General features: G+C 35.5%; 2 protein-coding genes and 1 long non-coding RNA gene across 6 annotated transcripts; 1 reads left to right on the top strand and 2 right to left on the bottom strand.

Annotated features, from left to right (window-relative positions):
- The first annotated feature begins 16,397 nt into the window (after positions 1-16,397).
- LOC123237015 (testis development related protein) lies at positions 16,398-63,483 on the top strand. Of its 2 annotated transcripts, XM_044663609.1 has the most exons (5): positions 16,398-16,486; positions 17,023-17,281; positions 42,695-42,754; positions 60,539-60,642; positions 63,007-63,483. In XM_044663609.1, exons 2-5 carry the CDS (start codon positions 17,150-17,152, stop codon positions 63,350-63,352), a joined length of 642 nt encoding a protein of 213 aa, XP_044519544.1. In that variant the 5' UTR covers positions 16,398-16,486; positions 17,023-17,149; the 3' UTR covers positions 63,353-63,483. The 2 variants fall into 2 exon arrangements, with proteins under 2 accessions (XP_044519544.1, XP_044519543.1); XM_044663608.1 differs by lacking the exon at positions 16,398-16,486 and having other exon boundaries at positions 16,855-17,281.
- A 35,270-nt stretch (positions 63,484-98,753) lies between these two features.
- Positions 98,754-104,597, bottom strand: LOC123234920. The gene is made up of 3 exons (XR_006505360.1): positions 104,190-104,597; positions 102,202-102,334; positions 98,754-99,472 (listed from the first exon to the last, which is right to left on the bottom strand). It is a non-coding gene; the product is annotated as an uncharacterized LOC123234920 (long non-coding RNA).
- A 976-nt stretch (positions 104,598-105,573) lies between these two features.
- Positions 105,574-233,528, bottom strand: FBXO25 (F-box protein 25). 3 transcript variants are annotated; one of them, XM_044663610.1, is made up of 11 exons: positions 233,435-233,528; positions 217,215-217,355; positions 170,437-170,540; positions 168,889-168,938; positions 162,802-162,894; positions 147,063-147,156; positions 146,071-146,255; positions 123,796-123,978; positions 115,819-115,962; positions 108,063-108,089; positions 105,574-106,661 (listed from the first exon to the last, which is right to left on the bottom strand). In XM_044663610.1, the coding sequence occupies exons 2-11, from the start codon at positions 217,346-217,348 to the stop codon at positions 106,572-106,574; spliced, it is 1,104 nt and encodes a 367-aa protein (XP_044519545.1). In that variant the 5' UTR covers positions 217,349-217,355; positions 233,435-233,528; the 3' UTR covers positions 105,574-106,571. The 3 variants fall into 3 exon arrangements, with proteins under 3 accessions (XP_044519545.1, XP_044519546.1, XP_044519547.1); XM_044663611.1 differs by lacking the exon at positions 233,435-233,528 and adding an exon at positions 223,787-223,861; XM_044663612.1 differs by lacking the exon at positions 108,063-108,089.
- Positions 233,529-279,741: the final 46,213 nt, after the last annotated feature.

Here is a 279,741-nt window from a genome sequence, read left to right on the forward strand (position 1 = left end):
GAGGAAGTGCTCCCATTGGGCTGCTGGGCAAAGGGGGTGGGTGAAGTGAGGAATGTCCTCAAGGCTGGTGGAGAGGGGGAGGGGAACAGCTTCACTCCAAGTCCCTCTGCTTTTCTAGTAATGAACCTGGCAGGCAACAGTGCATGTGCCCCAAAGAGGGCTCTGCATGCTATCTGTGACATGTGTGCCATAGATTCACCACCATGGGCTTAGACTATAGGGAAGAGCTATTCCTCCTTTAAGTGAGACAAATTGAAAAAGACTAGCCAATCAAGAGTTGGAAGTGACCTTAGCCATCATTTAGCCAAACCCCTCATTTTTCAGGGACCCTAGGTAAATTGCCTAAGGTCATAGAGCTCAGGCTACTTCTCCCATCTAGTTACACTGTTCCTGAATACCTATCTGATTTTATTCTGGCTTCAATCTACATTCCTGATTAGAATCATAAGAGTAAGCTGGAATTCATCAATATATTAACTAGCTTATTTCCTGGCCACACCATAAAATTAGCAAGAAGCCTGGTGATGCCTCTACTACTGTAATGTAGAAGATGGTAAGATGGAATTCCTGCAAAATACAGGGTCAAGTCTCACCCAGAATTCCAGGGGACCATTACACTTCCTTTTCTAAAACCAACATGAAAAGAGAATAAAATATTTTAGCTTCCCTTTAAAGGTCCTCTTTAAGCTTGTACTACAATACCTTTCCAGCTTTATCACTTATTTCCACAGCTTCTATGTTGCAGTCAAATTGCCCTACTTTGTCTACTGAACCTCATCATCAATATTCCCTGAAATTTCCCACCTCTGTGCCTTCGTTTACCCAATTCTCTAACCCTAGAAAGCGCTCCCTCCCCCTCTTTCCCAGTTGAATTCCAAACCATCCATTCAAATGTAAACTTTTTTCCTTGTAGTGTTCCAAGATATTCCTGGGCAAGGAATGACTTTTCTGGCTGGACTTTATAAAATATTTTGTTTTGTAACTTGCTAATGTACTTAGTCATGCTATATTGTGCATTTTATTCTTCCATTTTATCCTCAAACTAGACCAATATTGAGTTAGTCAGTCAGCAAGCATTTATTGAGGACTTATTGAGTGCCAGGCAGTATGCTAAAGGTTGGAGATCCAAAGAAAGACAAAAATAATCTCTGCTCTCAAGGAGTATTCATTTTCAGGGAGGAGACAACATGTAAATAACTAGGCTCCTAAAATATATATATATATGTATGTATATATATATGTGTATATATATATACATACAGTATAGATGAAGGTAATCTGAGATGGGAAGGAACTAGCAGCTGTGGGAGTAGAAAAGGCTTCTTGCAAAAGATAGAATTTGAGCTGATTTTTTAAGGAAGCCTGATAAGCCAGGGGGCAGAGGGAATGAGGAAGAACATTCTAGGCATGCTTGACAGCCAGGGAAAAAGCAAAGATCTGGGAAATGGAAGATCCTGTTGGAAGAACTGCAAGCTAGGCTAGTGTAGCTGAATAACAGTGTGTAGAGGCTAGTAAGGTGTAGGAAGGCTATAAAGGTAAGAAGGATCCAAGCTATATAGAACTTTAAATGCTAAACAGAAAAGTTCGCATTTTATCATGGAGGTAAGTGGGAGCCATAGGAGCTCAGTGAAGATCAAGGTTATATACAGATGGAGTTATTCTTTAGAGAAATCATATTGTCAGCCGAGTAAACTGGAGTGAGGAGAGACTTGAGGCAGGGAGATCAGTGGAACTCCTACTGTAGAAGTCCTGGCCTTGAATAGGTTTATGGCTGTGTGATTGTAAAGAAGGAAATAGATGATAGATAGATAGATAGATAGATAGATAGATAGATAGATAGATAGATAGATAGATAGATAGATAGATAGATAGATAGATAGATAATCTCTCTAAGATTTTATACAATAGAAACAATATATATATATAATATATAGAAACAGATATGTTGTGTAAGTACAAATGATGAGTTGCAGCTGGATGACTGAGAGAATAATGATGCCTTTGATAGCAATAGGAAAGTTCAGAAAGAGGAAAGTTTAATAAACTTCTATTTTGGACATTTCAAATTTAATTGCCTATATACTATACAGTTCAAGATGTTCAAGGAATTGTTGGAAATGAATGAATATGAATTCTATAATTTAGAATTGAGACTACAGCTAGAAGCACAGAGCATGGTGGTGTTAGGAAAAAAGAAAAAGCTCCAGGATAGACCCTCAAGAGACATCCAAAGTTAGTGGCTATGACATGGATGAAGAACCAGAAAAAGAAACTGGGGAGTGATCAGAAAGGTAGGGGGAAACGAGTAGAAAGTAGCATTATAAAAACCCAAAGAGGAGAGAGAATCCAGAAAGAACAGATGACTGACAGTGCCAGATATTACAGAGGGTAAAGGAGGATGAAGATTGAAAAAAAATTCATTTCATTTGGAAATTAAGAGATTATTGGTAAGAAAGAGAATGAAGTCAAAAGTCATTTGTAGAGAATTAGAAGAGAGTGACAGTAGAGGAAGTCAAATAGACTATAGTTGACTTTCTCGAGTTTAGGCATGAAGTGGAAGGAGAGATATAGCTAGTGGAATGATCAGTTTTTTAAAGAATGAGGTGAACTGGGCATGTTTATAGGTAGTGAGTGGGGAAAGAGCAAATAGATAGGGAAAGGTTGAATATTAATGAGAGAGTAAGTAGAGAAGATAGAGGAGAGAATGTGCTGGAGAAGTTGGGAAAGAATGGGAACAAAGGTGCATGTAGAAGTGTTGGCTTTGATAAAGAGAAAGACTTTGTCTTCACTTGAGACCAGAATGAAGGAGAAGATTATTGGGGGAAAATGTCTCAATGGTGTAAGAAAAAGAGGAGGAAATGGAGGGCTGAAGGACTTTTCTGTAGTCTCAATTTTTTTTGGTAAAGTATGAGAGAAAGTTCCTAGTTAAGAGAATAAGAGAAAGGGCACCCGCAAGGAGGCTTGAGGAAAGACAAGAAGGCTTTAAACAACTAATATGGGATAAAAAAAAAATCAATTTGAGAGGGGCAACTACATAGCACAGTGGGCAGAGTATCAGGCCTGGAGTTGGGAGGAGCTGTGTTTGAATCTGGCCTCAAACACTTCTTTGTTGTGTGACTCTGGGCTAGTCACTGAATCCTTATTGCCTAGCCCTGTGATGGCCACTCTATGGCATGCATGCTGAAAAGAGTGCGCAGAGCCCTCTCTGTGGGCACACCTGCTGACACCCACCAGAGTTCCTTACTAGAAAGCCAGAGGGCCTGAGGGCAGAGCTGTTCTCCTCCCCCCTGCATGTGCCTGAGGACATTCCTCACTTCCCCCCTTCCTCCCTCCCCTGTCTGGGGTAAAGTGGGGGGTGGGGTGGAATGTGGTACTTGGTGGGGGGAGGGCACAGCATGCAGTCTCTAAAAGGTTCACCATCACCACCTTGCCCTTGCCATTCTCCTGTCTTAGAACTGATGATACTGACAGGGGATAGATAGCTGGGTAGCTTAGTGGATTGAGAGACCTGGGTTCAAATCTGACCTCAGATACTTCTCAGTTGTGTGACCCTGGGCAAGTCACCTAACCCCCATTGCCTAGCCCTTACCACTCTCCTACCTTGGAGTCAATACACAGTAGTAACTCCAAGATGGAAGGTAAGGGTTTAATAAATAAATAAATAAAAAGAACTGATACTGACAGAAGGTAAGGGTTTGTTTTTTTTTTAATCAATTAGGAATAAAAGATGTGCCTTGCTGCAGTAAGGGCCCAGTTAAGATAAGAAGACATAAATTTGTATTGGACTGCATCAGCACAGTTTCATGATTTACTCTGTCTACTCAGCTATGGCTGAGTAGACAGTATGGGGGCAGCTGGGTGGCTCAGTGGATTGAGAGCCAGGCCTAGAGACTGGAGGTCCTAGGTTCAAGTCCGGCCTCGGACACTTCCAGCTGTGTGACCTTGGGCAAGTCACTTGACCCCTATCGCCCACCCTTACCACTCCTGGGCTAAGGACATTCTCTAGCCCGGATGAAAAAGGAGGAGGGTTGGGCGTGGGGCTAGCAACCCCACCCTGTAAAAATTACATCTGCTAAAGAAACTGCAACCTAAAGTAGGGGCAGCTGGGCTAGCTCAGTGGATTGAGAGCCAGGCCTAGAGAAGAAAGGTCCTAGGTTCAAATCCGGGCTCAGACACTTCCCAGCTGGGTGACCCTGAGCGACTGTGTGACCCATTGCCTACTGGTTGTGGCCCTATGCTCCTAGAATGGAGTCCCAGGATAAAAAAAAAAAAAAGACAACTCAGCTATGGGTGAATAGCAGGGAAAGAGAAAGGTGATGAGAAGAGGCCAGGATGGGCATTTTGAGAGGCACGATTGGTGACAAAAGAAAGAGTGAGGAATTCAAAGTGCAGAATGCTTCACCTAAGGGATTAAGAAGAGAAAGTAGGAGATTGTAGCCAGTCTGTGGGGGATAAAGTACAGGGGAAAAACTGAGGGGTAAAGCTACCACAAAGGAGGTGAAGATGAGAGTTAAAGGTCATTAGGTATAGAGAAAGATGAAATGATAAAAGAACCCCTGATGGGGTTCAGACTTGAGACTTCAACAAGTATTTGTTAAATACCTCCTTACTTTGTGCCTGACTCCATGTGGGGATACAAAGACAAAAATGAAACAGGTCTTTACTCTCAGTGAATTTACAATTTTCAGTAGGGGAACATCGTGAGCACAGATTATTAAGTACAGAATATATGTGTGGTGCTGTTTATTGGTTCACTTTCCTAACCCCTGCACCCATCAGCAGGCTAAATCTTCACCCAGTTGCTGGTTCCTGCTACCCTCAGGATTCTAGGGGTAACATCACTCCGAGGTTATAGTTTCTAATAGTAATGTTTTCTTCTCAATAGTATTTAAGTAGCTCATATCTCCCTAATATCAATGAACCACTCACATCATTAACTTTTATAAGGAGATATTTACTGAGAAGTTATAGCAACTACCCAAGTACAGTAATATTCTCCAAGTAAGAAGGTAGCTCTTCCCCTCCATACACCCACTTGGACCCTTAGGAGTGTGGATTCAGATTTAAAGTGGTTGCTATAAAACATTCTCCCCCAGTATACCTGGGTGTGTGTGCATGCACACATATACAGACACACACACACATACACAAATGCACATACACGCACGAACACACATATGTAAGGGGGACAGAGCCTGACCCCAGAAGATTTTTTTCTCCCTTCAAGGAGTCCTCAAAGTTTCTGGATATGATGAAGTCAATGGAAAAGTTGCTCCTTCGTCTACTTGGGATGACTCCTTTCTGCACTAGGTCAAGGAGGTCACTCCTTAGGGCTGCTGGGTGATTTATCAGTGAAAGGGTTTATCAATCTTTTTGGATGCAAATTAAATTCTGGCTCTCTCAGCATTCCTTCAGGGGCTGAAGCTCATAGGAAATTTTCTCAGTAGCACCAGTACTAGTCCTTCAATCACTCATGGCTAGAAGATGGCTTCCCAAAATTCTACACATTGGACTGAAACCATCAGGAATATTGCACATGTATATATACATACATACACATACATATAAAAATGTGTATGTGTGTGTGTGTGTGTGAGAGAGAGAGAGAGAGAGAAAGAGAGAGAGAGAGAGAGGGAGAAGGAGGGAGAAGAAGAGGAAGGAGGGAGGAGGGAGAGGGAAAGGAAAGGAAGGAAAGAGAGGGAGGAAGAGAGAGGGAAAGGGAGACAGACAGAGACAGAGACAGACAGACAGACAGACAGAGACAGAGAGAGAGCTAGGTAGCTCAGTAGAGAAAGTCTTGGACCTGAAGTTAGGAAGACTCATCTTCCCAAGTTCAAATTTGTCCTCAAACACTTACTACTGTACAACCATATTTGCCTCAGTTTTCTCATCTCTAAAATGAGTCGGAGAAGATAATGGCAAACCACTCCAGTATCTTTGCCAAGGAAACCCCAAATAGGGTCATGAAGACTTAGATCTGACTGAATAAGCACTGTGTATACATATGCAAGTTTCAGAAAGATAAATAGATAGTAACTCTAGGTTTTAGGGGAAAGAAACTAACAGTTGGAAAAATGAGAACAGGACATAGAGGAGATGAACTTTGAATTGAGCCTTGAATGGCCATAGGGACTCCAAAAGGCATGGTGGACATACTATGCAAAAGCCTGGAAGTGGGATATAAAATGTCATATAAGAGGTACAAGTGGGCCAGGGTTGGCTAAATTATAAAGTATATAATAAGGGAGTGTAATATAGGATCATAGAATAATAAAGTTAGAAGGAATACTAGGGATTAACTAATCCAATCCACATCTGAAAAAGAAGCCCCATTCCAGCAACCCCAACAAATTGTCATAGGGCCTCTTTCTAATGCTCTCCAGTGAGGGGAATCTCAATAACTACAGAGCCAGGCTAATTGATTTACATATAGCTCTAATTTTAGGAAGTTTTTCCTGACATCAAGGCTAAATTTGTGTCTTTGAAACTTCTATCTATTGCTCTTAAATCTGTCCTGAGTAGGAATAGAATTATAAATCTAATCTCTCTTATACTTGAATCTGAAAGGATAACTTCCAGGCAGATTATGAAGAGGGGGTGGTATTTTAACTGAAGCAACAAGTAGTGATAAAAATTTCTTGAGCACAGGAGTACCATGGTTAGACCTACATTTCAGATATCTGGATTTGGCAGCCATATGGAGGAAGGATAGAGAAGGAGAAAATGGGAGCAAGAAAACCAAGTAGGAGGCTAACATAATGGAAAAAACATCTAGGAAAAGGGAGATGAGGACCTGAACTAGACTGGTGGTTGTACGAGAGGAAAAATTACAGGCAATAAATTTGTTGTATTGTATAAGAAATCCAGCTTCCCCAGATTGCCAATTAAGTGAATTATTTTAGAATCACATCAACAGAAGGTACTCTGATTATTTTATTAAGTGAAAGAGTTTAGCAAATCTTACACAAAAATTCCTTTAACAGCATGAGTAAAAAATGTTCTGACAAGTCAACCAAAGGCAGGAAATTCATTATTAAAGCTGCCACAGTCTTCAAAAGAAAACGGGAAAATGAAAAAAAAAATACTATGAATGACCAGTACCATTGTTGATTGAATACCTAAATTTCCTCAAATTGTTTAACTCAAAGCTTTTCCATGTTAGACTCAGAAGAAGTCACCAAAGCATCTGACTTCCTGCTATAGCTCCAATGTCCAGACACGCAAATACTGTTGGCATTTCTATTCTGTGAGGTGAAATTTGTCACTGAGAAAAAAGCAAGGTCACAGGTTTTCTACTAAAGGCAATTTTATCTTTGGTTTCATATTTTTCTCTAATTAAAAATATTCCTAGCATTTAAAAAAGATAATATATGCTATGATTATTTATATTTATATTTTTATTTTATTTATTCACTTTGCAAACTTGAGCCTTCTCTGATGTGGCACCAACATTCCTTTCCAATTTTGTTCCATATTACTTTCTGTCACAGACTGTCCTCTGTGTTCTGGACAAACCAGATTATGAACTATTTCCTAAATTCAACATTCTTGGCCTTACTTCTTTACCTTCAGAAAGGCTACCCTCCAGGGCTAGAATTCAACTCCTCTTAAAATTCTTATCTTCTTCAAAATCTAGTTCAAGTACCTATGTAGCTAATTCTCTATCAACATACTTGAGAATATAGCAAGTTTTTTTTGTAAGACAAATTTGTCAAGCAAATAGGGAAAGTTTCCCCAAACATATGAAGAAGTACAATATCCCATATCCTGGTGGGAGAAGAAACATTCCCAAGACAATTCACAGTCCTAAGGTTGAGTTCCATCAGGAAAGCCATTTACAACTCTATAATGCAATAAATAGACTTGTTTTAATGATGCTCCACTCTACTCCTGTCACTGGCATGCTTTTCTGCTTCCACCTGCTTTATCATAAAGCTGTTCTTGCCATTTGATGCTAGGTTTCTTCTTTCCTACTGAACTCTTGCCATCTGCTTGGGCTGTTAGCCACTGGGGCTTCTTCTTTCTCAAAGGGATTGTTATCACTAATTTGTAACATGGTCCACGACTTCAGCTGTTCAATATATTTTAGCTCTTTTGTTATTTAGGCCTATGGGAGCAGAAAGGAGCCTCTCAAGGCAAGATCTTCCTCTTCCAAAATGTTCATCATTTCTCAGCAGAAATTTCCCTATAGTCACTTGCTGTTTAGGGGTGTTAACTAAATTCTTTTCTAGCTCCCATTAATACTTTGGTAATTAGGATCAGGACCTTGAAATTATCCTGGGCCTTCAACAAAGCTCGAGGTTTATTTTATATGTTTATATACATATGTTCACTTATTTATAACTTGGAGCTGACAGTCTTTGCCCTGAATTCTTGTAGTATCACCTATGTTGCGAATACCAGCACATTTTTGACCATTCCAAAATCACTATACATATATTTTGTTTTAAGTTTTTTACTATCATAAATACTATCAGGAAGATATTTGTCCATATGGATCTTTTCTTCCTGTCAGTAACCTTCTTGGCATGTTAGTCTATAAGGTGGATCATTGATTCAAGGTATTTGGATGACTTAGCAACTTTTCTTACATAATTGAAAATGAATTTCCATATCCACTGAATCAATTGAATTCAAAGCTCTACCACCAGCAGTGAATTAGCCTACCTACTCATAGACCTTGAAACATTTAATTTTCCCATTTAAATCCCACTTTTAAAATTTTATGGGTATGAGGTATTGTTTATTAGAGGGAATGTAGCACAATAGAAAAAGCACTGGTTTAGGAGTTCCAAAAGGCTTAGAACTTATTAATTTCCAGGATTTAAATTCCACCTATGACAATTACTTATTGTGTCTTCTGGATAAGTAACTTCATTGCCCTGGACCTTAGTTTCTTCATCTGTAAAATTAGCAGTTAGACTAGATTGCTTTAAATGTCTCTTCTAGCTCTAGATCTATGATGCTTAGTAATTTTGAACATTTTTTTCCAGTTGTTACTGATAAGCTGTGTATCTTCTTTTGAAAACAACTTATTAATATCCTTTTACCACTATGGGGAGTGGTTCATAATTTTATTCACTATGTCAATTTCTTATAGATTTTTGATGTAAAGTTTCCATTAAAATATGCAATATCATTTTCCCCAACCTATATATTTTCCTCTACATCTAACAGCACTGATTTTATTTGTGCAAGTATTTTTAATTTTAGAAGGTTCAGTTCTGTCATCTTTTCCCATTTCTCTTATTTCTAGTACCTTCTACTTGCTAATTATTTTCTTTATCCTCTATATGTCTTGTTTGCACATATTTGTTTGCTTGTTCTTTCCTGAATTAAATTGTGATTTCTTATGGACACATTTTTGCCCTTATTTTTGGAACCCTAGTTCTTAGCACAGTGCCTGGTATGGAGTGGATACTTTAAAAAAAAAATCCTTATCTTCTGTCTTAGAATTGATATTTAGTATCAGTCCCCAGGCAAAAGAGTGTTAAGGGCTAGGCAATTGGAGTTAAATGACTTGTCCCCCCAAGGAATTTTCTGAAGCCAGATTTAAACCCAGGACTTTCCAACTAGATCTCTATTCACTGAACCATACTAGTTATCTCCATAGTGGATACTTAATAAATGCTTATTTACTAAATGATGAATCTCTGAATGAACACATTAAGCCTGGTTGGTTGCATAAATAGCTTCCATGCACAGAACAATCAAAGTTTAGATTCACTGAGAAGTCAGTCATTCTCCTACCAGGCTTCTGCCAGTTACAAATGACCAGCTTTTCTCTCTTCTTTCCTGTTGCCTGCTTTTAGCTAGCCATGCCTTCAAACAACTGGATGGAGTCCTGTGCTTTACTCCTGATTCCCACTATTGAAAACAGATACTTTATCTCTTTAACTTTGCCTTTCCTTGAAAGTAACAAAGCTGACTTTTAAAAATACTCTATGATTACTTTTTTCCTATCAGGATGATTTTTTCTATTTTTTTTCCAAATTATTGATACTAACAATGCTTAATCTGAAATGACTTCCTGTACAGTATGAAGCAATGATTGTAGCACTACTAATATAAAAGGAGTTCTCAGTAACAGAAGGGGTGGTCCACCTGCTTGAATGAAAAGTGGTTTGTGTTATTTTGGTGTATGCTTTGTTTGGACATATTTCTTGAAATGTCTTTGTGTTGGTAATGTGTTTATTTTCATTTTGTCTTTGTTCAGTATCCTTTGTTTTATGGCATTTGGCTTTTATAAATGTTTTAGAGTTTAGGGTGTGCTTATTTTGACAGGCTTGTAGTGAGGTATAGGACACAAATACATTATGAGTTTGTAGTTTGAGTGAATAAAGTGAGAACTGCCAAGTCGATGTCCTTGCAGTTCTTAAAGCCTCATGGCTGTGAAGGAAAGGGATAGGAACTGTAAGAGGGGAAACTAGATATTTAAGGTATGGTCGCCAGAAATCAGATTTATGCGATTTAAAATTAAAATAGACCCAAGTCAGGATGACTTTTATGGAAGTTTATTTACAATTAGGAAGGTTGAAGGTAGGGAAATTGAGAGAGAGAAACTCTGGCCCTGACTAGAGGTCTGGACCAGGTAAGAATTTAGAGGCCCCAGCAGAGGAGCACAGAGGTTAAATAAACAAGGCTTCTAGCCACAAGGCCTCCTCCAATAAGAGAGGCAAGAGAGGCCTCCTTGAGGCTAGAGCCTCCAGAAACGCCAAGGGAGGAGAGAGAGAGTCAGCCTAACTTACCCACATGACAATTCAGAGGGAAGCCTCTGAGGTCTCACCAGAGATCCTTCTACACCAAGTTCAAAGCGCCAACTCCTCCACAGGAAGTTACCATCATATTTAAAAGATAGCATCTTTCATCACTTCCTGCATCCACCTTCAATTTCAAGTGGACAAATGGCAGCCTCAGCACTGTTTTGGACTACCCAAAAGGCAGTCCCTTGTTTTTGATTTGTTACTTACTATCACATGTGGGTAACAGATCTTCCCCTCCCCAACTTTAATTCTAAGTTGGGTGGGGTGACATTATTTTTGATGGCTAGAGTCTAAATGATGAATGAGGATGAGCTAATTCCATGTACACAGTACATGTATGTATGCCTATGCAGGGAAGACCCAGCTTCTTGGAGCCATTGAGTAAGGTATGTTTTCAATTCTTAGGACATAGGAGTGATTAATTTTATTCTGACATAAGATAGTAGTGTATACTCTTGCCTAATGGTAGAGTCTAATGGAATGTGGCTTTACTGAGTTTGAAATGATTTGCCAGCATAAGTTGTTGATAATTCTGCTCATGGCTTTTGTGCATGTGTGCCATTATTTTGGGGATGTATTCTATTGGTTTCTGAGGAGTCCGAGATTGGGATCCAGTTGTTTGATTTGATTGTGATTGACTGATAGACATGGGTAAAGGTAAAGGAAATTTCTAACCATAATTTCTTCTTTTTCTGAGGTTGGTGGGGCCCTTCGCTAAAGCATGTAAAAATTTAAAAGTAAAGATCAAAAGAGAGAGAATAAAGAAACAACATCACTAGTTTTAGAAAATGAAATGAGACAGGAAGAATGGTGTAAGAAATAGCAGAACAGAGAAGTTAGAAGTTCCTAGAATGTTACAGTCAGAAAGGGCCTTAAAATCTATTTCAATCTCCTCATATAAAAAAATGAATTTCAGAGATGGGAAGGGACTTCACTATGGTTGTATATCTAATTAGTAGAAGAACTAGGATGAGAACCCATGTCTCCTGATTTCTAATGAAATAATAGAATATTACAGAGGACTTAAAAAATCCTAGAGTTCAAAGGAGCTAGAACTTGGAGATGATTTAATCCAATCTCCCACTTCCAGCAGGGTCCCAGTTCTAAGAGGAAAATTTATATCACTGAGTGCATATATTAACAAATTAGGGAGGGCAGAGGTTAATGAATTGGGCATGCAACTTAAAAAACTAGAAAATGAACAAATTAAAAATCCTCAGATGAAAACTAAATTAGAAATACTAAAAATCAAAGGAGAAATTAATAAAATCAAAAGTAAAAGAACTATTGAATTAATAAATAAGACCAGAAGCTGGTATTTTGAAAAAACAGATAAAATAGACAAAGTATTGGTTAATCTAATTAAAAAAAGGAAAGAAGAAAACCAAATTAATAGTATCAAAGATGAAAAAGGAGACCTCACCTCTAATGAAGAGGAAGTTAAGGCAATCATTAAAAACTATTTTGCCCAATTATATAGCAATAAATTTAACAATCTAGGTGATATGGATGAATATTTGCAAAAATATAAATTGCCTAGATTAACAGCAGAAGAAATAGAATACCTTTTATAATATTCTTGATTTTATACCTTCAATTTTTAGGAACTCACAATTTCACATGGTAGGTTTTGTGATTTTTAGAAGTAACAAAAACACTAATAGGAATATATAGTTTAATGGTCTTTAAATAAACACGAAGGCATAAAAGGGCAATCTTTCTTGGTAAAAGAATCAGTGAGAAGTAATGTGTATAGTGCTTAAAGGTCCAGAAGATTAGAACTTAAAAGAATTTAGAAATATTTAGTCTAATCTCTTCATTTTAAAGAGGGGAAAACCAAGCCTCAAAACATATGAAGGACCTTCCCCAAGGTCACATTGCTATTTATCAACAGATAGAATTAGGATGCAGGTCTTCTCTATTCCAGGCCTCTGTTTTTTCTATTGTTTTGGGTAAACAACCAGAGATTTAATCCAGTCCAACAAACATTTGTTAAAAACCTAAAATATTCAAGAGACTGTGTTCTAGGTGTTCAAGATCCAAGGCCATAATGAAAAATGTCATTTTTGCCATTGCCATTGGTGAATGATGACTCATAGTTCAGCAGTTGTGAATGCAGTTAAGCTTGGTTAAAACAAAACAAACAAACAAAAAAATCCTTGACAGCTTCAGGGACTATCCTGATTGCTTTGTTGTTATAGAACTGCTATTTAGTGAACATGGTCAGAAACCACATCCTTGTTCCTTGTGACTGCTGATGAAACTAAGCTCACTCCACTTCACACAGCTAAATTTGCAATTCAATTCAGTTTGATATTTAGTGAGCTGCCTTCTATGTGAGGAGCATTCTGCAAAGTGCTGGTGATAAAAAGACAAAAAAGAAACAATTCCTACTCTCCAGGAGCTGACATTTTTTCCTGGGAAGGTGGACACAATATGTATAGACATATGAGTAAATACTTTGAGGAGGGAAAGAAGAAGGTTTCATAGAGAAAGTGGCAGTTGACTTTGAAAAAGTCAAAGAAGATCAGGATTCTGAGAGGTGAAGGAGTGAATTCCAGGCATAAGGAGACTATGTCCATGCACAGGTAGAAGGTGGTATGTCAAGTCTGGGGAAATATATAGTCCATTTTGGTTGAAAAGGAGAATATATAAGATACTTTTGAAAAGATGGGTGGGAGCCAGATTGTGGAGGGCCTTAAATGCCTGGCTAAGAAGTCTGAAATTTAGAGCATAAGTTCTTAACTTTTTTGTTCATTGTGGATGCTTTTAGCAGACTGGTGAAGCCATTGACTCATTCTTAGAATAATAGTTTGTTGCCTACATTTATAATTGAAGGAAATACTGTATTTCAATTAGAGTAGCAGTTCTTAACCTGTGGTCAAATCAAGTCATGTCTATAAACATTATTAAGCTAGGAACTATGCCAAGGGATGGGAAAACAAAAAGAAACAAGTTTCTGCTCTCAAGGAACTTATAGCCTAAGGGGGAGAAAACAAGTAAACAACTATATACAAACAAGTTACAGATGGGATCAATTTGATATGATTTCAAGGGGAAAGAACTAGCACTAATTCATGAATTTGCTTTTTAAAGAATATTTTGATAACCATTTTAAATAGAATTGGTTTGCTATATCATCCGATATGTTATTTTAAGCATTTCAAAACATATTCTGAAAAGAGATCCATTGGCTTCACCAGACTGTCAGAGGGATCAACGACACACAAAAAAGTTAAAAACTCCTGAGTTAGAAATGAGGATGTAATTTTTATGTCCTATCTAGCCTCTGTGGTCCCCAGGGTAAGAACCCCTGTTATAGAAGCAATATTTCAGAGGCCATTGAAGGTTTCTGAATGAGTGAACTGGGTGACATGGTCAAAGCTGTGTTTTAGGAAGATTATTTTGGCAGCAAGTAAGAACTTTGAACACAGTAGGAGACAGAAGGAGGTGCCATGAACATGCCCTTTCCCCTCCAAACTCCTGAAACTTAGTTTGTTACTTGCTAATGGGGGATGGGGAGGAATGGTGGTTTATGAATGTCTTTTGTTTAAGCTGTTGGGATGTTTGGAGTGGTTCTAGAGAAGCCGGTTAAAGAGAGGTTGATATTTGATGGGAGGACAAAATATGCCAAGAACTCTGTTACAATTTAGTGATCTGCCCTCCTTACCTACAATTAAAATACTGCACAGTAAGCAATTTTTTTTCTTGCAGACTTACTTCTGTATTGCTTTTGAATTTTGGAGTGGAAACTGAGGTATCTGATATTGTCTCTGTCACCAGTGATTTTTCAGAATTACAGGAATTGATAGAATAAGGTTCCAGTCCCTGGTATTCTCAAGTGAAAGAATCCAGGTCTGTATCTCTAAAGTGACTGTCTCCTAAGTTTGAGACCCCCTTCTCCAATAGTGTTGCTATACATTTCCATTTGCAAGTCTAGCTTCACTTTAATGTGAATATGCCTAAAATTCAACTCAGCCTCTTCCCCATTTCTTCTTTCCATTCTCCCACCCAAACTAACTCCACTTATTGACATTTCTGGCAAACTTATCAGCATTCTCCCAGTCTCTGATTCTGAGGCATCTCATTTCTCCTCCCTTGATTTCCATATTCAGTTACCAATTCCTGTAAATTCTTCCTTTGTAATGTTTAACATTCTTTCTAGGCCCACTGCCATCATGTCAGGCTAAAATTAAAACAATAATCTCTGCCTTCAGGATAAACCACCTTCCACAATGTATTTGATTATACTTGTAGAGTTCTTGCAGTTTTCCAGTATTTCCTACATTATTATTTTCCTAATTTATTGTAGTTTTTGATCTTCCAGTGCCTTGATTAGGGTAGGCACTCAATAAATGCAAAAATAGATGGTAAGTATTTTAAGGTGGTGTATCTGTTGTGACCTAGGTAAATATGAAAGCTTTGATCCCTTTTCCCTTCTTTCTTTCCCCACCCCCTTTCTTCCATCTAAAAGCATGTATTTTGGACTTTAGAAAACCAAAGCCTCTCTAACCTTCTATTTCCCTACAAAGTGTATACAAGTAAAAGCCTGGAAGACACACCCAAGGATGTTTTGCTCATCTATTAAATGGGTATAATATCTGCTCAAGGGGGCTTCATTGCTCTTTTATGATTCTGACTAAAGAAATTATATAGTCAGAAGAAGTTTCTCTTGCCCGTAAAACTCTGCTTCCATCTAAGTATAAAAAAGACCTAACTCCTTTTTATAAAAGAAAACTCAAGGGAGCCCTCCTACTACAGAATCAAGATCACTGTTATTGGGTATTGGAGAACTTTTCTTCTAGTGGTAAATGCTAATTGCTCCAGGGCATTTTTTCACCACCTTCTCTACCCCTCCAGTACTTCTCCTTAATAGTGATAACACCTTTTACCTCGATACTTTTCCCGGTGTATTGTGTAAAGAGTGGATTTGGAGTTAGTCAACATTTATTAAGCTTTTCTTATGAACCTGGCACTTTGCTAAACCCCGTGGGAACAAAGTAAGCAAAAACACAGCCCCTGCCCTTGAGGATCTCATATTCCAAAGGGGAAAAGAAGAGTCTTGGTGAAGTGGGTTTGAGTCCTGACTTTGCCATGAACCAGTCATGCGAAACCTGGGCAAGCGTTTCAGTGTCCTCTTCTGTAAAAAGGGGACTTAATCGCCTCTCAAGGTGTCCTCCCGCAGCATATCTTGTCATCTCATGATCCTTTTTGTGCCAGCTCTTTTCTATTCTCCCTTACAGAGGGGAGACAGGTTTGGGCTGGAAGAGAACTCAGCAGTCGTCGGTCCTTCGGATTTGTTCAAGGTCTCTGGCGGGCAGAGACACAATTCGAACCCCAGTTCTCTCCTCATAAAACGTAGACTCTCGCCACTGCACCACTGAGCCTCCTAAGAGGGGAGGGAGAAACTCACACTGAGTATGCGCGAAGAGCGAGCAGCTCGCCTTCTTAGTGGCCAGCGACAGTGCCTCTTCTCCGCACTTGGTCTAGGTCGGGGCACCGGTTGCCGTGGTAACCGGAAAGCCCGTCTCTCCTTGGGAAGCGGCTCCTTTTCTCCCCCGCCCCCTTCTTCCTCCCTCCTCCCCTCCCCTCTCCGGCACCCGGCGCGCTGCAGTTAGCCCGAAACTAACATGGCCGAGCCCCCCGGCCGGCGGCAGCGGCTCCAACGGCTCCGGTTTCTGCTCCAGCTCCGGGCTCTGGCCGGGGGTGGGGGCTCCTCACTGGTGAGACGGCGGATCCGGGGAGCGAGGGGGAAGCCACCGAGGCAGGCCTGGGGATGAGGGGTGACTGAGGCGGAGGCGGAGGCTGAGCGGAGAGAGTGGTGGGGAGAGGTAGGGATGGGACAGAGAGAACTACGGCGGCCTGGGGCGGGGGAGAGTAGGGCTGAGGGGACGACGCGGAGGCGGCCTCAGGCCTGTGGGACATAAAGTTGAGGTCGGCCCTGGGGGGCATAGGTTTGAGAAGAAAGGTCCGAGGGAGACGGGAAGGAGGCTACCTCGGGATTGACGGGAGTTACAGAGAGGCAAGCCTCAAGCCACAACCCCCGGTTGTGCTGATACCTCCCCCTCCCGCTGAGGGGATAGCACTGGGGGGCCGACCCAAGGCAGGGTCAGAGTTGGGGCTAGGGCTGCCTGGAGGAGTAGCGGGAGGACGGCGTATGGGGTGGGAGTGCGCTTCTTCCTCTGGTACCTTCCCCCTGACCTCTTTTCGACTTCATAACTTAAGTTTCTCCTTTTTTTTTCTCCTTGTCTCGGGACAGAAATCATAAACCCGAAAAATTTTTATAGATCCTCAGTCACCTGGACCGAAATCCAGCAAGTTTTTTTTTTTTTAAAAAAGGGGTGGGGGTGGGGAAGAGAACGCCCCCAACCCAGCCCTCCTGTAGCATGTGGAAACTGAACAAGAGCAAAGTGCTTCTGGATGATTCTCCCGAGGAAGAGGAGACCCGGAGCGAGGGGAAAGCGCTGCCGCCGTCGCCGCTGCCACCTCCAGCCGCCTCGGCCACCGCCTCCTCTCAGGTATGTGGGGGACGGGGCAGCAGCGCCATCCCCTTAGCAGTCAGTGGGATGTCTGCCCGAGGAAGAGGAGGGCAAAGGGAATGGAGGGCAAACCGCATTGCTGGGCACTCAATCACTCTTCCCTCCTCTAGTGTAGAGTGCGGCTGGTTTTTAATTAAAGAGTTAATACTGTGCTTAGCATTCCCCTCCCCCCTCCCCCCAGAAGCCCTGAGTTTGTATTTGTCATGGATTGGAACCTTTTATGCTATTACTTCTGATTCTAGGTCTTAGGAATTTACTTGCCTGATCTTGAACAAGTTAGTTTTTAAGCACTCTAGACCTCAGTTTCCTCATATGTAAAATTTGGGGATTTGAAGAATTCTGAGGCTCCTACTCCTAAATCCTATAATCTCCTAAGTATGAGATCTGCCTCTTTAGGGTTTATCACATGGTTGTATGGGGGTTGGGGAAGGAGCAGGATTTAGCTTGAAACCTGACTGAGCTCTCAGATGACTTTGTAGTTCCAGGTCATACTGCTGCTCTGCATACAACGCAGGCCTGTAACTACGTTAAATAACGTTTTTATTTAAGCGCTTAATAAATGCTTTTTCTACTTATAATAATTTGTTATGCCTAAACCCGCCCCTGCTGCCAGGGAAGTTATCTATAAAATGAAGGGGTTTGACTAGTTGATCTCATAAGTTTCCTTCCAGATCCAAACCCCATAATCCCATTGAATATAATGCAGTTAAGCTAAAGACCAGAGGAATCATGGCATAGTGGCTAGAGAACCAGTCTCTTGAATCTGGACAACTGGGGCAAGTCTCATTTATGACACAAAACTGATTATTTGGCCCTGGCTAGGTTTATAATTTCTCAGTGCCTGGGGCAATTCACTTAAGATTGTAAATTGCAGAACAGTTGCATATCTGCATTGATAGGGGGAGTTTCCTTATTTGGAATTCTCTATTCCAATGAAAACACAGGTCCAGGTTTGGACCCAAAAAGCCAGAATAAAACTAATCTTTAGGGAAAAAAATTTTGAAGAGTATTTTTTTTTAAACATTGAGAGAAATGCTATCACAGCTCATTATAATTAAGAGGAGCAGAGTTAGAAATACAACACTTAAAAAAGTGTTTTTTTCTGAACTATCCTTCCAGGGCAGATCAAAATCCATGCATAGATATTCATATCCTGTACATTTCTCGTCCTTGTTCTTCCACAAATTGTTCTTAAAGAATCTACCTAAAGTGCTAGAGGCATTCTTCTGTTTCTTTTATTATTTCCTGAATGCTATACTTAAATTGTCTGTTTTTTTTGAACCTTAATTTTAAAAAAAAATTCCTTCCAGCATATGTAAGATCTGAACATAATCATCTAGACACTTAATTCTAAAATAGACATTGTTTCAAATTTTTTTTTCTCTTCAGACAATTTGGAATGGTCAGATGATAAGAATTACAGACCAAACTAATGTATATGTTGATTGATACGCATTTTAATAGTAGAAAATTACAGGGTCTAGATAACATTCACTTTTTTTGTAAGTAGGATCTATTAAAAAATGGGGGGAAAAAGGTAAAAAGATATTAATAGTTTGTGTTCTGTGTCCTTAAGTTTTTTCAGAGTGTACTTACCCTCAGGGTTGCTATGAGAATCATGTTATAAAGACTTATAGAAATGTGAATAGCTACTTTAAAAATATTTTTTATCCTTCCCAAAACATTTTTATCTTCAATTTTGTTCTAGTAGTTATACTGTATTTACACTGCATATTGGTATAATAGTTACAGAAAAGTTTTACTCCTGACCATAATCACATGTTTATTGAATAATAAGTTACTACAATATAGATCTTCATAAAATTTTAAAGTGTTAATATTTGGTTTACAAGCATTTATTTGTTTTGAACCCTTGATTTTATGAGGGAAAATTATATACTTGTGTATTGAAAGCCTGAAAGACATTGATGTTAAAATTTAGAATCATGCTTAAATGTTAAGTAGAAAGCTTCCCAGATGGGCTTTTCTGACAGATACTAACTAGGTTAAATTTCCAGCGTGGTTTTATTCTTTCTTTTTCTTATTTTTCAAGAGTCAGGGAGAGTAAGCATTTGAAGAGCATTGGCTCTGGAGTCAAGTCAACAAGTATTTATTAAGCACCTAATATGTGCCAACCATAGGGCTAAGCACTGGGGATACAAAGAAAGGCAAACAATAATTTCTCTTCTCAAGTTGCTTACAGTCTAATGGAGGGGACAATATATACACAAGCTATAGATAGGATATAATGACATTAAGATGGATTGAAAAAGTCTTCTTGCAAAGGGAGGATTTTACATGGGACCTGAAGGAGGACAGAAAACAGATTAGGAAAGAGAAAATTCCAGGCTTGAGGGATAGCCAGTGAGTGGAAATGCAGTTAGGAGATGGAAGGACATATTTGAGGAGCAACAGCAAAGAGAACAAATTTTGGAGGAGAGTAAGTTGTAAGAAGACGGAAAAGGCAGGAAGAGTTTGAAAGCTGAAGATTTTACATTAGATCTTGGAGGCAATGGGGAGCCACAGCGTTGCTTGAATAAAGAGGTGATGGACTCAGGTCCATGTTTTAGGAAGATCAGTTTAATAGCTAATTGGAGAATGGATTGGAATGGGGAAAGACTTGAGACATGGAGGCTGACTTGGAAGCTCTTGAAATAGTGTATGTAGCTCTGAGGTGATGAGGTCCGGTTTCAGAGGAAAGAAGGGGGATATATACAGAGATGTTACAAAGGTAAAATCAAAAGTGTTTGACAGCAGATTGGATAGAGGTAAAAAAGAATAATCCGCCACAGATGGCACTTAGAGATGGAGAACTTTGGTGATTGGGAGGGTGGTGGTTCCTTTTGATATTATTAAGGAAGTTAGGAAGAGGTGAGTGTTTGAGATAGCCAGGTGACTCAGTGGATAGAGGGCCTGGCCTGGCCTGGACTCAGGAAGACTCCTCTTCCTAAGTTCAAAATTGGCTTGAGACATAAGCTGTGTGACCCTGAGCTAGTCACTTAACCCTGCTTGCCTCCGTTTCCTCATCTGTAAAATGAGCTGGAGAAAGATATAGCAAACCACTCTAGTACCTTTGCCAAGAAAACTCCAAATAGGGTCACAAAGAGTCAGATATGACTGAAAAGGCAAAGGTTCGGGGGTGGGAGAGATAACATTCAGTTTGGTACTTGTTCAATTTGAGATGTCTACAGGACATACAGTTTGAAATGTTGAGATATTAGACTGGAGATCAGGAAAGAGGTTATTGTTGGAAATAGGTCTTGGGAATCTGTATAGAGATGACACTTGAATCTTTGGGAGCTAATGAGATCAACAAATGAAATAATCTAGAGGGAGAAGAGAAGAGGATAAATTAGATATACCCTTTAGATAGTGGGAAATACAATCCTGGAAGTTGGGGAGGAGACATGAGTTCAAATTCTGCCTCTTATGTTCATTACCTAGATTATCATGGGGAAGTCACAATGAAATTTGAAAAATTCTGAATGTGAGTGGGTACTTTAGTCTTCCGAGATTTTATGCTTGTATTATTCAAGGACCTAAAAACAAAACAACAAAATAGTATTTCATTTTGAATAAACTGTGAAAAATTAAAATGTTAAACATAATTAATCTTCCTATTTTGTCTAACATTTAAAGTTATTTAATTTTTAATAGAGCCTGTCAGTATTCTCTCTATTATTAAAACATTAAGATTTCATTTAAGTAATTTGAACTATCTGGGTCATACTGTTAAAAAGTATCTACAAGGTGACTGTGGGGAAAACTTTTTATGTTTCTTATGCTGACAGAGATGAGGAGGAAAATTATCTACTAATTCTGATAGGTTAGTCATATACTAAATTTAGTATTACCAACTCTTCCCAAAGTCTGAATCTTTATCACAACACCAAATTCTTGAAGCATTGAGCTTAACAATGCATTACAATTCAAACATGAAACCTCTGCCCACAAAATTTTATTTTAAGTTGAATAAAGAATTATACATGAGCAAGACTGAAATAATCTCTTATAATATGGCAAGTTCTCCAGGGTTATTAAAACTAATAACTATTTCTATATAACATATAAAAATTTCTTCTTTGTATCTCTCCTTTTCCTTACCCAAATGGTCTGATTGGTAAGACACTAAACATGTAGCTTAGTTTGTTTTTTATTTGCTAGAAATACATTTAGTTTGAAATTTAAGCTATTGTGATTGACTGTTTAGCTTGATTTTTCAAGGATGGTATCATCTCCTCCTTTATCTTATAAAGCAAGAAAGTAGTTTCGTGTTGAACAGAGATCAGGGTGAAATGTGAAGCTTTTAAAAATTCTTGTTTAAGAGGAACTGCTAAAATATTGTGATGAAATGACAGGGAGAGGGCTTGGGAATCTATATGTATAAATGAAAAGGAATCCATTTCAGAACACTCTAGTAGGCTTCTAGATCTTTTTTTATTTGAATCACTGTTCTTTGATTTTTCAAAAAATTATATTTGATCTTGAAGGAAACAATATGATAACATGATTAGTATCTATTTAGCTTTTTTAGGCTTGTGAACACTTAAAGTTAGTTTTTAGGAAGACATTTTACAAAAGTTGTCATATTAAAAAGCAAATCATTTTTAAAAATGTGCTCTGAAGGTATTGAGGGAGAAGGGAAGGGAAGGTAATAGTTTGGGTATTTATTAATCAGCACTGAAGAAAACCATAGAATAGTTAAACTCTGTAATTCAGAATCTATTAAGTGAGAGTCTTATAATAGATGTGCTAAAATTTACTTTGATACTATAGAGCAGCATTGGTGAAGATGTGGCACACTTGCAGAGCTGGCACTCTGGCTGCTATTCTGTTCTCCCTCTTCCCAGCTCCTGAGGACATTTTTTGCATGCCCCACCCCTCTGTCCAGCCCTCCAAAGCAAGTACTTCCTTCCTCAACTCTGGTAATGTAAAAGCTCACCACAACAGCTTGAATTTGCCCTCTGGGCACTTGAACTTGGAAAAGGTTCACCAATGAGGCTATAGAGCAGTGATTCCCAAAGTGGGCGCCACCACCCCTTGGTGGGTGCTGCAGCGATCCAGGGGAGTGGTGATGGCCATAGGTTTTAACTTTTTTTTTTATTACATTCTATTCTGAGTTCAATAAATAGTTTCATAATTTCAAAGTTCAATGTTTCTAATTTACACCTTACTTTACTATATTTTATGAAAAAGGTAGAAACATTAATACATATCTTTCCTATTAATTGCTATTAAAATTTTAAAAAAGTTAATTTCCAGGGGGCACTAAGTAATATTTTTTCTGGAAAGGGGGTGCTAGGCCAAAAGGGTTTGGGAACCACTGCTATAGAGGAAGAATAGTTTTGCTAACAAAATTAATCTTATAAACAAGATTCTGGAATATATGATTTTTGAATTAAGTTTTAGTCTTACTCTTGGTATTCTAGCTATGTGGTTTCACTTAACCTCCATCTTAGTGTCCTCATCTATAAAATGAGTTTTTAGATTAGATGATCTCTAAAGTCCTATTGTTCAGTTGAGGTCCCTTTTATTTTTCAGTTGTGTCTTAACTTCCTGACCCCATTTGGGGTTTCCTTGGCAAAGATGCTGGAGTTGTTTTTCTGTTTCATTCTCCAGTTGATTTTACAGATGAAGAAACTGAGACAAATGGGGCTAAATAATTTGCCAGGGTCACAAAGCTGGTATGTCTGAGACCATGTTTGAACTCAGGAAGCTGAATCTCCCCAACTTCAGACCCAGCACTCAATCCACTGTGCTACTTGCTCAGCCTTCCAGTTCTCAAATTTGGTGACTAAACTTTTTAAAAAGATTTCAGTGTCTTTGACATTTGTGCAAATGTTTGCTAATTAAAAGTATCTAGATAATATCTGGTAAGAGTTCTGTGAAGAAATATATTAGTTCTTGTTATTCTGACCTTAAATTTTTTTTGAAAAATGAATTATTCCAAAAATATTCTGCAATTTAGATTGGTAAATTAGTGTGAACTAGTGAGATGTGTGATATACCTGTCCCTAATAGATATTGCATTGCCAGTTTTGAGAACTTTATGCATTAACATCCTATATTGAAACGTCCATTTTTTTTCCCCTTTGGGCTCTAGACACCACAAAGGAGAGGAATGGTGGTTATGCAGGAGTTAGATTTCTCTGATTACATGTATTTTGCACATTTTGGGCATCGTGATTGGAGAAGGAAGAGAGCCCCACTTTCCAAATATACGTGTATATCCTATTTGTGTGTGTTTATTACCTAAACATCTTAATGTAAGATTCATTGATATCTTCTGGCTCTTTGGAATACAGACATAATATACTTTCTTTTCAGTTGCCTTAATGAGATAAACATCTAGATTAGTGGTTTTCAAAAAGTGTTCAATGGTAAGCAATTTTGCTATAAATTCTGCTCTGAAATTTTGGATGTTATGTTATTGCAGATAAAAATTCGTAAGTAATTTTGCTTAACATAAATTTCACATGTCTAGAATAAGTAGGATGTATGTATTATTCACAAAATAAATAAAACTTACCTATCATACATAACCCCAAACTTAACTAGACTAACCTTGAAACCTGTTAGACATTAAACTTAGAAAGTATGTAATAAAAATGACTGCTCCTATTAAGTGGAAACTGCATATTCAATTTTACCTTGGTGTTGCTAACTTAAACCTCCTGTGTGCTGTGATTTCCTTAGGAATACTGTGTTGTAAATTCAAGTTTTGTTGTGGTTAGATATAGGGTTTATTATAAATTGAAGATGAGTTATTCAGTAGCTTGTTAGGCTCTTCCCTTTCCTTGGTTTTACCCATCTTTTTTTTTTATTATTTTTTTTTTTTATGAATTCTTGGGATGCTTTTTACATAAGAAACTTTTAGGAAAAAAATCCTTCTTGAAGAGATAGGGTCTTTCCTTTCTTTTTTTTTTTTTTTATAATTTTAAAGGAACATCATGAGCTAGTTTACCTTGTTCATGCTAGAAATATAATAAATTCCTTGGGGCAGTTGTCATAATTTATACTTTTCCTTGATTCTAGACAGACCCTAGAACACTGAGCATATAGTAGACCCATATAAAAAATTATTAAACTAAAATTCAACAAATGTAGCAGACTGGGAATTTTATAGATGATAAATTGAGATCCTTCAAGGAACTTACAACCTAGTAAACTAAATACAATTACACAAGTAATTAAATGTAATTAAAATTAGTATATGATAAGCACATAAGAGAAATAGGGTATAAAGTGTTATATGACTTCATAGGAGAGAAGAAGCTATTCTGACCAGAAGCAACAGGGAAGGCTTCATGGATGAGATGGCATTTGAATTGGACCTTTGAATGATGGGTAGGATTTCTTACCTTTACTTTGACTTTCTGAGGTCCTTTCCCCATCAATACCCAGCAACTTTCCCAAACTGGAAGATCACTGTGGCCTCTTTCTTTGATTGGCCAATTATTCCTAGGATCTCTCATTTTAAGAAAAGTATCTAGGCCTAGCTACTTCCAATCCTCCTTAACTCAGTTCCTTTATTCCCACCCCCTCTTTTTTTTTTTTTTTTTTTAATGTGTTCTCTTTCCTTATTAAAATGTAACTTTCTTGAGGGTAGAAACTGGCTTTCTGTTACCAACACTTAGTACAATGTCTGGCACATGAAAAGGGCTAATTAAATGTTTCATGAATTGATTTTCATTGGACATTGGTGGTAAGATATTCTAGGTGAAGAGAACAAGGTGAGCAGAAGTTTTTAGAATAGTTTGATAGGTGGAAAAGTATGAGAGATGTGTGGATAACTTTTATACTTAATGTATGTTTTTTTAAAAAGTGTCTATGTCCTAGTTTCTCTCACATTCCTTCTATTTACCTTCACTGAGTCCTGATTTGCCCCTGACCATACTATGTCCCTGGCCTTTCTCTTCAATTACTGGCTGTAACTTCACCCATTGCCAAACCCCTTGATATTTGGTCCTGGAGGAGTCAGGACACTTACATCCACCTCTGCCACTTCCATACTCTTACTTTATCACTGTCACTTAGCAAAATTCACAGAATCAAAATTTTCTATTCAAGTAGTAGGATGACTGTTGTATGAGAGTTTCCAGGTTATCCTTTTTTCTTAAGGAGTTTTAGCATCTAACTCATCTTCCTCCTTAATTCCCAACGTTATGCTAAGGGACTTCAATATTCATGTTCATTCTCCCTTCCAATTCTTTATTCTCCTTAAATTTCATGACCTTTCTACCACCTCATAGGGATAATTATACACTAGATTTTCCATTACCCAGAAGAGCATTCAATTTCCTTAATTTAAGATTCTTATATTTCTCTACTGGATTGTAATTTCACATCATTTCTATTCTCCTTTCCCTTCTAAACCCATTTTTCACTCTCATTTAAACTTCCAGTTCTTCTACATCAAAAGTACTTTCTTAGGCCATTACCCTTACTGTGTTTTCACTTCTGTCTTCATTAATTTTGACTGTATAGTTAGCAAATTCAACTCTATGCCATCTACTATTTTTGAATCTCCAGCCCCTTGGTTCTATCACCACTCATCAAACCTCAGTCCCGTATTACTCCTATATCCATGTCTTTTTGTTCCTTCTTAATGCTGCTAAAAGGTGATAGAGGAAACCGCATAACTGCTGACTGAGGACATTATAAATTCATGTTATCCAACTTAACGACCCTCACCACAGCAAGTCAATCCATTTATTTCCTAATTAACAATTCTATTCCCCACAAAAGTTTTTCTAAATCTTGATTCATACTTTGCTTAACTCCTCTCTTTAATTGAGGATCTTGCTTTATTAGAAAAAAAAATTGAGGTTATTTGAAGTGAGCTGCTTCTTCTCTTCATCCTCAAATTCTTGATATCAACACTGACTGCCCTCTGTTTCCCTAGCCTCTGAAATGGGATGACCTTTTCCCCTTGCCATGGAGAAATTCCTGTACAAGGGCCCTTGATCCTATCCCTTTCTTTCATCTTTAGTAAATTACAACCTCATTATCTTCCCTCTCTTTTCCTTAGTCTTTTCTCCTCATCCCTACCTACCATTCTTTATGGATTCCAAATATGTTCAAATTTCCTCCATCCTTAATAAAAACACTTATAGTTTACCTCCATTTCTCAGCTACACTACTAGAAGCTGCCTCCACATCCTCTCCTCTTATTTCTTATTCTTTTACAATCTTCTGTCATCACTTAACTGAACTTGCTCTCTCCAAAGTTACCAGTGATCTCATAATTACAAAATTTGATGGTCTTTTTTGAGTTCTCATCCTTTTTCACCTATCTGCCCTTTACCACCATCTCTTCCTGGATATTCTCTCCACTCCTGAGTTTTTGTGTCAATACTCTTTCTAGTTCTGGTTGCTCCTTCTAAGTTTCCTTCATTGGTTCATATCCAAGTCAAGTCCTTTCTATGAGTAAAGTCCTTTTACTCTCATCTCTGATGAATTTTACATATATAGATACATACACATATATGTTTATATATGTATTTCTATATAGATCATATATCTGTCTTGCAATAGATTATGTATCGCCAACCTCAGTTACTCCCCTGAAGTTCAGTACCAACTGTGTATTGGACAATTTGAACTCATTATTTCCTAAACAGAACTTTACCCTATAACCCAGGACTCTTCCAAACTTTCCTGGGTCTTTCAAATGTAGCCACTATTTCTCTAGTCTCCTGGGTTCTTAACTTTGGCTCTCTTCTGGACTCTTCACCCTCACTTCCTACAACATTCAATTGCCAAAGCTTGCCATTTCTCTTGACACAAAGTCTTACCCCATTTTTACTTATACTACTATCACCTTAGCTTAGGCCCTCACTTGGTCCTCTTACTTGATTCTTTCCCTATTCCACCCCATCCTCTACCCTGCAGTCAAAATGATTTTCCTTAAGTGCAGATGTGACCATGTCATTCTCTTAGTAAATATCAATGGCTTCTTGTTGCCTCTAGGATCAAATAGAAACTCCTGTGTTTAGTGCTTTTTTCCCTCTTAACCCTTATTTTCCATCTTAGAATCAACATTATTTTTGGTTTCAAGGCAGAAGAATAGTAATGGCTTAGTGATGGGGGTTAATGACTTGCCCAGGGTCATACTGCTAGGAAGTATCTGAGACCACATTTGAACCCAGGTGCTTTGGACTCCAGACCTGGAAGTTCTATCCATTGTGCCACCTAGCTGCCTACTGTGTTCAGCTTTTGAAGACCTTTACCAAATTGTGCTAACATAACTTTATAGTCAGTGAAAGAACACATAAATACCTGCAAATTTCTAGGCTCATTATCCAATTGTGTTCCCATATCCACTTATTCAGTACTTGCTGCTTCAGTTATTTGCAATTAACTGTGGGAAAAGATGAAAAAAAAAAGAAGGAAAAATTAAAAAATTCCAAGGGGAAAAAAGTTCATGAATTTCAAACATCTTGCCATGCCAGTACAGGCTATATAAGATGATGAAGTTGGCCAGCCGAATACATAGACTCATCTCCCTTTGCCCCCATACCCATGTTCTCATTTGAAACTTTGTTCTAGTATGCTTCTAATGTTCTGCCTTATTGAATTCTTTTAGCATTATCATAGTGCTTTTTATTTAAGAAAGCCCTTATTTATTGTAGTAATAGTCCCAAAGCATAAGAGTAAGTAGTGCCCCTGTATTCCTGATTCAGTAATCCTCTGATTCAGTTACCCAGGATTAATAGTAGGGTTTGCTTATATCCAGTTTCAGCCACCCTAAGGTTGGTTTTGAACCCCTGCAGAAACAGGGACCCTACTATATATTACTTCCCTGTACTCACTCTATATTCCAGATAGAAATACCCGATATGCATACATGATGCTTTATGTCTTATGCTTTTGCTTTGGCTATCCCCCATGCCTAAAATGCACTCCCTTATCTCCTCTGCCATATTGAATCCCAGAACTCACTTGTTCTCCCTCTCAAACTACTTTGTATTTATTCTCTTTTCTGTATATTTTGTAAGTTCCTCCTTACTAAGGATTATTTCACTCATTGAATTTGTATCTCCATTGCATAGTACAGGGCTTAGTAGGTGCTCAATAAATACTTTTTGATTGATTTTATAAAGTTTAGCATTCCAGGCCAAGTTTTTCATAGTTTATTCAAATGGGGAACCATTGACCTTTTTTCAGTAGTAGAATAACATGATCTGAATTCCACATTAAGAAGATTAAATTGGCAACAAGGGTGTAGGATGAAATGGAGAGAGAAGGGACTAGCCTGGAGGTGGAAAGGCTTATTATTGGAAGAGTGCTGATAAGGAGTAGTAAGGGCCTGAATTATTGTGGTAACATTGGGAATGGAAAGAAGGTAACAGTTGAGACATTTTGGAGATAGAATCTATGGCAACTGTCTAGACGTCAGAGGTGAGATCAGTGAGTCAAAGATAATAGGGAATGCTTTAGTGACTTGGAACTTGGTGGTGCCTCTGATAGAGATAAGGTAATTAAGAGGAGGAACTGAGTTCAGGGCTAAAGATGGTATTTGGCTTTAGGCATGTTGAATTTACTGGGCCAATAGTAAATCTAAGTGGAGATGTCCATTAGGCATTTGAAAATGTAGCTTCAGAAGAAAGGTTACCTATAGAAATAAAAATTTGGGAATGATTTTTATAGACAATATATGAAGTAGGGAGTAATAGAATGCTCTCCATTCATTTAGGGGCCTTGGTGCTTTGGCTAGGATGTTCTCAGTCTCTGCTATGGGGCTAATTGAAGAGAACTTAAGACATATTGTACTCCCCACTGCCACCTACTTGCCCTTTATGACCATAGTTGGAGGGTTGGCTTGAAACAGCACATGCTGGGACTCGGCTGTCCTTCTGTTCCTTCTCCAATCTTCCGTTCCTTTTTTGGTATTAACCAGTGTCTAGTACTTTTTGAAATGGGGTTCTGAAAGGACTGATTGAAGGTCATATGGGTCAAAGGGGTTAGTGAGTCTTGGCACAGAAGAAGGCCACTTCTTCCTCCAGAGAAGGAAGATGGAGGGAACTACATTAAATGGCATATTCTTAAGTATAATAATAATATTTAAATAAGTTTTTTTTAATTAACTATTTTACTTTCTCATCTTTTCCTAGAATTTTAGTTGGGGATACAAGAGAGATCATAGGATCACAGTTTCTTTTTACTTGATAAGTAATATAGATAAGAGAGTGAGAAAATGTAGAATTATAGAATTTAGAAAATGAATATAATTGCTGGCCTCAAGGAGCTTACATTCTGTTGGGGAGATAAGTATAAACAAAATCAGTACAAGGTAATTTTTTGACAGATGTGGGGATCAGGAAAGGTTTTATGTAGGTGACACTTAAGCTGAGTTTTGTAGGAAATTAGAGATTCTTAGAGGCAGGAGTGAGGAAGAAGTGCATTGCAAGCATAGGGAATGGTAGCCAGTGCAAAGTTGTGCAGGCAGTAGATGTAGTACCGGTATGTGAAGAACTAGTTTGATTAGACTACAGAGAACATGAAGGAGAGTGATATATGATAAGGCTAAAAGAAAGGTTGGAACCAGGTTATAAAGGACATTAAATGGCCAACTGAAAAATATGTACTTGACATGGTTATGCCTGAGTTTTAGGAAAATCAGTTTGTAGCTATGTGACACCTTTACATAAATGCTCCTAGAATGCTTCTTTAATTATATTTCTTAGCTGCTCAGAAATCTTCATGTTACCTAGCTTACAAAAACCCTCCACAGCCTGGTTCCAGTCTGACTTTCTGACTTTATCCAGTTTTACTTCCTCTGTGCCGGTCAGTCACCTATGCACTCTCAGGTACTCAATGCTATGTACACAGTAGCTTTCTTGCTGCCTATTCCTGAATATAGTAAGTACCGTGTTGTTTACAGATAGTAAATACTTAATTCTGTTGAATTAAATTCCTAATTCACTGTGCTTTTTCATATTGCCTCTGCTTAAAATTTTGTTAATCTTCCTATCTAAATCATATCCATTTTTGACCTACCAATGTATAGTGTATAAGGTTTGATTTGGAGTTGGGAAGACCTGAGTTTGAATCCTATTCCAATCACTAGCTTTTGTAATCCCAGGGAAGTCATTTGTTGTGTGCAGGTCTAGGTTCCAGATAGGTAAAATGAAAGTATTAGACTCAATAATTAGACTTAATTAAAGTCTTAGACTATTTACATTAGACTTAATGATCTTTTCCAGCTCCAGCTTTTAAGAACTAGGAAAGAATCATAAAAATCATCTATTTAAATCCTTCCTTGTTTCTTTTTTTAGACTTAGACTTACTAGAAGAAAATGAAAATGAGTAAAATTCATAAAGGATATTACTATCTATTTGGGAAAATGGATAAACAGCAGAAATCAGAACATAAACATATGGCAAGATTAATAAATGTTATTTATGAGAGAGAGATCTGAAGAAGCAAATATTACTTGGCATCTGAGCTAGACCTAGAAAGAGTTTAATAAGAAAGGACAGGGAAAGGTACCTGCTTTAAAGTCAAGAAAGCAGGAAAGGGCCAGCTAATTTGGGAAATGATAAGTTTGTTTGAAACATTAGAGTTGGTGAAAGGGAGAGATGTAAATTAGTTAGATTGGAGCCAGATATGGTGGTCTCTAAATTAAGAAGTCAGGACTAGCAGTAGGCAGTAGGTGTCCACTTGAAACTTTTTTGATCAAGGATATGACCTGACCAGAGCTATCTGTTAGGAATGTTATTCTGTCATTGGTACATAGGATAGAATGAATTGGGAGACATTGAACTCAGAGCCCATTCTAGTAATTTGTTGAGAAATTAAATCACCTGAGCTTAGGCAGTGGACATATCATGGTTATTGGTAACAGAACAACAACAACAAAAAAACCATTTGTTCCTGATGCTCTTCTTTCCTTGTTTTTTTTTTTTTTTTTTTTTTTAAAGTCTTGGACTTCTCTGATTTCTTAAGTTTCTTTCTTATGCTCTTTTCCCTTCACATTTATCTCCTCTGACATAAACAATTTTTATGGAATAGAATTAATCAGAAGACCCCCGCCTCTTCCTCCACAGCAATAATGGAAAATATTTATGCATGTAATGCCCATGATAGGAAGTAATACAGGCTGCAGAGGGAATAGGAAGAAGGACATGGTAGAGGGATGAAAAGCCTTGTAGAAAGGATTATAGAGGTCATTAAATGCAAACACCTTACCCTCTCTCCCATTTTACAGATAAAGGAACTGAGGTCCAGAGAGGTTAAATGATTTGCCCAGAGCCACCACTAGTGAATGTCCCAGAAGAGATCCCAGCCCAATGCTAGCACCTAATTGCCAAAGAAATGAGAAAAGAATCAGAGCAGTGTTGATGAAAGGGATCTATCTGCTGGATGCTATTGAATATGTCCCTCCCTGGCTTTTCATCAGGCATCTTGCTATAAGGACCTAACTGGTTCAAGAGCCGAGGTGATATAGCTGCCACTACTACTTCATGTTAACAACTATTTTTTCAGCACTTAATCTGAGTTTATCAGGGCATACTAGTTCTGAAATAATTAGAAGTACTTTGGTTCTACATATTAGCTTTATCAGTACAAGATAGTGGAGGTTATAGCTAGACCACAGTTGATCTAAAAAAAGACCTTAAAGGGTTTAGTGGATTGCAAGCACAATATGAGTCATCTCTGTGGTATAGCAAGCACTCTTAGACTGCACTGAGAGAAACATGGTGTCCTGGAATGATTGTCCTATTGTCCTTCTTCTCTGGTTAGACCACATCTCAAATGCTGTGTTCATTTCTGAGTATAATAGTGTAGGAAGAACATTGGTAATACTAATACTTGTGCTGCTGGTACTACTACTACCCCTGCCACTACTTAGCATTTTGTATAGCACTTATTTAAGATTTGCATAGTAGATAATAGATATTTTGTTTTATTCTTACAATAATTCTGGAAGGAAATAGATGCTTTTATTATCCCCTGACACAGATGAGGAAACTAAGGCATTAAGAGATTAAATGATTTGTCCAAGGTTACACAACTACTAAATGTCTAAAGCTGGATATAAACTCACCTTCCTGATTCCAGATCTAGCACACTGTCCACTGCACATAAGACTTAGAATGTCCAGTGAAGGGTAGCCACGTTGGTGAAGGGCCATGAAATCCTATATAATGGCCAGTTGAAGGAATTTTAGATCTTTATGCTGGAGAAGGGAAAACTCAAGATAGGAAATAAATTTGATTTCTTTGACTTTAGAGGACAAAACAAGGAATAATGAAAGCAAGGAATAATTAATAGAAATTACAAAGAAGCAATTTTAGGTTTGATTTAAGAAAACATTTCCTGACAATTAAGAATCATCAAAAAATGGAATGGGTTGACTAAGGAAGTTGTAGATTCTCTCTCATTGGTGGAAGTCTTTAAGTAAAGGCTGGATGACAATTTTTCAGGTATATTTTAATGGGGATTCTTAATTGGTTACAAATGGGTTCTGAGGTCCTCTCAAATCTGAAATCCTATAATTTTGTGATTTAAGCATTTTAAGCCTAGCATTACAGTGAACTTAAAATTGAAAAGTAATTATATGATTGTCTCTTTTCATATATGTATCTTAATTTACCACTTTTCTTTTTGTGACTTGGACCTTTGTCCAATCTCAAATTTCCAGCAACTCTAGTTCATGTATCTTTACCCATTATTTGAGAATGATTCTTTGGAGAAAAATCTTAGTATTTAATTACTAGTTTCTCTATTGTTTCATTTCTGGAATGTATATCATATAGAGTGAAGGTTAATCCTTGAGTTTCTCTTCATATTCCCATCTGACTACTATCTCTGCCTCTTTGAAACATGAAGAGTGTTTTTTGTTTTTGTGAATGTGTGTATCTCTGCTATGACCAAAGAAAAAATTCCAAGCTACGTGGAGATAAGGCACATGAAAATCTATAGTCTTATCAATCAGCAAGCATTTTTTAAGCACTTAAAGTATGATAGATTCTGAGGATAGAAAGACAAATATGAAATCATCTCAACCTTCAAGGACCTTATGTTCTTTTGGGGGAGATAATAAACTCATAATTAAGTCTAAGAAATAAATTCAAGGTAAACTTTTTTTTGTGGTCAAGGACCCTAGTTCTCTTCTGATAATACAACTTCCCTTGCTACCCTAGTCAGTGATTTGACTTACACTTTTCCATTCCTGTGTTGAGGTAGTTAGAAGAATATTTCTTGATTCCCATGACCACTTTTTAGATTCTCCCTCTATCACAATTACTTAGTAATCTCTCCTCCCCTGGGGATCATTTAATCTATATTTATTAAGAATTCAAGATTCTGTTATCTTTAGACCTCCAGGACACTTTTCTTCTTTCCTCAATCATTTCAGTGCATGATTCATAGTCTTTCTCTATTTCCCAATTCCTGCCCTCATACTAAGGAACTTCAGTCTATATTTTGTTACTCCCACAAACATTTTTACCTCCTAATTCCTCAATTTGCCATAACCTACTCCTTTACCTGGCCAGTTACAAAGATATCTTCATAGCCTGTTGAACGTTAGTTTATGTAAACTCTGAATTTTCTTTATCTGATCATAACCTTTGTCATTCTTCTTTTGTCTTGCATTTATGTCCTGTTCTATCTCCTCATCATAACCTCCAATCCTTTCAACCGTAGTTCTTGGAGATATGCATTCTTAAAGTTCCAGAGAGAAAACAGGACTATATCTACAGATTTTTAGAATTATCTCCAAAATCATGTAAGGGAGTTAATGTTCTCATCAAGGAAGAGAGAGAGAGAGAGAGAGAGAGAGAGACAGACAGAGAGAGAGAGAATATAGAAGGGATTGTTTGGTCGGTATTTTAATGCTGAACTAGAGGGAGTACTAGACATATTTTCAGCTTTCTTCTTTAATAGAGACTCTTTGTTTAGTGAGTACCAATCTCGTAAAAGTACTTTTATTGTTTTATTGTTTCTTTGAGAAATAGTATCCCCGTACCTTTTAAAATTAATTTTAATTTTTGGTTATCAAAACTCAAGAAACTTTTAAAATTATTTTTTTTAAATACAGAAGAAAAAAATAGAGGGCTAGAAAAGTACAGATTTCTTTTAACCACTGTGTAAAGCTTGAACATACAAATTGTATTACTAGAAGGAACTTTAGATCTGGCCCAATCTTATATTCACATGAGAAACTGAGGTGCAAAATTACAAAGGATTAGCATGGTTCTAAAGAAAGCATCTGAGGAAAAAAAAAACTCCATCAGTCCTTTGCAAAAATGTGAGGTCTTTTTTCCTTTGAAAAATATTTATTTTATTAAGTATTTCCTAGTTACATTAAAAAAAATTAATTCATGTTTTTAAATTTCAAGTTCCAAACTCTCTCCCCTCCTCCTCCCCTTGATAAGAGAAGCATTATATCAATTATACATGTGAAGTCATGCAAAACATTTCTGTATTAGTTTTATTGCAAAGGAAACAACAAAAAAAGTAAAAAATTGCTTTGGTCTGCACTCATAGGTCTTTGAATGAAAAAAAGTCACTATATATTTGTGACGAGTTCAAAATTGTACTCTTTAATAAGCCAAAATGAACAAATTCTTCTCTGAAAATAAGCATGCTTACCTATTAAATATAACAGGTAATGTTTTGGGTCATCAGGGTCTCATCTAGACAGATACTTAAAAATATATATTTATTTTTTTAGAATATTTTTCTATGGTTACTTGATTCATGTTCTCTCCGTATCCATTTCCCTCCCCCCTCTCCCAGAACTGACAAGCAGTTCCACTGGTTTATATACATGTACTATCACTCAAAACCTATTTCTGTATTATTCATTTTTGTAATAAAGTAATCTTTAAAAAACCAAAACCCCAAATCATATACCCATATAACCAAGTGATAAATCATATATTTGACTTCTGTGTTTCTACTCCCATAGTTCTTTCTCTAGATGTGGATAGCATTCTTTTTCATAAGTTCTATGGGATTGTTCTTGATCATTGCATTGCAGTTAGTAGCAGAGTTTATTACATTTGATTATCCCACAATGTTTTAGTTACTGTATATAATGTTCTTGGTTCTGCTCATTTCACTCTGCATCAGTTCATGGAGGTCTTTCCAGTTTGTATAGAAATGAAACAGTTCATTGTTCCTTATAGCACAATAGTTTTTTCCATCACCAGCATATAACACAATTTAGGGAGGTCTTTTAATGGGGGACATTAAATACATTTTTTTCAATTTTTTTCAATGTACTCTCATAATGAATAGCTTTCTGGGAGAGGTAAATGAAGGAAAATGTGACATGTAGGCAACGTACGGACAAATCAATAAAATTTATTTAAAAAAATTTTAACGTATTTAAGATTCAGTAAAAAGCTTATTATTAACACAGTAAAATATCCAAAGTCTTCAAACCTGCTTGGCTCTGGATCCACTATTAATGTCGTCTCCCTTGTTAGATTGTAAACTCCTTGAAGGCAAGGACTCTCTTTGACCACTTTTTGTAATCTCAGTGCTTAACACAGTACTCGGCACATAGCAGGAGTTTAATAAATGTTTATTGCTTGCCTGCTTGATTGGCTACTGCAAAAAATTGGTACTGTAAATATTTTGGTATATATGAAGGCTTCCTTTTTATCAGTGAGCTTTACTTGAGTGATTGCAAATTGCTTCCAAGATATTAACCCTAGATATCTTAAGCAATATTTAACCAATAATCAAATTCTAATTTATCCCTAAAGAGTGAGGATTGATGTACTGAGTAATTTTTGAAAATTCTTTAGACTCCAGATAAAAGCACTTTCCCTCAAAGTAATGGTGTTTTTGTCATCTCAACTCTGCTTCTTTTGGTTAATCTGGGTTTTATTGGAGAGTCTATATAATGAAATTGAAATTTTAAAACATTTGACTTAGTACTTAAAGGTGGTATTCCTGGATTTAAAAGGATTCTTCAATGTACTTGTCTAATTAATTCTTTTTCATCCTTTTACAAGATTGTTAAACAAAAGACCATTTATTTGTTTCTAAGGAATGTTATGACTAGGTTGCTTTAGGTACTTTTACTAAGAGTAGGCATTTTTAAATGTTTTTTAACATTTTTATTTCTATTACCAAAAATGATGTATTCAAAGGACAGTTACTTGTGCCAACTATGTAACTTTTAAAACGAAAGTTATATGCTAAATTTTGAAACATTATTCCAGATAATAAAAACTCATATGGGTAGGTTAGTCTGTTAAGTTGCATCAAAACTGAACTTTAAATGGGACAAATAAAAAAGTATTTTTAAAAGTAGACTTCAAGTGGAAGTTTTATTTTTAAAAAAGACAACTGTGAAATTATTTGAATTTTAAAATCTGGGACTGGAAATACATAGAAGCCACAAACAGAAAGTAGTCTTAATCTTCTTCCTTGGCATTCATTCCTGAGTCTATAGTGAAAAATTAACTTTTTCCCCCAGATTGTTACTTAAAGGACAGAAATTTTGTACTATTGAACATTGAGTAATATTTAGTCTAAGAAATAAGACAAAACTAATGGTTTTGTCAGCTGTGGTCCCTAGTCAGTATCATGAAATGATGCCTGATAACATAAATCAGCATGAGTAAGTGGTTGAGTATATAAAGGAGTAGAGTTGTAAATAGTTTATGTCATTATCAAAGGTGGTGGATTGAGGGGGCATGAAGTGGCTCAGTGGATGCAGTCAGGCCTAGAGGCTCTGGGTTCAGATCTGATCTCAGACAAGCTATGTGATGCTGGGCAAGAAACTTAACTACAGTTGCCTAGCCCTTTACTTGGTATTGATTCCAAGACAAGGTAAGGGTTAAATTAAAAAAAAAAAAAGATGGTAGACCGAACTTTATTTGAAATCTACAAAAATTGTAGATGATATAAATGTGCAGTTGTAAAGTTTATTTGCCATCATTTGATTATAAGAAGAAAATTGAACTGCAGATCAAACTTTTCATCATCATTATGAAATAAATTATTAAAGCTATTAAAATAGATGACCCATTTCATTTAGTTAGTGAGTTTAAAAACAACCTTAATTTAATAACTTTAAAGACAAATCCTTTCCCCACAAAATTATATGGACATTATATTTTCCATATTTGTGTAAATTTAGAATAGTTGTAAATTATGGAGTAGGAAAGAATCTTGGTCATCATATAGTCTAGTTCCCCTAATTTCCAAGTGATGAAAATGAGACTTGGGGAAATGAAGTAATTGCTCAGTGATGCACAGTTATTTAGTGATAGACCACTTAGGGTAGAAAGTTTAAGTGTACATAAAAAACTAAAATTCTTGGATTTTTTTTTTCCTTACCAGCCAAGGCCATATTTCCTGTGTTCTTTCTGTCCTTAGATCTATTAACTATTTTTTCTTGTGAAATATCACTTGATTTACTTTTTGCTGCTTTATATTTGCTAAATATTATTAAAAACTCTCTCTGGTTTATTGAAATGTTAGTTAATTGAAGATGGAACAGAGGATAATACATGCTTTTAACTTTATCATATCCCTTCCCTAGGATGTCAGTATTAACCAATGTTGCTTATGCATATAGAAAGATAGTTACTTAGAAGAAAATTTTCTTTTTTTATAAAATGGTATAGTACTTTGAAAAACTACATAATGTCATTAGATTGTAGATTTACCACTGGTAGGGATCTCAGTTGACTCTCTTGTTCAACTCCCTCATTTTGTAGATAAGGAAACTGAGATCTGAGGAGGTAAAATGATTTACCAAAAGATCAAACAGCCGTTAAACATTACAAAGGGAATTTGAACCTGGATCCTCACTCTAGAATCAGTATTTCACCCTTATTTAGCTATACTTTTCCTGTAAGCTAACTTCTGAAAACGAAGATATAATGTAAGTAAGGTGATTTTTTTTTAAGAGAACTATGGAAAAATTCATGGAAATAGTCCAGTTCAAGAGATGTTTAATCTCACTCAGTCATTAATCAATCAGTAAATAATTATTAAATGCTTAAAACATGCAGACTTTGTCCTGAGTAGAGGCTGAGGATACAAGCTCAAAAACTTAAATAGGTTCTGCCCATAATCTCACATTCTCTTGGATTAGTATAAGTCATAATAAAGACTGGTCTTATTTGAATCAAGGCTTCTTTTAAAGAAAGGTTTTTTTTTTTTCTCATTGTAGATATTTTAAAAAATAAGCAATAAATACCTGAGTTAGTGGAAAATGTTTTAGGATAGAATTATTTTGTTGTTGTGTACAAAGATAAAATTCTTAAACTTGTAGTCCCTATTAGTTAAATTATATATACATATTTGAAATTTTAAGTCTAAGTTGGAGTGTAGGGAGAGAGGGCATTGTGGTAAGCTAAATATCAATAAAATTTAAATGTCCCAATAAAGTTCAAAATTATTTAGTTCTGGTCACAAGTTACTGTCATTTTTTTTCCTCATTGAATATCAGTATTTACAGAATGCTTCATTTTCAGCTTATTCAAAATAAAAATTTTGACTAATATGTTTTCAGGAAACCTTTTGGTGCCCTTGGAAAATAAGGACATTTCTTTCTCTCACCTTCTTATGCAGACCTTTAGTAAAGAATTCAGATGATTTTTCCCACCTCTTTTTTTTTTTTTTAAATTACTTGAAGGACTCTTCATCTTTAGCTTTTTAAGGTATGCATGTCAGCAAGGTTGACTGTAAAGCCAGTTTTCTTTAAAACAGCTACCTATGTCCACTGATTTTAAGAATTATGCATTTAGGTTTGGAACCAAATTTCTTTTTCAGTGTTTCTAAGCATAATAGAACAAATAAAACAATTTTGAGGGAAGGGATTATTTTAGTTCACTGATTAGATTGTACCCCATTATTAGATTGCCTGCCTTCCTTTCTCCCTTCTTTCCTCTCTCTCCCTTCTTCCCTTCCTCTCTCCCTTCTTCCCTCCCTCCCTCCCTCCCTTCCTTCCTTTTTGACAAAACCTTACCTTCCATCTTACAATCAGTACCGTGTATCGGTTCCAAGGCAGAAGAGTGGTCAGGGCTAGGCAATGGGGGTTAAGTGACTAGCTTAACTGGAGCTAGACGTGTCTGAGGCCATATTTGAATCCAGGACCATCTGGCTCTCTATCTACTAACTAGCTGCCTCCATCCTTTGCTGATTCTTAATCCATGCCATGCATACTAGTTATATGTGTCTATTAAAGTTCTGTCCTGGCCCTCCTCATTTCACTGTATGCTATCTCACTTCCTAATCTTACTGGTTCCAAATAGGTTCAGTGATCATCTTTATGTAGATAATATCCAGCTCTATCTTATCTATCTACAGAATTCATATTTCCTGTATTCCCTCCTCCTAACTCTTCCCATTCCTTATGCCCTTATAACTAGTGAGAGTATCACCTTTTCCCCAGCTACCCAGGGTTACAATCTCCGTTTCATCCTTAACTCTCATTTTCATCTTATGTATTCATTCTGTTTCCAAAATATTTCTACCGTAATATCTCCTTTAATACGGTCCCCTCTGCTCATACAGATGCTCTTATCATTTCACCTGGACTATTACAGTAGCCTTTTATTTGGTCTGCTATAAGTTTCTTCCTTACTAATCAGTTTTGCATTCAGCTGCCAAGGTAATTTTTCTAAAGTTATAAGTCTAACCACATTATTCCACTTGCCCAATGAGCTCCAATAGCTCCTTATCTTACCTCCAGGATCAAATATAAATCCTTTGTCCTTTAAAGCTTTATATAACTTGGTCCTTTCCTGCATCTCCAGTTTTTGTACTCTGCAATCCAGCTACATTCTCTTTCCTACCCCAGAGCCTTTTCTCTAGCTCTCCCACAAGCTTGGAGTGATCAGCCTCTTCACTAATGCCTATTTCAAAGAGAGGTAGCTGGGTGGTTCAGTGGACAGAGGAGCAAGGCCTGGAGACAGGAGATCCTGGGTTCAAATGTTGTCTCAGACGCTTTCTAGCTTTGTGACCCTGGGCAAATCACTTGAACTGCAAATGCCTAGCCATAAGTACTGTTTTTGCCTTGGAAATGATGCTTGGTATCAATTTTAAAACGGAAGGTAAGCATTTCTAAAAGGAAGGCGGGGGTGGGTGGGGGGAAGGGAGAGAATGTTTCAAAATCTTCCATGCTATATATAATAGGTCCACTTCTTTCCCTGGAAAATTATATTCAGTTTTGCAAGTTATTTTTTTTATTGCAAATCTTTTTTCCCTTGAATTCTTGAGTATTCCAAATATTTTGGCATTTTGTTACAATAGAGTTACGTGATTTTGCCTGTCATTCCTTGGTGTTTGAACCCTATAACTTTTTTTTTTTAAACCCTTAACTTCTGTGTATTGACTTATAGGTTGAAGATTGGTAAGGGTAGGCAATGGGGGTCAAGTGACTTGCCCAGGGTCACACAGCTGGGAAGTGTCTGAGGCCGGATTTGAACCTAGGACCTCCTGTCTCTAGGCCTGGCTCTCAATCCACTGAGCTACCCAGCTGCCCCTGAACCCTATAACTTCTAACAATATTTTTATTTGTGTAAGCAATGCATTTGGAAAAATTACTTTTCTGGGTGCTTTCAGTCTCAGTTTTCTTTTAAGAGGTAACCAGTGGATTCCTTTTTATTTTCACTTTGCCCTCTGGATTCTGGGCAGTTTTATTTTCTTTGAAATGATTTCCATATGATATGAATATGATCACACAGCTCAGGGATCCTGATGATTCTTAAATTATTTCTCATCTTGTTTTCCAGGTAAGTTTTTATAGGGGATACCTTGCATGATCTTATAATTTTCCAGTATTTTGACTTTATTCTAATATTTTTGTATGTCTCATTGAATCATCGAATTCTCTTTCCTGCATTATATTTTTTAGAATGTGCACTTTAAAAAAAAATCCTTATCTTCCATCTTAGAATCACTACTGTGTATTGGTTCCAAGGCAGGAAGAGTAATGAGGGCTAGGCAATGGGAGTTAAGTGACTTGCCCAGAGTCACACAGCTATGAAATGTCTGAGGTCAAATTTGAACCCAGGACCTCCTGTCTCTGGGCCTGGCTTTCAATCCACTGAGCCACCCAGATGCTCCTAGAATATGCACTATTTGAGGAGTTTTCTGCTTGCTGTTTTCATCTGTCTATCCTTTCCTCAAGATTTATTATTTTATATATATATATTTCTTCATTTAGGTCTTACTCTTTTGACTTTATAATTTTTTTTGATGTCTCATTGAATCATTGGGTTCTCTTTTCTGCATTTTATTTTTTTAGATTATGCACTGTTTTTAGAATGTGTATTTTCCATTTGAGTTTGCGTATTTTTTCATTGTATTAGAACTTTCCTTGTTATTTGTATCTCGATTTGTGACTTTGTGCTAGAGCCAAATTCTGATGCCTCCCAGATACTTGGATGGGATGATTAGAAATATGCCTTAAAAAAGCTCTAGATGGGATTGTTGAGGCCATGTCTTCAGTCCTGCTGGGTTTATGTAAACCAAGATCTCTTCCTTTTCTCTTTCTCTCACCTTCTACTAAGAGTTAACTTTATTCTTTCTAATCATTAATCTTTTTAGCCTCATATCTTTTGAAGGTCCTCCAGGCATAGGCTGCCCAGGAGCTTTCAATTCTGTTTGTCTCTCTGTCTCCTTTCATTCACCAAAGGGAGCTATCTTTGTCTCTTAGTGACAGGTCTTGAGGAGATAATGCTGGTTTTAGGTCTCCCCTACCAAAGACTGCATTGATTTCAGGCTTCCTAGAGCACCCTAGAGTTGGAACCAGGTTCCTCAGTCCTTCCATTTCCTTATGAAGTCACCTATAGGTCTGTCTTAGATGGTTCCATCTTGTCTGGACCTACAATCTCCATGGGTTCAGTCACTTTTAAGGGTCCTAACCAGACTTATCTTCTTCATGAGTTCAAATCCAGCTTCAGACACTAACTATGAGACCCTGGGCAAGCCACTTAACCTTGCCAGCCTCAGTTTATTTATCTATAAAATGAGCTGAAGAAGGAAGGCGCAAACCACTACAATATCTTTGACAAGAAAACTCCAAATGGGGTTATGAACAGTTGGTCTTGGAAATGGCTCAACAACAAGTATTAAAATACAAAGGTGTTAAATCTTTCCTATAAATGACATTTCCTGACTACTTATGGAAAAGTTGCATGTTTATGAAACTTACACAATTCTATATCCATTGTGTAGATCTGGGTAAATATTTATGATTATGACAACTATGTTCTTAGCTTTTTAATGTCATGATTTTAACAAATTTCTTTCACAAAGAAAAATAGAATTTCCTAAGGAATTTGTTGTGATGGAATTTATTATTAAGTTTAGGAAATTTAATAAATATTTTTATTTACTTTTTATTTAATAAATCATTTTTTCTTATTCATTTTTCTGACTTAAAAAATTTTTCTTTTAAGAACAAGGACCAGTTACTTCAAGATGAAATTACCTCCTCAGTGTCTCAACTTGCCACAAAGGTAGGCATTTGCATATTTGCTTTCCCTTTTTGCTTGATGTTTATTGTCCTGGTCTTTATTTTTAGTATCACTTTGTTTCTTTATTTAAAAAACTTATATTTTTTTCTAGATTGCATGTAAATAATGATTTTAATAATTATTTTCTGATGTTTTCTGGTCTATGTTCTCTCCTGCCCTCTCACCCTGCCCCCCCCCCCACCCCCCCAGACAGTAATATGATGCAGGTTGTGTATGTGTTCTATCATGCAGTACATATTTCCATGCCCCTCAGGTTGTGAGAGATGACATATCACTTTTACTAGAGAAAAATTCAAGAAGGAAAAAAGTGAAAAGTAGTATGTGTCAGTCTGTGGTCAGACTCCATAAGTTCTTCTATTCATTATTAATATCTTGGAGTTGTCTTGGAGCATAGCACTGCTGATAATACTTGTCATTTACTGTTGATCATTGTACGTTATTGCTCTTAACAACATCCTGGTTCTGCTTACTTTACTTTGCATCACTTTATAGAAGTCTTTCCAACCTTTTTTGTGATTGTGCTAATTGTTATTTCTTATGGTACAATAGTACAATAATCATATAGCACAGTATTTTCAGCCATTCTCCAATTGATGGGCATCTCTTCAGTTTTTAATTCTTTGCTACCACAAAAAAAGCTGCTATAAATATTTTTGTGCAAATAGGTCCAAGGGTATGCACAGTTTTATGGTCTTTTTGGCATGGTTCCACATTGCTCTCCAGAAAGCCCCAACACCAGTGTATTAGTTTCCCAGTTTTCCCACATCCCCTCCAACATTTATCTTTTTCTGTTTTTGTCATATTGGACAATCTGATAGGTGTCAGGTAGTACTTTGTTTTATTTTGCATTTCTGTAATTAATAGTGATTCAGAGCATTTTTTATATGATTAAAGATAGTTTTAATTTCTTCATCTGAAAACTGCTTGTTCATATTCTTTGACCATTTGTCCTATGATTAAAATAAAATAGAAGAGAGAAAAATATATCACAAATTAAAGCATGTTGTATTATTCTAATATGTTTCTACTAACAGATAAATGCAAATAAACCAGTATTTCATTACTAGTATCTCACTTTTTCTCTTTAATAAAATCAGTACTGAAAGGTGAATAATTTGCTGTAATTCAAGTAAGAATTCCTACTCTCACTTCTAGATGATTCCCAAACAGTATTTTTTTTTATTGTTATGTTTACATATACAAAGTGAAGTGGGAAATTGAGGCAATTTCTGGACAATTCAAACAAAAATGAAATAACATTTCCCTGAAAGTAAAGCAAAAATTATTCTTTTCAAAAACATTTGAGTTGGCTGAAAATTACCCCATATTTTTACTTTATTGTTCAATATTACTTTAATAATAATGTCTGAAGTGCTTTTTGGTTCTAAAATAGTGGTTTATTTTCTTTTATATTGTCTTTATGTGTAGCCCATTACCTTGAAGTTGATAGAGATTTGCCAGAGAGGTCAGGATAATATGGCAGTAACTTGGCTTAGGGAGACAACCTAGTTTAGTGGAAACTGGTACTGAACACAAGACAGGGATTCAAATCCCAGCTTAGATGCTTATTGGCACTATAACTCTTGGGAAGTCAGTTAAGTCTGGTCAACTTCTGTTTCTTTATTTGTAAAATGGAGGTAATAATATTTATTCTTTCTTGTAGGGTTGTTATGAGGAAAGCATTTTGCAAACTTTAAAGCATTATCCAAGAATGAGATTATGATATAGTTTTTATACCTGGATTGTACAATTTGTTAGTTTTGAATCATGCACATCTTTGTTTTCTTTAATTAGTGTGAATAAGTAATTGTAATTAGGTCAACTAATAGTATTTAAAAGAAAAAAGTACCTAGTACATACTTAATAAAGTGATATGAAAATACTGATGAACAAATATCTGAGGTATAATACAGCTCTACATACTCAGAAATGTTTTTACTTTGGTTTACATGAATTTTATGAAGAATATTAATAATAATGGTTTAGTAACTTACATTTATATTTTCAAAGTAATTTCACATAGCATTCTCATTACCCTTTACCCTTTTCCAGCTAGTTTGAAGATCATTTGAAGTTTCCCAGAGGCTATTTTTTCATGGGGGAAAAATTCTGTACAGGATATTAAATTTTTTAAATTGACTTGTGGTACAAACTGTTCTTCAACCTGAATGCTAGCAATCTTTGCAAAATTTAGTGCATAATGCTAATATTACAATTTAGAACACTGGTTTTACTGTATGTTACTGCTCAGGGATAAGGAAGAAAAGTGGAAGTTACTATGGTTCCCAACTTTGTTCCAGTTCTAAATCTAATTAAGTAAATAGCTAAGCCCATTGTATTATATATTGGTTAACTGTGAGCTTCTGGAATTTCAATATAACTTTATTCCATGGTAAACAGTAGTGTATTTATCAGATGGAAGAACAAGGCAGAGGAATATTTAAAGGCCCCCTTACATTACTTAGATCAACCTTGATAAAATTTGCAGTACATGCCATCTGCCAGCTTTTTAGGTAGCTTTTGTTGCCCTTATTAATTTAGTGAGAAGTTAATGTTACATTCTGTTCCCATTTTTCCATTTTACAAAATTAACATAAAAGATTTAGAGCTAGAAGTGACCTTTGAGATCATCAAATTCAGCCCTATCATTTTACAAAAGAGGAAACTGAGGCCCTCCCAAATTGAACTAGTTGCCCTAGGTCACATGAGATAATAAACAATTGGGATTTGAACTTGCCACATCTAAATCACAGAAATTATTTAATAATTTAAGATTAAGGCTAATAGAGATACATTCAGAAAACTGTTAGGAAAATAAAAACAGCTCTTTCATTTTATAAATTATTCAGATTATTGTGTAATTTTAGTTATCCTAAAGTGTATAGAGGTTTAGAATATTAGTCTTTGTGTTTTTCATCCATTAATTTGACCAAAATTTCTCTGTTACTTAGAGATTATTCAGGATTTTCATTATGGCCTCAATAATTTTACCTCATATACATAGTTGAGATTGCATTTAAGGGCTCCAAAGAGATTGAACATACTAGGACAGAGAAATACCACTGGGAAAACAGTTCAGGAGCAGTCATCTTTTTTTCCTTTTGTGTCTTACTAAATCTTTTAACTATGTAACAACATTCATTACATTATTGCATTTAAACTCTATCATTTTATTTTCAAAAATCAACCTTTTTTTTCCTCTCACATTCCTTCTCCTCACCCCTTTACCCCCAGCATTGAGAAAACTGTTATAAGTAGGTATAGTCAAGCAAAACAAAATTTCTCATTGGCTCTATCTGAAAAAATATATCTCAATCTACACTCTTAAGTCTTGTGTCCATCATCTCTGGCAGGAGATGGGCAGTATTTTTCATCATTATTTCTCAGGCATTGTGATTAGTCATTGTGTTGAATAGAGTTCCCGAGTTTTCTTTTCTTTTTTTTTAATATTTCATTTTAATCAGCCCATGATGAATCTTTTTTTTCCCCTGTTTACCCACGTTTCCATTAAGAATACAAGAAAAACAATACCCATTACCATGTGTCTATTAAAACAAATGTCCACATTGGCCATGCACTTAAAAAAATTACTAGCTTTTAATTTTTTTCCAGATTATATGTTGGTACAATTAAAAGATATTAATAGAATTTATTTCCAGATATTTCGGCCCCTCCCTGTGACAAAGAAGGCTTTATTCCATAAAAACATTTTTCACTTTTCAGTTAATTCTCTGGAGGTGAACATTTATAAATTAATTCTTCCAATATTAAAGCTGTAGTTGTATATAATGTCCTTTTGGTTCTACTCATTTCACTCTTCATTATCCCATGTAGTTCTTTCCAAGTTAAAAAAATTTTTTTGGCTTATTTTTTTCTTATAGCACAGTAGTATTTCATTATAATCATATACCTCAATTTGTTTAGCTATTCCACAATTTGTAGACATCCCTTCAATTTCCACTTCTTTGCTAACACAAAGAGAACTAGCGTAAATATTTTGGAAGATAAAGGTTCTTTTACTTTTTCCCCGATTCCCCTTGAAAACAGACGGCAAAGGTATTGCTCGATTAAAGGGTATAAACAGTTTTATAACCCTGGGTGTAATTCCAAGTTTCTCTTCACGGTGTTTGGATCAGATCACAGTTCTACCAACAATTCATTAATGTCCTCACTTTTCCACATCTCTTACAACATTTGTCATTTTTCTCTTTTGTCTTTTTAGTCAGTCTGATGGGTGTGAGATAACATCTCAGAAATGTTATGGTTTGCATTTCCCTAATCAGTAGTGATTTAGAGCATTTTTTTCTCATACTCATCTATAACTTTGATTTCTCCATCCAAAAACTTGTCTATTCATATCTTTTGCCCATTTATCATTTGGAGGATGGTTCTTATTGTAAATTAAACAAAGTATTTTTTATATATTTTAGATATGAAATCTCTGAGAGTGAAAATTTTTCCCAATTTTTTTGCTTTTAATCTTGACAATATTTGTTTTATTTGTACAAAAACTTTCCATTTAATGTGCTCAAAATTATTTATTTTACATCTCATAATCTCCATTTCTTGATTACTCATAAATTCCTCTCCTATTCATAAATCATGATGTGTAATGTTTTCTGTTGTTCTAATTTGCTTATGCTATCACCTTTTATGTCTAGTTCATGTCTCCATTTTGATCTTAGTAGATGGTATATTGGTCTATACCTAATTTCTGCCAAACTACTTTCTAGTTGTCCCAGAAATTTTTACCAGATAGTGATTTCACATCCCAAAAGCCTGGATCTATACTTTTGTCAAAAACCAGTTTACAATAATTTTTTACTACTGTTTGTTATATGTCTGTTCTGTTCCACTGATCTTCCTTTCTATTGTTTAGAACCAGATAGTTTTCATTATTACTGCTTTATAATATAATTTAAATCTGGTACTGCTAAGACCTCCTTTCTTTACATCTTTTTTATTGATTCTTTTGAAATTCTTGATCTTTTTGTTCTTCCAAATAAATTAAATTTTTTTTCTAACTTAAGCTAATTTTTTGGTAACTTGATTGGGATAGTATTATTAATATAGGCAGGCTAGTTTAGGTAGATTATCATTTTAATATATTGGCTTTGCCCATCCATGAACAATTAATATTTCTTACATTCTTATAGGACATATCCTATAAATCGCATTTTAATATATTGGCTTTGCCCATCCATGAACAATTAATATTTCTTACATTTTTATAGGACATATCCTATAAATCCTAATGATTTATGTGGGCTTATTTTATACCCTGCTACTTTACTAAAATTATTGATAGTTTCAACCTTTTTAGTTGAATTTCTAGGATTTTCCAAATATACCATCATATTGTCTACAAAAAAGAGTTTTATTTTACCTCTTTGCCCAATCTGATTCCTTCAATTTCTTTTTCTTCTCTTATTGCTATTGCTAGCATTTGTAATACTGTGTTAAATAATATTGGTGACAATGGACAATATTGCTTCACTTCTGATCTTATGGGGAAGGTTTCTAGCTTACCCCTTTACTAATGATACTTGTTGGCAGTTTTAGGTAGATGCCTCATATCATTTTGAGAAAAACTCCATTTATACATATACTTTCCATTGTTTTTAATAGGAGTGAATGTTATATTTTGTCAAAAGCTTTTTCTATATGTTATAATATGATTTTTATTATTTTTTGTTGTTAATATTGTTGATTTTAATTAGTTATTAATTAGCTATCTAGTCAAATTAGAAGCAGAGATGTAGGCCAGAGATAGAATTGTAATTTGAATACTGTTTTCTATAAGACAGAGAACAGCCACAGAATGTTTGCTGTAGTCTTTAAGGAGAAGCCTTGGAAATTGGACTGAGGACTCTTTAAAGAGCCAGCAGAAATAAGATTTGCTTTTTGGGAAGGCAGTTATAGTCAGTCTCAGTGTATGAAAGCATGGTGTCCATCTGGTAGACAAAGAAGACACTCTGTGAGGAGCAGTTTGGGTTCTGGGTTTTAGTTAGAAATATTAATATTAGGGTAAGATATTTCCTGCTTTATTCCTACCTTTTTTATCCTGTTCCTGCCTCTCATAGTTACAAATAAGTAAATATTGGATTAAGCTGTGTTCGGCCAGTTCATCCGCGGCCTTTAACTAGGTTACCCAAACAGCTTTAGCCTATATCTACCACTTGATCAGTATCATTTGGTTATCAATATCCAAACCCCATACAAGACCAATATTACCCATAACAATGTAAAAAGTTATGTTAATTGTTTTCCTTATTATTGAACCATTGCTTCCTTTAAACCATTTCTGATATGAGTCCTGTTTGGTCACATATCTTTGTGATATACTGTTGTAGTCTCCTAGCTAGTATTTATTAAGGAATTTTGCATCTGTTTTAATAATTGAAATTGGTTCAAAATTTCTTTCTTTGTTTTTGCTCTTCCTGGTTTAGGTATCAGCCATATTTGTTTCATGAAAGGAGTTTTATCTGTTATTTCCAATAATTTAATGTTGGAATAATTGGTCTTTAAATGTTTGGAGGAAATCACTTGTGAATCTATCTGGTCCTGTTGGGTTTTTTGGAAGTTTATTTATGGCTTGTTTTTTTTCTGGAGAGACCCCTCCTTTATCCCTTCACCTTGCCTTCCTTTTTCTTGATACGTACCTCTTTCAGGAATCCCTCTCTTTTCTTATCCTCTTGCCCTCTTTTCTCATGATCTCTATTCCCTTATCATAGTCCCTTAGGCTCTTCTGCTTCTCTGTATATTGAGAAGACTTTTACCCTTCTAGTTGTATATGTTCTCTTTTTAACCCAGATCTGATGAGTACAGTGTTTTAGTACCACCAGTCGTCCACACATTCCTCCCTTTCTCTGTGACAATCTCCCAGTGATGTGTCATTTATATGAGATCATTATTCCATTTTACATCTTCCTACCTAATTTTATTGCTATTTTTAGCTTATTCCATTATATTCAATTTGATCTCAAGTCATCTATGTATGTTCTTTCAAACTTCCTAAGTAGTATCATTCTTAATAATAATGATTTAATTCTTAATTATCATTCTTATAGACAACATTTTCCCACATAAGAAGTAAACAATTTCACCTTGTCGGTTCCTATATAATTGTTTTTTGATGTTTACCTTCTTATGATTCTTATAGAGTAAATTTTATACTGAGTTCTGTTTATTTCCCCAAGAATAGTTGAAACTCCTTTAGTTTGTTTAAATACTATTTTTTTCCTTGTGTAATTTTGCTCAGCTTTGCTGGGTATGTTATTCTTGGTTGTAAATCCAGCTCCTTTGCTCTTTGATTTCTTCCATTTCTCTTCCCCACTTTTCCTCTGCCTCTCTTAATTGGTTTTTGAAGTCTTTTTTGAGCTCTTCCAGAATCTGTGTCCTATCCATATTTTTCTTTTAAATTTTGCTTGCGTTTGCTTTGCTTTTACTGCCACCTTCTCTCTCTCTCTCTCTCTCTCTCTCTCTCTCTCTCTCTCTCTCTACATATATATATATATATGTATGTATGTATGTATGTATGTATGTATACACAATCTTCCTATATATTAATGTTAAGCAGTTTACTCTTGTTTGATCCTTTATAAAAATTTATTCATATTTAACTATTTATGTTTCTCTTAACTCCTATGTTTATACTTTAAAGTTTCTCCACACCCCTGGCCCTTTCATCAGAAGTGCTTGGTCGTCTTTTTTTTCATTTAAAGTTCCATTTTTCTTCCATATTTTTATACTAAGTTTTGCTTGTGGGTAAGTTTGCCTTCTGGTATATCATATTTTAAGTTCTTTGCTTTTTTATAGTGGTGGCTATTAATTTGTATGTGATTCTTTACTGTGGCTCTATAGGCTTTAAATTCTTTCTTTCTGGCAACTTCCAGTTTTTTTCTCCAGCTTGGAAGTTCTAGATTTGATTATGATCTTTCTGGGAGTTTTCATAATAGGTTTTTCTTTCAGGAGTTGACCAGTGGATTCTTTCTTTTTCTACTTTATCCTCTGCTTTTGAGAAATTTGGGTAGTATTCTTTTAAGATTTCTTGAAATATGATGTCTAGGTGTTTTCTGACCTTGGCATTCAACTTCTCCAATGATTGTTTAATTTTTTTCTTCTTGATCCATTTTTAGGTTAATTGTTTTTGTTATGAGAAACATTTCATTTCGATTTTTTCAGCCTTTTGATTTTATATTGATGTTTTTTGTTTCCTCATGGAGTAACTAGCTTGCATTTGGTCCATTCAGATTTTCAAGGAATTTGTTGCTTGGGCAAGATTGTATATCTCTTGGGCCAAACTATTAATTCCATTACTATTCTTTCTTCCATAGCTCTCAATTCTTTTTTCTTTTTTTTTCCCTCACATACTTCTCAATTCCCTTTATAAAAACATTTTCTGACTCTTTTTTAACACTTGCTTCATCTCTTCCAGGAAATTTGGTTGAGTTTGTGTCCAAGCTGCCCTTTTCTCTGAAGTAATACTTGTAGATATTTGTAGGCCTGCTTTTTGTCTTGAGCTTCTCTGCCATCATAATAGCTCATTATGGTTAGCTTCTTTTTTGGTTTGTCTTCAGCTTTGGTGTTAGGGCTGGGCTCTGCTGTACCTCAGAAGGGAAAGTCCTGTCCCTGTTTGTTCTGTTACTGCTTTCTTGGGTTATCAAGTGTTATCTTATTCTAGGATATCAAGGATAGGCTGGGAAACCTGTAAGCTTTTAGTGTTTTCAGAGTGGTCAGATCCAAGTTTAAGTTTAGTTGCTGCCCCTCTGGTTTGAGCTTTGCAAATTCCTGATCTGACTTTGGGTCTGAGCAAGAGTAGAATGCTGCTGTACTCCACCTCTGTCAGTTGGCTGGAAAGTTCTGTTGACTCAGTACGGTAAAATTTTAGGCTTTTCCTTGGTCTTGGATTCCTGCTCTAGTTATTCCTCTACAGACTGGACTAGTCATTGGAAGTGAGAAGCAGGTTTTTGTCTTAGATTTGGACCATACCACTGCTTTCTGGCTTCTGAACTTGCTCCTTTATCTATACACCATCCAAGGCCTCCCTACCCAAGAATGCCATTGTCATAAGCAAGTCCACTTTTCACTCTGCCTTATTGTTTCTACAACCTGTGACTGGATAATGGGCAACAAAACTACCAATTAACTTCTTTCCCTGTCACAGTCCTTCACGGTAGGTGAGGGGTTGCCTCAGTGTGTGTCTGCAACCCTTTCCCTGGCACAGTTATTCCTTAGGTGGTGACAAGCTCCTCATGCAACATGCTTTTGGCTTGACTCCATCTCCAGTATGTCCAAAGGATTCGGTGTGATTTTTGCTTCATTTTTCCGTCAGGATTCAGTCCTCGTGCATTTTCTAGATTCATTAGCAAGTGTTTGTGGAGAAAAGCTCGCTGCATTGTGTCATTACTCTGCTATGTTGGCTCTGCCCATCACCATTTCTTTGAAAAAAAATATATCCCATCTTTGTTCTAGATTTGCCTGGCAGTTAAATAGTAATTTTTGTATTGAGCTGCTCTAGAGACACTTTTTGCTCTCCCATAGTAGTTAGTTACTTTAAGTAGATGTTCCAGGAACTTCAGTAATTTCAATTATTACATATATTTGTATATACATACATAAATATATATGTATATACATAATATAATACATAAATACATATACTATATTTCAATATATTACAATTATTTGTAGGAAAAGTACTAGAAGAAAACTAATTTGGATAGTCAGTTATTCGTTGAGAAAAATTTTTGGAGAGGGATAGAATTAGCAAATTATTTCTGATTTATCTTCGGAATGTTATAGACAAAATTCAGATGCTAGATTCTAAGGACTTAGAATGAAGAGAAGAATAATCTTTTTTATGTATGAAATAGAAGTTTTGCTAGCCTAATTATTTTTAAAACTGAGGTTGTGTGAATATATAAGTAAACATCTAGTCTCACAGAAGAACTGTTAGCAAATTCATTAGTTGGGAATATTTTTTTGTAATTCTCTTTTGAAGGATTTGGCCTACTAACTTACAGCTATCATTTTATAAAAATATTTATTGATGTTGAGTTCCCTTTTAATAAATATTAATCCAGTACAATTCATGCTCAACTTGCAAAATTGTAGAATTTTGTGGCATTTCTTGATGGTAAAGTAAACAAAGTTGCTCTTCAAGTAAGTAGATGCTCTGAGATGAAAAGTGTAAATTCAGAATATGAGCCTAGTTAAAAATTTACTAATATGTTTATATCCAAGCTAAGTGAGAAAAGCCAAAGCAATAAATGATTATGAGCTATTATTACTTGGATTTCCTTCAGCATCTAATATTAGCTTTCAGGTAAATTTTTCTAATTTTTCTCATTGCCTCTACTCTTTCTCCTCTTTCAAATAGAGCTTTCAGGCAGCTAATTCCCTTCAAGAGCACTTCAAGTACTATCTCCTTAAAATTTTTCTTTTAAATTAAAATTTTATTAGTTTATTATTTATAATTTTATATACTTATTAATTTAATGATTTTATTTTTAAATTAAATTTTATTTTCTTTAAAAATAGCTTTCCTGATTCCCTGAAACAGAAAGGTACAGAGAGCTTTAAGTAACTTGCCTAAAGTGATATAAGAAGTAACTAGCAGACTTAAGATTTGAACCAAGTTCATTCTCCTTTCCCTGTCCTGTTTTTGGAGCTTCCCCATTTCTCTCTAAAACAAAGCAAAACCAAAGACTACTCCAAAGAGATCTAGAGAATGCCAGGCCAAACCTGTTGGGGAAGTCCAAGGAAAATTCAAAGGACCCTGGGGTGGGGATCTTGTCAGAAGTAACCACTCTGAGCACTCTGGTGCCCATAGAAAGACTGTGTACTTGGACAACAGGAGATCCAGACCCATACTGGCGCACCACAGAGGGAAGAGGTAGAATCTGCAGCTTTGACACACATTATTCAATTCTGGGGCACAGGTCCTGACCAAACAGAAGCAAGTACTTATACCCAGGGTTAGCTTTCTGTCATAAGTAGCTGTTGAAGGCCTGAGGCTGTGTAACTTGAGAAGGAACAAGTTCAGAAGCAAGCAGCAGTAGTACCAGACCTCAGGAACAATATATCACTTATAGCTTCTAGCCCAGTCTGAAGCCTGCAGAGGAAATAACCAGGGAAGGCATCACCCCAAAAAGAACCTGTCTTACTGAGCCAGTGGCTAAATCTAACAAAATAATCAACTGTTACTCAGCTCCAAATACAGATCAGGAAATAGCAGAGTTCAGAATTCTTGGAGTGGAGAGTGGCATAGTAAAAGCAGCAACGATACTTTGCCCTGATAAGACTGCAGCTGGGTCTGCTTCTGAGATCCTGAAATAACATTCAATAGCCCAAGAAAGCAGCAAAAGAACCAGCAGAAAGAATGAGCAAACAAAAAAAAGAACCTTGCCATAAATAGCTGTTATGGCAAAAGTGATGATCAGGACTCAAACTCAGAAAAGAATGACTCCATAAACAAATAAGCAAAGTGTCAAAGGAAAATACAACTTGAGCTCAAATTTTTACTAGAATTCTAGAAGGGAATGAAGCAAGAATTAAAATGAGTTAAAAATGTTTTCTTATAAGAAATGAAAAGTGCTAGAGCTAAAAATTGTATAAGAGGGGGCAGCTGGGTGGCTCAGTGGATTGAGAGTCAGGTCCAGAGATGGGAGGTCCTTGGTTCAAATTTGGCCTCAGACACTTCCTAGCTGTCTGACCCTGGGCAAGTCACTTAACCCTCATTGACTAGTCCTTACCACTCTTCTGCTTTAGGACCAATACCCAGTATTGATTCTAAGATGGAAGGTAAGGGCTTAAAAATAAATAAAAATAAAAATTGTAAAAGAAATGAGAGTTATGGAAGAAAGAATTGGAAAGGAAATTAACAGCTTGGCTCTAGAGGTATAAAATCTTGCCCAAGCAGCAAACTCCCAGAAAATGAGGATGGAGCAAATAGAAGCCAACAATTTCCATTTAGATGTAATTTACTTCTATCTTTTGGTTTCTTTTTATATTAAAAATGCCAATAATATTATAGTTTATATCAATTTTGTGTTTAGTGGACAGAGATATTACATTTAAAAATGTCAACAGTAGCAATTTGGAACTATACCCCAAGGGCTTTAAAAGACTGTCTGCCCTTTGATCCAGCCATACTACTGCTGGGTTTGTACCACAAAGAAATAGTAAGGAAAAAGACTTGTGCAAAAATATTTATAGCTGCACTCTTTATGGTGGCAAAAAATTGGAAAATGAGGGGATGCCCTTAAGATTAGGAAAAATTGTGATATCTGTTGGTGATGGAATAATATTGTGCTAAAAGGAATAATAAATTGGAGGAATTTCATGTGAACTGTAATGACCTCCAGAAATTGATGCAGAGTGAAAGGAGCAGAACCAGGAGAACATTGTACACAGAGACCAATACACTGTGGTACAATTGAATGTAATGGACTTCTCTACTACCAGCAGTGCAATGATCCGGCACAATTTTGAGGGACTTATGAGAATGAAAACTAGCCACATTCAGAGGAAGAACTGTGGGAGCAGAAATACACAAGAAAAACAACTGCTTGATCACATGGGTCAATGGGGACATGATTGGGAATTCTATTCTAAGATTCTAAGCAATCACCCTACTGCAAATATCAATAATATGGAAATAGGTCTTGATCAATGACACATGTGAAACCCAGTGGAACTGTTCATTGGCTACGGGAGGGGGCTGAGAGGAGGGGAGAGAAAGAACATAATGTAATCATGGAAAAATTCTTTTAATTTTAAAAAATAGAGATTAAAAAAGAGATAAAAATATCAACAGTTTATGTTCATGGCATTCATTTCTTAAACACTTTTTCTCCCTCCTTATACCTCTGATATAGGTACAGTAGCACTAGGAAGGGGCACACACAATTGAGGGCTTTTTACATGTTGAGTGGTCAGCATATCTGTCATGTAGTGTGCAGTCCACTAATAATGGCCCTCTTTGTATTTAAGGTAGATCTAACTAATTTATAATCTGCCATTAGAACTGTATTAAAAATCTTTTTTTCCTTTAAAAGAAGAACTTGCTAATGTGTAGATGACTTCCACAGGCTTTGAGAATTCAGGGTCATCTTCCATGCTATGATGAATGAATAGAGTAGGGCTGCAGTACATGTTACAAATAGAAATATATAAATGTTAAGGATCTATGCAGGTCATTTATGCTTAAAAGTATTTGATATTAAATTGACATATAAAAAGCCAATTAACACATTTTCTAATCTGACCTAGACAAAGCATATTCTTCTTCATAGGAAGATAATTCCCTAATGGCAGTTCTAGCTATGAAACTAATATTTTTAAAGGCTTTGTGAGAAACAAAGTAGAAATTATGTAGGAAAAAAAATTTGTGTTCTGAAAAAAAATTCCTAAAAACAGGTGAATCTGGGAAACAGCTTAGATTTTGAATGGTATTTAAAATAGAGTTCTAGTTCTTTTGGTTTCATTTATGGTAAGAACATTTATGGTAAGCTTAAGATGATAGCATTCCCCAATAATATTTACAATAGGTCATTGGAAAAGGTAGAATACTATCAATTAAGCTAAATGCAAACTGATTTTATAAGCACATTTACTCTGCTCTCTTTTCTTCTACTTTGTCACCATTACTATAGAAGGAAGTAGAAAGGGTCACACAAGACTTCATTGTTTTTTTATGGATTGTTTAGCCTTTTTTTATAATCCTTAGAAATAATAATAATCCTTAGAGAGATTTCATGTTTGATGGTAATATATTTAAAGCTTTCATGCTCTGACAGTATAATTTTCAAGAATCCAGAATCTTTTGCATCCCATAATGCAACGTTAGAATAGGATGATCTGTTAATATTTTTGCTACTTGGATGCAACTATTCTGCCAGAATTGGGTATAAGGAGTGATCCTACATTATAGCTAGTTTATTTTTTAGGTTAGTTCTAGATGACAGAACTTGAAAATATTGTCAGTTTTTTATAAAACAGATTCTATTGTTATATTTTGTTTTTATATCACCCCAAATTTTTCCTAGTTACCTTTTTTCTCTTTCCCAGAGATCCATCCCAGATAGCAAAGATTTTTTTTTTTTAAGAAAAGAGGAAGAAGAAAAAAATCTGCAAAACCAAGGAATACAGCAAAAAAAAATTCACAAAATATATTCAGTGTTCCATAACTGTGAATTTAGTACATTAAGTATTTATTAAGTGCCTTTTCTGTGTCAGGCACTATCCTAACACTATATAAATATTATTTCATTTGAGTGGGAAGAGATATCTTTTTACATTTCTTTTTTGAATTCATAATTGTATTAACTTGTTAACAATTGTAAGTTTTCATTTATTTTGTTGTGGTTTCAATTATTTTTTGCATTTACACTGTTGTTGTCCTCATTTTTTATATCATTTCCTTGTCTCTGCTTACTTTACTGTGCATCAGTTTGTCAAGTCTTTCCATGCTTCTCCCTAGTAATCCTATTCATTATTTCTTATAGTACAATAAGTTCCCTCACACCATTTTCTATTTGTAAGCTTCTTGAGGCCAAACAATACCTTTCTTTCTTCTTGTATTTGTATTCCTGGTGCTTAGTATGGTGTCTGGCACATAGTAAACACTTACTAAATGCTGGTTGACTTGATTATACATCTAGAAACCAACACTAAGGACCAACCTTACTTACCACATTTGGTGACCATGAATTTAATTATCATCTCTATGCACATTATTTCCTGAAATATCTTCTCAGCTCCAGGCACACACCTAGACCTTAATATGTATCATGAAATTGATTAATTTCAGAATCTCAACAGGTTCTTAGCATTATAATTTTGTGCAGAAAATGTTGCATGAAAATGAAGATGGTGCTACCATACTCTATGGGCAGAATAGTCTGAGGATTTCACATTCTACTTAGAAGTCTTCCCCTAAATAAATTCTGTATTTATAGAATTGTATACAACCAGTTGTGATTATTCAGATCTTCATAATGATCAAATTCTATTTATGAAGTCGTATCTTATTGGGATTGTTTGATTTTTTAAGAAGTTTTGAAAGAATAGTCATTAGAATGAGCTTTGTTTTACTAATTTAATTTAATGAAATAATACAAATTTAATTTAACAAAACAAATATTTACTAAACACTGTCACACTGTGACTTTGGGAAACAAAGATGAAATAAGACATAACCCTTTACCCCAAGGAGCTAACATTCTAAAGAGCTAATAACAATTCATCAAATAACTATTGGGCTCCTATATATGTGCAAGGACCTAAATAAAACATAGCCCATGTCCTTATAGAGCTTACAGCCTACTAGGGTACACAGTAGTGAACTCTGAGGCTCAAATTTTAATTGTTGTATATCACTTTTTTTTATTATCGGTTTTTAAGTGATATATTTTAATCTTTTAAGAAGATACTGTTATATCCTCTCCATGCCTTTGTTTTTCATGAGTTTAAAAGAACCAAACCCTTATTTTCTTTTTCAGAATCAATACTAAGTATTGGTTCCAAGACAGAACAGAGCAGTAAGGGCTAGGCAGTTGGGGTTGTTGAGTGACTTGACCAAACTCACACAGCTAGGAAGTGGCTGAGGCCACATTCGAACCCAGGATTTCTTGTCCCTAGGCCTAGCTCTTAGTACACTGAGCTTTCTAGCTTCCCCTTTGATGAGTTTTTAAAAATTACATTTATTTACTTATTTTTAACTTTAAAATTTTTTTGAGTTCTAAATTCTTTCCCTTCCTTTTGCCTGATGAATTATGCATGTGAACTCATGCAAAACATTTCTGTATTATCCATGTTGCCAAAAAAAGGGCAAGTAAAATAAAGTGAAAAAAAAATTATACTTCATTCTGCACTGTCTTCTTAATTTTCCCTCTGGACATGGATAGCACTTCTCATCAGAATTTATTTTGGGTCATTGTATTGATAAGAGTAGCTAAAGTCTTTCACAGTTGATTGTTGTTAGAATATTTCTGTTATTGTGTATAATGTTCACTGAGTTCTGCTCACTTTACTTTGTCTCAGTTCATATAAATCTTCCTCTAATTTTTTTTTATTGTTCTTCTTGTTATCTCTTATAGCACAGATGGGGTTAAATTAGTTGTTTGAGTTCACACAGCAACGAAATATCTGAGGTCAGATTTGAACTCTGGTTCTTCTGATTTCCGGCCTAGCATTCTATCCCCTGTGTCACATTGCTGCTCCTTTTCAATGCATTTTTAAGCTATGCTCCCAAGACTCTGTATCAAATGTAAATTTTATTACATTGTGGTCTGAAAAGGAAACATTTAGTGATTCTGGTTTTCTGCATTTGTCTTCGAGGTCTTTATGCTCTAATACATAGTCAATTTTTGTGAAAGTGCCACGGGAAAAAGGTTTATTGCTTCTTATTCCTATTCTTTTTTCTCCAAAGCTCTGATTTGTTTTTTTTGTTTGTTTGTTTTTGTTTTTTTTGAGATTGTCTTCTTCCCAACATCATTGACTCAGGCTTATGCCCTTTGTCTATGGAAACTCCTTCTAATGGGCCTAATGTTGATAAAGTTCTTAGGAGTTACATGTATTATCTTCCCACGTAGGAATACAATTTAAAGTTCCTTATGATTTTTTTTTCATGCCTTTTCTTGCTTCTCTTCTCATGTTTTGAATGTTAATTTTTCTATTCCCTTTGTTTTATTGAATACACAGTTGTTGGGTTTTTTTATGCCTTAAAGTTTATACTTAGTTTTACTCTTAGGGTAGGAAGTCCCCCTCCCCTTTGCAGACTTAAGTGCTAGTGAACTGTGTGTGGTTCATGTGCTCCAGGCCAGCCCTCACGCTAGTGTCGCAGACCTCTTTAAGCTGTCATGGGCTGGAAAAAATGTCTCAACCTTGACCTTCTGTTGGCTTGACTGCTCCAGTATTTGATGTATGGAATTATTTTAAAGTTTATTTTGGAGGGGAGTGTTGGAAGAATTGGACCAGGTTGCTTCCCCACCCTGTTATCTTGACTCTGCCTCCTTTATGAATTTTCATATTTCATGTTTCATGAGTTATTTTGGCCTCCATCTCCCAAATTCAACATAAGTAAAGTTCTGGTCCTAAGTACAGAAGGGTCCCCTTATTGGCAGGGGATATATTCCGAGACCTACTGTTATGACTGAAATCGTGGTCTGCTGGTACCTAGATATATGGTCTTTTTCTCTCCTTGCTCCTATGGACATGGTGTTTTGCAGCTTTCCCTGTCCCCCTTCAAAAAAATTTTTTTTTTCTTTTAAAATGAAAGTGAAAGTGGAAAGGTGAAAGCGAAAGCAGAAGAGATTGGGAATGGGCATGCCATGGGGGAAACTCCAGCTCCTCTAGGATGACCATAGAAAACAAAACCTCAGAAGGAGACTTTTACTGTATCTTCAAATTTAACTAGTAGTATTCACTCAGCAGCAATGGTCTATTCTTAGCCCCATATTCCCAACTTTTTCAGTTTACCAGAAATTCTATAGGATGTGGTATGTTCATAGCCTATTAGAACTCTGCGTCATGATGAGGCATTAGAGATTAGGACTTTAGTGGTCATTGTGATGATGTAAAACTTAATAAAAGGTTAATACAACAGCAGAAAATTATAGTTTAAAATTTTGAATAAAAATCAGCTTTAAAAGAATATTGCATATTTTTAAAATGTAGAAACAGCATATATAAGATTTTGACTTGCTCAACTTGTTATTTCATATCCTAAGATTCTTTTTTTTTTTTTTAATATTTTACTAGGTTCAGGGAGCCAGTTTCAGAGGTTGGAAAGAAGTAACCTCAATGTTTAATAAAGATGATGAACAGCAGCTTCTAGAAAAATGCAAATCTCCAAAGTTTAAAGGGTAAGTAGTAAAAATTCAAGAAAAATTTAACATTGAAAGAATAAGTTAGGGAAACAAACTTGAATGAATAAAAAATGTTCTATTGTGTGCGATTTAATTATATTAAATATATTTATGTCTTAATTTTCAATCATTTTGGGAAATAATCTATTAATCCTTGAGATAAGTGGTAGTGGTTTTTATTTTTAAGGGACAAGTCAGCATGTTAGCAGCCAACAATAGCTATATTTATGTTATAATTATTTGTTATACTATAAACCTTATGGAATTTTTTTGCTTCTATCCTATAAATTAGGCCATTGACCTATTTTTAAAGGCTTGATATCCATATAACTTAAACAAATACTACATTTACTTTGACATCATTTTAACACTAGGATAATCTTTTTTGTTTTTGTTTTTTAATTTACATATCCTGAAGGCAGCTATTAAACTTGAATTTTAACTCTAATTAATTGACCCTGAAGCACTTTCAATGATACTCAAACATAAAAAGAGTTTTAGAAATAAAGAAAACTGCCTTGGAAATTAGGCAGTGTTCAGAAGTTTTAATGCCTTTACAAATAAATATGTGTGTATATATGAAGTTTAAATTGATTTTTTTGTGGCTTAAATTATTATTTTATTTTATAGATGTATTACATTGGTAATGCCAGTAATGTATATTGTTAAAAAATAAATTGGCTAGCAATACTTTTTTTATTTCAATGATTATACATAATTTTTTACTTTTGCTTCACTTTAGCTAAGTAGATTTGATCTAAACAATATTCTCTTCTGGTTGAACTAGTTTCAGCAAGCTTCTATTGATAGCCAAGATGATAAGTAGATAATTTTTAAAGCTGTTTCTAGTTAATTTTTGTCATGGAACCTTTTCCCAATTCTAAATGTAGTTCACTTTGTGGAATAGGTTTCCTGAAATTCAGGCATTTGAAGAAAATAGAACTACTTATTAAACTTGCCAGGTGGAACATCCTTTTTAAAGAAATTAAATTACAAATCTTTTTTTATAAAGTGAATAACTGCTTCTTGATTGATCTTATATGTAACCTATATTTTTGTAATCATATCCCAGATATTATTGAGATTATTAATGCACTTTTATCAGTTCATATTATAATGATGTAAAACCTTCCAAATAATATCATTAAACAAATCACCTTTTTATAATATTCTACAAAACTGATACTTGGATTGTCACTTGCCTGTAATATTTTTTTTTTTTTTTTTTTTTTTTTGTATTTTTTTTTTATTTTAAACCCTTAACTTCTGTGTATTGACTTTATAGGTGGAAGATTGGTAAGGGTAGGCAATGGGGGTCAAGTGACTTGCCCAGGGTCACACAGCTGGGAAGTGGCTGAGGCTGGATTTGAACCTAGGACCTCCCGTCTCTAGGCCTGGCTCTCAATCCACTGAGCTACCCAGCTGCCCCTGTAATATTTTTTTTTAATGGAAGCTGTTAATGAAATTATAAGTGGAGTCTTACTCAGATTTCTAAGTTCCTTAAAGTGAGTTGTATACAGCAGGTTTCAAACTCAAATTGAAACAGGCCACTAAACTATACATAAGGATACTTTTGAGCCACATATTTATATAGAAGAACACATATTAATATTTTCTGTATTCTATTGCAGTTTATTTTATTAAATATTTTTCAATTACATTTTAATTTGCCTAGGGCCATAAGTGCCATCCAATGGCCATGTGTTTTGATACTTCTGGTATATGTGTGTGTATATATATAGTATATTGTGTTTAAACAGGCTTCCATTTCTCCTAAAATTTACTTTTGCTCCATTACCCTTACCTTAGCAGAGCACTAGTTCACTCACAATAAGGAATTAGAACTCTCTTCTTTGCTTGTGAATTTGATTAGGCTTCCACTATGGTTTTTTTTAAGGAGTTCTAAGAGGGAATCTTAATTTCATTAATAAGGAAAATGTCAAATATCATGGCCATTTATCTTAGTTTTACTCCAGGGATACATGATTTAATTAAAGTAGGCATACCCTCCACCTATACAGGTTTTAACCTCTCAGCAACTTAGTAAATTGTTTTTCTTCATAAGTTGCTATGCCTTCCCCTCACCCTGATTCATCTTTTGGTAACTAATCCTTTGATACATTTCATCAAAAACTATTAATTTTTGGTATATATGTTAGATTGCTTAGGAATATTTATTTTGTATAATTTAAGTTTTCAAGAATGCTTTCAAAATTATTTTAGTAGCTCCCCCACTTGAAAACTAATATTTTAGATGCCTATTTTTTTTTTTAGAAATTGATTTAATTGAGACATAGAAATATATATTTAAGTGTCTTTTGGAGAAAGGTGTTCAATATTTAACATTTTTATCTATCTCAGAACTAATTTAAGAATAAAAGAAGATGTGAAGACTGAAAAGAAATCTGGATTTTGGGACAGTTTGGTGTTAAAACAGAATATGCAGTCTAAGAAACCAGATGAAATTGAAGGATGGGAGCCACCTCAGATTACTCTTGAAGATCCAGTCACTGATCTAGGAGACTCTTCTAGGGACCATCTCTCCTGGCCAGGTTGGGAAGATGAGACTAAGGGTTCTACTAAATACACCAACCTGACCAGCTCAGGAAACAGTTCTAGGTGGAGTATCAAATCAGCTGGAAAATTGGTTAGCATTAGACGGCAAAGCAAAGGTAATCTTACTGATAACTGGGAAGAATTAGAATGATAGTGGCAATTTGAAATACTTCATAAATGAAAATGTTCCTCGATGTCCATATGTAGTCAAACCAAAATTTGCTCAATATCGCACCTGTATGCTTAGTTTTGTTCAGATTCTTATAAACATTTTCTCTGTTATTTTAGTTAGTTTATCAACAGTTGAGTCATCTGTTTTCTTCATTTAAAAAGAATAGAAAACCTCTTTTGTGCCTATTCTTTACATTTGGATTTTTTCAGTCTGTCAAATTATTGAGAATACCAAAAATACTGTATTTTCTTGGTGAATGTATAAACTGGTTTTGAATTTGACTGCCTTATCTAGAAACTTCTTAGGCTCTTAGGATCCTAAGACTTTTGAAGCTATAGATGTTAATTTGGGATGACTGCCCTTAAAAAGCCAATGCTGATTTGTAATTTGCCACAAACCTCTTTTTTCATGCCATAGTTATAATTCCTAGTTTGTTTTTAGCCTACAAATCTTCCTTCTTTGTTTTTTAATTAATCGTTCTTTCTGTTTATATGTTATATGAAATAGGAGACTGTAGCAGTTGTACAGTTCTCTTCCATTGCCAGAAATTTGCAATCAGAGGGTCAATGAGTCTTCCAAAGTTTAGGCTAAAAGTTATTTAATTTAGCAGAAAATTAAAATTTTCCACTAAAAAATTTCATTAAAAAGTTAAATAGGAATGTAAGAGTTATGATTGGGTGCAAAATGGCAAGTAAAATAAAATTACAGTCATGCAATTCCTGTGGAGAAATAGCTTCTAGTTTGCACATGAATAGTAATGATTTTGGCTTTGTTTTGGTTTTAGTTTTCTTTCATTCTCCTTCTGGACTTTTAAATGTTGATCTTATTTTTAAATTATTTATTCTACAGAGTCACTGTGCTTTTATGTTGTCAGGGTAATAACTAAGGAATGCTAGAATGTGTGCTAACTATTTACATGTCTTGGTACTCTTAATTTTAGTTTGGGAATTAAACTAATATACTTCTGTTGATTTTAGATTTCAAACTGTATATAAAAACTGAAAGTGCCTCTTTTTCTATTATAACCACAGATTTGGGTTTAATTTTCAAAATGATATTCTTAAAGTAATGGGTGTTAGTTACATCTTATCTCGTAAAAAATGCCTATTTTTAGCAGAAAAATAATTTATGGCTGATCCAATATTATCACTATGAAGTTATTTCTTAAAGTAAAAAAAAAATGTTTCAAATCTCTTAACACTTTATTGTTGTCTTTAACTGTGGGCTCATGCCAGTGTCTTTAGCAATATGCCACCTTACCAGGGATGCTTTGATATCTCTTTTATTGGAATTACCAATTTGTTGAAGGGAAAAAAAGTCACAGCTTTTATTGGTAAAGAATAGGTTTCTTTTTCTTTTTTTTTTTTTCAGGAGGAGGTTATTTGCTTCATAACAAATGTAATTTACCAACATTGTCACATGACACTCTCCCTGGCCCCTCCAAACCACGTAATGCAATTGTACTTCTGTGCAGCTCAGTTTAAATGGATGTTCAAGTTAACATCTCCATGGAATATCTGTACATGCCTGATAGTAAAACTATTAAGTATATAAAGCATTTTAAAAAAATACCATGTTTTAGGAAAAAAATATTTTCTTTGACAAGAATAGTCAGAAGGATGCTATGTTTTAAAAATATACATGAAATAATTTTAATTAGGTTTTTTTATTTCATAATACAATCTAAAGCTTTGTTAATACTATGCTACTTAGCCTTGTTGAAGAAAAAAAAATAATTTGCCTCAGGTAAATAATTTGATACTTAAGTTTTTGTCTCCAGTGTATTAGCAGCAATGCTTGCTAAAATTACATAAAGATGCATTTCATAATTCATAGAGCCATTTATTTCTTAGTTTATTCAAAAAGCTAAAGATCAGAAGCAGTGTTTTGATATGTTTTCAGCTAATGCTGACATAGGACTTTAGAAATAGATCATTTGAAGACCTTTTAACAACTCTTTTCTTGAGGAGAGAGGTCTAGAAATGCCATGACCTTTTTTCCTCTTATTGGGAGTTCTGTTATATACTGTGACCAATAAGGATTGCTATGCCTTGAATAGTTTATTGTCAAGTGCCTGTATTTCACCTTTTAATGTACTTGTGATGCACACAGCTGGAGAAATAACCCTGTATAATTACGAGAAATTTCCCATAACCTGAATTATTCTGGAGTTTAAACTATATTTGGATCAGAATTTGCTGTATAACTTATTGAATTTTCTTTCCTACAGATGAAACATATTAAAGTAAAATATTATTGTTGTCTGTCATAATTGTATCTGATTTTAAGGTAAAATGAATATGTTGTGATTTTAATATAATTATTTATTGTTATATTTTATAGCATATTTTCTTTCAAAGAAAATTTCATTAAAGTGAGTTTTTCTTTGTTCTTTTCATAGGCATTTCATTCATTCTCTTTTGAGGCCTTAGTTTGGGGTTTAAATGTTTATATATCCTGAGTATGATCAGGAGTACTGGATGCATGTAGCAGGAATAGTGTTTACTCCTTAATGCTTTGTTAGATTTCAATGAGAAATTGGTCATGTTTCATAAAACATAGCATTTAGAATGAATTTTGAAGTTATACAATTTAAAAATGAAATTTTATTTAGTTCTTTTTTCCTCATTGCCAATTTGCATGATTATTGGCTTTTCCTTAAGTTAACGTGTCAGATAACTGTAATTAGTCACATAGTGACTTGCCTTTTTTTTTAGCCTCATTTTCAAACGCAAAAATAATACTTGTAGAATTTTCACATAAATAAAGAAATAATTTAAACTCGAGTTTTATGATTTTTAAAAAAATGTTTAAATTGTCTTTACTTTAAGGTATATCAAAATTGTCACAAATAATCAGTCATTGATGGGACCTTCCTGTTTTTCTTGATATGTGACATGGTATCAACTGTTCGAGTAGGGCCACTGTATTGTGGATTGTGACTAGAATATGTAGCCTTGATTTCGCCATAGATTACTTAGTATTCTATAAACTATCATCTTCTTGATTCCTACTTTGGTAAACATAGAACAGTATTTTGTCTGGGAAGAGACCTTGTAAACCATCTGATCCAATCCTGTTCTGTGTCACATCCTTGCCAGATGTGAAAATCAAGGCTCCAAGAAAACACGTGACTCATGGTCACATAGGGAATCAAATGACAAAGCCAGGTTTTGAAACCAGATCTACCCATACAAGTTTCTTTTCTTTTTCCAATTTTTTCCTTTAATTACATGTAAAAAGAAAATTTTAACATCATTTTTTAATGTTTTGAGCTCCAAATTCTCTCCTTCCTTCCAACTCTTACTCTAAGAGAGATTTCACATGACAATCATGCATAAATCATCCCAAATTAGTCATTTTTTGGAGGAAATCTCAAGTGAAAATGAAAAAGTGAAGTAGAAAATGAAATATAGTATGTTCCAGACTGCATTCAGACTCGATCAGTAATTTTTCAGAGGGCAGATGGTATTTTTCATCATGAGTCTGGGATTTTCCTGGCTCACTGTCTCACTGAGAATAACTAGGCCACTCACAGTTGTCAAAAAATATTCCTGTTACTGTGTCTGGTGTTGTTCTGGTTATTCACTTCACTTTGCATCAGTTCTTATTAAGGCTTTCCAGATTTTTCTGAAATCATCCTTTTTTGTCATTTCTTATAACACAACCAAATCATATACTATCAAATCATATCCTACAGTTTGTTTAGCTGTTCCTCAGACAACCCTTCAGTTTTCAATTCTTTGCTACCACAAAAGAGTTGCAATAAATATCTTTTCCTCCTCCCCCCCTTTTTTTTAATCTCTTTGGGATATAGACCTAGTAATGGTATTGATGGATCAAAGGGTTTGCTCAGTTTTAAGGCCCTTTCAGCATAGCTCTAAATTGTACTCCAGAATGGTTGAATGAGATTACACCTACCCAGCAGTGTTTAAGTGTCCCAGTTTTTCTTACATCCCCCTCTATCATTTGTCATTTTACTTTTCATATTAGTCAAACTAATACGTATTAGACCCCAGAGTTATTTTCATTTTCATTTCTTTAATGAAGAGTGATTTAGAGTATTTTTTATGACTACAGATGGCTTTGCTTTTTTTCATCTTGAAACTGCTTATTCATATCTTTTGACCATTTATTAATTGGAGAATGCCCTTTATTTTTATAAATTTGTCTTAGTTGTCATTTTTTTATCTGAGATCATAGTTGCTACCCCTGCTTTTTTGACATTAGCTGAAGTGTAATAGATTTTGCTCTACCCCTGAACCTTTCCTGTGGCTGTTTTTCCCTGCTTTATAAAATGAGTTTCTTATAGACAGCAGATTGTGGGATTCTGGCTTTTAATCCACTCTGCTATCTTCTTCCATTTTATAGGCAATTTCATCCCATTCACATTCAAGGTTTTGATTACTTAACAATGTTTCCCTCCATCCTAGTTTTCCATTGATTATCCTTTTCTTTCTCTCTTTTGCATCTTTTCCCTGTTCCCAAATATTTTTGCTTCTGTTTACCTCCTGGAGTTCTCCCTTCCTTTTATCCATTCCCTCCATTTTTTAATTTTCCCCTTCCCATTTTTCTAATTGGGTAAGATAGATTTCTATACCTGAGTGTGGATGTTATTTATTATTATTCTTTGTGCCAATTCCGATAAGAGTAAGGTTTAAGTCTTCCCTGCCTTCGCCTCCTCTTTCCTTCCACTGTATTGGTTCTTTCATACCTCCTCATGAGACATAATTTACGCCTAACTTTCTTTCCTTTTGTCTTTTCCCAATGTTTTACTTTTTATTATTCTTGATTAAAAAAATTCATCTTATTCATCTTATTCCCCGCTTTTTGTTTGAACATGCTCCTATTCATTGCCATAATAGTGATAAGGTATTTAGGTAACTTCAGTACCTTCAGCATCCTAGTAGTTTAGGTATCTTAGGTACTTCAAGTATCATAGCTATTGTAAGCATCTTAGTCATTAATTTCTTACTAGTAAGGTATAATTAGTTTAACCCCATTTAGCCCCATTAACCTTTGACCAACTTAAAATATCTTAAATGTCTTAGATATCTCTTTTATACCATAAGTATTTTAACTATTCTAGTTCTCACTTTCCCATGCAGGAGAATATAATCTGTTTAACCTCATTGTTTCCCTCTGTTACTTAAAGTATATTAAGTACTCTAGATATCTCTTTTGATCCTTTAAGAAGCTACTTAGTCCTGTGTAATCCCAATTGTGTTTCCACAATATCTGAATTGTTATTTTCTAACTACTTGCAATATTTTTCCTTGACTTAGGATATCTGGGGTTTTGCCACAATAGTCCTGAGATTTTTAAATTTGAAATTTCTCTTAGGAAGTGATTGATGAATTCTTTCAATGTCCATTTTCTTTTCTTGCTCATAAATATCAGGGCAGTTTCCCCTGATAATTTCTTTCTTTTTAAAACCCTTACCTTCCATCTTGGAGTCAATACTGTGTATTGGCTCCAAGGCAGAGTGGTAAGGGCTAGGCAATGGGGGTCAAGTGACTTGCCCAGGGTCACACAGCTGGGAAGTGTCTGAGGTCAGATTTGAACCTAGGACCTTCCTTCTCTAGGCCTGGCTCTCAATCCTTTGAGCTACCCAGCTGCCTCTGATAATTTCTTTCAAAGTGGTGCCCAGGTTCCTTTTGTGATCATGACTTTCAGACAATCCAGTGATTCTTAGATGATCTCTCCTGCATCTTATTTTCTAGGTCATTTGTTTTTTCAGTGAGAGATTCCAAGTTTTCTTCTATTTTTGTTAATTCTTTGAATTTGTTTTATTGTTTCCTGATGTGTCGTGAAGTCATTAGCTTCCTTTTGTCCAGTTCTAATTTTTATAGAGCCATTTTCTCCTTTGAGGCATTGTATTTTCTTAGGGAATTATGTTCCTGTATTAGATACTATATTTCCTTTTTTAAGAAACTGTTTTCTTCTATAAGTTTTTGTTCTAAGCTGTTAATTTTTTTCAATAATTTTATTCTAAATTTCTTGTTTTTTGTTTTTCTATCCTTTTTTGGAACTCTTCTAGGAGTTCATTTTGGGCTTAACATCCTTTCACATTTTTCTTTGAGGTTCCACACACTTAAGATTTTTGTATTGCTGTCCTCTTCTCACCTTGTATTTTGGTCATCTCTCTTGTTGAGATATTTTCTAGCTTCAAGCTTTTTCTCTAGCTGTTGTTCATTTTGGGGTTATTTTTTTTTCCCTTGATTTTTGTCTATGTGTTAGCTTCATTCCTGGAGAAGAGGGAGTATTGTCTTGTGCTTGTACTGTGCCTGGAGCTGGCCCAGCTGTCTTGGTCTCAGATTGGGGGCTCTGCAGAGTTGGCTTGCTTTGGGGAGGTTTGTAGTTCTTCAGGCCATTTGACCTTGTTGGGCTGAGTTCCTCCTGCTGCTGCCTGTGTGCCTGGTCTGTTCCTGCCATTGGTACTTGTTCTGTATTGCATTGGTTTCTGCTCATACCCAGTTAAGACTGGGCTGAGCTGCTTGTGCTCTTTCCCGTGCAGCTTGTGCTGTGTTGCATCTGAGTTCTGCCAAGGCTTATTCCCTCTGCATACCCCAGGGAGAGGAATCCTCCTTGCTGTCTCTTCAAGTTGTTCTGGGTCTGAGTACCGCTTCACCCCTTCTTCTCTTGGGTCTGCTGCTCCAATATTTGTTTTGAGGCATTTTTGTTCTAATGTGATCATTTGGAAGTGGGCTTCAAGTGTTTCTTATTTTGCCATCTTAACCTGATCTGCTGCTGTTGCTTCTGTGGCTACTGCCTTCCCCACAAGTTTTTTCCAAATCTGCTGCTTAATCAACCTCTTCTATCTCTAAACATGCCTTTTCCAGCTCCCCCAATTCTGAGATAATACTAAATTCTCCTGGTGACTCAGGCTGGAAAACTCCAAGTCATTTCTGTCTCTTTTTTTTCTCTCTGACTCCTCATATTCAGTCATTTGCCAGTAACAATAATCAGCTTTCAGGTCCGTAGTTCTGTTTTTAGAGAACAAGGAATGGAAATTCAGAGAGTTTTTACTGTTCGAGATCCTGTAACAAGGAAATGAGGGAGCCAGAACTCAAATCTGGATTTACAACAAAAAGGGGAGTTCTTTTACATTGTGCCTTGCTGCTGTTGCCAGTCAGGACATTCCGCTTCTGCAGCCTCTTTTCACTTAAATCATGTGCCTTTGTTAGACCATTTCTCCTCTTATCATAGGATCATTGATGGAGAGGTAAAAAGGACCACAGGCACAAAGCATAATGTTCTTTAAAGCAAATGAAAGGTAGTATGGAATAGTGGATAAAAACCCTTGATGTAGAGGTAGAAGACCAAGGATTCAATCTTAAATCTAATCCAAGTCCTAGTGGGCACCCACTCCTCTGGAGGCCTTGCATCTTTTCATCTTCAGAGGGAGAGGCTAGAAGTAGATAAACATTAAGGTTCCTTTTGACTAAATACTGTGATCTATGAACCTGAATGATGAAGAGAGTTTCAGAGGAGAGGTCAAAGAGGAGAGCTGGGGATAATATCAGTGAAGTCCTTAGCTAGTGTCTGCTGGGTAGCAGGTACTGAGTAAAGTGCTCCTGCCCTTCCCTGGGCTTCTCTTTAGTTTTTGGTGATATTTACCTCCTGCTGAGGAAACCTAGCTAAGATCCAGGAACTTAACAAAACAAATAACTCATCTAACGTTGACAGATTTATTAACCTTTATTAGTTTGTTAGTCAGTAGTTGTCTGACAGTTCTGATGGGAGATATGAACTTCATAAATGAAACTGGTGAGGGCCAGAATGAAGAAGGCTTCTAGTAGTAGTAGATAGATTGATCATTATCATTATTTATTGAAATACATCCTCAAAGAAGTAGTAGATTTAGACCATTTACAGTTCTTTATACCTTAGATTAGAATTGTGCTTCCTTTTCCTCAATCCAAGGTTTATGTCCAGTAGAGGGAAGCTGTCCTGAAATGTACTTTTATTGTCTTAACTGTGTGATATGAAAAAGAGAAGAAAAAAGAACGAAAATACTAGATTAGGCCAGCCTTTTGTTCTTCAGTTATTTTTCAGCCTTGTCCAAATCGTCATGACTACCTTTAGAATTTTCTTGGCTAAGTACTGGAATGGTTTGCCATTTCCTTCTCCAGGTCATTTCACAGATGAGGAACTGAGGCTAACAGGGTTGAGTGACTTGTCCAGTCACATAGCTATAAGTGTCTGAAACTAGATTTGAACTCAGGAAGATGACTCTTCCTGACCCCAGGCCTAGCACTCTATCCACTGTGCCAACTATCTGCCTTCAGGCATACCTAGTGGACTTCATTATTTTGGATTTGTTTATTTAATTAACTTGTGGACCTTTAAATAGATTGATTTTCTTTTGTTTTAAAAAAAGTGCTTTATGGATAATTATTTATTTTGCTTTGGTTCTAAATCTTTTGTTGCTGTAGACCTGTGTGGTAATCTAGTAAAACCTTTGACCCCTTTCTCAAAATAGTGTTTTTAGGGGGCAGCTGGGTAGCTCAGTGGATTGAGAGCTAGGCCTAGAGATGGGAGGTCCTAGGTTCAAATCTGGCCTCAGACACTTCCCAGCTGTGTGACCCTGGGCAAGTCACTTGACCCCCATTGCCTACTCTTACCACTCTTCTGCCTTGGAGCCAATATACAATACTGACTCCAAGATGGAAGGTAAGGGTTTAAAAAAAAGTAGTGTTTTTAAATGCATAAAATAAAATACACAAGATTACAAAGAAAACCAAAGGTCAGTGAAAATAAGGATGTGCCTTCACAGACCATACCTTCCTTCACTCCAGGGGATCTATGACCTGAAATCTTTTGGACTGTTTCCTTTAGATGCAGAGTAATTATTGTCCCCACAGCTTAGACCACACCTTATTACAAGTTGGATCCTCCTTGACCTCAGGGTTGTTTTTTAGAATCAGAGAATTAAAATTGGAAGGGATCTCTGGAGCTATCTAATCTAGTCAAGCACCCCATTTTAAAGATAAGGAAACAGGCCCACTTCTCCTTTGACCAACTCATTTCTTTAATATTACATCATATGCATACTTTGGGTTACAAAATTAGGAAATCAGATGTGTGTGTGAAACTGGAAATTCCATTTCAGTAAATGTCTGGTGGGAGAATCCATATTATATCTATCTCTAGCCCTTACAGAGGAGGAAAGTAAGGCAAAGAATGATTAAGTGACTTGCCCAAGGTCATACAGCTAGTCAAGTGTCTTGAGTTCTGATTTCAGTTAAGAAATATGTATCTCCTAGCTACTCCATAGAATATATATAATATGATATACTATATACACACATCTATATACAGTATATGCATATACATATCTATGTACTCTCAATTTGAAAATAGGGGACACTATTACTGGAGAAGGCCTATAAAGAGAGCCTTAAAAAAAAAAAACAAAAAGGAAATTAGCAAGATCTATTGCTTGAGAATGACTGAATCACTCTTCTACAACCAAGTGGTAATGGAGGCAGTTATGCCTGAAATAAGTGAATAATATAGATATTAAGTTTGTAGTATTGGTATATCAAGGGTTGATGATTACTTGATTCACCACAGTGAGGATAGGGCCAGCAGGCCTCTTACAGGCCCAGAACACTTATCTGACTCCTAGACTAATGTTTAGAAAAATCAAAGACAGGATTTATTGTTATCCTCTTAAGTAGGATGGGAGGATTAGGAATTAGGAATCCCTAAACTATAAATTCTAGATACTCCTCCCCCCTTTCCTACAGGCTTGCCTTTGGATCTTGAAACTACCTGTTCACTAAATTCTCTTTCTAGAAACCCCAGCTGTTCTAACTACCTGACTACCTAATCCTCCCAAATAGTGTTTGTTTAGATAGGTATCCTTCCTCAGAGTAGTAATGTTGAACCCTTATTCAGAGGGTTCAACTCCCTTCCTGTTGGCCCAAGATGACTTCAGGCTTTCTCCCGCAGTCAGTTTACTGGCTTGCCAGCAGAAATCTATAGCAGTTGGGATTCTCTCTCAGGTCGCAGGAACACGGTTAGATGACAGAGTAGATAACAGAGTAGGTAGGATCTCCACACCAGGACACCAGGACAGGTAGCTCTAGCTCCACGGGGAAAAGGTGGGCAAACTCTCCCACTTGGCTCACACAGATGCCAGCCACAGGAAGTTACCGCTCTAAGTTCTCCTAAGAACAGGAACCAAAAGCTCCTCCTGGTCCCACCATGACCTCCTTTTCTCCGTTATGCCCCCAGCCCAGGAAAACAGCCCCTGACTACTGACTACTTCATCCCAGCCCTTGCAGCTATAAATAGGAGAGCAGTTATGTTGGAGCCAGGGTAGCCATTTCCACTAGTTACCAGTAACTGCTGCTCAAAGCAGGGCAAGCCAGCCTAACTGAAGTAGGAAGACACTGAAGAGGCGGGAGGCAGCATGGCCAGGTCAGTCAAACTACCTCCCTTTGTAAGGCCGAGGGAAGATGGGCAGCGTCCCCTGAGAGGCTGCACCCACCCAGACCAGCAGCCCTTGTGGAGATGGGACCTAGCCACATTTTAGGAGCTTGGCATCATCAAATGGTTCTACCTCAGAAACTGATAAAATTTTATTGGTGGGAATAACATTAAAGAAGAAGCATTAGCATCCACTTTGCTACACATTCTTAAAACCATTTGGATTTTCTACTGACTTGCAGTTGGAACTTGTATTTGTCTCTCCATTAAATATGAACTCCTTTGAGTTCAGGGACTGCTTTTCCATTTGTATTCCTACTCTTTATATAGTAAGGACTTAATAATTTTTAAAATTTATTCATTATGTAGAGTATATTGACTCCTTGCCAGAAGATCCCTAGAAACAATCTAGTCCAGCCCCTGTTTTGATTTTACATATAAATTGGAAGCACTTAAGTGTTGGAGGAATTGAGCAAGCCACAAGCTTCACACTGGCTGTCCTAGCAGCTAAGTCACTTTCCCTCCATTTCCTCATTTTAAAATGGTACTTGGAAGTTTTCATAGATTTAAAGCTAGACCTCTCAAAAGTCTTAGCACAACCCCTTCATTTGACTAATGAGCTTAAAGAAATGAAGTAACTTGCCCAAGGTCCTATAGGTTACAACAGAACTGGGATCTGAACACTGATCCCTGCCTTCAGTATTCTTCTACGCACTTACCTAGTGGTAACAGGGTAGTTGTAAGCATCAAATGAAAATTTAGGTAAAGCGCTTTTGAACCATAACATGTTTCTATAAAGGCCATGATTAATATAAGAACAGAAACAGGAAGAGATAACTCTAAATAAAGATGCTTCTCCCTAAGTACTTAACTATTTCTCACTTTTAATGAATTTATTTCCTGGATAAGCTGACAGACTTCAGCTTCTGCCACCCTACGCAGGAGAAGGCCAGATCAGATATTAAACAGAACACTCTACTCGCTTGATAATTTGCCTAATTTAAGCACACAAAAGGTGTACTGTTACTTCATGGAAGAAAACTGACCTCAATAACAGAAAGCACACTTTGTTTTTAAACTTGTTAGTGTGACTTAAGGGGAAAGTAATAACTTGGAAATGTGGACCTAGAGCCAGGGGGTAAAAGCCTCCCACCTGCTTTGGAAAAGGCTGCCTTTTAAAGGGTGACACTTGGCCGCTGGTCTCAGGAGTTTGCTGTCTTGGCTTTTACCTTCACAAAACTACTTAATTTACGTAGGTCCCTGTTTCAAACTGTATTGTTTTCTTGAGTGTCATTAAGAGGCTTGTTTAGCTTTAATGACCGGGAAAGAGAGTTCACTTATTTATGTCTAGTTTCTTATCAGGTTTATCCTCACTTTCCTGGATCTTCCCATGCTCCATTGGAAACAGAACCAATATTGAACCTACCTTTATCATGAGATGTTATCACAGGCTCCACCAAGTTAATGAAACCTCTTTGAAAGAGGCTCAGTTCTTATCAACCCATATTTTACCTACCTTAATTGTATTAGTTTAATTTATTTATTTTGCAATTTCATGGTATTAAACATTTATAGCTTTTTTTTGGCTAAGGGGAAGCAACTGTAGCTTATGTGTGGAAATCGTTGAGATGTGTTAGCTACTGGATAATGTGTCCTAGTGGGTAGATGGTTTAGGTAGCCAGCGAGCTCTTCCTTTCTAATCATCACTACATCACGGACCTGAAAAGGTATGCTGTTTTGTTGTTTAACATTTTTTTATTATTCCCTTTCCTGTGCTCTGGCCCAGTCAAGTTGGCTTTTTTGTTCTTCACACTCATACAAAAGTACAACTAAGATATCTGCACATAAATAGGAAGTTTCAGGTGTGATATTCTCTAAGCAGAATCATCCAAAGAAAGAAAAAAATGCATTTACATTGAAAATCTGTGGTGAAATCTGAGATGATTCACTTTTGCATGGCTGACTACATTGATCAAAATGACTAAATAATTAATTACTAACAATTATTTTTTACAAATCCCTATTACCCTGGATAGAAGGGCTTTCTGAAAATAATGAAGCATATATTCACATATAATGAAGACAAGGGACTTTTTGAAAATAATGAAACATATTCAATTACATTATTCTCAAGAACTAAAAGGTTTTTGTGCCATTATTAGACAAATTAAAAATATTGTTTGTCTAATGTTCCAAATCACTAATGATTAAAGAAATGTATGTAAATCAAAAACAACTCTTCACATTTCACTTGATACTCAGTAAATTTGCAAAAAAAAAAAAAAAAGGCAAAAATGGAAATGGAGGAGGTGTGAAGAGAATGATACATTATTGCAGAGCTATGAAATGACTTCTGGAATGCAATTTGGAATTATGTAGACTGTAACAATTAAAATTCTCTGATGATATAAATTTTTATTTTTAATATCTAAATTTATTTTTTTTTGTATTCAGCCCCTTCCTCCTTTCCCTAAACTCAAATTGTAGAAGGTATCAACTGGCAAAATATATAATTATGTTTTTTGTGTTTCCATTTCTCAGTTTATTTTTTGGAGGTTAATGTTCAAAAGTTTTTCTTCCAAAATGAAATCTGTGGCTATATATAATATTCTCTTGATTCTATTCATTTGACTCTTCATTATCTCACAGAGTTCTTGACAAGTTTTTGAAAATTAATCTGCTTATCATTTCTTCAGGCACAGTAATATTTCTATCATAATTATATACCACAATTTGTTTAACCATTCCTCAACTGATAGACATCCCCTTGATTTCTAGTTCTTTGCCACCACAAAGAGAACTGGTATAAATATTTTGAAAGATACAGGTTCTTTTCTTTTATTCCTTATCTCCTTTGGGAAATATACCTATTGCTGGGTCTAAGGATAGATAGAATTTTATAACTTTCCGGCTGTAGTTCCAAATTGCTCTCAAAAACAGTTGGATCAGGTCACATTTCCACCAACAGTGTATTAGTGCCCCCATGTTTCCACATCTTTTCCAACATTTGTCATTTTAGCCAATCTGATGGGTGTGAGATGATAACTCAAAATTAATTTGGCTTACATTTCTCTAGTGATTTAGAGTGGTTTTTTTTCCATATCTTTAGCCCATTTATCAATTGGGGGAAAGCTCTTATTCTTATAAATTTGACAAAGTTCTCTATATATTTTTGATATGAGACCTCTATTTGAAAGACTGAAAATTTCCCCCAATTTTCTCCTTTCCTTCTAATCTTGACATGTTTTATTTCTATAAAAGCTTTTAAGTTTAATGTATTCAGAATTATCCATTTTATATCTCATAATCTCATAAATTTCTGTTCTGTCCATAAAATTGATAGGTGATGTTTTCTGCTCTTCTAATTTGCTTATGATATCTTTCTTTATGGATCATGTATCCATTTTGATTGGACACTATATCTTAATTTTATAATTATCAAATAGCAAAAAAAAAATGGGAGAGGGAGAGAGAGACACACAGAGGCAGAGATAGAGAAAGAGAGGGAGAGAGAGGAGAGAAACAGAGGAAGAGACATAGCAGAGGAGAAGGGGGGAGAGAGCAACAGAGAGCAGCTGAGCTAACTTTGAAGATAGGATTAACTCTCCCCTTGTTTCCATGTGGATTTCCAGTAATCCTCAGCCAGAAGTCCTGGTGGTGTCTTCAGCCAGAGTTCTACCATTGCAGCCTTCTCCAAAGCCAAGGCAGAGATCTCAGCCACTCACCCAGCAAGCCAACGCAGGATCCAGGGAAAAAGTCTCCTCTTGGCGTTTGGAGAGACTGGACCCAGAGATTCCTTCCTGGTGTTTGGAGTGAGTGGCTGAGATTCCTGCCTTGGCTTTGGAGAAGGTTTGCAATGGTAGAACTCTGGCTGAAGACACCACCAGGACTTCTGGCTGAGGATTACTGGAAATCCACATGGAAACAAGGGGAGAGTTAATCCTATCTTCACATAACCCAGAGCCAGATTCTGTGGCCAGTCCATGATTACCAGAAGAAGCTTCAACTTCCTTCCCCCTCTGTCAGTTTATGTTCGTTGTGATAACCTTTTCCAGGATCTCTCCAACTTGAGGACACCCTTCAGTCAGAAGAGGAGTGTGGGGCTTCTAAGTGCCAGGGGCCCTCCTGACAGTACAGAATGGCTGCTAGTGCATTTGCACCCCAACAGGCGGTCTGTGTGTACATTTCACGACCTCATCTCTCAGGAGAGTTAAGTGGCTACTCGGCTCCTTGGGCCATCTTTAACAGAATAGGGAAGGAGAACCAAACCCATTTTGACAATGGAAGAGAAAAAGTTTGAGCTCTAGTTTAGAATCAGGCTGTTTTCCAGAGTTGGCTGGAAATCATCTTAGAAAAAACCCCACTTCAATGTTAATTTTCCACAGACAAAAGAGACTGGAACGTCCATACCTTTTGACTAGGTATTCTGCGGCCTTGGTATAACTGACAGGTTAATAACAGTAATAATAACAACAGGCTCTGTAACCACCAAAATATTCATAGCAGCATTTTTCATAGGCAAAGAATTGTAAACAAAGATGTTCATTGATTAGGGAATGGTTAAACAAGTTGTAATGGATGACTGCAATGGAATATGCTCTAAGAAATGAATAAACGAGGGGAACATGGGAAAGTAAATAGAATCAGGAAAGCAATATAGATGATGATTGCAACAGGGAAAATTAAACACTAACAACAAAATTGAAACTAAGTATTGTGAAAGTATAAAGACTAAACTCGGGTGCCAAAGAAGCTCCCTGTCCCCCCATTCCAGATTTGGTATCAGACTTTTTTGATGTGCCATTTAGCTGTGCTCACTGGTTCTCCAGCTTGTCTCACTGATCTGGAGTCCTGTCCTGTGTCCCCTCCCTTCTCTTCGGTACTATTTCTTTTGATGTTCTTACTGACTCCCATCCATTCAGTGATCTTCATTCTTCAGAAGATTCTCAGCCCTAACCTCTCCTGATCCTAGCCAACTGCTTCTTGGGCATCTCTCCCTGGACGGCTGCATCCGTCTGGTACATACCTTAAATGCAGCCTGCCCTCTCCTACCACCCGTTCACTGTCAAGGGTTCCTTCTTCTAGTCACTCAAGCTTCCAACCTAGTTGTGACCCTCAACTTCTTATTCTCCTCCACTGCATCCAATCAGTTGCTCAAGCCCTGTAGATCCTCCTTTTGCAATATCTCATCTACACTGACTTTTCTCTTCTGACATTGTTATCACCTTGATGTATGTCCTCAGTGCTGGACCCAACATCAAGAAGACCGAAGTTCAAATCCACCCTCTACTAGTTTTGTGACCCTGAGCAAGTCACTTAACCTCTCAGTTTCTTAACTATATAATTAAGATAATAGTACCTCCCTCCCTCCCCAGGTCCTTGTGAGGCACTTACCATAGTGCCTGGAATATAATACTAAATCCTTCTTCCTCTTTTAGATCACTGCAGTAGCATTGTGGTTGGGTCCTCTTACTTTAAGCCAGTGATAGCGAATCTTTTAGAGATGGAGTGCCACACTCTGCCCCCCACTTTCATTCCCTTCCCACTATGAGAAATGACCTCAGGCAAATGGGGAACAGCTTCACCCCTAGTCCCTCTGGCTTTCTAATAAACTGGCAGGCAACTGCAGGCATGTCCACAGAGAGGGCTCTGTGCCCTTTTTGGCACAAGTGTCATAGGTTCACCATCATGGCGTTAAGCTTTTCTCCATTCTAGCCAATCCTCCATTCACCTGTCAAACTGATCTTTCTGAAGTCTAACCATGTTACTTCCATTGTAACATTTAATAAATTCCAGTGTTTTCATAATATTTATCCCCACACTCAAAAAACCCCACTTCTGATTGACTTTCTAAAACTAGAGTGGAGCTGGGTTTATGCCCCCCCCCCCCAAATAAGGAAAAAGACTTGTACAAAAATATTTATAGCCGTGCTCTTTGTGGTGGCAAAAAATTGGAAAATGGGGTGGGGGGGAGATGCCCTTCGATTGAGGAATGGCTGAATAAATTATGGTATCTGTTGGTGATGGAATACTACTGTGCTAAAAGAAATAATGAACTGGAGGAATTCCATGTGAACTAGAATGACCTCCAGGAGTTGATGCAGAATGAAAGGAGCAGAGCCAGAAGAACATTGTACACAGAGATGGATACACTGTGGTACAATTGAAAGTACTGGACTTCTCTATTTGCAGCAATGCAATGATCCAGGACAATTCTGAGGGGTTTATGAGAAAGAACACAATCTACATCCAGAGAAAGAACTGTGGGAGTAGAAACACAGAAGAAAAGCAACTTTTTGATCTCATGGGTTGATGGAGACATTATTGGGAATGTAGACTTTAAATGATCACCCTAGTACAAATCTTAATAATATGGAAATAGGTCTTGATCAGTGATACATGTAAAACACACCGGAACTGCTTGTTGGCTATGGGAGGGGGGTGAGAGGAGTGAAGGGAAAGAACATGAATCATGTAACCATGGAAAAATATTCTAAATCAATTAAATACAATTTTTCAAATAAAAAAAACAAAGTGGATTATGATAAACACCAATTTTTAAAAATTAAAATAAAAATTATTTCATTAAATATTTCCCAATTACATATAAAAATTTTTAATAATCATTTAAAAATTTAAGTTCTAAATTCTCCCCTCTTATCCCCTTGAGAAGGCAAGCAATTTGATATTGATTATACACATGAAACCATGCAAAAAATAGTTCCATATTAGCCATGTTGCAAAAGAAATCAAAATAAAACAATATGAGTTTTAAAAGTATGTTCCAATCTGCCTTCAGAGTTCATCAGTCTTCTCTATGGAGGTAGATAGCATTTTGCATCATGGATTCTTTGGAATTTACTAAGGTCATTGTTTTCACCAGAAACTCACTGATTTTTAAATTTTCATTTTGTTTTTTTAGTTACATGAGGAAGCTATTTTTGACAATCATTTTCTGACACTTTAGAATTCAGATTTTCTCTCCCTCCCCTTGCTTACCCTCTCTAAGGCAATAAATAGCCTGAGCTAGGTTATACCAGTGCTTTCATGCTGTACAGGTTTCCATATTGCCTTTGAGAAGACAGAAGACACATGTCACCCATATAATAACCTCATGAAAGAAATAAAGGGAAAATGGCATGTACTGATCTGCACTCAGACTCCAGCAGTTCCTCCTTTTGGCTATGGAGAACATTTTCACCATGAGTCTATGGAGTCATCTTGGTGACTTGGCTTCACTGATAATGATTTAGTCCGGCACAGGTGATTGTTGTATAATATTTGTGTCACTGTATACACTGTTCTCCTGACTCTGCTCACTTCACTTTGTATCAGTTCATTAGAAGTCTTTCCAGATTTTTCTGAACTCATCCTGTTCATCCTTCCTTTATAACCATATACCACAACTTGTTCATCCATACCCCAAGTGATGGACGTTGCCACTACAAAAAGCGGCTAAAACATTGATACAGGTGGATCCCTTCCCTAATCTCTGATCTCTCTGGGATACAGCCCCAGCAGTAGAATTGCTCAAAGGGTATGCATAGTTTTGTGGCCCTTAAGCCTGGTTCCATATTGTCCTCCAGGATGGCTGCATGGATTGCAACTCCACCAACAATACATTACTGTCCCAATTTCCCCACATCCCTCCAACATTTATCATTTTGATTTTTGGTCATGCTAGCCATTCTGCTTCTTGAGGACTGGTATGTCAGATATTTTAATTTGCATTTTTCTAATCATTAGTGATTGGGAGCATTTTTCCATATGACTATGGAAAGTTTTAATTCTTCCATTGAGAACTACCTGGCCATATCCTTTGACCATTGGTGACCTGGGGGACTTGGGCTTTTTGAAAGTTCTTCATAGTAGTGTTGGCAAGTTTTCGAGATCCTGTGCCCAAATTGCACCTTCAAGCTGCCAGTGAGCACCCCCATTCCCCACTCCCAATCACCCTGGAAAATGGAGGAAGTGCTCAAATTGGGTAGCTGGGTACTGTGGAGAGGGGGAGGGGAGCAGCCCCCCAGCTGTCATGGGAATCCCATTCTCCTTACCCCACTCACTCCCTTATTCTGGTTTTCCTCACCCAGACCTCCCAAGGGTTAAACTTTAGAGCTCCCTAGCCCTATGCTAGGCTCCCTCTGCTGGAATGCCCAATGACCTCCATAATCAATCTTTTCCTTTCCCGTTCCTTTCTGGGCTCTCCCTGAAGACCTTACTCCCACCTCGGGACACAGGCTCCCTTCCTGGCTGCTCTTTCTTGCACTGGCTGACCTTTTACTCATTCCCCAACTCTGTAGTTGAGCTGGAGGAGTTGGAATACTTCATGATCCTCATTTAATTAATTAAAAAAAAATCTCTTCCCTCCCATCCAAGGCAGAAGAGCAGGAATGGATAGGCCTTGAGGATTTGCCTGAGGTTACAACAGCTAGGAAGTATGAGGTCATATTTGAACCCAGGACTTCCTGTCTTTGGTGCTGGCTCTATCTACTGAGTCACCCGGCTGTCCCCTCCTCATTGCATTTCATAGCTCAAGCTCTACCACCATCCCTCAGTAGGTTGAACTCTAGGTTCCCTCAATACAGATCCAGCGACTCAGCCAGAGTTCTAGCAGACACTGGCCACAGAGCTCCGGGGCACATTAGTGGCCTGAGTCTTCTGCTTCAAACTTTGGTGCTCCTCCATAAAAAAGGGCTTAGCCTCTTGCTTCCTGTCACGTGGACTTGTTAAACAATTCTGTCCCCGGAAGAGCTTCGCCACTTGCCTCTCCTGAGGAAGAGGAATAACTGCCGGGTCGCGGTCCCGCCCTGCGCCACGATAGGTCTGCGTAAGCCCCGCCCCCCTCACCAGACCCACTTGGCAGGGGGCTCTCGTCGCTGCCTTTTCTTGCGTGTAATCTTTTGGAATGATTGCCTCCCCTAGTCCCGGGGAGAAACGGGCCTCCGTGTGATCTGTCAGCAGAACTAGAAGTGGGAAAACAACCGCATGGCAAGAATGGACTCGTAAACTTTAAGCTTACTCTCCATTTCTAACCGCGTGCTATTATCTGCAAGTAGATGGTGAGGCATAGTGAAAAGAGGGCTAGACTCGGAGACAGCAAGAACTGGCTCAAATTCTACATTTTACACTTAGTTCTCTCCAAGCCTCAGTTTCCTTATCAGTAAAATCAGGCATTCTGATGTCCTCTAGGTTTCTTCTAGGCCTAAATCTAAGGTCTTGGGAAAGAGCCGTGAATCCCTCAGTCCCGGGATGTGCGGTTGGAGGGGACTGTTCCCATCAGGAAGATTCCGACCCTTTGGAGTTTGTACTTATTCAGTGTGGTGTTCTCATTTGATAGGGTCAGCAATGGGATCCAATGCACCTGGCTAGGTAGGAGGATCAGTAAGTTTGCTAAAGACACGAATGAAGGATTGCTTTTGAAATCCTTCCCTAAATTTGAACTCGGTGTCTATTCTATCTCCCTGTATGACATTTTTCTTGTCATACAAAATTATTCAAAATGAATTTTTAAAATGTAACTTTTATTTGACTTGAAAAAAACGAATATGCATGTTTTTTCTTCCAAAAGTTCCCCAAATGCTACAATTTTTTAAACAAAAATAAAACCTTTATGACAAATACGTACAGCTAAGCAAAACATTCCTGCTTTGGACATGTTCAAAAATGAATGTTTCATTCTTTATCTTGAGTCAATCATCTCTTTTTGGAGTCAATTTGCATGGCTTATCCTCTGTCATATGGAATTGAGCTTGCTCTTGTTAATGGCAGTTCTTCAGTCTTTCAAAAACCCCTGCCTTTACCATATTGCTGTTGTGTGAATTGTTCTGGTCTTGCTCATTTTGCTTGGCATCAGTTCATCCATGGGATTTCTCGTGCCATCTATAATTTTTGGTAGCACAGTAGTATACTATTACATTCATATATCATTTCTTTTTTTTTTTTAATGCTTACCTTCCATCCTAGAATCAATACTGTGTATTGGTTCTAAGGCAGAAGAGCCATGAGGGCTAGGCAATGGGGGTTAAGTGACTTGCCCAGGGTCACAGAGCTAGGAAGTGTCTGAGGTCATATTCGAATCCAGGACCTCCCATCTCTAGGCTTGGCTCTCAATCCACTGAGCCACCCAGCTGCCCTCCATCATCATTTCTTTAGCCATTCCACTTAGTGAATACTCCCTTAGTTTCCAGGCGTTGGCAACTATAGGTCACTATAATTTTTGTAACTATAGACCTTTGTCAAAGTGGTTTTTACAGTAGTATGGTGCAGTGGAAAGATTCTTGCACTGGGAGTCAAATGGGACTTGAGGTCAAATCCTGTCTTTAACACAGTACTAGTTGTATAATATTAGTCCAGTCAAATTCATCTTCTTTTAAGTGAGGTTCTTATTTTATTTATTTTTGTAAAATGTGAATAGGAATATTTTCTCTAACAGGTTATAAAGGAAAACTTTTTTTTTAAACCTTAAAGTGCTATGTAATGATGGTCACTAATGTTTGGAATTTGAATTGAATTGGGTCTTGCAAAACAGTGTGTAAATTCAATAATATAATAAAACCCTGGTACAACCTTATTCATGCTAAACTTCCACTTATTAAAGATGAACTTTATATCTATCCATTGGCTCACAGAAGAAAGAAAACAGGAAAATAATGTGAAATAAATATTATTTGGCATTCTTTTCCTTTTGGTCTCAATTTTAGAACATTTGTTTATATAAAACTTGTTTTTTCACTTATTTCCTGTTATCTCAACAGCAGCGGTCCTTCCCACTTCCTCACCCTTTCTATTTCCATCCAGCTCCATTCCACCAGGGTTAAGGTCAATTGACTTCTGGAACTCATGGATCTTTTAATCTTAGACAATGACTGGGCACAATTGGGTTAGAGGAAGAAAAAAAAAGCAAAACAAGTCAGTTTACTTCCTTTGGGGAAGCAAACTATTTTTTGACCCTATATTCACTTTTCCTGTAGTAGGAAACCCCAGTAGAAACAGTTCTACCTAAGAATTCAACTGAACTTTGTCAGAATCTCCAGAAGAGGAGGGAAAGAGAATTCAAAATAGCATTTTACACTGAATAAAGTGGTATTAAAATTGTTTACTGAGGGTTCTTACATAAAAGCAATCAGTGATTAGAATGATGTCTATGCATTTCAATCACATGGAATCTATCTGGGAATTCTTAAATGAATCCAAATCCAGTGAGTAAAAAACACAAATCTTGCTCCAGACACGGGCATGTGGGGAATAGCTTTGGGTGGTGGTTTCCGGTCTTCGGGTGGATTCTGACACATTCTAGGTATTATAGACTAAATTGCTTTAAAGTAGACAGAAATCGTCACCTTCCCAGACCCCCATGGCAGCGTCTTCCCCTCCAGCTTTCCTCAGTTATGCTGTGAGGGGCTACAGAGAACCAGCCCATTTCTCTCTGCTTAGAAGACTATGCGCGACGGATATTTGGAAGCTCCAAATGCTTCCAAACGTGTGAAAGCACTTGGCCAAATGGAATGTATAGTAAAATGCTTTCTAAATATCAGCTATTATAGTGACCACATCATGGGTTGTGATCAGTCTAGCAGAGTAGGAAGAGTACTGGGTTCATGGGTTCAGAAAGTATGGGTTCAAATCTCTGTTCTGACACTTTCTAGCTATGTGATTATTGACAAGATGTTTAATGTTTAACTAACATGTTTAATGAGATGTTTAATTTTTCTGAGGCTATTAAAAAATCTGTAAAATGGGTATAGCAATGTTTATATTACCTGCCTCATATGGCTATTGTGGGAGAATACATTGTACGATGAAGTGCTACATAAATACAAATTGCTGCTATTTTTTCTTCCCTTAAGTTTGCCAAAAATTAACCCCTAATTCATACATCACCAATACCAAGGCTGTGGGCTAACTTTCCCTATTGCCAGGGGTAGCACTGAGGGCAGAATGCAGAGGCCAATGCTAGACACATTTTGAAGACCATTTTCATTCAGCAAACATTGGTTAAGTAACTATTCTGTGCCGAGGCCTGTTGAGTGTCTGGGATACGGGCTTCTCAAATGACAGTCCCTACACTAATGCACTGCTGGGGGAGCTGTGAACTGATCAAGCCATTCTGGAGGGCCATTTGGAACTATGGCCAAAGGGCCATAAAACTGCATCCCTTCTGATCTGTTAATGCTGATTGGTCTGTATCCCAAAGAGATCATGGAAAAGGGGAAAGGATCTGTTTGTACAAAAATATTTATGTCTGATCTTTTTGTGATGGCAAAGAATTGGAAACTGAGGGATGTTCATCCATTGGGGAATGGCTGAACAAACTGTGGTACCTGTTGGTGATGGAATACTCTGGTGCTTTAAGAAATGATAAGCAGGATGATTTCAGAAAAAGCTGGAGAGATCTGCATGAACTGCTGCAGAGAGAAATAAGCAGAACTGGGAGAATATTATACACGATAACAGCAATATTGGATGATGATTATTGTGATATGCAGAAATGGGTAGCCATGTCTGTAGGTGCAAGTTAGCAGTTTGCCACTTTGGAACATAGAACCTGCTCATAACATTATCTGTGAAAATTTGGCGATCTGGGACAATCCTGAAAGACTTATGATGGGGAACACTAACAACCTCCAGCAAAGACGCGTTGGAGTTGTCTTTCACATCAGTGTGTCTTTGGTTTTATTTTGGCGTTTTGGTTTTGTATGACTTTGCTCTTACAATGGCCAATATGGAAGTGTGTTCTGCATGACAAAAAATAATTTTTTTTTTAAAAAGGAAAAGGGAATTATACATATTTTCTTTATGATCCAAGTAATTTAAAGAGGACTTTTAGTCACAGATTCCAGAAAATGTTTACCCTGTCAAACTAGTTCACAATAAGCTCTGCCTCTTTGGATTCTATTTGCCAGAGACAAGGAAGTCCATAGTTCATTTTCTACTCCCATCTTTGAACTTCAATGCACAGTTCTGGATTTTTGTATGGTTTCAAGACTAAGATGCATTTTTATTCTAGATTTATTTCATATTTGTGTCAATTATTTTTTCAATATATGTGTAAATATAAAAAGGAATAGCTAAAAAATAATAAAATGACAGTCCCTGTCCTCCAGGAGCTTATTTTCTTCTTTGAAGGAATAATACGTACATGGATAAGTGTGATATGATGGTCAAAGAATAAGGCAAGACAAAGATGTAGGAAAATTTGAAGAGGAAGAGTCTATTTCTAGTTAGAGGAATCAGAGAATACTTAACAGAGGAAGTGACAACTGATCCAAGCTTTGAAAGAAGAGGAAGATTCTGAAAGACAGTGATGAGAAGAAAGTATATTCCAAGCATGAAGTCTATCTCAAGGAATTCTTCAGGAAATAGTTAATAGGTGAGTTTGTCTGCAATACATAGTATATTAAGAGAAAATGGTATGAAATAAAGCTAGAAAATTTGGTTGAAGCCAGATTACAGTCTTAAATGCCAGTTTACTTAATACGTTTTTTTTTTTTTTTTTATTGGCAAATGGAAACCACTGAAAGTCTTTGAGCAAGAATATATCCTAGTTATGCATTAAGAGCTTGGCAGCTGTGTGGATCATTGATTGGTGAGGTTAAAATACAGAGACCCATGAGTAGACTATTTAAGTCATCTAGGTGATGAAGACCTAAACTAGGGTTGTGATGGTGATGAATGAATGAGGGGAGGGTTTTGGAGGTTGTGTCAATAGGATGTGTGAAATGATTGGATGTGGGAAGGTGAGAAAAAGAAATAAAGATGAATCCAAGATTTGGACATGGGTTACAGGCAGGATCCCAGTGTAATAGAGAGGAGTCAGGACGAAGAGCAGGTGTAAGGGAGATCATGAGTTAAATTTGATAATTTGAGCTCTTGACAGGATATCTATCCTGTTGGTCATATTTATCAGGCATATGGATATGCAGGATCCCTTTGTCTTAGAATTGATACTAAGTATCAGTTCCAAAGCAGAAGAGTGGGAAGGGCCAGACAATTGGGGTTACTCACCCAGGATCACACAGCCAGGAAGTGTCAGAGATTAGATTTGAACCCAGGACTTCTCATCTCCAGTCTATCCATTGAACCACCAAGATGCCCCAGATTTAGGAGTTATCTCTAAAGAGATTATAATTAAAGTCATGGGAACAAATGAGATCACCAAGGAAATGTGTAGGATAAAAAAATGAGAAATTAGGACAACTGTGAGGGAATATCCACTAGTGGTGGGTAGGAGAACAGACCAGAGAAGTTATATAACCAGTGAGTTAGGTATGATTTAATTAGGAGAAGCAATAATTTTGATATGGTTTATTTTATGAAAACAGTGGGCATATATGCATGCTTCTTTTGACACTAGACTGACTTAGAATGTCTGAAAGTGATCAGATGAAACAAGTTTATTGCTTTAAAAGACTAATTTTTCAAATATATAGGAAAACAGCCAAATTTAGAAAAATAAGAGCCATTTTTTAAAATTGATAAATGGTCAAAGGATATGAACAGGTACTTTTTGGGAGAAGAAATCGAAGCTATCAGTAGTTATGTGAAAAAATTCTCCAAATCACTTTTTAAAAAAACTGAGTTTAATACTGAGTATTGTTTCCAAGGTAGAAGAGCCATAAGGGCTAGGCCAGAGGGGTTAAGTGACTTAAGTGACTTTGTCCAAGGTCAAACAGCTAGGAAGTGTCTGAGGTCAAATTTGAACCTAGGACCTCCTGTCTCTAGACCTGGCTTTCAATCCACCGAGCCATCTAGCTTCCCCCTCCAAATTCCTCTTGATTAAAGAAATGAAAATTGAAACAACTCTAAAATATTACCTCACACCTATGAGATTGGTCAAAATAACGGAAAAGAAAAATGACAAATGTTGGAGGGGATGTACTATGAACACTGATGTACTATGAACAAATCCTACCATTTGGAATTATGCCTAAAGGGCTCTAAAACTATGCATGCCTTTTTTTAAATTTTTTTATTAGACATTTATTAATATTCGTTTTTAATCTGTTTACATACTTTATGCCCCTACTTTCCCCTTCACCCCCCGCTCTCCCCCACCCATGGCCAACGCACATTTCCACTGGTTGTAACATGTGTCCTTGTTCAGGGTCTATTTCCCATTCATGTCCGCCTCAGCCCATGCATTCAAGCAATTGTTTATCTTATATTTTTCCTCTCCTGCAGTCCTTCCTCTGAATGTGGGTAGCATCTTTACCATAAATCCCTCAGAGCTGTCCTGTGTCATTGCAGTGCTGCTGGTACTAGGAGCCCATTACATTTGATTTTACCATAGTATATCAGTCTCTGTGTACAATGTTCTTCTGGCTCTGCTCCTTTCGCTCTGCATCTGTTCCTGGAGGTCTCTCCAGTTCGCCTGGAACTCCTCCAGTTTATTATTCCTTTTAGCACAATAGTATTCCATCCCCCGCATATACCACAGTTTGTTCAGCCATTCCCCAATTGAAGGACATACCCTCCTTTTCCAATTTGTTGCCACCACAAAAAGCGCAGCTATAAATATTTTCGTACAAGTCTGTTTATCTATGATCTCTTTGGGGTACAAACCCAGCAATGGTATGGCTGGATCAAAGGGCAGGCATTCTTTTATAGCCCTTTGGGCATAGTTCCAAATTGCCAGCCAGAATGGCTGGATCAGTTCACAACTCCACCAGCAATGCATTAATGTCCCAATATTGCCACATCCCCTCCAACATTCATTACTCTCCCCTTCTTTCATTTTAGCCAATCTGCTAGGTGTGAGGTGATACCTCAGAGTTGTTTTGATTTGCATTTCTCTAATTATTAGAGATTTGGAACACTTTCTCATGTGCTTATTGATACTTCTGATTTCTTTACCTGAAAATTGCCTATTCATGTCTCTTGCCCATTTATCAATTGGGGAATGGCTTGATTTTTTATACAATTGCTTTAACTCCCTGTATATTTGAGTAATTAGACCCCTGTCAGAGTTTTTCATTATAAAGATTTTTTCCCAATTTGTTGTTTCCCTTCTGATTTTGACTACATTGTTTTTGTTTGTACAAAAGCTTTTTAGTTTAATATAATCAAAACCATTTAATTTACATTTTGTAATTTTCTCTAACTCTTGCTTGGTTTTAAAGTCTTTCCTTTCCCACAGATCTAACAAGTATACTATTCTGTGTTCACTTAACTTATTTATAGTTTCCTTCTTTATATTCAAGTCGTTCACCCATTCTGAATTTATCTTGGTGTAGGGTATGAGATGTTGATCTAAACCTAATCTCTCCCATATTGTTTTCCAAATTTCCCAGCAGTTTTTGTCAAATAGTGGATTCATGTCCCAAAAGTTGGGCTCTTTGGGTTTATCATACACTGTCTTGCTGATGTCATTTACCCCTAGTCTATTCCACTGATCCTCCCTTCTGTCTCTTAGCCAGTACCATATTGTTTTGATGACTGCTGCTTTATAGTATAGTTTAATATCTGGTACTGCTAGGCCCCCTTCCTTCACATTTTTTTTTCATTATTTCCCTTGATATTCTTGATCTTTTGTTATTCCAAATGAAATTTGTTATAGTTTTTTTCTAATTCAGTAAAGAAGTTTTTTGGTAATTTGATAGGTATGGTGCTAAATAGGTAAATTAATTTGGGTAGAATTGTCATTTTTATTATGTTAGCTCATCCTACCCATGAGCAATCAATGGCTTTCCAATTGTTTACATTCAGTTTTATTTGTTTGGAAAGTGTTTTGTAGTTGTTTTCATATAATTGCTGTATTTGTTTTGGTAGATAGATTCCTAAGTATTTTATATTGTCTAGGGTGATTTTAAATGGTGATTCTCTTTCTACTTCTTGTTGCTCTAGTGTGTTGGAAATGTATAGAAATGCTGATGATTTATGTGCATTTATTTTGTATCCTGCAACTTTGCTAAAGTTGTTGATTATTTCTACAAGCTTCTTAGTTGATTCTCTAGGATTTTTTAAGTAGACCATCATACCATCTGCAAAGAGTGATAGCTTAATCTCCTCCTTGCCTGTTTTGATACCTTCAATTTCTTTTTCTCCTCTAATTGCAACTGCTAGTGTTTCTAGTACCATGTTGAATAATAGAGGTGATAATAGGCATCCTTGTTTTACTCCTGATCTTATTGGGAAGGCTTCTAATTTATCCCCATTGCATATGATGTTTATTGATGGTTTTAGGTATATAGTTTATTATTTTTAGGAAAGGTCCTTCTATTCCTATACTTTTCAGTGTTTTCAATAGGAATGGATGCTGTATTTTGTCAAAGGCTTTTTCAGCATCTATTGAGATGATCATGTGATTTTTGTTTGTTTGACTGTTGATATGGTCAATTATGTGGATGGTTTTCCTAATGTTGAACCAACCTTGCATTCCTGGTATAAATCCCACCTGATCATGGTGGATGATCTTCTTAATTACTTGCTGGAGTCTCTTTGCTAGTATTCTATTTAAGATTTTTGCATCTATGTTCATTAGGGAGATTGGTCTGAAGTTTTCTTTCTCTGTTTTTGATCTCCCTGGCTTTGGAATCAGTACCATGCCATCTTAGATTATTTAGTGTTCCACCCTCACCCTGTGAATTATTCTTCTGATTACTATAATAGTGAATACTATAATAGTGAATAGAGTTCACTACAGAGAATTATACATAACATTTCTCTACATAGGAATACAGATAATTAGATCTCACTGAGGCCCTTAAAAAGGCAAATTTAAAAATTATAAGTTGTCTTTCTTTCCCCTCTGTTTCTTATTTACCTTTTCATGTTTCTCTTGATTTTTGTGGTTGGATATCAAACTTTTCATTTAGCCCTGGTCTTTTCTGTGCAAATACTTGGAATTCTTCCATTTTGTTGAATGCCCATACTTTCCCCTGGAAATATATAGTCAATTTTAATGGGTAGTTGATCCGTGGTTGCAGGCCCAGCTCTCTTGCCTTTCTGAATATCGTATTCCAAGCCTTGCGATCTTTTAGCGTGGAGGCTGCCAGATCCTGTGTGATCCTGATTGGTGTTCCTTGATATTTGAGTTGTCTCTTTCTGGCTTCTTGTAAGATTTTTTCTTTTGCTTGAAAGCTCTTGAATTTGGCAATTATATTTCTGGCCGTTTTCTTATCTGGATTGAATGTCGTGGGTGTTCTATGAATCCTTTCAATGTCTATATTGCCCTCTTGTTGTAGGACTTTAGGGCAATTTTGCTGAATAATTTCTTTTAGTATGGAGTCCAGGTTTCTATTAATTTCTGTTTTTTCTGGAAGACCAATTATTCTCAAATTGTCTCTTCTAGACCGGTTTTCTTGGTCTGTCACTCTCTCAATGAGATATTTCGTATTTCCTTCTATTTTTTCAGTCTTTTGACTTTGTTTTATTTGTTCTTCTTGTCTTGAGAGATCATTAGCTTCTAATTGCTCAATTCTAGCCTTTAGGGACTGGTTTTCGGCTCTAAACTTTTCGTTTTCAGCTATGATCTTTTCAATCTAGTCATTTCTGGTGTTCAATTTGCTTATCAGTTCATTTGATTTCTGCGCCTCACTTTCCAATTGCAAGATTCTACCTTTTAAACTGTTATTTTCTTGCCAGATCTCTTCCATCTTCCTCAGAATCTCAGTTTTGAACTCTTCTATAGCTTGTGACCCATTTTCCTTATTCGAGGAGAGCCTGGATGCTTGTTTGTTCTCCTCTGTTTGCTCGGTTGACTGGATTTTCTCTGTGTAAAAGTTGTCGAGTGTTAAAGACTTCTTTTTCTTGTTGTTTATCTTTCTCTTCTGAACTTCCTGAGTCTGGGTAGCCATCATTAGCCCAGCAGCTTCTCAGCTTTATCCTCGCGCTCGGGGTCTGTCCGCGGTCTTTTGGCTCCTGAGGTCTGAGTTCTGGTTTTTTCCAAGGTCAAGCTCCCTGGTGGACCCCCTTGCCTGATCCTCTGCCGGAAGTTCCTTTACAAGTCTCAGGGCGCTGCTTCCACAGTCGTATACCTGTCTACGCTGGTTCCCCACTCAGGGTTTCAGAGCTTTAGCTCGTGGCTATGTCTGCCTCCACCCACGCCTCCGTCGTGCCTCCGCTCTGAGCCCGCGCTCATAGTTTGCGTGCGTTCTTTGGTTTTTTGGGGTCCCAAATCTTGCTGCTCTCAGGAACAGGCCCTGGAGCTGCCAATGACTCGATGGGTGCCCCAAACTTGCTCTATTTCTTTTTAGCTGGCTTCGGGCTATAGGTGGTGTGTGTGGAGGGGGTGGGGATGGGGTGGTTTCTCAGCCCGCGATTTAGTGAGAGCTGTTTCACCCCTTTATAGCATGGAAATGTCCCAATTCCACGTACCTTCCATGCTGCACCCTATTGTGGGGTTCCTCCGTTCGTCTGGGCTTGTTTTTATGTCCCCTTGAGGAGTCTTGTGTGTTTCGCTCAGGAGAGGTTAGGAGCTGCTTTTTACTCTGCCACCATCTTAATCCGGAACCTGCATGCCTTTTGATCTAGCAATATTACTACTAGGTCTATATACCAAAGAGATTAAAAAAAAAAAAAAGAAAAGAAAAGGACCTATTTGTACAAAAGTATTTGTTCCTGTTCTTTCTGTGGTTGCAAAGAATAGGAACCCGAAGGTTTTGTCCATCAATTGGGGAATGACTGTGCAAGCTGTGATATATGATTGTAATGGAATATCATTGTGCTATAAGAAATGACAAGCAAGATGCTTTTGGGAAAAATCTGGAAAGATTTGAACTGATGAAAAGTGAAGTGAGCAGAACCCGAAGAACATTACATGCAATAACAGCAATATTTTTTGATGAACAACTGCGAATGACCTAATTATTCTCAGCACTGTAGTGAGCCAAGGTAATCCTGGAGACTCATGATGAAAAATGCCATCTGCCTCCAAAGAAAGAACTGATGGAATCAATGCAGACTGAGACAGACTATATTTCACTTTGTAATTCTTTTGAGATCTCTTTCTTGAAACAACAAATATGGAAAAATGTTTTACATGACTGCTGGTGTAAAATGTATATCAATTTGCTTACTGTCCCAGGGAGGGGAAACAGATAGGAGAGAAGGAAGGTGGGAGAGAATTTAGAACTCAAAATTTAAAAAAATGAATATTAAAAAATAAAATGAAGGTGGTAGTAAAAGAAGAAAAACAATTATTTGAAAGATGGAAATTTTAAATATGCTTCACAAGGCCTGGGAATTCGCTTAACTGAAACTCCGTTGAAAACCTTGGGGCAGGGACTCTTTCCAGGTGGTAGAATGGAAGGAGAATGGCCCAGTTCTCTCATAACTACTTCAGGAAGGACGAAAACAGCAACAGACTGAAAAATGATAAAGAATTCCATGGAGAAAATACTCTAAGTACTTCTTGCCCACCCAAGGCCACACAAGTAGTTACCTGGAAGGCTTTGAGTACTAGGGAAGGGGTTCAGACAGAAAAGCCTGGGAGCATGGCTCACAGAAGCCTCCAGCACAGGGGGCAGAGCTCAAAACTCTCCTATAGCATCTATTGCTGCTCAAGTGGCTCTGAGTCATTCAGTCAGTCTAGTGGTAGAAGTTGCCATTCTGTATCCCTGAGGCTGACTTCAGAGTACTGGACGGCTTTACAGTCAGCGCTCTTGGTAGCCTTTTCCCTTTAAAGCAGATTTCCATTCCTGAGGGGAAGCAACAGGTGGGACTATTTAGAAATGGAGAAAGAAATTGTGGCAGAATAAATGCTGTTAAAAGAAGTCAAACTAAAGGAAATGTTTGAAGCAGGAGCTAATCTGCATAATTAATTTAGTTCTTCAATTGATTTTTATTTGCTTCTCAGTTTTTAAAGAAAGTATAGGGGAGGCCAATCTGATGACCCCTTTAGGCCTCTCCCTCTGGGGTTTGCCAGCTGTCCCAAAGCAGAATTCTCATTGAGTTAATTACTCTGAAAGGTACCAACAGCACATCTTGTCACAGCAATGTGAAGATACATTAGCTAATTCTCCAATAATTCCTTTCTGGGTAACTTGGATATTTCACCAGAAGGAAGTAAGGAAAACTTAATCTGCGAGTGAGTTTTCTTTTCTCTCTAGATTAGTGAGTTTGTTGGGTTGAGTTGCAGGTCAGTCACCAGTCACCAAATCAAATCAATAATTGTAATTTCACACTTTTAATTGTTGAAGGGCCCAGGGAAGCCATTAGTTGATCATCCCTTAAATTTCTATCATTACATTAACAAGCTATGTGGGTAAAGCCTGTCAATGTCTATGTAAATTATAACGCTCCGCCATTGTCTTCTCTTTACTTTGGTTGCTGAAGAAGAGGTAGCAGTAATAAGCGTAGTGAGACACAAAGCATCTTTTAGGTCTCTGCTAAAAATTTGTAGTGTTCTTTTAATTAGATACATGATAACATGCATGGAGATGAAATCTCATTATTTTTGAAAATATTTTAAAAAGTAAATTAATTAAACAGAAATTTGAAGCTGTCACTGGCTAAGGATGATGAATTGAGCAAAAGTCAGGCATGGCAATAAGATCTTAGTTGTGAGAACTATGAGGTGTTCTAAGGCCCAAATGATATAATTGGGGTAACTATCTCTGTGGAAACACACCTGTCTAGAGATGCCAATTCTTGGAGAAGCCTCAGAAAAATGACTAAACCGTTCAAGCCTTTATATAGCAGCTATAGTTTATTTTTATTTTTAAAAAACCCTTTCTTAGGGGCAGCTGGGTAGCTCAGTGGAGTGAGATTCGGGCCTAGAGACAGGAGGTCCTAGGTTCAAACCCGGCCTCAGCCACTTCCCAGCTGTGTGACCCTGGGCAAGTCACTTGACCCCCATTGCCCACCCTTACCACTCTTCCACCTATGAGACAATACACCAAAGTACAAGGGTTTAAAAAAAAATTAAAAAAAAAAACAAAACCCTTTCTTAGTAACAACTCTAAGACAGAGGTACAAGGGCTAGGCAAAAGGGGTTAAGTGACTTGCTCAGGGTCACATAGTAAAGCTGAATAACTTGTTAACTGGACATGGGCATTATAGTGAGTGGAGCAAATATTGAAGACAAGGGAAAAGAAAAGAGATTAATCGAAACCCAACAATCTTCTGACTATCCCATATCCCTCATAATCACTCCCACAGGAGACTCTTTCCTCCCACTTCTAGACCACTGTTCTCTCATCTTTCTGCAGCTCCTCCTTTTCTTTGAAAGTCTTACATGAAGATGATAGCACATTTTCTTCACCTGCATGATTGAAATAATTTAATTACTTCCAGAACTCTTCCTAAAAGACCAAAGAACACCTGGATCAGTTACCTCTTTCATTCCATCCTCTATTATCTTCCTTCTCAATTTCAGTATGAAGGGTGATGAGCCTTCAACAAAATATTTGCCAATGCCCTGGAATTCCTCTTTCCCCTCTAACATTTCCACCTGGCTGTGTCTTTCCTGATCTCCACTTCCTCCATACTGGTGAACCTTGTTAGGAAAAGTCATGAGCAAGTTCCAATGGAATCCTTTACAACTTCATGCCCTCAATATTAAGCCTCCCTGATGCTGTATAATCTATTTATTTGTTTCTTATTATCAAATCCTTTTTTTTAATTTTATTTAATGAACTTTGTAATTTTTAGAAAAATTTTCCATGGTTACATAATTCATGTTTTTACTTTACCTTTCACCCCCCCTCCCCCCCTGTAGCTAACTAGCATTTCCACTGGTTTTAACATGTGTGGTCAGTCAAGACTTATTTACACATTATTGATAGTTACATGAGTGTGGTCTTTCGGGTCTACATTCCCCATCATGTCCTCATCAACCCAAGTGTTCAAGCAGTTGTTTTTCTTCTGTGTTTCCTCTCCTGTAGTTCTTCCTCTGAATGTGGGTCATTTTTGTCCTGCTCTACAAAGATAATTGTCCAGCTGTCTCTCAGTTTCTCATTCATCCATCTCAAAATATGTTTATTTTTCACCTTACTTTTCCTTTCCTCTTGTCTCTGAGGAAGAGCCCCTTTACTTGACAAGGCTAATCTCATCTCTCAATCTGTGCCCTGGAGCTTTTCTTCTAGGATTTTGTTGGCCATCTTCCTTCCTTCCTTTATATCTTCAATCATTCTCTTCTGCTTTCTTCCCTTTTGCCAACAGACATAGCTGAGCCTTCATGATCTTAAAATAAAACAAATCCTTATTCTAGAAATCTTTTGTTTCTTTAGATTCTCATCTTCTCTCTCTTGACCCCCTAAGCTGACAATTTCTCTGCTTTTGGTTTCCAGCTTCTCACCATCAAGGAATACTTTAGTGTTTTTTTTTTTAAACCCTTATCTTCTGTCTTAGAACATATTAGCATATTCGCCTAAAATATGGTAAAGAAGACAGATTAATAAGGCAGAAGAGTAATAAGGGCTAGGCAATGGGGGTCAAGTGACTTGCACAGGGTCTCACAGCTAGGTAGTGTATGAGGCCAGATTTGAAGCTAGGACCTCTCGTCTCTGGGCCTCTCAATCCACTGAGTAACCCAGCTGCCCCCTTAAATATTTTTTCAATCAGGCTTTTGTCCCAAACATTTGACTAAAAGTGCCTCCAAAGGTTCCCAGTGGCCTCTTAACCCAATAGCCTTTTCTTGATATAAATCTCTAGTATTTGGCACTGTTGACCATTTTCTTTTTGAAGCTCTTTCTTGATAATTGAGAGAAAAAGGTTTAACTATCACCTCCATCTGGATGAGTTCTAATTTTAAATCTCTAGTGGTTCATGGATGATATAATCAACAACTTTAAGGAATGGCAACCTCTCAGACTTTCCCCAAATAAAAATTATGTGCAAGAGATAAGTTCATTGCATCTGTCTTCTTTACCATATTTTAGGCGAATATGCTAAGAATCCTAAGGAGATATTAACCTGATGGATTACCAGGTCAGCTGAACATTGTACTGTGCTCCTGGATCTCAGAGTTTGGGAGGGACCTTGAACAAGAATTCCCCACTACAAAATCTAGCTAGGTGGTTATTTTGCTTTTCCTTTTAAGCCCACTGAGGGTGCCCTTTCAGTAGCTCTTAACAATGAATTGCATTGTGTGTCCTAGTTTGATAATATGTAGCAGTGAGTATTATTTATAGCATTAGAGCCCCCAAAGCTTTCCTAGAAACCTTTCAACTGACCCCTGTAAATTGCGAATCTAAATTGGAAAGCTATTATTCAGTCATTTTTTTCAAGGCATGTTCCACTCTTCATGATCCCATTGAGGTTTTCTTGGCAAAGATACTGAAGTGTTTGCCATTTCCTTCTCCAGCTCGTTTTACATATGGGTAAACTGAGGCAGACAAGGTTAAGTGACTTGCCCAGGATCACCAATTAGTAAGTGTTCGAGGCTAGATTTGAGTTCAAGGAAGATGGATCTTCCTGACTCCAGCCTAGACCTTTATTTGCTGTGTCATCTAACTGCTTCCCTGTAACCCTAGTGAGTTTTTTCACTGGAATTCAACCTTTCATCTCATGCCTTTGCACTTACATGCTAGCTATACCCCATGCCTACAGCATGCTTTCCCCAGAATCCTTCTTTTCCTTCAAGGAACAGCTTTGGTATCACCTCTTCCATGCAGCCTTCCCTATCTTCCCCTCCTAAAAATATTCTCTCCCACATCACATTTTTCTAAAGCCTTTTTGCATCATTTGTGCCCATCATGTTACCCTGCATCATACTTTTTTGTGCCTTATACATTGTGGGCTTAATAAATGTGTTAAATGAGATTTGCATGGACCGATGCAGAAGGAAGTAAGCAGAACCAGAACACTCTGCATGATGGCTACAAAACTGAAGGGAAAGGACGTTAAAAGATGAACTTTTGAGGAATTGATTTGATTGTAATAACTGAACACCAATATCAGGCACCTACATGGCACAATGGATAGAGTACCACTTGTGGAGGCAGGAAGACTCATTCATCTGAATCCACTTCAGACACTCACTAGCTGTTTGACCTTGGACAAGTCACTTAGTCCTGTCTGCCTCAGCTTCCTTATATGTAAAATAAGCTGGAAAATGAAATAGCTGTCCACTCTGGTCTTTTTGCCAAGAAAACCCCAAATAGGGCCATGAGTCCAATATGTTTGAAAACAACTGAACTTCAAAAAATACCAGTAAAGGTCTCAAGAAAGCAGATAGTGATACATTTCTGTCCTCCAGACCTCAGTTTCCTAATCTTTAATATGAAGAGATGGGATTGATATAGTAAACAGAACATTAGACTTGGAGGCATGAACCTGGGTTCAAATCCCACCTTAGACATTTTAATAGGAGACCCAGGACAAGTTACTTCATGTAAGATTCCTCCCATCTCTAAATCAATAATTCTATCATCTTAGCGGTCAGGAAGATGACTACAGGAAGGAGAACACTATTTACGATATGACTAATAAATAGTATTTTTATTTATCATTGTCACAAGGGAGACCATAATTTCAAGGAGACCATGATATAAAAACAAAGAAAGAAAGAAAACATAAACACAAGAGAAAAGCTTTATAGAAGCAAGTATCACATAGCTTATAAGAAAAAGTCAGAATGAAGTGTACCAAGTCAGTCTGAATATTCCATTATCACAGTAGGCTGTAAGCTCCAGGAGAGCAGGAACGGGGTTATTTTTCATCTTTGTGGCTCCAGCCCTACCAGAGAACAGTATCTTAACAAGTGTCTACTGGATAAAACTGAGAAATAAAAATAAAATTAGGGACAGGCAATGTTTCACCCTTTTCAAAAACAGTTGACACATGAAACACTTCAGATTTGCTTCAGATTTCGTATTTATGAGTATTATGTAACTTCGTTTACCAGTAAAAGAACAGAATCATATAGTGTTAGAGCTGGAAATGGCTTCAGAAATCATTTAGCGCTGCTCCTTCATATTATAAATAAGGATCCTGCCCCAGGATTTACAGTGAGCAAGTTGCAGCATCCAGACCCAAACCCAGGGGTTCTGAATCCCCAGCTTCATGTTCTCTATTATAAACTGGTCTTGTCGCATGTAGAATTTTGAGGGCAATATTCATAAAGGCTCTTTAAAGAGCAGATTTGAGCTAATTTAACTATATATACAAAACATTACAATAAACACAGTGAGGGGGAAAAACTTCCTGCTTTATTTAGGTTTTCTCTTTAAAAAAGTGGTAGCTTTGAAATCCAGTTGCTAAATAATCATCTCCCTGGAGACCACTTTAGGATTTTGGCTTCAAGCAATCAGGAGATGCCAAGAATTATACGTTGTGTAAGAAGCCCCTAAAAGCTCAACACTCTGAAGTATGTAAAAGATCTATTGATCTACAGAATCTACAGATGATGATTTACAGATCCACAGAATCTATTGAGAACTAAATGACTGGAAGCTGGACTTCTGAAAGTCTGGTGCTTTGGGGTCAAACAAAAATTTCTATTCTTGGAGGTATTTGCAAATCCTTTGATTGGATCCATAGTATTTCAAGCTGCCATGTCTGATATTTTGCTGTGTTAGTGAGTTCTCTTCTCATTTTTACCTGACTTCCTTTTAGAGTTTTAGTTTGTTGCCCAGTTAAATATTTAACAATGCTATTAGTTAACATTTTACAGTATTTTGTAACATGAAAGCTATTGTTTAACATTTTATAGGATTGTAAATCCAGAGTAGTCATCTAGGCTGATGCTAATTTTTACAGATGAGGAAACAGACCCAGAGTTTTAGAATATCAGAATGAAAGGAAGCTTCAGGAATTATCCAATCCAACTTCTTCATTTAATCAGAGGAGGAAATGGAGGCCGAGTGAAGCCTAAAGTTACCCAGCTACTAAATGGCAGACATAGATTTTGAACCCAGATATTAACTCTTTTTCTATCCAACATTTTTTTATTAGCTATAACCATGTCCTTTGCAAGAAACATTTAATCAGTTCAGTTTAATTTATTGTGCTAAGCACGAATACAAACAAAAGTATAGGTATGTACATGTTATAAAATCTTTTGAATCTTATACTAGAAATCCTAGCAACTTATTTTTATGATAACGTTTGACTATATCACATGTTCTTGTACAGATTTTCTGTACACATTGGCACTATGCTGTGCTAAAATTATGTGTATATTTTATGGTTTCACATGAGAACCACATCACAGACAGTTAATTTGGATGGAAATTATTTGCTGGAGAAGTTTAAGTTGCTCATCATTTGCTTGTGGTTGAGAGCAATTTTGTAGCTTTTGAGTTTATGGATAATTTTTCAATATAAGATTTGCTCCATCAATGTAGACTACAGCCATGCATGGCTTCATTGATAAGTTCTCTGGAGCACAGGGAAGGGAAGTGACTTGTTCAGGGTCACATAGCTAGTAAATATCTGAGGCAGAATCCAAACTCAGATCTTTCTGACTTCAAGCCAGCACTATATTTATTCTATCAGATTTTGTCAAAAGGTGATGGCTGTCCCCATGTTTCTGTTTTTCATGTTTCTGACTCAAAGGAGGATGGGGACAAAAAGATATTTTCCAAGACCTCAGAGCCAATGCTCTTGAAGCAGAATGGTACAAAGTAAAGATCACTGGATTTGAGGTCAGAGGAGCTGAGTTCAGGTTCTGACTGCCACTCACTACCTCATGACCTTGGCTGAGCCACTTCCCTTCTCTCTGAACTTCTCCACATGCATAAAATGATAGTTTTGGACAAGATGGTTGGTAAGGTTCCATCTCTCAACCCTGTTACGCCTTCCGGGGAGAAGGAGATGGGTGGGGAAGCAGTAACTGCAGCAGCACACAAGTGAGACATAAAATGTGCAAGAGGAATGGGAGCTAATGGCTACCGTGGTAATGGCAAGAAGAATAAAAATAAGATCTCGCATTAATGTGTCACTTCCAGTCTATAAAGGGACTCTGTACAACAGTTCTTTGAGGTAGGCAGTTTATTCTTGCTGGGCAACATTCATCCAAAATGGGTGTATTCGTAGCTGGGCACAAGCATCACACCTTATCCAACTGTTGAGGAATCAAGGTCCCTTAGGATGCAGAATGAGACCTACATCGTTGCTCATGTCTAATGTGGGAATTTGCTGGGCTCGACTATGCATAATTATTAGGAGGGCCTTCTTTTTTGGTCCAATGAGGTGAGAGGAGAGGAGCAAAAATAAGTTTAATTGGAAAAAATATGAGTAGATTAAAAAAATGTTGGTCCTTTATTTTTTTTCTGTTGTTTGCCATCGACCTTTCATGGGGAGTCAGCTATGAAGCCGGTGGCTAAGTTTATCATCCCAGAATCTCAAACTCAGAATGGGAAGGGCCCTCTGAGGCTATCTATCCCAACCGCTGTCTGTCTGTGGGCCAAGGGGTACTTATTGGGTACCTGCCATCTTCTAGGCACTGGGCTAAGCTCTGGGGAAATAGAGGAAGGCAAAAAAGACGTTGGCTCCAAGGAACTTACCCCAAAGGAAGATGCTGTGCCAGGCAGGTGTGTAAAGCCTCTGAGCCCCTGGTAAGTGCTGTCCATGTTCCAGGCTCAGCTAAGCACTGGGAATAGGAAGACAATGCTGGTCCCTGCCCTCCCGAAAACAATTCTGAGGGGAGAGATAGGAGGCGGCAGTGCAGAAGGGAGTCACTGCTGAGGTTTTTAGCCAAAACTAAAAAGAAGTCAGGGAGGAGGACAGTGGTCATGGGAGTGGGAATCTATTAACTAGTGTGTAGATTAAATTAAATTAAAAGGAGCAGCTGCAGCAGCAGCTGGGGAAGCCAGGAGCAGAGAAGGGAGGATGTCCCAGCCTTGGGAGATAACCGGTGAAAATGTACCATTGGGAGATAGGAGTGTTTTTTTCCCCCCCTTAAAGCCCTTTCTTTCCGTCTTAGGTTCAATACTCTTTACTGATTTTGAGACAGAAGAGTGGCAAGGGCTAGGCAATTAGGGTTAAGTGACTTGCTAGGGCCACCCAGCTAGGAAGTGTCTGAGGCCAGATTGGAACCCAGGACCTCTAGCTGTGCAGGAAGGGAGAATTTTTCCAAGGCCCAATAGAAAGGAAACCAGTATCACTGGACTGTAGAATAAATGTGGAGAATAAAGTATAAGAACATTGGAGAGGTAGAAAGAGGTCAGGTTATAAAGGACTTGAAAAGCCAAACAACATTCTCTATTTGATTCTGGTTATGACAGAGAGCCATTGAGAGTTGACTGAATAAGGGGATGACAGTCAGATCTGTTTAGGATTATCACTTAAAAAAAATGTTTGCTTTCTGTTGTAGAATTGATACTAAATATCAGTTTCAAAGCAGAAGAGTAGCAAAGGCTGGGCAATTAGAGCTAAGTGACCTGCCTAGGGTCACATAGCTAGGAAGGGCCTGAGATCAAGTTTGAATCCAGGACCTCCAGTCTCTGGGCTTGGCTCTCAATTCATTGAGCCACTTAGCTGCCCTGCTCATTTTGTTTTTATTTTTTTTTCCAATTATGTGTAAAAACAAATCTTAACATTTGTTTTTAAAGATTTTGAATTCTAAATTCTCTTCTCCCTTCCTGTCCCTTTTATCTTACTGAGTAGGTAAACAATTTGATGTAGATTGTATGTGTGCAGTTATGCAAAACATTTTCATATCAATGATGATGTGAAAGAAAACACAGAATCCCCCTCCCCAAAACCATGGAAAAAATAAAGAAATGTAAAAACCAGTATGCTTCAGCCTGAATTATTTAGCGATTCTTAGCAACACAAAGATCCAGGACAATTCCAAAGCCCTAACAGCCCAATTCATTAATCTGCTCAATTCTAGTGACCCAGCGAGGGTCAGTTTTGCTCTTGCCAAAACATACCCCTGTATCTCTTATTCTTTCATTTTCCTTCTTTTCTTTTTTGATGAACCAATTTCCATTTATACTATCACTGGATCAAATGATGTGTTTGTAAAAGTGAGCACACAGTAGGTGCTAAATAGATGCTTATTTCCTTCTTTGAATCCTGTCTCTTTGTCCTGGGACCATGAACACCTTGCTAAAGCTCAGCCTCTGGTTCCTATCTCCTTAGCTTCTGTTCATGTGAATGGAGCACAGGAAATGGAGCTGATGAGAAGACGACTCTGGGCCACCCTGGGAGCAAGACAGTTCTTTATCTCCTCAAACCTGCTTTTGGGGGTCCCCAGGCCCTTCTCTCCCAGGGTACCCCATTGTTTCCCCAGGAGGCACCTCCCCACCCCCACTCCCAGGGCAAGCTCTGAAGGCACAGTCATCTCCTTATCTGTCCCTCCAGCACCTAGCCAAACTGTTTCCTGTCTGTCACCCTCTTTGGCTGGCAATTCCCTCCACAACACACATTTGCGAGTATGAGCCTCTCTGCAAGTGCCCCCGTGACACCTTTCCTTCTGTTCAGTGTAGAATGCCATTGGAAACCAGTACAGCCATGCCCCAGGAGCGCCCTTTTCCCTTTTGCTCACCTCCCAGGACGCAGCTGTCTCCTTCCGTCCCCCTGGCGGTGTCCGTCCTCCTCGTTATGTCTGTGTTCTCCCTCCAGCCCATTCCAGGCCAACGTCTCCAGCGTCATCCCCATTCTCTCCTATCTTCTTGGTCTCCTAGTCTACTGGATGGGCTGGGGTTGTTTACACGCATGCGTAGGCCTTCTGTCCCAGCAGTAAAAAACAAAACCAACCCTCCTTTGGTCCCTGGTACGTATCTCTCCTTCCCTTTTCCAGAATCTGTCCACACACTGCTTCCACTTCTCTTGCTCCTTTTATAACTCTGCAAGGTGCCGTCCGACCGAAATCGCCCTCTCCAAAGTTGCCAACGCCCTCTCTTTCTCTTCTTTAAACCCTTACCTCCTGGCTTAGAACTGATACAAGGATTGGTTTCAAGGTAGAAGCATGGTAAGGGCTAAGCAGGGGTTAAGTGACTTGTCCAGGGTCACACAGTTAGGACATATCTGAGGCCAGGTTTGAACCCAGGACTTCCAATCACTAGGTCTGACTCTCAATCCACTGAGCCACCAAGCTGCCTCTCAGTAATCTCTTGGTTGACAAATCTATTGGTCTTTCCTCAATCTTCCTCTTTCTTGACTTTCTGCTGCCTCTGACATTAATGGCCCGCCCTTTTCTTCCGGAGACTTTTTCCTCTTTGGATTGTTCTCTCCTGTTTCTGCTTGTCTGACACTTCCTTCTTAGTCTCCTTTGTTAGATCTTCTACCAGGTCATAGCCCAGTTGGCTGTCCCTCAGGGTTTGGGCCAGAGTCCTCCTCTCACTGTGTCCTGTGTTGCTCGGTGATCTCATCAGCTCCCAAAGTTGAGTCATCATCCCTGTGACTGTGTCTTCTTCATTAGGGTGCCTGCTCCTTGGGGGCGGGGACTATCTGCATTTATGTCTGTTACACACACACACACACATATACATGTACACATATAGATATAATAAACATAGTAAGTGCTTCATAAATGCTTTTTTTCATTCATGCAGCACCAGAGGCAATTTTAAGAAGCAATGATTACTAGCATTTAGATAGAATTTTAATGTTTGTCAAGAACTGCATAACTCATTTTACCCTAACACTACTCTGGGATGTAGGTGCTATTATTATTTTCCCTTTTATGATAAGGAAACTGAGGCAGACAGAAGACTTGCCAAGGTTCCCACAGCTACTGTTTGAGGCTGGATTTGAATTCATGTCTTCCAGATTTCAGATACAGTGATCTATCCATTGTTTCACCATGATGCCTTCTGAAGTAGCCAGTTCCCTCCATTCCTGAAGACACCTGAAGACACTGATGTATGAACTGGCTCACTGTGTGTTAGAGACATTACAAAGAAGCATTCATACATCATGTAGGGAGTTACAAAAGTTGGATCTCTTTAAGGTCAGAGTCCATGATTTTAATGTTTTTTAAATTAAAGTTTAAAAAATGACAAAAAAGAAATCAACAGATAATCATGATTTATTACATCTGTCTACAAAATTAGTTTCAAAACAAGCAAGGGTTTTAGTACATGTTTTGGGCTGTACATGACTCAATTTCTGGACAAATGCTTAACTCCTGAATTTCTTCAGCACTGAACTTGTTTCTGTATTTCTTCTTAGGATATAAAGCACAGTTTCTACAAAAAAGTTGGTTCTTTTGTCAGCAAGAGGTGCTAGATTAGTCTTTCCAGTAGCTAGGGCCACTGAGTGCTCTGAAGACAATCCATTTTCCCTAGCCTAGAAGCCATTTTTGTACAAATGTTACTCCATTCAACAAATACAAATCAAAAGAATATGGCTACTGTCTCCCTAGATTGTTGCACATCAATAATAACTGGTTTGGACATATCCAATACAGTTAATAAAATACACTTTAAGAAAAATAAATATTCTGCATAATGTATATACACAGGGGTCCGTTTTATTCTTTACCACAAACCAGGAAAACCATAACTTAAAATTTGCATGTACTTGACCATTAGTATTTTTAGTAAATGGCTTGACTTTGAAAGTCCAAAAGATTGTAGTTGAATTACATTTATAAATGTGCAAAATTTAATATGTAGAAAAGTTTTTTAAAAAAAGGAACTGATACATGAATGTTTTGAGTCCCTCTTTTCTTAATCACTCTATGTCATTAGTCAAATAAATATGACGATATGCAAAAGTACATACGATTTCTACCTCACATTCTCTGACAAACAAGTACTTCAAAATTGATTTAATATTCATTCCAGCAAACCCAGGCTTCATGGGATGTCCCACCCCCACCCAATCCCTTTTTACCACACGGCACGTTTACCATTAGATCTTGCACAGAAAGCATACCACACATCATTTTTGAAAACAAAAAGGCAAAGTGCAAGGGCTGCATTTAAAATTTGAAGAGATCAATGAAGTGCTGGGGTGACACTGGCATGAAGCAGCTGTCAGGATTGTTAGCTGTACAGGGGTGTCCTGAATCCTGCAGAGGGCAAGAGAACAGGAGGTAGAGGTTACATCCATAAGCTGGCAACAATCTGAGCAATGTCTGAAAGTGCAGTTCCTCCTTTAAAGCCCAATTATTTACTGAAAAGTACAAAGGCATGACACTATTTTGATAGTCTTTTGTGAAAGTTTGATTATTTATTATTAGCATTGTTCAGACAATTAGAGCAATGATACTTTCCAGTTAGGGTATTTCCTCTGAGGATGGCTTTCTAAGTTAATCAAGAATAATAAATATACTTCACCTTCAGAGTGTCCCTGAGAAAAAGAACATATTCTTAAGGTTATAATGATACGAGTATCTGCCTGAGAATCTTCCCTTATCCCTAGAGTGTTCCACGGTTCTCGTTCAGACAATCTGATTTTCTCTTATCCTTCCTTTACCTCTTCCTTCCTACCTTTGACTTTAGCACTGATTCTCATTCCTATCTCCTTAGTTCCAGACGCACTTTTTCCCTTGATTAATTCTCTCTTTCAAGTTTTCCTTCTGTCTGCTAACGATACAAATTTACATTTTTACAGGCATGGGAAAGCATTTCACAATGATGTTTGCCATGCCACCATACTAGGGGTTTTGCTATATTAGTCAGTACAAGAAAAGCATTCCTAGAATGTCTCAGGTAGAGTATAAGGCTTTTGGAAGAAACAGGTTATATATAAAGTCTGTGGTACTGCTGGGGGGGGGGAGGGAGTAAGAGTACTTTAGTTGGGCAGTAATGCCTCACACAGGGTAAAATGGGTAATGTGAGTGACATAAGAAATCTAGAACTGACACTGATGCCTTCTCATGATGTCTATTTCACATATTAAGCAAAAGTCTAGCATTTTTGTAATAAGAATGTCTAAATGCTAGGAGAGAGATGGTAATGCATATGAATAATAGGCAGAAATAAAGAATACACAAGGAAACATGCAATTCTTTCAGATTTTCAAAATAATCTTACTGGCAAATTTCTGAGAGAACCTGAGAAATAGTGTGCTGTGTATGTATTTGTTATTTGAATTAGAAATTCATATTAATAGGTCTACATTGCCCCTCATGGGTGAACTTTCAGTTAGATGGGTCTTCAAAATCCTTTCAGTTAAAAGCATTTGGTTATTATTTTAGTGCTAAAGGTGGATGTATTTTCATTCCACTATTACATAAAGCAGATTTAAGCACAATTGCTTATTGACCTTTAAACTTTAAAAACAAATGCTTAACAAGGCATTCATATAAACATGCAACAGAGTATGAAAAACTCTGAGTTTAAGACAGAGACAGGCACAGATTGCAAAAGAGCAAGCCACAATCAACAGACACAAAATGGAACATTAATCCCAGTTTAGTTCATTCCAAAAGGACAGACACAATGCATATGGTAAAACATGAAAGTACCTTAAATAATAAAGCAAGATGGTAGTCCTTGAAGATCATGAAGACAGAAGCAGGAAGGAATGCGGTAAAGTAAAAAAGGAAAAGTTAAGTTTGGGAAAGGGCCAGACAGAATTTAAGCATTGGAACATCTTATGAAAAGAAAGTTCTTTTTCATCACAAAAAAATCTACTTTCTCTCCTTCATCCCAAACTGCCAAACTAATAAAATCCTGGCATACAGAACCTTAGCGAAAATAAAGCATGCACAAGATAGAAAGAAGTATCTCAAAAATTCATTGACTTGAAGAAACCATTATGGACACTGTAAAAGGCAAAGCTCTTAAATGGATAAACTATCACTGTAGCAGCTAAGTCAACTTCAAAAATATTCCCAGAAAAGGACACAGAGAAATACCAATATTTCTACTTTATGTGCCTCAAATCACAATAATTTTTAAAAGAAACACTTTGCTATATTAATTAGACATGTTTTTTAACAAGTAGTAATCTATTCTATATCTTTATTATTTTTATTTTAATTAATCTTAAATATATGATCAGCATTTGTTATTTTCGTGAGTGTGCATACATAGCACATGTTGTATATCTTGGTGTAATGCACATCTGAAATATTTTAGTAAACACTACAGGCTATTTTCAGATTTACTCACCATGTTATTATGGCTAATGACGTATTTTAAATTGTGTAAATTTTTGAATGCATAAATGTAACTTTTCTTTTTATCTACATGTCAAAAATATTGGGAATGAAACTGGAAAGTAATCTGGCTCTGAAAGACAATCCATACAAAGATAAAAAGCAGCCTCTTTCCTTAGCTGCAATATAAAAAGATGTTCTGACCATTACTAATTTCACTGTATTATTTATAACAATTTTTATTCCCTAGGTAACCATGAGTCAAAAATCAGAACAAGAGGAGCCATACACCCACCTAACCACAGATACATAAAGCAGAGGGTAGTAGGGCTAAGCTATTTATTTTTAAAAATACCCCCACCATACTGAACCCTCCTCTTGTGACACCTCGGCTTCCCCCACCCCACTTCACTACAATTAAGCTACAAGATCCAATATGGTGACTAAATATGACAGTATATACAATGTTTTGTCCCAGTAATCCCATGCCTGGGCAGAGGTACTTTTAACATATAGCAAACACCTAAATTTGGGGGTGGGAGGTAGTGCTTAAAGCCTCACACCTAATGGTTCAAAATTCTTCAGATCTTGAAGTGCAGAATTGTATTTTATGTAAAGGAACTGTTCTTGCCTAAAATGGTTGCAGATGAGATGAAATTTTTAAAATTAAATCACTAATTTATGCAGTGAAGAAGTTCAGCTTGGCCAATTGTGAGCTTTTAGCTGGTTCAAGTTATAACAGTTATATAAATGAAATGCATTTTCTTCTTGTTTCTCAATAGAAAAGGGTGGCAATGATCACTATCTTCCAGTTAATTCAATTATTTAATGACAGTCAGCATTGAGAAATGACCTGTACACCATTCCCATAGTTATGTGCCCACTCAATTCTCCTCCTGTCCCTAGCCCCTTTCTCACTAGAAATGCAGTTGAAGCTGCTCTAAACTCTGAGGATTATATTACTGACCAAATGGATATGTTACACCTTATGCCATAGTTGTGTTAAGGATGCAGCAAGTGAAGAGTACTGAATTTGGAGTCAAAGGATTTCAGTTCAAATCCTAGTTCTGTCACTTACTACCTCTGTAATCCCAGGCAATTTAAGCATTTTGGGCCTCAGTTTCCTTGTCAGAAAACTGAGAGGACTGGACCAGATTACCTTTGAGGTTTCTTTTAGTTCCAAATCTCTATCTAACTGTATAAAAATAAAAATTTTTAGAAGATAAATCATACTTTAAAAAGTGACATGGGAATTTTCTATTTGAAGCAATTAAAAAATATTCCTCAAAATGAGTCACTGAAGCTGTAACATTTACCTTTTGCAAATCTGGGTTTTTCAATATCCTATTTGTTTAAGAAAAAAAATGTTGCAATGGAGTCAAGGTACTTGAATTGCATTTTGTTCTTACAGCTCTATATCTTTCTCAAGATAGTTAATTTCAATTCCCCAACATTTCTTCCCATTAATCATTTTTGGACTTGCCCATTTACTTCAAGCTTTTACTTAGGTTTCCTTCCAACACCACTCAAAAAGGCAGTAAATGAAAAGCTGAATAAGCAATATAGAGTTGTATTAGCCATGAGATTAGTATCCTTCCCTTATTTCTGCTTAGATGAAACTTCAATGAACTGAAGGATCTTTGGTCACTAAGAATCTGTTTCCCAATTTGTTGTGGCACACACTTATATGAAATAGCCTTTTAAACCTATATAAAATTTTATTCTTTATCAAATTACTGACTTTCCCCCAAACAGCGTAACCTGGGCTTTTGAGACCTACTATTTGGTAGGCAGAGAATGAAGGATCAAGAGTGTAACAGAATTCTGGGGAGACTTCCCTTCCTGCTCCTGAAGGGTTTAAGCTACTTTGAATAAAACAATTTGGGTTCTTCCAGGAAGAAAAGATGGCAGAAATCTAATGTGTTAATTATTTTCTTAGGAGATTTGCTGGTATAGGAAAATAAAGATATTATCTTTAGTGTAATTAAGGGAGCCCAGAAGGGAGGCAGCTTGAGGACAGGAAGAGATGATGCCTGGCAGTTTACCTCAAAAATGTACATTTACAAACTGGGACAAAGTATCTGATACAAGAAAGAAGTGACCACATAATAAAAGTACCAACTCCTTATCAATTCTGAGGATTCTGATAATGTTTTCAATTAATTTAAATCCAATGCCTCTTAACCCAATATTTAGTTTTCTGGAAAGAGAGAAATGCTTATTGGGATATCAAAGAAAATGACTAATTTATGGAAGAGAATCTTGACGTGAAGTGGAAAATATCATTATCCCGTTTGGAAACTAAATTGGAGAAAATATCTGTCAATTTATACAGAGATCAAATTTTTTGCATTATTATATAAATATGAATAACTAAACATTTCTAAGCAAGTATCACTTGGAAGGATGTGACATACTGCTATAGAAATAGATAGGGTATGGGAGACAGGAATAAGCATTTTTATATAGTGCCTACTATGTGTCAGGGACTGTGTTAAGTAAGCCCTTTACAAAAATCTCATTTGGTTAGACAGATGCAACATGATGACTAACTGACTCTAAGCAGAGAGCTGGAAATCCTTGATACCCGTACCTTTGTAAAGAAGCCACTGCTTCAATAACTACATTTACTGAAAAAGGATTATCCTTTCCGGAACATGCTCTATAACCCCTTGAACAACATAACAAAAAAAGTATTAGCATTATTAATAACATGTTTACTTCATTTTAGACTTGTTTTAAAATTGATGTAAATTCTTTGATAATGTTATATCCTAGAAGTGCTGACTTCATGGATTCTAATTTATATGGGATCTCATGTTGGGGGTGTGAGGAGTTCACTCCAATGATGCAAATCATAATCCATCAATGCTGGTCCACCTTTTGTGACTCTTGTCCAGTCCTCTCGTAAGTTATCCATAGAAGCTCTGTCCATCAGGCTCATGTTCTTCCCCAACTTCTCCTAATGCTGTAAGGATACTGTAGAGGGCATTATGGCTATCTTCTTGCCATCCCTGCCCTTGACACATGACCTAGCATCTTTTCTTCCCACTATATAAATCCTCAGTGATATTTTTTTACTCCCATTCTTCAAAGTTTGCATGTTGCAGGCAGCTCACAATAATCATCTGCCTCTTTAGTACCTTCTGTATATTATATTAATTTTTAAAAAAGTTCTTCAGAGCCTTGTCTCATTGTCATATAGCAACATTGGTAGAATTCCTGTATTAAAAAGATGGGCCTTTGTTTCCATGGGAACCTTGGAATTGTTTAAAAAGCTCTGTAATACTCTGAAGGTCATCTGGTACTTTCTTCTCCTCCTATTCAACTCCAGGCTCCACTAATTGGCCATCACTATTGTCTGTCCAAGATCTATATCCAGCTATTGGTCAAACTCTACAGGAAATAATAAACCCTAACATCCTTTCTATAAATCTGATTATTTATATTGTCAATTTACTTAAAAACTATCCATATTTTTACAAAACATTTTCCTCATCATAACTTCATGAAGTATATAGTACAAGTGATTATAGGACCTTTTTTTTTTTTAAAAAATTATACATGGAGTATATATGTCTAGTGGTGAATCCATGGGTCAAAAGGTACTGAAATTTTAGTCATTTTGTTTGAATAATACCAAACTGCTTTCCCAAATGGTTATAGTAATTCACAACTCCACCAATGATGCACTTACGTGCCTATCTTTCATCATACCTTCCAGCACAGAGTATTTCTATCTGTGCCAATTTATGCCATGTGTTTTCTTTTTTGTTGCTGTTGTCCAACTAAAGCCATGTATCTTCAATGTGAGTTAAGACTTTTTATATAATTGAAATTTATTGTTAGAGTCTTTGTGGTTTTAAAGATCATTTAATCTAATTCCCTTGTTTTACAAATGAGGAATCTGAGACTGAGAGAAGGGAAGGGATTCATCTACAGCACAGTTATAGAGCTTGTAGTTTGCAGAAGTGTGACTAGATCCTAGATCTTTTCTTCCATTAACTATATTAGAGATTTTAATTTTATTCTCTTTAGAGCAGATTTTATTTCTTATGTTACAGAAAACTTAAAAATTAAAGGTAATATTTGTAAGTATCCTGAAACTAAGACAAAATAAAAACTTTCTACTTCTGGAAATTAAGGGAAAATATTTTCCTCTTCTGGAAATCTTTTAAAATTAAATCTTTAGGAGACAGCTACAGTGGATTAAGAGGCAGACCTAGAGATAGTAGGTCCCAAGTTCAAATAAGGTCTAGATACTTCCTAGCTGTGTGATCCTGGGCATGCCTTTTGACTTTTAACCCTGCACTGGCTAACCTTTACTGTTCTTCTGCTTTGGAACCAATACACAGTATTGAGTCTAAGATGGAAGGTAAGAGTGTTTTAAAAAAAAAACCAAACCCACCTATATCATTAGTTAAAAAAAGAAAAAACTGAATCTTCTTAAATACTAATCTTAATGCCTTGGTTATTATAATCTTATATGCTTTCCTCCCTCTCTCCCCTTTTCTTAGAAGTAAAACAATCATTATAAAAGGAAGTGAGGCAGAAAACAATCCTGTTGTAAGTTATATATGCAAAGGCCAATAGCTATGTAGGATGCCTGTAGTCTGGCAGACTTGGGTTTCAGTCCCATCTCTGATATACTTCCTGTGATTCCTGTGGCAAGTCACACTGAACCTCTCATGCCTCAGCTAACTCTCTAAGACTTTTAAGTTACAGAGCAGCTGCACTGATCTGCATGGGTCTGGGAGTTTCTTTACTGGGAGTTCCTTGTACCAATGAAATTACAGATCAGGTAAAAAACAAAACAAAGCCACATTTAAAATGTACTGGTCATTATTTCATATTCACTGCAGTCACCAAATGGATAAAATAAATTATACTCATGAGGCCATGACAATTATAACCTGGAATTTAAAATCTAGTTTCAAAAGTTATTTAAATCGTCTCTCCTGACAATTTATATCTGCTTATTACAAATCATATTGTAATTTTATACAAATGAAAGAGAAATTTCCAAATAACGAAAGGAAAACAGATTCAATCTGTCACTTGCCAAAGACATTCAGAAACTGCAGAAATAAGAATTACTCCTAACCCCAAGGAAGCTGTTAAGCAGACAAATACAAGGTTAAAGAGAGGAACTGAACAGCTGAGGGTCACTTCCTTCTTTGAGAGATGATGCTTTCCCTGAAAAGGAGGGAGCAACTGATGAAAGCCAGGGTCAGTGTGGTGAACCCACAGCGGGGTTCACAGATCCTCCGAGCTGAGTCTTCCCTGTACAGACATGTTATTTTGTTTGGAGAGAGTTCCCTGAATACTAGATACATTCACATTCAAATTCAAGAATTAAAAATGCATTCCGAGAAGCCAAATAATGATTATCTATTGGTATGTTTTTTGATTAGGATAGAAAACATAGAATGTAAAAACTTACTATCAAACAAATAACATTTTTTAGGCACATTATTATGACTAACAAACAGCAAAAGAAATAATGAAAAGATGATGAAGAATGATTCCAATACCAACTATTTTGATATTTTCTGAGATAGCAGGAGCCATTGAAAGTGGCCTTAAATCATCTCTTTAAGAGTCAAGTTTCCTCAGGTAGCTAGTAGTTCTGTGGATAGAAAGCCAGGCCCAGAGACTGAGGTCCTGGGTTCAAATCTGGCCTCTGATACTTCCTAGTTGTGTGACCCTAGGCAAGTCACTTAACCCTAATTGCCTAGCCCTTACAGCTCTTTTGCTTTGGTACTGATAATTAGTATTGATTCTAAGACACCAGGTAAGGGTTTAATTAAAAAAAAAACCAAGCTTCTTGTTAACCTTTAATCATACAAATATATAACTAAACATTCTTGTATTTGTGATTAGAAATCAATACTCTTGAGATTTTTTTCATAACATATTTGTTTTTTTCATGTTAAATTATTTGTTAACTGCTTTTATTGCCTATGAAACTAATTAAAGGGAAAGAAAAAGTTTATAAGAACTAGACAAAATATCACTCTGGTGGGTGACTATACAAAGCTAATACCTCCATGACACGAAGAGCCTGATTATCTGCCCTACAGGACAACTATCCAATTCAGATCTTAATTTACATTAGCCAAAGAGCTCTCTATACATCTGCTGCACTCTCACAGTCATCTTTCAACTCTGGCATTTTCTAGGGATAGACATGGATCCCTGGGACTAAGCTCAGCTCAAATATGTTAGAGTTGAGCAGTGAAATTCTACAGCTATTTGTTGGCTGTTGGCTCAAAATAACAATTCTCATTACAGCTGGGTGAAGCACCTGTTCTAACGAGGCAGCTGGGAGAGGACCAGAAACAAAACTTCACTTTGACAGTTCTGCTGGCTATGCACTTAAGGCCTGAAGTAGCCCAGGAAAAAAATAACTAAGCACCAAAATTCTTCAAATATACTTAGTACATAATTTAATTCATATTACAAATAGTCTAATTATGTGAAAAAATTGTCTAATTTAGCTCATTTTTATTAAATTTCAAATCAATGTTGGGTCTTAATTTCCAAATATTAAAAAAAAACTATTATAAAGAATACAGAATCAGAGTTGGATGCCTATACTGGCCACCTAGCACCAGAGTTATGCTGTTAAATGTTTAATAACTGGCTCTCCTAAAAATCTGTATGCATAACACATTTTCAAATTTAATCTGCATTATTAATATTTTCTCCACTGCTTCTCAAGTTTAGGTAATCAACAAAACATCAAATGCAACCTTGACTTGCAACATTTGTTGATTTCTGAGTTGTAAATGCTCACACTGAAAATTTAACAATCAGCTTGTCAGCAGTGTGAACTAGCTCCAGCTCCTCCCTGTCAGCTAGTATAACCTTCCATTCCATTCTAGAATCATCTCTGCAGGTTGTCTAATAACCTTAACTGCAAACGCTTTTAGTGATGGGTAACTCACTGAGTAAATGGCAGCCCATTTAATTTTTATGGACAACTATAATTGCTAAACCATTAGAATTATTAGTAATGCTTTATCCTTAAAATGTATTGGGATAGTTAACGATTTGTTTTAATTTCTAATTTTAAATTCTAATACCTTAAATCCAAGTATATTTTAAAAACTGTTACCTTCCAAAAGAGAATGCTGCAATGCCTGCAAAAATGCAAAGTGTCTCCATATTGCTCCTTGATGGGATAACATTTCTGGAGTGCAAAGTACATCAGCTTCCATTCAATATGACCTTTTTCAGAGAGTATCAAATGTCTACAGAACTAGAAGAAAAAGCAATTTCTTTAGAATCAGATGATAATTTTCAAATTACAGCATTAGGAACAATTATTTCATTTTTTTAAAAATCACATAAAATGCAAATGAAAGTAATTGCTTTAAAAACTGGATTCATTTGGATAAAATACCAACCCTTGGGGCTTTTGCATAATTAAGAATTCATAATTTTCAAGTTTTGAGGAGTTACTTATAATCCTCTGTTATCCAAGAGATTCTCGTTCCTTCTCCTCTTAAAAGAAACATATATTCATACTTTAAAAAAAAGTCTACTGCTAACTGTTGACCTTTCCAAAGTGCTACCTTAAAATTAACTGATGGCATTATTAAAGTAAACTGGTAATAGATTTTCTAGCTGTAGAAGTATACAATTCTTAAAACAAAAGCCCTGACGGAACCTGTCATTGTGAACAGATGCTCATAGCTCTCCTGTGATTCAAGATCCCTGCCTCCCGGCTGCTCCCACCCCACCCCACCCCCAGCCAATGAGTTGTAAAATAACATTTGGAAATGTATTTACTGTATCAGTTTGAAAAGTCACAAAATCTGACTTAAGGAAGACCTGAATGTGGCCTATAATTGATGTTATTTTGTAGTATATGACAATATTTTTTTTTCTTTTTAAAGACAATCTAATTTTAAAGGTTTGTTTTAGAATTCTACCAATATGGTCAAGTCCATTTTATCTTTCCTGTTTTCTTATATTTCACACCTTTTCTCATAATCCAGAAACACTGGCCTTCAGTGCTATACCTTGCAAAGGATACTCCATTTTCTCATTCAGTTCCTTTTCATAACTATTCCCATGTACTAATCTTGCTTCTTCAAGAAGCCTGCCCACTCCATTTTTTTAAACCCTTACCTTCCATCTTAGATCAGTACTGTGTTTTGGTTTCAAGGCAGAAGTGACTTGCCCAGGGTTACATAGCTAGGAAATATCTGAGGCCAAATTTGAACCCAGGACCTCCTGTCTCTAGGCCTGGCTCTCAATCCACTGAGCTACCCAGTTTGCCTCCCCCTGCCACTGTTCTTAATGGCTTCCCTCTGAGATCATTCATTCTGTGTCTGGACCCCAGTTACTCTGCATATATTTGTATGAACATGTAGTTTGTGTAGTGCTTCCCCACCAGAATATGAGGTCCTTGAAGGCAGAGCTCATCCTTTTTTGGCTTTTTTTTTTTTTTTGTATTCTCAATGTTTAGTACTTGGGCATATAGCAATTGCCTAATAAATGATTTTTAACAGACTTCCTTTTCTTTTACCTTATATACAACAGGACCAGATGCATCTGTTGCTAAACAGACAGCCAAGAGAATAAATAGGTTCAATGTCCTCTCTACAAAATATAAGAATTTAAAAGTACTAATTTTAAACACTGAATCATATGTCCTAAAATCTTTAAAATCATTACTATAGGATTTATTACATGGGTGTTTCAGATATCAGCTTCAGGCTGAATGGAGACTTGCACCAACTCCAGGCCCAAGAAATTTTGGATGAGTGAGTAAATGAAGAATTGAAAATATAAATAATTTTGTGTTACATTGGTTACTATTCTAGTGGTGAGTATAGTAGAAGAAATGTTGCCTTGGGATTTTGTTCAGATTCATTTCTGATGACTAATTGCTGTGAAATCTTTTGCTTTTTTTAGTTCTATTCCTCCCTTCCCCCACCCTCCCGCCCAATTACATGTAGAAACCATTTTCAACAATTGTTTTCTGACATTTTGTGGTCCAAATTCTCTCCTTCTCTCTCTTCTCTACCCCATCCCCAAGATGGTAATTAATTTGATATGGGTTATACTAATGCTGTCATGCAATACAGATTTCCATATTCTCTATGTAGTGAAAGAAAAAATATATTGCACTTATAAGAAAATCCCCTGAAGAAAACAAAGTGGAAAATGGCATGCTTCAATGTACATTCAGACTCTTGACAGTCTGTGAAAGCATTTTTGATCCTGAGTTCCTTGAGGCTGCTATCTTAAATGCTTGCATTAATGATAATAGTTAAGTCCTTCACAATATTTCTATTACTGTATGCAATCCTGGTTCTGCTCATTTCACTTTGCATCAGTTCATATGTCTTTCCAGATTTTTCTGAAATTGTCCTGTTTGTCATTTCTTATATGGCACAATAGCATTCCAACCATAAGGCACAATTTGTTCATCTGTTCTCCATTTGATAGACATTCCTTCAGTTTCCAATTTGTGTGTGTGTGTGTTGTGTGTGTGTGTGTGTGTGTGTGTGTGTGTGTATGTATGTTCTTTTCTTTGATTTCTTTGGGATACAGATGTATTAGTGGCAGTGCTGGATATCAAAGAGTATGCATAGTTTTATGGCCTTTTGGGCATAGTTCCAGATTGTTACCCAGAATGGTTATTAGTTCACAGCTCCACCAACAGTATATTAATGATCCAATTTTTCAACATTTATCATTTTTAATTTTTGGTCATACTAGCCAATCTGATAGATTTGAAGTGGCATTTCATGATTATTTTAATTTGCATTTCTCTAATTAATAGTGATTTGGAGCTTTTTTCATATGACTATAGATAGTTTTGATTCCTTCATCCATTCGTATCCTTTGACTATTTTTCAATTGGAGAATGACTTGTATTCTTATAAATCTGAGTCAGTTCTTTACATATTTGAGAAATGAGGCCTTTGTCAGAGTTGCTTGTTATAAAATTTTTTTCCCCCAGTTTTTTCTTTTCCTTCTAATCTTTATTACACTGGGTTATTTTGTACAAAAATCCGTCTAATTTAACAATATAAATTATTCATTTTACTTCTTGTAATGTTCTTTATGTCTTGTTTGGTCATAAATTCTTTCCATTTCCACAAATTTGACAGGTCCACTCTTTCTCCAAATTTGTTTAAAGTATCATACTTTATTTCTAGATCTCGTATCCATTTTGACTTTATCTTGAGATGTGGTGTGACTATGTCTAGCTTCTGCCATACTTTTTTATAGTTTCTCAGTTGTTTTTGTCAAATAGTTTTTTCAAAAGCTTGGATCTTTGGATTTACTCAATACTAGGTTACACTGTTGTGAACCTTTTCAGGTGAGGGTAGAGAGGGGGAGGGGAACAGCCCAGCCCTGAGACCCTCTGGCTTTCTAATAACAAATTCTGGTGAACTCTGTGCTGGAGTGATGGCGTGTGTGCCCACAGAGAGGGCTCTGAGTGCCATCCTGGCATGCGTGTCATAGGTTTGCCACCCTGGGGCTGCTCTATTTCATTGATCCACTATTTTGTTTCTTAGCCAGTACCAGATTGTTTTGAGATTACATCTTTATAATACAATTTGAAGTACGGTACATAAATTACCTTAAAATCTAACAAAATGCAACAGATTTTCAAGTCAGTAAGCATTTATTAAGCATCTATGTGTCAAACGCTGTGTAAGCCCTGAAGAGTCAAAGAAAAGCACAACAACCTTATCCTCAAGAATCACATGAGCTACCTAAAATGGGGTAAGAGGAGTGAGGGGAAATAACATGGAAACTAATTATGTACAGATAAGATATATAAACTGGAGATCATCTCAGAAGGAAAGCTGTAGTATTAAGGGGTATTGGGAAATGCTTATTTCAGAAGGTTTATTTTTTAGCTGATAAGAAAGAAGTCAAAAGGCAAAAATGAAGAGGGAAAATTTCAGGAATGAAGGGCAGTCGGTGAAAATGGGAATTACCCAATGCAAGGAATAGCAAAGGACTAGTGACACTGAATCATAGAGTAGTGAAGAAGAGTAAGGTGTTAGGAGACTGGAAAGGTAGGAAAGGGCCAGATTCTGAAGGGCTTGAAAAACCTAAGTATTTTATATCTGATGGTAAAGAGTTGTTGAAATTGATTGTTAAAATAGTGATACAGTCAGACCTATGCTTTAGAAAGATCTCTTTGACAGCTAAGTAGATGATAAAACAAGATAAGGAGAGATGAGGCAGAAAGAACCACCAAGAGGCTCTTACAACAGTAATTATAATAGGTAATGAAGGCCTTCATCTGGATGGTGGCAATGTCCCAGGGGGCTAAAGGGTGTGTGAGAGATTATATGAAAGTAGCATCTATATTGATTAGATAAGAGGAGTGGGAGAAAGTAAAGAATCTAGGATGATACCTAGGTTGGGAGCTTTTGTGATTGGAAGAATGGTGAGACCCTCACCAGTAATAGGGAAGTTAAGAAAAGGGATTGGTTCTGAGGGAAAGATACTGAGTTCAGTTTTGGACATGTTGAGTATAAGATATCCAATAGGCTGTTGGAGGGGTGAGACTGGAAGTCTGGAAGTGAGGGCAAGGTTGCATAAATAGATCTGAGAACCATTTGCATAGAGATGATAAATGAATCCATGGGATTTGGGTAGAATTTTTTCATTAGCCTCAAAATAGCCCAAACTTCATATTTAGAAAGGTCTGTGAAATTCTTCCAGGAGTCCAAACTTTGATGTTCAGTATAAATCAAAAGGAGGGAGTTTATCCAAGTCTGACTTGTATGTATGAGCCAGCACTGTAAGCAGCTTTACCTTCCTGGGGTGATAGTTTTCCTTTTTTTTTTTTTAGTCAAAATGATTCTGATCAGATGATCCAGGATAAGCTAGAATACATTGAATCTTCAGAAGCCATAATCTTTAATCATAACTCATTTTCATTCCTCCATTAAAGTCTAATTCTGAGCTCTCAGTCTCAGCCTAGCAAGACAGAAAGGATTGGCCACAAGGAGATGAATATTTCTGTGTATAGCAACTCATGGAAGAGTCAACCAGGGTAGTGCTGCTTCAAATCTGCTGTTGGAGGAAGAAACACCCACACTGATGAAATCAGAGATCTTTGAGGTATTGAGTAATTCAGTTTTCTAATAAAAAAGGATTATTATTTTCTCCCAAACATTTTTTTCTGACCTTTGAAAATGTGCTTCAATTCTTAGAACAAGAGCCAATGTGAGTAATATTACTTGTACTCTGATGACAAGTTTATTATCTATTATGAATTTGGAAGATAGTACCTTGTACAAAGTAGGTACTGACTAAATATAGGTTGGATGAATAAATGAATAGATGATAACTTGGAAATAGAATAAAATGCAAATTTATGGTGCATTTGTGATTATATAGTCATTGAACTTATATGTTCTTCAAATTAAATTAAATCAACAATTACTTAGAAATATCAAATTAGAACTACACCTAAAAAATCCCAGTTACCTACATCTATATTTTAAAGGCTCCACAGCCTCTCTTGGTTACCCATTCATTATTTCTATTAGTAAATTCCTCATTTCTAAATCTTCCACTGTGAATCTTAAACCTATATTACTTGAGTGAAAATAAATTTTCATTTTATCCTGGAAAATTACAGTATAAAGTATTTTTCCTCAATGTAAATGTCACAAAGTATCCTGAGGTGAATAGGTAGATGAATTTCAAAAGGGATCATTAGACAATAGTTCACTGATGTGGCTAGCTAATTTCTGTATTTTAAACATCTACTTAAAATTTATTTCTAAAAAGCTCAAACAAATATAGTTTTTATTTTTTTCTCTCACTGGGAATATATACACAAATGCATATTCACTTATTAACCTTGAAAATTTTGTTAAGATTTTTACATGTTATATATGTGTGTATGTATATATATATATATATATACACATATAAAATTTAAAATGAGATGTGATGCAAGTAAAAGCTACTATATTCAATTCATCTCAGCTTCAAGGATTCGTTCTCAATCTATGCTGTTTACATAAGTTAATTTCTAAATGATGCTCTTATTTCCCATATTCATATTGTTATAATCTATATGCTATATAAACCTATAAATATATGAACTGTAAATAGTTTTTTGAGTAAATTTTAAAAACATTTTTTATCCTTCTTGATATAAGACAATCTGTATAGAAATGTCATATGTGTTGCAAGTTCTAATTGCTACTTAAAACTAAACTAATCTGGGTATTAAAAAGCTAAAAAATGCTTTGGAAGAACAGAGATTTTGGCTTTTTTTTAAAATGGCACTTATAAATTACTTTAGCTATAATTGTAGCAAAAAGGTCGAGAACTTTACAAAAGGTTTAGAAGGTTATTCTTCAAAGGCAACATATTTGGGAAAGTCCTTTAACAAAAAAGTGAACAGCCCTGATCAATAACAGAGACAGATAAAATCTAAGAGACTAAGGATGCATATTTGGATATATACTAGAATGCAGAAAAGAAGAAGTGCCCCTAAAGTATACTTCCCAAGACAGAACTGTGCAATGGCCAAAGCTGAAGGGTGAATAAGTCTTTAGAGGAGAAAGCCTATTTTCCAAGTGTTTGAGAAATATTCAACTTATGAATGAATATATGGGGAAGCAGGGATTTCTAGGATTGGATTTTCATGTCAAGACACTACCCCCACTTTCCTCTTATTCCCAATATTTTCTCATCCTATTCTCCTGCATCCTTCGACTTCCAACAAATTCTCACGCTCCTTTTACTTTCAAAACTTAATCTTCCAAGGACACATGACAAAACTAGTGGAAATGTGCATCGGCCATGGGTGGGGGGAGTGCGGGAGGTGAAGGGGAAAGTAGGAGCATGAATCATGTAACCATGTTAAAAATGAATATTAATAAATGTTAAAAAAAAACCTTAATCTTCTTCCTTTACTATTTATCACTTACCAAATTCCTTCACATTTGTAATAATAAAACTATGCCATGTTAAAAACTAGACACAACTATGATTCATGTAACTTTAATTCTGTGTTACTGGAATTTTGGGGGTTCTTTGGGGTTCATTTGAGCTGTAATACTTAGATATATGAGATAAACTTCCTGTGGACGTTTAGGGGACTTTGAAACATTTCCCATGATTCCTCTTGCAATACAGGTAGACAGGAAGTGTGATTACGTGGACAACAGTATAAGACTCCTGAGGTGAGGGGGAGGCGTGCTCTTTCATAGGAGGCAGCTAGGTGGGCAGAAGGTATGGCGGGCGATTTGAATTAGATCTTAGCAGGCGTGTGGTCTTCTTTATTTTACCAACATGGCTTTAAATAAAATATTTATACTTTTATCTATATCCATCTATATCAATTTTAATCATAATAATTCCTCAGATATTTTAAAGTACTGATATTAGATAAATTCTACATAAAGTTTATCTAGTACAAGTTAGTTCTTATTTTCATGACTCTATTACATATTAAGAACTTAAGTATAATAAGATCTTTATGACCAATATTCAGTTAGAAAGAAGTCCTTCTGAAAGATGAAAGGAGATGTAGGAAGGGCACAGAGCTGAGAGAAAAATATTCACTTAAGGATGAAGAATAGGGTATACTCATGTTCATATCAGTGAAGGCAAAAGGACACTAATAATTTAAGAGGAAAAAAAATAAAACCTTTTTTCCACAGCCTTTTAGTAAAAAGGATATAAAAAAAGAATTCACATTACTTGATTATGTAATTCTCAAGATTTAAGTTTTTCTCCCATATATCAAACAATAGTTCTCTACAATCTACAAAAGGTACTTGAAGCAGACAATATGTAGCAATCATATAAAGAATCTCAGATATGGAGGAGACATCTGAGGTCATCAAGTTCAAGCCTTACCAAAACAAAACTTCCTTCCACAACATCCTGCCTTTGCTCGAAGACCTCCATCAAGATGGACTACTATATGAGGCAGTTCAGTCTGCTTTTGAATGTCACTAGCTAGTTTTGCTGAAATAGTAATCATATGAATGCTTTGCAGAGCACAGTTGAGTGAATGGCCATATTTACATATAATCTCAAAAGGCAGAGAAACACACTTCTACCAGCATATACAACTTACCTGTTTTTCAGCAAAATGGTACTGGCAAAGCTTCTTCCATAATTGTCTGTCTTCACTGAGCATGTATAACGTTGGAGTCACTTGACCTAAAGTAATGATATCCCATCCATCTGAGAATCTGTATAATATATTATTCAGCATGTGCAGAGGAAGATCACTAAGTGTAAGGCCATTATTGACTTGCTGGAAAAAAAATGGGGTAGCATTTCATTGAAAGAAGCAATAAAGGACCCACATTTTATTTACATTTGACATTTCAAGAGAAAAATATTATTATTATCCTGAAATGACTGTTATGTAACATTATATATGAAATAATGGTCACTTCAAATAAGGTGTGGTTGTGAGTAGGCAGGTGGGGAAAGTGGTGGAAAATACCATACTATAAGAATACAGAAAATGCCCATAATCTTCTAAGGAATTATGGTAGTGAGTATAAATATAAAGGCTGATAAATGAAAACTCCATTATTCTACTGAGGAGGATGGTTGGTTGGTCAGTAAGAAAGAGCACTGGATTGGGCTTAGGAGATCTGAGCTCTTCCAGATTCTAAAACACACACACACACACACACACACACACACACACACACACACACACACACCACATAGCTATGATTCTATGTGTAGCTATGAAATAATTCCCAATTTGGAAGAATTCTACTTAAGTTGCGGAAAGAATTATACCAAATGCTTCCTCTCCTTGCCATCATAGTATTTCTTGACGTGAGCTTGTCTAAGAATTCAGAGTGTAAATCAAGGGATTTTATCACCTAAGTTCTGTTAAAAAGAACACCACTTTGTATAGAAAATACATTATGTAAATGCATTAGTAATCTGTACTTATTTATGGTGCTTTTTAATACTGTATGCTTTGTTTCTAAAGTTCAACTTTTAAGATAGGAGTTTCTCTTCTGTTTTAATGAGAATTCCGCATACATATGAGCCAATTCTGTACATAGGAATCATTTGGTGAATACTGCTGACTAAAATGAATCTCTACCATTGAATTTGGCCTAAAAAGAAATAACTTGTGTAGCTCTTTGGATTACAGCATAGCCCAAAGGCTTGACTTTTGGGCCTAGTGAAGCCAATTGCAAGTGTATGGAAGGCACAGTTTAATTGGTTAATTAACCCCTTATTTTTTTAAACCCTTACTTTTTGTCTTAGTTTCAATTCTAAGACAGAAGAGAAGCCAGGTCTCAGAAACTGGGGTTAAATAATTTGCTCAGGATCACAAAGCTAGGAAGTATCTGAGGCCACATTTGAACTCAGATCATTGACTCCAGGTCAGATGTTCTTTGCATTGTGCTACTTAGCTGCCTTGACCTCTTAGTTTCTTTTCCCTGGCTCCTGGGAGATATGATCTAGCTAGTAAAATAACTAGAAGGCAGGATGAGAACAAAGATACTTAGTCTAAAAACAGAGCAATACAAAAGCTACTAACATTGGCACATATTTTAAAAACAAAAATCTCTACTTTACAAATGTATCCTTATTAGTGCCTGCCTTGCACTTTTTAATTCCTTAAGAAGTACTTGATGAATTAGTGAATTTATAAAATCTGAAAAGTTTGGATACACTTGCATAGTTTCCACAGAATATAAAGTGATTGCATAGGTTATTCAGAAGGCATATGGGTTATCTTCTGATTATGGTGATAGAAACATCTAAGCATATTTTATTCAAAGTTGTAGCTAGCTTATTGATGAGTAGTAGCACACAAAAGATAACGTACATGTGAACTTTATCCCCATCATTTCCATCATTACCAGAATTAAACATAATTTTAAACAGGTGCTACCTTCTGCCCCACATTAAGAAAGGAGAATTTCTATAAATTTCTACAAATACGGGATTAAAAAAAAACTCAGCTGCTAAAATGAGAAACCTTCTGAAGGCTGGAAAGCCAAGCAGAAAGAACACGTGGCTAAGCAAAGAAAACAGGGTTTCTGATCTACTTTTATCAGTAGGTAGCTTTATGGCCAGTAAGTTACATAGTAATAATACTGGCTCAACCTATCTTATGTTATAATGATGATAAAATCAAACATCAATTTAAATAAATTCCCTTCAAAATAAAAAGCAGTCATTTATTTTAAAATGCAGCATATGACTCATAAAGAATAGCAGAACTGGGAAGTAGCAGCACATTAATTCTATGGTCAGGGAAAAAAACCACAAATAGTGTTTTAAGGGAGGAAGGGGCCTTGCAGCTTCAAACTTTCATAGAATGATATTACTTAATTTCACAAAACAATGCCTAACAAACAGACAAATAGTCATAGTTAATCTAACGAGTGTCTTCCATTTGTCAGTGTATATACACATGGATCTTTTCATAGGAATCACTACAAACATTTGGAGGAACTGAGGGATTATAATCAAAACTACTAGCTATCCACACAGCTGCCATCCTGGATTTTTGAAATACAATAAAGTACCAGAACTTCTTTTAAAAGAAATTTCAAACCTTTCATCTACGAAAAAGAACAAAGATATCTCCAAAGCAAAATGAAGCTGTTTGAGTCAGAGTGAAGAAGTTATTACTGCTAGGGAACATTTTTTTTCTATATTTATTTGGTATTTATACTTTATCTACTTCTCAAAGGACTTAAGGGAGCTTTGGAGCATTTTTTTACTTCTGAGGTCCAAGAACTAACAACCAGATTGCTAATTTGAGAAGGCAAGCACTACCTGTCTTCAGTATAATGGATAAAGTCAGAGGAAGATAGCTTCTTTATGGATGTTATGGACTAAGAACAAACATTATTAGAGTGACTGAAAGAAAATAGGGCAGATATGGAAGAGATCAATTTGAAAAGTGATTAAGTCTCAGAGCTATAAAGGTAAGAAGCTGCTTTTTTATTTCTACAATGCTCTTACTAAGAATAATGAACTTCTCAAAATGAATGTGTTTGGGAGAAATTTTAAAGGAGAAAATGGTAGCTAGCTAGAGATAGAGAGTATTTCTTTCAGTAGTAATAAAGGCTTTTAAAATGGTTAATCTAGTCATGGCTCAATTATGGCTTAAAAATGTATAACAAGATACAAGTTCCTGGGGTGGAGCCAAGATGGAGGAATAACTAGAGTAGCAGCTCTGTGTCACCATGAGAACCATCTCCAACTAAGATTAAAATATCAACACAAAACGAATACAGGAGTGAAAGAACCAAGAAGGAAATAAAGTGAAACAACTTTCAAGAAAAGAAAAAACCCAAAAAGATAGGCAGAGAACATCGGGAGCACTGGGATGAGAGGAGAGAAGAGCTAGCAAGAGGCTGTAGCAAGGAGGGAAAAGCAAGCCAATAGCAAACCACAACACCCCCCACCCCACATCTGCTGTCCCAGGTTCTGAACTTAAGTCCAAGATAACACTGAGATCCTGATATCCTTCCTGGGAAAATAGTGGTCCTAGCCAACCCATACCCCTTGAAATTTCAAACCTGTGGAGAAGTCCAGAGTCCCAGTACAGTGCAATCTGGGCTGAAAGGGGCTGATCTGTATGGGCCCAGAGCAAAGCCAAGAATCCCAATCTGGGCTTGGAATGAGGATGTAATCCACAGTTTGGGGTAAGGACACAATTTTCAGGGGGCTCCCCTCGCCCAAGACTAAGGGCAGAGCTCCAGGACAGGGCAATCAAGGTTGTGCTTGATTGGATCAAGAACACAGTGAGACCAAAAACTTGAGCCTAAGCCTGGAGCTAGAATTTGATCAGCCCCTGACTTGATCAATTACAGAGTGAGGTCAAAAGCTTATACCCAAGCCTAAGACAAGTCTTTAAGCTGTCATCATGCAAAGGTCAATTGAATGAGCAGGAGGATGGGGCTCTCAGAACTTTCAGCCCTCAGATCATTTGTTAAATTAGTAACAACCCAGAAAATAAATTGAGAATAACATCAAGGAAGGACTCAAGTTTAAGAGGATACCCCAACTTTCCAGAAAACAGAGCCTTCCTATAATTAGAGAGGAAAAATGAGCAAACAACAAAAAAGGCATCTAATTGTAAAGAAATTTTATGGAGACAAAGAGCAAGGTACAGATACAGAAGGGGACAGTGAAAGCAAAGGAAACACATCCAAAGTCAAAAAGAAAAATATGGATTGGACACAAGAGTCCGGAGATCTCAAAAGAGATCTCAAAAACCAATTAAGAGAGACTTCCAGGTTAAGATGGTGGCAGAGTAAAAAGCAGCTGCTTAACCTCTCCTAACCGAAACATACAGGACTCCTCAAGAAGACATAAAAACAAATCCAGAGGAACAAAGAGACCCCACAACAGGGTGCAGCATTGGAGGTACATGGAATCGGGGCATTTCCATGTTATAAAGGGGTGAAACAGCTCTCACTAAAATGCGAGCTGAGCAACCCCCTCCCTCACCCCATACCACCTACAGTGCCAAAGCCAGCGCACAAGAATTAGAGCAAGTTTGGGGTACACATTAAGTCCTTGGCAGCTACCTGGGGTCACCAGGGCCTGTTCCTGAGAGCAGCAGGACTTAAGACCCCAAGAGGCTAAAGAATGCACGGACTTTGAACACAGACCCTGAGCGCAGGCACGAGTGCGGGCTTGGACACAAGCGCAGATATGGATCCTGAGCACAGGCAAGGACTCGCATCTTGAGCTCAGGCGCAGACTTTGAGTGGGGATCCAGTACAGAGGGGTGCATGACTGTGGAAGCAGCACCCTGAGACTGTTAAAGGAGCCTCAGGCAGAGGAACAAGCAAGGGGACCACCTAGAGGCTTTACCCTGAGAACAACTAGACCTGAGTCCTCAGGAGCCTAAAGAGCGCAGATAGACCCTGAATGTGAGGATAAAACTGAGAGGGCACAGGGCTAACAATGGCAAGCCAGACAAGAACCCCAAAAGAGAAAGATCATCAAGAAGAAATCTGTAACACTCGACAACTTTTACACAGATAAAATCCAGACAACAGAGCAAACAGCAGAGGAGAACAAACAAGTAATCATATCCAAACCTTCCCAAAATAATGAAAACTGGCCACAAGCTACTGAAGAGTTCAAATCTGAGATGATGAGAACGATGGAAGAGATTTGGCGAGAGAAGTGGGAAATAGCTCAAAAGGAAATTAACAGGTTAGAAGACAGAAACTCCCAATTGGAGAAAGATGCCCCAAAATCAAACGAAATGGAAAGCAAATTGGAAACCAAAATCTGGCAAGAAAATAACAGTTTAAAAGGCAGAATTTCACAATTAGAAAGTGAGGCAAGTCAATTGAAGACCAGAAATGACCAGGTTGAAAAGGAAAACCAAAAGATTATAGCCAAAAACCAGTGCCTAAAGGCTAGAATTGAGAAATTAGAAGCTAATGATCTCTCAAGACAGCAAGAGCAAATAAAACAAAGTCAAAAGACTGATAAAATAGAAGGAAACATGAAATATCTCAATGAGAAAGTGACAGACCAAGAAAACAGGCTAGAAGAGACAATCTGAGAATCATTGGTCTTCCTGAAAAAGCAGAAATTAATAGAAATTTGGACTCCATACTAAAAGAAATTATTCAGCAAAATTGCCCTGAAGTTCTACAACAAGAGGGCAATATAGACATTGAAATGATCCGTAGATCACCCTCTACACTAGACCCAGAAAAGACAACTCCCAGGAATATAACAGCCAAATTCAAGAGCTTCCAAGTAAAAGAAAAACATTTTACAAGAAGCCAGGAAGAGACAATTCAGATATCAAGGAGCACCAATCAGGATCACACAGGATCTGGCAGCCTCCATGCTAAAAGACCGCAAGGCTTGGAATATGCTATTCAGAAAGGCAAGAGAACTGGGTCTACAACCGAGGATCACCTACCCATCAAAACTGACTATATACTTCCAGGGGAAAGTTTGGGCATTCAAAAAGATAGAAGATTTCCAAGTATTTGCATAGAAAAGACCAGGACTAAATGGAAAGTTCGATATCCAACCATAAAAATCAAGAGAAACATGAAAAGGTAAATAAGAAACAGAGGGGAAAGAAAGAAAACTTGTATTTTTTTAAATTTGCTTCTTTAAGGGCTTTGATATGATCTAATTATTTGTATTCCTATGTGGAGAAATGTTATGTATAATTTTCTGTAAGGAACTCTATTCACTATTATAGTGTTAACTATAATAGTAATTAGAAGAATTATTCATATGGAGAGGCTGGAATACTAAATGGTCTAAGATGATATGGGGGTGGGAAAGAGGTGGGAGAAAAGTAGAGGATACCAAGAGAAAATTGAATGAATAAGAAAAATAGGATATTCTATTACATACAAAGAGGGCATTGGAAAAGGAAGGGATGAATACTATTATAAGAAGGAGAGGAAGAGAGCATTAAGAGGTAATATTTAAACCTTACTCTCAGTGTAATTAACACTGAGAGGGAAGAGTAGCTTTATCCATTGGGATATAAAACTCTATCTAACCCTACTGAGAAAGTTAGAAGGGATAAACCAAGGGCAGCAGGGGAGTGGGGAGGTCAAAAAAGGGAGGGGAGAAGAAGGGGGAGGGAATTCATTAGGCCTTAAAAATAAAAAGAGGGAAATAATAAGGGAGGGGGTAGAAAGGGAAGTTAATCAAGGGAGGGGACAAGGGTTACTGGTATAAAGCAAACCACTGGTTTAAAAGGAAATAGTATAAGAAGAAGGGGTAGAACTAGGAGAGGATGTCAAAATGTTGGGGAATATACAACTGATTATTATAACTCTGAATGTGAATGGGATGAACTCGCCCATAAAAAGGAAGGAAATAGCAGAGTGGATTAGAAACCAAAATCCTACCACATGTTGTCTACAAGAAACACATATGAGGTCGGTAGACATACACAGGTTTAAGGAAAAGGGCTTGAGCAAAATCCTTTGGGCCTCAAATGAGAAAAAGAAGGCAGGAGTGGCAATTATGATTTCTGACAAAGCCAAAGTAAAAATAGATATGATTAAAAAAGACAGGGAAGGTCATTACATCCTGATTAAAGGCAGTATAGACAATGAGGAAATAACACTGATCAATATGTGCACCAAATGGCATAGCAACCAGATTTGTAAAGGAGAAACTGGCAGATCTCAAGAAGGAAATAGATAGTAAAACCATACTAGTGGGAGATCTAAATATTCCTCTTTCAGATTTAGATAAATCAAACCGAAAAATAAATAAGAAAGAGGTAAGAGAGATGAATGAAGTCCTAGAAAAATTAGATTTAATAGATATGTGGAAAAAATAAATAGGAACAAAAAGGAATACACCTTCTTTTCAGCTGCACATGGTACATTCACAAAGATTGACCATGTAATAGGGCCTAGAAACATTGCAAACAAATGCAAGAGAGCAGAAATAATAAATGTAACCTTCTCAGATCATAATGCAATAAAAATAATAATTAGTGAGGGCACCTGGACAGGCAAAGCAAAAACTAATTGGAAATTAAATAATGATTCTCCAAAACCAGCTAGTCAAAGAAGAAATCATAGAAACAATCAACAATTTCACTGAAGAGAATGATAATGATGAGACATCCTACCAAACTCTGTGGGATGCAGCCAAGGCAATACTCGGGGGGAAATTTATATCCTTGAGTGCATATATTAACAAATTAGGGAGGGCAGAGATCAATGAATTGTGCACGCAACTTAAAAAATTAGAAAGCTGGCAAATTAAAATCCCCAGATGAAAACTAAATTAGAAATGCTAAAAATCAAGGGAGAAATTAATAAAATTGGAAGTAAAAGAACTATTGAATTAATAAATAAGACTAGAAGCTGGTATTTTGAAAAAAATAGACAAAGTACTGGTCAATCTAATAAAAAAAGGAAAGAAGGAAACAAATTGACAGTATCAAAGCTGAAAAGGGAGACCTCACCTCTAATGAAGGGGAAATTAAGGCAATCATTACAAACTATTTTGCCCAATTATATGGCAATGAATACAGCAATCTAGGAGATATGGATGAATATTTACAAAAATACAAATTGCCTAGATTAACAGCAAAAGAAATAGAATACCTAAATAATCCCATATCAGAAAAAGAAATTGAACAAGCCATCAAAGAACTCCCTAAGAAAAAATTGCCAGGGCCTGATGGATTCACAAGTGAATTCTATCAGACATTCAAAGAGCAACTAATCCCAATACTATACAAATTATTTGATATGATAAGCAAAGAAGGAGTCCTACCAAATTCCTTTTATGACACAAATATGGTACTGATTCCAAAGCCAGGGAGACCAAAAACAGAGAAAGAAAACTACAGACCAATATCCCTAATGAACATAGATGCAAAAATCTTAAATAGAATACTAGCAAAGAGACTCCAGCAAGTAATTAAGAAAATCATTCACCACGATCAGGTGGGATTTATACCAGGAATGCAAGGTTGGTCCAACATTAGGAAAACCATCCACATAATTGACCATATCAACAGTCTAAGAAACAAAAATCACATGATTATCTCAATAGATGCTGAAAAAGCCTTTGACAAAATACAGCATCCATTCCTATTGAAAACACTGAAAAGTATAGGAATAGAAGGACCTTTCCTAAAAATAATAAACAGTATATACCTAAAACGATCAACAAGCATCATATGCAATGGGGATAAATTAGAAGCCTTTCCAATAAGATCAGGAGTGAAACAAGGATGCCTATTATCACCTCTATTATTTAACATTGTACTAGAAACACTAGCAGTAGCAATTAGAAAGAAAAAGAAATTGAAGGTATCAAAATAGGCAAGGAGGAGACTAAGCTATCACTCTTTGCAGATGATATGATGGTCTACTTAAAAAATCCTAGAGAATCAACTAAGAAGCTTGTAGAAATAATCAACAACTTTAGCAAAGTTGCAGGAGACAAAATAAATGCACATAAATCATTAGCATTTCTAAACATTTCCAACACATTAGAGCAGCAAGAGGTAGAAAGAGAAACACCATTTAAAATCATCCTAGACAATATAAAATTCTTAGGAATATATCTACCAAAACAAACACAGGAATTATACAAAAACAACTACAAAACACTTTCCAAACAATTAAAACTAGATCTAAAAAATTGGAAAAACATTGATTGCTCATAGGTAGGAGGAGCTAACATAATAAAAATGACCATTCTACCCAAATTAATTTACCTATTTAGTGCCATACCTATCAAACTACCAAAAAACTTCTTTATTGAACTAGGAAAAACTATAACAAAGTTCATCTGGAATAACAAAAGATCAAGAATATCAAGGGAAATAATGAAAAAAAATGTGAAGGAAGGGGGCCTAGTAGTACCAGATATTAAACTGTCCTACAAAGCAGCGGTCATCAAAATGGTATGATACTGGCTAAGAGACAGAAGGGAGGATCAGTGGAATAGACTTGGGGTAAGTGACATCAGCAAGACAGTGTATGATAAACCCAAAGAGCCCAACTTTTGGGACAAAAATCCACTATTTGACAAAAACTGTTGGGAAATTTGGAAAACAATATGGGAGAGATTAGGTTTAGATCAACATCTCATACCCTACACCAAGATAAATTCAGAATGGGTGAATGACTTGAATATAAAGAGGGAAAATATAAATAAGTTAAGTGAACATAGAATAGTTTACTTGTCAGATCTCTGGGAAAGGAAAGATTTTAAAACCAAGCAGGAGTTAGAGAAAATTACAAAATATAAAATAAATGATTTTAATTATATCAAACTAAAAAGCTTTTGTACAAACAAAAACAATGTAGCCAAAATCAGAAGGGAAACCACAAGTTGGGAAAAAATCTCCATAACAAAAAAACTCTGACAGGGGTCTAATTACTCAAATATACAAGGAGTTAAAGCAATTGTATAAAAAATCAAGCCATTCCCCAATTGATAAATGGGCAAGAGACATGAATAGTCAATTTTCAGGTATAGAAATCAGAAGTATCAATAAGCACATGAGAAAGTGTTCTAAATATCTAATAATTAGAGAGATACAAATCAAAAGAACTCTGAGGTATTACCTCACACCTAGCAGATTGGCTAAAATGAAAGAATAGGAGAGTAATAAATGTTGGAGGGGATGTGGCAAAACTGGGACATTGATGCATTGCTGGTGGAGTTGTGAACTGATCCAACCATTCTGGTTGGCAATTTGGAACTATGCTCAAAGGGCTCTAAAAGAATGCCTGCCCTTTGATCCAGCCATACCATTGTTGGGTGTGTACCCCAAAGAGATCATAGATAAACAGACTTGTATGAAAATATTTATAGCCGAGCTTTGTGTGGTGGCAAAAAACTGGAAATTGAGGGTATATCCTTCAATTGGGGAATGGCTGAACAAATTGTGGTATATGCTGGTGATGGAATACTATTGTGCTAAAAGGAATAATAAACTGGAGGAATTCCATGTGAACTGGAAAGCCTTCCAGGAATTGATGCAGAGCGAAAGGAGCAGAGCCAGAAGAACAATGTACACAGAGACCAATACACAGTGGTAAAATAGAATGTAATGAACTTCTGTACTTCCAGCAATGCAATGACTCAGGACAGTTCTGAGGGACTTATGGAAAAGAACACTACCCACATTTAGAGGAAGAACTACAGGGGTGGAAACAGAAGAACAACAACTGCTTGAACACATGGGTGGAGGCAGACATGATTGGCGATGTAGACCTGAAACTACCACACCAATGCATTTGGAAATAGGTCTTGATCAATGACACATGTTAAAACCAGTGGAAATACACATCAGCCATGGGTGGGGGAATAAGGGGGTGAAGAAGAAAGTAAGAGCATGAATTAAGTAACCATGTTAACTTTTCTAAAAAATAAATATTAATAAATGTTTAAAAAAAGACAATTAAGAGAGGCAGAGAAAAAGTGGGAAGAGAAATGAAAGTGATGCAGGAAGAAATGGGCCAATTGAAAAAGGAGAACCAAAAAGTGACAGAGGAAAATCAGATCATAAAAATCCGAATTGACCATCTAGAAACTAATGTTTTCATGAGAAATCAAGAAACAATAAAGCAGAATCAAAGGAATGAAAAAACAGAGATAAATATGATCTTATTGAAAAAAAACAACTAAAAATAGATCTAGGAAAGATAATTTGAGAATTATTAGACTACCTGAAAGTCATGATCAAGAAAAAACTATGGACATCATATTATGAGAAATTATCAAAGATAACTGCCAAGATCCTCTCAAACAAGAAAATGAAATTGAAATTGAAAGAATTCACAGATCACCTCAAGAAAGAAATCCTCAAATGACAACTTCCAGGAATGTAATATCTAAATTCAAGAGCTACCAAGCCAAGGAGAAAATACTTCAAACAGCCAGAAAGAAACCATTCAAACACCATGGAGATACAATCAGAATCACACAGGACCTAGCAGCTTCTAATTAAAGGATTGGAAGGCATTAAATATGATATTTAGGAAGGCAAAAGATTTGGGTTTACAACCCAGAGTGACCTATCCAGCAAAATTGAGTATATACTTTCAGAGGGAAAAAATGGTCATTCAATAAGATAGAAGACTTCCAAGCATTTCTGAGGAATAAGACAGACCTAAACAAAAAATCTTAAGTCCAAACATGAGACCCAAGAGAAGCCTAAAAAGATAAATAAGAAAGAAAAAAATTTAAGGGACTCATTAAAGTCAAATTGTTTATATGTCTGCATGGAAAGAGGATTTCTGTAATTCTCAAAAATTACTCTTAGTAGTAGTGAAGATAAAAGGAATTTACTCAGAAAGGGAGTGTGAAAGGTAAGCTGATTATTATGATATGATGTATATGTAATGTGATGATATGGGACAATATGTATGTATGATATGATATGTATGCATATGAATAATATGGAAAAAATCAATCAAGGGATGAAAGAGATTTGCACTGAGAGAAAAGGGAAGGGAGAGATAGAACGGGGTAAATTATATAACATTAAGAGGTATGAAAAAATCATTTCAGAGAGGGGAAGAGAAGGGTGGTGATGGGCAGTGCTTAAATTTTACTTTCAGTGTAACTGTCGCAGAGAGGGAAAAACAAAGTATAGAATTCTATCACTCTACAGAGAAGTAGAAGGGGAATAAGACAAAGGAAGCAGGAGGTAATTGAAGGGAGGGGGCAGTAGGGTGGTGACAAAAAGCAAAATACTGGTGAGGAGGAACTGAGTAAAAGGGAATAGAGTAGGATCTAAAGGAGATAATAGATGGAGGGTAATACATAGATAGTAATCAAAACACTGAATGTTAATGGGATGAACTCACCCATAAAACGGAATCGAGTAGCAGAGTATATTAAAAACCAGAATCCTACCATATGTTGTTTACAAGAAACACATTTGAGGCATAGTGACACACACAGATTCAAGGTAAAAGGCCAGAGCAGACTTTATTATGCATCATGTAAAGTAAAAGAAGCAGGAGTAGCAATCATGATACCGGACAAAGCCAACGAAGAAATTGATCTGATTAAAAGAGATAAGGAAGGAAATTATATTTTGCTAAAGGGTACTATAAACAATGAAGTAATATCATTAGTAAAACTTTATGCACCAAATGGTATAGCATCTAGATTTCTAAAGGAAAAATTAAAGGAGCTCAAGGAGGAAATAGATAGTAAGACCATAGTAGTGGGGAATTTCATCTTTCCTCTTACAAAAATAGTTAAATCGAATTGAAAAATAAATAAGAAAGAAGTAAGGAAAGTGAATGAAATGTTAGAAAAAATAGAGTTAATAGATATCTTGGAGAAAACTGAACAGAGATAAAAAGGAATATACCTTCTTCTCAGCAGTACATGGTGCATATACAAAGAGCACAGAAACACTGCAAACAAATGCAGAAAAACAGAAATAATAAATGTAACTTTTTCAGATCATAATGCAATAAAAGTTATAATTAACAAGGGCCCATGGAAAGGCAAATTTAAAATTAATCAGAAACTAAATAATCGAATTCTTCAAAACTGTTGGGTCAAAAAAGAAATCATAGAAACAATCATGGACTTCATTAAAGAGAATGACAATGAGGAGACAACATATAAAAACCTATGGGATATAGCCAAAGAAGTATTCAGGGGAAAATTTATATCTCTGAGTGCCTACAGCAGCAAAATAGAGAGGGATGAGATCAATGAATTGGGCTTACAACTTAAAAAAATCAGAAAAAGAAAAAATTAAAAGTCCCCAGATAAAAACTATATTGGAAATCCTAAAAATTAAAGGAGAAATTAATAAAATTGAAAGTAAAAGAACTGTTGAACTAATAAATAAGATGAGAAGCTGGTACTTTAAAAAAATAATTGTACTTGAAAATGTGAAAATATTGTACTAGAAATGCTAGCAGTAGCAATTAGAGAAGAAAAAGAAATTGGAGGGATTAAAGTAGGCATAAGGAAACTAAACTAACATTCTTTGCAGATGATATGATGGCATAGTTAAAGAATACTAGAAAATCAACTGAAAGATTAGTGGAAATAATTAACAACTTTAACAAAGTTGCAGGGTACAAGATAAACCCCACATAAATCATCAGCATTTCTGTATATTTCCAACAAGATTCAGCAGCCGGAGATAGAGAGACTCCATTAAAATCATATCTAGACATAGGTAGTATCAAACTACCAAAAAACTTTTTTATAGAATTAGACAAAATTATAACAAAGTTCATCTGGAAGAACAAAAGATCAAGAACATCAAGGAAACTAATGAAAAAAATGTGAAGTATAGAGGCCAAGCCGTACCAGACCTTAAACTGTACTATGAAGCAGTGGTCATCAAAACAATACTGGCTAAGAGACAGAAGGATGGACCAATGGAATAAACTAGGGGTAAATGACAGCAAGCTACTGTTCAATAAATCCAAACATCCCAGTTTGGGGGACATAAACTCATTATTTGTCAAAAACTTCTGGGAAAATTGGAAAAAAGTATGGGAAAAATTAGGTTTTGATCAGCATCTTATACCCTATAACAAGATAAATTCAAAATGGGCAAATGACTTAAATATGAAGAGTGAAATCATAAATAAATTAGGTGAACAAAGAATAGTATACCTGTCAGATCTGTGGGAAAGGAAGGAATTTAAGCCCAAGCAAGAGAGAGAATTTTACAAAATGTAAAATGAATGACTTTGATTATATGAAATTAAAAAGGTTTTGTACAAACAAAACCAATGCAACCAAAATTAAAAGAAAAGCATCAAACTGGGGGAAAAATTTATAACAATACTCTGACAAATAAATTTCCCATATATATAAGGAACTAAGTCATATTTACAAAAAATCAAGCCATTTCTCAGTCAACAAATTGTCAAGAGACATAAATAGGCAGTTTTCACATCAAGAAATTAAAACTATCAATAAGCACAGGAAAAACTCTCCTGATTAGAGAAATGCAAATTAAAACAGTATTGACATACCACCTCACATCTAGCAAACTGGCTAATATGGCAGCAAAGGAAAGTGATAAAGTGTTGGCGGGGATACGGAAAAATTGGGTCATGAATACACTGCTGATGGAGTTGTGAATTGATCCAACCCTTCTGGAGGCCAATTTGGAATTATATCCAAAGGGTTTTAAATGAATGCCTGCCCTCTGATCTAGCCATACCACTACTGAGTTTATACCCGAAAGAGATAATATGGGAAAATACTTGTACAAAAATATTTATAGCTGGGCTTTATTTGGTGGCAAAAAGTTGGAAAAGGAGGGAGTGTCTATTGATTGGGGAATGGCAGAGCAAATTGTGGTATCTGCTGGTGATGGAATACTATTGTGCTGAAAGGAATGATGAACTGGAGGAATTCCATGTGAACTGGAACAACCTCTAGGAATTGCTGCAGAGGGAAAAGAGCAGAACCAGGAGAACCATATACACAGAGATCGACACATTGTGGCACAATCGAATGTAACAGACTTTTCTACTAGCAGCAATGCAATGACCCAGGAGAATCCAGAGGAACTTATGAGAAAGAAAGCTACCCACATCCAGAGAAAGGATTGTGGGAACTGAAATGCATAAGAAAATCATATGGTCAATTACATAGTTTGATACAGGTATGATTAGGGTTTTGATGTTAAAAGATCACTCTACTGCAAATATGAATAATAAGGAAATAGATTTTGATTAATGATACATATATAACCTAGTGGAATTATTTGTCAGCTCCGGGAGGAGGGTGGGAAGAGGGGTGGGAAAAATAATCAATCATGTCACGATGGAAAAATATTCTACATACATTTTTAAAAAATGCATACCAAGAATCAGTAGATTTCCTGCCTCCTGCCCCAAGCTGGCAAACTAAATTTTAAGTCAGGGAAGTGAACTTATAGGACTAAATTTCACAGAATTGTCAGATGGAAACAATGTTATATTAGGATAATTGGGAGGGAGCATGCCATTGCTTTTAGAAATTTACCAATCTATAATTTATATTCTATGTATTTCTGGTAGATTAAAATTTGAGAAAGATTTTTCTATAAGGTTACCAAGATCTCTTTTGTTAGAATAATGTATCAAAATTAAAGAAAAAAAGTGTTAGAAGTTGGAAATAAGTAACCAGACTCTGAGGCCAAGCTGAATTTAATTTCAAGAAATGGTCCTTCACTTCAGAGTATCAGTGATCTGTGGAAACCCTTGGCCATTATTATTCCACTCTGTGACTTCTGGTGTCACCTTAAAATTGACTATGAATAAACATAAGGCACCAATTCACCATTAGACCAGCAAGTTGAAAGACCATGACTTATTATATTAAGCAGTCTCAGGCTAATTTGGCTGGCTTACTTTAGAAGCTACATAGTGCAACTGAATCTTTTGACAATGTGAATGAGTTTTTATCACTAGTTTCAACTAACATTCATAAGGGAAATAAAAATCCTCAGGGTAACTCATAAAATCATGTGAGTATAAAAAAAGAACATGAAAAGTGGTGGTAGTAGGTACAGAAATGACAAGCTATCACAAAGCAATGCAGATATGCCAAAACCAGATATGATTTCACCCACTTTCTCTCCTACTGTGAATATTATCCAGGAAAAATGCAACATGAGCACTGGAGAGAGCAATCATAAAGACATTAGAAGCTCACACTCTGTGCCATGTAAATAATGAGATTTTTAAAAAGGAGATTATAAGAGGAAATTAACTTGAAGAAGACATGAGAAGAACAACTCGGAGGTTAGGAGGGTGCAGTTGAAAGAATGCTGGACTTGGAGCTAAAAGACATGAGCTGGAATCCTAGCTTTGTTACCTACTGTTGATGGGATCTGGGTTAGTTTACTTTAATTCTCTGGGCCTCATATTCTTCACTGGATAATGAGGAAGTTGGTCTGGATGACCACTAAGGTCCCTTCAAATTTTAAAACTATGATTCTATGAATTCAATGGCTATCTAGTACAAAAACTACATGAAAGAGAGCACTATATCCAACACGTAGCCAGCCATAGCCATCCACCTTCTGCTTTAAGACTCTCACTAAAAGGAAGTCTAGGTGGCTCAGTGGATTGAAAGCCAGGCCTGGAGATGGGAGGTCCTGGGTTCAAATCTGACCTCAGATACTTCCTATGTGACCTGTACAAGTCACTTAACCCCTATTGCCTAGCTAGCTTGTACCACTCTTTTGTCTTGCAATCAATACATGGTGTTGATTCTAAAACTGAAGGTAAGCATTTAAAAAAAAAAGGAAGGAAGGAAGGAAGTCTACTACTACCAAAAGTGGCCTACCTCACTTTTGGACAGCTAGGTAGTTTTTCCTGACATTATGACATTACATAATCATTGTTCATAGCCCTCTGGGTTAAAAAAACCCAAGTCTAATGCCTCTCCCACACTGATAGCCCTTCAGAGACTTAGTTACTATTTTCCTCTTGAGTCTGTTATTCTCTGAGCTAAACAATTTCAACTGCTTTAATTAATCTTCATATGATATACTCAAGGCTTTTCAATATCCAATTGCCTGCTTTTATACTCTCCAGCTTATCACTGTCCTCTCTAAAACTATTCAGAACTGAAGATGATGCTCCAGGTGTAGTTTGACCAGAACAGGGTGGAGAGAGACTAATACCTCCTTATTCCTAAGGCTTAGGCTCTTTTAATGCAGCCCAATGTCAAATGAACTTTTCTGAAGCTACCAAATCTTTTTTTCAAGTTGTTATCCAATCATCTTGTACTTATTACATCTCATTAGATTTAGTCAATGTTTGAGCCCATCAGTGTAACCTTTGTGTCATCTATGAATCAGAGGAACATAGATAAAGATGCCTTTATTTAAATCATGATAAAATAAATCTCTCAAAATATAAAACAATATATAGCTGGGCATTAACTTTCTACAGCACTGAAAATGATTATCTGATCATTTTGAATTGGTTAATTGTACTTTAGTCTAAATCACATCTCTCCATATTTAACAAAAGAATAACACTGAGATACTTTATCAAATGCTTTGTTAACAACAATGCTATATTCACTAGTTTAATAATTGTCAAGAGAAATAATATTAGTTTGGCATGACTTTTTTTTGAGATAGATATATATGAATCTGAGATGTATACAAATCTACACACAAACATACATATGTGTATATACAAACATACTCCCATTCACCTATTGGTAATTCTTTACCCAAAGAATTTTAGTTCATGGGCTCCCACTTATCTGACCTCTGAACTGTTTCCAATCTGCTCTACAAAATCTAGAGTGCATGTGAAAATATGGCCAGCTATTTTTCTTCTATCACATAAAAATGTTCTCTTTCCCCCAAGATTCCCATCATTTCCACAACAACTAGTTCTTCCTGGTTGGTGAGAATTACTCAGAATTGAATTCCCCTTGTCAGTTCCTCCATCTTTGAAAGGATGAGATTATCATTAAGTAAAGTTGAGAAGTTATTAGTTCTTACAGCTATCTTTAAGCAAAATCTACGGCCACTAGCCTTCATGTGGCAGCTGATAAATGGCATAAGAATAAATCTATGAGCCTAGAGAAGAAAATTTTATTCATTTGGAAAATGTGTGGGAAAACCTACCTACCTATGTTCTTAGTTTTTCCTGTTCTTCCTAGGCTATGTCATTTCAAAAATTCTGCTGGTATATATACATTTTGTTCATGCATTTTATTTTGCTTTATTTCTCTGTTGTGTTAGTAGAAAGAGCTCTAGGAGATGACTGGATAATTGAAGTCCCTCTCTCTTATGATGCCTCTGAAACAATGATCTATTTCCAGAACTCTGTCTATTTTCTCTTTGTGTGAAGGTGCTCTGTGGTACCACTGCTCAGATAAAACTGCTTCTGTTCTTCTGTTTTTCCCTCCATTGATATTCATATCAATACTTTCCATCATACATACTTTCTTTAGCATATAGGCTTTCTTAGATGAATAAATCTTAAAATATATAATGCCATACCACTTTTGACCTCCTTTTCCCTATCCTATTTCTTCTGAGAAAGGCACTACAGAGCCAGATTTTAGTTATGGGCCAAATCCCACCATGTTTCAATGAAAACTGAGATCAACTTTGCTTCTTTCAGTTCAAACCTTAAATTTTTGCTTAAGCAAACAAATGTTTACTTACAATCAGAGCGGTATTATGAATTTCATCTATGAACATCTTTTCTCAGGTCACTTCACAAAGTCACTTCAGAAACTGAGATAAAAATTTATTCTTTTTCTGACATTCTTTTTTTTCCTGGTATGAATTTACTAATTCATACAAGCAGAGGTTTGTATCCTCAAATTGAGGGAATTGCATATATATTCTCTTATACATTTCCCCAAATTACAACTATTTGCAGCATTAATTGTGGCAAATTGGGGTTGTAGAGTTCAGGTATAATGCATATTCTCCCTCTTGGGGTGAGGCTGGGATCCTAAACCAACGATCTAGAGAAAAGATGTTGAGACCACAAAGAGGGAAGGGAAAAGTTTCTGACTGATCAGTGGTAAACGAATAGAAGAATAGAAGAAGTAATTTTATTTCCTTTTTTTTTAAACCCTTAACGTCTGTATATTGGCTCCTAGGTGGAAGAGTGGTAAGGGTCGGAAATGGGAGTCAAGTGACTTGCCCAGGGTCACACAGCTGGGAAGTGTCTGAGGCCAGATTTGAACCTAGGACCTCCCGTCTTTAGGGCTGACTCTCAATCCACTGAGCTACCTAGCTGCCCCTTTATTTCCTTTTTTAAGAGGATTATTAAACAGGGTACATGAGGAATGCTAAATATTTAGTTTACTTAGATTTTAGTGAAGTGATCATATATCTTATGCTATTCTTTGGGGAAATGAGGTCCAGATGATGATACACTAAAATTGCTCTGGTACTTAACAAATGACCAAACTCAAAGAATAGTCATTTATAGTTTTATATCAATCTGGAAGGAAGTTTCCAAGGTAATACCCTAGGAAATTGCTTCTGCTGAGCCACCTACCATTTTTATCAAGGACCTGAATAAAGAAGCTTTCATGGCATTCTTTATAAAATTTTCAATTGACAGAAAGCTAAAAGGGACAGTTAAGAAACTATATATCAGAGTAAGAACCTAAAATAATTGATAGGTTAGAACATCAGGTTGAATCTAATAAGATGATTTCTGGTGGGCAATAATGCAAGTCTTGGACTTGGGGTAAAGAAATCAGCTTCAGAATTTCAAGATATGGGAGAAATAGCTTAGACAGCAGTTTTTCTGAAAAAGATCAAGAGATTTTAGGGGTTTGTCAGTTCAGTATGTTAGCAGTATATGATATGGCAACCCAAAATTTTATTTGATTTTGAGCTCCAATAAAAGAGAGCTCAGTTCCAGGAATAAGGAGGTGACAGTTTCTCAGGACACTGTAGTACTGTGCTCAGGGAGGACACTGATAAGCTTATTAGTATGTAATATGAAAATGGGTTGATAATTAAGGATGCTCTTTTAGCACTATAAAGCGAAGGATTTTGAGAATAATTATATATATTCAAGTACACAAAACATTTGCAAATGGAGAAGGCATTAGTCTTGTTCTCTTTGGCCCCAGATGGCAAAATAGAGAATAACGGATGTAAATTTAAAAAAAGGCAAATTTAGGGTTGAGGTTAAAAAACCAAAATCTTTCTAACAGTTAGAGCTATCTTAGAGTGACATGGCTAACCTGGGATTTGTGGGAAGACAATGTACAGATTTTGGATGAATGCAAACAGAGGTTAACTGTAGTATGTTGGCTACATTATAACACAGATTCCTTTTGGGCATGGATGGACTAGGGCTTATTCAACTCTAAAACTGTGATTCTGGTTCAAAAAAAATCAATTGATCAAGTACAGGATGAGGATAGAACACTAAGTGGTAGTTCATGTTACAGAAATATAAGGTTTTAGTAAATTGTGAATTCAACAAGTTAGTAATGAGACATGACAAACAAACAAATAAAAAACCTTATTATCATCTTAGTCTATATTATTTTAAGGATGGGCCTAGAATGAAGAAGTTCAAAGTCTAAATGCTATTTTTTCATAATCAGAATATGTTGAATTCTGGATACATTTTATTTTATTTATTTTTTAATTTAAAAAAATTGATTAAAGATAATTTTTCCATGGTTACATGATTTATGTTCTTTCCCTCCTCTCCTCCCAACTCCCTTGTGTAGCCAATGGGCAATTCCACTGGGCTTTACATTTGTCAGTGACTGGATATATTTTAAAGAGGAATAATGAAAGAACACTAGAATTGAGGAATAATAGAAAGAACACTGGATTTGAAGTCAGGACTCAGATCCAAACCATTACTAACTATTTAGTCTTAAATTTCTTCATCATCAAAAAGAAGGGGAGATCTACATGGTTTTTGCAGTTCCTCCTACTTCTCAGTTTATATAATCTTATGATCCTAGTAAGAAAGTTGATAAATTAGAAAAAATTTAGAGAATGAAAATGATGATTTGAGGACTAGAAGCCAAACAATATGGGGATTAGTTGAAGGAACTAGGGACATTTAATGGAAGAGCAGACAGCTTGAGGGCAATGAGAACATGATAATTTTCTTCTGAATATTTGCAGATAGTCACAGGGAATAGGGATTAGATTTGTTTTGCTTGGTCTCAGAAGTATGAAGTTAAAAATTAAGGAAGATTTAAACTTGATGTCATGAAAAACTTCCTAGTAACTGAAAATTTCCAAAAGGGAAATGGGCTGCTGCCGACATGTTGAGTCTTCTACCACGGGAAGTCTTCAAATGGAGGTTAAATGACTTTTCATCAGGGATGTTTTAAGGGGAGATTCTTGGTTAAGAGTGTGAGACCCTTCCAGGATATGAAAAAGAGAAAATGTTTAATGTGTCTTTTAGAGCAATAGGGAGAATAATGGAGCCTTTGGGAAGGAAGGTACTTTAACAGTAAAATGCAGAGGACCCATCAATCAGGCTGGTAGACAAGCTAGCAGCCTTGATTGGGCAGGAAGCCAACAGAAGAAAAGGACCAAAATACTCTAGGGAGCTTTTTAGAATCATGAATCTCAGAAGGAGAAGGATTTCAGGTCAGCTGGTCCATAGTAGGTACTAAATAAATGTTTGGTAACTGAACAGAAAGGGATAGAACATCAAAGTTATCTTATTTGCCAACTCTGCATCAAAAAACTAGTTTAGCATAATTGTTTAGAAGCAACAAATATAGTGGATCTAAACTGACTCCCAGATAGGAGGGGGAAAGAAACAGTTTAAGGGCTAGATGGGCCACAAACTAAGTAATAAAGGATTATTGGTAGTACATTGTGCTTCTTGAAATGTCTTAAAAAGTTACTCCTTTATAAGGTAAATTAATTTACCTCCTATTCACTAAGGGCTCAGGCTCATTGGATCATTGACATTCCTGCTAGACTTTTAGGAAGAACCAGTAAAATATTAAAGGTTTCTTTTTTTGAATTTATCTTAAACTTTTAAAATTATCACTGATAAGAACAAGTATTGTTTCAAAATAGGAGAACTACCATTTACTGATTTTTAGGATACATGTAGGCATTAACATATCAAATCTGTGACTATAATATTAGAGCAAATTATAGAATTACAGGATCAAATATCATAGATTTAAATCGAGAAGCCACTTTAGATGCCATCGAGTTCAACCCTCTCATTTTAAAAAGTAAGAAACTGATGTCCAAAGAAGTTCAGTGACCTCCTCAAAGTTACAACAGTGGGTAGGGTTTGAACCTAGGCCCTTTGATTTTCAATTCAGCAGCTTTCACACTGTACCATGGTGCCTTTCAAAGTATTTACAGAGCATTTTGTTAATTACTGGTATAATTAAGTATATATTGTAGGAAAAAATCCAAACACATAAATACCTTGTTCATTTGAAGATTTTGAAGCTGTTGTTGCCAGTTAAGGATAGTTTCTAACCTGCAAATCCATATATTGATATTTCCAACTAAAACAGATTTTCCTACTCCCCTAATAAGAATACAAAGTGTAGAACTTAGATCCTGAAGAAGATCTTTGATAAGGCGAGGATTTTGTTGGTCATCCAGAACTAGAAAAAAATAAAGGCAGTATTAGACTTGGTGCTGAAATTAGACATCAATTAAAATTTTAGCAGGTTATACTACCAATCTGAAGAGGAATTATCTCCAAGATAATATCACAGGAGAATAAAATATAATAGTTTTCATGATTGCTTAATAGAAACTTTTTTTGAGGGTGATATATAGTTAAGGGGGGAATTTTTTAAAAAAGGAAGGCAATAATTATTTCAATATGCTAGTTAATAGTGACTTTAACATTATGAATACAGAGATATAACATTTAAGTGTCAAGTATACTTTTATCCATAGATTTCTGCATATATGCACTTTTAAACATATTTACATGGACATACATACATATGTACAAACTAGTTACCTAACACAAAATTAAAAACAAATTTCTAAAAGGCAATTCAGTTTTGCTAATTAATGACTACTAATTAATCCCAGAAGTATCTGCTACCTGAAAAACAAATATCTGGATTTTCTAATGCATAAATTAAAAAATTAAGAGAGCTGATAATTTTTCCTTGTTAGGGCATTAGATAAATAAGAGTAAGGAGCTATCCAAAAGAGGTAAAATGTCTTCAAAATTTAGGAAATAAGTTATCTTTCAGATTAACAGCATGCCACTTTGCATGTTTAATACAAATGCCATAAATAAAAGAATAACATAAAAAGTTTGTGTAAAATTTCTGTCTAATACAACTATAATTTTTAATATCTGATACAAGTAGAATGTCTATTTAAAAATTGTATCACAGAAAACAGCTAATAATTATGACTCCAAACACCAATATACTAATTATTCTTACCCTTTTGAACGATTTTGTCCAAAATGTTGAAGTAATTTTTTTGTGCTACTCCACTTAATGAAGTTAACTGTGATTTTGCAATTAGCTGTAAGAGCTTTAAAAGAGAAAGAAAATAAGATGTAAAGCTATTCACTGTAAAGCTATTCAATAAAGAAATACAAAGTATAAAATGATGAATTATGCATTTATAAAATGCTAATATGTTGTTATAGCATTTAAATGTTAGGTTAACAAAATACTTAATTTATGACAAAGTAGCTTTGTGTATAATGTTTACTAGTCAGTGGGATGTATAATATAAAAAAGAATATCTCTGAATAGTAAAAAGCTTCTAATCCATACGAATTGAGAAGACCTGTGTTCAAAATCTGACTTACTAGCTTTGTGACCTTGGTAGGTTAATTTCTTTATCTTAGTCTAGATTGACTCATACATATATAAAACTGAAGGAGTTTAATAGATCTAGGGTTATTAACTTATTTTTTAAATTTTTGGTCATGGATCCATTTGGCAGCCTTGTAGAAACCTCGGAATATGTAAGGAAATGCAAAATTTAAATTATAGAATAGCTAAAAATAAAGTGTAATTTTTTTCTTCATTCCAGTTAATGGACTTCCTGAAATATATCTATGGACCTCAGGTGAAGTATTCCTGAACTAGGTGGTCTCTAAAGACCATTCTATTTTGACAATCAATGAGTTTATCAATCATGAGAATATGGATTGGGAAAGGTGGTAAGAGAAAGGAATAAAAGATAAAGGAAAATGTGATGTGTGGCAGAGTGAAAATAGAAGATTTTGCTGGAGTACAAGGGAAAGAATGTTCAGGGGTTGGACTTTAAGAGTTCTGAGAGAGGCTTGTGAGGGGGTTGAACTGCCAGCCCTTGGAGGAGAACTTTGGGAGCAGAGAGAGAGTTCACAGCTTCTAGACTTTGGTCTCCTCAGATCCTGCTTAGGATTGTCTTGTATACTCTTTTGGTTCCTGAGATATTCCTGCCAGCATTTTCCTGATTTGAGTGACTTCTATTTGAAATACTTGGAAGAGAGAAACCCAGCTTGACTGACCTGAACTGTTATAGTACCTCCAGAGGCTTAGCCTACATCTTGGTGATCAGGACTTTTTGGTCACCAAACCCTTGATCCAGCTAACTAGTTCTGCTACCTTTACCAAAAACTGATTTGGAGAGGCCAACCCCTGAACATTCTTTCCCTTGCACTCCAGCAAAATCTTCTATTTTCACTCTGCCACATATCACATTTTCCTTTATCTTTTATTCCTTTCTCTCAGTGGGGGGTTTGGCCTTTGAAGCTTTTCAACACTAGGGAGAGCTATCTAAAATAAAGTGGTAGGCAAAGACAACACAAACTCCAAGCTCTCCCTCCCTTGATGACTGCTTACCAATTGGTTAACACTGTAGCTTCTAAAACTGAATTATTGCTACTATCCTTTTGTAAAGTCAAAATGCCATCTTTCCTCCTTCTTTGAAATGAAGTGAATATTGCTTACTATTGATTGCTCTTTAGATGGGAAGCTTACTAGACCAGTTAGCCCTCAATGTACTTGTTATATTATTGACTATGCTAAAACTCCTGACCCCATTACTTGGACAATCAATGTCCTTTTGATATGAAATCTTTATCCATTTCCCCCCTGGAAAACAGATGTAAAATACTGAATTAAGCTTCCCTATGAAGTTGGAGTTATCTATCAAAAGGACTTTGCATTTTTCATGCTTCATAACGTCCACTTAAAGAACTTAAGCTCATCCCTTACCCATCTTTTCTGAAGAATTTTCTGGAGAATTAACTTATAAACATTTATCAAGGGCTTACTATGTTCCAGGTACTGGACTAAGTGGTGGGGATACAAAAAAGGCAATGATAGTCTTTGCCCTCAAGTAGCTTACAATCTAATGGTAGAGAAAATATGCAAGAATATATATTCAAAGCAAGATATATGCAGTACAGGATAAATAGCAAATAATTAACAGAAGGAAGACAATAGAATTAAGAGAGATTTAGAGAAAGCTTCCAGTAAAACAATACTTTAGTTGAGACTAAAATGAAGTCAGGGAGTAAACAAAGTAGAAGAGGGAGAATGTCTCAGGCATAAGAGACAGAAAATTCCAGAGAATCATTTGTAACCTATTTTGTAAAGACTTACACCAAATATCAAACTATGTTCTTTTTCTCCTCCCTCACATATTTTATTCTTCTATGTTAGTGACTTAGAGCATCAAAAATCAAACATACAAACCTTATCTTCCTTTAGTTTCAACATTGTGTATTGGTTCCTAGGCAGAAGAGAAGTAAGGGCTATGCAATGGAGATTAAGTGACTTGCCCAGTGTTACACAATTGGGAAGTGTAAGGTCACATCTGAACCCAGAACCTCCTGTTTCTGAGCTTAGCTACTGATAGCTTTGCTTTCTTCTGAAACCTGCTTATAATTTAGTCAATTTATTATTATTTTTTCTAAGTATTTTTCCTTACATTATATTATACTTACATTGTGAAATTTATTGGCATATAATTGATCAAAGTGATTACTAATAATTGCTTTAATTTTATCTTCATTGGTGGTATATTTATCCTTTTCATCTTTAATGCTAGAAATTTGATTTTCTTCTCTTTTTAAAAAATCATATTTTGGTTTATAGTTTATCTATTTTGTTATTTTTTAAAAAACAAATTTCTAGATTTATTTATTAACAATTTTTTAAACATTCAATTTTATTGACTTCACCTTTGTTTTTAGATTAAACATCTAATGTGATGTTTAGTGGAGGATTTTTTTATTTTTATTCTTTTTCTAGTTTCAAAAATTACATTCCCAGTTCATTGATCTGATTTTTTTCTATTTTATTAGTATAAGAATTTAGAGATATAAATCTTTTTCTAATTACTGCTTTTGCTGTATCTAATAGATTTTGGTATGTTGTCTCATTATTATCATTCTCTTCAATGAAATGATTTATTATTTCTATGATTTGTTCTTTTACTACTCATTCTTTAAATTAAGCTATTTAGTCTCTATAATTAGTTTTTATTTTTTGTTTCCAAGTTCCCTTACCATATACAATGTTAATTCCATTATGCTCTGAAAAGGATGCATTTAATATTTTTTCTACATTTAACTATAATTTTTTGTGCCCTAATATATGGTTAATTTTTGTAAAGGTAACATGTACCCCTGAGAAGAAGGTATACTCTTTTCTGTTTCCATTCAATTCTTTAAAAATAACTGTCATATTTAACTTATCTAAGATTCTATTAATGTCTTTGACTTATTTCTTATTTTTGTTAGATTTATCTAGATCTGACAGGGGAAAATTGAAGTTCCTCAATAATTTTTTTGTTATCTATTTCTATCCATAACTAATTTGGTTTTTCTTTTTAAAATCTGGATGCTATAAATTTGGGACATATAGGTGTAATATTAATAATGCTTCATTATCTATGATACATTTTAACATCATACAGTTTCCCTATTTATCGCTTATATTTATTTTAGCTTTAACTTCTTCAGGGATCACAATTGCTATCCCTGCTTTCTTTGTATCAGCTGAGGGAGTATATTTTGCTCCAGCTCTTTAATTTTGTTCTATGTATGTCTCTCCATTTTTAAGTGTATTTCTTGTAAACAGCATATTGTTGGGTTTTTGTTTTTGATCTATCCTGCTGTTTTCTTTTTATGGGTGAATTCATCACACTCACATTCAATGTCATAATTTCTAGTTGGTTAGTACTGTCCATTCTGTTTTTCATTTTTGTCCCCTTCCTCTCCTTTTGCCATATCTCTCCTCAGACATCCAATTTCTTCTGTCCACTACCAATTCATTCCCCTTCTTAGAACCCTTCCCTTATTATCTCCCTTTGCCACCCTAATTCTAAATCAGCCCACCCTTCTAAATATCCCTCTCATCCTTACCCTCTTACCTTACTCTTATTCTATACTCCCAACAAAAGTATTTTCCTTATCTCTGCTTCCCTCTCCTATTTCTTGATATGAGTTTGATTTTAAAAAACCCTCCTCTCTTATTCTGTTTCTCCCCTATCTCCTCACCTTGCCCCCCCTCCAGTTTCTAAGTATGTACTCCCTTCTAAATATCCCTTCCTTTTCTTATTCCCCTTTTCTCTTTTCCTCTTTTCTCCAAATAAAAAAATCCTCCTTCTCCTAATGCCTTATTCCCTTAAGGAGATCCTTAGTCCCTCCCTTATCCTTTCTCTCTTCCCTCCGGTTTCTCTGTACATTAAGAAGACTTTTAACCTTCAGTTGTGTATGTTGTTCCCTCTTTAACAAGATCTGATGAGAGGGTTCTAGTACTACCAGCTCTCTACTCCTTCTTTCCCTTCTCTGGGACAATTTTTCCATTCATTCCTCTTATATGAGATAATTGTTTACTTTTACCTCTTCCTGCTCTCTTTTATTATTATTTTTAGCTCATTCCATTATATTTAACTCAACCTCAAGTCTTCTATCTATATGTGCTCTTTCAATACCCACATAATGATGTTATTCTTAAGGATTATAGATGATATTTTCCTATATTTGAAATAAAGTTTGACTTTTTGAGTCATTTATAAATTGATCTTTCATATTTACCTTATTATATTTCTTATGGTCCAAATTTTCTATTAAGTTGTTTTTTTCCCCCAAGAATTGAAACTTTTAATTCATTAAATATTATTTCTTTCCCCTTGTAAAATTACACTCAGCTTTGCTACGTATGTTATTCTTGGTTGTAAACTCAATTCCTTTGCTCTCTGAAATATTGTTTTTCCATGGTCTTTGTTCTTTTAATGTTGAAGCTATTAAGTCCTATACTATTCTGACTGAAGCTTCAGAGAATTTTTTTTCTTGTTGCTTATAGTATTTTCTCTTTAACCTGGGAACTTTGGAATTTCCAAAAAATGTTCCTTTTCATCTTGGCATTTCTTTGTGGTGGTGATTGAGGAATTCCACCAATTTCTATTTACTCTTTAGTTCTAGAATTTCTGAGAAGTTTTACTTGATTGTTTCTTAGAGTTTAAGGATCTGCTGTTTAAACTGTTTTTTTGATCAGAACTTTTTGGGAGTTGTTTGTGCAACTTTTAAATTTAATGTAATCAAATGTATCCTATGACTCTCCATCTTTTATTTGGTTGTGAGTTCTACCTTATTTTGCATTTAGCACTTTATGTTTAAAACATGTAACCATTTTGAGCCTATACTGCAATAAAGTGTGAGATAATTGGTTTATGCCTAGTTTTTGTCAGACTGCTTTTCAGTTTTCTTAGCAGGCTCTTTCAGATGGTGAATTCTTGACCCAATTGTTTGGAACTTTGAGTTTCTCTATTGCTAGGTTATTATGGACATTTACTCCTATATATTGTCAGCCTAATCTATTCTACTGATCAACTACTGTATTTCTTTTCTAAAATCAGACTGCTTTGAAATGCTGCTTTATAAAATGGTTTGAAATCTGAAACTGCTAGGACAACTTCCTTTACCTCCCACCTCTGATTGCTTTGATATTCTTGACTTTTTCTTTTTCCAGATGAATTTTGTTATTACTTTTTCTAGTTCCATAAATAATTCTTTGGTAGTTTTTTTTAAACCCTTGTACTTCGGTGTATTGTCTCATAGGTAGAAGATTGGTAAGGGTAGGCAATGGGGGTCAAGTGACTTGCCCAGGGTCACACAGCTGGGAAGTGGCCGAGGCCGGGTTTGAACCTAGGACCTACTGCCTCTAGGCCTGACTCTCACTCCACTGAGCTACCCAGCTGCCCCCTAGTTTTGTTTTTATGGAACTAGAAAAATTGATTTAGGTAATATTGTCATTTTTATTATATTGGCTAAGAATACCTAGGAGCAATGAATATTTCTCTAATTTATTTAATATTTTCTCTAACATTTATTTATCTAATTTACTAGGTGATATTGTTATTTTTATCATATTAATTTAGACTATGCATGAACAATTAATATCTTTTTTTAGATATGTCTTTATTTGTATGAAAAGAGTTTTGTGATTTTGTTATATAATTTCTATATGTGTCTTGGCAGGTGGACTCCCAAGTATTTTTCACTGTATTTATTATAAATGGAATTTCTCTTTCTAACTTTTATTCCTGGGCTTTATTGGTAATATAAAAATATGCAGATGATTTCTGTGGATTTACTTTTATCCTGTAACTTGCCAAATTTGTAACATTATATTATCTGCAAAAATGAAAAAACGATTACTTTTCCCTCACTGTATATTCTTATTCTTCAGATTTCTTATTCTTATCTTCCTGCTATAGCTAACATTTATAATATAATTTTTTTTTTTAATTTTAAACCCTTAACTTCTGTGTATTGACTTATAGGTAGAAGAGTGGTAAGGGTAGGCAATGGGGGTCAAGTGACTTGCCCAGGGTCACACAGCTGGGAAGTGTCTGAGGCCGGATTTGAACCTAGGACCTCCCGTCTCTAGGCCTGGCTCTCAATCCACTGAGCTACCCAGCTGCCCCCTTATAATATAATTTTGAATAATAATCATAATAATGGGCATCCTAGCTTTACCCTATATCTTACTGTAAAAGTCTTCTATTCTATCCCTATCTCAGCTAAATGCATCTTAATGGTTTTAATTACTGTTTATCATTTTAATAAAAGTTCCATTTATTCCAGTGTTTTTAGTGGTTTTAATAGGAATGGATGATATATATTTTGTCAAAAGTTTTGTCTGCATCTATGGGTATGAACCATCTGTTTCTTATTATTTTTGTTATTATGGTTGATTATGCATATAGTTTTCCTAACACTGAACTAGCTCTAGATTCCAAGTATAAATCCCAACTAGTTTTTTATAGCAGTAACTTTCTTGCTAGAATTTTATTCAAAAATTTTCCATCAGTTTTCATTAGGGGAAAATGGCCTATAGTTTTCTTTGTTTTTGTTCTCCTTGGTTTAGGTATCAGAACATATTTGTGTCACAGAATTTGGTAGGATTTCCTTATCTATTTTAAAAAAAAATTACATATTATTAGAATTCTTTAAATATATGGTGGTATTCATTTTTAAAACCATCTGATAACTTATGGCTTATTTAATTTCTTTAAGATAGGGTATCTGTAAATATCCATTTCACTTAGATTGTCAGTTTTATTTGCATCAATATTCATTAGGGAAATGGCTTATAGTTTTCTGTTCTCTTTGGTTTAGGTATTAAGTGCATATTTGTATCATAGAAGGAATTTGGTAGGATTCTTTACCCATTTTTTCAATATAATTCATATAGTACTGTAATTAGTTGTTCTCTTAATGTTTGGGAGAACTTGTTTAAATATCCATCTGATCCTGAGGATTTTTTCTCTCAAGAGTTTATTCATGGTTTGTTCTTTTTCTGAGAGTTATTTAAGCCACTTAAGATTTTTCAAGAGTCACATGGTTTTAACCTGTGCTTTGGGAATAAAACTGGCAACTGTTTAAAAAATAGATTGGAGAGGGAAAAGTCTGGAATCAGAGAGACTAGAAGTAAAGAAGCCAATTAGGAGGTTAATGTCATGGTTCAGGTGAGAAATGATGATGGCTTAATCCAGGATGGTGGCTTTTTGAGGATTAAGAAGGGGGGAAATGGAGGTAGTGGTTGTCCTTCTTACTCAAAGAGGATGAAAATGACATCACTGAGAGATATTTTGACTTGTTCATAAATTTATAATTTTTTTCAACTCTACTGAAGTTAATTAGCTTGTCAAGTTATCATGATAAAAGGTTCCTCTTAATTCAGAACTTCTCAATTTAAAAAGTCCAAGGAATGGGGGCAGCTGGGTAGCTCAGTGGATTGAGAGTCAGGCCTAGAGACAGGAGGTCCTAGGTTCAAATCTGGCCTCACACACTTCCCAGCTGTGTGACTCTGGGCAAGTCACTTGACCCCCATTGCCTACCCTTACCACTCTTCCACCAAGGAGCCAAAACACAGAAGTTAAGGGTTAAAAAGAAAAGTCCATGGAAAACCTGGAAAAGAGTAAAGTGGTCATCTTCTAATATGAATTTTAAAAGCTATTAACTGCTAGTAAAAGGGGAAGAATTTACTGATCCTATGGAATAGAAAGCTCCAAATTCCTACAAATATTTTTCCAAGGAGGAAAGGAAGCAACTACTCTCTCTGAAGATAAGAAATAATTTAACCCATAAGAGAAATAAGTTAGGAAATGAATCAGAAAGTATTTTCAATAAATAAAGGCTATTAAATATTGGGATGGTTATCAAGGGATTGAATGAATCAAAAATGTACTGGATACTTGCTTTCTAAGGACCTGAACAAGTGTTTTGGAATTTTATTATGTGGGTATCCTTTTTATGGTTGCAGATTGCAACCTCACAAAACTTCAGTTCATGATTTCAAGAGTTGTAGCAGGGACTGCTATTGAGTCTCCCTCAAATGAGCTAGTTTATAGTCTTTCTCAAGACCTATGTTAAAAATCTTTTGTATTGGTAGGACCTACTATATCTTGCATTGTTTGTTTTTGCAAAAGCATTTCCAATGGAGGAGGGGAGAAAATATTCTTAGGAATAATGTAGGTCCCCCAAAATGAGGCAAGGAGTTGGGGGGAATCTCCTGTCACTAAAGGACTAGAAAATGAATCTTCCAGTCATGAACAAAATAGAATCTTTATATTTTTTAAATTAAGAAATAATTCATAATAGATTTTAAAAAATTAAAGAAATCATGTCAGCACAGTGACTTCCAAAAACACAAGGTATAGTCTTACCAGAAAGAGAAGAAATAAAGACCCAGGAAATAATGGGTAGGGAATGAGTGGTCTAGCAAAGAAGATTTTAAAAGTAGAGGGGTAAGGGGAGAAACTGGAAAAAGCATTGAAATGACATCCAATGGAGAACCTAAAGGAATAAACTAACTCATTGTAGATAGCCCCAGTACAAATATTTATGTCATATTTATAAATGGAGAAATATATTTATTTACTTGGCTATGCAGGTCAACTGAGAATATGAATTACATCTAGCCATATAAATAAATTATTCTTTGAATAGGCTAGGAGATGTTAAGAGTTTTGACCATTTGACAAGTTTTATAAATATTTATGTTACTTTGTTATAAAGGAAATCATATTGCCAATATGTTTTTAATTTCAACTATCTCAAAAAGTTTCTTGAAACATACCAATATATTTGTGCCTTAGGAAAAAAAGAAATTCTAATATAATTTAACTTAGTTTGGGGGATAAGGTTATTTTTATACTACTGTATGGAAATGTTGGGAAGAAAATATTCTGCAAACTTATCATTACACAAATTGCAGCATATTAGTATTAATAACATCAAAAATACCATAAAAGTTATATCTCATCATGTTGTGAAGGTAAACTTGGGTTCTTGAAGGCTATGCCAGCAGAACACAAGCTCAGATAGTTTGTATTGTGTTGGGAAGGCTTCAAGAATGGTCCTGAAAAGGCTGTCTGATTTCTGACGATGGGTCTGACTGAGGAGACAGCACCAGTTGATTAGCTCCTACTTCTTTAGCCATGGCAAATCATCAAACAAAGAAAAACACAAAATGGCCCTCAGTCTTGAATCTGTAGTAATAATAACAGAATGGGTGAAAAGGGGACAAGGGATATTAAAAATTATTCACAAAAATTTAATTTAATGCATGAGGAGGGAAAGCAATTATTAATCACTTACTATATGCCAAATGATGTGTCCATGCTAGGGATACAAAAAGAAAATAATACCTAACCTCTTAAAGATTATGTTTCAATGTAAAGGAAGACCTCTAGCACATTGGGTGAATTAATGGGAGCAAATGGTCAGAATAAAACAGAGGATTACATGACAGAGTACAGATAGGTGGCTATCTGCACTGTTGGAGGAAGCTGGAGGTAGTACCAACTTCTGTAAGGTCACGGACCCCATTAAACATCAATATTATGCTGCTACATTGAAGTCTATGAAAGATACTAAAGCAGCTTGCCCTTTTATTGAATCCCATGTATATATAAGTTCCCTGGGGGCAGAAGTACTCTTCTTCTTTTTGGTACTGTAGAATCTTGCAAAGTAAACTGCTTAATTATTTATAGCAGTAAGAAATAAGAACTTAATAAATATTTGTTGAATTGATTCTTCTACCCAACCCATTCCCAAACTATTGTGCTATTACTGATAGAATTTTTCTCCATCTATTCCCCTTGTGTCTACCTTGTTTTCCTTGTTTTCTTCATTGACAATAGATTTGTTTCTGTTCTCTCTGCACCTAACCCCTAAAATGTTCAGAAACTTCACCTAATCATTGATTTACTTTCTGGAAGATAACATAACACAAAAACTGATCATCTCCATCTTGAGAATCACCTTCTTCCTTCAAGGTCTGTCAGAAGTGTCACCTTCACCAATCAGTCTTTCCTTTACCGATTCCCTCTGGTTCTGAGTACTCTGCCACCCAACATACCATCTATTAATCTTTGTGTTTTTTTATTTTTTCTCTCTTTCTTCTTAAAATAGGAGTTGTTTCTTTATTATTGCATCCCCAATGCTAAAAATATTGCATGTAGTAACTTCTTGGTATATGTATATTAAATTGTAAAGATTTTTTTTCCCAAGGGAAATGAGGTAAGGTAAAAAAAGGCTTATGTGTAAAAATTAAGTCAAATATCCTCTCCCTAGATACCATGAAACGCTCTCACTTCTGTCCTTGACAAAAATGCTAAGTTTTGGAATAGCCTGAGAAAAGGTGTAGTAGGAAGATACACTCAGAACATTTCTACTTTCTCTTAACTTCCCAATTTTTCTGTAAGATTGGGCATGTCATGGAGTTTTATTGCCAGTGGTGCAAAACTATGGTTTGGTAATTTCTTATTTACTATAAGATTACATAAAGCTATGGGTTAAACAAGTCGGCATAGGCACCACCTACTTATGAAAGACATTATATTGATGTATTGACTAAGAAAGGTATAGAAATTATAAATTAACTGTTGATTGATACACAGTGTAGAGTCTTTCTCCCTTAAAGCTACTTTCATTCTGTATAGAAACTGGCTAAATTGTCATTTGTTACCATCATTAAAAAGAATAGGAGTGCATGGAAGAAGTAGCTGCTAGCATCTCTGGCTTTTTCCTGGAAGGTTTGGTTTTAAGGATTTACAGATATACATACTATTCTGAATAGAAAAAGTCTTAGAATGCATATTGAAATAAGGACTTCGATGAAACATGTTAAGTGATGTTAAAGTATGCCACCTTCAATAAAAAGGTCATCTATTGAGAGCAATAACCAAGCCATGCTTAACTTTACTCAGTCTCCAAACCAGATGAAAACTATTTAATTAAAAAAAGACCCTTTAAAACTCCAACTTGTAACTATTTTGATCTACAATTTGTAAAACAATTCTCCTTAAGACAAGAAATTTTAAAGTCATCTGACAATCTCAGGTCCTTTGATAATTGCATGAATTTTAAAATGCTCACCAAAAATAACATAGCTTTATGTGCTAGTTTTGCCTAAGAATAGAAAATAAAATAAAATTTCTAAAGAAAAACCAACTTAGTTTATTATGAAGGGGGTGGAAGCAAATGAAGCTGAACTATGTACCAGAGATTAATAGAAGCTAATAATTCCCCAGCAGTTAAAAACAATACATGATACATTAAAGGAATTTTTCTTTTCTTTTTGTTTTTTAATGAGGAAGTTTCTCAAAGCATATCATGAAACACTAATTGAATGTAATCAGTAGGAGAGAAATGACTAGTTTCACACAGTTTTCTACTGAAGGAAAAAAATACTTTCATTTTTATTAAACCTTTGGGTATAAGTGAACTTCAATAATTCAGTGAATTATTCTATAGTCATTGTTTAAAGCAACTCAACATAATGATTTACTGAACCTATACTAATAATGTGAGCGAGTCATTAAAACAGAATCAAATTGTCTTTAATAACGTTTTAAAAAGATGGTGTTACTCCTAACAACCACATTATTAAGATATAAAATATAAGGTATTTTATTAATCCAAGGAAGAATTAGTATAGAAATTTAAAATACTCTATCATACTCTTTTCTAAGATGTAAAAAACTTTTAGAAGAGCAAAAACAAAATCATGATCAATTAAAAAATAATAATAATGAACAACTTATTACAGACATTTTTCAAATGCTATATGTAGTGACTTGATTAAAGATGTTCAAATGTTATTGTAGAGTTAAAAAATTATTCATCAGTTGCACACTGAAGAGTCTGACAGTTTATTCATTAATCATATCACAGTCTTAAACTTACCTATTCATTGCTCCAAATACATATGCTTCTTACACTAGGTTCTCTCATTCTCAGAAACTAGTTGCATAAGAAGTTACTCAATGGTAGAGGTACTGAACAAATTACTGGTTCTTAAAACTAAATGAATCATTAATTATCCATTCCTCTTGAAAATAACTTTGGAGAAATAATCTTTAAAAAGAAAGCTAAATTATATAGGCAAATTAGGTTTTTTTATGGCATAGTGTTTTTATTCATTTGCTTCAATTGTGTCTGACTCTTAATGACCCCAGTTGGGGTTTTCCTGGAAAAGATTCTGGAGTGGTTTGCCATTTCCTTCTCTACCTCATTTTACTGATGAGGAAATTGAGGGAAACAGGGTTAAATAACTTGTCTAACATCACAGTGCTAGTAAGTGCCTGAGGCCAGATTTGAACTCAGAAAGATGATTCTTCCTGGGTTTAGGTTTGGCACACTATACACAATGTTGCCTTATAAAGTGGCATGGATTGCCTCAAATATTTTTAACAAAAAATTTCTAATTACCATAACCTCTTAGAAGCTGGGTTGGGGTATATAAAGTTTAATTTCTAATTTTTGATTTACGACTGATGAGGGTATCAAACTTTGTTCAACATACCTCAGCAAGAGCCAAAGAATAAGACTGCCAACTAGAACAACTTTTCATCTGACTACAGGAATGATCTATAATTGGACTTTTAAATCTCATATTGTTATATTCAAAAGAAATGTAATGTACTTGGACAACCTCCAGAATTTGATAATGGTAATTTTGGCCCAACTAGGGATTCCTATATAAATGTTATCTGAAAAGCTTAATGGAAACATTTTTATGTGCAAGCTTTTAAATAGAGAAATTCTTGAACTAATTAGAAAAATTGAAAAAATATTATTTTTTAGGCATCAAAAGCTCTTTTCCTAAGTAAGCTAGACTGCTTCTAAATTAATGAAAGCAATCCAACAGTATCAATAATACTTACTAAAGCAGACAGATAATTTGATATTAGTCATGTTGATAAAGTCATGGCAATTAAGTAAAATATCATCAGTGAAAAGTTACTACAAATGCTTAATAGAATATAAAATAACACACATTTCTCTCATAACCAAAGACAATAAGGATAGTTGTTGGTGAAGATTATTGTTTGCCTTCTATAATAGTCAAGAAGTCTAAAAATGGATATGCTCCAAATAAATTTTCAGCTGTTCTAGGCAATAATGTAGACCAATACATAGATCCTAAGTCTATATATGGTCTCTTCCTTCATGCAAAGTTCAAAATACTCTCCTTGAGAATAAACTCAAAGGGAAATGTCCTTAAAAATTCTTGCTTGCCATCTGATTTCTCTCTTATGCATCTCTAGCCTATCTCTAGCTTTCCTTACATCTGCAAAATTTGAAATCTCTTGTGAAGATTAGAAAATGTGGGTATCTTTTATAATTATTTATTTCATTCAAACTTTATGTGGAAAACATTTTCTTAGTTATTCTTAAAACTGAGACTTGCTTCCTGGGCTACTCAGTTGTGTTGCTGTACAAGGCATTTAACTCAGGGTATATGTTTCATCATCTTTGAAAGGAATAACCAAACTATATAACTTGTTCAAGTGAATTAGGAAAAATATACACACACATATACATGCCTTCAGAAAACAGTCATTAATTCTACCTAATCAGAAGTGAAGCAGTTTAAAAATAAGAAAGTGGTAGCTAGAAATAAGTGAATAGTACAACAGGATAAGAATAATTTCATGAAGTCAACTTATAATTCTAAGAACTATTACATGAAACATCCTATAGAGTTAAGAATATCTTGTTCTCTAATATAATCTACAAACTCTATTTTTCTCCCTCTAGTAATTTTTTTCAATGATTTAAGGTTCAAAGTACTTTTTGAAGTGACAAATCATTAAGAACATATAATAACTTTCAGAACTATCTGGCTATCTTTTGTCCAAAACAGAGAGGAGGAAAACATAAGAGCCTATATTATAGGGATAATTTTATTTATTAGAATGTAGATAATTGCTCACATACAAAAAGCAAACAATAATTATGAATATATAGCTCAGGATATTTCCTTTTTGTGCCATTTAATATATGAAATCATATTCTATGAAATCATATTCTTCAAAAATGCTGTTTCATTTTATGAAAAATGTATGCCTTAATTTGAAACTATACCTAAAGGGTTATACAACTGTGCATACATTTGAACCTATAATATTACTTCTGGGTTTGTGTACCAAGGAGATCATAAAAAAGGGAAAGACTCTCTGTACAAAAATATTTTTAGTAGCTCTTTTGGTGGTAGCAAAGAATTAGAAATTGAGGGGATATCCATCAATTGGGGAATGGCTGAATAAATTGTGGTATATGATGGTGATGGAATACTATTGTGCTATAAGAAATGATAAGCAAGGTGATTTCAGAAAAAGCTGGAAAGATCTGCAGGAACTGATGCAAAGCAAAATAAGCAGAACTGGGATAACATTGTACACAATAAGGGCAATACTGTACAATGATCAACTGTGAAAGACTTAGCTATACAATGATCCAAGACAATTCTGAAGGACTTAAGACAAAGAATGCTATTCACCTCCAAAGAAAGAACTGTTGGAGTCAAAAGCAGATCAAAGCCTACTATCTTCCACATTAGTTTATTTATGGTTTTATTTTGGAGTTTTTGTTTTATGTAAGTATTTTCTTACAACTATGACCAATATGGAAGTATGTTTTGCATAATAATATATGTGTAATCCAGATCAAATTCCTTACCCTTTCTGAAAGGGGGAGGAAAAGAAGGGAGGGAGACAATTTGGATCTTATAATTTTGGAAAAATATGTGGAATATTGTAATTCCATGTAATTTGGAAAATAAAATATTTTTGGATTAAAAAAAGAAAAATGTATGCCTTCTAGTTTGTCAATGAGTTCCTTAAAAATAAACTTTATGTCTATGAAAGCCTTGGACAGGAACCTATATTTTAGAATATTAGCAAAATCACTATAGAATAAATTTCATCTTCATGCTTAGGAGCAAATGACAATGCATCTGAAACAGCAAAGTCAATGGCATTACCATGGCATGGGCGTGGCACAGTCTATAGAAGACTATATGCTTACAATGATCGATTTTCAGAAACATGGCATTTCTGCAGAAATAGGATTGAAGTTTTATTCTATATGATGACTATTTTTTGATGAGAAAAGCTGAACTATAATCCTACAAAAAAGCAGGAGAAAAGTTTCAGCTTTTTTGAAGCTCCTTTCAACTTAACAATTCTACTATGGGCTAGCTTATTTTTTTCCTGAACTGCTTTTCCACGAAGCAGTCCGGACAAATTTTTCCACTTGAAAAAAAACAAAAAACAAATTAATCATATAAAACATGCAAGATGCCAAATATATAAAGCATAGGTAGATTAGTTATGTACAATGGTAATATAGATTTCTAAGCTCCACATCCTTACTTTGACAACATAGTTGAATCTCCGGATGTCTTGAATTGCACTTGAAAAGTCTAAGCGGTTAAAGGCTTCTCCCAAGGTACAATAGCCATGCCTCTTTAAAAACAATAATAAAAAAAATTAAGAGACAATAAGTAGCCAGTGAAATACAAGTTTAAAAACAAAGTAGAAAAAGCATTGTTATTTTAGTAAAACATTCTGGAAGCCTAATCAAGACTTAGAAGAAAACAGGAAAACAATGATTTTATATCATTCTAAGCAGTTATCTAAAATAAATATTAGAGTTGATTTTTAAAATAGTTCATGTGAAATGTAAGCAACATTTTAGTTTTATCATGATAGCTAGAAGGGTTCAGAGGAAGTCCAATAATATAAGAAATTATATGTATTTTAGAATATTTTACTAGGTATGTAGGTGATGCCTGGAACTCTCCATGGCTATGCCAATATGCTCTGGTAGGTCCTATCAGGCTAGAAAAGTTTCATTGGTAATGGACTGAATGAGCCAGTAGAGCTAAGTTTAAAGGGACTCATACAAAAATTGACTCCAGATTGGTAAATTTTTCAATAATAGTAAATCCTGAAGATAACTAAGGGATAGAAGACCTGTATTCTACATATGGGAGGGAAGATCCATACCAATACACCAGAGGCCTTTGAATACATATAAGAATTGAATAGTTACATTCTTGAGTTCTACTTCTTCCTCAATATAACGTAAAGTCCTTAAAGGAAAGGGCTGTTCTATTTTTGCCACTAGAATCCTAGAGCCTAGGACAGCAAGCTGTCTATGGAACATAATAGGCACTTAATTGCTTTTTCACTGACCAATACCTAGTGTGGTTACCTATTTGTGGAATAAATATCAACAAATAATCTAGAAGCTGGCAAGTGGACAGTGGTATGATAACAGCCCTTTCTGTTCTTTATCCCATATGCCTAGGCTAAACCCAGAAATTTTATCTCGTCTTTCTTCCTTTCCTTCTCCTTCAGCTATAGATTCCAAAGAAGCTGTACTTCAAACCAAGTAGCACTAGTGTGGCCTTCATAGTTCTTTTAAAGTAGGTAGGGATGTCCTCCTTTGAAAATCAGTCGCAATAACCCTGATTTGATAACTTCTTCCTAATCAGGACATTGCCAAGGCAGGACTACAACTTAAGACATCATCTGGGTCTCATGACAAGAACTTATGGGTCATGTCACTTTTGTGCTTTCTAGGACTGTTAATCATAGTTATTATGACCAGGCTAGGGAAAAAGTATTCCTTAGCTCCTAAAGGAACAGTACTGTTAGAAACTAGATACACAGTTCTGAAAGCTAAAGAGGAAAAAAAAGAAATGAAGCAAAAAAAAAAAAAAAGGAAGACGTCTCTTTTTGTCTAATATTTGGATTAACACCACACTTTAATGTGAATACATACTATGACATACATTTGATTCAATGAATGAGGTCAATTTTTAAATGGTTAACTGTGATTACCATAGCAATAGTTATTAAATAAAATGATATAAGAAATGGAAAATATAATTATAACTGTAGAAAAAGAAAATTGAAAATGGTTAAGAGTTACTGTCCTTCCCAGAATGGCAAATTCTTGGCTTTGTCTACCAGGAAAGGGAGGTATGCCCAAAAGCTATTATACTATGGTATAGACAGATATATTTCTTTTCTTAAAAAAATTAATTTAGAATATTTTTCCACGGTTATGATTCATATTATTTCCCTCCTCTTTTCCCTCTCACCTCCCACAGTACAATGAGCAATTCAACTGGGTTGTACATGTATCACTAATCAAGACCTAGTTCCATATTATTATTATCTGCAGTAGGGTGATTGTTTAGAGTCCACATCCCCAGTCATATCCCCATTGAACCATGAGATCAAGGAAATGTTTTTCTTCTGTGTTTCTGCTCCCACAGTTCTTTCTCTGGATGTGGATAACGTTCTTTCTCATAAGTCCCTCAGAATTGTCCTGTATCACTGCACTGCTACCAATAGAGAAGCCCATTACTTTGGATTGTGCTACAGTGTATCAGTCTCTGTGTACAATGTTCTCCTGGTTCTGCTCCTTTTGTTCTGCATCAATTCCTGGAGGTCATTCCAGTTCACATGGAATTCCTCCAGTTCTTTATTCCTTTCAGCACAATAGTATTCCATCACCATCAGATACCACAATTTGTTCAGTCATTTCTGAACTGATGGACACCCCCTCATTTTCTAAAGAGTATGGCTATAAATATTTTTGTACAAGTCTTTTCCCTTATTATCTCTTTGGAGTACAAACCCAGCAGTGGTATGGCTGGATCAAAGGGCTAACAGTCATTTAAAGCCCTTTGGGCATAATTCCAAATTGCTTTCTAGAATGGTTGGATCAATTCACAACTCCACCAGCAATGCATTAGTGTCCCCATTTTGCCACATTCTCTCCAACAGTTATTACTTTCCTTTGCTGTCATATTAGCCAATCTGCTAAGTGTGAGGTGGTATCTCAGAGTTGTTTTTATTTGCATTTCTTTAATTATGAGAGATTTAGAACACTTTTTCATGTGCTTATTGATAGTTTTGATTTCTTTATCTGAAAAGTGCCCATTCATGTCCTTTGCCCATTTATCAATTGGGGAATGGCTTGATTTTCTATACAATTGATTTAGTTCCTCATATATTTGAGAAATTAGACCTTTGTCAGAGATGTTTGTTATAAATTTTTCCCCAAATTTGTTGCTTCCCTTCTAATTTTGATTGTGTTAATTTTGTTTGTACAGAAACTTTTAAATTTAATATAATCAAAATTATTCCTTTTACATTTTGTAATATTCTCTATTTCTTGCTTGGTCTTATATTCTTTTCCTTCCCATAGAATCAACAGTTATACTATTCTATGCTCATCTAATTTACTTATAGTTTCCTTCTTTATATTTAGGTCATTTACCCAATCTGAATTTATTTTGGTATAGGGTGCAAGACGTTGTTCTAGACCTAATATCTCCATGCTGTTTTCAAATTTTCCTAGCAGTTTTTGTCAAACAGTGGGTTCTTGTCCTAAAGCTGGGATCTTTGGGTTTATTGTATACTATCTTGCTGATGGCATTTACTTTAAGTCTTTTCCATTGATCTTCCTTTTTTGTCTCTTAGCCAGTACCGTATTATTTTGATGACTACTGCTTTATAGTACAGTTTAAGATCTGGTACTGCTAGATCCCCATCCTTCACATTCTTTTTCATCATTTCCCTTGATATTCTTGCTCTTTTGTTCTTCCAAATGAACTCTGTTATAATTTTTTCTAATTCTATAAAAAAAGTTTTTTGGTAATTTGATAGGTATGGAACTGAAAGTACATTAATTTGGGTAGGATTGTCATTTTTATTACATTAGCTTGTCCTACCCAGGATCAATTAATGTTTTTCCAATTATTTAGATCTAGTTTTAATTGTGTGAAAAGTGTTTTGTAGTTGTGTCCATATAATTCCTGTGTTTGTCTTGGCAGATAAATTCCTAAATATTTTATATTGACAGACATATATTTCTTACATTAAAAGGAGGGAATATTTTCAGGTTCTATAATAGCTTATAAAATAAATATCAAAGACTGTAATAACCATTTTCTCTGATTTCTTATTCACCAAGTAAACCTAAATTTAAAGTGGTAGTACCTCCATATAGTTTTCAATTCTGGAAGAAATGCAAGTCTTAATACGAGAAAACTACAGGTTAGCTATAGTTTTCACTCTGATTCCAAATTTTGCCTTATCTGAAATCAGTTGATGAAGAGATTTTTGGTTTGACTATGGGTTAACAGAGATATTTTCCAGATGCCTATAAATTTTTTTTTCTTAAAATGTGGGCATAAGAATAACCTTATTAAATAGAAAACTGATATTTTGCCTTTTTTTGAGGCTGAAAAAGATTAAAAAAAACCCAAAACCTTGTGAAAGCTTGGCAGGATGAAATGACTTCATATGTCAGACTAACAAAGTGAGCAAAAGTTTTGTACACAGTTAGGCACACAATAAATGTGTAAGTTCTGCCAAGTATCATGAAAATTCCAAGTTTGCTTGTCAGAAAAAGGAGGTATAAGAGGCTATTACTACAAGACGATAAGTACCAGTAGGAATCATCAATTAAGAGAAAACTTTGCAGCCTCTTAACATGTAATATTCTATGAATGCATGATGGTGGCAGCCTATCAACTGGGGAATAGCTGAACAATTTGTGGTATATAACTATGATAGCACACTATTGTGCTGTAAGAAATGAGTGGGACAGTTTCAAAATGATAGTGAATGAGCAGCTATTTGTAGGTGTGGCTTAAAAGACAGATATTAATCTAATAGGCAAATGTAATCTTAACAGAAAAATGAGCCAATAGAAAAAAATTACCTAATTAAGAATAAATTAATGTAGACATAATTTAAACGTATTTTTATCGTCAGACCAACAAAATATTATCCAATAGCATTTTTTCATACATATATAATAGAATTCTCATGATAGGCTAATTGAGGGAAATTTCTTTTTAATACTAGTCTCATCTTTACCCAAGATATTTCACTCAACCCTTACTTTAGTCTTATTTAGACTACACAAAAAACTACATGAAATCTCTTCATGTCTATCTTTTCAAGATATAACTCTTCCTCCAGAGATACATCTACAGTATTGCTATTCTCTCTTAGAATACTGTTTTTATTGTAAGATTCTCTCTTTGCCTTCCTTGGATGCTGTTCTTTATTGTAAGATTCTCTTTATCTCTCTCTTAGGACAACACAAATCAGATATCTTCTAGAATTGATGATGTTGGTAAATAATATGAAATGTCATAGACTTTCATATATTTATTTCTATATCTCTATTTTTGCAAATCAAATATGAATAAAAAAATTCTAAGGAATGTTTAGACAGAACTTGCATTTTTTGTATTCTAACTTTTAGAGAGCTTTTTTTTGGGGAGCGGGACTCTTTTCAATTGATAAATTCTTTCATAAACATTTCTGGAAGCCCTCATTTAACTTAGCTTGGCAGAATCAGTACATAATGAGCACTTACTTGCTCCCTGAGCCATGTGCTTTGAGTGCTACAAAATAAGCTGAATGAATACATTTGCTCCTTGGACTAAAGGACACAAACTAAGCAATACAATGCTTTGCACCCAGTTTAACACAGAATAAATGCTTAAATTCTGCTGGAGATTAGGCATTATGAAAATTCCAAGTTTGGCTTATCAAAGAAAGGAAAAGTTTTAACCTACTCTGCTTGGAGAGTGAGCTTTTAAGACTGGATACCTTATATACAATCCCCATTTCTGCTAAAAAATTCATGCAAGCATCCTTAGATAAAAGCTCTAGAGTAGGAAGGGACTAGAGAGACCCTCTAGTCCAATTCCTCAATTTCAGATCAGGAAACTAAGGCTGAAGGAAAGTAAAGGTATACAGACAGTAAAACATCATTCCTACATGAGGCTTTCCCTGATCTCTCCCAGCTACTTATAATATGTGTATTTATACATATCCATATATATTTTGTATGTACTTATGTATGCAAGTATTGTTTCCATGTCAGAATGTAAGCTTTTTAAAGGCAGAGGTTCTTTCATTTTTGACTGTTTCTCCAGCACCTAGCACAATAATTAGCATGCTTAATAAATGCTGGCTGACTCACTGACTAATATTAAATGAACTCATCTATTAAGGCTCAGCTCAAATGCCATTCTTCCATAAAATTTACTTGGATTCCACTGCAGGGTTTATTTCCTTTTTATCTCAGAATCCCCATAGTACTTATTACTCTTAAGGCATTTAACACTTCAACTTTGTAATTTCTATACTGCTATCTTTTCTTTATTCCCCTGAATAGATTGTAAGCATCTTGAGGGCTGGCATTATATATCATCTCTCTATCCTCTGTATTGTTTATCAAAGTACCTTGCATATAGAATGTATTGAAATATTTACTAAATTAAATGAAGGCAAAATTTTCAATTGTAAGTACGCTCATCAAAATTCATATGACAACTAAGATAATTACTTTAGTAAAACTGGAAAAAAGTATGCAACATACAAAATCTTTCATTCTCCTACAGATAAAATACTTACTTCTCTGGTGCTTTCTTTATGTACATAAATCCATTTCTCACGATAAAAACCTGAAATAAAAATTAATTTTAAAAATTCAGTGAATTGTTTTTATAAATGTTTTTCTAAAATGTTTTTCACATTATTAGTTTCATATATGAGTTTTGAATTTAGAGTATCATAACCATATTCATTTACTTAGCAAAGCGGAAAAAAAGAATTACCTTTTTGGACATTCAGAACCTTACAAGTAGTCTCTGAAATTTATTTTTATGAAAAAAAAAGAATCACCTTAGGCAAATACCAGTGAAGTATTATAAATTTAGAAGAATTAAAAGCAGTGGTATCAATGAAGCTAGAGCTATCCAAGACACAGGTTATGGGAAAGAAGCAATTAAAATATACAAAATGTCTAATTAAAATTTTTTGTACTAATTCATTACTAATATTTTTAAGAAACAATTTAAGTATTTTTAATGACTTGTTTCCAATTCAAAATTATGATTTTCTTTACAAGTAAGCTCAGAAAATGAAAATGAAAATGAAAATGAAAGATTCCTTCATCAGGGAATGTGGTATTCTATATAGTTTTCTAAACTACTTCTTTAAAGCACCAAAACTTAATCTTAATTGTTTTGGACCAAAATATTTCTAAATTTTTTCTTTCCTATGCAAGTATAATTTAATTCTTTTTTGATGATTTGAGAGGTCGTTATCACAGACAGCAGTTAATACATTTTTCTAGAACATAGTGATTCCTTCAGAGGCTACTAAAACTGGTTATCTCAATATAGGTGCCAGACCACTGTGCTTTTGCAATTTTTTTCTATATTTTATAGTTTTTATACCTCCCCCTTAATGTTGGTGGCTGATCATCTTTTAATTTTTGCTATCATCAATCTCTATCCCTCTCCCCTCACAATGAAATTGCATCAGGCTAGGAAACAAGTTAAATAAAATTGTTATAGAATTATACACACTACAAAGTAACTGGTTTAAATAAACTGACTTTGAATGAAGGCCTGAATTTCTATTATAGTAGCAAAATGATATGACTTCGTGATAGTTATGCTAGCTGCTTTGACAGCACGTTTCTTTTTATTTCCCTTTTTACATAGCAGAAATCTGACAATTTTTCCACTGTCCCAACTTGAAAACTGGGACATCAAAAAAAGATACCAAATTCTATTTATACAGATACAATATGGCATATTAGATAAATATGGTTTGAGCCTTGGAAATCTGGTTCAAGTCCTATCTCTGACATTTATTAACTATGGGACTGTGGGCAAATCACTTAACCTCTTAGGGCCTGAAATATCTCTCTAAGACTATATTTAAGTTACAGATGAGCTGGCTGCATGAGTAGGAATTTCTACACCACATGTTCCTTCATACCAATAAAGTTATAGGCAGAGACCAGAACCAAACCAAAATAAAAGAAACAAACAAAAAAACCCCATGTCTATTTAATAAGTACCATCATACTTCTGATAAGTGAATCAATGATACACACCCACACCCACATATATATGTGTAAAACCATGTATTATGGAAAATGTATCTTACATTGAGTATTTGTGCTTTTCCTAAAGTGATCCTTTTTTCTTTTTTTGGCTGCAAATTCACAGTCTCCAGGGTTGAATATATCTTCATCCTCACTATTTACAATACTGAAAGAACAGATATATTTTATTAAAAATATCATCTAGTAGACTCTTCATTCACTTTTTCTTCTACCACACAATATTATAAGAGGGTAGAATTCAGGAAACAAAGTAAAAAAATTCATATATATTTTTATCCTGAAGACACAAGGACACATTTGATAGGTATAAGTAGAGACTATAACATTTTTAAGTGTGATTTATGTACGTGAAGTGGTGTAAAAGTTATAGAGGAAATTTTTTTATTGGAAAGAAAGATGTAAGGGTTAAGAATAATAAAGGAAGGCAGTTTCAGGTGAAATAGAAATACTGGAAGACCCACAGAAAGCTTCCAGCACATAGGGTATCTTCTTTGGAGAATATCTGGGTTAACTTGAACAAGAAGTTCAGAGGATGAGAAGATGTGAATAGGAAGACATAATAGTGGAAGCCACACCCAAATTAATGAATCATTGAGATCAAGTATCAATATGTACATTTTCATATTAAAAATAAAATAAGAATTTATAGAATAATAGATCACATACATGAAACTATTAGGTAGTAACTTCCATTTATGTAAATCTGAAATTTTATGCTGTTTCCTCTGAAAATTAAGACCAAGAGATGACTAATCCAAACAACTATGTCAGGAAGAGAATAACATTCTATAAGAAATTATGGAGAATTTTGGCATATTAGACCAAAATAATTTTAGAATAGAATATACAAGTAATTATAAATGCAATTATACATTCTAGAACATTGGTTCCCAATATTTTTTGTTTCATGAATCCCTTTCAAAAGCAACATCATCAAGTTTATGAATCCCTTGGATAATTTAATATATTACTCAGAATATTCTGCAATTATTTCCTGCTTAATATATCATTAAACAATTTTTAGTGTGATTCCTGCTTTGACCATAGTTGTGAACCCTCATTGGTTCATGAGCCACTAACAGGGGTCATTTTCTAGATGAAAGTATGTATTTTTATTTTATTTTTAAAATACTTTTTCCTTTTGTCTTAGAATCAATACTGTATATTGGTTCCAAGGCAGAAGAATGGTGAGGGCTAGGCAATAGGGGTTAAGTGACTTGCCCATGGTTAAACAACTTGGGAGTGTCTGAGGCTGGATTTGAACTTAGGACCTCCCATTTCTATGCCTGGCTCTTAATCTACTGGGACATCTAGTTGCCCCAAAACATTTATTTTTAAAAAGCTTTTTAAATGACTTGCCAACTTTCTGCTTGAATGTTTAATATACACTCTTAATACAGCAATCATTTTAAATATGGCATATCAACACAACAGGCATTCAATAAATGTTTGCTGAATGAAAGAATTATTACAGCAATGTAATAGTTTCTTAAGCAAATATGCATTTTATTTGGGTTAACTAAACTAAAACAAAAAAAAACCCCTACATATGAAAACTTTAAATATTTTGTGATTTTAAAAAAGTATATTTTTTTCTTTAGGAAAAGAAAAAAGTCAGAAGTCACTCATGTATTTTATTAATGTATGTCTTTTTTAAACTAAAAAAGTTTTTACTTCCAAGGCATGTGGAAAAATGTATCAGTTCTAGACTTAAAAAAAATAAAGATAGGCAAAATCATACACATTTCTCAATACACACTGATAGCTAAAACTGTCTTTAGTTTGAAAGAAAGGAGCTTTCTGAAGATAAGCTATGAATAGCTCAAGGTACGTGGAACTGATGCTCAACAAGCAGGAAGTAACATTGCTTTATTTCCCCATCATCATTCTTTGACAAGAAAATTGTATACAAGTCCCTTCCTACTCAACAACATTCACTTTTAATAAAAACAGCTGAGTTTGCCAAATGAATCTATTTATCATTGTCAGAACAGACTTGGGCAGAACTAGCAATAACTGTAAATCAACAAGACAAGCAAAAGTGCATTTGGAAAAAACTCACACAAAAAAATCTAGCATTCAATAGCAAACACTAAATAATTTCAATCCACAATGATGTGTTGATCCAGGTTAAATTGAATAATATTCAATCTTAAACTATCTTTTGTCAAGCTATCCAAATATTGAGTCTAGAAGCTTTTGGATTCAGAAACCTCCCTAACTGAAAACCTAACTATATCAAATAAAGACTTAGATCTACTGTTTGAATAGTGTCAGAGAATAGGCCTTATAATGGGGATAAAAGTGAAGACAGATGGATGTTTTACCCCACAAGTAGAGGGGCAATGCACAGAAGATAGATGGCATACAACTAAAAGGTGCTAAGGTGAAGAAGCAAGGACAGAAAAGGAATTTACTCAGTTCTATTTTTTTTCTGCTCAAATTTAAGTCCAATATATAGTAGAAATTAAATGGAAAAACATATCAGAATGCATAACCAGTTCGCAAAATGGTTCAGGGTCCAATGTTTTTTAAAATTCATACTTTTTGTCTTAGAATTAATACTAAGTATCAGTTCCAAGGCAGGAGAGTGATAAGGGCAAGGCAATTGGGAGTAAGTGACTTGTCCCAGGTCACACAGGTAGGAAGTAAGCCACCAACTGCCCCTGGTCCAAACAAAATAACAAAATGTTTCACAAACTATAATTAGTGCTAACTAGAGAAATGTAAGCTCTCCATTTCTGTTTTTTTTTGTTTGTTTGTTTTGTCTGGAGATAAGAAGTATTTTGATTCTATGAAGTGCCAGATAATTAGTTCCCTTAGCTTCTTAACGCCCAGTTTCTTGTGTTGGCTTCAGCTTCCTATGGCTTCTCCAAGCAGAGGATGGCCTGTGACCTCCTTGTGTTCTCTGAAAACACAGATCCATTTTAACAGAGTAGTAACCAGACTAGCCTTTGGGGGTAAAAAATCAAAATATGACACAAAACATTTAAAGGACTATACAAAAGGTGTGAAAAAAAACACTACTGTGGGTTATAAAAAGATGAAGACAGAGTAATTGCTTTAAAAGAACTTCAGTCTGGTAGGGGACCAGTGATGTTTCAAAAAAACCACACAAAGTATATGTTAAGTTCCTAAAAGAATTACAAACAAAAAGCCTTACAAAAAAATTCAGAGGAAAGAGCAGTTCCTCATGAGGGAAAAGGGAAAGGATTCATGCAAGATATGCACTAGGACTAGACCGTGAAAGATATATCAGATTTAGATAAGTAGAAAAAAAAGAGAATGGAGTAATTCTATGTGGTGACAATAGTATCAGAAAAAGAATATAGGAAGTGCATGAGATGATATGGGGAATAATAAGGACTTCAGTTAGAGTACAGGATGCATGAAGAGGTAGGGTGTGAAAGATAAGTCTTTATTCTATTGTCTATCCTGAGTTAATACTAAATTAAGTAACCCTACTTAGTACCTCACTAGACTGTAGACAGGATTAACATCCCCTTGTCTACTTTTGCTGAATCAACAAAAGAATAAACACCCTACTTAGTACTAGGTGAGAAGCTAGCAAGGTACTTGGAGAATTCACACCCTTAGAAATTCAATCAGCCAGGAACCTGTGAATCTTTTTGATGAGAACTTAACCTTCAGAAGGTGAAAAGTTGAACCTACAGACATTGCCCCTAGGCAGTGCTAGACAATTTGGAAATTGTGACAGGCCCCTATGAAGAGGGGAAGAGACAAGAAGTTGCTATAAAAAGCAAGCCCAGAACTCCTTTAGAGCAGATTGTCTTTGAGAAGATAGTCTGAAGAGATTGTCTTCTGGAGATAGTCTTAGATAGTCTTTGAGGGTGCTTTGCTGGAGACTGCGGCTCGGAGCTCAGTTTCTACTTGGTCTCTAACTCTTGGATTACTTCGTTCGGTGAGTAAAAGGCTGACCTCTTTCCTAGCTTCTGGAGAGACTAGCTTCCATCTTGGAGGAGGCCATGTGGTTACTTACTACTACCAGCCTTCCTGGTTGAGAGCTAATTAATCTTTGCCTGGATTAAGCAGACCTGGAGCAAAACATTTAGGTTGATAGGATAGATAACTTCTCTGTCCCCCTGACATTTCTTTTCTTTATTGTTTCCTCTCTATTTGTAAATAAATTTTTGACTCAAGATATAATAAATACTGGTGACCACATAATTTCATATAATCATCAACCAACAATTAATTTTAACCTTTACAAGGGGAAGCTAAGTCTGGAAATGTTTAAGATTAAATCACAGCATTCCTTAAACCTTAGGCTGTTTTAAGAACTTAAAATCTTCACAGCAAATATCTCCAATAAATGTAAAAATTGGAGCTATATAAGATGGGTACATATCAATTCATATATATGTACTTACATAGATACACATATGAATATATGAATATGTATATATCCTCATTACCCTCATCCAAAACATACATACTTATATAATACATACATGCACATACACACATCATACATACACAACTATTTCCTAACTGATAAATCATTAAAGTATATATAGTTTTCAAAGAAAAACTCAGTAGAAGATCTAAGTTATCAGCAGTCATATGAAAGAATACTACAAATCACTTAAGTAAAAAACAGACTAAAACAACTTTGGGATTTGATCTTACAAATAAAAATGGTAAATCTTTGAGAGCTATATGAAGGCAAATAGCTTAATATATATTGGTTGAACTATGAATTGGTTCAACAATTTTTTTTAAACCCTTAACTTCTGTGTATTGGCTCCTAACTGTGATTTCAGAGGATGTGTGGTAAAGTATGCCTAATACTTCCCAGCAGATAATGGATTTCAGCTATAAAATGATAAATAAGCTATTAGACATGGCCAAAGTTTTGTTTTATCTGAACTTCTTTGATACAAAAAAAGGACTCAATTTAAGAGAGGGCAGAGCTTGTGGAAAATGAAGGTAATGCAAAAATTAAATATTTATATTAAGTGGATTTAATTTGGTATATACAATGGGGAATTAAAGGTTTTTGAATGAAGAATGTTATGATAGTTCACATGAAGGACTTCAGAATAATACATTGGCAGGAGTAATACAGAAGAGATGAGATTGTATTGAAGACATATAATGCAAATGAAATCAGCAGGATCTGATGAAAAGTTGGATGTGGGAGACTAGAGAAAAGGACAATATAAGTGTGACTCTATGATTTTAAGTGCAGGTGACTGGGCATATGACAATGCCACTGAGAGATTTAAGGAAGTCAAGGGGGAAGCAAGCTATGACAAATTTAGGTTATACAAAAAAAAGTTAAGAATTAGAAGGCTCTTTATATGCATTTTTTCCCCTAATCTCTGCCAATAGCATTTAAAGTAGAAACATTCTATGGAAGAATTCTTAAAAGTTATAGTATCAAAAACTTAAAGGGAATGATAAGAATATCTAGAAAAGATAGAATTCTTAAAGCAAAATGGTATATTAGCCTTATTTAAATTGTCATAGTAAAGATATTTAGTATTTCCCAAGATCAAAGTAGTTTATCTTATATCTCAAAAAACTGTACAATGAACTCATATCTGAGAGGAAAACTTCATGACCTGCTTTCACAAGCCTAAAAATCCAATCATTACTTACACCAATAGGTAAATGATAGTTTAAATAGAATGGCACTTATATGATGTGACAAATTTTAAGTGCAAAAAACAGATACATTTTCAAGTACAAGGTCTCCATAAATCTACAATTTGTCTGAAACATTATATCGCCCGAATTTTAAATTCTCTTCATCAGAAGTTGTGTGCCAATAGCACTTCAGTCACTCTCTTTTAGGCAAATTGCCTAAAATGTAATTAAAACCAATGGAATCCTTTTACAGACACATTTGAGTAAACCCATCCAATACTGCTGCATGCTCCTATAAAAAGTAATTATTTGCAATGAAAAAAAGAACCTAAAAATGTGAAAGAATCTTCAAATCAACTCTAAATAGAAGCAATCAGGTAAAGGTGAGACATTTAACCTTCCTATAGCTAACTTTCTTTGTCTATAAAATGAAGTGATTTAATATTATGGGCTCTAAGGTCCCTTCCAGCTCTAAATCTATGATTTTGTGATCCCAAAGCATAGAAATTTAAGTTTTTATAGTAATTTACTTTAAAGGCTAAAAATATGCCTCAAATATTATCCATGGTGATTATTGACCTAAATGGCAACTGGAATTCTAATATTATACTGGCAATAAAAATGATGCACATTTCCATTGTTAATTATATATTCCTTAAAAAAGAGAACAAACAATAAAAATTTATTAAGTACTATACACCAAGTCCTGTACATTGGGGATTCAAAGAATGGCAAAAGATAGTCCCTTTTCCCAAGGAGCTCCTAGTCTAATAGGGGAAATAATATGCAAATTACTGTGTAAAACATGTAATTTATAGGAGAAAGTGGAGATAATCAGCAAAGGGAAAGACATTAGCATTAAGGGGGAATAGGAAAGACTTCCAGTAGAAGGTGGGATTTTATCTGGGACTTGAAGGAAGTCAGGGAAGCCAAGAGGTGGAGATTAGGAAGGAAAGCATTCTAGGTAGGAGGAATAGCCAGTGAAAATGTCCAGAATTGAAAAATGGATTGTATATAATAAACAGCAAGGAGATCAGTGTCACTGGATCACAAAATATATTGGTAATGGTGGTGTAAGAAGACTGGAAAGAAGACAGGCTTTTGTGGGCTTTGAAAACAGAGAAATTTACATTTGATACCAGCAGTAAAACAAGAAGGAATCAGTGGTGTTTACTGGTGGCGGAGGTGGTGGGACAGGAGGGATGGTCTGGTCAGATGTGCACTTCAGGATTACTTTTACAATTGAATAGAGGACAGACTGGGATGAGAGAGACATAAGGCAGAGAAATCAACCAATAGTCTATTCCAAGAGCCCAGGTATCAGGTGATGAAGGCCTGTATTAGTGTATATAGCACCATTTTCTTTAAAAAAATTTTTTATTTATTCATTTAAAAATATTTTCCTTTATAGCTGCGCTTTTTGTGGTGGCAACAAATTGGAAAAGGAGGGTATGTCCTTCAATTGGGGAATGGCTGAACAAACTGTGGTATATGCGGGGGATGGAATACTATTGTGCTAAAAGGAATAATAAACTGGAGGAGTTCCAGGCGAACTGGAGAGACCTCCAGGAACAGTTGCAGAGCGAAAGGAGCAGAGCCAGAAGAACATTGTACACAGAGACTGATATACTGTGGTAAAATTGAATGTAATGGACCTCTGTACCAGCAGCAATACAATGACCCAGGACAATTCTGAGGGATTTATGGTAAAGAATGCTACCCATATTCAGAGGAAGGACTGCAGGAGAGGAAACATATAAGAAAAACAACTGCTTGAACACATGGGTCAGGGTGGACATGATTGAGGGTGTGGACTCGAAACTACCACACCAATGCAACTACCAACAATTTGGAAATTGGTCTTGAGCACAAGGACACATGACAAAACCAGTGGAAATGTGGGTCAGCCATGGGTGGGGGGAGTGCGGGGGGTGAAGGGGAAAGGAGGAGCATGAATCATGTAACCATGTTAAAAATGAATATTACTAAATGTTTGGAAAAAAAAGGAAAAAAAAAGCAAATATGGAGTTTGAATAAATGGCTCTCTCTTTCTCTTCCCTAGGTGACACTTTTTATCATATTCCAATCTTTTCTTTAAGAAAAACTCTGAATAAAATTTCAATTCAAATGTTTCAATTAAGCACAGAGAATATTTTGATATTCTCCAATAAAAAAATTTTCAATTCCCTTAAAAAAATATTTTCCCATGCTTACATGATTCATTTTCTTTCCCTCCCTTCTTCCCTCCCCCCTCACAGAGCTGACAATTCCACTGGGTTGTCCAAATGTTATCACTTGATACCATTTTCCATATTATTCATTTTTGCTATAGAGCAATCTTTTAAAGCCCAAACCCCAAATCATTTACTCATATATTACAAGTGATAAGTGATAAGTAATATGCTTTTCTTTTGCATTTCTACTCCCATAGTTCTTTCTCTCAATGTGGATAGCATTCTTTCTCATAAGTCCTTCAGGAGTGTCCTGGATGTACTGCTATTAGTAGTAAAGTCCATTACATTGGATAGTTCCACAGTGTTTCACATTCTGTGTACAATGTTCTCTTGGTTCTATTCATTTCACTCTGTATCAGTTCACTGAAGTTCTTCCAATTCACACAGAAATCCTCCACATCAACGTTCCTTATAGCACAATAGTATTCCATCACCATCATATACCACAATTTGTTCAGGCATTCCTCAATTGAGGGACACCCCCTTATTTTCCAATTTTTTGCCACCACAAAGAGTGAAACTATGAATATTTTTGTACAAATCTTTTTTGTTATTATCTCTTTGGGGTACAAACCCAGTAGTAGTATTGCTGGATCAAAGGGCAATCTTTTAAAGTACTTTGGGCATAATTCCAAATTGCCATCCAGAATGGTTGGATTAATTCACAATTCCACCAGCAATGCATTAGGGTCCCAATTTTGCCACAACCCCTCCAACATTTATTATTTTCCTTTACTGCCATGTTGGCCAATTTCCTAGGTATGAGGTGGTTACTCAAAGGTGTTCTGATGTTCATTTCTCTAATTAGGAGGGATTTAGAACACTTTTTTTATGTGATTATTGACAGTTTTGATTTCTTCCTCTAAAAATGTCCTATTCATGTCCCTTGACCATTTGTCAATTGGGGAATGGCTTGATTTCTGTACAATTGATTTAATTCCTTATAAATTTGAGAAATTAGACCTTTGTCAGAGGTTTTTGTTATAATCCCTCCTCCCCCAATTTGTTGTTTCCCTTCTAATTTTGAGCGTACTGGTTTTGTTTATACAGAAACTTTTTAATATAATTAAAGTTATTCATTTTACATTTTATAATGTTCTCTTTCTCTTGCTTGGTCTTAAATTCCTTCCTTTCCTATTGATCTGACAGGTATATTCTATGTTTACATAATTTGTTTATAATTTCTCTCTTTATATTTAAGTCATTTACCCATTTTGAATTTATCTTGGTATAGGATGTGAGATACTGAACTAAACCTACTTTCTCCCATACTGTTTTCCAATTCTCCAAGCAATTTTTGTCAAATAGTGGGTTCCTATCCCAAAATCTGGGATCTTTGGGTTTATTGAACATTATCTTGCTGCTATCACTTACCCCAAGTCTATTCCATTGATCCACCCTTCTATCTCTTTAGCCAGTTCCATACTGTTTTGATTATCACTACTTTATAGTATGGTTTGAGATTTGGTACTTCTGGCTACCATCCTTCACATTTTTTTCTATTATTTCCCTTGATATTCTTTATCTTTTGTTCTTCCAGATTTACTTTGTAATAATTTTTTCTAATTTTATAAAAAAAAGTGTTTTGGTAGTTCGATAGAGTAAATAAATTAACTTAGGTATTATTGTCATTTTTATTGTATTAGCTCATCCTACCCATGAGCAATTAATGTTTTTCCAATTGTTTAGATCTAGTTTTATTTTTGTAAAAAGTGTTTTGTAGTTATGTTCATATAATTCCTAAATTTGTCTTGACAGGTAGATTCCTAGATATTTTATATTGTCTAGATCAGTGATGGGCAAACTTTTTAAAGAGGGGGGGCAAAGGAAGGGAAATGCTCATCTGTTTCTTTTGAAGTTTCATTGTATTGTATCCTACTCATTGTATTCATCAGATTAGGAATAATGTCCCACAGCTGGATAGAACATTTCAGGGGGCTGTAATTTGCCTATCACTGGTCTAGTGATTTTAAAAGGAGTGTCTCTTTCTAACTCTTGCTGCCGAGTTTTATTGGAAATATATAGGAATAATGATTTATGTTGGTTTATTTTGTGCCTTGCAACTTTGCTAAAGTTTTTAATTTTTCCACTAGCTTTTTAGTTGATTTTCTCAGATTCTCTAGGTATACCAGACATCTGCAGAGTGATAGTTTAGTTTTCTCATTGCCTACTTTGATCCCTCTAATTTCTTTTTCTTCTCTAATTGTTACTGCTAGCATTTCTAGTACAATATTAAATAGTAGTGCTGATAAAAAGGGCATCCCTTATTCACTCCTGATCTTTCTGGGAATGTTTCTAACTTATCCCTATTGCATGATAATTGATGGTTTAAAATAAATATTGCTTATTATTTTGAGGAAAGGCCCTTCTATTCCTATACTTTCTAGTGTTTTCAATAGGAATGGGTGTTGCATTTTGTTAAAGGCTTTATCTGCATCTATTGAAGTAATCATGTGATTTCTATTAATTTGGTTGTTGATATGGTCAATTATGCAGACAATTTTCTTAATATTAAGCCAGCCTTGCATTCCTGGTTTAAATCTCACCTGGCCATAGGGAATAATCCTTGTGATAACTTACTATAGTCTTTTAGCTAGTATTTTATTTAATATTTTCATATCTAGGTTCATTAAAGAGATTGGTCTATAGTTTTCTTTCTCTGTTTTTGGTCTTCCTGTTTTGGGAATCAGTACCATATTTGTATCATGAAAAGAATTTGGTAAGACTCTTTCTTTGCCTATTTTGTCAAATAGTTTGTAGAATATTGGGATTGTTTTTTAAATGTTTGGTAGAATTCACTTGTGAAACCATCTGGCACTGGTGATTTTTTCTTAGGAAGTTCCTTGATGGCTTATTCAATTTCTTTTTCTAATATGGGATTATTTAATTTTCTATTTCCTCTTTTGTCAATCTAGGCAATTTATATTTTTGTAAATATTCACCCATTTTGCCTAGATTAACATATTTATTGTCATGTAATTGGGTGAAATAGCTCTTAATAACTGCCTTAATTTCCTCTTCATTAGAGGTGAGATCACTCTTTTCATTCATGATACTGTTAATTTGGTTCTCTTCTTTCTTGTTTTAAATTAGATTAAATAATACTTTAACTATTTTATTTGTTTTTTTTTCAAAATACTAGCTCCTAGTCTTATTTATTAGTTCAAAAGTTCTTTAACTTTCAATTTTATTAATTTCCCCTTTGATTTTTAAGATCTTCAATTTGGTCTTCATATGAGGGTTTTAAATTTTTTCTCCCTAGTTTTTTTAGTTCCATGCCCAATTCATTGTTCTCCTCTTTCTCTTTTTTGTTAATATAGGCACTCAGGGATATAAGTTTCCCCTGATCTCTGCTTTGGCTGTATCCCATAAATTTTGATATGTTGTCTCCTCATTGTCATTCTCTTCAATTAAATCATTAATTGTATTTTATGATTTGTTCTTTAACCAACCAATTTTGAAGAGTTAGATTACTTAATTTCCAATTAATTTTTAAGTTGCCTCTCCATGTACCCTTACTAATTTGCATGGCCAATCTTTGTAAATGTGCCATGTGCTGCTGAAAAGAAGGTATATTCATTTTTATCCCTATTCATTTTCTCTATATATCAATTTATTCCATTTTTTCTCAAATTTCATTCACGTCTCTTACTTTTTTTCTTATTTTTTGGTTCGCTTTATCTAGATCTGATAGGAGGTTGAGGTCTCCCACTAGTATAGTTTTACTATTTCTTCCTTAAGCTCCAATAGTTTCTCCTTTAAAAATCTGGATGCTATACCATTTGGTGCATATATGTTGAGTATTGATATTTCTTCATTGTCTATATTGCCTTTTTTCGGGATGTAATTACCTTCCTTATCTCTTTTAGTCAGATCTATTTTTGCTTTAGCTTTATCAGAGATCATGATTGCTACTTCTGCCTTCTTTTTCTCAGTTGATGCCCAATAAATTTTGCTGTAGACTCTTACCTTTACCCTGAGTGTATCTACCTGCCTCATGTGTGTTTCTTGTAGACAATATGTGGTAGGATTTTGGTTTTTAATCCATTCTGCGGTTTCCTATCTTTGGGTGAGTTCATTACATTCACAATCAGAGTTACAAAGACCACCTGTGTGTTCCCCATCATTTTGATTTCCTCTTGTTAATCCTGTCCTTTCTTCTTTCACTATTTCCTTACACACCAATGTTTTACTTTAATCAGTCCCCCTTTTCCCCACCCTTATTTCTTATTTTACTCTCCTTCCCACTCCCTCCCTTCTTATTCCCCTCCTCTTTCTCTTTAGGGTCTTTTAATAGCACCCTCCCCCAATTTTTCCCTTTCTTTTAATATTCCTCTCCCTTATTCCCTTCCTGCTTCTCTATAGGGCAAGACAGAATTCTCTACCCCAATAAACCTGGCTGTTCTTCCCTCTCAGAACTGATTCCACTGGGAGTAAGATTTAAGTATTACCTGTCACCATTCTCTTCTTCCCCTTCTTATAATAGTATTCTCTCCCCCATACCCCTGCACCTCATTGTACCCTATTTTACCTCTTCTTTCATGTTTCTCTTAGTACAATTCTTTTTTTTCTTTTTTATCTCCTAATTTTTTTTACATATTATTCTAAACAGCTTAATACCATAACTTCTGCCTATGTATATTTCTTCTTTATACTATGATAATGAAAACAATATTTATGAGTTATAGATATTTTCCCATATAGGAACATAATTAATTTGACCTTATTGAAGCCCTTAATTTTTTCTCTTTCTTGTTTTCCTTTCAATGGTTTTCTTGAATTTTGTATTTAGACATCAAATTTTCTGTTTGATTCTGGTCTTTTCTTCAGGAATGCTCAGACTTTTCTATTTTATTAAATGCCAATATTTTCTCCTTAAAGTAGATAGTCACTTTTGATGGGTAGGTGATTACTGGTTGTAGACCCAGTTCTCTTGCCTCCCAAAATATCAAATTCCAAGCCTTGTGGTCCTTTAGTGTGGAGGCTGGCAGAGCCCATGTAATCTTGACTGGGGCTCCATGATATCTGAATTGTTTCTTTCTGGACACTTGCAGTATTTTCTCCTTGGCCTAGAAGCTCCTTAAGTTGGTTATAATATTCCTGGGAGTTGTCATTTGGGGATTTAATGTAGGGAGTGATCTGTGGATTCTTTCAAAGTCTCTTTTGATCTCTTGTTCAAGAATATCAGGGCAGTTTTCTTGGATAATTTCTTGTAATATGATGTTTAGACTTTTTTTTTTGGTCATGGATCATTCTCAATTCTCAAATAGTCTCTCCTGGATCTGCTTTCCAGGTTAGTTGTTTTTTCAGTGAGATATTTCATGTTTCCTTCTATTTTTTCCTTATTTTGTTTTGCTTTATTATTTCTTGCTGTCTCGTGAAATCACTTACCCAATTCTAGTCTTTAAAGGCTGATTTTCAACCATGATCTTTTGATTTTCCTTTTCAATTTGGTCTACCTTGCTTTTCATGGCTTCCAGCAGGTCAATTCTGGTCTCAATTTTCTTATTTCTTCATTTGATTTCTGTGCCTCGTTTTCCATTTGGGCAATTTTGTCTTTTAAGTTGTCATTTTCTTTTTGTATTACTTTGATTTCTTTGCCCCACTTTCTTCCCATTTTTCTTCTATCTTTCTTACTTGATTCTTGAACTCCTTTTTGTGTTCCTCTAGAGCTTGTGATCAATTTCCATTTTGGGGGTGAGTTTGCATGTGTTTCTTTATTTCTTACTTTCTTCTGTTGCTTCTGTATTTTGCTTTTTTACTCCATAGAAATTTTCCAGGGTCAAGAGGTTTTTTGATGTTGTTTGCTACTTTTTCTGCTGGAGGATTAGGATTCCTGCATGTTGGTGGTCACTTCTATCTTAGCTTCTGTCTTACAGGGCTTTGCTTTGGAACTACCTTTCTGTTCCTGTCAGAGGCCCAAGTGAAGGCAGGTAGATCTGTGGTATTTTATTGTGTAGCATGCTTCATACCATTTTGCGCTGGGCTATCTTCCTCATTTGGTGCTGCTGTTGGAGCTCTGAGCCTTGCCTCCAGTAGCTGGTATATTCAAGGGTGGATCTGTGGTACAGCATGCTGTACTGTGTTTTGCCCTGAGGCTATCTCCCTACTGCCACCAGTTGCTATGGTGTCATTCTACTGCTGGGATTGAGCTCATGCTATTAAGCCTTGAGTCTTACTGCCAAGGCCTTGCACAGCTCTCAGGGGGGAGTCTCTGGTACTTTCAGCCAGCCCCTGAGAGTTTGGAGATTTCCTTTACCCTGACTCTGAGTGGCAAGGTAGGTGTGGGGGAGTGGTGGTTAGCCTGTACTTTTTCTTGTGAAGTTTTGCCCCCTTTATAGCATGGGAATCCCCTATCACTGCCCACCTTTCACATTGTAGCCAATGGAAGAACCCCTTTATTTGTCCAGTTTTGACTTGTCTTTTTGAGATGCTTGGTAATGATCGGTATGAAAGGAAATTCAGAATGGCTCCAAGATTTTCCTGCTACTATATTGGCATCTTGGCTCTGCCCCCATAGCACCATTTTCTAAAGTACTTTAGGGTTTTAAGCAAAGAATTCTTGATTTTTTCCCCTACCAATAAAGAACAATGATTCTATAGAAAAGATAACATCTAGTTTTTCAAGTAGATAATTAAAAAGGTAAATAAAATAATTTGTTGAAAGACATATTCATCAGTGAAAAAGAACTAAGATAGCTTCCATCCACTATATTTGATTATCTTAAAAATCAAGAAAACTTGGTTTAATAGCTTAAAGATTTTCAAAGGGCAATACCACTGTCTATGTAAGAGCTTTAGGAAGAAGGGAGGTAAAAATTAAGGAGAACAAAAATTTAAAGGAAATATCTCCTTCCCCCAATCCCTTTTACAAATGCTACCCTGGAAAGACTTGGATTTGGACTCACAAGCTCAGGGTTCAAATCATAGCTCTGCAGTTTAGTGTGTATCTTAATAAGAAACTTAAGTTCTTTGAGTCTCACTTTCCTTTTCTGTAAAATAAGACGTTAGATTAGGTGATACTTTAGTTCTCAATCTATGATTATAGAATTCATCTGGCAACATGTATAATCATGCATAAAACTTCTCAATAAGATATTTTTCATCCCTTCTTAGAGTGCTTAAATACTGTTAGGCTCAAACAATGCACAACAAATAAGAAATACTGAAGCAAGAATCACTAATTGATACATACTCTCACTAATTAACATAATAAATGGCTTAGAAAAGGAATTCAAACATTTAGTTGGAACTCTACCCAAAAGAAATCCTCATATAAATAGAAAAAGACCCAGTCTCTTAAAGAGGAATGAGGAAAAAACCATTATATTTTAAAGCTGACTTTGGAGCAGCTCTAATTCTTAGGAAAATTTTCCTTTACATCACACATAAACTTGTCACTTCCACTTGTTGATTCTAGTTCTTTCCTCTAAGACTGAAAAAAACAAATCCAGTCTCTCTTCCACATGTAATACCTCTTCCAACAATTGATTACAATTATTATGACTTTTTTCCCCTCTAGTTTGTACATCCCTAAGTTCTTCAAGTGATCCTTATATAGCAAGGCTTTTCCCCATCTTTCTCTGAACTCTCTTTGCTTTATCAATGTCATTCCTAAAATGTGACACTCAGAACTAAACATAATATGAGGTCCAACAAGAGAGGAGTATATCAAGAATATCACCTCTTTATATGGAAGCTATGCTTCTCTTAATGCAACCCAACATCAATTAAGTTTTTTATTGTCTTTTTATTTGTTTTTTGTTTTTGTTTTTTTAATGTGCAACATCATACTGCTGGATGATACTGAATTTATAATTCACTACAGTATCTTTTTTAGCCAAATTACTGTTTTAACTATTCCTCTCCAAATTGACATGTTTAGTTAATTTACTGAATGCCTTCCCCTTCCCCATTCAAAATACTATCCACTGTAACAAGGAATAAAAAGGGAGGGAGAGAGAAGCATTTCTACAAAATCATAAATGAACTGAGTAAAGTGTTCTACATCCAAAGACTTCCATTTTTGCAAAGAATGAGGGAAGTATATCCTCTTATTCTTTCTCTGGGAGAAAACTTTCAGCCCAGTGATGTAACTTCTTATGATAATTTTGGATCCTATATTCTAGGCAAATTGATTGGACTGATAAAAGTGTTAAACAGCACAACAGTACTCCACTGCAGACATGCTGCTATGGTGATATGAAAACATTAACACTTACTTTTTAAATTCAGCCATTCATTTGGTTCTGAATGCATTTCATTGTACTATCTTATAGTTCACATCTCTCCAATAGGTACAATAGTATAGTATATGATATTTTATCAAATGCTCTGCATAACTTAGGTAAATTATATCTACAACAGTCTCCTGACACGCTACAGTCTCCTGATATGCTAGTTTAATAACAGCTAAGAAAGGAAACAATTTTAGTCTGGGAGGTGTAAGGGTTAAATATTAATGGTTTGACTAAAATATACGAAAATTATAAATAAAGATGGTGGTTGCCATTCTAAAGTATTATTGCTCAAAGTCAAAATGATTTTTAAATAGTTTTTATTTACAAAAGAGATGGAAAGAGTGAAAGTAGAGAAATACAAAAGATAGAGAAATTTAGCCTATCCAACTAAATATTGCTCCAGTGCCTGACTCAGCCAGGACTTGTTGACCTTCAACTGGAATTAAACTCTCTACGAAGATAGGAAGGGAAAGCCACCTATCTACTCACTCAAGTTCCTTCCAAGAGGCAGGTCAAGACAATGACTTGAGTTGAAGGTGACTCCTGAGGCCAACTTTCTTCCTTGAAACTGACCTTCTTGAAACTGACTTTCTTCTTGAAGTCCAACTCTTTCTTGAAGCTGACTTCCTTCTTGGAATCACTTCCCCAGCCTCTGAAATTCAGGGCCTTTTATATTTGCTTTTTGTCCCATCCCCTTTTCATAAGGGCCAATCACAGCTTCCAAACTGCTAAGCACTGCCCAGGAGGCAGTGTTTGTGGAAACCACTTTTTACCTTCTGGAGAGGTGAATACTCATCAAAAGAGTTCACAGATTCCTGGCTGATTGAATCAAAAAGGTTCACAGTTTCCTGATTGATTGAATTTCTAAGGCTGTTAATTCTCTGAGTACTGTGCTAGCTTCTCCCCTAATACTAAATTGGGTGTTCAGCCTTTTGTTGATTCAATTTAAAAGTAGGCAAAGTAGAATTAATCCTGTCTTCACAATCTGATGAGGTACTAAGTAGGGGTACTTGAGTTATTGTTAACCAAAGTGTTAACTCAAAATAGACAAAGGGAATAAAAGATTCCCTTTCACAAATGTAAAGTCAGAGAGAACAAAGAATTCCCTTTTACAGAGACCTGTTCTTGAACTGTGCTGGCTCTTTGTAATTATTGCTTCATTTTCTAGACATTTACCAGAAATTTCTTTAGTAATATATTCTAGAATTTTCCCAGGAATCAGTCAAATCTATAGCATGTGGACCACCTTTATTTTATTTTTTAAAATTAATTTTTTTAAAAAGCCCTTACCATCTGTTTTAGAATCAATACCATGTATTGGTTCCAAGGAAGAAGAACAGTAAAGAATAGGCAATAGGGGTTAAATGACTTGCCTGGGGTCAGACAGCTAGGAAGTGTGTAAGGTTAAATTTGAACCCAGGACCTCCAGTCTCTAGGCCTAGCTTTCAATCAACCAAGCCACCTGGGTGCCCCCAAGTTGTGGATTCCCTTTTAAAAAATAGCACAATATTTGCATTTCTACAATCTTGTGATACCTCTCTTGTTTTCTATAATTTTTGAAATATCACTTATAAGTACTGTGCTCAGAAATCACATATGACACTTATTTAAGTTTCTAAAGATAGGATTCATTTGGGTCTAGTGTCTTGAACTAGTCAAGGACAACAAACTTTGCTTTATTATTTTCTTACTAATTTGTCATTTCTAGCACAAAAGTAATTCTTCTTGGCAGATGTGAAAGAGAATTCTTTATTCTCTTTGTCTATTTTGAATTAATCAGTCAAAAACTTAAACACCTCTACTTAACACTAAGTTAGGGAGTTCACAAGTCACTTACTTGGAGAGCTCCACCCTTTTAACTCAAATCAGTCAGAAACTTGTGAATCCTTTGATAAGAGTTTACATCCTCAGAGGATGAGAGGTGACAACCCCAAAGGTGACTGCCCTGCCCCTGGGCAGAGCTAAGCAAATTTAAAGACTGCAATTGGTCCCCTTAAAGTGGAGGAAGGGACATGAAGTGATGTGGAAAAAGGACTATAAAAAGTTCTGAACTTTCTGACCAAGGGGTCTTAGGCTTGAATCTTTGGCTGGTGACTTGCCTCTTGGAGGTGACCTTGGCTTTTGGAACTGCTCCTTTGATCTTCAGCTTGGATCTTCTCCTGGTGAGTCAGCTTGGACTGAGATTTTGGCTCTTGGACTCCCAAGATTCCAAGTGTCCAACTGCAAACCCTGCCCACAGGCATGGCTTCTTGCAAATCCTTGCAAAACTTAACTTACAGACTGCTTCTGGGAGGACTACTCCTGGATCTTCTCCATTGGAGTCTATCTTGGATGAGTGAGTAGCTGACTTTCCTTTCCTGGCTTCTGGAGAGATTAGTTCTGGAGAGGCCTTCCCATCTTGGAGGAGGCCTCATGAGTGTAGCTAAGAAAATAAACATCAAGATCTTTCCCCCTTTTCCACTGACTTTTGTTAGATGATTCCATACCTGTTAGTTTTACTTTTCATTCCAGGAAACTTAAGCAGCTGCTTCCTCCTCAGAATTTCCGTATTCCTTCTTGTTAGAAAGTACCTCAATTTCTTTGACAGCTCTAATTGTATTGTTATTTGTCCTTTTCTCCCCCGCCCCCACCCCCACGACATTCTTCTCCAACTTTGACAAAGATCAAGTTTCTCCCCTGTTATTTCAGGTAACTTTTTCCCTTGACCAATTCCATTTTAAAATATGGTATAAAATTGCACATTTGTAAAACACAACGCCTTTGCTAATAATGCTTCTTGATAATTTCTAAGGTTCCTTTCAGCCCTAAAATGTATGATTCTATGTTCTAGTAATTAGAATGTTAACCATAATATTAATATATTTAGAATCACAGTCTCAACACTAAAAAGCAACTCAATCTAAACTTGAAAAAATAATTCATTTTATAATATAATATGCAAAAGTGGTGTTTCATTCTTGGTCTGAAGGCCTCCAGTGCAGGGGAACCTACTACTTCCCGAGAATAGTGATATTGCTTTTGGATAATAAAAAAAATGTTCCCTTATATCATGATTAAATACTGCATTTTTGCAGCTTCTACTAGTTTCTTCTAGTTTTATTCTCTGAGACCAAGATGAATGTCTAATTACTCTCTTTTCTACAAATACATGAATATATTTGCAAAATACAGATAGTGAGCAAATTATCCCCTATAATCCTTCTCTTTTCTGGGCAATTTTCAGTACCTTTAACTGCTCCACATATCTTATGATCTCAAGATCACTGACCATACTAGTCTCCGTTCTTCAGATATTCTCTTGCTTATCACTGTCTTTCCTAAAATATGTTGCCCTGAATTGAACATAACATTCCAGATATGGTCTGACCAGGATAAAAAGACTATGTGCACATTTTTTTTTTGCCATATAATATACTATTATCTTGAATTGATCTTGAATTGAATTCTGTGATCCAGAAAAACCCCTACAACTTGTTTTTCAGAAGGCATTGTTTAGCCATGATTCTCCAAACTTGTATTTATGAAATAGATATTTTAAATATCTATATTTTATTTTAATGTGATAAAATATTTTAATAGATATTTTTAAAATATAAGAATTTAGATTTATCTCTATTTAATTTTGTCTAAATTGTTTTGGGTCACAGTTTCAGTTTATTTAGATCTTTTCAGATATTCTATAAACTCACCAAGGGTAGGGACTGTTTAATTTTTGTCCTTGTATTCACAAAACCTAGCACAATGCCTGACATTCAGCAGGTGTTTAAGAAATGCTTATTGATTGTTTTTATATTCTGACACTGTTATCTAACATATTAGCTATTCCTCCTAGCTTTGTGTTTCCTCAAGCTTTATAATTATGCCATTTATGTTATGATTCATGTCAATGACAAAAATGTCAAAATAGCACACATCCAAGTACAAATTTTTAAAGCAGTTAGTCCATTAATGATTTCTTTTCACACTGACAATGACTCATTTAGGATCATCCTTTAGGTCCAATTCATTCACCTAACTCTAAATTCACTTAAATGAGTCATTAGCTTGCTTATATATCTTCATTTTAACAACAAAGGTAACATGAGAAGTTCTTCCATTGCTAAGAATTAGGTAAACTATATTTGCATCCCCCTGGCCTAATAATAGGTCTAATAATCCACTAAAAAAAAAAGGAAATGAAGTTGGGCTTGAAAGTCTGGCACTTGATGAAACCATCTATCTATTTATGATCATGATTTTCTCTTCTAGGAGTTTACTAACAATCCCTTTAATAATACATTCTAGAATTTTATCAGGAATTGAAGCTTTGAAATTTGCAAATTCTACTCTCTTCCTCACTTTCTAAAAAAAAATAAAATAAAAAGGTTGGGTCTCTGCCTCACTCAGGCTAGAATTACAGGGGCCACTTATGGTCCAAACAGTACTGACAGGTACAGGACCTTTAAATTGCTCTAATTTTTATTTGGGGTAGTGTGCTAGTTGCTTAGGCAACATGGAAAGCTCACCATGTGAATACCAAACGTAGGGTATATATTTGATTCCCCTGAAGCCCAAGCTCAAGAGATCAGATTTAACATCCGTGATAGTTGGGATAATAGGCATACACTCCTATACCTAGCCTTCTCCTTCTTGCAAATCAGGGAAACATTTACTATTCTTTAATGCTATTATATCTCTTTCAAAGATGACTGAGTAGCAAAGAGTTCCTGGTGGTTAAGAGTTACTTTTAACACTCTGGGATGCACTTTGTTTGGATCTGGCATCTAAAATTCTTGAGGGCAGGAGTTATTAACCTTGAGTCTGTGAACTTAAAAAAATTCCCAAAATTGTAATTCTGTATAATATTCTATATAAATAATCTTGCCTCTTTTGTATTCCTATGAATTTTATGTTACACATTATTGATATCAAGGGCACTAAGTGCTAATTCTATGATCTTTTTTAGTTCTAGTTCTCTGAGCCATATTTATTCTGTCCTTTCTGGTGTGTTGATTATTCTCCTTGGCAGAGAAAAGAGAAGCACAGTAAGAGTTGAGTAATTCTATCTTTTCTCTGTCATCCATTAGCATCATTCATTCAACTCAACCAGTCCTTCTTGGGGGGTCTGGGAAGGAAGAGGAGACTTTGTTATCATTAGCTCCTCAGCTAACGCTCATTTTGAGCTTTAAGTCTCCTGACCCAATTATTCTTAAAGGACTATGTCAAGTTTTGGTACATGTTTTCCATCATCTGCCCTTGTTCACATCTTTTATATTTTTTATTAAGATCTAAGATTAATTCATTCAAAAAAGCCTTTACTCAACTCAGATTAATCTGTGCCCTTAATAACCTTATATTACATATTGATCTCTTTAGATAATTCCCTCTTTCCTCATCACAATTATTATTTTTTAGCATTTCATTCCTTAGAGGGTCCCATTTTTCCAAGGCTGAAGTTTCCTATAAAATTTCTGATGATGAGCCTACAACTATCCTATTTTTGAAACTTAAGTCCATTATTCCTAAATCTAAAGAGGTCACATTATGTCTTCCTCTTATTTATTCTCTATCACAAATAATTTTTAAATCAACAACCAGGTCTGTAGGTAGTAATCATATCCAAAATGGCAATCCTTGTCATTCTTCAATGCTTCTTTTGCCTTTTGAAGCATGATATGAAAACAAGTCAAGAAACTTTCTACTAACCTATATTAGGAATAAATCAATCAACAAGTGTTTAGTAAGTATGCATTATGTGCTAGGCACTGTACTAAGTACTGGGAATAAAAAGGAAAAAAATGAAAACAGTCTCTATCCTTAGAGTTTACATTCTTTTTTTTGTTTCCTCAAGGCAAAAATCTATCTATTCTTAATCATTTTGTGCTTTTCACATTCACCACCAAACCAGTACACTTGTAATAATAACAAAACCATAATGATCATTGCAGTTGATATTTATATGGCATTTTACAATGACACAGCATTTTGTGTGATTTATCTCATTTCCTCTACGAGCTTCCATTATATTAGAGAAGAAAGAACATACATAAATAGATAAGACACATACTATGGAAATAGGAAGGCTGATAATCACCCTGAGGGATCAGGAAAACCCCAAACCAAAACAAAAAAACTCCTATGGAAGGTGGCATTTGAGGTGAATCTTGAAGGAAGCCAGAGGACTCTGAGAGGCCAAGATGAAGAGAGGGTACATTTGGCACAAGGACCAGAAATTAAACTCCAACAATTATCTGAATATAATGATAACAGCTAGCATGTATATACCATTTTAAGGTTTGCAGAGCTCTTTACATATGTTATCTCATTTGATCCTCACAAATATAGTTGAGTTGGTTTTTTTTAAATTTTAAACCCTTAACTTCTATGTATTGACTTATAGGTGGAAGATTGGTAAGGGTAGGCAATGGGGGGTCAAGTGACCTGCCCAGGGTCACACAGCTGGGAAGTGTCCAAGGCTAGATTTGAACCTAGGACCTCCTGTCTCTAGGCCTGGCTCTCAATCCACTGAGCTACCCAGCTGCCCCTGATCCTCACAAATATAAATACTAAATACTAAATCATGCCTCTGTGCCAGGTTTGTGACCTATTTCCTTATCTACTTTCTGCCCAAGTAGTCTGCAATATACTTCGATGATAATATTGCTTCTATTTTTGCCTTCATCAATTCTGATCCAAATGCTATCCACAAACCTAGATTTTCTCAAATGAAAATATCTTCTTCATATTCACCTTTATAATCTATTATGTTCCTTGTGAATAAAGAACCATATCCAATCTTAAATCTTTTCATCCAAGTCTCAGTCAAAAGAGTAAGAGATCAAAAGTGCCTTCTTACCTTAGAACATCTAGTTTTTGATTGTTAGCAATACTTTGTTCATTAGTGCACAAACATGTGATTCCATCAGATTTATGGCTGATTCTTTTCTGCATTTTGTTGCCTGTGGATTTTTGTGTCTGTGCTACTCTATCTGGTATTTCTGTCAGTCTTATGTAGGCAGATCTTATCTTGCTGTATGCTACAAAAATTTTATAAAAATATAAAATCATAGTTGATGACCACCACATAGTTGACTTTAGCTAATGAAATTCACACAAAAAAGCAAAAAAAAAAAGTCTTTCTCCAAAGTGTCACACATAGAGAAAGTTGGTTTCAGAAGTCTATAAGGGTTATATTATAAGGGTTTAAAAAAGTAAGAAGGGGGAAGCTAGACTACTTGGGCAGAAAGTAGATAAGGAAATAGGTCACAAACCTGGCACAGAGGCATGATTTAGTATTTAGTATTTATATTTGTGAGGATCAAATGAGATAACATATGTAAAGAGCTCTGCAAACCTTAAAATGGTATATACATGCTAACTGTTATCATTATATTCAGTGGATAGTACCAGGCCTGAAGTCAGGAGGACTCATATTTCTGAATTCAAATTTAGTCTCAGGCAAATACTAGCTATGTGACCCTGAGCAAGGCACTTAGTCCTGACTGCTTCAATTTCTTCATCTGTCAAGTTAGCTAGAGAAGGAAATGGCAAACCACTCCAGTATTTTGCCAAGAAAAACTCCAAATGGGATAACAAAGAGTTGGACACAACCAAAAAAATGACTGAACAAAAAAAAGTAATAAAAAATGGTGGTTCTGAAAGATAGTAGGGTAATCAGGTTTGGCAATAATAAAAAGTAAAATATTAATATTTAAGTTGTTACTGGCTTTTTTATTGGAGAAAAAGCTAGACCAAGGAATACATGACCAAAGAGGGAGGGAGGGAAGGAGAGGGAATAGGCAGGCAAGAGGGAGAGAAGGCGAGAGGGAGAGAAAGAGAGAGACAGAGAGACAGAGAGACAGACAGAGAGACAGAGAGACAGACAGACAGAGAGAGAGAGAGAGAGAGAGAGAGAGAGAGAGAGAGAAAGAGAGAGAGAGAGAGAGAGAGAGAGAGAGTAAGAGAGAGAGAGAGAGACTATGACAAGTAGATGAACACAAAGTTCTTAGAAGTTCTTGGTTTTTTTTTTTTTTTCAGTTCCTGCCTCAATACTAATATGGCCTCTGCTCATCTTTCCCCTAAGTAAGTAACCCAGCAGAAATATGTTTATAAATCTAAACCTTTTACTAAATGTTTTCCAGTTGTGCCATGTTAATTCATACATGTTGCGGCATTCTAGTTCTCGGTATAACTCTTAATTAATCTAACTTGCACTGCACAAAGAAAAAATAATTTATTGTTCATACTGTTCATCAAACCTGCCTACCTGCTGGAAATAAACTTTTACTTTACAAAGGTCCCTAATTAACTTACATTCAAATCCTTCATTGTTTGACTTAAAGCAGAGTCATTGAATAGCAAAAACGATCATCTTGAATTGCCATTTTCATTTCAGCCCAAATAGGGAAACCACTGGGCACATCCCACTGAGTTTTCCATCTCCCAATTATCCATTCAAAGAACAGTAGGTTATGGTCCATACACCAGGCATCCAATCTACCTATTATTATCTTTGCTACGTGATCCACTCAGTATTTCTTTGCATGATAAACTGCCTTTAATATAACTGTCATTTTTGATCTTTTGAGAGGAGTTCCTCATTTGTTACATAATCACACTGGGAGATTGCATACATCATCATTTTCATTCTACCCCAGGCAACCACAAACTTCTGTTCTTTACTTTTTTTTATCAACCAACATTCTGTGCATATTCAATCAAAGGTAATGCTATGGAATTTTTGCTCTCTTCTTCACAGACATTTGGTTATTAGTTAGCATTGCTGAAAACTGGTGTAGATTGTATCTTCTGTTCTACTCTTCCTTGATGAACAATCAGTCATTAAGTTTTGAATACCTGAAAGGTTTTCCAAAGGTTTTGGGGTTTTTTTTTTTGACCAAAACTTTCAAGTAAAGGTCTTTAGGTATAGAATTTTTAAGGCATTTGCCATTACCTTATACCCAGAGCTTACTGCTGTGTTGTCTGTTTGAGTGTTCTGATATAGTATGTTAGTGTTACATGCAATAATTTGCTCAGCTGGTGTTCTCTTTTACTAGTTTGAGTGAAATTATACAAAATTAATACAGCTATTAAAAGACTTTAAAAAAAGGTATTGTCACAGCTCTGAGGGATTTATGGTAAAGAACGCTACCTACATTCAGAGGAAGAACTGCAGGAGAGGAAACATATAAGAAAAGAAACTGCTTGAACGCATGGGTCGGGGTGGACATGATCCAATGCAACCACCAACAATTTGGAAATAGGTCTTGATCAAGGACACATGACAAAACCAGTGGAAATGTGCGTTGGCCATGGGTGGGGGGGAGTGCGGGGGGTGAAGGGGAAAGTAGGAGCATGAATCATGTAACCATGTTAAAAATGATTACTAATAAATGTTTAAATTAAAAAAAAAAGGTATTGTCACTTGGCTTTCCGAATCTATTACTTAAATTTTTTTCTAGAGCCTACAAAATGGGTTATTTCTATTTTTTTTTTTAACCCTTGTACTTCGGTGTATTGTCTCATAGGTGGAAGATTGGTAAGGGTGGGGAATGGTGGTCAAGTGACTTGCCCAGGGTCACACAGCTGGGAAGTGGCTGAGGCCGGGTTTGAACCTAGGACCTCCTGTCTCTAGGCCTGACTCTCACTCCACTGAGCTACCCAGCTGCCCCCATTTCTATTTTTTAATAAAAAAGTTTTCATTTTGTCAAATAATAAAACTAGTTGTATAAAGTCAGTTATTCCCATTATCCCTTTTTTTCAATAGCTCTGAATTGGTAATTACCACATTGTGGGTTTAGAGTCTAAGAAAGCATACATGTGATATCAATTTTATAGGCATTCACATAAGAAAAATTTCAGGAACACATTACAAGACCAGTTTGAATATAATAACTGATGACTTTCCTGAAAGATCACAATTAACAAAAGACTAAGCCATATGCACAGTTTTATTTTTTAAAGTGAAAAAAATAATTATTGAGCAGATATTATGACATTTCTCATAAACTGTTTTGCTTACATAAAATTTTAGATGCTAGGTTTTTTCTTCTTCCAATAACAACCACTTCACAATACAAAAAATACATGTAGCAATAATCCAGATGTATTTTTAAAAATTCATTTACTATTTATTCAGATGTTAGTACAACCATTTGTATGTCTGTAAAGAGGTAGCTGTAATGTTAGAGTCCTGGATTTGTAGTCAGTCATAAGAACTGGATTTGAATCCTAGCCCTTTCCATTTCTTTGGCTGTGTGACTTTCTGACAAGTTCCAACCTCACTGAGACTTTCCCCATCTAACATGGGATAACGATATTTGTAGTGCCTACCTTAATAGGGCTATAATGATCAAAAGAAATAATGTTTGTAAATCCCTAACTAAGCTATAAAGTGATATATAGAAATGTCCTATTATCTTTCACTAATGATTATTATACTCACTGTGGTGTTAAAATAACTCTAGGTTCTTGAAAGTTCAAGCTTCAGATCAGTTGGAAAACTGAATTTCTCAGGGCCAGTTTAAATTAAGAGAAAAAAATTATATAAAAAAAGTGGCAAATTTTTTTTTTTATTTCAACAGCTATATAGTGCAGTAGATATACTAGTCTGGAGTCAGGAAGACCTAAGCTCAAAACTGGTCTTAGACACTAGCTGTGTGACCCTGGACAAGTCATATAACTTTTGTCTACCTCAGTTTCCTCAATTATACAATTGGGATAGTAATGATACTCATCTCACGGGATTGTTGTGAGGATCAAATGAGAATATTTGTAAAAGTGCTTAGTACAGTGCCTGGCATATAGCAGATACTTAATAAATGCTTATTTCTGCTACTTCTACTAAAATATTTGAAAGCCATGTTGACTGCTAACTATCCTCCTAGTCTTTCTTATCTAGTTAATACCTTCTCCTATACATATAAGTGAAGATCTTCAAATTAGCTTCTCAAGTATCATTTTGTTTGCACACAGTTTATTTTATTTTATTCTGAACTTAAACACTAAAAAATGGATAGCTCTTAGATGTTTTAAAAAGATGATTTAAGATTTGGGGACCTGGAAGAGGTTTTGGAGCTAGATTCCTATTCAATCACTTCATTTTAGAGTTAAGGAACTGAGAACCAGAGATTAACTGACTTGCCTATTGTCTTACTTAGTAAATATCAGAGCTGACTTTAAAACCTGTGTTCTTTATGCTTTACTACACAGATAATTGAGGTTTAAATTACATTTTCCATATTACTCTACTGATTTCAGAGTTTGTTGTTCAATCATTCCATTGAATCTGACTCTTTGAGACCACATAGACCATATTATTCATGGGATTTTCTTGGCAAAGATACTGAAATGGTTTGCCATTTCCTTCTTTGGTAGATTAAAGTAAGCAGATGTTAAGTGACTTGCCTATGGTCACACAGCTAATAATCTAAGGTTGGATTTGAACTCAGGCATTCCTGACTCCAGCCCAGCACTCTACCCATTGTACAGCTTACAGTATCTCTAAAATATGAAAATTTTAACCTTTTTGGAGAATCTGGAAAATGTACAAGATAGTCTCATGTATAGGTCATCAGTCTTTTGAAGTAATTTTTGTATTAAATATTTATTAGTCATCCACTGCTGGTGGGGCAGTGGATAGAGTACTGGCCTAGAGTAAGGAAGACTTGAAATTAAATTTGATCTCTGACACATACATGCTTTGTGACACTGGAAAGTCATTTAACTTTTGTTTGCCTCAGTTTCCTCAACTTTAAAAGGGGGATAACAATTGAACTCATCTTACAGGGCTTTGGTAAGAATCAAATGAGAATATTTGTAACAGGCACAGTGCCTGTTACATGGCAGGCATTATATGAATACTTATTTCCCTTCTCTTTTCTTTTAGGTATCTTGTCCTATTGCTACTCAATAAGGGGACTTCAGCACTGGATTATCCTACAATTCACCTTTTCTGATTTTCCTCATAAGCTACTGAATAGAGCTGGAGAGGTCTCTCAATAATGCTGAATGGATCCACTCAATTGTTATCTAAATTTTAACAGTAATATACACCTTAACTTATTATCCTTCTCTGCATGAAGGTCCTTTCAATCTTTTAATTTTCTCTTCAATCCTCCAATAGCACTTTTCTCCCACTCTCTCAGCCAGTGCCCCTGTTCATCCATTTACAGCACACTCCATAGGGCAACTATCCCAATTCCTACTTCCATTAACAGAGTAAAGAGAGAGCTTCAGAGCTTGGCTCTATCTCCTACTCAGGATTGCTGGAGTACTGCTGAAGAGTTGGGATTTGTTTTTCCTAGTGCTATAGTTCATAAGCCTTTACAGGTGTGCTTCTTCTCTAGGAGATTGTCTGCACTATCATAGTTCCTCTAATTCATAATCTCTTCCTGTCTCCTGGTTCCTGGATTCTCAAGTCACTGATGGTTCTTTTTCCCTCCGCTCATTCTTTTCTTAATTCTTGGCAAAATGGCTTCTGAGTTTACCACTGAACTTAAATTGCTCTCTCAGAGGTTATTGGATAAATTTTAGTAAGACTAAGATCTGCTTACTGAACAATGTAGTTGCTTCTTATAAATCCCGATTCTTTGACCTCTCTGCTACAATAGAATTAATCACTCTCTCCTCTTTGATATTTCTTTCTCGATAAGTTTCTGCTCTTTCCAATGTTTGACCGATCCTTCTTAAGTCTCCAATCATTCATGTTATGCCAACTGACTAGAGATGCATCCAAATGTACCACTAATGTACATGAAGACCCAAGTTCAAATCCTGCCTCAGACACTTATGAGCGGTGTGACCCTGGACAAGTCAATTAATCTATCTGCTTCAGTTTCCTCAACTTTAAAATAGAGATAATAACAGCACTTACCTCACAGGGTTGCTGTGAGGATCAAATGAGATAATATTTGTAAAGCACTTAACACAATGCCTGGCACAGGAGTTTGGGAACTCTAACAAAATTGATGACAATGAAATAGAAAACTTATTTACTAAATTATATTTCATTGTCACCATTCATACTGATAAAATTCCCTCTGCTAAAATATAAGAGAATAAACGATATAGTTGAAAGGAAATTTATTAAGTAAATGATTATAGATACTAAATTAAGATTATACTGTCAAAAGCAGCATTCTTTAATTGTTTTAAAGGATAAAAAATATCCAGAAGTTTGGGACAAAAAGGATAAGAGAATTTAGACATATAGATCATCCAGAATGGGGGAATGGGGAGTAAAGTCTGAAATATTGTACTATTTTGAAAGAAAAAATGAATTTTTTTCTTTCTCTAAGTGAATGTGTAACAACAGAATATCCAAAGTGGCTCATAAAGACAAACTGAAAGAATGAATGTGCCAAGAAAAAAAAGCAGAAAATATCTGATACATTTTAGATTACTGAAATAGATCTAAGTGTCTAAACGTATTCTGTGAGAAGATGAGAATGACAGCAGCTTAAACCCATTTCAATGCTACTAAACAGCTAGGGGGAAAAAAAGCTGAACAATTCTCATTTTAAAACTCCCAGGCGACAGAGGCAACAGAAGCAACACTGCCCCCTGGTGCATAGGCATTCATTTATACTGAAAAATTAATGATACAATAGTTTATTAGGTCATGTAGCATTTACTTCGAAATAACTTGACACCCCCCCCCCCAATAAAACAAAACAAAATAATCATAAAATCAGTATACTCTTAATATGGCAAAACATTCTGGCTCTAAAATGATTCTCCCATATACTGAGGCTACCACCTAAATTTTCTTTCACTCAGTGTACACAGAAGAATCATAATTTTTATACTATTTTCTCATTTTTTCTGTTTGAATTTTTAAGAACAATAATAAACTTCTTAAATTAATTCAAGTTTTAGTTTCTCTAGTTTGTTTAGTCAATAAATTGTGCTTTTAAATTAAGTATTCAATAATTGTTTTTCTTTTTAAAGTAATGAAGCAAAAATTTTTCTGGGTTGACACTTATGAAATGTGTCAAACACACCAACAAACAAGTCACACTGTGTATTTAGAATTTTATTCGAAATATCTAAAATTAATAACATGTCTGAAAAGAATGTAGAAATAGGCAAATATTAATATAAATTCCCCAAAGAATTTTTTACTTGCCTTAACTTTTATAACCTACGTCTTATTACAGCTTTTGGCATATATGTTGTCTCCTCTACTAGATTGTAAGATCCATGAGAACAGATATTGCCTTTGCCTTTTTTTGTATTCTCAGCACTTAAAACAGTGCCTAGCACATAAGTAATTCATAAATGTTTGTTGACAGACCAACTTCCTTGGTTTAACTATAAGTTCAATGGAGGCAGGAACTATGCTTTATTCTTCTTTGAATTATATACTGTATATCTATGGTGATACACACTTTTTTTTTTAAAAGACCAACAGTAATAATGATAGATTTGAGAGCCAGCCTTTCAGTCAGAATGATTTGAGTTCAAATCCTGCCTCTGGGACCATAAGCAAATCCCTTAACCTCTCAGTGCTCCAAGGAATGCTCTTAGGTTATAAATTACAGTTGTGTTCACCATCTCAATTCAGGGAGAGAATTTTCTAAGCTGATGAAATCCAGGTCTCAATGCAAAAATCAAAACATATTATTATTTCTATTTATATAAAATTTGCATTTATATATCATAACAGTAGATGTACTATCTTGCTATCTTGACTTAAGAAAAGCCTAATTATTATTAATTAACCCACTTTTAGGAGCAAAAAGAAAAATGTATAAATTTAATTGTTTTTTAGAAAAAACTTATTCTTTCTATTCCCTTTCACATACTTTTCCATCAGTTTAAATAGCTGAAAATTTAATTTTTCAAAAGATTTCTATCTCAAGAACATTGTTTTTACAATATGAGACATGAAATACATGGTCTAAGGTTTGTAAACTGTACAAAATCAAACATATACATCTGATTAAATTTAAAAATATTGCTTTTGGTCATAAACATATATATATAGTAAAGAATATCTATGTTCTTTAAAAACATTTGTGTATTTATTATACTAATTTCAGAGAGTCAACAATGGCCACCAGCATTAACTATGCAATATGTTTTTATTCTTGCCAGGCTTTTTAAAGTTAATATCAAGAGAAGTGAGGAAAAAAATCACCATTAGCAAACTGAATTTAAGTTATAAAAAGTGTGTGTGTATTTATATACACATATGCCATTGCATACGTACAATTGATGTTTACATGTATGTATACAAATGTATATATATGTATAATGTATAAGTAATAGCTTATATTTAATATAACCCTTTAAAAGTTTGTAAGGTGCTTAATATACATTATCTCATTTGGTCCTCACAATCCAGTTTATAGATAGAGAAAAGTAAGCTCAAAGGAGTTAGATGACATTCTTAAGGTTACATTCCTAGTTAAATGTCTGAGGTGGGATACAAACCCAGGTCTTCTATCTTCTGAGTCTAGTACTACACTGACTATACCATATTGTTTCATCTTTGTACTGTTTTATTATGTTTTTTTTTTCTGGGATTTGGAGGAGAGAAGTGCTTATTTTTAAAAGAATCTTAAAGTTTCCTGTACATGGAAAGTTATGAAATTTAAAAATAAAAAAGGCAATGCTACATTTGAAAATAACCTAGTCTTTAATTCAGATATGTCATAGTTATCAATGACAATGTAACATGACACAAAGAAACCAGTTCCATAACTACAGAAGGAATTCCTAAAAGCTTGGATATTATACTAAAAAATGAATGGCAGTGGTCCCTAAAGGACCAAGTAATAAATGGTAAATATACTAGTTAAATCTATTATCACCATTAGAAAAAGTAGAGATACAATTCATACCTTATTGTCAGGAGTTAACTCAATTTTCATATAAAAAATATAGCAAGTTACCATTGTTCCTATTATATTTCATTATATATTTAATATTACTTAAACAATTTGTATTGATTTCTTATACATAATTTATTTAAAACAGTACATACACACCCAATGAGGAACTAAAAAAAAATTTTTTTTAAACCCTTACCTTCTATCTTGGAGTCAATACACAGTATTTTACACAGTATTGACTCCAAGGCAGAATAATGGTGAGGGTCAGCAATGGGGGTCAAGTGATTTGCCCAAGGTCACAGAGCTGGGAAGTGTCTGAGATCAGATTTGAACCTAGGACCTCCCCTCTCTAGGCCTGACTCTCAATCCACAGAGCTACCCAGCTGCCCCCTAGGAACTCAAAATTTTAAGCATCTTTATTCTTGCATGCCTAAGACAACTTTAAAGATTCTGGATATACTATTAACATATCATGGATAATTCAGGAAACAGTTTCACCTACCTATAAGATCATTTAACATTAGTTCATTAGTTTTGGGGACTAAATTTGCATCTGAAACTGAAGGATGCATGCATGCATATGTATGAAACTTCAAGCTAATTAAACTGAACTTTCAAAATCAAAATAATTAATTACAAGTTATCTCCAAAACTGTAGTTATAGGCTTTCTGAGGGAATGTCTTGATTATGGAAAAACACAAAGTAACTAACATGCCATGGCAGCACAGTTACAGTAATTGTTTCAATAAGTACAGATATTACACAGGACAATCTGAGGCCTATGGTTCCTTCATCAACCCTTGAGATAACTGATAATTCAGTTACACAACAATCACTATAAAATCCAATGTAATAGAAAACCCCTGGCATTGTCATTGTATGATTTCCGTGAATCAGTTTTTTTTCATCGTGTGTATGTGTGGGTTATTTTCTGGTGACATCTTTTAGAATGAATGTGTCAAAACAGAGTGTTACCACTATTGTTCTGTAATAATGACATTTTAATTTTGGATTAAATTCTAAACATTATAAAAAGAATGAAGAGATATGCTACTTACAAATCAGGGTGGCTAATTTGTATTGTTGGGTTCAATAAACATAAATAGTAACTACTGTAAAGTATTTCTTCTTTTAAAATCCCAACATAGAATTATTTCAGGCATTAAAAAATAAAAGATTAAAAGGATCTTTTGGTTATCACATACACTAATCTGCAAGTGTCACTAATTATCTTAAGGGGGTGTGAAATTAAATAATTTTTAAAAATTTAATCCTTTTGAATTAAAATACATCTTTAAAAATTCAGTTATTCTAATACTTCAAAGTACATCTATCCTTGAACAAAATAGGCACACAGTTTTTGGTGAAATCAGACAAAATATTGCTCTATTTGTGTGTCACATATTTTCTCAATGATTTTATAACTACAGGAAAATGTTCCTAAGAACTTTTTTTTTCTTTTTCCCCCAACCTATAGTAAAAATCAGATCAAACTAACTGATCTCAGGAATCAATCTACCTTTGTCAGTAGCCAACCTATAAGTTAAAAAACTTTTACTATTTTCTTAGGCAGCTGTTGATTTATAGTCAGATGTATAAGATAATGGACTTCAGAAAGGTCCTCTACAAGAATACAAGATTAAATTGAATGTATGTCTACATAAGATTAAATATTTTAAAAATGATATATCACAAGTGAATGTACACATTTGGAGGATGCTATGAAAAGAGATATAATATATATTCATACCATTTCCTATTTTTAAGAAATCATGAGCCCTTTGGAAATATTTGGTCTCTGGCTATATTAGCTAGTGATTAATCAAATCCTGGCAAACTCATTGGGTCCTCTCCTGTATTTTTCCCCTCATTTTTAAAACAAATATGTCACTGATCCTTTTTCTTTCTTACATCACTGTCACTTCTCATTGCCATTCATTCTCCGAACTCCCCTTCTTTCCAACATCAAAATATTTTGATACTTATCACAAATCAATCAAAGGTAAGTTTTATAGTATTGTTATTATTTTGGGTACTGATTTCAACTAGGCTTCAGATTTTGTCATCTACTATTTTCATGAGAACCACAGTTTGTATATTCTAAATTTTTTTTACTAAAAAGATTATGGTCATTTAACTGATTTAAAATGTAGCTGCTGCTGCTGATTTCCTATTGTATTTCACCTGTGGAAAATTATCTTCTCAATATTGTAATGAGGAAACTAATACATTCCATTATGGAACTCTCAGGTCTTTAGACACAGCCTGACAGCCTAGGTGCTAATGTTTTAGTTTCCTCATTACAATATCCAATATCCCTCCTCAGCCAGCATGTTTTGATTCTACTTGCCGTTATGTGGTTTTTCATTGTGGAAATTTCTTGATGGATGCATTTCTCATACTCATGACTAACAGGCACCTAGGTTTTCTGGGAAGAAGTCCAAAAGTAAATCCAAGAAATGGATCTTGAGTGACATGTTATGTATCCTGTAATTTTATTGACTTTGAGAAAAGTGATGACAATTTTTTGGTATGTTTCTGATTTGCTGTCCCTACCCCCAAAAAAAGGTTTTGTTTTCTTCTTATAATGATTTTCAAGTAGTACATTCATTTAACTACTTTCTAAGAGGTTCATCTTTTATCATTTCTTTTTGAGGACATATAAATACTCCTTTGATTTTAGCCTCACTCAGATTTGGAAAGTTATTTTTTTCAGAAAAAGAAAACCTTTAACGTTTCAACCCATCATCTTGACTAAATTTTTCATTAAACCATATATAATACATAATATGGTGTTAAGAAAAATTTTTTTCAGGTCTAACCAGCAGTCGACTTACTACATTTTTATCTCTTGGGATCAGGCCTGTAGTTTTTTTTAATGACTTTCCCCCCCTAATTCTGCTGTTTGTTCACAAATAAAGTGACAGTGATTGATATGCTCAAATTATAAGCACAACAAAAGAGCAGTCATTTCCAGATGCCCACCAATATACAAAGATTATTTTTATATTTAATGCTTCTTTAAGAGTTTCGTGTTTTAGACATATTTTGGTGCCTTCTTATAGAAGATTCCACCATTTTATCCCAGAAGCTAAAATCTTAGCTTGATTGCTAAGTAAATTAGGATTATAAACAAGTACTTTTAGTTATTAAATAAGGATATGAGGACAAAACAATGACCCTAAATGGATATTATTACTTCCTTTCCCTTTGCTTTGTCAAGCTGAACCTCATTAATGCAATCAGAATCATTAAATTAACCTTCATTCAGGTTTAAAATTTTGGGCTGTTTCAGTATAGGAAGTGCTTTTCACTGTGTAATACAGGTCTGAATCTGATAGGACTTTTGGATATTTTATAGCATAGTTAGACTAAGAAAGAATCCTTGATATATTTGCCAACTTTCCCCAAATCCTAAGAACCATAAATGACTTGTGATAAGAACTATGTTTTAAGGTAGTTATTAGACTAACTTGTTACAGAACAAATAAGGAACCTAAGTCTTAACATGAACATTTCTTTTATAATCACAACAAAGTTCATATGCCTTCTTGACTAGGAATAAAGTTTTATCTTTGAGATTTAAAAGTTAGCTCAATGAATATATGACACAAACTATTCAAGAGTCTGACACATTTTTAAGTCATCCTGAGAATTTAAGTAATGCATGCCAATATTTACAAAGAACAAAACACTAAAAATCAGAATATGTTTAACAAATGCCACCCAGCAAACAACAGAAAGATAGGCTGCTACATACTGAGTTTCACTGTATATAACTCAATAGGAATGAACATATCTGTGATACAGAACATAAGCTGGGACTTCAAATGGCCTGTAAGTACAAGTCAGTTAGTGACTTCTTATTTCTCTGCCCCATCCCATCTGCCTGCCTCTTTCATTTAAACCATACTTTTTATCATTGCTTCATAATGCATATCACCCAAAAAATGTTAGGTGAGAAACATTCTATTTGAATTGTTAAAATTCATCATCAGCACACACATAAAAGATGAAGAAATTTCCAAGTGACAAAATAGGTTTGAACAGTGATTAAATCTGTGAGCTCGTTTCCTCCTATCCTGCTTCTTTCTTTACAATAGTGAGAAAGGGTAAGGTTTGAAGAGAAGATGAGTAGAAGTAGATAACTCCTCTCCTTTCCTCTCTTTTTTTTACCTAGTATCACAAAAAGCTGGCTTTATTAATTTAATGCTCCCCTAGCAGGCCCAAGTTTCATTACACTTAGAAAAAGTCCTCTAATTTCAGTTCTTATTTCAAAGGAGAAAAAAGCTGGGAGTGGGAAAGAGTAGTTTTTTTAAAACCATTTTTTTCACCTTCTGTCTTCTTTTAAGTAAATGCGGGAAATATACAAGTATGTTATACATAAAATCTCTGCCACTCAAGATATGTGCTGTGGATTTGGGGCAGAGGTAGAAGAATACTTGAGTAACTAGTAAATCTTATGAAAAATAGACCTCACAGTAGAATTAGCTATAAAATCTCCTATCAAGTACTAAAGCACTTCATCAATTTATATATATGCATATATATCCACATATATATATATATATTGAGCATATACAGCAAGGAAAATTTAGAAACTTGACATTTCTAGATATATGTATAACAAAATCTTTATTAACCTCTTCCCTCCATGATGTTTAAAGATATATTATTTGTTCTAATTTTTAACTTTAAACGATTATGTAATAAGCTTTAATTTCTGAGTTGGAGAAACCCTATTATCTTGAGGTATTATGGTAGCAATAGAGAGGTGTGTGGTATAGTAGATAGAATGCTAGTTTTGTGACTCAAAAAGACTTCAGTATAGGTTGTTGGTTGGCTGTTGTCCTTTGTACTTGAAGAGGACCAAAATGACATCACTGGTAATGCCTTTTGACCAGTGCATAAACTGGATTTAAGGGAGGAAGAGTTGAACAAAGTCATCTGCCTCACTCTCTCTTTGAAAGTCATTGAAGTCTAGTGGCAAGACAAAGTACAGGATGAGAGGTGTTAGTTTGGAATACAATGGATTATTTGATGTCCAACAAAACTCTAAGTGCTCCACAGCACCTGTTTCCATTGCTTCCAAGAATAGTAGAACAACTTGTTCTAATCTGTCCATTCTACCAGGTGAAGTCTTCAAATGCTTTGTGAAGATACCCCTCTCACTCACCAAAAGGCTTGAGGTCTGTTGGTTAGCCTCAATCTGGTTTAGCCCCCTTGCCAAGTGAGTTGTGGCTCCTGTGCCTACCATACCTTCTTAGAGTCACAGGTAAGAGCTGGGTGTCAGGAAGACACCAAAGGAAAAAAAGCAGCCCTGAAAAAGAGTCTGATAAGCCTTTACACCGGACGTTCTAGGCTTCCTTGAACAACTTATATATGTATACATCCTTAGCATAGAAAGCTGATAGGGGTAGAGATGCCAAGTGAATTGTATTCCTGGTAACAATGTACTTCTGTAACTCTACAGTTTGAAAAAACACTTTTCTGGCCTCAGATAAATACTCGCTATAACAAAACAGGTAGGCAATCTCAGTGCTTAGGAACTTAAGCAGCTGTGAGACTATACATAACACCTTAGTGGCCAATTTGCATTTGTTGAAAGCATTCCCAAGTCAGGATTTACCTGTGCCAATGAAATCACAGGTCTAGACCAAAATAACCACAGGAGCTCACAAAGATAGACTTATAAAGCCTACACTTAATGAAACTATAGATTTCTGAAATGTTGATTTCATAGAATATCGATAGTAACAACTAAAGCTAACATTTTTACAGAATGTTACAGTTTATAAATTATATACATAATGTTATCTGACCCTTATTAATCAAGTGTTATTATTCTCGTGTAAAGCATTACCTTTTTAAAATACTGGCTCAGAGGGGTGGAGTCAAAATGGCGATTTAGAAGCAGCAAAAGGCTATGAAAACCCTTCCACGCCAATCAAAAACAAAGTGCTTCAAGGGGGGACAAAAAACCAAATACAACAATAGGATAGAGCTGGGGGACCCTCCTGCTCGATTCAACTTAAAAGGTATGCAGAAAAGGTTGAATTATTGGGTTTAAGGAAAAGAAAGATGGTCCCAGCCTTCAGCCACTACTCCTCTATCTTGGGCCTCTGACTCTGCAGATCAGCTCAATTGGCTTAATCCAGTCTATCAATAGTGCAGAAAAGAAGCCTCCAGAGGGCAGAAAAGCTCAATCTCCAACACCCCACCACCCCACCCAAACACTGCACTGAGACCAGAGGCAAGAATCCAGCTGACTGAGATCCCAGGGAGAAGGCTGCAACTGCAACATAGTACCTTGGTACCACCACGGGAAGCTCAGGGCTCTAATGGGGCAGCTGGCTGGGAGATAGCTGGCAGAAAGGAAGAGAGGAGGATAAGGGTAACTACCTTTAGCCTTCACACCTTCAGCTTCTACTGGAAGCTGGTGAAGATCTGGTCTTAGGGCACATTAATACAACAGGTCAGCTCCATCAGCCTAATCCAGTTAATCAGCAGAGCAGAAAAGAAGCCCCTTCAAGGTAGAAAGCCAAAACTAACAGATCCAGCAAATAAGCAGAGGAGTAATACAGCCAATAATGAGGGAGGAAGAAGGAAAAAATATGACCAAATAACAGAAAAGGAAAAAAGAAATTACGATTGACAGCTTCTATTCAGGTAATGAACAAAGAACAAATGGAAGAGAAGAGGACCAAGGAACACCAAGCAAAAACTCAGAAATGCCAGCAAATTGGACTCACGCTTTGGAAGAACTCAAAACACAATTCAAAAAACAATTAAGAGGTGCTGAAGAAAATTTGGAAAAGAACTTAAAAAGCAAAATAGGCCATCTGGAAACAGAGGTATATAAACTAAAACAAGAAAATAGTGTCTTTAAAGCCAGAATTGACAAGCTTGAAAATGAGGCAAAGAAAGTAAAAGATGACCTACAAAGAAAAATAGATCAAAAGGAAAAGGAAGATCAAAAAGCCAGGGATGAAATCCAGCCTTTAAAAATTAATATTGAACAACTAGAAGCAAATGACTTCACAAGGCAGCAAGAGTCCATAAAACAAAAACAAAAGAATGAAAAAATTGAGGAAAATATGAAACACCTCATTGATAAAATAATAGACCTAGAAAATAGATCCAGGAAAGACAGTTTAATTACTGGACTACCTGAAAATCATGACCAAAGAAAAATCCTGGACATCATTCTATAGGAAATTATCCAAGAAAATTGTCCTGATATTCTTGAGCAAGAGGGTAGAGAGTGAAAGAATCCACAGATCACCTCCTGTATTAAATCAATTGACAATTATTATAGCCAAGTTCAAGGACTTCCAGACCAAAGAAAAGATACAATCTGCTAAAAAGAAATAATTCAGGTATCATGGAGCCATAGTCAGGATTACACAGGACCTGGCTACACCTACACCAAAGGACCAGAAAGCATGGAATATGGTATTCTGGAAATCGAGGGTCTATAACCAAAAATCAACTACGTAGCAAAATTGACTATATTCTTGCAGAGTAAAATATGGTCATTTAATAAAAAAAGAAGATTTCCAAGCATTCTTGAAGAAAAGACCAGGCTTAAACAGAAAATTTGATGCCCAAATAAAATATTGGCTCAGTCTAGGTATGAACAAGCTTCTTTAAATTCTTAAATTTGAATCATGTTTTCCAACATTTTTCACTTTCCTTCTCTGCTTCCTCCTTTTTGGATTTAATTTACCAAATATCAAGGTATCTGTTAATTTGATTTGGATGATCCTCAAAAGAATTCTCTGCTTTATCCTTTGTAACAGATGTTAGTGCATAAATTGCTGATATCTATGGTGGTCTTTTGGTTTATATTAATCATGACATATGTCTCATTTCTTATTCCCCTTTTGGAATAAGATGAAACCAATGTCTTCAACTAACATTCCATTGAGAAACTGAGGTATTCTTCCATTTGTTGAAACTTCCTTTATATTTTCTGGTTGTCTTCATATCAAGAATGCTGTTATTATTATGATTTATTTCCTCAGATTATATACTGGACAGAGATCTCACATACAGAGAACCAACAGCCAAATTAATATTTGTAGGCAATATAAAAAGCTGTATAATTCTTGGCATTCTCTGCTCTCTTTTCCATTTCTGTATCACAATAATCAAGAAGTGAGAGGGTGACCCACACAAAGAATGGGGCTATTTTATATTTTTGGTTGCTTTCTGAGTAGCCATGACAAAAGAATTACCTAGTGGTAAGCTGACATACCTCTCTGTACTTAAGACCACTCCTTGGACAACAGGTAGTCTATCTCCAGAATATACTTGAAACCTTTTTAGTTTGATAAAATCTGCCAGAATTGAATCCATGTTGCACTAGTATAGCCTTTGAGAAACCAGAATTACTTTTTTGCTGAGCTAATTCAAGTAGAACTTCTGTGAATGTTTCAGAGACAACAGATGATTAACGTTTGATTTGGAGCTACTGTAATTGTGAGTGGTGTTATCTTCTCTTTATCCTTCTATGTTGGTGTTGATTTTGACTTTTATTCTGGTTGAAGTCTGACTGTACATAGATACATTGCTTCTGAAATGTTTCCAACATCAATAATCAGTGATTTTCTCCCTGTTTAGTTGTCGTTTGATTTTTATTTTGTGGTGATATTTGATTCTTACTATAACCAATGCATGTGGACTCTACAGATAGTATTCATGACATACAGACATAGGATTTCTGAGCAATCTATCAACCTTTTGACCTCTCTAATTTCTTAACCTTAAACCATAAATTTCAACTTCCTAATTTCACTGTATTCCCTTGAATTGATCTATCAATCAAATAACCAAAGGATTACTTGATAAAGTTGGAAAAAATAATAACAAAATTTATGCAGAGAAGCAAAAAGTCTAGAATTTCAAAGGAAATAATAAAAAAGTAGAAAAGGTTCAGCAGTATCAGAACTCCAAGTACACTAAAAAGCAGTAATCATCAAAGTAATATCTTTCTGGTTAGGAAATAGAATGGTTAGTCAGCAGAACATATCAGATACATAACATGCAGAAGCAAACAAGCAAATTGTTTGATAAACCTAAAGATCTCAGCTATTGGGGCAAGAACTCAATATTAAAAAATTATTGGGAAAACTGGAAAGCAGTTTGACAGGAAAAATAATCATAGATCAAAACCTCATACTGCACAACATGATAAGCTGCAAATAGATTCATGGCTGGAAAGAAAAGATGACACTAAAAATTAGAAGAGGAAGAAATAAATTACATCTCAGATCTCTGTCTAAGGGTAAGTCCATAACCAAATAAGAAACAGAGAGGATTATTGATGGCAAAATGAATAATTATGATTAAATAAAATGTTTTTTACAAATAAAATCAGTGTGGCTAAAATCAGGAGAAGCAGGTAAATTAAAATAATAAAATTAATATAAAATTTTAAAAAGCCTTAGTATTAATTTTATCTGATAAAGACCTCATTTCAAAGATATATAAGGAATTGATTTTAATTTATAAGAATAAGAGCTATTTCCCAATGTATTGAAAACTATAAACAGGTACTTTTAATGGGAAGAAAGCCACGCTATCAATAGGCATGTGAAAAAATTATATAAATTGCTAATTAAATAATTGTAAATTAAAACAACTCTGAGGTTCTACCTTATAAGGATCAGTATGGCAAACCTGAAGAAAAAAAGTAAAAATGACATGCTAGAGAGGGTTATGGGAAAACAAGCACATTGATGTACAGTACAATGCTGGAACTGTGAATGAGGTCATTCTGGAAAGCAATTGGGAACAATGCCCCCTACAGTAACAAAACTTACTCCTAATAACAACAATATCAGGGTTATACTCCAAAAATATCAAAGAAGGAGGGAGAGGCTCTATATAAACAAAAATATTTATAGCAGCACTTTCTATGGTAGACTAGAATTGGAAACTGAGGGATTAACTATCAATTGGAGAATAGCTAAACAAATTAAGGAATATGAGTGGAATGGAATACTCTTATGCTATATGAAATGATAAAGATGAAAATTTCAGAGAAATTGGGGAAGACTTGTATGAAATAACACAGTGTGAATTGAGCAGAACCAGGAAAACAATTTATAAAATAATAGTATTGTAAAAGCAAACAACTATGAAAGACTAAAACTTTAAAAAACCCTGCTTCCAGAATATCCAAGATGAAATAAGTGATTCATATCCTGAGAGAGATGTCTTGGGCTCAGAGTATAGTTTGAGAAATTTTTTTCGGACACAGTCAATGTGGGAATTTGTTTTTCTTGACTATGGAGAAAGGGGGAAGTGGTGGGAAAGGAGAGGGATTTTCAGTTATTGAAAAAAGTGTAATTAAAATAAGAAAAAAATCCAAAGGCTTGTATGCTGTCTCTCTCACAGGTGATGAATATTACCTTCAAGAATAGTCAGAAGACATACCAAACATAATGAGCACCTAATATCATACACATGAAATTGACATCTTAAAAAAGAATGAGTTTTGATGGAGTCATTATTTCAGAATCATCTCTATGTAGTCAGAACATAATTAACCAGTTAGAGAAAAGGTAAAATCAACATCAAAATTAGAAGGACAAAAAATGAGATGACACTGCAAGTAATTACAATTACAACCAGACAGATTTGAACAAATTACTGGTGCCAAGAAATAGCAAATATTCCAACAAGATGGCTCCCATGCAAAAGTCAAAATTATATTAAAAAATGTAACAACAGTGATAAATTGGTTGACTATACTTTGGCTATTAATATTAATCAAGGAATAAAACAGAGATGCTTACTTTTAAGAGGCATTAATCACTATGTCTTAAAGAATAGCTAGGAGAATCCAAGTCAGGGAGGAAAAATGAATTGTATCAAAAATTCAAATTGCCCAATTTAATTCAATTTCACAAATGTACTATGACAAGCACCTAGACAGAGAACCTCTCAAGCTAATCCATCAATTTTTTTGTTTTTTTTTTCTTGCTTAATAAATGCTTGCTTGAAATTTCCCATTCTAATCTAGCTCCTATTCAGCCTCCGTTGTGCTTTATGCTTTATAAATATCTGATTTGATCCTCATGACAACTCTATTCAGTCTCCAAAATGCTTTTCCTAAAGTGCAGATATAACTGTGATACCTCCCCATGCACTAAACTCTACTAGCTTCCTACCACTTCCAGGATCAAATATAAAAAACCTCTATTTAGTGTTCAAAGCCTTTCATAACCAAGCCACCTCCACTTTTCCAGTCTTCTGGCACCTTACTCTCCACACCCTTTGATATAGTGACACTGGCCTCCTTTTGTTCCAGGAACAAGACACTATTTTTGGCCTTGAGTATTTTTTCTGGTTGTCCCCAATATCTGGAATTCTATCTTCATTTCCATCTACTGCTTTCAAGTTTCAACTAAAATCCTTAAATCAAGTGACTTCTTTCTCATTCACTATTTATCCTCTATACAGATTGTGCATGTGTTATCTTTTATATAGATTGTGAGTAGGTGTATGTATTTGTTTGTAGGTTGTTTTCTTCCATTAAATTGTAAGTTCCTTGAGGACAGGGTTGTTTTTTTCCTTTTTCTTTTTTTTCTCTTTTTTGTATTCTCATTGGTTAGCATAGAGTTTGGTACATAAAAGACATCTAATAAATGTTTGATTCTGACTAACTAGCCATGAATCTGTGGCTCACTTAGCCTACTACTTCTTCTATAAAGCGGAGACAGGATACTAATTCTACTAATCTAATAGTATTGGGGATACTGCTTTGAATATGCTAGAGAAAAGTGACTTATTATGTAGTATACTCATGATTCATATTTTATAGTGTTTAGTACTAAAAGAAATCTTAGGGGAGCTAAGGGAAGTTAGACTCAGAGAACTTCAGAGACTTGCCCAAAGTTATAACTGATTAGGGGCAAATGTATGTGGATTGGCTTAGTAAGTCACCAAGCAAGATTAACATATAAGATCAGAAATAACAATACCAACTTCCATTTATAGTATTATATGGTTGAACAAGCCCTTTACATACAAGAGCCTTGAGTGATGGGTAAAAGAACTATAAATTTCTCCATTTTATGAAAAATGCAATTGAAGCCCAGAAAAACTAAATGATTTGCTCAAGGTCATAAAATACCCCAGTTACAATTTGAATCCAGTCTTCTGACTCTAAGACATTGCTATTACCACTGAATCAACTAACTTAAAGAAAAGCAATTCATATAAACCACCGACTCCTGATGTTGAGTTAATTGTGTCATTAGAGAATATAAAGACAGAAATATGTGAATATACTTCATAACATTGAGTTTTGCAATTCTGAGTGACTCCTTTTCATGGTCAAACTCCTAGGGAAAAAACTTTATAGTCTTATTACCTTTACTTCCTCTCCTCTCACTCACTTTTCACACACTAGTAATCTGGATTCAGACATTACTCCTCAGCAGGACAACTTTCTCTTCAAAATTACATTTGGTTTTGCTATCCTAAACTTCTGGCTTTTTTACCCCACTGTTTTTCACAGCTATTTCTGGGGGGTCGGGGGGGGTGCTTCCAATTGTGGTCTGGGGAGAGGTGTGATCAATGACCTCTGCCTTGGTCCCTTATCCAGGAATATTCCCTGTTCCCTTGCTATTGAAAGAACTAGTACTATTCTCTGCCCTGGAACTGTGACCAGGAACTAGGGGCCCTTGTTCCCTTTCCACCCTGGAAATGAAACCTGGAATTAGGGCCCCTACTGCCTTTTGACCACAAATGCTCCTCCCCACTCTATAATTGTAATCCTGGAAAATAGGCAATGGAGTTGCTAAATGATGCCCAGTCCTATGACCAGTGCCCACAGGAGTTTCATGTAATGTCTTTCTAACCAGGTGTTCAATGCCCAAAACATCTCAGGGTGGTAAGAACTCTATCATTTTGTTTATCCTGGAGAGAAGCTACAGAAGGAACAATCAAGCTTGGGTACTGTTATGATCAAACTGAAGCTGCTATTGACACAGCTAAAGCTGATATATTGAACTGTAGCAAGGTGGTATAGACCATTGTATTATAACTATTATAGCTGTCAGTTGTTAAAACTATTTACTGGCGGTGGATGGAAAACCAGAAAGCAGTTGAATACAACTCATTTATTCCAAGTTGAATAGGGATAGGAGTTAGGAAAACGGTAGGAAATCTATTAATATTATTCTAAGTATCTAAATACCCCACACCCATAACTGCTCCTCATGGAGCTTCTTCTTATCTGCAGAGCAGATATGACTTAACTTACTCTCAACTATCTTAAAATATTCTCTAAAACCTATTCTAATTTATACAATCTTCTTCATCCTCCTTAAATTAATATATATATATATATACATATATATATATATATAAGCTAAACTATCAGATGTTTCTTCAGATTCTCTTTACAGAGAATATGACACAGCTGCCCTCTCTCCAAAGTCAGAGCACCTGTCACTGGAGAAAACTGCCAGCTTCCAGGGAACATAGACAGTCCAGCAGCTAGGTCTGTTCTCAAAGAACAGCCCTCTTAAGTCTGATTTCTTCTTAGTTCTCCATCTTCAGTCAACCCCAAACTCAACTGTCAGTTTCTTCTCAGGAAAAGGAAACTTGCCCAGAACCTCCTCTCAGCTCCAAGCCAAAGTAAAATGGCTCCTCTAACTGCCTTTTCTCCCTGGTTTTATGTTTTCTTCTTAAAGAGCCCCAGTCCTATTTAGAAGGCTTCTGTTCTTAAAAAGCTAGTATCAAGATTCTATGTGTTCCCTCTCTTATAGGAGACAGTATCCAAATTACATCTCTGGCTCTGCCCTAACACTTCTGCTCTTAATAGACAGAATAAACTAATTTAAAATCCTTATAATCAACATTTTCCCCCTGAGATCCTTTTGGGTGAAACATTCTCCCCAAATGGATCTTTTAAACTAAACTTGTTCTATAATTCTATGCTAGAGACAGAGTGAAGTAAAAAGAAAGAAGAAAGCAATCAAAACATTTTGCAAAATACAAGTCACATTAAATACAGATATTTACAGTTACAGAATAATATTCTTATAATTATACTCTTACAAAAACAAAAAACCCTAAAGATAATAACAATTTGCCTTATAATACTATAAAAAACCCTTGCAAGAACAGTATATACAAAAAATACATAACAGTACAAAACTAAAAAGAGGGAAATTAGGTCAAATTGCATTTGGAAAATCATGACCTCAAACATCAACACTACAGAAAGCTCTTATCTTACATAAATATTCTCCCCAGGAATGCAAGATGCTTATGAAACATGAAACATCAGAATCTCAGAAGAATGAGTTTTAAGTAATCCAGACTTACAACACAGATAAGTTTCGAGGTGTTACCAAAAAGTAGAACAATAACAACATTAAGGATATGTGTGAACAGAAATAGAACAATAATTTTTCAAAAACGAGAGATAGAATCACAACCAGAATATCATACTGGTGCTCTAGCAGGTTGAGAATCTCTCTCATGAAGAATTAATGAAAAAAAAAAAAGAAATTACATTGGATAAGGCACAAAAAAGTGGCTATAATCTTTATTAACAGTTTTGACATCCACTCTGATAAAACCCCAGATCTTGCAAAGTCACCAAATTATTGCTTCAATAATTTGTCTTTTTATCAAATTAAGCCAATATGTATGTGATTAATCTCAAAAAAACGAGGCAAGTTCAACATACATGTTAATTGGTTTATTCTCCTTGAAACCTAGAGTGCAAATTATGGAGTGCTGAGTATTATACCATGTTTAAAGTCAATGTATGTCTTCATCAAAAAGATAGTTGTCAACAAATAAAAATGTATATTTCATGAATCTATCATTTAGGGTGAAAAAATACCATTTCAAAGTACCAATAAATTAACAGTTGTAACTTACATGCTATGATTGATGTTACATTGGTTGTTCTCTCTTTCAATTTCCTGACTGCAGGATTCACATCTTTTCCAGCCATCCTCTGTTTTAATCCAACTCCATCCAGGAGACCTCCAGTCTTGACCCAAAAATGGCATATTTTCCCTATAAGAATGTTTCATTTATATCATAAAATATGTAATTAAAAATTTCTTCAGATTCATAATGGTTACATTAATCTTTTAACTATAACATACTATGGGTACTGGAAACTGGAGCTGGTAGAATGATGTTAGCTTAGTTCACTCGTATTATTGAAATAGCCTTCTAACTGATTTCCTTCCCTCAAGTCTCTCACCACTCCAATAAATTCTCCACATAGCTGCCAAAGTGATTTTTCATAAAGTTGAAGTCTGACCAGGCTACGTCCCTACTCAATAAACTTCAGGGACTCCCTATTATCTCTTGAATTAAATATAAAATTTCTTTAGGATTTAAAACTCTTTAAAACCAAGCTGATTCAACTGATAAAACTTTCTCCTCTTCGGTGGTGATTGTTATTTTTTTTCCTACTCCATATGTGCTTTATGTATCTTATATAGTAAAGGGGTTTATGACAGCCAGCTTAAACAAGTCATGAAAGCCTGCTGACTGTTAAATTTTCAGCAAATACTACAAATCAAGGTTAAGTTTATTGCTGTTTGTTATTATTATCTTTAATTTTATTGTGGATTGTCTAGATTTAAGAAAGTGTTAATAATGCCGATTAAACTTAAAAGTGTGCCATGTATCTCTCCACAACCTCCCCTCACATCTATTTGAGGTTAAATATATTTTATCTTCACATCACATCATTCTCTGTTACCCTTCTGCCCCATTACAAAATAAGGTCTATGAAGAAAGAGAGTAGTTTTTTTTTGTACTCTTAGTATGTAGGATGCTGCCTAGCCTAAAATATGGGCTTAGTAAATGCTTGTTGATTAAGTTTCACCAGTTCAAAGAGTAAGACAGAAAAATGTTTGCACAGTTCAGAATTTGAAAATTGTAAGGGAACTCAGTGACCACTATTCTAATCCACATATAAGAAACAGTCTCTACTATGGCATTTACAAGTAGTTGTTGTGCTTCTCCTTGAAGACCAATAAAGAAGGCAAACCCATTCCCTATGTAGGTACCCTATTCTAAATCTATCTAATGGTTAGGAAGTTGTTCTTTACATCCAGGCAAAATTTTCTTCTTTTCAGCTTTCAACAATTGCTCCTGGTTCTGCCCTTTGGACCAAATAGAACAAGTCTAACTCCTCTACCACACAACAATCCTTCAAATATTTGAAGACAGTTCTCATGTCCTCTTTGAATCTTCTCTTCTCCAGACTAAACATTTCCACTTCCTTCAAATGATCCTCATATGGACTCTAGGTCTATAATTATTCTGACTGCCTTCTTCTGGTCATTCCCCGGTTTATCTATATCCTTCTTAAATTGAAGTCTGAAGAAGACAGAGTAGAGTGAGACTATCACCTTCTTAATCCTAGTAGCCAATGCTTTATTTATTTATTTTCTTTGGTTCTAAGGCAGAAGAACAATAAGGGCTAGGCAATAGGGGTTAAGTGACTTGCCCAGGGTCACACAGCTAGGAAGTATCTGAGGCCAGATTTAAATCTAGGACCGCCCACCTCTAGGTCTGGATTTCAATCCACTGAACCAGCTGCCCTCCAGTGTTTTTCTTAAGCTAGTCCAAAATGAAGTTAGCTTTTGGAAAACTGCTATATTTGCTGACATATTGAGCCTATGGTCCATTAAAACCTTCAGACACTTTTAGAACAAATGCTAACTATACTTTTCCCACCTTGTACAAATTTCAGGGGTTTTTTGTACTCCAGTGCAGTCTTTATATTTATCTGTACTGAATTTCATTTTACTAGACTAATGTCAATGCTGTCTTTTTTGGATTCTGATTCTATTAACTAGTACCTGAATTAGCTACCTGAATATCACAGCTTTGTGTCACTTGTAAAATTGGTGGGCATGGATCTTTATCCAAGTCAGTGACAAAAAATGTTAAACAGTATAGGGCTGAGTACAGATTCCCGGGGGTATTCCACCAGAGACCTGCCATTTTGACACTGAATCTAAATAGTTAACATAATTATTCTGAGTCAGGCCATCTATGCAGTTCTGAATCTGTTGGAATGTTATCTCCTAATCCTCCTCTCTCCAAATTCTCCACAAGAATAGTATATTTATCAGAAGCTATGTTGAGGGGAAGCTAGGTGGCTCAGTAGACAGATAGCCAGCCCTAGAGATAGAAGAGTCTGGGTTCAAATCTGACCTCAGACACTTGCTAGCTATATGGCCCTGGACAAACTGCTTAACCACCACTGCCTAGTCCTGACCACTTTTCTGACTTGGAACCAGTATACCAATACTTTGGTATACTTGGAACCAACATACCATACTTATTCCAAGATGGTAGGGTAAGGGTTTTAAAAATAAAAAGCTATGTTAAAATCTAGATAAACAATACCATTAGGACTATCAAGATTTCCTAGTTTGGTAATCAAGCCAAGAAAAGTAATAAATTAGATTGACATGATCTGTTTTTAATGAAGTTATGCTGGATCTTTGTAATCATTTCCTTTTTTCAACGTCTGCCAACTATCTCTTTTACAATCTATTCCAGAATTTTCTTAGAAATTGAAGTCAAACTCTCTTCCCTTTGCATTTTTGAAAACCAGGAAAATGTTTGCCTTTTTTCCAATCTTATAGTATTCCTTTTATTTCCCATGATCTTTCAAGTATCTGTGTTAGTGGAAATTTGGGGTCCTTGGTCTTAATATCAAGATCCATGATATAAACTTCCTGTGGATGCTTAGGGGACTTGAGAACTACATTTCCCATGATTCCTCTTACATAGGAAGTGTGATTATGTAGACAGAAGTATAAGACTCCTGATGTGATTGGGAGACTCTTTCTTACAAAGCAGCCAGGTAGGCAGAAGGTAATGGCGGGTGATTTGAATTAGATCTTATCAGCCACGTGGCTTTTATAATTATCAATACAGATAACAATAAACCATTAATATTACTGAATATATCCATTTTTATCAGTTTTAATCATAACATATCCCTGATAGTGGCTCAGAAATCATATCTGCCAGGTCTTTTACCAAGTGACTTTAATTCATCAAAGATAGCCATATGCACTCTTACTATATCTTGGGTATCAACTCCTTGTTAGTTATTTTTGTTATGTCAATTAAAAGGTCAATTCACCTTAGAAAACAGAACCAAAGAAAATAGGCAGTTCTATTTTCTTAAAAAAAAAAAAAAACAACACAAAATCAGTTATCATTATCCAATATATCACTATCCCAAGCAATGGTCTTATCTTTTCTTTGAACCTCCTTTTCCTCCAATATAATTCTTTTTAAATCTTTACCTCCTGTCTTAGAATCAATACTGTATATTGGTTCCAAGGCAGAAGAGTGGTAAAGACTAGTTAAATAACTTGCCCAGGGTCACATAGCTAAGAAGTATCTGAGTCACATTTGAACCCAAGATCTTTCATCTGTAGGCTTCATTCTTATTCCACTGAGCCACCTAGGTGCTCCCCCCACCCTCCCGCCCCCTGCCAATATGTGTGTGTGTGTGTGTGTGTGTGTGTGTGTGTATATGTGTATATATACACATATTATATATATATATAAACCCTTTTCTTCCACCTTAGAACCAATTGGTTCTAAGGCAGAAGAGTGGTAAGGGCTAGGCAATGGGGGTTAAGTGATTTGCCCAGAGTCATGTAGCTAGGAAGCATCTGAGGTCAGATTTGAACCTAGGACCTCCCATCTCTAGATCTGGCTCTCAATCACTGAGCTACCCAGCTGCCCTCCCCGCAACCCCCCACATATAGTTTTAAAACAACAATTACCCCACTACTGCTAAAAGGAAAAAAAAAAGTCTAAAGCATTTTGTTGTCCTTCATTAGGCTTGACTCATTCTAAATTTTAACACTATTTTAGCAAAGTCATGCCATGCTTTCATATTGATAGGTTGTCTAGTAGATAGAATATTGAATTTAGAGTTACAAAGATCTGAGTTCAAAAACAGTCTCAGCACTTACTAGCTCTTTGTATGACCCTGGATAAGGCACTTCAACTTTGCTGCATTGGTTTCCTCATTTGAAAAATGGGAATAATAATAGTACCTACCTTCCAAGATAACTGTGAAGATCAAATGAGATAATAACTATAAAATTATTAGTATAGTGTCTGGCACACAGCAATTGGTATATAAAATATTAGCTATTATTATTATTATTATTATTAATCCTCTGGCACTTGACCTTGTACTTTATTGCATATTTCTTTTTAAAATATGAATTTTTCAGTAAGTTTCTTGTGAATCCACACTGATCTCTTTGGATAAATTTTATTTTTACTTTTTGTTGTAATTGTTTTTCTTTGGGCCTCTAGAATCTCATTCTTGAGCATCTTCCATCCCTCTTAAGATGACTACTTCTATAGGCCTTTTATTCTATGGTACCCTAACTATCTTTCTTATGAATCCTTAGAAATTTGCTTTCCCCATTACATTCAATTTTACCACAGTATATCAGTCCCTGTGTACAATGTTCTTCTGACTCTGCTCCTTTCACTCTGCATCAATTCCTGGAGGTCTTTCCAGTTCACATGGAATTCCTCCAGTTTATTATTCCTTTGAGCACAATAGTATTCCATCACCAACATATACCACAATTTGTTCAGCCATTCCCCAATTGAAGGGCAGACCCTTGCTTTCCAGTTTTTTGCCACCACAAAGAGCACAGCTATAAATAAAATTAAAATGCATGTCAGAAAATGCCCATATTTTTTTTTCTCTTTTTCTATCAAAAACTCTAGGTGGTAATGGCCACTTCAGTTTTAGGATTCCAATTAGGTCTATCCCAAGAAACCTTCTGGTTAATGAGAAATAGATCCAGAATAGATCATCTCTTCTTCACATCTCCACCTCTTGAAGGATGAAATTATTCCTAAGGCAAGTAAAGAAGTTATTAGTTGTTCTGCACAAGGCGGTACAAAGAAAGGCTTAAGACAGTCCCTGGCCTTGAGAAGCTCATGATCTAATGGGAGGGGATGACAATATGCAAATAATTATGTACAAACAAGCTATATACAGAATAAATAGGAAATAACCAGGAGAGAGATGGCTCTAAAACTATAAGGGTTAAGAAAGATTTTCTGTAGAAGATGGGATTTATGATAGATTTGATGAAGCAGTAATGAGGAAGGAGAATGTTCTAGGAATGAGGGACAGCTAGAGAAAATACCTGGAACTGAGATATATGATGGTTTTTGTTTGTTTGTTTGTTTGTTTTTTGAGGATCAAGAAGGAGAACAGTGTCACTGGATCAAATGGTCCATGGGGTTGGAGGGAGTCTTTAGGTATAAGAAGATTAGAAATGTAAGTGGGGCCTAGATTATGAAGGACATTGAGTGAGAGAGATTTTGCATTTGATTCTGGAGGAGATGGGAGCCATTGGAGTATAATGAGTAGGGGAGTAACATGGTTAGATCTATGCTCTAGGAAAATAACTTTATTGAATGGAGGATGGACTGGAAAGGACAAAAGACTTAAGGCAGGCAGACCAACCAGCAGGCTATTGCAACTGTCTGGGCATAACCTGATAAGCGCCTATACCAGGATTATGACAGTATCATAAGAGAAGAGGTATATTTAAGAGATATTGCAAAGGTGAAATCAATAGACTGGATATGGGCATAATAAAGTGAAGAGTCAAGGATGACTCGAGTTGTGATCCTGATAAATAGGATGCTTTCCTTCAAAAGCAAAAAGAAAGTTTAGAAGGGGAAAGTGTTCCAGAGATTAAGTTTTGGACACGCTGAATTTATGATGTCTACAGGACATACATTTAAAGATATCCGATAGGCATTTGGAAGTTTAAGATGAGGTCAGCAGAGGTTAGGAAAGGATAAGTAGATTTGAGAATTATCAGAATAGGGATAATTGAATGCATGAGAGCTGATATGATCATCAAATATGAAGGAAGAAAAGAAAAGGGCCCAAGATAGATTCCTTTGGGATACTTGATTTTAGTGAGCATGACATGGATGGATACAGGGGAAGGGGAAGCTATGGAAGATTTGAAGAGGGACAAAAAGTTGAGTAGGAGAAAAATTTATTTTGAGAAACGTAGAAGGATTTTTATTGTTGTTTAGTCATTTCAGTCTCATCTGATTCTTTGTGACTGCATTTAGGGTTTCCTTAACAAAGATACCATAGAGGTCTGCCATTTCCTTCTCCAGCTCATTTCATAGATGAGGAAATCAAGGCAAACAGGATTAAGTGATTTTTCCAGGTTCACAAAGCTAGTAAGTATCTGGGCCTAGATTTGAACTTAGGAAGATATGTCTTCCTGATTACAGAATTGTCACTTTATCCACTGCACCACATAGCTGCCCACGTAGAAGGACTGTCTAATAGCAATGAAGGCTCAGAAGAGATTACATAACATTAATTTGTTAAGTATATTTCCTCTCTGTCTAGGTGGTATGTATTATATGCCAATAAAAATTACCTCTGTTTCTTTGAACACTGATCTTGACCCAAATGGTCTCTGGCATTCTTCTCTCCCTCTCAGCCCTGGATTTCCTCACATGGAATATATAGCACTGCAAAGACCTGATGAACTTTAGAGCAAAATGGAAAGGTCCATGAGTACACTGTCTTACATGAAGTACTGAAGTTGGTTATTCCCTGATCATACGATTAATATGAAAGATTATACTCATGTGGTGAGGGTGGGGCTCTATCTACAACTAGTGAAATGTGGGGAATGGGTTCAAAGGCCATAGTAGATCAGACTATGAATTCTCTCCTGTAGGGAGGAGAATGGGGTGTGTGTGTGTAAGAGAGTAGGCTTAGCATCTGGCCAAGAAGAGAAAAGGGGAAAGGTAATACAATACAATAGCAAGAAAATTGGGAAGGGTTTCCCAAAGAATCCGATCTCTTGGCCCCCTGGAACACAGTTGCCTGAGGTAGAGTAGGGAAGAACACACACTTGGGTGTGGAAAGTAACAAAAGAATCATAGATGACTGAAATTATGTACCTGGGTAATTGGAAGAAAGAGGAAAGTTATAAGAAAAATTAGATTTAGGGGAAGATAATGCTTTTTGGGCACACAGCATTTATATTACCACTGGGCTAGCCAAATGTAAATGAATGATAATTTCTTGTCAGTGCTAAATTGTATACACGAATGCACATTATAACTATGGAATATGATGTAAGAAAAGAAAGCTTCTAAATCTGGGCACTAGATTAATAGTATCAGGACAATAAAAAACACAAAACAGAAGAACATTTTGAAATAGCCTCACTTATTCCTGTCAGTTTTGCAAAGAATATTTTTAAAATCTAGTTTGCTCCCATTGAATACTAGACATCTTAAATTGTTTAAGGCACCTATATCAGCAGCCACCTCCTGATCTAGAATGAGAATGGGACCTAGGAATAAGGACAGGAAAAGAGCGCACAATACCCTTTGAAACAGCAATGCTATACCACTAGGTCTGTATCCCAAAGTGATCAATGATACAAGAAAAGGACCTATTTGTACAAAAATATTTATAGCAGGCCTTTTTGTGGCAGTAAAGAACTGGTCATGGAAGGGATGTTCATTAATTGGAGAATGGTTCAACAAGTTGTAGTATATGTCTGTAATGAAATATTATTGTTCCATAAAAATGATAAATAAGATGATCCCAAAAAATCTTAGAAAGGCTTATATGAAGTGATGCAAAGTGAAGTGAACAGAACCAGAATATCATACACAGTAGCAACAATAATGTATGATGATCAACAGTGACTGAATTAACTGTTATCAGCAATGCAAGGATCTAGGAGAGTGTTGGCAAACCTTTTAGAGACCTTAGAGACCAAGTGCTCAAACTGCAACCCTAAGACTACATGTGAGCCCCGCCCCCCACCCTACCCCAAACAGGGGAGGGAAGAAGCACTCCCATTGGGCTGCTGGGCAGATGGGCAGGTCATGTGATAAATGTCCTCAGGCTTCCGTGGAGAGGGGGAAGGGAGCAACCTCCTCTGGCACACTCCAGCATGTGTGTCACAGGTTTGTCAACACAGATCTCAGACAATCCCAAGGGACTCATAGTGAAAAAGGCTATCCAACCCAAAGAAAGAACTGACAAAATATGAATGCAGATTGAAGCATACCGATCTTCATTTTATTTCTTCATGAATTGTCATTAATGTAAGCAATGTGTCTTCTTTCACAACATGTTAAATAAGGAAATAGGTACTGTGTGATAACACATGTACTACCTATATCATATTACCTGTCATTGAGAAAAGGGGGCGGGGATCTACATTTCAACACATCAGATATGTCAATGAACTAACAAACATTTATTAAGTGTTTATTATGTGCCAGGCACTCTGCTGAGTATTGGTGATACAAAGAAAGGCAAAAATATAGTCCCTGCTCTCAAGGAGTTCACAATTTCAAAGAGAAGATAAAATGTAAACAACTACTACATACAAAATCTCTGAAGGTAATATAAAAGGGGAAGATATAGCAGCAAGAGGGAAATGGGAAAGGCCTGACTGTGGAAGTCAATGTAGCTTTCTATGAAGGGGACTGATGTTGTCAAACCAAAGTCTTTAGTGGCAGGGGCAGCTGGGTAGCTCAGTGGATTGAGAGTCAGGCCTAGAGACCAGAGGTCCTAGGTTCAAATCTGACCTCAGACACTTCCCAGCTGTGTGACCCTGGGCAAGTCACTTGACCCCCATTGCGCCCACCCTTACCACTCTTCCACCTAAGAGCCAATATACAGAAGTTAAGGGTTTAAAAAAATAGTCTTTAGTGGAAGCATCTTGGCAACTGAGTGGATGACATTGAATTGAGGAGACACTTGTTCCTAAGGGAAGAGTTATAAGGTCATGCAAAAGGTGATGAGGGTTTAAACTAGGATTGTGCTGGTGTTAGTATAATTCAGAAAGAGACATATTCAAGAGATACTGTGAAGGTAGAAAGAGTAAGATTTGGCCACAGATAGGATACAAGTGAACAAGACATACAAAATATTTACAAAATAATGTGGAGAAAGCACTATCGATTTGGGCAATGAGGAAAGGCTTTCTATAGAAGGTGACATGAACTAAGTCTTGAAAGGAGTTAGGAGTTCTTGAAGGTAAGAAGAATATTCTGACTGGAACACTATGTAGAGAGAGTAATTGTGTAATCATCCTAGAAAGATAAAGACAGATTATTAAGAGCTCTAAATGACAAAGAACAGTGTTTATGTTTTATACCACAGGCAATAGAGAGCCACTAAAGCTTCTTGAGTATCAGTTTGGAAGATGTGCAGAAGGCATTTGGAAAGGGAAGAGGCTGGACATAGAGAAATTTAACAAGATTTGGGGTTTGAGTTATGATAGCTGTAGTCCTGTGTATCTGAAGGGATGTCATGATGAAAAGGAAAAAAAGTAGAAATTTCAAAGCATATTCAGGCTTGATGTCAGAAAAAAATTTTCTAGGACATTGTAGATTCTTCCACATTGGAGGTCTTTAATAGGTTAGATGACTTCCTCTCAATTAAATTATAACGTAGGTTCCTTTCTGGTATTGGTTAGCCTACATGCTGCTTAAGTCATTTACAACTGTAAAAATTATGTAATGCTATGACCATTTAGGAGGCTACTGCAATAGTCCAGGGAAGATGTGATGAGGCCCTGAACTAGAGCTGTGCCTTTGAAAATGCAAAGAAGGAGGCAGCCAGGTGGTCAGTGAATAAAAAATTCCTGTCACTTAATCCCAACTCCTTAGCCTTACAGCTCTTCTGCCTTGCAACTGATACTTAGTATTAATTGTAATATAGAAGGTAAAGGTTATAAAATTTAAAAAATAAGACAAAACAAGAAAGTGTAGAGAGAACCTTATATGCAAGAGATATTGGGAAGGTAGAATCCTTAAGACTTGGCAAATGATTGGATATAAGAGGTAACTGAAGAGGGAAGAATCAAGGATGCTTGGATGACAAATCTTTTGTTTCCTTGACAAAGAGGGACATTAGGGAGAAGGGGTCAGTTTGGGAAAAGATAATAAATTCATTTGGACATCAGAGAATTCAAAATTATGAAATATAATTGCTAAGACTATATTTCTATGAATCACTATCTCTTTGGAATACACTACAGAAAGACCACTGGACTTGAATGAAAAAAACCTCTGTTTGACATTATACATGGAGACTGATACACTCTGGCACAATTGAACATAACAGACTTTTATACTAGCAGCAATGCAAGAATCCAGAGCAAGGCTGAGGGACTTATAAGAAAGAAAACCAGCCACATTCAGAGGAAGAACTGTGGGATGAGAAACACAGAAGAAAAACAACTGCTTGAACACATGGACTGTTGGGGATATCATTGGGGATGTAGACACTAAACGATAACTCTAGTCCAACTATCAATAATATGGAATTAGGTCTTGATCAATGATACATATAAAACCCAGTGGAATTGTGTGTCAGCTAAGAGGAGTTGGGGAGCTGAGGGATAGGGAAAGGACCTGAAATATGTAACTAGGAGAAAATATTCAAAATTTTAAAAAATTTTCAAAAAAAAGAATAAAACCTCTGTTTGAGATCTAATTATTCAATTTACTACTTGTGTGATCTTGGGTAATCAATTTTCTTATTTTCAAAATAAGGATAATAATACTCACACCTAGGGGTGGCTTTAAGACTCAAATGAGAAAACAGATACAAAATGCTTTGTAAACTTTAAAGTGCTTATAATTTTAGCTATTATAATCATTCTCTGACGTTATTATCAAAACCTTAGATTAAGGATTCTGGAAAAAATATAAGAAAATAGTTTTTATTGTTGTTGCTATGGATTTACTTAGACCAGTTTTTTCAGTGAAGGAAACTTATGGCAAGGAATTTCCTCTATCAATGCCAAATGGCAAAGTTTAAAATTTGAGAATAGAATTAATCAATCAACAAGTATTTATGAATCACCTACCATTTGTATTATGCTAGGTGCTGAGGATACAAAGACAAAAGTGAAACATTAGCTCCCCTGAAAGTTACATTTTAGCAGGGGATGCAATATGTATATTGATGAGTATTTAAAATATAAATACAAAGTAATTTGAAGTGAGATGGAATGCCAGAGAGAGGCAAGAAAAGTTTCCTGTAAAGTTGTGTTTCAGCTGAGAAGGAAATTTCAGTAGTTATTGAAGTAGAACCTGACAACCACTGGTCAGGTATATAAATTGGACTAGATAGCTAGCTACTAAGGACTCTTCCAAATATCAAAGCTTACTCTTCCTTCAAGCTACTATCTCAGTTCCTCTTGATCTCAAAAAAACCTATATTTCAAATTCCATTAGCATTTACTGTCTAAGTCATTCATTAGGCACTTTTACCCAATAAAAACAATAGCTCCTGCTACCTTATGTTGTTACTGATCTTTGCATAATATGTTATACCAAGCAGAATGAAAGCCTCTTCAGAGCAAGACTTTCATATTTTACTTTTCCACATTATGCAGCCAGGTTTTTTTTGCTGCACATCTCTGTGTCTTTGTATTAGCCATCTCTCATGCCCAGAATGTATGCCCTTCCCCAACTTTGAAATTCTGTGATTGCTTGGAATGACAAAGATTCCTTTGTTCCTTAATAGAAATGTGACTCCAGTACTTTTTAATCTTTAGTTGCCATGGAGGTTGGTTATATCCTTCTCAGCTAGCCAGTTGGTTAATAAATATTTATTAAAGACCTACTATGTGCCAGGAACTATGCTAAGTACTGCAAACAAAAAGAAAGATTAAAAAAATAGTTCCTGCTCTCAATGAGCTTACAGTTTAATGAAAGAGACAACCTGAAAACAATTATGTACAAACAAGCTTCATACAAAATAAAATTGAAATAGTCAAAACAAGGAAAGGATTAGAATTAAAGGGAAACAGGATTGGCTTTCTGTAGAAGGTAGGATTTTAGCTTGTCTCAAGACAAGCCTTGAAGGAAGTCATGAAGCTAGGAGGTAGATGGAGAGGGACAACGTTCCAAGCTTGGGGTGGGGGGTCAGATAGTGAAAATAGCCAGTCAGAAGATAAGAGCATCCTATTAGAGAAATAGTAAGGAAATCAGTGTCACTAGATTACAAAGTATGTAGGAAAGTGTAAATGTAAGAAGATTGAAAAGGGAATTAGGGGGAGACATTATAAAAGGTGGTGAATGCCAAATAGAGGGTTTTATATTTTAACATGGAGGTGATAGAGATGAAGTTTACTGAGTGGGGATGTGGGTAAGCAGTTAACATCATGAAACTTTGCTTTAGGAAGATTACCTTGATAGTTTAGTGGAAGAGGACCTAGAGTATGGGAAACTTGTAGTTGGCAGACCAGGGAGTAGACTATTTCAGTAGTCAAAGAGTGGGGTTATAAGGGCCTGTATTAGAGTGGTAGCAGAATCAGAGCAGAGAATAGGGTATATGGGAGAGATGTTGCAAAGCTGAAATTGAAAGGTTATGGAAACAGATTGGATACGGTGGGGTTGGGGGGAAAATGATGAGTTAAGGATGACACCTATGTTGTGATCCTGGGTGTCTGGGAGGATTGTAGTGTCCAAATCAATAACAAGGAAGTTAGGAAGAGAGGAAGTTTTTTGGGAAAAGACAATGAATTCAGTTTTGAACAGGTTGAGTTTAAGATGTCTAGAGGATATAGAGTTCAAGATTGTCAGAAAGGTGGAGATAGGAGTCTAAGAGGTCTAACAGAAAAGTTAGGGCAGAATAAGTAGATTTGAGAAATATCAGTACAGAGATGATAACTGAATACATGAGAAATGATATAAGATAACTAAATGGAACAGTATAGAGGGAGAAGAGAACAAGGCTCAAAACAAAGAAAGACCTGTGGGACATCTAAGACTAGTGGGCTTGACCTGGATGAATATCTAACAAAGAAACCTGTCTTAGGTAGGAGGAAAACCAGAAGAGAACTGTCATGAAAACATAGATAAAAGAGTATCAGGGAAAAGGGAGTGATCAATTGTCAAGAAGGAAGAGGAATGAGAAAAGGCCATTAGATTTGGCAATTACGAGATCAATAATGATTTTGGAGAAAGCAGTTTTAATCAAATGATAAGGTCAGAAGTTTGAATGCAGACAGTTTAGCCACAAAATGAAAGAGAAACATGAAATGATAACATTCCTTCAGGAATGCCTCATTCTATTTCAAATAAGATTCTCATTTTACCTTCAGTCCTTAACTAAAGATCCAGCTCCTTGGGGGAAAAAAAAAAGATTTGATATTGCTTCCAACTGCCTAAATATTAGTAAAAAAACGGGAATATTCACAATTCAATTGAACAAATATTTATAAAGGGCCTACTGCGTACAAAACACTATGATGTAATAATTAAAAAATATATATATACATATATATATTTTGTTTGTTTGTTTCTTTGTTTGTTTAAGAATTAAGACACTATGAGAATTTTGTTATCTGGCGCTTGAATTAAAATAAACTTTGTCTCACAGTATCTATTGGGACAACTGGATAAATTCTGGTATGTTGGATATATAAATCACAGCTGGGTAAATAATCTAGCTGCCCTTTCATGTATTATTTTGTATGGTTACTTGTAAAGAAGCTAACTATATTTCATCATAAATGATGTCAAGTAAAATATGAAAATATATTCTTATGTAAGTAGGAGAAAAACTGCAATTGCTATTGTGCTAAGTAAAAGTGATAAGTTTTAGTATAGGTAGAAAAACCTGTCCATTTCAAAAGCAAGGGTAGCAAAGAAATAGCTAACTCCTCAACCATTTAATGGCAGTTTTCTTCTCCCTTGCTTTCTTCAGGTCAATTACAATCATAACACAATTTAACATCCACATTATCATGGTACTATGTAATACTTAATATCTAAAGTTATGAAAATTAAAAATAGTAACAGGCATTTAAGTAATACTTGAAGGTTTACAAAGCATTTTCCTCAAAACAATGCTATGAATCTGAATAGTGCAAATGTTACTTTCAATTTACAGATGAGAAAATAAAGTCTGAAAGTGACTTTTAGCTGCATTAAGCTGACATTGAAATGCTTTTTACAGTAAATTATGGTAAATATGACTCAAACAAATTTATCTTTAACCTTCAAAAAAAGTTTTCTGAACATAAGTCTTGCTATCTCTTTCTCAGTTAGGTGGAAGGTAAGCAACTAAACACTCCAAAAATCATTAAGCTAGTTATTAAATTGTTCTTCAAGATAATAAAACCTATAAGTATAAGGTATGATCTATAAATAGTATAAGTTCAACAACATAACAAACAACATTAACAACTGATTATAATGGCAAGGGTGTTTTTATAGGTAGTTAATGGATCTTCAAAAGGATATATTTTTGATTGTTTACTATTTCTCACTGTATTTTTCAAAGACCATGGTCTTCATAGTCTTCTAATGAGAAAGATTGGAACATAGGATCATAGATCTAGAACTGGAAAGAACATTAGAAGCCGGGCATTTCAACTCTCTCATTTTACAGATGAGGGAACTGAGATCAAAGGAAGTTAAGCGATTTGTCCAATGTCATGCTAGTCTCTGAATCCCTATCAACAGAACATTTTTTTCTCAATAGATATTCAAGTTTTCTTCTATAAATTAATGCAAATAATTTAGAATTACCCATTTCCAGACTATTTACATCAATGCTGAAGTTTCTGTAAGGAAAGAAATAGAGAATGAACAGATTTTTTTTAGGATTGAATCTACGGCGGAATATTAAGAATAAAGAAAGTAAAGGGAATAATCAATGATACCTTGTGAAAATGGAGAGAATCCAAAGGAATATGGATGTAAATATGTCAGGATTTGGGCTTTTTAAATGCTTGTTTGCAGAATTGCTCAAAAAGGAAGGAAAGAGATGGTGTCTTGTCCAGGAAGAAAGTTTGCTATTAATTGGGTTAAGATACTTTTAGTCTTTACAAATGGGAGAAGCATGGTAAAATGTACAAAAGACTGATCCTAGGTTCCAGATCAGATACTTTTCTAGGGTCTTATCTAGACTCAACATCTTGATGTGATTCTATGATTGGGTTTTTAACAGGATGGAGAAAGAGGCAGCATCTGATGGAGAAAGGTGGTTAGAATTACAGCTTAACAGTAGGAAGAAGACAATCATCAGATGTATGGAAAACAGGGAGTGAAGTTATAAGATTTTATTTAACAAGAAGTGAATTGGGTGAATACATGAAAAAGTAGACTCCAGTTAAGGAAAGAAGCATTTATTAAGCACCTACAAAGAGCTAGGTCCCTGGATATGAAGAAAGGCAAAAGCCAATCCCTGCCCTCAAGTAGTTTACATTCCAATGGGGGGGGTGGGGAGTCATTACAGAAACAAACACTTTCAAACAAATATATACAGGCTAAACTGGAAATGATCTCAGAGGGGAGATTACAAGCATTACAAGCACCGGAAAATTTGTTGCAAAAGGTGGGATTTTTAGCAGAAACTTGAAGGAGGCTAGGGAAAAGAGGAAACAAAGAAGACAGCAGGAAAGGTGTAAGGTAGGCAGCTAAGGAAGGCCAGACAAGGACAAGGGTTTGGAGAGGAAAGATAGAACAAGAAGAGGCCAGGAGACGTGTGAACACAGAGAGAAGGAGGAGGGAGGCCAAGGAGCACAAATGACAGAGGGGGGGAAAAAGATTTTTTAAAAAAAGAACCCCAAAGAGAAGGAACGAAAAGGAGGGGAAAACAAAGAACGGAGGGTGGATGGGAAATGCATGGCAGGAGAAGAGAGGTTCAGGGAAGTAGTGGGAGACAGAGGTGCCAATCAGATCAGGAAGAGAGGCGAGAAGGGTCGCAAATGAGAATAAGGAAAGCTGGAAGGAGGCAGCAAAGGAAGGGCTGGGGGTGGAGGAGAAGAGGAGGCCAAGAGAAAGTGAGGGAGGGCAAAAGGATCAAAAGGGAAGACAGTGATCACAGTTGAGGGGGCGGGGGAAAACAAAAGAAGGCGAGGAGGAGAAGGGGAGCATGGATAGGGGGTGTTGGTGGTGGGAAGGACCACAGAGGTGGGGACAGAGGATGGAGCGGGTGTGGGAAAGGGGAGAGCGAGCCTCAAAAGAGTCGGGAGCGGCCTGAGCGCAGACGGGAGCCAGTCTAGGGGTGTCCTCCTTCTTACCTGGTTCGTGCCCCGATTCGGTGGAAGTGCCTAGCTCCGCAGCCCTGGACAGCAGCGCTTGGTTATTGCCGGAAGTCACCAAACGTTCTTCTCAGAACGCCAAAGGGGGAAAGCCCCACCCCCTCTCCGCGAGCTGATTGGCTGGTGCCGTCTCCGCGTGTCTATGTTGCTACCCTGGGCAGTAGATTCACCGATGCCCTACGACTTCATGGTTTGCGCGTGCTCTCTAGGACTCTTCAAGCCTCTGTTCCCGGTACACCCGCCCCGCCTTCACTTAGAATTCTGTAGACCAGGAGTGGAGAATAGCTCCGCGGACCAGACTGATTCGGGAGTGGGCGGAGCCACGAAGAATATGGGAGGAGCCATGGAGTTCAAGGTGCATCATGTTAGCCTTAGGCTGCATGGGCTGGAGAAGAGTTGGGAAATTATCTAGGCCTGAGGTTCTGAAGTATTTTTGTGTCATGGATCCTTTTGGCAATCCAGTGAAATTTATGGAGCCTTTCTCAAATAATGTTTTTAATTATATGAGATAAAAGATGTAGGATAACAAGGAATTCAATTATATTGAAATTATTACCATGATATATTATTTTATTTTTATTTTATTCCAATAACACATAAGTTTTCCAAAGTTACATGATTCATGTTGTCTCCCTCCCTGAGTTGACAAGCAATTACACTGGATTCTACGTGTATCATCACTTAAAATTTATTTCCATATTATTCTTTTTTGTAAGAGAATAGTCTTGTAAAACTAAAACCCCAAATCATATACCCAAATAAACAAGTGATATGTCATATGTTTTCATCTGCATTTCTACTCCAACAGTTCTTTCTCTAGAGGTAGATAGTATTCTTTTTTCATAAATCCCTCAGAATCGTCCTATTACTAGGATATTTTAAAGAAATGTCACAGTTCCCAGGATAAGGACCCTATTAAACTAACCCTTTCATTTTTATAGAGGAAGAAATTGAAACTCAGATGGGAAAGCACTTGCCCACAGTCGCAAAAATAGGATATATCAGCATATGAATTTGAACCTAGGTCATCTGATTCTACATCCAGCCCTCTTTCAGTCATGGTCAGACACTGTACTAAGTGCTGGGAATACAAAGAGACAAAAGACAGTTCCTTCCCTCAAGGAACTCATGATCAAATGGAGGTCAAGCAAACAGACATGTACAAACAAACTATAAATAGGATACATGTTGTTGTTCAGTAGTGTTTGACTCTGTGACTCAGTTTGGGACGTTCTTAGCAAAGATACTAGAGTGGTTTGCCATTTTCTTCTCCAGCTCATTTTATAGATGAAGAATTGAGGAAGAGTGAAAGTGACTTTCACAGACTCACACAGCTAAGTGTCTGAAGCCAGATTTGAACTTGTGAAGATGAATTCCTAATTCCTAGTCCAGTGCTTTACACGCTGTACCATTTAGCTGCCCTATAGAATAAATAGGACATAATTAAAAGAGGGACGGCACTAATACTAAGAAGGATTAGGAAAAAACTTCCTGTAAAGATGAGAGTGTTCCAGACATGAGGGACAGCTAAAGAATATTGTCTGAGCCAAGAGATAAAGGGTCTTGTTCAAGGAACAGCTAGGAGACCGGTGTCACTGGATGGAAGAGTACATAGCAGAAAGTAAGGTATTAGAAGAATAGAAAGGTAAAAGGGACTAGGTTATGACAAGTTTTGAATGTCAAATAGATTTTGTACTTGATCTTAGAGGAGATAGGAAGCCACTGGGGTTTACTGAGTAGAAGAATGCCCTGGTTGTCCTGATGATCAGATCTGGGCTTCAGGAAAATCACTTTGGTGGTTGAATGGAGGATGGATTGAAGTGAGGATAGACCTGAGGCAGGCACTCCTGCCAACAGGCTGTTGCAATAATACAGGTGTGAGGTGATGAAGTCCCATCATCCTGGGATGATAGTGTCAATGTAGAGAAAGGAACATATTCCAGAGATGTTGCAAAGGTTAAACCTAGCAAAGCACATTCAGGACTTTTATGCTCACAATTACAAAATATTCTTTATAAAAATAAAAGACAAATAATTGGAGAGATTTTAAATATTGATGGTTGGGCAATGCCGATATAGTAAAAATGATATTTCCCAAGCTAATTAAAGATTTAATCCTATACTAAGCAAACTATGAAGATTACTATGTATAATTAGACAAAATAATAACCAAACTTTTCTGTAGAAGATCTAGCAATGCTATATTATACTATACTATGTACTATACACTATACTATGTTATACACTATACTATACAGGAAGTATCATCAAAAGTATTTTTAACATTAATGATTATTTAAAAATAAATACTAACCAAAATGTAAATACTGACAAAGTGCTGATCTAAAAAATAGAAACATTAATAAACAGAACATTTAGATGAGACTAAAGAGACCTAAAAGCATATGAACAGAAGTATCAAGTATTTATCAGAGTCCCTAGATAACAAAAGAAAACTAAAAAGTAGTCCGGCAAAAATTAGCCCCAGATAAATATCTCACATGGATCCATGATCCAAAAGGTCAAATCATTAAAATAAATTTGGAGGAAAAATAAAAAGATACCTTTCACAATAGAAACTGAGGAGTTCTTAACTAAAGAAGAGCCAGAAGTGATTATAGAATGAAAAAATTTGATTGTGTGGAAAAATTTTCATAATTAAATCAATACATTTAGAATTAGAAAGAAGAAGGTTAATAGGGAAAAGCTTTGGAGAAAATTTCTCTGATAAGGTTTTGATATCCAAGATTTATAGAGAATTGATTCAAATACATAAAATAAAAGTCATTTCCTAATAGGTAAATAATCAAAAGACACAAATAAGCAATTTTTTTAAAGAGTAAAAGTTAATTACCAATAAACATAGGAAAGAAAAACTCCAATTCAATGATAAAAAGGAAATACAAACTAAAACAACTCTGAAATTCCACCAGTAGCAGAGAGGTAGACAATTTTGACAGACTATATATAGCACTCTGAAAATAATCAGTGACCAGTTGTATGACACAACAGATAAGAGTACTGAGTTGGGAGTCAGGAAGACTTGATTTCAAATCCTGCATGAATCTGGAAAGGTTTCTTAGCTTTTCTCAATCTCAGCTTTCTCATCTATAAAATGAGATTAGACTAAGTGGTCTGTAAGGTCACTCGTAGCTCAGAAAACTGATGGTGAAATTTATCAATCCCCTTTCAACAGAACAATGATTGACTAGAAGTACAAAATTAAATAAACGTTTTCAGACATGGCCAATATCTTGAATTATTTCTTTGAACTTTAGTGGGTAGTGATAGAGAACGAAAGGAGGAAGGAAGAAACAAACAAACAAATAGCACAAAGGAACATCCATGAAATATTTAAAAACCAAAGGAAAAAATATTCAGAAGTAGACATAAACAAGGGGAGATGAAATCATTAAATTAAGTGCCCTGTCATTTATTACTTGTGGAACATTGTGTATATTAATTCATATGTTCAAGACAATTAATTGAGATTAGACATCCTCTGAGATGCTTCTAGAACTGCCTGTAGTTTTATGATACTTTATGGATTTCACTGAGATTTGATGGGATAAAAGATGTTTAGACCTTGGCTCTGGATGTATGCTTATACTTTATTCATTAAGAATTAGGGTAAGTAAAGTGGGAGGAGGATTAGGTAGCATTACAAATTTATTTATTTATTTGGAAATTTTATTTAATTGATTAATTTAGACTATTTTTCCATGGTTACAAGATTCATGCTATTTCCTTCCCCTCCCCTCAATCCCCTCCTGTAGCCAATGCTCAATTCTACTAGGTTTTACATGTGTTATTGATCAAGACCTATTTCCATATTATTGATATTTGCACTAAGGTGCTCATTTAGAGTAAATATTCCCAATCATATCCCCATCAGCCCATGTGATCAAGAAGTTTTTTATCTTCTGTGTTTCTACTCCCACAGTTATTCCTCTGAATGTGGATAGTGTTCTTTCTCATAAGTCCCTCAGAGTTGTCCTGGATCATTGCATTGCTGCTAGTAGAAAAGTCCATCACATTGGATTGTACCACAGTGTATCAGTCTCTGTGTATAATGTTCTCCTGGTTCTGCTCCTTTCACTTTGCATCAGTTCCTGGAAGTCATTCCAGTTCACATGGAATACTTCCAGTTCATTATTCCTTTGAGCACAATAGTATTCCATCACCAACAGATACCACAATTTGTTTAGCCATTCTACAATTAAAAGGCATCCCCTCATTTTCCGTATAAATATTTTTGTACAAGTCTTTTTCCTTGTTATCTCTTTGGGGTATAAACCCAGCAGTGGTATGGCTGGATCAAAGGGCAGACAGTCTTTTATAGCCCTTTGGGCATAGTTCCAAATTGCCATCCAGAATGGTTGGATCAATTCACAACTCCACCAACAATGCATTAATGTCCTAATTTTGCCATAACCACTCCAACATTTATTACTTTCCTTTGCTACCATTTTACCCAATCTGCTAGGTGTGAGGTGGTACCTCAGAGTTGTTTTGATTTGCATTTCTCTAATTATAAGAGATTTAGGACACTTTTTCATGTGCTTATTGATAGTTTTTATTTCCTTATCCGAAAATTGCCTATTCGTGTCCCTTGCCCATTTATCAGTTGGGGAATGGCTTGATTTTTTTGTACAAATTGATTTAGCTCCTTATAAATTTGAGTAATTAGACCTTTGTCAGAGGTTTTTGTTATAAAGATTTTTTCCAAATTTGTTACTTCACTTTTAGTTTTGGTTGCATTGTTTTTGTTTGTACAAAAACTTTTTAATTTAATGTGATCAAAATCATTTATTTTATATTTTGTAATTTTTTTCTAACATTTGCTTGGTCTTAAAATCTTTCCTTTCCCTAATATCTTATAAATATACTATTCTGTGTTCACCTAATTTACTTATAATTTCCTTTTTTATATTCAAGTCATTCACCCATTCTGAGTTTATCTTGGTGTAGGGTGTGAGATGTTGATCTAAACTTAATCTCTCCCATACTGTTTTCCAATTTTCCTAGGAGTTTTTGTCAAATAGTGAATTTTTGTTCCAAAAGCTGGGATCTTTGGGTTTATCATAGACTATCTTGCTGAGGTCACTTACCCCAAATCTGTTCCACTGATATTCCATTCTGTCTCTTAGCCAGTACCATATTATTTTGAAGATCACTGAGTTATCGTACAGTTTAAGATCTGGTATTGCTAGGCCACCTTCCTTCATGGTTTTTTTTTTCATTATTTTCCTTGATAGATTTGATCTTTTGTTCTTCCAAATGAACTTTGTTATAGTTTTTTTCTAATTCAGTAAAAAAAGTTTCTTGGCAGTTTGATAGGTATAGCACTAAATAAGTAAATTAATTTGGGTAGAATGGCCATTTTTATTATGTTAGCTTGTCCTAGCCATAAGCCATCACTGTTTTTCCAATTGTTTAGATCTAGTTTTAATTGTGTGGAAAGTGCTGTGTTTGTTTTGGCAGATAGATTCCTAAGTATTTTATATCAGTGATGGGCAAACTTTTCAAAGAGGGAACCAAAGGAAAGGAAATGTTCATCTGTCAGTCTGTTTCTAAGGCAACTCTTTCAAAATTTCATTGTATTGTATCCTACTCATTGTATTTATCAGATTAGGAATAATATTGCATGGCCCAATAGAACATTTCAGGAGGCTGCATCTAGCCCATGGATCATAGTTTGCCCGTCACTTTTACATTATTTAGGGTGGTTTAAAATGGAATTTCTCTTTCTAGCTCTTGATAATGAGATGTGTTGGAGATATATAGAAATGCTGATGATTTATGTGGGTTTATTCTGTATCCTACAACTTTGCTAAAGTTATTGATTATTTCCACTAGCTTTTTAGTTGATTCTCTAGGATTCTTTAAGTGGACCATCATATTATCTACAAAGAGTGATAGCTTGGTTTCTTCATTACCTATTTGAATACCTTCAATTTCTTTTTCTTCTCTAATTGCTACTGCTAGTGTTTCTAGTACAATTAAATAATAGAGATGATAATGGGCATCCTTGTTTCATTCCTGATCTTATTGGGAAAGCTTTTAATTTATCCCCATTGCCTATGATGCTTGCTGATGGTTTTAGATATATACTGTTTATTCTTTTTAGGAAAGTGTAATATAGGATTTTAGCATTGCCATGTTGGCTTAGGGCAAACCTGTCAGTTGCCCTGGATGGAATGTTGAAAAGGGCATGAGCCACTTGGCAGATAACAACTGGCAGTTGAGCAGAGAGTATAAAAAGTCCTGGAAACCCAAGACTGGGTTCTTCCCTGACCTGACTTCATCCTGACCACTCATCTACCCCTTCCCCTGGGCCTGGGAAGTGGGAAAAAAGGGTGGTGGGATTAGAAGAGGGTGGTTTGGGAGTGAGAACGTGGTAGCTAGGGTTTTAAGACCAAATATTCAAGAGCTCCTCAATATTATTATTTATCATCATCTACAAATTAGCTATTTGATCAACTCAATTTCCTAACCAGAGACAGCTTCACTCTGGCCGAGGCTGCCGCCCTCAGCCTGCCTAGACCTTCCAAGGACCTTCTACAAGCTTTAGCCAGATAAACCTCTACAACAGATTTTAGCATTTCCTAACCCTCTTACCATTGCCTTGTTCCTCCCCCAGTTACCAATAAATCCCATAGCCTTAACCTGTGAATCTTGTGGTTATTTCCCTACTATCAAAGACTAAGAGGACAGGCAACAGGCAGGGATTCTCAGCAGTTAGGGCTGGAACAAGCTCCATTGCTGAGGGGCAGGAAGCTCTACTTCCATTTCCTGCCAGTCTGCCATTAAACAACAGGAGGCTGTTTCCTCTACAGGGTGGGGCTGGCTGCCTGACATCTTAAAGGAACCTGGTGGGTGGCAGTGAGGTTTCACTGGGCACTCAGTTCCCAGGGTTTGGATCCTTGTCCTTTCATAAACACATTACAAGCCCAACTGAGTGGCTCACTTCATCCTGACAAACACCACTATCCTCCTGCTAGCCTGATACCAGCTCAAGGCCCCTTGTTGTCTCATTTGTACATTACAAAAGGCCCTTCTATTCCTATACTTTATAGTGTTTTCAATAGAAACGAGTGTTGTATTTTGTCAAAGGCTTTTTCTGCATTTATTGAGATAATCATGTGATTTTTGTTGGTTTGCTTGTTGATATGGTCAATTATGTGGATGGTTTTCCTAATATTGAACCATCCTTGCATTCCGAGTATGAATCCCACTTGATCATAATGAATAACCTTTGTGATCACTTGCTGGAGTCTTTTTGCTAATATTCTATTTAAGGTTTTTGCATCTATGTTCGTTAAGTTTTGGTCTGTAGTTTTCTTTCTCTGCTTTTGACCTGCCTGGCTTTGGAATAAATACCATATTTGTGTCATAAAAGGAATTTGGTAGAACTCCTTCTTTGCTTATTATGTCAAATAATTTGTATAGTATTGGGGTTAGTTGTTCTTTGAATGTTTGATAGAATTAGCTTGTGAATCCATCAGGCCCTGGGGATTTTTTCTTAGAAAGTTCTTTGATGGCTTGTTCAATTTCTTTTTCTGATGTGGGATTATTTAAGTATTCAATTTCTTCTGCTGTTAATCTAAGCAATTTATATTTTCATAAATATTCATCCATATCACTTGCATTGTCATTTTTATTGCCATATAATTGGACAAAATAGTTTTTAATGGTTGCCTTAATTTCTTTGTCATTAGAGGTGAGGTATCCCTTTTCATCTCTGATACTGTTAATTTGGTTTTCTTCTTTCCTTTTTTAAATTAGATTAACCAGTACTTTATTTTATTTGTTTTTTCAAAGTACCAGCTTCTAGTCTTATTTGTTAGTTCAATAGTTCTTTTACTTTCAATTTTATTAATTTCTCCTTTAATTTTTCTAATTTAGTTTTCATCTGGGAATTTTTAATTTGTTCGCTTTCTAGTTTTTTAATTTGCATGCCCAATTCATTGACCTCTGCCCTCCCTAATTTGTTAATATAAGCACTCAAGGATATGATATTAATTTCCCTCTGAGTACCGCTTTGGCTGTATCCCATATGTTTTCATATGATGTCTCATCCTTGTCATTCTCTTCAATGAAATTATTGATTGTTTCTATGATTTGTTCTTTAACTGATTTTGGAGAATCATATTATTTAATTTCCAATTAATTTTTGGTTTGCTTCTCTATGTACCCTTGATAATTATTATTTTTATTGCATTATGATTTGAAAAGGTTGCATTTATTATTTCTCTTATTTTGCATTTGTTTGTCATGTTTTTATGCTCTAGGACAGTGATGGGCACACTCTCTCTTTCTGTCTCTTTGTATCTCTCTCCTTCCTTTCTTACTTCCTTCCCTTTCCTTCTTGTTCTCTTTCCCTCTCTCTCTTTTCTCCCCCTATCTTCCTCCCTCCCTCTCTCCTCAAAGCAGAGCAGATGATAATTCCTTATTTTGTCCTAAATGTGTATCATCCCTAAAAAGACAGGGTCAGGAGAGGAACATCGCTATTGGGTCTGATTTTTACTAGCAAGGAGGACCTGTTTGCTATTGGGGATTGGAGAGAAGCATAATGGAGAAGTGAACACTTTCCATTAAAATTTGTGAAAGAGGAGAAGAAAGCTAGATAAAGCATATCATAAGTCCAAGATCTTAGGAAAACATATTTCAAAGGGTTTAAAGGAAGAATATACCACGAAGACCCCATGGTTGCTAAGTGTTAAAATAGATTTAGTTCACTGAGTCTGGAAAAAAAAAGACAAGTTCAAATCTAGTTTCTGACAAATATTAGTTGTGTGACTTCTATTTGCCTCAGTAGTCTCAACTTTAAAATGAAGATAACACCTATCTTGTAGAAGTTGTGATAATCAAATGAAATAATATTTGTAAATGTGGTATAGTGCCTGTTACTTAGTAGGGGCTATATAAATGTTTATTTTTGTCCTTTCCCATGAGCTAAAATTGTAGAGGAGATGTCAGCCCAGGTGGCAAGAGGGTGATGTGTATGCCTAGATGAGAAATTTGCTACAGTGCGATTTTGAAAGTACAAAATAAAAAAATTATGAGGAATGAAAGAGGTTATCAAAAGAATCATATGGATACATAGAAAATTCATCAACTGAGATTTTAAAATGCTATTGATGATAAAAGAATTAATAGGTAAAAGCAGATGAAAACAAAAATGTGGCAGTCCTTTAAGAATATTTGGGAGACTATTAAGGTTCAGAATGAACTAAAGTTGATGAGCAAAACTAAAGATAATAGACAAAAAATGTCTTTAATAAAACTCTATTGGGTAAAAGAGGCAGGTAGGTGGCAGAGTGGATGGAGTGCTGGGCCTGAATTAAGGAAGACTTTTCCTGAGTGCAAATCTACCTTCAGACACTTACTAGCTGTGTGATATTGGGCAAGCTACTTAACTGTTTCACTCAGTTTCCTCATCTATAATATGAGTTGGAGAAGGTGGAGAAGGAAATGGCAAACCACTCCAGTATTGCCGCCATGAAAACCCCAAATAGGGTCACACAGAGTTAGACATGACTGAAATGACAAAGCAAAAACATTGGGTAAAAGAGGAGAATTAAGGAAAGTACAGGATCACTAACACATGGTGGATGGATCAGTGATAAGAGTTGGAGAAGAAAAGTTATAACTCATCAACTCTTACTTTGCATAGAACATTTAGGCGTATTTGAATTTATGTTCCCAGGCCCATATCTACTATGTTTTTAGGGTACTGAAAGAACTGGCAGGTAGAATTCCTGAGTCATTGTCAATGACCTTTGAAACATCCTTGAGAAATACTTCAGGCTTGGAGAAGGGCAAGTATTTAGATTTTCACAGAAGAGACTGATAAAAAATTTATAAATAGTTAACCTTTGAACTTGATTTAATGTCAAGATCTTTTATCTTTTTATGAGAATAATGGTAGTGAACATCTAAAAAAGAATAGAAAAGAATGTAAAAATCATAGTGTTAAGACAGCTTCATGAAGATCAGGTCATCTCACATTCCCTTCATTCTTATTGACAAGGTTTTACATCAAAGCCTTCTCCAGTATAAGCAAGGATTGTGACTGATGAGGATAAACTTAATTTATCATTACTCTTAGTGAACCATGCCAAACTAACTCTTTTTAACTGTAATGAACTCTGGCAGCATTTATAAGATTGTTTTGCTTTAAGAAGAAAAGTATAAAATTAATTTTATAATATAAATTCAACTTTGTTGAGAATTATCTCCCCCATCCCCACAATGAAGAAAACTAATAATTCTTTTTGTGTATTCCCTTTTTATTGCAAAAACCTCCCAACTTTTAGAATATACCATACTATTTACATGTTGGAACATTTATAATAACAGATGAGATATTAGGATATGTAGCTAAAATTCATGCTAAAAATGAACCCATCAACACAATGTATTTCAGAATATTAATGTCTAATTATAATTACCTTCACTGTTTACTTTCAAACTTTACCTCTTTTCAAACTTAACTTTTTAAACTATATAACTCAAAAGACTACTCAGGAGAAGGCCAGTTATGATACTGAGAGTATAAATGGTGTATTGAATAAATTACCTTTCCTAAAAATAAGTACTTGGGATCTATGCTTTAAGAAATTATTACCTAAATTGCAACATGCATTTGGATAGACAACTTTTAAAACTTGTCCATACAAATGAACAGTGAATAAGGACCATAGCTGAACAGAAGGAATAGAATTGGATATATTACTTTCAGGAAATTGCAAAGCACTTTTAAAGATACAAGGTTTACCAGGAAAACAATTTTAAAAATAAAATATTCTACTGCAATAGGGAAGAAATAGAATTCAGCAGTTTCTGAAAATTAAAAAAAAATCACACAAGGCAATAGAAAGATATATGGTAAGGATGAGTAGGTTGCAACATTTAACCAATGAGGAACTCCAAAAATGAGCAGGAACACAAAATGTCTTCACAGAATTGTACAATTGGTGAAGAAGATGTAGAGTGTGCCAAAGACTAGGACTGAGAGATAGACAGTAGGAATGTTCCATTAGCACCTAGAAAATGCCCAGAGAAAGCACGGAAGGGTCCCAGGTATCTCTCCTGCTGCAAACTAATAGAACATAAACAAGTAGTGCATAGGATGATTAGGTATGAAGAGTAGAGAGGCTGATCTGTGTGGTTGAAGGACACTCTCAAATCGATGAGATCATAGATCCATTGTATGGTCTGACTACATGTCTATGTTGTCTCCTGATTACAATGCAAACTGCTTGAGGATAGAGATTGTTTTGCTTCTGGCTTTCTATCCCTGGTATATGGCATGGTGCTCGTCACATATGATTTATAATTTGATAGGAAAAAATAGCAGAATCCAAAATAACTACAGAAGACCCATTAGCTTTTATAATCTGTACTAATAAAAGCCAGGAAAAAATAATAGTGAGAGACATTTCATTCAAAATAACTACAAAATTATATAAAATAAAATATCTGAGAGTTAACTGACCAAGATACCATAGGATACTATATACATAATACTATAAAACACTCTATATGTATATAAATGAAGATGAATGGGAAACTTTTGGGGGCTTATGATTAGGTTCAGTCAATATAATACAGGGATCTTCATGTACAGATCAGTAGCCCCATTTGTATTTTTTTTAAATTTTAAACCCTTAACTTCTGTGTATTGACTTATAGGTGGAAGATTGGTAAGGGTAGGCAATGGGGGTCAAGTGACTTGCCCAGGGTCACACAGCTGGGAAGTATCTGAGGCCGGCCCCATTTGTATTTGAGTTTGACTTTGCCATTATAGAAAAGATTCTTGTTTTAGGATTAGGTTGGGCTAGATTTTGGTTTGTGAGGTCCCTTTTAATTATGGCGTTCTGAGATTCACTGATAAAAGTTACTTTAAGTAGACTGCAACAGTGATCCCATGAGGTCAACTGACAAAAATAACCTAAGATAGTTAAAACAAAAAATAGAAATACTCAAAGAAATGTTGCTAATGCTAGAAAAAGGAAGTCAGTGAGCTGGTCCTCTTTATCACTTTCTATCTTTGCACATGATGTGGTATTCCTAAGCAGAAGTAACTTGAGTATCTAACAGAGACAGGGAAACAAAGCAGAGTTTTTATCAAAAGTGCTGAAAAAATAGTGCTGAGAGGACACCCATTCTTTTCAGAGGCAGAAATTGGAGGCATGCTACTCATTATATTAGGAGAGCAAACATTGTTCCTTTTGTTGGTTCCCCTTGGGTACAGAGAGACTTCACAGGAGAGGTAAACTAGTTCAAGGGCAAACCAACAGTTAGGGTTAGAGTTCTTAACTTTGTTGTGTTATGGACACTTTTGGCAGATAAATGAAACCTATGGACCTTTTCTCAGAATAACATTCTTAAATATATAAAATAAAATACACAGCATTATAGAGGAAATAAATACTATAATATGGATTTGAACATATGCATAAATACACATATGATATACATGTATTGGCTATATACATGTCTGGATATTATATATATATATGTATATATACATATATATACACATCTATCTATCTAAGTTCATGGACTTTTTTGGCTATTTACATGTCTGGATATTATATATATATATGTATATATATATACATATATATACACATCTATCTATCTAAGTTCATGGACTTNTATCAAAAGTGCTGAAAAAATAGTGCTGAGAGGACACCCATTCTTTTCAGAGGCAGAAATTGGAGGCATGCTACTCATTATATTAGGAGAGCAAACATTGTTCCTCTTGTTGGTTCCCCTTGGGTACAGAGAGACTTCACAGGAGAGGTAAACTAGTTCAAGGGCAAACCAACAGTTAGGGTTAGAGTTCTTAACTTTGTTGTGTTATGGACACTTTTGGCAGATAAATGAAACCTATGGACCTTTTCTCAGAATAACATTCTTAAATATATAAAATAAAATACACAGCATTATAGAGGAAATAAATACTATAATATGGATTTGAACATATGCATAAATACACATATGATATACATGTATTGGCTATATACATGTCTGGATATTATATATATATATATGTATATATACATATATATACACATCTATCTATCTAAGTTCATGGACTTTTTTGGCTATTTACATGTCTGGATATTATATATATATATGTATATATATATACATATATATACACATCTATCTATCTAAGTTCATGGACTTTAGGTCAAGAACATCTGGTTTAGATGAAAATATATTTTTCTACCAAGAAACACTCAAAATGTGTGTGAACACAATTGGAAAACACTCTTAATTTTTTTCCAGATTACATATCAGTATAATTTTCAATAATTGTTTTCTGATATTTTGTGATCTGTGTTCTTTCCTACTCCTCCCCTTTCCCCAAGATGGCATATAATGTGATATAGATTGTATATGTGCTATTATACAATACATATTCTACACAAGAATAAAGATTAACTAGTTGGAAGAATATTCATTGCTGGTGGGTTGGGCTGCATGAATAAATAAAGATTCTTTGGTTATCTAAATAAATTTATAAAGATAGTGCTATAGTATCCAAACTACCTAGGAGTTACTTTATAGAATTAGACAATAATAATAAAGTTCATCTGGAGGAACTAAAGGTTAAGGATCTCAAAAGAAATAATGGAAGAAAGCAGGAGTAAAGGAAGACTACTTTCCAGATCTCTAACTCTATTATAATGCCCCAATCAATAAAACCACTTGTTAATGCTTAAAGAATAAAAAAGTAGATCAGTGAAACAGATTAAGCAAAATCATGAAGATAAATGGCATAAGCAGGAGTAGGTTTAAGGACACCTTAAAACTGTAGGATTTACCTAGAAATCAAATTAGTTCAGCAAAATTTTAATGATTTTTATTTATCTGGTAACAAAATTCAGTATATATTCAAATGGTTATTAATGACCCAGATTAGAATTTTATATTGTATAAGGTAGTCTTTGATTTACTTACAAGAGTTTGGCAGCTATACTTACTCCTAAAAGGAAACTGTGGAGAACCACATGGCATGGTGTCATAATCTCCTTTACCTAGACAACATGATACAGGAATGCACTCAAGATAATAGTGAGAGAAAACATTATGTTCAAATCTTTATTGTTAGTGTTCTGAACCTAGTAAGGGTTTGAGACAGAATTTATTGAAAGGCAGGATTAAAATTTTCCAAACCAATAAATATTTGCCAAATATTTACTGTAGGAAAAAATATATCAGGCCCTGGGGCTGTTAACAAAAAAAGTTTAAGACTTGTTTTCTGCCACAGAGTTATTTATTATTTAGTTGGGTAGACATGACAATATTCCAGTTGGTATTTATATTAGGACCTTGAGATTTGTAAAGTGCTTTATTCATTATCTCAATAACCCTGTAAATTATTGACTACAGATATTACTGTCTCCTTTTATGGATGAAAAAAACTGAGTCTCAGAAAGGTTTAGTGACTAGTCTACGGTCATATAACTAGTGTGAGAGGCAAGATTTGAATGTGAATCCCTCCATACTTTGAGTCCAATGCTCTTTTCATTGTACTATACTGCCTCTTTCATGTGGAGGTGACAAACATACATGAGTCTTGGGTGGTAATTACATCTTCGACACTAGCTGCTTGTCAGTTTACCTCTCAGACTTATTTCTTATCTCTAAAACGGGCATAAATATACTTACAGTAATTGCTTCATATTGGGGTAGATGATGAAAGCATTGTGCAAACTTTCAAAGCACTATGTAAATGTGATACTTTATAACAATATAATATTTAAGTAACTTCTCAGGTAACAATAGAAGTATATAATTTTACTTCCCTTATCCTTCAAGGGATTCATGATCTCTCTCCCCCACAGAGGAAAAGAAGAGGAAGGGAATAAAAATGAAGGAAAACCTACTATGTGCTAGCCACTGGGAGGGGCCACATAAAGGTGTCTACAACAGTGCTAATTGCCATCTGTCTAAACCTTCTTATCCTGTGTAACATATGCTCACATAAATCTTACATAAAGCATCTGCCTAATGTACAAGAACCTTCTTCTTGATCTATTAACAATATGTGGATTCCAGTATAGCACCCAGGCTATCTCTTTGTTACCTACTTGTTTTCAAGTCTGCTATATTTTTTAACTATGTGAGAACTAGCCCTTAATGAAACAACAAAGTTGTGTCAATATAACTACTTCCCCCCTCTTCCCCTGGTATTAAAAAAACATCCTCTGAAGAAGAGTCTTTGAGTTACTCAGTGGAGGTAGTAATGCCCTGTCCCAATACATTCCCATTTTGCTTTTTGCTTTGTTTTTGTCACTGGGGACTCCAGTGGCTTCAACATATGGGAATTAGGAGCCTAGAGTGACCCACTTTTTTTTTGCTATCCCAGTGTAGAGTGAATTACACTTACTGCTTTTGTGGCTGCCACAAGATATCTGTTTATGTCTCCAACGAATCTTGCTTTACTCTATTGACTAGTAAGACTCTTATATTCACTAAGTGTATTTCTTAATTTAAACACAAGTACTGATTAGCTTTTCTAAGAAGCTAATTTCTTCTCCCATTTAGACTTCTTTGCCTGACATTCAAGGTCCTACATGATTCATCATCATCCTGCTTTTCGAGTCTTCTCTCCTATCACTTTGCTCCACACACTATGTAATGACTAATCTCGGCTACTCTTTGCCCTCTGAAAATACTGTGTCCTCCTACCTCTGTATCTTTGCTCTATCTGGCTGCTCAATTCTTACCACCTTTAAAACATCTCAAATATCACTTCCTTCAAGAAGTTTTCCATGACCTCCAGTGCCATTAATAACTTATGTTCACATATGTGGTGGTTAATTAATAATAACTGAGGAAACAATCTGAGCAAAAGTTATTTATTAGCTAGGCAATTAGAATTAATAGGTCAGTGGACTCCCCAGTTAGTCCAAAGACCCTGAATAAAGAAGAGAAGCAGATTTTTATTCAATGAATTAATCAGACAGGACCAATTAATTATAATAAAAATAATTAACTGGGATACAACTAAGGATACTAAATTAGGTAATCTGATTTCTAACTGGAAGAAAGATTAGGACTTCCCAAGTTGGGAAGGGAGAAAGAGTCAGCTTCTGTAGTGTTGAGAGGGGGACAAGTAGTTTTTGGGGTCCTCTGTTCATGAAATGGAAAAATAGTGATTAATTACATCAACGTGTATTTATGAAATAACAGATGGCTTATGTAATCTAGTTTCCCATGGATGATAAACAGAAAGCAACAAGTTGGAGAATACATGTGGCAGCCCAAGATGGAATCAATGTTCATAAGGTCGAATCTGACTGGATCTCTTGATTTCCACATAAAACCAATTCAATTTTCTAATTTGTCTTCATTTTATCTCATCTTATTCTCATGCTCAAGCATTTATCATGTAATCATATACTAGCTATTAAGAGCATATTTACAAATCAAGTCTTGTCATCTAAAGACAAAAATCCAAATGAAAGGAGATTTTTGATATAGGAAGGTATTGGGACTTTTTCCCTAAGGATTTTGGGAAATCACTAGTATCCACTCTATTTGTCAGGTGGGGAGAGGTGGCCCTAATCTCAGTTTCCAACCAGATGCCTCACTTGGGCAGGTTTAAAACTAGGCCCAATTTTTTATCCAGTACAGTTCCTGATCAGGGGGCCTATGCTGCTCTACAGTATGGAGCATATGAAAAGTCATTTGAAGTAAAGGGTACAGAGCAAAACTCCTCTAGCCCTAAGGTCTTTAGCAAAGGTAAAACTCAATTGATGAGAAGGGAGGTGAGAAGTCTGATGGAGCTAAGAAGCTCAGAAATCAGAGCCTGCACCCGAGAGGACCCCACTCAGATATCTATCCAGAAGTCTAGTATTGAGGAAGGAAAAGGGAAACAAGAATAGACAAGGAGATATGATCAAAACTATAAAATTCCAAAAATGAGAAAAGTAGACATACCAAGATAAAAGAAACCCACTAAAAAAACCAAGAGTATAATTAACTATCTGTGTTTATGTTTTCTTCTCCAACTAGGCTACAAGGTCCGTCAGAGCAGGAATTTTATTTGATCTGTACTTTGTATCTGCCAAGTTCCTAGACAGTGTTCTGTATGGAGTAGGTCTTTAATATATGCTCACTAAAAAGAGGAATGATTGGATTTAGCCCTGAATATCTATTATTTGAGTAGCTTTCAATTTTTTCCTCTACTGTATTGAGTTTCTGGCTAGCATTTCTGACTCTGGGATTAAAAAGGGTTTTTCTATTTTGTAAGTGAAAAAGTACAGGCTATTGAAAAGGAAATTATAAATGACAATAACATTACATCTTTTTTAAGTGATATGAACTCTCCATGATAAAGAATTTGCTCTTTCTTGTTCACAGAATCACAGTTGGAAGAGAATCAGAGGCCAGTTAGTACCACCCATATGTGAAATAGAAGACCCTCCACCCTCTGCACATGTTTGGGAACACTCAGGGGTAGCAGGATTAAATGTAATTGGAATATTATTTTAACAAAATAAATAAAAATATAATAAAATATAGGTAGTGTTAATATATGATTTTCTAAGTCAATCTGCCCCCATGTTGTTTCTTATGCATGGTTTAGTGGTTCCTGTTTTTGTTTGACCCTTCAGCTCTACACCATGCCCAAGGATTTACCAGCCTTTGCTTAAAGAACTATAGCAAAGGAGAACACAGTATCTGCTGAGGCAGCTAATTGCATGTTTAGAATTCCTTCTCTATTCCCTCTGTATTTCATATTTACATTGTTGTTCAGTTGTTTCAGTCATAGCTGACCCTTTGTGACCCCATTTGGGATTTTTTTAGCAAAGATATTGGAGTAGTTTATCATTTCCCTTTCTAGTTCATTTTATAGATGAGAAAACTGAGACAAACAGGGTTAAGTGACTTGCCCAGGATCACACAGCTGGTAAGATTCTGAAGACAAATTTGAACTCAGGTCTTCCTGACTTCAGGCCTGGCACTCTATCCACTGCTGGCCTCACATTACATAGAAACTTTCAAACATGTAGCAAAATTATTATAGCAACTTTCCTTTCAAGTTCATGGTTGTTTTGCAATTGTCTTTAACCTGCAATGGATGCTGAATTTCCTTCCTATCTCTTTCCTCTCTTCTCCCTCTTCAGGGGCATCTGGGACCAGAATGTAAAGGAGAATACTATGCAGGTGGTTTGGAAATGGTGCTTTTTGGAACAAAATGCTTTTAGGTTTAAGATTAGAGGTGGATCCATTGGAGGAGAAAATGATTCATTTAAGATCCATTTGATTGCCGTTTTTTGGTACCTTGATCAGTCAAATCAAATAACAAACAACAAGCATTTTTAGGAGCCAGGCACTGGGATAGATATTGGGAAAACAAAGGTAAAAGTGAAAAAAATTATTTTTTTCATGAGGTTTACATTTTAATGAAGAGGCAGCATGTACCTAGGCCCAAAAAGTGTCCCTGATTTTTTTTCTTTTAGCCATTCAAGATATTTTCTGCATGGAATCATCTATGTTTATATAATGGCAAAAGCACTTTATTCCTTTCACAATGATTAAAGGCTTGTTTGCACCTACTTTACACTTTTGATTGATTCAATGGTGCTCTAAGGGTCCTGTGAGATTACTTAATTGGAAAAGAGGTAGAAACTTCTAACCTTATATATACAAAATAAATATAAAGTGGTTTTGGGAAAGAGTTCAGAAACAGCTGAGAGGGATTAGGAAAAGCTTTATATACAAGGTAGAGATTGACCTGAGTTTTGAAGGAAACCATTAATTCCAGGAGGGAGATGTGAGGAGGGAGTGCATTTCAGTCATGGGACTCAGCCAGAGCATAGGGACATGGATGAAAGATGGAGTATTGTATGTGGAACAGTTAAGTAGTTCAGTGTAACTGAATTTCAGAGTGTATGGGGGAGAGAGGATTGTTAATAAGACTTTGAGAGTAGGGAGAATTCCACTTACCCATTATTTAATTCTCTAATTCTAATTCCTATACAAATGAGGAAAGTGACAACCAAAGAATTTTTTAAACCCTTATCTTCCATCTTAGAATTGATACTACATATTGGTTCCAAGGTAGAAGTGTGGTAAAGGGCTAGGCAATGGGGGTTAAGTGACTTGCCCAAGGTCACATAGCTAAAAAATGTCTGAGGCCGGATTTGAACAGAGGACTTTCTGTCTCTAGGTCTGACTCACAATTCACTGAGTCACCTACCTGCTCCTGACAACTATAGAATTTCTAAAAATGGAAGACAACTGAACAGTGAGTAAATAAACAGATTGCTTATTTAAAATGAGTCATGCCAATAGTTTATTGCTTTTAAAAAACTGAATTACAAAATTCATAGCCAATAGGAAAATATTAGTTAGAATGTTTCTCGATTTTTCAATAACTTATTATGGTAATACTTTTCATCATTTTAGAAAATTAATTATGGCTATTATAAAAAATAAAAAAATGAAATCTGGCTCATGAGCTGAATACTAATGACAAATGTGGAATTTCTGTTGATTCTTCAAGTTGATTTTGGATTTTCTTTTGAACATTTAGTACATTAGAAATAGAATATTTTTGTATATGAGAAGATAGACAGAGGTCCCTGAAATTCTCTCAAGAGGGAGGAATGGAGTAAGATGTAAAAAAATAGTGAGAACATTTACTAAGAGGAAATATATACAGTTCAACTGAAAAAATTCTAACATTATTTTAATCTTTTGATGCATCCATCCAATTATCCATTCTTTTTTTGTAGTCATTCAAAGATTATTAGGTATTTGATTTTTATAATTTTGTGAGCTTTGTGCTGCTGGTGGGATAGGAATGGGGTGGAAGGGAAATGAGATGAAAAGTTTAGATAAATTCTGGTATGTATAGATCATCACGGGACCTAGTATGGGAAATAAGATAGAAAAACATATGAAATGCTACCTAAGGTTCGCTAAGGGGAAGCAAAGTATGTCATTTTTGAAAAGGGAAATCAGAGAAGGCTTCCAGGAGGAAATAACATAAACATCTTGAAGAAATGATAAAGGTAACACAGGAAGATTTCATGAAACAAAAGCCATCATAGATGGGCTGTTTGAATATAAGTTACTAAGAGGTTACATCTATATATTACTTTATATCCATGAGACCCTTTCACAAAAACAATTTCATTTGAACTTTGAAGCAACTCAGCAAGGTAGTTTGAAGAAGTACTATGATTTTATCGGTATGCAGAACATACATTTTGAAAACACCCTTTACCAAGACAGAGCAGCAAGTCATCTCTAACTTTTAGGGTTAGATGCCCTAGAGTACCTCAGTGACAAGTTGAAATAATTTGTCCTTGGTTACATAGCTAGTGTGTATCAGGAGTGGGTTTTCCTGACTTCAAGGAAGGACTCCATCTACTATGTAACACTACCTCTCATGAAGTATATAGCACATTATCATCCCCATTTTATATATGAAGAAAAATAAGTCTTAGAGAAGTTACATATTAATATTAATAATAATCAGTCACATAATCATAGAATCTCAGCACTGTTATGTATTCAAAGGCCATCTTTTCCAGCTTGTATGAATAAGAATTCCCTTCCCAAAAGATGCAAAGTGCTCATTTAACTTTTGATGGATTTTATCTAGGGAAGAAGAAACACATGCCCAAGGTCAAATTTGGTAAGTGGCAAAACCTGGATTCAAACTCAATTGTTCTGTTGATCCTCCTGATTCATATTTCCTGTCCTGAAGATACCAGGAAACATTAAAAGAATTGTGACATATAATAGTTAGAAAACTACATTCCTCTCAATAGTAGGCACTTCCTCTCAATAGTAGCTTTGAGTTTTTCTCTTAGGAATTCTTTATGTTAGGTGGGGAACAAAAAATCAAGGCTGGGAAGTACATCACCAAGTCAGCCATGGTGGTGAACTTCTATTGATAGATTGAAAGACTTGAAAATCACCGTAGAAATGGAGAGAGAGTGAGGTTTTGGACAGATTGAATTATAACAAAAGATTAGAGAAGCTAATTATGCATAGCTTAGCTAAGTAACTTCTGAGAGATGTGATAATTATCATTGGATAACTGAAGGGGTTGATACCCCTATATGATGGAGATCATTATTTTAGATTTGTACAGGGCAATAGAGTTAATGGACTGAAATGAAGAAAAGTCCAGTGGATCCAAAAGTAAAAAAAAAATCCCAAACCAATCCTTTTTGAAAATGAGTCTTTTCCAAGGTCTACTAAGGAAAGAATTTGAAGCACAATTTCATTGTAGTCAAACTCAGCAGGGATTTAGAGTATAGAGTAAGAATAATAACTATATTTGTCTCTCAGGTATACACTATATAGGACACCAATTATGACTTGTTAAAAAACTTACACTGGTTGTAAATGAATATATATTTGCCATTCAAAAAAATCTCTTTTCTCTATGGGATATATTTACCTCAGAGAGCTTTACATTAGTTCTAAATCTGATCTATTCAATAATTTGGCAACTATTTATTTGCACTACTTTGAGCAGGATACCGTTCTAGGCACAAACTCAGAAATAAAGGGGTCCTTTGCTTTGAAGGAGTTTGCATTTTACTGGGATATATGACATTTACACTTTTTGGGAGGAATGTAGGGGTGAGTTTGGATATGTGGTTTCATCAATTCAGTGAACTCCTAGTGAATAGATTCTGCCTACAAATGCAGACTGCTACTTTTTATGTAATGAAGAGTTTTTCAGAGTTTCCTGGGAGCTCTGAGAATTTCAGTGACATGTTAAGGGTAACCTAGTTAGTATCTGTCAGAGGCCAGACTCTAACTTCAAAGTTCTTCACAATGCCACACTGATTCTCATACAAATAGATAAGCAAATATGAAGTAATTTTAAGAAGGACGTAACACTGACTGGAGTATCAGGAAAGGCTTCATGTAGAAAGTGGTCTCTGGGTTGTACTTTGAGGAAGTGAGGGATTTTAGAAGGCAAAGTTGATGGAGGAGGCCATTCTGCAAAGGAACTGAGACAGGAGATAGAAAGTTATACTAGGGAAAGAGCTAAAGCCAGTTTGACCAGGATGGAAAATACATGCCACTTAGTTACTGACAAGAGGACAGAAACCCATTGCTTGCCAGTTAAAGACCATAGAATCATAGTTCACAGATATTGAGTTAAAAGGATTGATCCTTTTTTGTCACTATAATTAAAAATAATTTTTATCATTTACTTATTTTTAAATTTTGGGTTTTAAATTATCTCTCTCTTCCTTCCCATTCCTTCCCCTAGCTAGTGAGAAGGCAAGCAAAATGATTGCAATTTTATGTAAGAAATAATGCAACCATATTTCCATATTAGACATATTTTAATAAAAGCAAGAAAATAAAGTGGAAAATATACTTCAATTTGGAATCAGAGTTCATTTCTCTCGCTGGATAGCATTTTTCATCATGAATCCTTTGGAATTGTCTTGGATCATTATATTGATCAAAGTAGTCATGTCTTTCATGATTGAACATAATTACAACATTTTTGTTACTGTGTACAATGATCTCCCAGTTCTCACTTCACTTTGCATCAGTTCATATAAGTCTTGGCATATTTTTCTGAAAGTCATCATAAATTTTAAAGAGGTTTTCCCCCACATTATTACTATGAGAGAAGGATTACAAAGAGTTAGGAAGCAGTAAGTGATGCGAAGGGAATTTAATATGGCATCAGAAGTTTGGGGCTTGAATCCTGTCAGTTCCCTTTCTGGGCCCCAGTTTCCTAATTTGTAGAGTATAGGTATTAGATTAAAGATCTTCAAGGTACTTTCTAACTCTAAATCCTATGATACTTTGAGAAATTAGTTATTTGAGTATTCATTAAACCTAATGAAATTCATTTCTATCATCTCACAAAAGTTAACAAGAGTTACAGAATCTCAGCACTGGAAAGGACTTTGGAAACTTTTTCTGTGGTGGCAAAAAACTGGAAATGAAGATGCTGTCCAACAACTGAGGCATGGCTGAATAAGCTGTGGTAGATGAATGTGATTGAAGACTACTGTGCTGTAAGAGATGAATAGGGGATTTCACAAAGTCATGGAAAGACCTATATGAATGGATGGAGAAGGAAGTAAGTAGAATGACAAAACAATTTATATTATACAATCAATATTAAAAATGAGAACAGTTTTGAGGGCTTTCATAGATTGCTAAAAAAATGAAATAAGCAGAACCAGAACAATGATATAGTAACCACACTGTAAAATCGAACAATTTTAAAAGCTGTAAGAACTGTGATCAATACAACCACCATTCATAATTTCAGAGGACTGATGATGAAATGTACTCTCTATCCATTACACACAGTTAATGGATTTAGTGTGCAGAATAAGATACTCACATATATGTATATGCATATGTATATATACATTTTTGCTTGTGTATGTGTGTATACAGTGTGTATGTATGTATACAGTCACCAAGGGAATTCGTTTTACTTGACTATTTTGTAACAAAGTCTTTGTTTTACTTTTTCTTTTTTTTAAGGGTCAGAGAGGGAGAGAGAATAGATTTGTCTGTTTTTTAAAGGTAGAAAATTGAAGGCTAGAAATGTAAACACTTCTAGAAGAAGTCACTGTATTATTCATTTTACTTAATTGTTTTGTTACAAGAAAGTTCTCATGAATAGTAATTTGTAAATGTGTGTAATGTAAAAATAAAACACTTTAAAACTTTAAAAAAAGAAGCCAGATAATCCAACCCCCATCTTTGAAAAAAATCTCTTCTATGACATATCTAACACATGTTTATCTAAGTATGAAAGATTTCTAATGGGGGAGAGAACCATAACCTCCAGAAGTCTCTTATTCCATTTTTGGATAGCTCTAATTATTAGCAAGTTTTTCTTTTCATGGAATCTTAATCTTCCTCTCTACAATTCCAACCCATTGCTTCTTAGCTCTAGGCTAAGCAGAAAAGTCCAATTTCTTTATAAATGCCAATCCTTCAGAGAAGTAACCATCTTTCCTGTTTTTCACTACACGTCTTTCTTAATATTTTTCTCTACCGTTATAGCAAAACATGTTATGTTTTGGTTACAGTGCTGTTTTGGTCCAATGCATTAATATGACTATCTCATCTGCAAATAGTCAAATGGAACTCATCCAAACATGATGAAGAGTATTTTATCTGCTCTTAGAATGCATATCTCTGTATGGCAGGCAGTCTGGCCATGTGCAGACTAATAAACTGCAAAATGCTATATCAAGATTGTTTGGTTAGTTGTTGTTGCTGTCATTACTTTAGTCCTGCTGCTTAAATTTCTGGTTTTAAATTTCTGGCTTCATTTTCCTTTTTTCCTTTTGATCATTTATACTTTGGACATGGATGGCTGAAAAAGTCTTAGTGTAGTTAAAGTATTAAAGCTTAAAACTGCTCTAAGACTTTGGTGCACATATAATTTTTCCGAGAGTTCCATGTAAGGAGAGGAGAAACAATATCTATTCTGTTCAACCATGTAGCTACTTTGTCAGGTCACTGTTATAAAATCTTAGGCCTAAAGATAGCCGTGAAGGAATAAGATGGAGTAATTGAAAAACCATTTAGGACCATTCAAAACACAGATGGAAAGAAGACTAATATGGATAAAAATGTGAATTGCCCTGAGTGCACTTTTCTGTGATGATTTTGAAAGGCAAAGAAATCGAGAGGCAAAATACAAACTTCCTCCCAAATGGAAACTCCAGTTTTTAGGTTATTAAGAAGAACAATTAGTTAAGTCAGAAAGCATGCTGTTAGTTTTATCAAAAAGCTCTGAGGCCATAAGAGAGGACAACTACTTCAAAAATTAACCTTGAGCATAGAATAAGTATATTTTAGACTGCTTTGCAGATAGTGCTGAACAAGAGAGCAATATATAGTATCTGTTAGTGCCATCACAATTTGAAAGAACAGCTATAAGAAGAAAACATCAATTTAGAAAGCCAGAGGTGTTTTTCTGTAATTACTAGCTAAGTACCTTCTTTGGTATAGTGAACAATACACGTCTTTTAGCCTCCTCTATTGAATTTGGCAAGGAGGATAATAGTCTTGCAGGTAGTATCCATTTTCTCTCTTTATGTGAACATGGATAATACTATCTGCTGAATGTTGAAATTAGTATAAAGGCAGCAAGCTCACCACCTGAGGAGAACTAAATTTAATTATGATCCAACAGAGCAGCAAATGGCAATTCTGAGTGCAAAAATATTTTCTGATAGAAACAATATTTTACATATATATGCATATATTATTTATATTTCTATACCAGCCAATAAAATGTAGCAACTCATGTTATTAAACCAAACATTGTGGGAAGAGAATAAGAAGAAAATGAAGAGGAGGAAGAGGACTACAGAAAGAAAAGGAGTAGCACAAAAGTAGCAAGAAAAAAATCAATCCTTATACAGTAGGACTTAATGTTTGTTGGATGAATGGAAGAGGAAGAAGAGAAGGAACAATAGGAGGAGGAAAAATAAGAGGAGAGAAGGAAGAGAAGTAGAGGAATAGTGTTAGGAAGGCCACACAGATCATGCATAGTAGGTGAGTCATATGGAAAGGAAGGAACTAAATAAAGTTAATTTTAGCTACATTATGGGATAAAGATGCTTTTATGGGTTAGCTAGGAATCTAATTATCATGTTCCCATGAAAAAACACATTCCACATATGAAACAACCAACATATAAACAGACAAACTTTTGAAACATGGTGCATTTGTCAATGCCTGAGTTACCACTGGCTCTTCCTATTCTTCTAGGTCTTTGATAGGTCATAGAATCTTACCTTTAGAGATGAAAGGGACCTTACAAGAAGGTACAGAATCGCGGATTTTGAAAGTTGGAAGGGATCTTCTGTCTTCATTTTTAAAATGAGGAAACAGATTCAGAGAGGTTAAGTTGCCCAGGGTCATATAGCTGATAAAGGCACAGGACCAGGGTTGGTTCCCATAAAGAGCAGTGACTGATTTGTATACATGTTCCTGAGTAATTCTTGTCTGGTTTGGAGTCTATAGCAGCTAAGACATTCTAATCCTACCTAGACAGATATCAGAATCATACAGTGAACAAGGAAGATGAACCATTCATCTGAAAGGTTCAGCTGTAGGAAGCATTATTTAATGCAAAAGCAAGATCAAAATCAGGCATCACAGCAAAGTCTTAGGGGAGAGGACTTATGAGAGGAAAGTCTGGAGATAGTATGAAAGGGAATTCTTGGTTCTCTGTGAGTTTACACTTTTACTAGGTGAAAACAAGCCAGAAACTTAAGAGTTCACACACTCAGAAAGGTGTGGTTCCAAAGGTGAGAACTCAGACAATTTGGAAACTGTGATTGGCCCTTATGAAAAGGGGCAGGGACAGGAAACCACCATAAAAGGCATGAAAATCCCTGAGGAGGGAGGCTAGTAAAGGAGGTCTGGGGAGGGAAGCTAGTAGAGAGTGGACTCCAAGAAGAGAGCCACTCTAAGAAGTAGAGTGAGCTTCAAGAAGGTTGGCTCAAAGAAGAAAGTCTGCCTCAGGAGTTACCTTCAGCTCCAGTCATTATCTTGGGTGAATGAATAGCTATTTTCCCCTTCCTGTCTTCTGGAGACAATTTAATTCTGATTGAAGGTTAATAAATCCTGGCTGAGCCAAGCAATGGAACAATATTTAGTTACATAGGTCTTTTCTACTCTTTTGTATTTCTCTACTTTATAAAAAAAGATTTATAATATTCATATATTTAGCCAAACCATTAATTTAACACTTACAATAGTTTACAGTCTAGTAAGTGGCAAGTGACTAGTAATAGTCTAGTAAGTGATAAGTATTAATATGTTGAACTAGACTAAGAGCCTATTAATTTAATCTGTCGTTTCCTGTAAGTAATATCATGTCGGGCTGTGTGTAGTTGATCTTTAGCATCTATTTTCTTCTGCAGTCTCAGGTCGGAAATTCACAGTCTCATTATTATTTGCCATGGTACTATCCATATGGTACCAGAAATTCCTCTAATTTGTCTTCAATGTTTCAGGGTTATAGCATGTACTATTGTTTCATTAGCTTGGACATAATAGTCATGCTTTTATTTAGGCACATGTGTGAGCATGTGTGTATATTTGACGAATTTTGTGATATATACATCATTGTGAGGGAGAGTTAGGGTTCTGATGGTACACTATATATACCAAATTTCAGTATTTTAAAATCACTGCACAGGGGTCAACAGTTTAAGGCCCTCAAACTGTAAAGCTAGGGACAATAATGGTGAATCCAGTTGCCCTTTGGACAGCTTTACTTAAGAGTATCCTGGAATAATGGTATAACCCATTGATGGGCAAACTACAGCCAGTGGGCCAGATGCGACCCCCTGAAATGTTCTCTCTGGCCACATGACATTATTCCTAATCTTTTTTAAAAATTTATTTATTTATTTATAATTTTATTTATTTTTTTCCATAGACTTTTATTTTTTTTACATGATTCATGTTTTTACTTTCCCCTTCAGCTCCCCTTTAACCCTCCCCCATATCCAATGCACATCTCCACTGGTTTTAACAGGTGTGATCAGTCAAGACTTATTTACATATTATTGATAGTTATTCCTAATCTGATGAATACAATACAACGAAACTTCGAAAGAGTTGCCTTAGAAACAGACTGACAGATGAACATTTTCTTTTCTTTGGCCCCCTCTTTAAAAAGTTTGCCCATCACTGGTATAACCTGTGGCTGAAAGATCAAATCCAACTGTGACATTCTGAAGAGTATGTACTTTCTTAGCCAAAAGTGAAAGCATTTTCACTGTTTCTCTCAGGGAGCATTTTCCCTATGGAAATTCATGATGGAAAATCAACTTTTGGCTATGTATGTGACTGTAACTATAGTTTTGAGAGAAGTCACTCTAGTTAGTCAACAATCATTCGATAAGTGTATACTATATGCCAGGGTAATATGGTACATTTGGGATATAAAGAAAAGCAAAAACAGCCCCCAAGCTCAAGTAGCTCATGTCTTAATGAGGAAGACAACATGCAAAAAAAATTGTACATATAAGACATTGATAATATAAAAGAAATGTAATCACAGAGAGATGGCACTAGCAGTGGGGTCATGGTCTTTTTTTCTGAAAAAGATAGTTCTCTGAAAGGAGGGAGATGGCCCAAATCTAGAAAAGACCTAAAATTTGTTCTAGATCAAATGATGATCAAAAAATCCAAAGAGAAATCATAATACGTGACTTTTTCTACCCCATGTCATCCAACAGTTCACAGAAGAAAGGTGAAGGGGCCAACAGCAAAGCCAACACTAGCATAAATAAGCCAGATACTTCACGGTGAGATCATAAAGGGTTGCAAAAAATATATAGCTTTCAAGATTCTATATCTATAGTTAGCTGGGGCTCCGCCAAGAAAGATCCAGAAGGGTCAAAAATCCATAGTTTAGACCTTGGAACCACTCAGGAGCATCAATAACCAGTTCATTTGGGATAATGTTTAGACTAGGACATCCTAGGGCTCTGTAACTCTGTACTGAGATCCTGCAAGTGGTGATGAAGATTCATAAATGTAAATCTCAAAGATCTTGAGGGGCTCAACATCTGGAGGTGGAGCTCATCCCAAGAACTCAGGTCTGAAGACTAAATAGACTGAACAACCCACCCAAAAATATAGCAGGATCAGAGTTAGTCCTAGCACAAAGCTCCAGGTTCAGGAATGAAAGTTAGAGAGAAGAATAAATGGATTAAGACACTAACCACCATAAACATTTTTTGTAGATGCAAAGCTGCTAAAAATCTAGCCTAGAAGTAAAAAGTAACCACAAAACAATAGTAAACAGAGCCACAAAGGGAGAAAAAATATTTCATGTAAGAACTACCTTAATAGCTAGTAGAAATAAAGTGAGATAAAAATGAAATAAAAGATCTAGAGGAAAAGAATTGGAAAAACAAATAGTTTATAATAATATTGGTAATCTTTACCCAAATAACATAATCTGCAAATTTGAATAAATAGAACATAAATCAATGCTCACAAGATCAGCAATAAATATTAGAAAAAAATAAAAAGATGGAACAAAGAACAAATGTAAGATATCTGTTATAAAAAATTTAATGTCTTAGAAAATAGGTCAAGGTGATAAATTTAGATGTGGTTTTGTAATTACTTGACAACCAGAGAAACATGATTTAAAAAAATCAATGTGTTTCAAGAAATCATTTGCCAAAACTACCCAGATCAATCATAACAAGAAGGTGAAGTGAAGATAAAATTAACCAATCAATTCTGGAAATAAACCCCAAAGGGAAAAACTCTAGAATATATATGCAAAATCCAGATCTTCTACATCAAAGAAGAAAGTACTTCAAGCATTTGGAAAGATAGTTCAAGTGTTAGAAATCAGAATAAGAGTCACACAAAGGTCTGTCAGCTTTTACTTTAAATAAGAGGAGTTCTTAGAATATAATATTCTAAAAGGCAAAAGATATGGGCTTACAACCAAGAATAGTTTTCTTTGCCAAGATGAGTAGAATTCTGTTGGGAATTGGGTGGGCAGAGTTGCAGAATGTTCTTTTAATGGAATAGAGGATTTTCAAGAATTTCTGTTGATAAGACCAGAGTTGACCAAACTTTAAAAAAACATGAGTCAAGAGAAATCTTTTTTTTTTTTTAAACCTTTAACTTCTGTGTATTGGCTCCTAGGTGGAAGAGTGGTAAGGGTGGGCAATGGGAATCAAATGACTTGCCCAGGGTCACACAGCTGGGAAGTGTCTGAGGCCGAATTTGAACCTAGGACCTCCCGTCTCTAAGCCTGGCTCTCAATCCACTGAGCAATCCAGCTGCCCCCAAGAGAAATCTTTTGAACAATTGGAAAGGACTGTTTTAAAACAGTTTTTTTTTAAAAATCCTATCATTCTAATTGGGAATGAAGAAATAAGTATCCCATATTGATCTTAATGTTTTCAAAGAATAATGAGTATTAAAAAGGAAAACAGAAAACCTGGAGGTGGATGGTTTCTGTACTGAGGTTTTTAAGGCAGAAAAGAAAATGGAGGGGAAAAGCGATGCTCTAGGACGGAAAGGAAGAAGATGGTGGTGGAACTTGTTTTCTCTTGTAACTAGAGTATGTGAAAAAAGTATATAAACATAGAGGAAGGGATGGGGAAAGGAGCACCATACAAACTTCATTCTTAACTGCAATGGAAAAGTTAGATTGTGGGGGCAGCTGGGTGGCTCAGTGGATTGATATCCAGGCCTAGAGACAGGAAGTCCTAGGTTCAAATCTGGCCTCAGACACTTCCCAGCTGTGTGACCCTGGGCAAGTCACTTAACCCCCATTGCTTAGCCCTTACCACTCTTCTGCCTTGGAGCCAATACACGGTATTGACTCCAAGATGGAAGGTAAGGGTTTAAAAAAAAAAAGAAAAGTTAGGTTGAACAGATACATACATTCACATATACACATATACTCAGGTAAGACTATGTTGGCAATTAACCATTTTTGTGGGTATCTGTTCCTCTTGTGATTTCAGAGATCTTAAAAGAACCCTGAGTGATGACTCCTACATTGAATATGTGTATTGGTTGTATTAGGAAGAAGTCTCTAGAATTGAATAACCATATTGGGTGGGTCTGATTGAGTTTTGGCCAATCTCTTGATTGGCCAAATTGTTTAGCTCTGGATTATGATGAAGACAAAATAAATTGGGCATATGCCAAAAGAGATAAGACTAAAGTCCTGAAGGCAGATGGTGCTGGAAAATAAATATTTGTAGAAGAAAAATTTGTTTAACTTTTTTTTCAGCTCCTTTTGCTGCAAGACTATATTACCTGATCTGAAAGGCAGAAGCAAGACTTGAATGGAGGTATTAAGCCTTACAAGTAGGATTTTAATTGATCATTACAATAGTACTGAGAGATAGGTGCTTTTATCCTCATTTTACATTTTAGGAAATTGAGACAAACTATGACTAAATGATTTTCTCAGGGTCACATTGCTAATTAATGTCTGAAACTAGATTTAAACTTGGTTTTTCCTCATTTTAGGCCTACTGCTCTATCTATTGTATCATTTGCCTATTTCAGTGAAGGTGCAAAGTGTTGAAAGGAAAATCATCATAGATCAGGTGCTTGACAGTGTAGGCCTGAAAATCATAAATGTATATCGAATAATTGGTTTCAAGATATGTGCTAATGAAAATCAAGGTTGCAGCCATTTCTTCTTCCAGAGACCTTCTGGCCTTTGGTGTCAGTCCCAATAGCTTTGAATTTATTAGTGAAATGAAGACATATTGTTCCTGTAGTTTTCTTCTGGTTTCTAGGAGAGTAGATATCAGATGAATTTCTTTGGAAACAGCAGTGAGTCAAATCCTATTCACCGATGCCAAAGAAACTCCTGTTTTAGACTTTGATGTGACAGAAAATCATATTTAGTGGATTGATTTTTATCTGAATGCTATCAGCATAGATTTTATGAAGAGTAGTGCATTTGGAACATTGCAAAGTTTGACTTGATTGTATAGAAGCCATGCCTGTCAACTAGACAGGAAGGAATTTATACTGGACAGGCCCTAGAAAAAATTATAATGAAATATCAAAACTGGATGGGCAGCATGATCAGGCTCTGGAGACGAAGGACCTAGATTGAGCTCTGTCATTAGACAATTGTGAAGGTTTATATATTGACCGAATGAAGTGAAAATTTTAAGACAGAGCTTCCATGGATGATGGTAAATTGGTTCCAATTTTGGGGTGGACAAATGACATGACCATTAATTGTGTTAAAAGAATTATTTACTTGGACAGACTTGGAGGAAAACTTATTAGAATATGTTAAGCCTGAATGATGAACTTCTAGCAAATGACTCAACTCATCCTTTTGACATGACTCAGTACCATCATTACCTCTACTGAATAGATGGTAGCTGACAGCATTGAACATGCCAAAAAACCAGTGGTTAAAGCCACACCATCAACTCTCAACTGGATTACTAAAACAGCATCATATTTGTTCTCTCTACCTTAAATCATTTTCCATGCCAATACACTCTTTCTACAACTGCTAATGTTACTGCCTTACACAGTAAACTCTAATGGTTCCCCTTTTACCGTTTAGGATCAAAATCTTAAAATAATTAAGGCCATTTAGATTATGCTATGGAAATCTTACTCTTCTACTCCTCTCAGCAGCAGGATGGAATGAGTGTGCTTCCAGGAAGGGGCACTGATCCCATCTCTGCTTACCTATACCAGTTGGTAGTTTTATTTGTGGATATTCAGTCCTTAACCACATGGTGATTGATGAGCACTAGAGCCCCCAAATCCTCAAATAATCCTCTTTGCCCATAGCCTATGGAATGTCATATTCTTCGACTTGGACACTCCCCCCACTTCAGAAAAAACTTTATTGGATTGACAAAACATAAGCTGAAATATACAGGAATAACAAGGGTCTTATTATGATTTTTGAGCTGAGTTCCCAATTAAAACTTAGACATGCAGCCTTATGACTTTAGCACTGACATTTATAGTTGTTACTTCTACTGGAATGATAGGCTCATTAATGTCAATGATGTAGCTGTAGAAAGAGCAGATTGGTTTGGAAAGTGATTTAAGGTAGAGTTTACATAAATAAGTGGCCCTTAATAGCTACTTGGGCAAACTATGGTATGATTTATATCTTGGGCAAAATGAAAGTAGTGATCTCTCAGGTTCTAGTAATACAGTGTGAGAGGATTCTATTATCTTGCCTAATCTATGGGAAATGATACACAAAATTGACATGACCAGTAGTAAATGATGAGGGTGGTGGTGTATGCTTATAATTCCTACTACTAGAGAGTCTGAGGCTGAGAGATGGAGTTCAAGAGTTCTGAGTTGCAGTGGGCTAAGCAATCAGGTCTCTGGGCTAAGCCCAACACCAAAACAGTTAGACCTGGGACTCTGGATTTGCTCAGGTTGCCTTAAGAAGGGATGGTTTGCCTAGGTTGGAAATAGAGTACACCAAAGCTCCCCCATAAATCAGTAGTAAGACTGGCCCTGTGAGTAGCTGCTGCACTTTCAGCTTGGGTGAGAGGTAGACCCGGTCTTCAAAAACTAACAAAAAAAATGGTACAATATGGTGCTATTGTCCAATGCATTTAATCCTACTTTGGGATCATCTGTTTTGTGGAGAGCTTCCAATATGCTCTCCTCAGTAGTGTACCTCTTTCAAAAAGGAGACTGGCTATATCCTAGTAGTTTGGAAATGTGATAGATTCACTTAATATTAAGATCCTAATAATGAACGAAATTGTCTTATGTGTTCAGAATCTTCATTCCAAGGCACTCTTCCACTGGACCTGAACACTCCACCCTATTTCTGAGACCTGGACCTAAAAACTGAGTATTCTTAGATTCACACTTCAGTCTTTGGGGATGTTAGTCAGCTCATCTGTGGAACTCTGGCCTTTGGCCTCAACTATTGTCCTTATTTTCCAGTTTAATGATAATGGAACATGAACAAACTAGTCACTTTAACTGACTTTAAAAATTTGTTTTCACATTTTCAGCTTTATTGATGTTTTTTATTTACACTGTAAACATTTACATACTACATTCACTTCAATGGAAGTTTTTTTTTGTAACAAAATAAAATAGTAAAATAAAGCAAGTGATACAGTGAAAGCATCTGAAAATTTACTTTTTTTTTTAAAAACCCTTACTTTCCATCTGAGAATCAATATTGTGTATTGGTTCTAAGGCCGAAGAGTGTTAAGGGCTAGGCAATGGGGGTTAAGTGACTTGCCCAGGGTCACACAGCTAGGATGTGTCTGAGGCCAGATTTGAACCTAGGACCTCCCATCACTAGGCCTGGCTCTCAATCCACTGAGCTACCCAGCTGCCCCACATTTGACATTTTATATCTAAATTCAACCCCTCATCTGCTTTTAAAGAAGAAAAATCTATTTTCTCTCCATCCTACCCCACTGAGAAAAAAAGTAAAAAAAATCTTATTGACAAATATGTATATTCAAGCAAAACAATTTCCCTCAGTCTCTCTCCTTCTCTACCCCGCCTCCCCCACCCCATCTCTGTCTCCATCCTAAATTTATCACCTTTCAATGATGGGTAACACATTTCATCATTAATCTTCTGGAGTAAAGGTTCATTTTATTTATCCTAGTCTTTATAGCTTTCAATGTGGTTTCTATAGTATTGTCATACGATTGTTCTCTTGGTTCTGTCTATTTCATTATTTGTTAGTTTCTTCAAAATTATTTATTTTTATGATATCATCTTATAGTAGAAATTTTTCTCCTGGTTCTGCTCACTTTACTCTGCAAAAGTTTATATGCCTTTCGTTGTCTTTTTGAAGTCCCCTATTCCCTCATTTCTTATAGCAAAGAAACCAACACTCCATCACATTCATACGCACTACTTATTTAGACATTCTTCAGTCACTGAAAATCTTTTTAGTTTCCAGTTTGAGGCAACACAAAAAGTGCTACTATAAGTATTTTTGTACTGAAAGGATCTTTTCCACTTCCTTTGCTCTATTTGGTTGTAAATCTAGCACTGCTATAGGCAGGCACACACTGTTTAGTAACTTTGTGTGTGTAATTCCAAATTGCTTTCCAAAATGGTTTGTATTCATTTATAGATTCACTAAAAAGGCATGTATCTGTTTTCTTATAGCACCTCCAACATTTATAATTCTCCTCTTTTAAAAAAAGTTATGACTCTGAAATACGTAAGATTGATTCTCAGAATTGTTTTAATTTTCATTTCTTTAGTTAATAGTGCTATGGAGTGATTTTTTTTTCATATAGCTTGCTCTAAATAGTTTGGTTTCTTCTCTTGAAGAAATATTTATTTGTCTCTTTAGACCATTTGTCAACTGAGGAATGATTCTTTTTCTTATACGCTTGAATTACTTTATTATAAATTTGAATTACTTATATCTTGGAAATAAACCTTAATTAGAGAAACTTTTTTCAGATTTTTCTTACTTGTTTCCCTTTAAATATTAGCTGTGTTTTGTTATACAAAAACATAAAAAATTTATGTAATCAAAGTTATTCATGTTATCTTCTATTATTCCCTTTATTTCTTGTTTGTTCATGAACTTTTCTTCTATCTATAAATCTGACAAGTAATTCCCTGACCCCCCCCATATTTCTAATTTGTTAATGATATGGCTTTTTATATCTAAGTCATGTTTCCATTTGGGGTTTCTCTTTTATAGTATAGGAAGTATAGGTCTAAATCTCATTTCTTCCATACTGCTGTCCAATTTTCCCAGCAGTTTTGTCAAATAGTGAATCCTTATTAAATTTGCTGGGGTCTTTGCATTAATGGGATGATAAGATAATAGATAATTTGCTTCTGTATATTGTCTACTGAATTTATTCTAGTGATTGATCTCTGTTCCTGAATTAGTACCAAAGTGTTTTAATAAAAACTACTTGGTAGTATAGTTAGAGATTTAGTATTTCTAGGTCCCATTAATCCCATTTCTTTTTCTTTCTTGAATTAAAGCTATGGAGGAATTCATTCAACTTCCCTGGGTAATTAACTTCTCTTGACCTCGTATTTTGCCATATGTAAAATGGGTATCATACTAGTACCTAACTACTATGGCAGTTGTGAGGATAAAATGAAGGTTATAGAAATACCAATTATTATTATTAATATCTTGAAATACTTCCATTCTGTTATTTTTCTAGTTTTTCAGTGTAATCCTTTGGTAGTTTGATTGTTATGCCATTAAATACATGAATTAATTGATATGTTATTGTAATTTTTATTATGTATAATCATACCTATGTATGATTAAAAATTTTCCAATTATTTATTTCTGTAAACAGTTGTTTGACCATATGTTTATATCATTCTTATGTATATCTTGGAAGGTTGACCTCCAAACATTTTATTAATTATATAATAATTTTAAATTTAATTTTTTCTATCTTTTCTAGCTGGGCATTATTGGTATTGGATAGAAATTCTGATGAGATCATGAATTTATTTTGTATCGTGCAAGTTCACTAAAGTTATGGATTGGTTCAATTAGGTGACTCTTTAGAGTTCTTTAAGGGTTCGTACCATCTGAAAAAAGTGATAATTTTGTTACTTCTTTACTCATGAGCTTTTCTCAATGATAATGGGCTTTCTCAATTTTTTTTTCTCATCTCAGTTTATTTCCCTATTCTTTGTGAATTCTCTGACTATGGTATGTTCTCAGTTCCTGTGTGCTAGCTCACTGTTTAGGCATATGTTAACATTAGTCCTTCTTTTATTACCAGGCACTACAGGTTATGCTAGCATATCAGTTACAATCTCTATGCAGGCCAATATTTGTGATAAAAAAATGACTATAACCACTAGTTTTTATTTTCAAATCACCTATATTTTTACTGTATTTTTTCCTCAACTCTTTCCAAGAGAACCATCCTTTATAATGAAAAAGTAATTTAAAAATAATTAAAATTAAGCAATATACCAAAAACCTTTAAATTTACATGGAGTACTCCACATCCTTAGGCTTCCTAACCTTATGAAAAAGTGGGGAGATATCTTCTCACCAATATTCAATAACTTCAGTCTTGCCCATCATCAATCATCACTTCTCTAATCTTGGTTGTTTTAAGTTTCAATATTTATTGTTATTTCCATTTATGTCATTGTAGTCCTTATATCTTTTCCTGTTTCTGACAATTGTACTTTACAACATTTCATTAAGTCTTCTCATGCCTCTCTGTACAACCACATTCAAAATATCTTACAGCACAATAGTGTGCCATTATACTTATATACAACAATTTATTTAGCTTTTCCCTATTAGTGAACATCTACTTTATTTCCATTTCTTACTACCTCAAAACATGTTTCTATAACTATTTTTTGTATATAGGATCTTTCAATTTGTCATTGATCTCCTTGGAGTATATCCCTAGCAGTGATCTATCTGGGTGAAAGGGTGGAGGTATTTTAGTGTTTTATTTTTAGACGTTGTAAATGCTAAATTCTCAGTGCAATAGCATTATTTGAACAAGCTCCTTATTATTTTGATGATGATTTGCATACTTACCTCTGAGCTAAAATTTCCCCAATAGAATCAATGTGAAAGGCAGTTCTGACATAGTGAATAGACACACTGGCTGTGTGATCCTAGGCTTACCATTTCCAAGCTCCTGGCAGTTTTCTAAGACCATAAGCTTCAGAACAGTTGTCAATTTTCTTTGGTAAAAGGGTATTTCTATCTCAGGAGTTTTTTTATTCCACAGAAGTCACAGTACTACTCAAACTGATCAATATCTATTTTAATCTTGTATGCTTAATAAATTGGCATTCTTGTTTTCACAGAAAGCCTTCTAAGAATGTGAGTTGTTGTGTACAATCTGCCAAAATACACCATCGCCAAAGTGTAAGATTCCAAATTCATGAAACTCTTGGAATAAATGCAAAAGATCCACATGGCCATCCATGGAGGCTCACTAAAACTAGTTGCTCATTTACTATTTATGCTTTTCTCTTCTAAATTCCCTGCTGTCAGTTCATTTGATTCAATTAATTGATCTTTTACTGATGAGAAGGCTTTTGTAGGCCTAAGATCTTTTGCTTTTTAAATTGACTTCATATTCTTTAATAGCACTTTATAAGTTCTTTCTGGTAGTATCATTTGCTTCCATATAAAAAAATGGGGATGTCCATGATTTTTTGGTTTGGTGAGTGATGGAAAGCCCTCCATTATGTCCTAGATAAATGCCCCAGGGAGACTGCCGGTTTCTCTTTCTATGTCATGTCTCAAAATTGCCTTTGAATACTCTGGATCATTAAGTTGCCATTCATTGCTAGTTGTCTTATTCCTATATCAGCAACATGTTATAGTAGAAAGAATGATGGATTTTGGAAATTCTCAGAATTATAGAATGGGATGGAACCTTGGTAGTCATTTAGGCTAACTATCCCTGAAAGAATTGACAATGTAATGTACTTGTCAGGTTATCTTCCTGTTTCTGCTGAGGAAGCCACTATCTCTTGAGGTAGTCCATTTCATATTTAAAAAAAAAAAACCAAACCTCTTACCTTCTGTTTCCTTAGAATTGATACGAAGTATGAGTTCCAAAGCAGTAGAGCACTAAGGGCTAGGCAATTGGGATCAACATACCAGACTCACACAGCTAGGAAATATCTGAGGACAGATTTGAACCCAGGACCTCCCATTTTCAGGCCTGGCTCTCTATCCATTGAGCCATATAGCTTCTCCTGCCCATTTCATTTTTGAAGAGCCCTATTAGGAAAATTTTTCCTGATGAAATTATGAGGGTCTACCCCTTTCCAATTAATCACAAAACTCCAAACATCAAGATTAAATTTATCAACTAATCAGTCAAAAGAAAACTAGGTATAAATAAGTCCTTAATTTGAAAGGATAATAGGACCTTTGGGTCATATAATCAAGACAGATGGCACCAAATAGGAGCTAACTTTTGATTTACTAAATAAGATCAAGTCAGGCCTCTTCCGTTGCATATAAAAACAGCAATCTAATTTAGAATCAACCAGTTCGTTGGGAAAAGAAAGGCCGGAAACTAGCATTTATTAAGCACCTGTTATGTGTCAGACACTGCACTACACATTTTATAAATATCTTATTTGATCTTCAAAACAATTCTGGGAGGTAGGTACCAATCTTATGTCTATTTTATAGATGGTGAAACTGAAGCAGGTAATGGTTAAGTCACTTGCACAGGGTCACATAGCTAGTAAGTATCTGAGACTAAATTTGAACTCAGCAAAATTTGAGGATCAGTAGGTAGTGGTATGTTTTTTTTTTCAGGAGGATTTTGAACCCCTGAGAAAGAATTGACTTTGAGGAGAGTACATAGAACCTCTCTTTTTTCTTCCCATTCCCCATTGACTATATCACTAATGAAACTGAATGAGCTAGGAGGAGAAAGGGATATATTAAGGATCAACAGAAGGTCTCCTGAGAAAAGTCAAGAGAGTATTCAGTGATAGAAGTGACCAAGTATTGACCAGCCTTGTGAATTTATAGTTCTTAGGCAATGTGCTAAGTACTTTATAATTATTATCTCAATTATCTTCATAGGAACCCTGGAAGGTAGGTGCTATTATTATCTCTCCAATTTATAGCTAAGGAAACTGAGGCAAATAGAAGTTAAGTAACTTTCTCAAGGTCCCACAGTTATAAGTATCTGAAGTCAAATTTGAACTCATCTTTCTGATTCCAGGCTTCACTCTTTCTCTATTGTGCCACCTAGCTGTTCGTTACCCCAAAAGTAATAGTAACTACTAGCCTGTCAATATGCCTAGGAGTTGAGGAAGTAGCATCAGAGGGAATGCTACATTGACATTAGGCTTAAATACTCACCAGCTTACCAATGCCCTTTAAATTCCAGATGAGATATGACTATAGTTTTGGGTAAAACAGAACTACCACCTCTTAAATTCCTAGAAACTTTTCTTTTAATTCAACCCAAGATCATATTAGTTTTTTTTTGTTTTTTGTTTTTTTTTTTTGGTTTCCATACCACACTGATAACTCCTTTAGAATTAGAAATCCTGGACTTAAATCTTGGCTCTGCTTTTTTTTTTCCCAGCGTGATCCCTTCTCTTTTCTCGTTCACCCTCTGTACCCAATCAGGTGACAAGTTAATTGTCAATTCCATCTCCACAATATCTCTTACAAATGCCTATTCTTCAATTCTTACTTATATCATTGTAAAAGCATCCTGATTAGTTTCCTTATATCATGTCTCTTCTCTTCAATTGTCTCTTATATAGCTATCAAAGCCTCTGATCTGCCCACAACTGTTTAAAAACTCCAGGGACCCCCACCCTTTTGCCTGTAGGATTGAGCAAGAACTCCTTTTTCAGCCTTATTATTAATATAGTACTACCCTTTACTCATTCAATATTCCAGTCATCCTGGCCAATTTGATGTTTCTCAAACCAAAATATCCCATCTGCCACCATTGTAATTTTGCAAGACTATTCCCCATACTTCAATTACATTCCTGCCTTATACCAATCAGTCATCATTTATTAAATATTTACTATGTGCCAGGCACTGTGTTGCACATAAGGGACACCAAAATGAGATAGTTTCTGATCTTAAGGAGTTTAGAATCTAATTAAGGAGTTTATAATCTAATGCCAGCCTATCAGAATACCTGGCTTCCTTTGAAGTTTAGCACAAGTGGTATCTTAAACTTAAGTCTTCTTGGTCATCCCAGGCACTAGCAATGTGGGGAGTTAAACTGAATAGTGGATATAATGCCAAGCCCAGAGTCAAGAAGAACTGAGTACCAATCTAGCTGGGTGACCCTGAGAAAGTTACTTAATCTCTTTTTTGCCTCAGTTTCCTCATATTTAAAAACCTCCTAGGGTTATAATAAAGATCAAATGAGATGATAATTGTAAAGAGCTTAGAGTATTGCCTGGGATATAATATAATATAAATATTATTATTATTGTTTTAGTTACATTTTCCCTACTAATCCTCAGAAAATTATCTTGCATATAGTTTGCATATATTTTGTATGTACTTATAAGTATGTTACCTTCTCTATTAGAAGGCAAAGAATGCTTCACTTATGTCTTCATATTCCCAACATCTAGCACAGTTCTTGGTACTGTAGTAGGCATTTAATAAATTCATGTGAATTGATAGCTTTTATTCATTTTTAGAGTTTTATTTCTAACCTCTTAAACAGGCATTAAGATTCATGATTGTTTCTTTGGTTACAACACTGTTCCATAGGCTTCTCTTTTAAGTCCAAACTTTTGTAATGAATGTAAAATAATCACAAGGATTGGCTCTGTGAATAAATGGAAGGAAACATTTGCAAGAGACATTAATAATAATGGTAATAGTAGCTAACATTTATTTATGTAATGCTTCAAGGTTTGCAGTATCCTCACAACACCCAGAAGAAGTACAGGTGAGGAAACTGACACACACAAAGAAAAGTTGTGCCTTGCTTGGAGTAACACAGCTACTAAGTGTCTGGATTTGAACTTAGTGCTTTCTGACTTCAAGACCAACACTCTATTCCCTGCACCATCTACTTGCTTCCTGAGCAGCATTCTGAGGTGTCATGGAGGTAGAACAAAGGTTCTTTGTCTGGTCAGTCTTACTTTCTCAAGCCAAGATAGATTTTTATTTCTAAACCATGACTGAAGGATAGTACAATCAAACTACTATAGTCCAATAAACTTCTATTTGCTGATTTCTTAAATCTGAGAAACTTTTTAATTTATTCTTGATTTATGCATTTGAAGTTATATAAATCATGGATGGGATTTAGAGTCAGAAAATGTCTTAGACATCTTCTAGTCCAATTCTTTTATCTTATCATGGAGGAAATTGATGCCTACAGATTTGATTCAGTTTATAAACATTTAAAGAAGCAGAACAAGAATTCAAATGTTCCATCACATTATGTTGGTTTTTCTTCACACTTCTAAAACACAGCTCTTACCATTTCACCAACTCTTCCTTTCTCCACCTTCTTCTCCCTGCCTCCTCAAAATGCCTCAGTAGCTAACATTTAGGATAAAATCCAAAAACCCTCAGTCTGGCATTTAAAACCATCCATTATTTAACTCTCATCTACTTTTCCAGGATGTCATGTTCCCCTTCATGTGTTCTCTATTTTAATCCAAAGTGACACCTTCCTGCCTTTGTACAAACAGTCCCCATATCTAGAATTTACTTCCTCTTTACATCTGCCTCCCAAGATCTCTAGGTGCCACCTCCTACATGATACCATTCTTGATTCTTCCAGTTTTGAGAAGTCTCTTCATCATGGAATTGCATTGTATTACTTTACATGAATTACCATATAATTATTTATGTGCATATTGTGTCACTCCATTGGACTATCACATCCTTAAAGCAAAAATTGTTTCACCAGTGACACTCACACAGCACGTAGTTAAATATTTGTTGAATTGAATTGAACTGATGCCAAAAGTTTCTTGGGGACGATTCTAACATATACTTAAAGAGAATTTCAGGAAAAAAAGTGATTCATTGTCTGAAAGATACATCAGATTCAGGTAAGATAAAAGCCCTACATGCTTTCAGTTTGTGTCTTGCTGTTTTCTACTAATGTTTATCTTTTGTTTAAGTTACTTAGTTCTCCCCCCAAGCCCTATATTTTCAATAAGCTTGAACTTTTTATTATTATATTATATTATATTATATATTATAAATTCATTTATGTGAATTAAGACTTCATCTAGTCTAAGCATCTGATCTGGTATCAGAAAGACCTGTGTTTGAATCCACTCACACATTTAGTAGCTATGAACCAGGGGAGTCTCTTAATCTCTCATCCTGTTTTCTCATCTGTAAAATGAATAGCAATCCCAACTTCCTTATTCATGTGTTATGAAGATCAAACAAAATAACCTATATAGAATGTTTTACAGATTTAATGTGTTATATCAGTGATTCCCAAAGTGGGCACTACCACCCCCTAGTGGGTGCTGCAGCGATCCAGGGAGGCAGTGATGGCCACAGGTGCATTTATCTTTCCTATTAATTGCTATTAGAAATTAAAAAAAATTAATTTCCAGGGGGCTAAGTAATATTTTTTCTGGAAAGGGGGCGGTAGGCCAAAAATGTTTGGGAACCACTGTGTTATATAAATGATAGCTATTATTATTGTTAATGTTATTTGCAGATGAGTAAACAACTCAAAGTTAGTTTTTTGACCCTTTTTGTATTGGCTTCTTGAGAGGATGTTTGTAGCTCTAGGTTATTGTTTATTTATGGCTTGCATAAAAGGAGCTTTGATTTTATAACAACCTGGGTTCAAATTCCATCTCTCACACTTGCTACTTATGTTGTACTGAGCAAGTCATTTGATTTCCTTGTACCTCAGTTTCTTTACTTGTAAAATGAGAGGATCAAACTAGATGACCTCTGAAGGTCTGTCCAGATCTAGATTTATTATCCCACTTCATTGACCCATTGTCTCTGAATTATCTTTCTTGGCTAGTTTCACATGATTTAGAAATCTATTTCCTGTCAAATGCCAGGACTGTATAGAAAGATTTTTCTCCACCTTTCTGCTACTCATATTAGCTATGGATTTCAAATGAATCCAAAACTTTCCCCCACTTCTACTGCTTGCTGTAATAACAGTTCCCCAAACTGGCTATTTAAAACTCTTAATTTGGGAAAGCTATTTAGACTCGCTTATCTACCTAAGGAGAAAAACACAAATGTCTTTAAAATCAATAACAAAAAGTCGTTATCTAACATTGAGGTGCAGCTCTGTTTCTTGGTGCTATGTAAACTAGGAAACATTTTAACAACCATGTTTACCAAAAGAAGGCTCTATTCCACTCACCACAGGCAGTCTCTGAACATAAACTGCTCTGGAATCCCACAGAGCTTCTTTGTAAAAACTCCTTGTTTCGATCAGTTTTTCAGGCAGGCCAAGAAATGTGCCATTGATTTCTAACACTATGTCATGGTGACATAGGCCGTGAAAGAATACTCAGCTTTATAGTACACTAAGAGCTCTCTAGTTGTCTATGAGGTTTGGCACACCTTCTTAGCCCTCATGTGCAATCTCTTATCACCCTCAAAACCATTCCTAAACACAACTGTAACCAGGGAGGCAATAATAGAACCATAGAATGTCAGAACTGGAAGGACCTTAAAGCTGAATGAATGCAAGTCTCTAGTTTTTGTGGGTAAGGAAGTGGAGCCTCAGAAAAATTAATTGACTCTCCCAAAGTTACAAAATTAGTGGCAGAGAAAGAAATAGAACCCAATGCTCTTGACTCCCACTTCAGGGCCATACTATGTTATCCCACATCACTTCTAGGCTCACAAACCTCCAGAGGTTTTCCATTACCTACTGGATGTTTTCCCTGGCATTTAAGGCACTTTGTAAACTGGCTTTAGACTACTCATCTAACCCTATCTTTCTGATAGAAAAGCTTCAAAAAACTTTTTCTTGACATTTTGTGATTCATTTCACTTCCTTCCTTCTGTTCCTGGCCCCTCTTCAAGACAGCAGGTATTATGATATATTTTATAAATATATTATCATTCAATTCCTATTTCCATTTTCATCATGATGTGATAGAAGTCACATGTTGCTTAAACTAGGGAAAATTCATGGAAAAATAGAGTGAAAAATGATATGCTTCAATTTGCTTCCAGACTCTATCACTTTCTCCATAGCAGAGAATAGCCTTTTTCATCATGAGCCTGCTGGAGTTGTCCTGGATCCTTGCATTATTGATAACAGTTAAGTCATTTATGGTTGATCATTATACTCTATTATTGCTACTGTGACAGAAAAAACCTTCAAGAATTACAGAAAACACAACCTTGAGGTACCACTTCATACACATCAGACTGGTTCACATGATGAAAAAGGAAAATGATAAATGCTGAAGGGGATGTGGGAAAAACAGAACACTAATACATTGCTGGTGGAGCTGTAAGTTGATAGAGCCATTCTAGAGAGAAATTTTGAATCATGCCTAAAGAACCATAAAACTATGCTGATCCTTTGACCCAGCATAGCACTACTAGGTCTGTATCCCAAAGAGAGTAAAGATAAGGGAAAAATAATCTACCTATGCAAAGATGTTCATAACAGTTCTTTTTGTGATGGTAAAGAACTGGAAACAGAAGGAATGCCCATCAATTGGGGAATGGCTGAACAAGTAATGGTATATGTTTGTAATGGCATACTATTATGTCTTAAAAAATGACAAATGAGATGATCACAAAAAAACCTGGAAAGACTTATTTGAAGTGTTGCAAAGTTAAATGAGCAGAACCAGAAGAACAGTGTACACTAACAACAAGAGTGTATTATGATGATCAACTGTGAATGACTTAACTTTTGTCAATAAGAGAAGGATCCAGCGGCAGCTGGGTAGCTCAGTGGATTGAGAGTCAGTCCTAGAGATGGGAGGTCCTAGGTTCAAATCCGGCCTCAGACAATTCCCAGCTGTGTGAATCACTTGACCCTCATTGCCCACCCTTACCACTCTTCCAGCCAATATACAGAAGTTAAGGGTGATGTGAATGAAATTCTATTAAAATGAACATGAAATAATGAGAGAAAGTCACAAGAATATGATGAAAAAATATTATGTATAGAATGGAAAGGGGACAGAGTGACTCACATACTTGTTTTGTTGTTGATGATTAAAGAAGTTGTGGATCATATGGGTACACAAATCTCTTTTTTTCCCCAGGCCCATTTGGAAGAGCTCCTCCTTTTCTGCCTACTACAAATCACCAGCAGTATCTGTGGTCTAAAAGCAAGGAATTGTGGAACAATCATGTCAGTTTTCTATACTCTAGGAATGTATGCCTATCTCATAATCTAATTACAAATTTTTGTCTGTCTCTACAGTATATACATCATCTGGGGATTTTGTAATTTTTTTTTTAACATTTATTAATAATCATTTTTAACATGATTACATGTTTCATGCTCCTATTTTCCCCTTCACCCCCCGCACTCCCCCCACCCATGGCCGACGCACTTTTCCACTGGTTTTGTCATGTGTCCTTGGTCAAGACCAATTTCCCAATTGTTGGGGGTTGCATTGGTGTGGTAGTTTCGAGTCCACACCCTCAATCATGTCCGCCCCGACCCATGCGTTCATGCAGTTGCTTTTCTTATATGTTTCCTCTCCTGCAGTCCTTCCTCTGAATGTGGGTAGCATTCTTTACCATAAATCCCTCAGAATTGTCCTGGGTCATTGCATTGCTGCTGGTACAGAAGCCCATTAAATTCAATTTTACCACAGTATATCAGTCTCTGTGTACAATGTTCTTTTGGCTCTGCTCCTTTCGCTCTGCATCAGATCCCGGAGGTCTCTCCAGTTCGCCTGGAACTCCTCCAGTTTATTATTCCTCGACCTACCCATGAGCAATCAATGGCTTTCCAATTGTTTAGATACAGTTTTATTTGTTTGGAAAGTGTTTTGTAGTTATTTTCATATAATTGCTGTGTTTGTTTTGGTAGATAGATTCCTAAGTATTTTATATTGTCTAGGGTGATTTTAAATGGTGTTTCTCTTTCTACTTCTTGCTGCTCTAGTGTGTTAGAAATGTATAGAAATGCTGATGATTTATGTGCATTTATTTTGTATCCTGCAACTTTGCTAAAGTTGTTGATTATTTCTACAAGCTTCTTAGTTGATTCTCTAGGATTTTTTAAGTATACCATCATATCATCTGCAAAGAGTGATAACTTAGTCTCCTCCTTGCCTATTTTGATACC

The sequence above is a fragment of the Gracilinanus agilis genome, chromosome 2 (genome assembly GCF_016433145.1).
Source record: "Gracilinanus agilis isolate LMUSP501 chromosome 2, AgileGrace, whole genome shotgun sequence".
Classification (NCBI taxonomy): domain Eukaryota; kingdom Metazoa; phylum Chordata; class Mammalia; order Didelphimorphia; family Didelphidae; genus Gracilinanus; species Gracilinanus agilis.

Excerpts from the sequence above, each read along its gene's own strand:
- LOC123237015 (XM_044663609.1), top strand. The coding sequence starts at position 17,150 with ATGTGGAAACTGAACAAGAGCAAAGTGCTTCTGGATGATTCTCCCGAG. Across the intron at positions 17,282-42,694 it reads CGGCCACCGCCTCCTCTCAG|AACAAGGACCAGTTACTTCA; the intron begins GTATGTGGGGGA and ends TTTTCTTTTAAG. Across the intron at positions 60,643-63,006 it reads AAATCTCCAAAGTTTAAAGG|AACTAATTTAAGAATAAAAG; the intron begins GTAAGTAGTAAA and ends TATCTATCTCAG.
- FBXO25 (XM_044663610.1), bottom strand. The coding sequence starts at position 217,348 with ATGCCATTTTTGGGTCAAGACTGGAGGTCTCCTGGATGGAGTTGGATT. Across the intron at positions 147,157-162,801 it reads GATTCAACTATGTTGTCAAA|CTCTTACAGCTAATTGCAAA; the intron begins GTAAGGATGTGG and ends TCTCTTTTAAAG. Across the intron at positions 123,979-146,070 it reads AAAATCTTCAAATGAACAAG|CAAGTCAATAATGGCCTTAC; the intron begins GTATTTATGTGT and ends TTTTTTTTCCAG.